The 288,358-nt window shown below is 39.7% G+C and overlaps 6 protein-coding genes and 2 long non-coding RNA genes across 12 annotated transcripts; 1 reads left to right on the top strand and 7 right to left on the bottom strand.

Moving 5' to 3' along the window:
- Nucleotides 1-10,548: 10,548 nt before the first annotated feature.
- On the bottom strand, nt 10,549-17,163 carry LOC146332453 (up-regulator of cell proliferation-like). Its single transcript, XM_084723132.1, has 2 exons — nt 17,127-17,163; nt 10,549-15,212 (listed from the first exon to the last, which is right to left on the bottom strand). Exons 1-2 carry the CDS (start codon nt 17,161-17,163, stop codon nt 10,549-10,551), a joined length of 4,701 nt encoding a protein of 1,566 aa, XP_084579258.1.
- Nucleotides 17,164-26,573: 9,410 nt separating this feature from the next.
- Nucleotides 26,574-37,893, bottom strand: LOC146332452 (up-regulator of cell proliferation-like). The gene is made up of 2 exons (XM_084715789.1): nt 37,853-37,893; nt 26,574-31,752 (listed from the first exon to the last, which is right to left on the bottom strand). Exons 1-2 carry the CDS (start codon nt 37,875-37,877, stop codon nt 27,077-27,079), a joined length of 4,701 nt encoding a protein of 1,566 aa, XP_084571915.1. The 5' UTR covers nt 37,878-37,893; the 3' UTR covers nt 26,574-27,076.
- A 10,348-nt stretch (nt 37,894-48,241) lies between these two features.
- LOC146332451 (hatching enzyme 1.2-like) lies at nt 48,242-54,436 on the bottom strand. The gene is made up of 8 exons (XM_084715663.1): nt 54,282-54,436; nt 54,119-54,161; nt 53,394-53,456; nt 52,795-52,926; nt 51,292-51,412; nt 49,869-50,047; nt 48,578-48,659; nt 48,242-48,374 (listed from the first exon to the last, which is right to left on the bottom strand). Exons 1-8 carry the CDS (start codon nt 54,333-54,335, stop codon nt 48,242-48,244), a joined length of 807 nt encoding a protein of 268 aa, XP_084571789.1. The 5' UTR covers nt 54,336-54,436.
- A 14,312-nt stretch (nt 54,437-68,748) lies between these two features.
- Nucleotides 68,749-226,898, top strand: LOC146332448 (serine/threonine-protein kinase BRSK2-like). Its single transcript, XM_084715457.1, has 22 exons — nt 68,749-69,237; nt 150,756-150,850; nt 170,505-170,590; nt 173,632-173,772; nt 177,769-177,885; nt 182,488-182,521; nt 184,415-184,483; nt 187,266-187,412; nt 189,737-189,768; nt 191,747-191,911; nt 192,145-192,242; nt 192,993-193,146; nt 198,678-198,737; nt 205,472-205,532; nt 210,757-211,414; nt 213,545-213,593; nt 214,783-214,906; nt 215,461-215,641; nt 218,535-218,627; nt 222,421-222,459; nt 225,664-225,929; nt 226,192-226,898. The coding sequence occupies exons 1-21, from the start codon at nt 69,144-69,146 to the stop codon at nt 225,885-225,887; spliced, it is 2,721 nt and encodes a 906-aa protein (XP_084571583.1). The 5' UTR covers nt 68,749-69,143; the 3' UTR covers nt 225,888-225,929; nt 226,192-226,898.
- LOC146332450 (uncharacterized) lies at nt 212,931-214,898 on the bottom strand. Its single transcript, XR_014769847.1, has 2 exons — nt 214,704-214,898; nt 212,931-213,625 (listed from the first exon to the last, which is right to left on the bottom strand). It is a non-coding gene; the product is annotated as an uncharacterized LOC146332450 (long non-coding RNA).
- On the bottom strand, nt 218,686-226,243 carry LOC146332449 (uncharacterized). 2 transcript variants are annotated; one of them, XR_014769834.1, is made up of 6 exons: nt 226,103-226,243; nt 224,151-224,227; nt 223,827-223,903; nt 222,984-223,062; nt 222,264-222,566; nt 218,686-218,858 (listed from the first exon to the last, which is right to left on the bottom strand). It is a non-coding gene; the product is annotated as an uncharacterized LOC146332449 (long non-coding RNA). The 2 variants fall into 2 exon arrangements; XR_014769838.1 differs by lacking the exon at nt 222,984-223,062.
- A 2,607-nt stretch (nt 226,899-229,505) lies between the features above and the next one.
- Nucleotides 229,506-254,401, bottom strand: LOC146332447 (ankyrin repeat and BTB/POZ domain-containing protein 2-like). Its single transcript, XM_084715164.1, has 18 exons — nt 253,156-254,401; nt 241,716-241,865; nt 240,902-241,109; nt 240,490-240,642; nt 240,198-240,363; nt 238,455-238,544; nt 238,208-238,309; nt 237,763-237,859; nt 237,443-237,578; nt 236,413-236,660; nt 235,696-235,874; nt 234,709-234,814; nt 234,528-234,630; nt 233,217-233,289; nt 233,074-233,142; nt 232,530-232,643; nt 231,593-231,866; nt 229,506-230,034 (listed from the first exon to the last, which is right to left on the bottom strand). The coding sequence occupies exons 1-17, from the start codon at nt 254,030-254,032 to the stop codon at nt 231,639-231,641; spliced, it is 3,099 nt and encodes a 1,032-aa protein (XP_084571290.1). The 5' UTR covers nt 254,033-254,401; the 3' UTR covers nt 229,506-230,034; nt 231,593-231,638.
- Nucleotides 254,402-259,104: 4,703 nt separating this feature from the next.
- LOC146332446 (USP6 N-terminal-like protein) lies at nt 259,105-286,488 on the bottom strand. 4 transcript variants are annotated; one of them, XM_084714788.1, is made up of 15 exons: nt 286,225-286,488; nt 279,889-279,962; nt 279,538-279,619; nt 273,081-273,166; nt 272,953-272,992; nt 272,770-272,850; nt 270,490-270,597; nt 268,266-268,375; nt 265,773-265,821; nt 264,307-264,427; nt 264,011-264,105; nt 263,785-263,850; nt 262,193-262,292; nt 261,275-261,427; nt 259,105-260,381 (listed from the first exon to the last, which is right to left on the bottom strand). In XM_084714788.1, the coding sequence occupies exons 2-15, from the start codon at nt 279,894-279,896 to the stop codon at nt 259,714-259,716; spliced, it is 1,767 nt and encodes a 588-aa protein (XP_084570914.1). In that variant the 5' UTR covers nt 279,897-279,962; nt 286,225-286,488; the 3' UTR covers nt 259,105-259,713. The 4 variants fall into 4 exon arrangements, with proteins under 4 accessions (XP_084570914.1, XP_084571071.1, XP_084570996.1 ...); XM_084714945.1 differs by lacking the exon at nt 263,785-263,850; XM_084714870.1 differs by lacking the exon at nt 279,538-279,619.
- Nucleotides 286,489-288,358: the final 1,870 nt, after the last annotated feature.

Below are 288,358 nucleotides of genomic sequence, written 5' to 3'. Positions count from 1 at the left end.
TTCTGTAATCTGAGGAGAACCACCTGAAATATATCTCTTCTAAAATTGTCACTATTGAAACATTCACAACTAAAATGTCTAGTTTCGGTCGTGACATTGTTTTGGTAATGACAAAGGGATTTCTTAAACTTATATTTTAGACTCCATGTCAGTTAAAATTCTGCAATGTGTGGTTTGAATAACAGCTGAGATATAATTCTTCTAAAAATTGTTACTACTTAACTTTGTAGAGTTATCAGCTACAATGTTATCATAGTTACGGGTTCAGCGTATATTAAGACTAATAAATCCTTAACTTTGAAATCAGTATGATCAACTTTATGCCTCTTAGAAAGAAAAATTGGATTCAAAATTCAGTTAATCCAAAAATAATGTTTAAAAGGTTTGTCAAAATTGTAATAGTTAAACGTTTTGTGGAAAATTAAAACTTTTTTTACAATGTAGATGTAAACAGACTCTTAATGGGTCAGTGTAATCCTTATTATTTCATATATTATTGTTTCAGCAGAGACAAACTTTGAGGGAGGAAATAAATTCCAAATCTGTCTGGAATTACAACATCAGAATTAACTGGAGAAGTGCTAGAAATGTTTACCTGTTACACAATTTATATACAAAGATTGAAGCTGTAACAAAGACACTTTTATTTCACGGTGTTTGCCACTCTGACCCCTATAACAATAATTCCTAGTAATATAATTAATCCAATAATGTCAGATACACTTTCAGGGTTTCCATACACAGCAGAGAATCCAGCAGCTTTACCTTCAGTGTGAGAGGAGGAATGTCCTCTGTCCTCTGAAGTCTGTCCAGCATCACTGACATCCACTGACACTGAGAGGGAGAGAGTTATGTTCTCAATGAGACGCATTTATTTATTTGTTGATTAGTGGTTGTTAATTACCGTTTCACTTTTGTTTAGTTTTTAATTTTATCTTTTTTAAAATTTATTTTCTGTCATGTACTGTGGGTTTTACAGTATAATTTCCTTTCGGATAGATGATTAGTTGGAGTGTGATTGCATGTATGAATAGTTTTGATGCTAAATATTTTCAGGTGAGTATTTTGCATTTTTGTGTCATTAACGTGGCACATCCCAGCTAAGTAAAGGCCTTAAAGCAGTAGTTTACCCAAAAATGAAATTTCACTCGATATCTACTCACCTGCTCAGAAATCTTGACTTGTTACACACACAGTTGATTTTCGCAAACTTTCAACAAAGAAGAAAATGCCTGAGGACTTCGAAATAGAAGAGGAACATCATTTCTTTGCTGCAGCCATCCTGATTGGACGAGAGCCTGTGTACCTGCTTCAGGGGTGTGTATGTGGATCAGGTCTGAGAGGCTACAGTGGACATTTAGGCTAAAAACATGCTGTAAATGGTGTCTTTTTGGGTCAAACTTTACTGTCACGGCTCACTTTGATTACACCACACGAGCAGTATGGAGACATTTACATTTTAAACCTGGTCACCATTCATTGGATTTGGCTGCAACGCTGTTTTCCACTGAAGCTGCAGGAGTGTTTTGTGAACTGGAGATCTTCACCCATCCTCACATCAGCACAGGGGGGAGTCAATACTGAGTGAAATTTCATTTTTGGGTGAACTATCGCTTTAAGAGTCAAGTCTCGCATAGTGCTGAAGAAAGTCTGGTAGGCTTATATCCACAGTTTGTATCAGACTAGTAAGTGTCTAATACATAAATTGTCCAACAATGATTTGCAGGATACTGTATTTCTCATCATCAGCATATCAATCTCAGTTACTTACCAGCTTCTGTCATTAGCACGTCACCCGTTTTTAAGTCAAAGCACACAGTTGACAGCCACACAAAGGGCACAGTCACATATACACAGGCTATAGACTGAGGCTGTGACTTCAGTGACTTCAGTGAAGGTAAAAAGCTTCCATACTGAGGGATCCTGGTCATTTATAAGTATTGTTTTGTCAATCCACTCTTTTTCCTGACAATACAAATAAAACAGGTTAAAAAGAAGAAAAGTGTGACTGACCTTCTGGTCTTGAACTGGTGTCTGTCAGATGTCGCACCAGATTCTTCCTCCCTATCTTCTCCAAAATCTTCTTGGTCACCTTCAGAGCTCCATGAAGTTCATAGGTGTTCACCATAACATCCACTGTGTCTCGCCTTTCTGCTCCTTCCAGCTTGGACATTTTGATTGGCTGGTAGCCTTCAAGGCTGTTCGCCTGCCGTAGATGCCATTTGAAGTCCTTAAATTCACTCTTTTTTAAATCCTCCAGAGTGTTCAAAATGTCCTCTGGAGCCATTATAGATCCCTGCTAGTAATAATAATCTTGATCATAATCATACATATATTTATGTTGTGCTTTTTAAAACAAGTTACAAAGCAGTTATAAAGAGATAATAGAGTACAGTAAATGAATAAAACAACAGTAAAATCAATAAAAAAAAAAACACAAATAAAAAAATCAAAACAAACAGTCAAACTGAATTTTTAAAAGTGACTTAAAAGGAGATAAATGTGAGCTTGCTTCATCCCCTCTGGCAGTCATTCCACCACTGAGGGGCCCAAGCAGCAAAGGCCCCAGAAATCTTTAAGTTTGACTGAAGAACGACCAGGAATGACCGACCAGAGGATCTCAGGTTGAACTTAGGCTCACAGGGGGTCAACTATGAATTCTGGAGCTAACGCCCTACAAGTCTTCAGAGTTATCATTAAAAATGTAAAATATGTTGTGATGGTCTGAGAGCCAGTGAAGTGATTTGTGACTGGTGTAATGTGTTCTCTCCTGTCGGACCTGGTTATGAGTCTGGTTATGTTGTGTGAGGCAGAAGAAGAGTGCATTGTGGAAATCTAACTGAGATGAGAAGAGTGCATGAATTACTGTGTCTAAGTTTATAGGAAAAAATGACCTGATTTTGGGATTTCTCACAGCTGAAAAAATCATGATTGAACAACAGAATTTATATGCTGCTTGAAATTGAGGTGGTTTTCAAAGATAATACAAAGGTTTCTGCAGGAGGTAGTAATATTTGATAAGAGGGGTCCAAGATGGGGAGAAAATTTGACGACATTATTGATGTCTGCAGTGCACATGTGAAGGTTAACTGACTGGTGTCATTTGTGTCAAAGGAGAGATATGGTTGTGTGTCTTTGAATAGAAATGGTAACTGATATGTTTTTTAATGATGTGACTGAGTGATACTGTAGCATATAAAAGGAAAATAGTAGCGGCCCAAGAACTGAACTTTGTGGAACTCCGTATTTTAATGGCACTGGAGCCTATTGATAATTCACAGTTTCAACAAAATTACCTCCCCGATGATAACAATAAAACCAAACGAGATGCCCCACCCAGTTTTTAAGGAGCTCAAATAAAATACTATAAACAACAGTGTCAGAAGACACAGTCAGATCCAACAGGCGTAAAACAGTGACTGATTGTTTAGAGCCCTAAAGAGTGCTGTTTCTATGGTATGATGTGACCTAAATCCAGACTGAAAATTCTGAAAGAGACGGTTATTATTCATAAAATAAGTTATTTGCTTTGCCTCTATGGGATCTGTCACTGAAAAGGTCTCAGCCTTTGTGGATCATTGTCTTCAGTCCTTGATTGCATCCCTTCCTTTGTATATAAGAGACTATGTGCTTTATAAAAACTATTCAGTCCGTTGAAATGACAAATACACAACAGTGTCTTGTAACTATGGGCACAAGAACTGAGCACAGTCCCACTACTCAATGCATTGTCAACCTGGTTGAATATATTCTTACCTGTAATTATTTCATGTTTAGTCCTGACTTTTATCTCCAGGTATCAGGAGTGGCCATGGCCGAAGGCATCATGTTCTGTTAAACAAAAATATGCTAAAATGTTGCTGTTTCCTGGCATACGTCAGAAAACAACATGATTCATTTGTAAAAATGATGCATGTAGTCCAGTAGCCATGCAGTTTACTAAAGGCCAAAACAACATATCCAGCCTCAGGTACGTTGGCACTGAGGCTGTTAAATGTCCTCATAGAGGAGGAGACATTGACTCTCTGTTAATGAGAAGAGAATTATTTTGGTCCTCTCTCACCAGGGTTTCTGAATGAGGATTGGACTTTGTCAGATCATTAGGATTAATATGTTAGACTCTGGAAGTGTTCAGACCACTATGATTATGTTGGTTGAGTTCATGCTGTTTTAAACAGTCAGTTTCTATTATCATGTTTGTTCCAGAGGTGGTAATGACATCTGTATGTTTCTAATGAAGCGCAGCAGCTTGAAACATCACATGTATTACATGTAAGGGACCTTTATTCCACTATCAGTTCTTCAAATATAGTTGAGAAACTTTATCAGAACTGGATTATGGATTATGTTTGATTACAGTTTTAATTTTTACAGGAAAGAAATAATGAATTAATAAAACAAAAACTGTGATGCTATATTTGTTGGGGTCTGTATCAAACATTTTTTTTTATCTGTTGTCTGTTTTCTCACACATTTTTCCTTTTTCAAAAAAATGTGATTTGGATATTGAACGTTGCCATATTGCAGTTTTGATAATAGTGTGATTTGATGTACAGCCCTAATCAAAACACAACAAAAACCATTCAGTCTCCCTTCTGAACCTCTTCTCATTCTGTGTTCATTGCAGATAATTGTCTGACAGTAAATATCCTTTTAGTTTCATTGAACCAGACATTGTATTCTTGGTATTTTTTGCAGATAAACAGTTGCAGACAATATTGCACATGCAGTATCTTAAGTTTGTCTATTGAGCACAGTTATTTACAATTTCACTGTAAAGCATGTGAGTAACTACAGGTAAGTATATTTGGATCAACATTCAGACCAAGTACAAAACAGTAAAAGTGTCTCAGCATAAAAAGTTTCACCAAAACTTACCTGACATTAGGGGGCAGGAGACTCCAGGGCCATCTGTGTCAGCTGTGGGATTTTTTGTTCCTGCAAATGGAAACAGAGAGAATTCAATATAACAGAAGAACACAGCATTTATCCCCACCCTCCACCCCCAAAACCAAAAAGCTGGGAGATTTTCCTTAGACAATATTGAGTCAAGTGTTGGAGACCGACAGACCCGTGAGTCTAGATGACGCATTTTTGACTTGATTGTGTTTGCAGCGTGTTAATGTCACGTGTGTTGTTGGTGAACGTGTTATACTGTGTTTTATTTGTTTGCAGTCTTTCTTAGGTTGGTGTTTGGGGTGAATATGTTTTCCTCACGTGCTTTTGTTTATTTACTGTGTTTTCTGAGGCTGCAGTGTACTGAACTCTGTCAATAATATACATATCTGCAAAATCAGTTTGATTTTTCTCCTTGTCCATTTCTCAGAAATCACTGACATTTCTTTTTCACTTCTGTAAAGCTGACAGGAAGCCTTCTCTGTCAGATAGATTCGCCTGATATTTTATTACAACATGAGTTACCTTCAAGATCAATACTTCAATAGTGCATTTAACAAAAGAAAATTATGTTGGACCTCACTGTAGAGGAGCTTGTCAGTGTTGGAAATAACTCTTGCACTGATATTGTAGATTCTGTAGCTCATGACAGACACTTAAAGTTGAAATCTTCTCTGCCATGGTTAATAAACACAGTGTCTCTCTTACTTCTCTTAAAGGTTGGATGTCTGTAAGCAATTTTCTTAACTGATCGCCAAACAAAGTGTCAATCTTAGAATCCTACTGTAAATTCTGATTAGTCCCCTCAGCCAAAGTTAAACAGTTCTGATGGACTCCAAAAATTCAGCGTCAGTCTGGCACTGTGCAGGAGTCGAGGTCACTGTCTGAGTATTGTCTTGTGGCTCGAGTTAGTAAAGTAAGACTACTGCACTACGTCCTGCCGAGCTGCTAGGTTGTCAGCAGGATTTACACAATGCAGTAACACAACAGGGTGAGGATGAGCACAAATGAATACAATAATTCCAGTGTCTCAAATTACTGGATTCAATAATTGACAGAGATGAGAATTTCTTATAATATAGAGAATTATTAGAAAACAAGGGGCCTTACCAAAGTGTTGTTGAAGAAATCTTGGGTCAGAGGATTGAAGAAATCAAAAAGCAGAAATAGAAAATTCTGTTTTCCTGTCTACTTGGTGTCATTCAACAAAATTATGAAAAGCAAAGTACAAAATCTCAGACAGTGTGAAAAATAACAAGCTTGCTTCTGCTACTTCTCCTTTTACACCAGAGGTGAACTCAAGTTCAAACTCAAACTCACTCCCAAGCAAGTGTATTGTATTCTATATATGGTAATAAACTTAAATACAAAGCTTTCATTGGTTATACAGAACACAAGCATGACTTAATGTATATAAGCAGCTAAACTGGATGTCAAGAGTGCTTGCACAGAGCCTGAGCTACATGGTTAGCATGTGGTTTCTCTCTCTTAGGCAACGTGAAAAATGTCACGTTTTTGTGGTTTATAAGTCACTTTAAATGTGACTTTCTATTTGCTTGCATGTTAAGGTAGGAACACACTGTTGCACTTTCAAAAACATCTACCAGCTCTTCAGGCTGCATTCTCACTTCCTTTTAAGAGCAGCATTTCAGACACTAATTTAGACAGTTTTAAGTGATTTGTCTTCTGGCATTTTCCACTACAAGTTTAATCATATCATCATGTACCTCCTCATAAAGAAGTCCTCCCTCCTACATGCTAAATGTCTTCTAACAACTTACTTCCATCTAATGGATATTTCTTAATGGATGACATTTATTTGAACTGTATACTTATGAATATACAATACATAAGTTAATTAAACCTCATTGATCTGCTAATGAATTAGTCCGTACAGACTCAAACACTGTCCAAACCTATAGGACTTTAGTGAAATGAAGGTTTAGGAAAAGAGGAAGTTGAAAGTGTTGCACAACCAAACATACTGACCTTAGTAACAAGAGTTTATTGAACTCATAATTGGCAAGTAATTGAATTCATCCATCCATCCATGGTTTGGTTATGGGTGTTACAGACTAAGCAAAGTAGTACAGACCCCCCAGTCTTCAGCCATGTCTTGCAGCTCCTCTTGGGTGGTTCTAGAGGTGTTCTCAAGTCAGATGAGCAAACAAACTCTCCAGCCTGTTCTTGGTCTACCCTGAGGAAATGAATTTTGGCTACTTGTGTCCTAGATCTCTTTCTTTTCTTTTACTTTCCATATTCTGTTGTTCTGTTGCTATGTTTAGTATGTTAATCAAGACCATAAGGCAACAAATCCCCCCCCCCCCCCCCCCCGGACCGTATTTTACATACCAGTAGGGAAACTTTTAGTCATTTTACCAAGTTTGAACCAGTTTCACTGTTGTTTTTAACTGATATAATCTCTCATATGAAGCCAGCTACATGCAGCCTTGATGTCATGCCAACTAGATTTCTTAAAGAGGTTTTAGACACAGTTGGACCCAGTATTTTATTGATTATTAACAACTCTTTAACACAAGGCATTTTTCCATCTTCTTTTAAACATGCTCTAAACTCTGTTATATTATTATTATTATTATTATTATTATTATTATTATTATTATTATTATTATTATTATTATGTGTTGTTTTCTGGCTATGAACATTGCAGTTTTGTCTTTGACATTTTGAACTGAGGTGACCTGCTCTCAGTCTGTGTTTCAAGATCATGAAATAAACAAGACTTGACTCATTTGTTCAGCTCCATGTTGGCTTAATGACACAGATTAATCCCGGTTGTTGGGTTCTGTGAATTTTTTGTGAATCTTTTATGAATCTTTATGGAACACCCCACAGGGCTTGTAATCTGTGACTCAACAGTCTATCCTTGGGCATAGTTTTATTAACACAGAAGATGATGCTGTTGCATTTTTATGTTGTAGCATTGTTGAGCGAGTACGAATGAACGTGAATGAGTCTTTGTGGTTGGACTCAAAATGTTTTGTAGGTTAGTTATTGATATAACTTAACTTCTATACTCAGCTTTACTCATCTCAGAGGCCACTGATCCACTCCACCAATTGTATCTTTACATTTAGTGTGAGGGAAGAGTCATAAAATATTACAAATGTCTTTTTTTGTGTTTTTTTTTTGGATTCTGTACATCTTTCTTATTTGCATCCTCTTTTCATTCTAGAGTGAGAAACACAGGGTGTTCACCTGACAAATCTGACATATATGAGTGTGTCTGTGTGTGTGTGTGTTTAGCTGTGGTCCAGCTGAAACTGAGTTTTGTCATGTCAAACTTGGGCTGCAGCAACACTGAGACTCTCAAAAGTTGTGTTTTAGTCATCAGTCTTAACCACAGGGGGAAACAAAGAGTGAAACAAAGTTTAGTGAATATGAATTATGTAGGGTAAATAAAGAAACAAATGTTTGCTGATGTTATCATGCTGACATTTATATAATTAAAATTCAGCTTTTGAATCTGTTGCTTCCCTAATTATCATCAATGATTGATAATTGTGGGGTGGGGGGCCTGAACCTTTTTTAGGCTTCTGGAGGAGGGTGTATAGAAAATGTTTGGGAGTATAATATTGTTAAAATAGTGCTTTTATCTTATGAAAATTTGTTTGTTTAACTTTTAGGGGAGTCATCGTGCTTTTTTATTTCTGTGTTTTGTTTCTGTGTTCTTTTGTCTGTAGACCAGTTTGTTCTTCTGGCCTCTGTTCATTGACTTCATGTGCTTTGAGTGCCCCCTTGTGGCTGTTTTTCCCAAGTGGGACGTGAGGAGTGTGTTTTCTGTTAGTGCAGACTTTATGTCCTGAACAGTATTTATTTTTAAGTGTAGTTTATTATAATTTCTCAAATACACATGCAAATAAATAAATACATCAAATCAAAGCAAAGTTATACTGACTGAAATTATTGAGGCTGATGCCTACATTTATTCCCCCTAATTTTTTACATTAATTATTATATACAGATCCCTTAAGATCTGTACAATATAAATATATCTGCATTTTATACATACCCAAATGTCCCCAACATCTAAATCGTTGTTTGCATTTGTTCTAATCTTTGTTTTTGGAAACACTCATATTCAGAGTTCATGCTGACTCACTCTAATTTGACATTCTGCTATTTTTTTTATTTTTTTAATTTCATACATTATTTATGCAGTTCAAATTTCTAAAGTTGACAGCCTGTGACTTTATGAAAAATGTGTTGGCTAGGTCATGATAACCAGGTCTGTTTACAATTCTTACAGATCTGTCCTGTATTATGAAGATTGGATTTGTAATTACACAGCCCATATGCAGCATTTTCTAATTTTATCAGTTTATGAGATAACTTTTCAGCTTCATTGTAACTTGTTTGACTCATCATCTGTGTGTAAAAACTCAGTGAGAAGTTCAACATGATCAACAGATGAAAGGATGTCACTCTGCTGTCGACTTGTTTTCATCAAATTTAATCATAAACAACAAAGTCAGTTACATCAACAGATACATTTCTTATTCACTGACTTTTATCTGATACACATGAAAAGATAAACATGTTTGACATGAACATGTTACAAATAAAACAGTAAATCATATTAAAGACTATCGATGACTTGGCCTTTGTATTTCAGTATCATCATCATTGTCAATCATCATTGTTATGTTTAGTATTATGGACAGAGCAGTTTATGATGAGGGAAAACTTAAACACACACAGAAAAACAAGTGAGTTTAAAAGTAAAGGATAACAAAGCTATTTCCAGCTTTCCACTTATTTGTTATTTGTTCAATTCATAATCATCTGTCTAAAAGGATGCCACAGTATTTGTGCATGAAACTAAAAGTCATTGGCATCAACACAAATACATTTCAACCAATGCTGAATTATTTACTCTCCAAAGACACATGAGTTATTTTTTACATTTAGCAAGAAGCACTGAGAAATAAAACTAAAACAATGTACAAAGTGATGCATTTTACAAAACATAACCTCATCATGTGGTCTTGGCACTACATGGGCCTGCATCATCATAATTTTTGTGCACACTAGTCAGTATGTATTTGATTAAAACATTATTAACATGAATTAAACAAGATCAAAAAAGGCAAGTATTTAAAATCTAAACACAATGAAAGTCAGTGTATCAATATTTGTTATTTACAGACTGACATCATAAAATTACATAAAGAGTTGTAATCATCATAAAATGAAAATGACAAAAATGGAACTAGCATGATCTTCATGTGGTCTTTTTAAAGGAAAAAAATATACTGGATTACAAATCAAAATATAAACATAAAATTACCTTTGTTGTACATAATCATTTTCTTTATCATTATCATTGTCACTGAATCAGTTATCAATGTCATTATTGTGCACACCAGTTGTTATGCATGAGGGCCTGAACAAACTGAAAAAGGAAGCAAAATGTGAAATATCAAAAAAAAAAGAAGAAAAGATAGAGTACAAAAATAAAGACCTGCAGTTTTCTTAGCGAAGACAATTCATTTGATAATTTTTGGAACTATAGTCAGCTGTCTTTAATTTGACTGCTCTTGTTGGTCTTCTATAAAGTACATTTGTATATGGAAAATTAATGGATGTTTAGACATTATGTTTAAAAGAAATGTCAAGCGTGGATGTTGCTCACTTCATGTTGAAAGCATCTTTTAATCCTTTCAGTGCTTGTTCCTTTGTGATTCTCCTCCAGGCCTTCGGAACATCAGCTGGCTTGGCTTCGTATTCTTGAGCAAATCTGTCATTGTACTGAACCAGGACATACTTCCAGTAGTCAGATGACTCTATGGTGGGGTCAGGAGGAATCAGCCAGTCTGGATAGTACTTGGTGTAATCTTTGTAAAGACGCCTCTGCCCTTTTGTGTCTACATTTCTGAATCTACGATTACTGCGTACATCTGTCGTACATAGTGTTTCACACAGCGTCTTGGTGCCTTCATCCATAACCCTACCAAGACCTTGTGGCCGATGAACAGCTGCATGATGTTTCTTGTGTTCTTTACCTCCAGCCTCACAAGGAACTTTACAAAATGGACACTGTCGTCCACAACCAAACACCCGCTTGAAAAGCTCATCTTGTGGTCTGATTGGAAGTTTGTTCAGAGTCTCAGTGATGTTCTCAGAGTTTGAGAATTCCTCATGAAGTTGTTTTTCTAAATGTTTTATTGAGGTCTTGAGGCTGTTGATGAATGGATGACATGTGCTTTGGATTTGAAACAGGGTGGACTTTTCATCCTCCTCTGAAATTGAGATGTCTTTGATCAAATATTTCCGCATGTTGCTGATGAGTTTGGTGATACTTTCCTTGTTATTTGGCAGAGGGACACCATCTTTTCCCTTCGAGGCTCGTTCTGTTGCTTCTGTTATTTTGTTCACAATGACCTGCAGATTCTTCTTCTTCAGTTTGCACAAAGTTTTGTCCTCTGACATGTTTTTCAGGATGTGCTGAAAAATCCAATCCTTAACATATATTTCATACTTACAGATGTACTTGACAAAGTTTCCAAAGTCTTCCTTTAGCAGCAACTCTTTCTGAATGTTGTACTGGAAAAAGGAGCGAGAACTGTACTCTGCTGAATGACTGCTTGTCAAAATTTCATCCACAATGTCTACTCCCAGAGATCTACTGATGTACTCTTCAACAGCAGGTTTGATACAACATCTGACAAAGTCAGTTGCTTTGCGTTGGCAATGATCTCTCTTTTTATACAAATCAAGAAAGTCTGACAAGTACTGTTTCTTGTACTTCTCCAGTTGATTTCGAGGATCATTGTCTGACATGAATCTTTGGTGCATTTTTGTGAATTCCCTTGAGGCAATGCCACAAATGTGAAGCTTCAGGTCAATCTCAAACTGTGTATTTGTTTTGTAGCGTTCGTAGCTCTGTTTTAGGGATTCATCTATTTTTCCCAGAACATCCCTTATGAAGGAGTCATGGTAATCTCCATTTGTCTTTGTTTTATCAAGAATAAACTGTGTGACACTGTCAACAACACTGTCTGCAAAGTTCTGGAAATCTCCACTGCACAGATATTGAACTTTCTTCATATAGGAGTCTGTATGTTCACTTCTGGTTTTAAATTTACCCTGCCCACTTTCCTTTAGCTCATCAGTGTTGTGCAATTTCTCATTTACATTTCGGTTTGAAAAATTTTTTCTCAGTTGGTTGAGAATGCATGCAGGTATATCTCGTTCTTTCAGGCGAGGGACACTTTTAGTGGCTTCAGTCCACATCTTTTCAAACTCTTGTGTCAGCTGTTTATCTGAGCGTGTGGAGTCTTTGCAGTCACTCAAGAGCTTCATGACCCGCTTTTCAATCTCTTCTCTGGATTCTGCCTGTATGTCTTGAGCCTTTTTCAAACCTTTTTTTCTTTCAAGTTGACAATCCAGTGTAGTCCACACAGAACGTTTGATTTCGTTTGCAAGACTGTTGATACTGTTGAGAAAATCTATTTTGTGTTTCTCTATCAGATTTACATGTCTGTCTTTCCTTTTGTAGTACTCATTAAGTTTTGTCGTCATTATTGTTTGTTGGGCTGCTATTTTTTCTGACACTTCTGTTTTTTTTGATTCAACCAATCTGTTCCAAATTTCCACCTCAGATTCAGTGTCAGCATTTTGGATTTCCACCTCTGCTGCTGTCTGCCAGGAGTAAATCTCTTTTCTGAACTCCCATTCCCATTGGTTGAACTCTTTGCAAAGGTTGTCATAGGCATGAGCCACAAGAGTGTTTCTGAAACTGAAGATGAAGTTCTCATATTTTACTGCTTTCCACAGACTTCTCATCCATTCTAGAAACTCTGGGATCTGTGAAACACTTCTGTCAGTTTTCAGTGTCTCCAGAAGATTTTTCTTGAAATCTGCTACAGCTTCACTGTAACCTGTGTTCACTGGTGCCATTGGTGGAGTCCCATGCCAGAGTCCTGGGATGTTCCAGTTGTTTTTTTCTATGTCATAGTCCAGCACATCTGTGAATGCCTTTATAGAGGACTTCCTTTCCATTTCAGCTGCAATTTGAGTCATTTCATTGAGTTGGTCTAAGAGATGTTTTCTGTCTGTCATTGTCTTTTCATGAGCTGAGACTTCAGCAACATTCTGATGCACAAAATGACAAATGGGCTTTTTACCGATTTCCTTCATTCTCAAGAATGCATGAACTGCAATTTGCATGACGTCTTTCATTTCTGTTGAGTTTTCCCCCAAAATGTTGATGATGGTGACGTCACTTAACCCAATGACACAGGTTGCCAGCTGGTTGTCATGCTCATAACTGTCTTCTAGTTTTGCCAAATCAGGGGATTTTAGACCTTCTGTGTCAATGAGAAGTATAAAGTCAAAATTCAAGTCACTCTTTAAATCTTCTCCAACTTTGAGGAAGAGCATGAAAGCTCCTCTTGTGCATCTTCCACTGCTGACAGGAAACTGCACACCAAACATGGTGTTGAGGAGTGTTGACTTCCCGGTACTTTGAACACCCAACACAGTCAGAACCAACAGTCTGCTCTTCTCTCCAACCTTCCTGTGAAGCTCCATTAGCACATCTGTCACCCATCTCTCTGGGATGTTGGAAGCATCTCCATCCAAGAGCTCTAAAGGATATCCATCCAACAGCATTTCAGCAGCCAAACCAGGGAGATGAGACATTTTATCAGCAATTCCTTCTGACTGCAAGGAAAACTCATAGATCAGTCCCATCTCTCTCATGTAATGCTCTATTCCTAAAAAGCTATCCAGCAAAGCCTGATCCAACTCTGCAATGAGTTTTGCATCTTTCTTCCTGCATTGCTCTTTAAATTTGTTACGTAGTGCAGTCAGTTTGTCCCGAGAATGTTCATTAAACTTGAATTTTAACAACTTGAGGAAAAGGTCTCTTTTCTCTTTGTCATTTGTGGCTAAGGTTTCAATAAACCTCTTCATTCCTTCAGACAGTTTCTGTTTTCTTTGCTCCTCCCTAATCTTTTGTTTTTCTGCCTGTAGGTGAGATTTATATTGTTCAAGACCTGAGTCAACAGCTTCTTTCATTCTACATTCTTCTTTCTCTAACTTTGATAACCTCTTCCATTTTTCGCCTTGCAGAGGAAGTTGTTGTTTCTTATAGTCTGGTATACTTTGCTGCCCAATGCCATCAGTGATCTCCTCATTTACTTTCTTTTGTTCGTCAGTTCTGCTTTCATCCACAGACAGACCAAGTTCAACAGCTTTGTCAAGCATATTGTCAATGCTTATTTTGTTTTTTAAATCTGTTGGTGATTTCTTGATTGCTGCAGAAAGTTTACTTGAAAACTCTGCAACATTTATCCTCGGATCTTTTGCTCTCACACTGCTGTTTGGTAAGCCCAGTTCCTTCAGTGTTTTCTTGACAGACATCATGTCCTCTGGAGCATTCTCTGCTTTGGCATTTACAACCAAGAACAATTTTGTTTTTACATCTTGAAGAGAAGTTAAAATCTTGTGCTCATTTTCTTCAACTTTGTCCAGGAACACAAAGGTAGCAGTTGACACTTGATGAAGAAAAGTGAACTGTGTCAGTGACTCAGAAATGTCTCCTCTCAGATTGGCGAAGGCAACTGGCTCTGGAAATATGTCAAGATTTTCTCTGCCACAAGGAAGGAACCAGCAAACCTCTACCAAACCATTTGCGATTTTGATTTTATGTGCTCCCCCTTTCATGTCTCTGTGCATGAAGATATTGTGATTCTGTTGTCCACAGCTGAGAATGTGATTCAACACCTGGGACTTGGATAAACTACAGTTTTTAAGCCTCACAAAGGAGTAGAATGGCATATGTGCTTGAACAATGTTGTTTTCAACAAACCCTCTTGATTCAGACAAATCATGTGGACGCCACTCTTTGACGATGTCTCTCAGAGCCCACAGCATCAGGGTAGATGGGCTGTTACCAACATGGGGTAACAGTAGAGGGACAGAAAACTGGCACATTGACATCTTGAGGGCCATTTCCTGTTGCAAGAATGGGTCAGCACAGAGGAAGAGTGCTACAATGAGGTCAAGAGGGTTAACCTCATTGTCCTCTGCAGATTCATCTGCATTGTAAAGGTCTAGACCAAAGAGATAATTGTTGTCATAATCATCATCCTTTGATAATTGTGTAGAGCTTCTGCATTCAGCATTGATTTTAAATAGTTTTCTGAGAAAACACCATGGTATTTCCTTCACTGATTGAGCAGTTTCTTCATATATGCTGTTTTTGTTGATCTCCAAGAGTGATCGAAGAGTGAGCTTGTTAGGATAGAATTTCTTCAGTCCAAGTTTGGTGAGAAAATTGAAAGGGACTGTGAAAGAAAAAACAATTTTTTTTTAATTAACAACAGGTAGCCCTCAGTGAATCATACGTGTATGTTTGAGCATGTATGATTTTTGAGTTACAAATTATAACTATTTCTTGTTTAATAACAGCTGGTAGCAGTGACTTTAACTCCCTCAGACACCACAAATTGTAATTTTTTACGTTTCCCCTTTGTGTACAGATTAAACAAACAAGCTATACTATGTTGATTTGTGAGTGTTAGACATGTTCGTGGGCAGATTTTTGTTTATTTTACAGACAGACACAGGCTAGCTGTTTCTGTCTGCCACCAGTCTTTAAGCTAAGCTAATTATCTCTGGGTACAGACATACATAACCTGAAGGTGTTTCCCATATGTTTATTAAGTTGTGGTGGCTCGTCACAATAAGAACATCAGCTGCCACAAATTGGTTTCAGTTTTTTGAGCTGCACTCATGTCTCTCTTGGTCTGAGGTTCCCTTGACCTTCTCTCTGTCTCTCATTCTCATAAACTCATGGCAGCAGGCTTGTCTGTGAACTGCATGATGTTACACACTCTGCAGTGTTCTCCACACATTGACTTTATTTGTGTGCTCCTGTGTTCCCCAATCAGAATTCTCTCCTGAAGCCATATCAGGTCTGCATCAGCCGCTTTAAGTTACTGCACTGTGTGGGTGAATAACATGGATGCCTTATTGTAACTACATTGTAACTACATCGTGCTTATTTTTCAGATATCTGCCATTGTGCTCTACAACTTCATGTCCACCTTCTTTCCAAGCGTTTTGTTGTTCTTTTGTTTTTGTTTTGTTTTTTTCCAGTAGATTAGTTTTAATAGTCAATTAACTGAATAAAGTTAAGGCCTACGGCCTTAATGCATATCAATAATACCAACACATTAAATTTTTTGTAATAAATTTTATGTGATTGATCAGATTTTTCACGAGTGATTAATTGATCTTTGATTAAACATTATCGTCCATAGTTTTTGTTTTGGCTGGGTTAATGTGTGAGTTGTATTTTTTTGCCTAGATGTTAAAGGTAACTCATGCAATGATAATTTTAAACTTACTACAAGGAGTTTTTAACTATATATAAAACTGTCTCAGTTTAATACTCACGCCTCTATATGACTTACACAGAAGCAAACAAAATAAGAGCAGATCAGGTATTTCTATGTAGTTATTGTTGATGCCTGCCACCAGGGTGGATTTTCCTTAAAAGCAGATAACATGAGTCAGTGTTTATATTTTCTTAGCCAAAGTTATAGTGAGTAGTACATTACTCAAATTAAAATGAAGCAGGACAAGATTTTTATTTCTTATATTATATTATATTATATTAATTATATTATACTAGGCTAGATTATAAAACATTAAAGTATCTTGTAGTAGTTCTATTAATATTCTAAAACTTTGCATTATTTTACATCCATGTTTGCTAGTTTGCTGTCCTTTGACTTTTTTGGTGCATTAATGTATTTGCAGTTACACTAAGTGATAATGTGTTTGCATTTATGCACAGAATTTGGTCCCACCATGTAAAACAATGCTCTATGATGGTCAAAAACCCCACAGAACACATTTAATGCTGTGCCTTAGCTTCTTCTTGACAATACATGAAAACAGACAATATCGAGGCTTGGAAAAAGTTGAGAACGATTAATCGTCCATGATTATGTTGGGTATTATTTGTGCTTTAATGCAGGTGGGGCAGTCAAATGCTATCTGAAAAGCCAGAAGAGCCACTTTTTGTATCCGTGTGACTCAAACAATATAGATCATTATGAGACTTTTAAAAAAAAGTCATTCAAAAATTGCATTTAACGTATCTTCATATCCATACATATTTACATATATAGATGCATTGATACCTACTTACATACATGCATAAATACATAAAGTCTTAAGTGGGAGTGTACCTGCAGGCTCTTGTCCGTCTGTGTTCATTGTAGACATGTTCTGACGTTTCCTTCAACTTCCCTGTGTTTTCAAATGAAGAGGAAAAAATAAGTACCTTTTTAGTGTCACAGAACTAAAAACTATTTTCTTTGTAAATCATTGCAGATAAATTAAAAACTATCAGATCAATCAAAAAAACTGCACATAAAGTAGTAGTCAATGACATGATGGAGTTTAGTGCAATTTCAGTCCTTCAAAATTGTATTTATGTCTTCATATACATATACACAAAAGTCTAAGTGGGAGTGTACCTGCAGGCTCTTGTCCATCTGTATTTATTGTAGTCTTGGTCTGACTTTTCCCTCAATGTCCCTGTATTTTCAAACGAAGAGGAAAATATAAATATTTTTTCAGTTTCACAGAACCAAACATTTTATTCTTGGTGGATTCTCATTGCAGATCAATTATTTCAAATCAGATCAATCAAAACTCACAGCACATAAAGCAGGAGTCAATTACTGGATGCTGTTAGGTGCAATTTCAGTGGAAAGCACTTACCTGAAATCAGAAGGCAGGAGACTCAAGGGCTGTCTGTTTAAGCTGTGGTTTTTATAGCACACATAGAATTGATAACATTCAATAAGCCAGAAAAACAAGTTTCTACAGGCCTAATTAATCTTGTTGTTTCCCGTCAAGGTTTGTACAAGGTGTGTCAACTTTATGTTATTAGTAAACCGGTCAGGCTGGATATAAACCACAAAATTCTTCCAGCCCTTCCGACCATGTACACAAATTATATTATACAAAAAATCCACAGTTCATCATGTTGGTTTAACAGGGAAACAAGGAAAAGCAGAAGACAACATGAAATAATAAAGTTGGCTTACTGGCCATGACTCTTATTGATAAAAATAATGGCAGGCTCAAGTTTTTTGTAACAATGAAGAAACATTACTGACATAACTGTATTTGCAGTGTGTTTATGCTACGTGTGTGTTGACAGTTTGGTAAATGTGTTTCTTAATTTCCTTTTGTTTTATTTTGGGTGGGTATTTTTTAGTAATAGTGATGAGGATGTTCACTTCATTTGCTTTTGGTTTGCAGGCTATTTATATTCAGGAATGTATTTCTGTCAGTGCCACTGACAACACCCTTCATTGTCAAGAGTAAAACCAACTTCAGAGTCTGTAATTGCCAAAAATGTTGGTACAAATGTAAACACCCATGTGAATCAGCGTCAGCCGTTTTTCCAATAGACAGTCTATTTCTCTGAAATAATTATTTGTACACTTCCTTAAAGCAGATGGGAATCCCTAACAGTTAGACTGATTTGTTTTTCATCTGCTTTTTAAAGGACAGTTCACCACAAAATCAAAAATACATAGTTTTCCACCTACCTACCATGCTATTTATCCAGATAGATAGTTTTGGTGTAAGTTGTTGTTGCTGCAACAGTTGCTGAGTTTTAGAGTTATTTGATGGAGACATTTCTGGGGGACCAGTGGTTGTGCTTAGAGCAGACAGGTGGTAATGGGATTAAAATTCAACAGTGAAGTTGTCTAGTGGCAGTAAATGTGCAGTTTGCCCACAAAAATACTGCAGCAATAGAAGCTCAAGAAGTTTTCATGTCTTGCTTACCAGCTGCTGGGTAAAGTGAAGGAGAGTCTGCAGGATTACAAACTGGAGCAGAGTGAGTTGATCTCTTGTCCTGGAGCACATTCTGTTCCACCTAGGGTTCACTAAGCCCCAACTCTATGCACATATTGTAGAAAAAACTTGAAATCTCAATGAATTCTTCAGGTTGGGTTCATGTCCATGAGAGGCAGCTGAAACACGAGATGCACAGAACTGGTGCACACAGCTGCAGGCATTTCTGCTGCATGAGACATGCAATTTAAAAACACACTGGACTCACTTGTGGTCAAAACGGGGTTAGTTGTGCTATGCCTCAAAGCAGTTCTTTTCTGCAGTGAAACTGAAGGCCAAGTCACATTCCCTAAACTTCTAGCAGATGGCAGATTGACTGAGCTGCCTGGCCTGCTTACTACTATTACCATTACTACTGTTTCTTCTATGAATTTCCAATTCTGATCATCTCCTTGAATCTACTGTCTGAGCAAAGCTGGTTGTCTTCTGACTAGAATAGAATGTGCAATGCTCCCTGTGCACATGTCAGTACATGCACAAAAGAGAATTTTATTTTAAAATATTATGTTTACAATATACAGTTGCCTAGAGATCTAAAAATCCATTGTGCATGTGTTGGTAATCAGGTCTGCCTTATGCATGTGCAGTCAAAGACAAACAGGCTTTGATTCATCCAGAGTCAACCCAAGGCATCATGGGAGAGCTAGGGAAAAGTTACAATCATGCTAACAATTTTCAAGATGGAAAAGTGGATTAATATTTTGATATTCAGTGTTGGATTTGTCATTATGGGTTTATCTGACAAAGTTTCCAAAAGATGTGGCAGTTAAAGAACTGAGTAAGGCAAATAAAAACAAGTTCCTAGCACGTAGCATTTCTGAAATGTTAAACCTCATGATGCAACTGTGTGTTGATATACGGATCTCAGTTAAGTATTTACATTCAAGTACTTGTACTTTGGTGCGTTTTCATACTGATTCAATTCCACTTTGCATGATAATTTAATCTTTTCTCTGTTCTTCCACTGTGTGATTTGGATCAACCACCAAATAAGAGAAGAACAGACTACAAGAGATAATCAGGGACTGCAGTGAAAATGTGTGGTGCCAACAGGCCCTCCATCCAGGACTTGCATATCTTCCGAGTCAGAAAATAGGCAGGAAACATCCCTGCCCACCAATGGTGCTGGACAGTAATGAAGTACATTTACTTGAGTGCTGTACTTAAGTACATTTCTGAGTATCTGTACTTTACGTGAGTATTTGTTTTTTGGAAACTTTCACTCCACTACATTTCAAAGACAAATATACTGTTGACTCCACTAAATTTCTATGAAGGTTGTTGTTACTCGTTACTTTTAGGCTAAGCAGACTTTTGAAGTCAGCTGCTGCTGTTTTTTCTTTTCTAAAATGCAATTGGCCACACACTGTGTTCCTCACAGATGGAAACCAATCACAGTACCTGCTCTCACCTGAGACTGATGTAAAAGTGGAAATATGTCATCCAGGCGCTCTGTAACAGGAGCAAACAAACCCTCCCGTTTTTATTCAAAAGTCAGTAATGATGAGGCAGGAGAGAGACATAATTAAATCTCAAGATGTTATTATAATTATTAATTATTCCAGGTAGCTTTTAAAGTTGGATTGTTTTTATCGGAGTGAAAAATACCACATAATTCATGTATATATATACTGCCTCCGAAGACAGAAAGAAATCTCAGTTATTTAACAGACTTGGAGAACTCCTTACAGTTGGCTTCAATATAATTTTATGATGTGATTTTAATACAGTTACATCAGAAAATGACAACAGCTTTCCTTTTTGTTTTTGATTGCATTTCCCTGTTGAAGTTTTTATAGGTGTTTCCATAGACTTTGTGTATCAGAGTGGTTCTACAGGCAGGTCAGTGCATCATCAGGTGGTTTCAGAGTTACAAGGTTCAGTAAATGCATCGTGAAAACAATACAGCATGTACTGATGTTAGATAATGTACTTTGTACTTTTGAATACTTGAGTATTTTAAAAAACTTACTTTTGAATACAGAGTAATTTGTTATGGAAAATAAATGACCAATCATTTGAATGAAGTAGGGATTTCATCTCATTGGCCCAGGGATGACCATGTGAAATTTCCTAATTAAATATCTTTTTAGTGAGTCTCTGATCTGACATCCTCATAAGTCTATTCCAAAGTCGAAGAATTTCGCATTTATGTCTGATGTTTGGAGGCTCCCATCCCATATGTCCACTGATGGCCAAAACTGAAGTGAATTTATGAACTCCCAAAAAGGATCACATAGCTCTATAATGTACAGTGTTAGAACTTGAGTGTTCACAGAAGCCCCAAACACCAGAGGCATAATCAGACACAGGACAAACACATGCATTATAAAGTTGTGTGTAGGCATGAAATCCCAGATTACCACAGTGTTTGACTTTATTCAGTACAGATCCCAGGGCTCTCTCCGCTGACTGTGATAACATGCTAACTGCATCCCTAAATGTCATATGCTCATCCAGTGTCAGACCAAGATATTTATAATGATCAGTGTATGACAGCATTATTGGACCAAAATTAAAGACATGAGAATGTCTCCCAAAAGATTTCTGTCTAAAATGTACTATTTGTGTTTTGTCTTGATTTACCACTAGTCTCCATTTCTAGCACCATTCCTCAACATTCACCTCCCCTCATCCTGCTGGAGTCGTGTGTCCTGTCAACTTAGAGTACGCTTCACCCAACACTTGGATCCTGGATTTGTTCTGGAGCAGGTCTCTGTAACACATGAGCACAAACAGTCTCTTTCTTGTCGGCCATCCCATGTCATCTGTTTCATTTGTCTGACTGGACATTATCCAGGAGCAGCCAATGAGTGTTACTTTTGATTGTGTTAGTACAATTTTCTGCTAAAACTTATGTATTTTTACTTTGTACTAAATAAGATTTTGAATGCAGTGCCTTTACTTGTTAGTGGTATTAATACTTTTACGACTGAAAAAAGTACCTCTTCCACCAGCTGTTGAGAGCAAGTTGATCTGTTTTTATGTGTTATTATGAAACAGTGCAGAGTTACTTTTCTTACAAGATCCTGTCATAATAATACTTTAACTTAAATACATTGAGCATACTGAGACATAGCCCTGTTTGGAAACCAGTTGGAGGAGGCATCCTGATCAGATATCCAAACTACCTCAACTTACTTCTTTTAATACAAAGAAGCAGCGGCTCTAATCTGCAGTTTCTGGATCAACATCCCTAGAGAGGAAACTCATTTTGGCCACTTGTATCTGTGATCTCGGTCTTTCATTCACAACTCAATATGGTTGCATAAATTTTTGGAATATGTTCAAATTCAACTTACTAGACTGATGTGAGTGATTTGGCTTGTGGTCCAGCAGAGAGCGCTCCTGACCTTGACTTATCAATAAATTAATTGAAGAAATTAAAGTGGAGGAGGATTCTCCTGACCTCCCTGAGGCTGTGAGCTGACACCTGACACGACAGCCATGTTTACCATTCACAGTCACACCTGACACCCCAGTGTTCCCAATACAATCCTCCCTCTTTACACCAGTTTGAACAGAACAGAATAAGAAAGTCATAAAATGTAGAAAATAATAAGATATAACACTGAACTGTGGCTCTGTGTTGTTGTAATTAGTCCAGTTCTCACAGTATTGTACAATTAACTTTGTCTATAAAATATAAACATAAGCCTGTAGGCTGTGGTTGCAGCATTATGTCTTAAAATAGTAAAATAAACTCTGTACAACTATGTGGCTCCCTGATGTTTCCTTTATACCTTTCCAAATATAAAATACTATTTATACTACAGCCTGGCTGAATTCTTAATGGTTATTATTTACTGAGAGTCATCCCTACTGCCAGGTATACTCAGCCAATCAACATTTTAAATTCAGTATTTAATCAATAGTCAGTATTAATCCATTGCCTTCTTTCTTGCATTTGTCCTGAGTTGTAACTGAAAGACTAGATAACAGAGGTGGGGGGTTTGAGTCATGTAACTTAAGTCAGGTCTTGAGACTTGCTGACAAACACTGATACTAGTCTTGACTTGATTTTGACTTGGTATTCATGACTTGAGACAGATTACTCAAGAATTGTTTTAGTTTTTATTAAATATTTGCACTTTTCATGGCAGACCACTTGGGTCCAATGTATTAAGCAGCTATCAAGGAGAAGGCTGGTCTAAAACTAATAACATGTCATGGTTTTGGTTTTTGTTGGTGATTTCCTGTTTTATTTTGGTAGCCTTGGTTCTCCCTCATGTGTCTAGTCTTTACTTCCTGTCTTTGTTCTTTTCCCACTCTTTTTGATTGTCATGTGTTTCACCTGTTTGCCCACCTGTGTCTCATTAGTTCTGTCTATTTAGTCCCTGTGTTTCTCTGTGTCTTTGTGAGTTTGTTGTTGTCTCTTATGTTGAAGTCCTGAGCCCTGTCAGTGTATCCCTGTCTGTTTCTTTGTGATCTTTTTGGATTCTTTCTACCCTGCCTTGGAATTCTGCAACTTTTATTTTGTGTTTTGGACACCCATGTCGTTCAAGTAAGCCTGTGCTTTTGTTACCTTTTTGTTTGCTATCAAATCCCTTTTGAATTCTGCCTCCTCTGTTCCTGTCTGCATTTTTGGGTCCTTCCTCTTGTTGAATTGTAACATAACATTTGGATTCAAGGATTATGTTGTTGATGTTGATTTTTCATTTTGGAGGCCACAAAATATCAAATATTCAAATTTATCAGGTGTAAACAAGCTGCAGTACTTTAAGTCTGTGTTAAAAAATAAAACTGAACTTTTGATGACTGCTGTCTTAATTTAAATGTTGAAAATGGAGGAGACCATCAGAATTTTGAATGACTTGACGTGTGACTTGCTTAACCTGAGCAGTGATTTGATTTGCTTGGCTTACGGCAGCAACTTGACATGACTTGTTAACCATAATGACTTGAGACACCTTTGCTAGATAATTAGTGTCTTCTGTAAAGCAACTCTCAGTCTTTGGGCCTGGTGTTGTTAACACAGAAGTTGATGTAATCTGTGATGGAGTCAGTCAGTTCCCTGTCATTAAAGTGACAGAAAGAGAGCAGGTTGTGATTTCAGCACACAGAAGGTGTGAAGTGCTGCTGTAGCATTTATCTGATGGCTGAGGGAGCAGTGGGAGTGAGTCCCTGAGATGGAACAAAAAACATTTGTCTCCATTTATTTGTTAATGAGTTATTGTTGTAACTAAACTGCTAACTGTACCTTTACTGTAGTATCTGTTTTTGGACACTTTCTCCGTTTCCTTCACTTAATTTCAGAGGTTATTATTCCACTATACTCCAGTATATTTAACAGAACGCTGGACTTAACATTCAGTTTGTGGTAAAATTCATAAAATATTGCATATGTCTTCTTTTTCTGTTTTTATCCTTTATTTCAAAATTTTTATTTATGTTTCAATACTGATGCAATAAAAACAGAGACCCACAGTTAATCCAGAAATGCATTGAGAACCACAAAACAAACACACAGCAACAAAAACACACAAAAAGTGATAAAAGTGGAGAAAAAAGTATGCGATAGCAATAACCATAACCAGGTAAGTTTACGACATATAGTATAAATACTTATGTTATATTTGTTACCTCCATACTTATAACTGTTGACCAGTCATCTTTCAGGTATGTTGCTATGGGGACCAGTCCCTTACAAACTCCTGAAGAGCTCCTCACTGCACATGTGATAGTCTCTGTAACAGCAATATACAAAAAACATTTTCATACCATGCTGAAATATCAGGGGATAATTTGTCCAGCCATTTTTGTAATATTGTGAGACGTGCAGCGTACAAAGTGAGTGTAACAATGTACCTGTACCTACGATCATATGTAGAGTCTCATACCAGTAACAAATAACGTATATTTAGATGTACATTTGTTACAAATACTTAATCAACCTCGGCTTAGATTGACATCCAAAGTTCACATAATATGATTTTATGTACCACAGCTATTTTGACATTTGAGACACAGAGAACATTGGATCATATTTACATTGAATAGCTGCAGTTACATGTAGTTTGGATAATCTTATATTAGAACATGTCATTTTATTTGTATTCAATAAAATGTTTCATCACATCTCATCATCCAGGTGAGACCCAAACTCTTCCTGCCAAGATGTTTTACTGTTGGTTGTATGAATATTAACAAACATTTGATTACATATATAATTCACAGTTTTCTCCCTGAGAGGAGAAACTTTTAATACTATCTCTTCAAACTGATTCAGTTTTAGTTGATGTCAGACTTAACCACAACAAAGCTAATCAGATGCTACGTGACACAGCAACATCTAACTGCTGAATGTAGTAAAGTAAGTAAATACCAAGAAGATCCTCTGAGGAAAGTGACACATTATCACTCTGCAGTCATGAATCATGTATTTCTTCTGGTTGTGGGTGGTACTTTGTCCAAACTGTCAAAGAGCTGAGTAATTGTTCTCCTTAATACCACATCTGACACAGTTTGACTGCAGTTTGTCAGGTGAGCTCTTCATGGTTCTGGCCTTTGGTCATTGTGAACTTAATGTGGTGTGTTTGTGTTTGTGCAGACTTCAAGTTCCATACAGTGTTTGTTTGTTTGTTTTCTTCTTATTTATTTATTTTTTTATGAGATAACTTTTCAGCTTCAGTGTAACTTGTTTGACTCATCATCTGTGTGGAAAACCTCAGTGAGAAGTTCAACATGATCAACAGATGAAAGGATGTCACTCTGTTGTCGACTTGTTTTCACCAAATTTAATCATAAACAACAAAGTCAGTTACATCAACAGATATATTTCTTGTTCACTGACTTTTGTCTGATACACATGAAAAGATACACGTTTGACATGAACATGTTAGAAATAAAACAGTAAAAATATTAAAGAATATTGATAACTTGAAAAATCTGTTTCACATGGAGTCTGTGCATCATCATCATCATCATCATTATCATCATCATCATCCTCATCATTATCTTAAGCACTAGTCATTAAGAACAGAGCTGTGGATGATTAATAGTCAAAAAAACAAAACAAAAACAAACAACATGTTTAAAAGTCAGATAACAAAGCTAATTCCATTTTACTTCTTTTTTTCTTTGTTAATCATCATCATCATCATCATCATCATCATCATCTGTCTAAAAGAATTAAAAACAAGCCACAGTATTTGTGTGAAATGAAATATCATTGACATCAACATGAATATATTTTAAATAATGGTGAATTATTTACTTTCCAAACACATGTCCGTTATTTTTTTCATGTTACATTTTGAGAAATAAAACTAATAATGATGTATTTTGCAAAGCATAATCTCATCACGTTAGTACTGCATAGGCCTACTTCATCTGCATTTCTGTACACACTTGTCATCATGTTAGTTATATTTAAAAAGAATAAGACCATAAAAAAATAAAAACAACAGAGCAAGTCAGTGTCGTATCAATATTCATTCATTGATTGGTATCAAATACACAGAAGGATTTATCTCTTGCTTTTGTTTGTCAAACATAGTTTTGGGACGAGATAAACAGAATGCCAACTCTGAAGCAATAAATGAATCATGCTGATATAAACATTTTACCACATGGTCTGTAATAAATCCTCATAATCATTGTCATCATCATTATTGTGCACACCAGTTATAACACATGGCCATGAACAATATAAAAAATACAAATATAGAGTTGTAATCATCAAAAAACAAACATCAAAAAATAGAATTTTTTTTCTTGTGAAGTAAATCATTGACATTTTCATGATCAAACACATCACAAACCAAAAAATAAAAGTAAAACAAAACATGATGTCTTTTTTTCAATGTGATCTTTGTGGTACGTCATCATTTTCTTTATCATTATGCATGTTAACATCAGTTATTGTACACATCAGTCATTACACATGAGGAATTATAGAAAATACATACAAGATAATAAAGCTCTTCAAAAATATCAAACAAGAACAAAAAGACTTGAACAACAAAGCCAGTTATATTAAAACAAAACTTACATTTAAAAATAAAACTAAAATCATGTGTTCTGTCTAAATTATTTCATGCTGTGTTCCAAAATCTTGTTGTTTTTCATGACACTGAATTAAGTTGAAGACAGTTGAAAGTTGATCAATTTCAATCTGTCTGCATTTAATTTGACTAATTGTTTTGCTGGATAACCTAACATAAATCTTTTTGCTCCAAAGTATTTTTGTATATGAAAAAGTTTTACATGTTTAAACGTTATTTTGTTTAAAGGTGTTTGACTGGATTTGATTGTACTTTGTTCACTTTATGTTGAAAGCATCTTTTAATCCTTTCAGTGCTTGTTCCTTTGTGATTCTCTTCCAGGCGTCTGGAACATCAGCTGGCTTGGCTTTGTATTCTTCAGCAAATCTGTCATTGTACTGAACCAGGACATACTTCCAGTAGTCAGATGCCTCTATGGTCCGGTCAGGAGGAATCAGCCAGTCTGGATAGTACTTGGTGTACTCTTTGTAAGGATGGTATTCCCATTTGGTGTCTGTGTTTCTGAATTTACGTTCACTGTGCACATCTGTTGTACACAGTGTTTCATGCAGTTTCTCAGTGTCTATAATCCTGTAACTACCAAGACCTTGTGGCCGATGAACAGCTGCATGATGTTTCTTGTGTTCTTTGCCTCCAGCCTCACAAGGAACTTTACAAAATGGACACTGTTGTCCACAACCAAACACCCGCTTGAAAAGCTCGTCCTGAGGTTTGATTGGAAGTTTGTTCAGAGTCTCAGTGATGTTCTCAGAGTTTGAGAATTCCTCCTGCAGATTTTCCTTCAGTTCACTCAATGATTTCATGAAGCTGCTTTTAAAGCGGAAGAGTGTGCTTTGAATTTGAAACAGGGTGGTTTTTTCATCCTCCTCTGAAACTGAGATGTCTTTGATCAAATATTTCCGCATGTTGCTGATGAGTTTGGTGATACTTTCCTTGTTATCTGGCAGAGGGACACCATCTTTTCCCTTCGAGGCTCGTTCTGTTGCTTCTGTTATTTTGTTCACAATGACCTGCAGATTCTTCTTCTTCAGTTTGCACAAAGTTTTGTCCTCTGACATTTTTTGATGGATGTGCTGAAATATCCAATCCTTAACATATATTTCATACTTACAGATGTACTTGACAAAACTCTCAAAGTCTCCCTTTTCTAGCAACTCTTTCTGAATGTTGTACTGGAAAAAGGAGCGAGAACTGTACTCTGCTGAATGACTGCTTGTCAAAATTTCATCCACAATGTCTACTCCCAGAGATCTACTGATGTACTCTTCAACAGCAGGTTTGATACAACATCTGACAAAGTCAGTTGCTTTGCGTTGGCAATCATCTCTCTCTTTGTATAAATCCATGAAGTCTGACAAGTACTGATGCTTGTACTTCTCCAACTGACTTTTTGGATCCTTAGCTGACAAGAATCTTCTGTGCATGTGAAGGAACTCTCTTGAGGCAATGGCACAGATGTGAAGTTTAAGGTCAATCTCAAACTTGAGCTTGCATTTTTTGCTGCACTGTTGGAGGGATTCATCAACTTTTTCCAGAAGCTCTTTTGTAAAAGAATCATTGTAGTCAGTGTCTGTATTTGCAATATCACGTACAACCCGTGTGCAAGAATCAATGACACTGTCTGCAAAGCTCTGCAATTCTCTCTTTGTGTGTTTTTTCACAAATACATTTTTAATGTGGAATTTTATATGTTTGCCTTTGACCTTAAATGGACTCTTCACTTCAATTTCTTTCAGGTCTGGGATTTTCTGTAATTCCTCATTAACATTACGATTTAAGAAATTTCGTTTCAACTGGTTGAGAATCCTTGCAGGTACATCTTGTTCTTTCAGTCCAGACACATTTACAGTGACTTCAGCCCACATCTTTTCAAACTCATCTTTCAACTCTTCTTCAGACAGTCTGCGATGTTTGGAGTCAGTCAAGAGTTTCATGACTTTTTCTTCAATGATTCCTCTGTGTCTTCTTTGAATGTTCTGAGCCTCTTTTGAACTATTTTCTTGTTCAAGTGCACAATCCAATTTATTGTTCACTGAATGTTTGATTTCATTTGCAAGACTTCTGATGCTGTTGAAAAAGTCAGACTTGTATTTCTCTATCAGGTTCACATGTCTGTCTTTCCTTTTGTAGTAGTCCTGAAGTTTCTGCTTCATTATTGATTGTTGGTCTTCTATTTTGTCTGACACTTGTGTTTTTTTTGTATCAACCAATTTATTCACATGACGGAGTTCAGATTCATTGCCAGCATTTTGGATTTCCACCTCTGCTGCTGTCTGCCAGGTCAGAATCTCTTTTCTGAACTCCCATTCCCATTGGTTGAACTCTTTGCAAAGGTTGTCATAGGCATGAGCCACAAGAGTGTTTCTGAAACTGAAGATGAAGTTCTCATATTTTACTGCTTTCCACAGACTTCTCATCCATTCTAGAAACTCTGGGATCTGTGAAACACTTCTGTCAGTTTTCAGTGTCTCCAGAAGATTTTTCTTGAAATCTGCTACAGCTTCACTGTAACCTGTGTTCACTGGTGCCATTGGTGGGGTCCCATGCCATAGTCCTGGGATGTTCCAGTTGTTTTTTTCTATGTCATAGTCCAGCACATCTGTGAATGCCTTTATAGAGGACTGCTTTTCCATTTCAGCTGCAATTTGAGTCATTTCATTGAGGTGGTCCAAGAGATGTTTTCTTTCAGTCATGTTCTTGGTGTGAGCCGAGACTCCACCAACATTCTGATGCACAAAATGACAAACTGGCTTTTTACCGATTTCCTTCATCCTCAAGAATGCATGAACTGCAATTTGCAGGATGTCTTTCATTTCTGTTGAGTTCTCCATTGCAACATTGATAATAGTGACATCACTTAAACCAATGACAAAGGTTGCCAGCTGATTATCATGCTCATAACTGTCTTCTAGTTGAGCTAAATGTGGAGACTTCAGACACTCTGTGTCAATGAGAACTATAAAGTCACAGTTCAGGTTATCCTGCATATCTTCACCCACTCTGAGGAAGAGCATGAAAGCTCCTCTTGTGCATCTTCCACTGCTGACAGGAAACTGCACACCAAACATGGTGTTGAGGAGTGTTGACTTCCCGGTACTTTGAACACCCAACACAGTCAGAACCAACAGTCTGCTCTTCTCTCCAACCTTCCTGTGAAGCTCCATTAGCACATCTGTCACCCATCTCTCTGGGATGTTGGAAGCATCTCCATCCAAGAGCTCTAAAGGATATCCATCCAACAGCATTTCAGCAGCCAAACCAGGGAGATGAGACATTTTATCAACAGTTTTCTGTGACTGCAAGGAAAACTCATAGATCAGTCCCATCTCTCTCATGTAATGCTCTATTCCTAAAGAGCTATCCAGCAAAGCCTGATCCAACTCTGCAATCTCCTTCACATTTTTATTCTTCTCATTGCTCTGCTCTGTCAGTTTGTGACGCAGTGATGATATTTTAATGACAGACCACAAGTGTGCATTCAGCTTAAGTTTCATCCACTGAAGGAAATAATCTCTTTTCTTTTTGTCCTTCTCAGATACATGTTCAATGAAACTCTTCATCGTGCTGGATAGTTTGTGTTTGCCAAGTTCCTTCTTAATATCTTGTTTTTCTGCCTGCAGTTGAGATTTATATTCTTCTGCTCCTTGATCACCAGCCTGTTTTAACCTACAATCTTCCATTTCTAACTGTGATAACCTTTTCCAGTCATCTCCTTGTAAAGGAAGTTGTTTTTTCTTGTAGTCTGGTATACTTCGTACTCCAATTCCTTTCACAATCTCCTCAGCTGCCTTCTTTTGATCACTTGTTTGTTCATCCACAGACAGACCAAGTTCAACAGCTTTGTCAGACATATTTTCAATGTTTGTTGTGGTTGTCAGTGATTGCACAATGGCTTTGCAAAGTTTCTCTGAAAACCCTGCAACATTGGCCTTGGAAGTTTTGGTTTTCACACTGGTTATTGGTAAGTCTAATTCTTTCAGTGTTTTCTTGACAGACATCATGTCCTCTTTTGTATTTTCTTCCTTGTAGTTAACAATGAAGAAGAGTTTGGTTTTCACATCTTGAAGAGAAGTCAGAATCTTGTGCTCATTTTCTTCAACTTTGTCCAGGAATACAAAGGTAGCATTTGACACTTGATAAAGAAAAGTGAACTGTGTCAGTGACTCACAAATGTCTCCTCTCAGATTGGCAAAGGCAACTGGCTCTGGAAATATGTCAAGATTTTCTCTGCCACAAGGAAGGAACCAGCAAACCTCTACCAAACCATTGGACATTTCCCTTCTGTGTTCTCCTCCTCTCATGTCTCTGTGTATGAACATATTGTGGTTTTGCTGGCCAAGGCTGAGAATATGATTCAAAATCTGGGACTTGGACAAACTGCAGTTTTTCAGCCTCACAAAGGAAAAGAAAGGTGTATCTGCTTGGACAATGCTGCCCTCAGCAAACCCTCTTGACTCAGACAAATCATGTGGACACCACTCTTTGACGATGTCTCTCAGAGCCCACAGCATCAGGGTAGACTGACTGTTATGTCCATGGGGTAACAGTAGAGGGACAGGAAACTGGCACAGTGACATCTTGAGGGCCATTTCCTGTTGCAAGAAGCTGTCAGCACAGAGGAAGAGTGCTACTATGAGGTCGAGGGGGTTAATCTTATTATCATCTACAGAGTCTGCAGAGTCAAGGTCCAGGTCAAAGAGAAAATTATTCTCCTCCACATCATCATCATCATCAGTGTTTGATAATTGTGTACAGTTCCTGCATTCTGTATTGATTTTTAATAGTTTTCTGAGAAAGCACCAGGGTATTTCCTTCACTGTTTGAACAGTTTCATCATATATGTTGTTTTTGTTGATCTCTCGGAGAGACTGGAGAGTGAGCTTGTTTGGATAAAATTCCTCCAGTCCAACTTTGGAGAGAAAGTTCAAAAGACCTTAAGGAGACAAAGGAGAGAAAAAAAACTTAATAACTTAACTTCAGTAAAAGACATCAAACTCCCTTTTATCACATATGTTGATGCTATATGTATTTGGTACTTAGGTGAACATTTCAAAAATGTTAAGTATTTTCTACAATATTATCATTAATTTTAAGTTTTGTTTGGGTAGCAGCTCACAGATAAGATAGTCTTTGGATATCCAAGTAGAGTTTAAAACTATTCATAACATATATTTTTCATTTCCATCCAACAAACTGTCCACAGTGAGATATGTCACAGTGGGCTTTATCTTCTGCGTGGCACATAGGGGTTCATAGCACAGCTGTCATTGCTATTTTCTCACAGATACAAGTGTCATTTTCTCACCCAGCATCCACAATGTGTAAATAGGTGAGGTGTGGCTGGGCGCATGGTTGGTACAATGAAAACTGGTCTAAAGTAATGGTGCAGTATTTTCCTACAATTTCAAGGCTACATTATTCAGATTGTAAGATGCGCCTACAATAGGCAGGTTCACAGTGTGCAAACACTCTGCTCATCAGGCACTGCAGTTAATTCACAGGTCATAAAAATGAACATCCTGATTAACAGTGGATGATAACAGGTGGGTGAAATAGGCTGCAGCTGTGCAAACATTTACACACAGCAGCTGTAACTTAATGTAGGGTTATCATGATACTGGAATTTCTAGTTTCCATACTGTACTTTCAAAAATCATAATATTCAAAACCATATTAGATACCACAGGGAAAAATATTAGTCAACATTCAGGGCACAATGTTGTATTTATCTTTTAGGTGAAAAAAGGAAAATTAAACGATAAATATATCAAGGGTATAACATGACAATGGATATTCAACTGCTGTGACTCCAAATACTGAATTGCTTTACTACACTGGACAAAGAAGACAAACATCTTTTTTATTGGATTTCAATGCTTCTGCTTTTTAAACATGTATTGAAAAAACTATTTCAATTTTATGCTTGGTGCCCTTTTGTCCTTTTCCTGTCCAGTTTCTTTGTCTGTCGTCCAGTGGCTCAACATAAAAGTGAAATTGAGATTTTCTTCACTCTAAAGGTGCACACCCAAACTGATCAGCTGTGTATGTCACACATTCTCCAGAGTGTGCCACTTTTGTCTAAAAGAATCCAGGGAAAATCCTACTTACATGATTTTATTTTATTTATTTTTATTTTATTTTGGGTTTTTAAAAATATGTTTTAATATATGTAGGCATATCTATTTGAACACTGCAGTTTGAACACATCTGCTTCACTGCAGTTGTTATGTACGGTGGCCGACAAGTGCAAACGCGCTGCATAAACAGAAACGTGCTGCAAATACAGAAACGCGCTGCATATAGGAAAACAGATGCAAAAGGAAAAAGCTGCAAATACAGAAACGCGCTGCATAAACAGAAACGTGCTGCAAATACAGAAACGCGCTGCATAAACAGAAACGTGCTGCAAATACAGAAACGCGCTGCATATAGGAAAACAGATGCAAAACGAAATTGCTGCAAATACAGAAACGCGCTGCATAAACAGAAACGTGCTGCAAATACAGAAACGCGCTGCATAAACAGAAACGTGCTGCAAATACAGAAACGCTCTGCATATAGGAAAACAGATGCAAAACGAAAACGCTGCAAATACAGAAACGCGCTGCAAATGAGAAAACAAATGCAAAACGAAAACGCCGCATATACAGAAACACGCTGCAAATGAGAAAACAAATGCAAAACGAAAACGCCGCATATACAGTCACACAACGGAAGTGCTCCAGGCCTCTAGGGGCAGTGCTGAGCTTTCCCCCGAGAGACAGACAACGGACGAATCAACCTTCGGAGGAGAGGAATAGACCTACGTGAAAATATTATGGCACATATTACTAGATAAAATCCTTACTGTCTGTTATGTATTATGCACTCCCTGTACTTTACTGTTGTTTTATGTATGAGTGTTGTCATGTTGCTTATATAATGTCATGTTTCCTTGAATGTCTTCAACATGACAATAAAGTTGTTGTTTTTTTGTTTTTTTTTAAATAAATAAAAAAAATCCCGAAAGGGGAAACGTAATTATGAAGAATAAACATCCCGTAACTGTTTTTTAAACTAAAAAAAAAAAAAAAAAAAAAAAAAAAGGAAAAGGCCTATGTGAGAAGTAGAAAGTTATTGGTGAGAGGAAAATTGGAGGCAGGAGAGGCTACATGAAAAAGTACATATTCTTTTTTCTTTTTCTTTCTTTCTTTCTTTCTTTTTTCCACATGTGGCCCTCATCTTTTACTGTATTATGAAAGTGCAGCTAATTTACATTTTTACATTTTTGTTTGTTTGTCGGATTTACATTTTCTGATTTTTTGCCTCTCCCGCCTCCAATTTTCCTCTCACCAATAACTTTCTACTTCTCACGTAGGTCTATTCCTCTCCTCCGCAGGTTGATTCGTCCGTTGTCTGTCTCTCGGGGGAAAGCTCAGCACTGCCCCTAGAGGCCTGGAGCACTTCCGTTGTGTGACTGTATATGCGTCGTTTTCGTTTTGCATTTGTTTTCTCATTTGCAGCGCGTTTCTGTATATGCGGCGTTTTCTTTTTGCATTTGTTTTCTCATTTGCAGCGCGTTTCTGTATTTGCAGCGTTTTCGTTTTGCATCTGTTTTCCTATATGCAGCGCGTTTCTGTATTTGCAGCACATTTCTGTTTGTGCAGCGCGTTTCTGTATTTGCAGCGCCTGTCTGTATATGCAGCGCGTTTGCACTTGTCGGCCACCGTAGTTATGCATATAACAATAAAGAATGTAACTTTAAACTGAGATGAGAAGGCAGAGCAGGAGCAGAGTTCTTAACAAAAAGACAAAAGTTTGTGATGAAACCTTGTATTGAGTGTTCATCATCATCATACCATGATGCTCAATCCTAAACAATTAAAAGACAGATATAGTTAAACATAAAATGTAAAATGTTAAGATTAAGTATTAAGAAATCATTTATTGTTAACATTGTCTCATGTGTTCCATCACATAATGGAATCCTGACAGCCTGACATGAGTTTAATCATGACCCCAATTAAAGCCTAATGTAATACACAAACTCCAAACTCCTTTATTTTTGGGAGCGAGTTAAAATTTACCTTGAATTGCAAAATTTAAAAAATTCTTCCCTTCCCTAGCTTCCCCTATTTCAGTTCCATCTCCTGACTGAAGGGCCAGTCTTTCAGTGATACTGTATCACCATTATCGCATATGTATAGAAATATGGAAGATCATTGTGTGATGAACTTTGAGGATAAGAGTAAACATGAGAAGATGATCAGTGGAGCTGCACAGTTTGGAGGTACAGAGAGAACTATACAAAGGTACAAAGGTACTATTCAAAGGACAGGGCTGCTTGGACTTGTTGAGCTCAGTGTTTTAGATCGTACCTTAAAGAAATACTACCATCTCCTAAGAGAACATTTTGCTTAATTTTGCACTTTGAAATAGAGTACACATGATGTAGCCACTCTTAATTCTGAATCTTAGCTGAATGGCACCATATGAGTGGAGAAATAGAATAATATGGAGTTAAAGAGGAAGAAACACAATGAAGACTGATGCTTTATCTATGGATTGGACCTGGTGTGGTTTTAAAATGTTAGATATTGATTACATGCCAAGTATATCTTAATCTCCAGACTATGCAGGATGACAGTTGTTACCAGAGGTGGCAACATAATCAAAACATTTCTACAAGTATATGGAATATTTGAGGTTGTTTTCCAGCAGCATTCAGCATTTTCACCTTTATGAATTGCGTTCATATGCATTTTTCTGCATTAGCTGAATTTCATAGATTCACAGTTCTAGTATCTGACATTTTTAAAAAATTTACTATACACAAATATTTTTCCTAACCATATGTGGTTTTAGATTTTAGAAGAAAAAAAACAATTCAAAGAAAATCTTTTGCAGAATTGATGATGAGAAAACAAAAAAGGATGATCATTTTTTAATCCGTGTATCATTCGTTCTTTCTATTTTCGTGATAAAAAGAGGTGTATCTCAACCAGCCAGTGTGGTACTATGGTTCTGCACTGATTTTGAGTCATTTGGTCACATGACCTGGAAGCTATTGAGCTAAAATACTAATAATTACATTTAAAAAATAATTAAAAATAACAGACATGTTACAATTAAATAAAAAGAGGTGTATCTCAACCAGCCAGTGTAGTACTTCCTTAAAATGCTCATCAAATGGTGTTGGGCTCGATTCAACCTGTGAGAGACACAATTATATTCACACATGTGCTCGGGCTGATGACTCAGGCTACTACACTCAAAGAACTTGATGAAGTTGCAGTGAGTGCTACAGTGGTGTTCTCCAGTCCAGCCAGTGATGAAAATGTTGAAAAACATTTTCAAAACCTTCAAGCACTTCTCACTTCAACTGCACAGCCAGTCATTAATGACACTGACATAACAGAGAAAGACTATGTGGTAAGTTATCCTGTTGGGAATTCAAAATTTAAAATTAGATAATTTGGTTTTTCTGTGTTGAGTTGTGGATCATTAGGTCTTTCATAGACGTTGAATGGACTATTCGTTGTTTGGGTTAGGGTGAAATATTGATGCATTGATATTGCAAGCCATGCAGTCAATGTATACACAATTGCATGGAGCACAGAAACATGATGTTCTAAGGAATGACAGGTGCTGTCTCCAAATACCACAATACATGGACAAATGACATGTGTGGCATGAATATAATTGTGTCTCTCACAGGTTGAATCGAGCCCAACACCATTTGATGAAGTACTACACTGGCTGGTTGAGATAAACCTCTTTTTTTTTTTTTATCACATGTTAATATTTCTGTTATTTTTAATATTTTCTTAATGTAAATATTAGCATTTTAGTTAAATAACTTCCAGGTCATGTGACACAATGATTCAAAATCTGTGCAGGGTCACACTAACATGAAGTTGGTCCACGCTGTAGCATCCTAGCGCTGGCTTTCTCAACCGCCATCATGAATTTGCCATAAAGTCTGCAATACGGGAGCAATGAAATGTTGGAGCAGCTGGCTTGACTTCGCAAAAAGGAGAGACAGCTGGCTTGACCGCAGTAGAATACCCATGTGCTGCAACGTGCAGGAAATTTCAGCGTGCGTCAAACCGCTGTTGAACAACTGTTTGATCAAAATAGTGTGTGGTTCCAGCGCCGCCATGTAGCCTTGCTTACTGCACTACCTGAACTGCCGTGCACAGAGTCATTTCCAGGGAGCATGTAAACACAATCAATTAAATATTAAAATCAAATTCAGTCATGAGGCCCGTTTTTCCATTTCATATTTTTAATCTGAGCCTAAAATTGAAATATTAAAAACCAGGCAATTATTTGTTTTTTGTGTTAGATTAAAAAACGAAAAACAAAATAATCCGTCACTTTTTTATTTTTTTACTTTTGATTGCCAATTGAAAATAGAAAGAACGAATGATACACAGATTCACGGACCTCCCTGAAAATATATTTTATATATTTTATTTAAGGTTACATGTACTTACTCTACATGTAACGTATCACCATAAATTTATTGTCAATATACACTGAAATTCATTCAGACTACACCAAACTGTCATGACAAATATACAGAACATTTGACATTACCTTTATGTAGATTTCAGTTAGCAGCACATTGATTTTAGTTTAACAACAGGACAGTTGATATAAAATAATTCTTCAGCTGTTGTGTTTAAGTGGAGGGACTCTAACAACTACTGGAGGGCAGAAGGTGGCTTTCACTGTTTAAAACATATCAGAAGAGATACTGTTAGTAAGTCTGTACTTGTGCTTGTTGTGAGTAGTATGCCAGAGTATGCCAGAGGTTGGCCAATAATCTTTGCATAAAGTTGGATTTGATTATAGTTTAATTTTAAGTTTCACAGATAGGCTGCTGATCCAGGCTACACTGCAGTACAGCATGAGACTCTGAGTCTATGAAGAAGGTAAACGTGTTCTTCTATATGAAGAGTCAGTTATAAGCAGAGATCTATCATAACCTCCATGTAGTATTTGAAATACATTTTGACTGTAACAGTGTTATCTGTCAGGGTGTGTACCTGAGGCCTTTTCTTCTGGGTCCATTATTTGTGGTCTGATGTTCCTCTCCACTCCTCATGGACCTAAAGGCAAAAATATCTGTTTTTATATAGCAGAGTGACATCCTTTCATCTGTTGATCAAGTTGAACTTCTCACTGAATTTTTACACACAGATGACGAGTCAAACAAGTTACAGTGAAGCTGAAAAGTTATCTCATAAACTGATAAAATGACTTCATTAGATGATTTGTGCAGGCTGTGTAATTACAAATCCAATGTTCATATTACAGAAAAGAGATATGAAAATTGTAAACTGAGCTGGTTATCATGAACAAACCACTCATAAACCTACAAGCTCTGAAAGTTAGAGATTTGAATGTAAAAAGTAAAATATCAGATGCCTCCAGATGTATCCAGATGTTGTTTCAAATTGAGTATAAGTCAGTACGAACTATAAAGTTCCATGTTCCATGTTACAGGAGTCAATTTTAGGAATAGTTTTGAAAAGGAAATGGAAATAATTGATAGACTAAACAGATTTTAAAAATATTTATGAATTATCACCCACACCTTTTCAGTCAGTATAACTTGCTTTTATTTTATTTTATTTTATTTTATTTTATTTTATTTTATTTTATATACCTACATGTGTATGTGAGTTATAAGTTGAAAATGACTGAATATATTAAAGTTTAATAAGAAAATGAAAACACATACTGTATGGGACTTAAAGTCTACACTAACACAAAATATACCAGTTGTACAATGTTCACTTGTAACTTGAGAAAACAACCACAAAAAACACAAGGTTCACAATGACCAAAGGCCAGAACCATGAATAGCTCATCAGACAAAACTGCACTCACATGTTGAATTAAGGAGCACAAATACTCCACAGAAAGACAAATATAACAAAGAGATTTTCATGAGACAACAAACAGCAGGTCTTTAACAAGTCTACCACTTATGATTCATTCTGTCATAAGTCTTCTTCTATGACTGGTAACACATTAATCCAATCATTCAACAAACACAACTAGTCATCATTGTGTAGCCACAGCACCACAGGAGCTGGCCTCTAAAGCATTGGTTCTCAACCTTGGGTCCAGGCACCTGCTAGGGGGACGCCAGAAATCATGGGGAGTCCCCAAGACTTTGTCTGCTCTTAAGTCCTCAAAATCAGATTTTGACACATCAACTAAAATCATAATTTCAGGGTTCGTACACCTTTTGCAGAGTCAAATTCAAGCACTTTTTAAGCATTTTCAAGCTTTTCCAGCACCTTACAGCTGTGGTAAAGTACATATTTACATACAAAATGATTATTTCACCTCCTCACTGCATTGAATCATATTACTGTGCTTTTATCACTTAAAATTATGTTTTGTGACAGAATTCTACAGAAAGGTGACAAATGGAAAACACAACAAAGTTAAATTTTTTAAAATGTGTTATCTGTCAGTAGACCTGGCTACCCCTAACCTGAAGCAAAGTCTTCTTAACTGATCGTTGAAACAGGTGACTAACTGATTAATCATTAATAAATAATGAGATTTAATTTGAAATTTCCTTATCCAATGAATGGCAAAACAATGTCAAATGAGTTGATGATGTTTCTAGACTGTTGATTAACCAATCAATCAATCAATCAGTACGTTTAATTGGTTCAATTTTTATTTGGCAACTAATAGTTTAATGATTAATGATTATACATATATGGCAATATATATATATATATATATGTATATATATATATATACATATGTACATCATACATATATATATAAATGTATATATGACAGCCAAACTAAAGTACTGTTCTTCACTATCAGTCATTTTGCTCAAAATCAAATATACATATTTTTCCTCTGGCCTGTTGTACTATTTATCCATCTTCACCAGGAGTATTCAACTAAGATTCAAAGAGGTTCAGTTAGAGAAAATTTCCTAAAGCAAAGGTCTGGAACATCATAATCTCTAACTTGTGTTATGAGAGTGATATATACTGAAGTAGTAGTGTAGTAGCTGTATCAGCGTCTACATCAGGTTCAGGGGCCACATACAGCCCAATCTGATCTCAAGTGGGTCGAACCAGTAAAATTAAAGTATAATCTATAATCTGTAGATTTACTTTTACTGTTTTTACTTTACTTTCCACTATCTTTCCAAGTACAAAGGTAAAAGTAAAGGTAGTAATGTCTGCAGAAACCACAAACAGAAGATGGATCTAACTCTTTTAACTGAAACAGTCACCAGAATGTTTTGTTAACATGTTAAAATCACAACATTTTTCTTCTGGAGCAGGACAGACGCTCCCAGACCCCAGAGGACAGGGGACTGGGGACAGAGGACAGAAGACAGGGGACAGGGGACAGAGGACAGGGGACAGAGGACAGAAGACAGGGGACAGGGGAAGGGGGACAGGGGACTGGTTTACCAACATGACACCTTTTTCTCCTCTTATGAGTTTGCAGGTCTGTATATAGTAATCAAAAAAATAATGATAAGAATACCATTAAGGTGAAACAAAAGCAATAAAAATGTTGATTTTTCAAAAAAGGAAACAATAAGGTGCAAAATATTTAAATTGTAATTAAGTAAAAACACTAATACCACAATGTAAAAATACCTAAATAAAGAATGTGAGTATTTTTTTCATCACAGCAGGTCAGTGATCAGTGTTTCAGTGACTCTCTGTGGATCAGTTAATAGTTTTATTTATGGCGGCCCGCAGTGTGCGAAATACCCGTCAATATTCGGGGGGGTCCCCATCTCCCGATTGTTGCGCAATACCGATCTAAATTTTCTCAATATGCAGTAGGTCTATAACATTACAATATTTCATGGATGCAAGCCAAGACAATCAGTCTATAGCCTACGTGACAGCACACAGGCACACACTTAACAATGTTTGATAATCCCATAGTATTCGCAAAGCAACACTGACATAGGAGGTTGCATTGGCTAAAGTTGTATGGATGCACGTTGTTTTATAACAAGGAGAGGCAAAGTTGTGCATTACAATGCAGACACAACAACAATTGACACCAATCTGGCGCATTTACAAGAGCAATTGACTGAATAAATGTCAGGTATAGCCTATCAGCACGCGATCAGTGCACTTGCAAATGAGAGCCTGCAGTATGACCGATCGTGTGACATAATTTAACCATCCATCTACAGCAAATATGACAGTGCTAGCAGCAGTAGCAGCTAACGTTACCCCAGCACCTGCTGCGTCTTCAGAGCACTCGGCCTCAACTTCACCTTGTTCTTCTGTGGAGTCACTGGGTGGGAGAGGATCCTCTGTTCTGGTAGCGAGTGGAACACTGTTCTACCTGCACCAGCATCTTCATCTCTGAGTGACACCTATTTGAACGTGAACCCAAAGTGTGCGCGTGATACACTCTGGTTTAGCTTTCGCTTGCTTGCCATTTTTAGTATGACCAGTATGACTTCTCAACGTTACGTCTTTCTTCTGTTTGGTGCGCACATGGCTAATTTGCATACACACACAGGACTGGCTGGCTTCGTTTGGCAAAAAATATTTGTGAGTATTTCTTTTTTTAAATTGAGCTTAAAAAAACATTTTAGTGACCATTAGTGACAATAAAATATTTCTTTTGACAAAATTTGAGACCCCCTTCAAATTTTGCTTTTGAGGCTTTCGTTGGTCTCGTGGGTTAATCGGGGGGGTCGGACCCCCCTGGACCCCCCCCGTATTTCGCACACTGGCGGCCCGCCACATTAAAAACATCGACATCACGACATGAGTTTCTATTTTTGGAGCTGCGCATCTTTTTCGGTCGTGTCTAGAAGGTAACTCTTTATTTGCACAACTCTCGCGAGATTTGTGTTCGTTATTTCTACTAAAATATCAAACTCGCGCGATCTTTCGCAGGTCTAGGGTTCCCTTCTAGACACGACCCTCTGTCTCTGTCAAACTACAGACAGCAGACTGACTGTAAACAGCACGATGTTTCACTCTGCAGTGTTTCACACAAACACTTTATTTGTGTGGACACACAGGTTTGGTTTGACACCAACTTTGGCATTTTTATTTTTTTAATCAGTCCGAGAGGACGACGGTATCAGTGATTGATTAGTGATCAGTCTGCCCTCCTCTCCTCCCTCACCTGTTCACTCTGCTGTGAGAAGATCTGAAAGTTTCTCACAGAGAAACACAGACTGTCCTGCTTTACGTTTAGGCCTCCTTATACAGTTGTTTAATGTTATAAGTGCATCTAGTTGGTGTCGATGTCATTAACCATCACGTTAGTTTCTGTTGTCATTAACAACAGTCTCCTCCACACGCAGCTTCTCTGCAGTTGGTCTGTGTGTTTCCTGATCAGATAAACCAGCGCCAGAAAGACTAGAATAGTTGCACCAGTTAAAATAGAAGCGTTCCGTAAAAAAATAAAATCTATTAATGATTCATTGGTTATAGGTCCGGGTCCGTATAGGACGGCGTCTGGGTCCAGACTCGGACCGCGTTCCGCCTGATATACTGTCTGTTTAGTTTATGAGCGTGTCTTTTGATGACATGACACAGATTTCTCTGTCGAAGACAAAATAACATAATCAGTGAAACATGCCATCTTTGACTATAAAGTTCGGCCTTTTATCTTATATTTCATGTCCACCTCATTATTTCAAGCGCAGATATCTAGAAAACAGTGTCTATGCTGATCTGAAGTCTGCGTGAGGTGAGCACATTCTTCGTTTGTAACTATTAGTTTATATGTGATGTGTTTTTGTGTGTTTGTAACATTTATATATGTGGCCCCAGGTGTCTGCAGTGCTGGATGAGAATATATAATTAATTTAATGTTTATTCATTTACTTGATTTAAACACTCTAATAATCAAATAAATGGCATCCTTTTAAAAAAAATACATTTCTTTGTATGTAGGTAGTGTAACTGGACTGTACCTGCAGGCTCCTGTCCTTTATTTGTTGTAGACATCGTCTGACTTTCCCTTTAACTCCCCTGTATTTTCAGACCTAGAGGAAAAACACTGATAATTGGAAATCAGTTGCAGAATCAAATCAGAACAATCAGAACATCAACGAAGTATCCTTAGTCTGTCATTGATTTGATACAGTTACATACAAATTCAGTGTAAAGTTCAGTAAAATGCTTCCAGCTCATAAAGTGTGACTGAAACTTACCCGACATCAGGTGGCAGGAGACTCTGAGGAGGTCTGTGTCAGCTGTGGTTTTTATAGCCCACAACTAAAAATGAAAGCATCCAATACACTGGACCACAAGGTTTCTATTATTATCCTCTCTGAGTTTGTAGAAGGTGAGTCAACTTAATGTTATCAGTAAACCAGTCTGACTGGGTGTAAACCACATAAATACAGGAAATGAAGAAAACTGTACTTTTGTCATTTATACAGAAAATCTGTGAACATTAAAATGTTCTCTAATTGGCCATAACTATTATTGCTAAAAATGATGTCAGGTTAGAGTCTTTTGTAATAACAATGAAGTATTACTAACATGATTGTTTCAACATGTTAATGCCACATCAGTTATCAATTAGGTGAATGTGTTTCTTAATTGTGTTTTATTTCTTCACAAGGATACAAAGACTTTTATTAATCATTTACAACAAGTTTGTATAAGGAGATTCTGATGCAGTTCCTTCTTTGATTGTTTAATTGGACTGGCTAAAGAGATATAATAAAAAAAAAAAAAACTAGAAAAAAAAACTAATTAACATGGAGGAGAGCCGTCTCACAGCCAGAGAGAAGAAGCTACTCTTCAGTCTGATGATACAGCAGCAGATACATCTGTATCTCTGTCCACGTGACATGAGGGTGAACAGGCTGGATGTTTTCTTTTTAACATCACCTCTCCTCCCTGAGATCACTGATGCTCAGTAGATAATGTTCTGGGCAGTTTTAATGACCTGCTGTAGAGTCCTCCTGTCCTGAACCTGTGCATCTCATGATGCCAGTTTGTGATGTTTCCAGTCAGGATGCTTTCTCTGTTGGTTAACAAGAACATGGCACTGGAATTTGGCCTTCTTAAGTTTCCTTGAGAAATACAGCTTAAAATAAACTATGTGGTGCATTTCATGGTTTCATATTTGCTGTAAAAGGGGTGAAGGTGTTTTCTTCATTTGCTCTTGACATGTGTTTCTGTCAGAACAACGTTATCACCAACAGCCTGAAAAGAGTGAAAGCAAAACCAACCACAGATTCTGTTGCCAGAAATATTGGCAGAGGTATGAACACCCATGTGGATCAGTGCCAGCCTCTTTTCTTGTAGGCAGTCTATTTCTTGGAAATCATTTCTTGTTCAGTTGTTTTTCACTTTCTTTGTCAGCCACAAAGTTACTGAACAGCCCTGGAAGAGTCTGCAAACAAGAGATGGACTCACTGTCCAGTTCTGTTAGCAGACAGACAGAGAGACACACATCAACTTAATGTTACTGTTATAACTCACAGATAACAGTCTGATAAAGAGGAGAGAACACCTGACTGCTGTTCCTGCAATTTACTCTCATGATGTTATTTTATTCTTTCTGTGTGACCAGAAGGAGAGTTCCACTTCATCCTCTCATTAAAGTTGTAAACACTGATACTCGCTTTGTCAGGAGGGGGAGACGTGGCCCTCTATGAATGAATGAATTTAACAATATGTCTGGCTTTTCTGAGCAACTTTAATAAAACTTCCCTCAGGGATTGTATTCTGTGAAGCAACAATCAGTCTTTGGGCTTTTATTTCTCCTCTGTAGGTTAACAAGAACATGGCCAGTAGTTTGGCCTTCTTATGCAGCCTGAAATAAACTATGTGGTGCATTTCATGGTTTCATATTTGCTGTAAAAGGGGTGAAGGTGTTTTCTTCATTTGCTCTTGACATGTGTTTCTGTCAGAACAATGTTATCACCAACAGCCTGAAAAGAGTGAAAGCCACAGATCCTGTTGGCAGAAATATTGGCAGAGGTATGAACACCCATGTGGATCAGTGCCAGCCTCTTTTCTTGTAGGCAGTCTATTTCTTGGAAATCATTTCTTGTTCAGTTGTTTTTCACTTTCATTGTCAGCCACAAAGTTACTGAACAGCCCTGGAAGAGTCTGCAAACAAGAGATGGACTCACTGTCCAGTTCTGTTAGCAGACAGACAGAGAGACACACATCAACTTAATGTTACTGTTATAACTCACAGATAACAGTCTGATAAAGAGGAGAGAACACCTGACTGCTGTTCCTGCAATTTACTCTCACTCATGTTGATCATCTCTTTGTGACCAGATGTGTTGTTCCACCTCGTCCTCTTATTGAGGTTGTAAACATCGATACTCTCTTTGACAGGAGGGGGAGACGTATGCATACAAGGCCAAGCAACTCTGATCCTGGTTCACTTTTTGAGGCTCTTTCAAGAATTTCACAATAAGCCTGGCTTTTCTGAGTAACTTTTATGAAATGGCCCTCTGGGATTGTATTCTGTAAAGAAACAAACATGTTCATACCATGCTGAAATATCAGGGGATAATTTGTCCAGCCATTTTTGTAATATTGTGAGACGTACAGCGTACAAAGTGAATCTAACAATGTACCTGTACCTACGATCATAAGTAGAGTCTGATCCCAGTAACAAATGATGTATATTTTGAGGTATATCTGTCACAAATACTTTACCCAGAGGTTTACTCTGCTATTATATTTATCCACATAGGAGCCCAAAATACACTCAAGCAGAAAGTGGACATGCATTAATGTATGGGGAGATGTCAGAGTGAGGGGCTGCCTCATCGGATGACACCCCTGATCAGTTGGTGATAAAGAGAGTATGTGTGTTTGTGCTGATGATGAAGAACACTTCTGGAACCAATTTCCTTCTTTAACACTTGTTAGTAAACCTGCAGATATTTTGTGGGATTCCTCTGAATCATCTGTGTGGGGACGACAGAAGAACATCATTATTCAGTTAAACTGTGGTTTAGCTGAACCTGAGCTTGTTTTCACACATCAAACCTACATGCAACAACATTTTAAACTCCTCAAAGTTCAGTTTTAGTTGAAGTCAGACTTAACCTCAGCAAAGCTAATCAGATGTTACATGACACAGCAACAGCTAACTGCTGAATGTCCAAGAAAATACCAAGAAGATCCTCTGAGGAAAGTGACACATTATCACTCTGCAGTCATGAATCATGTATTTCTTCTGGTTGTGGGTGGTACTTTGTCCAAACTGTCAAAGAGCTGAGTAATTGTTCTCCTTAATACTATATCTGACATATATCTGAACTTAATGAGCGCCGCCTTGTGGCTGTTTTCTCAAGTGACAAGCAAGTGGTGTGTTTGTGTTTGTGTAGACTTCAAGTTCCATACAGTGTTTGTTTGTTTGTTTTCTTGTTTTTTATGAGATAACTTTTCAGCTTCAGTGTAACTTGTTTGACTCATCATCTGTGTGTAAAAACTCAGTGAGAAGTTCAACATGATCAACAGATGAAAGGATGTCACTCTGCTGTCGACTTGTTTTCATCAAATTTAATCATAAACAACAAAGTCAGTTACATCAACAGATACATTTCTTATTCACCGACTTTGATCTGATACACATGAAAAAATAAACATGTTTGACATGAACATGTTAGAAATAAAACAGTAAAAATATTAAAGAATATTGATAACTTGTTAGAAAAATCTGTTTCACATGGAGTCTATGCTTCATCATCATCATCATCATTATCTTAAGCACTAGTCATTATGGACAGAGCTGTGTTTTTTAATAGTTAAAAAACAAAACAAAAAGCAAGGATGCCACAGTATTTATGCATACAAATACACAAATAGATTTTGAATCATTTACCCTTCAAGCACACATCTATTTCAGGTTACATAACAAGAAACATTGAGGAAAAAAATGTAAAAAGTGACAGAATTGAATTAATTCTAAGAATATAATCTCATCACATGGTCTTTGTACCACATGGCTTCACATCATCATCATTTTGTGTTCACTTGTCATCAACTAAACTTATTAAAAAGAATAAAACAAGAAAAAAATTTACTATTTATTATGTATCAATATTTGTTCACTGACTGGTATCAAATACACATAAATGTTTGTCTCTTGCTTGTCTTTGTAAAACATGGTTTTGTAAGAAAATACCAGATGTGAATCGATGAATGAACCATGATATCCCACATGGTTTTCCCCATTATCCTTGTCATCATTATTCTTGTGCACAACAGTTATAATGCATAATACAAAATACATACATACATACATACACCAAACATGGTGTTGAGGAGTGTTGACTTCCCGGTACTTTGAACACCCAACACAGTCAGAACCAACAGTCTGCTCTTCTCTCCAACCTTCCTGTGAAGCTCCATTCCTGTGTGGATTGTTCAGAGTAACTGGGGACACTGAGACAAGAAGACTTGAGACAGTCTGAAAAATGTCACTTTTCAGAGGTGTGATAAACTCATATTAAATTCCATTCACTTTCATTGTATTTCGATTGTGGCAGAAAATTCAGATATATCTCAAACTGGACAATTCAAAGCAAATATAGAGATATGATTTATTTTGGGGTTCTGTAAGCTTTGAGACTAATAATAATAATAATAATAATAATAATAATAATAATAATAATAATAATAATAATAATAATAATAATAATTCGTAACAAGTGTTGATAGACTTAAGGTGTGAGAAACTACTGACAGTTTTGTCATTGGTTATATCTTGAAAAACAAAACACTAAAGTAATAGATTTATTAAAAAAAAGATTTAATGCATTTTATCTTTTTTTTTAACAAATTCATTTAATTTCAATTCACATGATCTTTGTATACATGCCATGATTATTACCAGTCAGTAACTTATAAAAGAATCAATACAGAAAATATAAAAATAAAACAAACAAACAAAAAAGTGTTTGTTTTACAAACAAACAAGAAAATCACAGACACAACCAGAGCTACACATAATAGAGCCTCTATGCTTGACTCAAACTGTTTTGCACACAGCTTCCATTAGAACACAAACATCAAGTCTTTAATCAGGAAGTGGTTTCATTTAAACCACGTTGGACAAAACAACTGAAGCAAGAAGAAGTGTGGCAGGATGTCACATCTCTGTATCATATATGTACAGTTATACAGAACATTTATATATTCAAGACAAGTTTGTGTTGTTTTGAAGTCAAATTTTTGCTGTACAACAAATCACATCCTTCAATCATGACAAGCCGAGACTTGAATTATCTGGTAGTCGACACGCTGCTTCTGTCATTTAAGTCCTGTTTGAGAAAAAACAGAGAGATTTTGATTAATATTTAACAATACAGATATATAATATTTCAGCCAATCAGCAGTGAGATGTATTTGTTGTGTTAACAGTCTGACTTGTGTCTATATTTATAAAATAGAGTTCATTTTTCACTCACAGCATCGATAAAGCCTGTTCACACGGGCGATGTCATTACGGCTCATCTGTGTGGCGCGTCCAAAGGAAAGGTTAGAGTTGCCCTTAGCGATGATGGTTGGCTGGCCGTTTTTGGAGAAGGCGTATCTGGAGGAGGACACAAACACAACATTGTTGATATACAGAGCTGCACACACACAAACACAAGCACACACTGGATCTGTGCTCACCACTAAAGCATTCTTGCTTCATTTGCTTTCATTTATTTTTTACCTCCTTTGGATGTGATGTGATTTAATGATTTACAGTTACACTCAAAAACACACACGTACACTCTCACAAATACCCACTTGCTGTAATGCATGACAGAGTTGAAGTCATAGGGAGTTCCCAAGTTGTTAGTCTGCACCTTCCCGAAATTGTGCCCCCTTCCTGCACAAGAAGAGAGAACACACCAAAATATTTAAGCAGAGTTTTTAAATTTGCATCTGTTCAGGAGGATGTGAAGGTGCCTGTGGCTGCACCTTCTTTTGTGAATGCAACCTGGTGCATTCAATCAGAAGTTTACATACTAGTTCAGATTATAGCTGCCCTGAGCTCAACCCCAAAACCCACCTTCCTGTCTGAGTTACAGGACATGTAAATAATATAAAACTGGACACTATCTGATTATTAGACAACCACAAGGATTGTGGACGTACATTATTGATTATTTGTTTGTATTTATATTTGTGGTAAAGTGCCCTCTGGTGCCCATTTTCTATATACATTTACTGGCTTGGCTTGACTCGGTTTGTCTTGGCACGTCAGCCCAGCAGAGATTAGCGTTTCCATTATAACAGGCCGACCCAAGTGTCGTCAGAAAGGTGGTCATCATGGGTTGGCCATAGTCGGTGAGACGACACTGCGGCCCACTTGTAAGGGTCAGGCTCGCTTTGGCCCATCTCCAGAGAAGGTCCATCTTATGCATGACTCAGCACAGCCCAGGGCGTTAAAAGTGGTGATGGAAACAGAAATTGGTGCAGTACAGTTTGACCTGACGCAGCCAAAAGCGCCAGTGGAAAAGTTCCATAAGGTGATGTTCTGATGCAGAAAACATGGTAACTTGCCCTCTAGGCTGACTTTTCCGTGGCAAAATGTGATAAAGTGCCCTCTAGGAGGCCCTTCCATTGGTCCATTTATTCACTAATCCAGCTCATGCAGTCCAGAAAGGTAGGCTAATCCTAACCCCACCTGAATTTTCAATAGGATGTTCATTTTGCACCCTATTCTTACGTTTGATTTTTCTTTTCTTTTTTTTGCAATGCAGTTACTCGTTAATAATTTAATGCAAGTAATTGAATATGAAAATCACAGAATACCCAGTTTGAAGAGCCTAACTGATAAACCAAAAGAAAGTCTTGAGCACTTTGTGGTACTTCCACATCCTTTGTGTTCCTGACGTTAGATGTATGAAGAGAAAACAGAGAATGATAGCATGCTAACAGCTTTGCCTACAGCCTCACAGAGCTGCTAGCATGGCGGTTTCTGTCATTGATCTCATTTATTCATCTTGGACTCTAAACTCACCCCTCTGTTGTTCTCATCACATTATAACACAAAACCAGACCTGAAGGATAAAGGTAATGTGGGTAAACTGACCTGTCTGAATGTTCTGGGTGAGGATGGAGACATATCTGTCTCTGTCAGAGCGGACATGCTCATGATGGAAGCCCAGAGCGTGGAGAGCCTCATGCTGCACGGTGCCTATGGACAAACAACCCCTTTTACTCAGGGAGATGCTCTGTCCTCTAAACTGACGGCCCAAGGAGGACCAGCACCTGGTACACAAAGACAAAAACACAGTGAAATCACAGTGAAAAGTAACAGGCAGTGTTGATGCATTCTTTACCTCTGGTCTTGTTCATGGACTTTTGAAATTAACATTTCAAATGGATGGGGCATCCTGCAGCCCACTGGCTAACAGCAGTGCCATGCATCTCATCCTCCCTCTCTCTTCCCTTAATTCTTGTCTCTCTACACCTCCAAAGGTAAATAAAACTAAAAAAAAAAGTTAAATTAAAGTAGCCAGGTGAACAAAGGGTACAGCATGTTTCTAAACTGTTTAGATGATATGATATATTATATGATCCCCTGTGAAATTTTTGCAATAAAATGTGTTTCTTTCTGTGAAATAACACTGTCACTTTAAGAGCAGTGTAGGTTCTGTGTAGTATTGTCTACTACTGTCTAGTGTTGTCTACTGTCTTGTATTTGCCAGTATTGTCTAGTACTGTCTAGTGTTGACTAGTATTGTATACTTCTGCCCAGTATTGTATATTTCAGTCAAGTATTGTCTAATGTTGTCTATAATAGAGTCTAATCAAGTCTAGCCTACAGTTTAAAACGGAGGTTCATTAGAGTTGTTAACAGGAGGTATTGAGCTGGAGTCTGTGTGCAGTAAATATTCCTATATTGTGGTACTATTAACACCACTGTTTACCAGTGTCTCTGTACTCAGTTTGAAGCTGAAAGTTGATAGTAAGTGAAGGAAAGTGCAAGGAAACCACAGGAAAAAGTGAAACTCATTTACTGTTCTGTTACCTCTGTAACTATTAAAAATAATAATAATAATAATAATTTTGTGTTGGCCCTGTCATGTTTTTGATCTGGCCACATTAAAAAAATATAAAGAAAAGTTGCCTAACCATAATTACATGAAATCCAGATGTTACCAGCAGAATAATTGTTAAAATTTCTCAGTGATTTAAAACATCAACTCCAAATGTTTGTTTTAGTGTTAGAACCAGAGAGCATCTTTGTTAAAGTCTATTTGTCTCCCATTAATCATGGCATGAGCCCTCAGGTTAATCTTTTAACAACTAGGTTTGGACACTTTATGTAAAGCTGATGTTGATTGATTTCTTTTAAAGTAGTTGAAACTCGCTTTGATCACTGAAACACTCATTATACATTAATGCATCAGTATGAATTTAATAATATCATATATAAAGGGAACATTTTACTGCATGATGAGCTTATTAACTTTAATACTTGAAGATCATTTTTCTGTGTGTGTTCTTACCCATTTCCAGAGAAGAAGTGGATGAACTGTCGATGCCACCTTTGCCTCTGGACAAAGCGGATGCAGGTGGATTTGTGGAAGGTGAGCAGACCTCTAATGATGATGTTCCTCTCTTGTGGGGCTGCAGAGACCAAAGAACAGGCTGCTGAGACGAGGTCATACTCATCGTTCCATCATAGCAACTCACATCTTCCACTCAGAACTTGGTGTGTGTGACGATGAAGCTTGTTGAAGTGTTAAGTTTTCTTCATGTCATTAGTTGACCTCTTCATTATTATCAACATGGATTTAACACAGTTTTAGTTTGATCTTGGTTTGAACTTTGCCTATTAAAACAAGCTTTAAAGATGAAACCAGTTAATAAAAACTTAGATTTGAAGTTCTGGAGGATGTCACGGTTACAAATGGATGCAAAATAAGAAACTTTGTGGTTAAAAATAAATTAATAAAGTGCATGAATGGTACCAATCACTAATTTGATGGAATAATTTCCATATGACATGACATCTTCAAAATAATTTGGCATTATTTCACAGAACTGTATATGCAGGCAGGGTGAAGAAATACTAAAAATAATTAGACTGAACTGGTATTTATTTCTCTTTTCATTATTCAGTTTGACATCATGTTCATATCAGATGATTAATCTTCAGGATGGGATGCTGTTTTGCCCAAACCAGTTAAAACTTAGTACGGAGGAAATAAAATAAATATGTATTTTTCAGTTGACAGTTTGTTTTGGGTAATAAAATATTAAATAAATATTTAATATTTTGTCCCTGATATCAATCCATCATCTCCTCCCTCATTGAAATGTACACTGTTGCATGCTGGACCAGTCGTTGACTTCCAAACTAGTTCATCTTGTACATAAACATCTTGAACTAAGATTCAACAGATTAAAGTGAAAACAGCCTGTAAGTGTGAAACTCTGCACACTGAAGCTCAAACATCCAAGCAAAGCACCAACAGTGAAACTAATCATTGTAGACAGGAGCTGATAATAACTAATACATTTAAAGCAGCATGTGAACTTTAGTAGTATTTTAACATCTCTAAAGTTCATAATGTGACACTCTATCCATCATGTGCTGATATTTATTAGGTGTGCTTTTTTCTTTGAGGTGTCAAACTAGTTTATTAACAGAACACAGAAGAACAATATGTTATGAGACACTTTTCTTACATTAATGGATGTAAATGTTGCTGAATGTTGAACTCCAGTCAATAAGGCTTAACTACTTACCAAATGACATGAAAAGTAAAAAACAGTGTTTGCTAAACGACTTTTTATTCTCCATCTATTTATTCAAGCACAATAAATAATATGTTAATCATAATAATAACATGTAAAGTATTTCCACATACTTATGAAAGGTTTTTGTTTTTATATAATAAATCTCTTTTTCACTATGATGAAACTTTGGTATTTGTGACTGGAACCAAACAACGCTGGTGACGGACCTGGACTGTTTTTTAGGAGTCAAAGGTTCTGCAGCTTACTGTATGCAGAGGAGAAAGAGACAGGCACGTAGACGTAGCGTCCACGTTTCGGCCACAGGCAGCCTCTGGCGGTGCAGGGGACGGCATTCCTCTCTGTATTTGGCCTGATGTCACCGTGCACCAGTCCCGTCGCTGCAGAACAACAAATAAACACACAATTATATGAATCTTCATACCAGGAGTTTTACATGTTGGATGGACATGGACCACTGAGCTAAGGCTGCAACTTTTATTACTGATTAATCTAATCTAATTTAATTAATTATTATTGTTTTTATTATTATTTATTTTGTGAGGTCATGTGATTACTTGTTTTGTCTGATGAACAGTCCAAAACCTAAAGATATTTGATTTACTGTGATACATAAGGAGGAAATCTCACATGTAACAAGCTGAAGGCAGCAAATGTTTGGGATTAACTTCTGATAAATGACATAAACAACAGAAACTAATAACTGATCATCATAAATGTTTACAGTTCATTTTCTGGTGATTGACATTGGCTAACCAAAGGTTTCTGCCCAACAACAAGCTCATTGTGCTTATATGTTGTCATCATGTATTTGTATTTTAGCCAGAATTATATAAAACTGTCTTACTTATATCAGCATTAGCTTTCTCGATGATGTCAGAGACGTCTGAAGACCCTTCTGGAAGCAACTCTGGAAGCAAACAGAGAAAACAGACGATGTCAGAAACAAAGTGCAGCAGTTTAAAATGATTAACATGTGAGATTTGCATTTTATGAAGCCCTGAGTGAGGGGAAGAAAAATTCAGGTCCATTTTTAAAGTTTGATCTAAACTTTATTTCTCTCCAGTCTTTATGATTTGAACATTTGGAAAAACATTTTGCCAAAATAACATTTCTAAGTTCCTTAAAGTGTTTTTTTTTTTTTCATGCGTGAAACAGGTGAACAAAAGTTTTGTCAGGTCATTTGTTGTGTTGTTGTTGGTGTTTGTTGTTGTCATGCTCATTTTTGCCACAAGAGGCTGAAGTGCACCACGACTCCATGTTTTAAATAGGACTGAAAGCATTTATGTTTTCTTCCTGGTGTGTTTTAGTTTTTCCCTCTTCTCTAAACACAAGGTACATATTGTGCATATCAGCAGATTATTTAACATTACCAGGGGTGGAAGTAAATAATTACAAATACTCAAATTACTGTAGTGTTTTTGGGGTACTTGTACTTTTATGAGTACATTTTCAGGTCTGTTTTAAATGGATAGTTTGGAAAGGATGGGCTTTGTGGAGATGAGAGGAAAAAAGAAAAAGGTAGATAACATTTATTTAAATATTTGGAGAATTCTTCATTATTCAACTCACCTAGTTGATCTCCATCGATTTCATCGGCTTCATTTGTTGCACCCTGTCAGACAAAGACACAAAATTGTATCTTATCATGTTGTCCTCTGATGATGTTGTTCGACAGATTAATCCACTGTTCTCCGGTGAAAAATGTGTCTTATGTTAAAAGAGGCAGACTTACCGGAGGAACGGCCGTCAATGAGACGAAGAGGAGGAAAAGGAAGGCTGGAGTCATGATGAAGGTCCTCCAACAAACTTGAACTGCAAATCTGAAATCCTGTCAAAATCAGAACAGTGTTAAGGAAAGGTTTGTTTTAAAAGTGCTAAATTATTGAGGTAAGAACAGAAATGTGAGTGGAGTTTACCTGCTGTAGCTGGACTCTGATGTTTGATGCAGCAGGTGCTCAGTCTTGTCTCTTTATAGGCAGCTGGGTGTGTCTGAGGGAGATAAAACATGATAAAGTTCCCTCTGAGGTGGACTTCCAGGGAAGAAAACGTGATGAAGTTCATCACAGGCTGCCCTGCATGCTATAAAATTATTCTTCCTCCACATACCTCGAACTTAATTAATTGTTGTTGTTGTTGTTGTAAAATGACTTATTTCACTTTTAAAATTTGATCCACTTGGGTCAAAAACATTTGCAAAGTCTAAAAGAGCTACAATTTAAATGATTTTATTATAAAGCATAAGTTAGCCATGTTGTGGCTGAAAAAGTCTCTCGTGTGCACGGTCTGTGGGTGGGATTCACTGAGCTGGTAACTGACTTGGTGACTCCAGTGACTTGGAAACACAACTGTTTTTAGTGAGTGACTTATACAAAGTCAGTGCAGTGAAAAGAGACATCCTTCATCTCCAGTAGACAACATGTAGACCTGCTGTTCTACTGAACTCTATGAAAAACACTAAATGACCGTTTCAACATTTTATCCCTGATTGATTCTACTACACACCTACAGGGTTGTCAGAATAAACATTTTTCTTGTTCACTCACGTGGAAATTAATCTTTGGCTCCAAAGTAAAACACATGGTGCAATAAAAATGGAAACAAAACAAAGGGACATGACGACAACAGCTCATACACACACACACACACACACACACACACACACACACACACACACACACACACATGAAAACTTCCTCTACCTGGGTTAGAGTACACCAGATAAAAACAATAAACACAGGCCTCTAATGATAAAATGTTGGAATGAAAGTCTTAAAGCCACAAATGCATATCTAAAAGTAAACATAATAAAAACAGCAGCAGTCCTCAGGTCTTCTCTGCTTGTTTTGTATTAATGTGTTTTTTTGTGTGTGTTTTTTTGTTTTTGATCAGCTTTGGATGTTTAGAATGTGAAAACTGAAAGTTCAAATTAGAGACCTGCTGGACTTTTATAAGAGTCAAAGATCTCAGTTCTGGCTGAGATCTTTGAATCCCAAATATGTTAACAATTACAATGAATGTTACATGATAAAAATATTTTAAATGATGATTTTAAATCTGGTTTTAGAATTGGCCAAAGTACTCTTATTGCTGCTACAGCTGTGATAAATATATCAACAACACTGAGCTCCTTTATTTGTGGATCTGTCTAAGGAGTTTGATTCAGTGGACCACAGATTGTCACTGAGCAAACTAAAGTCCTGGGGCTGTAAAATGGTTCCAAAATCATTTTATAGATTGTACTCAGTGTGTTTATGCAGATGGACACAAATCTGAATTTCTTGAGATAACTAAAGGTGTCCCCCAGCACTCCATTTTGGGGCCTGTGTTTTTTTCTATTTTTATAAATGATCTGGGTAAAGACATCCAGCAAAATACATTTATATGCTGATGATACAGTGATTTACACACATACTGCCTCCACAGTTCAGGCAATGCAAGAGCTTCAGACAGCATGTCAGTCATTACAAACTGCACTGCTGAATTTCATTTTGGTTTTAAAGGGTTTTAAAGAAAACAAAGTTCGTGGTCTTATCAAAGTCTGATGATTTTAGCATTTTCACGTCTGGCGCTAAATCCATTGAGTTCCTTTGTACAAGTACTTTGGTATACAGATAGATGACAAGCTCTCATTTCATGTACATATTCCTACGGATGCAAAGTCCCTCACTCACCACTGTGTGCTTTATGATCTGCTGGGTTGGACGTCATTGATCACTTGCAGACGACAGCACTGGTTTATTTTCATCAATAGGCAAATCTGTCAAAGTACTGGAAGTTAACAAGCTGTCAGTGTTGCAGTGGCGTCTCCCTACAGTATGAGCATGAATTAATGCGAAAAGTTTACAGTTTTCTACTTACACTTACATTTGATGTAACGTTACTTTTGACAGCAATGTCTAGGAAGTCAGGAAGAGCCTGTGAAGTTCAGCTGCTTCAACAGATGAGTCAAACTTCAACTTTGGGAAAAAACAGAATGTAAAATCCACAAATCTTTACTTGATGAAGAGAGCTGCTGTCTGAGAGCAGAGACAGTGTACAGAGGAGCACCATGTGTCAGAGTGGATCAGAAATATTGACAGAAAGGGACTTTGTTCTAGAAAATTGTTAATACCTGATAAAAAAAAATATGAATTCATATATATGTTTAATATATATTACACAGAACTTCATCACACAGGTGGTCCATTTTTTCTCTTCCACATTATCCATTTCTGGCTGTTTCACAACCAACGTCCACCACATAAAATTTGAGGATCAGGATCCTAAAAAGAACCTTCATGACTGAGGGCCACTGTCTAATGTCATCAGTCTAATTATCCATGATGTCACTGTCAGCAGGAAACAGCAGACAATTTGGGGTTCCCTTCTAGACACGGCAAGCAGACACTGAGCGTGATGAACACGACGTGCCTCTGCAGCATTGATGCTGCTAGATGGCAGAACACAGAAAGCAGTCGCTAGATTAGTCTATAACATTTAATGTACCCTGGGTTTTAGCAGATCTGGGGAAAACTGCATTTTCCTACTATGCACCATAGGCATAACCTGACACACCAGGTGAGAAGCCGTACATAGAACGTAGTTTGGAAAAGGGCAGGCACTTTTAAATGATTGGGTGAACCATCTGTCATGTCTAACACAGGCTAACTTTAACCTGACCAAAGCTGGCTGGAAGAAAAGTAAAAACATCTGTCGATAAAAGCCTTCAGTGTCGTTCTTTGCTCTGATTGGCTCACACCATGTCTGGTATGAACACAAACAGAAGACGTGGAGTCTGACAAGATGGATTCTCACAAGGTAACCATGGATATGGAAAGATCTACAAAAAGATCTAAAATTAGATGCATTTGTTTTTTTGTTTTTGTTTTTTCTATGTTTGAATAGCTGTTGTTATTTTATGGTGGATTTTTTAATAATATATTGTATTTGTTGCATTTTAATATTTTGTGATTAGCTGCTACTTTGGCATAAAGATAAAATAAAATAAATGAAAACAGTTAATTAGTAAACTGTATTATCTCTCTCTATTGTCTGGTTACTTTCTGAATGAAAGTCTGATCTGTCAAAACATAAATTAATTGACAATTACTTTACAAGAATTCACTTAAACCAATTTATTCTTCACACTGAAATGTTTTGACACTGAGTCACTCCATCTGTGTTTTCTCTTCTGTCTGTCACATAAATGAATCAGCAATTATTAACCTGAAACAAAAAGTTTATCTCACTTCCTTATGACCTATTGGCGTCATTTGGATGTAGATGAAACAGTCAGAGGATTCTAATCAGAATGATCCTCACACTAATAAAACGAGCACAAAGTAATAAAAGATCAAAGAAAAACACTTGAACAAACGTGACCGGAAATAATTATTGAGGACTTGTGTGTCTGTCAGGTGTTGCTGTGTAAATCTTCTCCAAACACGCCTCCTAAAACTTATCTTCATGAGCATATTTTCATTATGTTTTGTAGGAAATGTAATGACATCTGGATTATGATAAACATAATGATAAATATGTTAATGAATAAATATGTTTGCCCTGAGCATCCACACAAAACGTGTTTTTATACAACATCTCAGTCAGTTGCTCCTGGCAGCTGAAGGTTTGGGTCAAATATTTACAGAGTCACACAGTTAATGAGAGATAAGTGAACAACTCCAGCCTCTGCTTTATTAGTTCAACACACATGAGAGATAAGAAACAAAACAACATCAGACAACAGGACGCACATAAACAATGAGACTGCTTAGACTTTAAAATGACCTTTACACACTCAGGATTTTGTTACACATTTCTTTTTTGTTGATTCATTTTTTTGTCTATTCTATTCTATTTTTATTTATTGATATATATTTATTGTTTTCAATTGTATAGCTGTTTTATGTCTTTTAATCTATTCTTGTATTTTATTTCTGCACAGCACTTTGGTCCACTGTGGTTGTTTTAAAGTGCTTTACAAATAAAGTTGGATTGGATTGGATTCATTTTGTTGTTGTAATTAAGTATGCATTAAGTAGTCCACTTAGTTACTCTTTAACCCATAGTTGAGTACTGAGTACAATCTGAGTTAATATCCAAACCTTTGATCTGCATTTTAGAAGCCAATCAGGTGATCTGATCATAAACGAACCAATGAAAAGACATACAACTGAAAAAAAACCCAAAACACTGCGGCAGCACTCATGTTGTAAGGACGTTAATGATTAATCATTAATCGATTGATTGCCATTAAGAATTTAACCAATTAAAAATGTATTCATGGATATTTATATTATAGACATTGTTTTGTCTTGTGGAGCCTTTTGTTGAATAAGGAAAATTAAAACTTGCACTTAAAATGAGAAAATTACAAAAATAAAGAAAATTAGGTAAAAAAAACAAAAACATTTTGTATCTTAGAAATGACTGATGATTAATAATTGTTAGTGTTTCAGGAAAACACACAAGTTTGCAACCTTCATTAGGGGAATGATGGTGACGTCAATGGCTAAGCTTTACTTTTTTACTAGTAACTGAGTAATATTTAGCGATGTAACAGTACTCGTACCTGAGTACAGATTTTCAGTACTCTTTCCCCCAGTGTTGATACCTTTTAAAGATGGTGACTGAAATAACTGGGTAACAAGTAGTAGGTAGGTAACAGGTACATGATACCTGCATTCAATCCTTTTGGTACCCAGATAAAAAAAAAATGTCTACTTGTATGGTTTTGTTTGCAGCCAATCACTGCAAGAGTTGTTTTCAATGTGACATGTGATTGGCTCTCTAACACAGAAGCTACAACCTTCACTGTCTGTGGTGAAGGTGATCACAGTGTGTGTTTGTGTGTTTGTGTGTGTGTGTGTGTGTGTGTGTGTGTGTGTGTGTGTGTGTGCTGATGATGATTAACAACTCTACAAGGCTGGTTTTACTTTAACGTTAATCACAGAACCAAACAAAGCCAAACACACACACACTCACTCTCACACACACACACACACACACACACACACACACTCACTCTCACACACACACACACACACGCACACGCACACACACACACACACACACACACACACACACACAGAGAGAGAGAGAGAGAGAGAGAGAGAGAGAGAGAGAGAGAGAGAGAGGGAGAGAGAGAGAGAGAGAGAGCTGGGAGCTGCAGCAGCAGGACTCACTGTTCTGCAGTGAATCCACTAGATGGCAGCGTCTTACAAACAATCTGTGCATGAAGGAAATGAACCTGCAGGATTTATGACATCACAACTAGTCTTGAGGTCGATCATCGTCCGATATGAAACTTCTACAAATGTAACAGGAGGAGAGAAGAGACCTGTCAGTAAAGTTTGACACATCTTGTGTTGAGTTCAACCTTTGAAATAACAGATCACCCATTCTTGAGAACTGAATTAAATCATGTCCTACCAAAGAAATCTTTAAAAAATTAGTAGTCCCAACACTTTAATTCCAATTTTGATAATAATTTATTCTTTAAGGAATTTTATATACAAAATATTTATGATTTATGAAATGTTTTGACATTAGTAGTTTGTGTGGACTGGTGCTGCAGAGGTGCAGCCGCTCAGGGTGCCTGACTTTATGTATACGAGTATTTATCCATCTAGATTTTTATAGCTTTTTGAGATATCAGCTGTAGAGATGTCTGCCTTCTTTTTCTTTGATTATTGATTAATCAGTTTGCGGATTTTTTTTAAAGAAAAAATGTTTTAAAAAAATGATTCTAGTTTATAAAATGTGAATATTTTCCAGTTTCTTTTCTCCTCTATGAAATAAACTAAATACCTTCGAGTTGTGAACAAAACAGACATTTAAAACTGACCACAACAAGGTCTGTGGATTATCTTGAGTAACTGGGTCATGATTTTTGGAAAGAGACACTGGTTTTGAATTTTAAAAATGTATTTTTTGGTGCTTTGAGAACCACAAGCTGAGTGCCAATTAGTCCCATTATACTGTAGAGAAGTCAGACATCTCAATGGCAGATATCTCTGAAACAGCTCACACCAAACAAATCCAGATGCATAAAGAGCAGAGGCGGTTTTAGGGTGTGGTTACTGAGGCTTAAGCCCCGGATGTTTGCTCAAAAGCCCCGCATCTTTTACGTTTTGAAAATGACACATGAAGTAATTTCTCTCAGTGTCTGTGTGACTGCAGTGTGTGTCAGTGTGCAGTACTGGAGTCTAACACAGAGGCAGTAATACGCCTCCAACAGTCACGTAGCCTCCGTATCCTGCCCTGAAGAAGAAGTGTTGGATTCTCATGGACTTACACAATTTTTTAAAAAGCGACTGGCGCCATCATCCACAGAAAACTGTACATCATCATCATCATCATCATCATCAGGAGCCTCCAGTGAACCACAGACAGGAGATACTTCAGCTGAGACTGCTGCTGTAACACTTATAACACATGATCAGAGCCGGTCGGTCCTGTAGACCAGTACACAAGTCACACAGGACCCTGTGAGGTACACAAGGTGTCCACCTCCCCCTCCAGTCCAGCATGTGTCCAAGTTTAATGAGAGGATGAAGCAGGACTGAAGACAAAATAACATCCAGACAGTGAACAGAAATCAGGTAAACTCGTGTTTCCTCCTCTGCAAGTTTGATATCATTCATTCACAGTAACGTTAGTTTAAGCTCCTCCCTCTGTCTGTCTGTCTGTCGGATGTTAGCTGACCTGCAGTCTGTCTGTCTGTCTGTCTGTCTGATGTTAGCTGACCTGCAGATGTTAGCTGACCTGCAGTCTGTCTGTCTGTCTGTCTGATGTTAGCTGAGCTGCAGTCTGTCTGTCTGTCTGATGTTAGCTGACCTGCAGTCTGTTTGAGGTTGAGCTCAGTTTAGCTACTTTAGGCCACTGGTTTAATCTACAGCAATGCATCATGGTCTATAAGACAATTTATTGTCTGTAGCATCACTGTCCTGTGAGAACCATGTATCTCTAAAAAGTCAGAAAACAGCCTTTTTTCAACTTGTGGTGTAGAAACGTAATGTTGGATAATTTTGAATTAAATTACAAAATAAGTACAGTACTTGATGTAAATGTACTTAGTTTGCATCACTAACAGGTGTGAATTTATGTGCGTCAGTATGTGTTCTTCAGTGCCTTCTGCCCACTTCAGCAGGAGCACAAAAACATTTTGGTGGGTGCTGAAGAAAAAAAAAAAGGTCGCAGTCTCTGGTCTTAGCCCCAGATCTCCTCAACGCCTAGATCAACCCCTGATAAAGACGTCTACAGACCAGGGGAAAAATATGTATTTCTGATTTTGCAGTGAAGTGTCCCTTTTAATAATCAGAACATTTGAACCCGTGCTGAAAAGGAACCACGTCAATCTGTCTACTGTCTTAACAAAAATTCCTCTTCAGAGAGCAGACAATGTTCCACCTGTTTAATTTTCCTCGACATTTTGTCCATTTCTCCTCAAAAACTCTTTCTTTGTCTGAAGCTCTGGTCCGTTTAATATCTGCAGGATGTGAGCTGAATGAGAAGCAGTCCAGACCGGCTCTGACAGATAAATAGGAAAACTAGATGGAATTTGAGGTTGCATATTGTGAGTGGTGTTAGTAATTATAGTCTTTGCCAATTTAATTGCAGTGCTGTAATCTAAATGGGTTTACAGAGCAACACTCTAAATGAGCAGTTTTATAATTACCACTGAACTGAACACATCTCACTGCATCCCCCACTTAATTACTAACAATTTGTCTGTGGAGGAGCTGTTGTTAAGCTGCAGCCTCATAAGAAGTGATTAGAACAACAGACTTGTGTTTTCTTTTCTTGCGACCGGACGCTGAATGTAAATCCAAATAACAGACACACGAAGAGACACAGGCTGAGATTTCTGCAGACACTCAGTGACTGTGTGAAGACGTAGAGTGGTGCACCCGGACACTTTTCGTAAGGAAGGTCAGACGCCGAAAATCTTGTGGCATCAACTCGCGTTTTTTGTTTTTGTTTTTTTTTTCTTAAGGCAGTTTTACAGTAAATTTCTGTCATTTTCTGAACTTGCCAGACAGTTTACTTACTTAGTAATTATACCCACATTACATATGATTATCAAAAATCTCAGTGTCTTAATTGGGGATGTTAATGATTAATCATTAATTGATTAAATGCTGTTGAAAATTTGATTGATTAGAAATGTATTAATTGATAAATAATCAATAGTCTAGAAATGGCAGTAATTGCACCTACTTTGTTTTGTCTTGAATCTTGAATTTCTTCAGATTATTGCATTTGGATATTTGACTTTTAATCATAATCAGTCGCAGTGTTTTTTATCGGTCTGTTCCTTTTGTTCTTCTCTGGTTCCTGATCAATTTATTATTTCAATAGAAACTGTTGAGAAAAACTCGTTTTTGTATTTGAAATGAAAATACAATTATTATTATTTTCTGTCAGAGGGCATCCTTACTGTCATCACTGTCACATGGCACAACTGATAATAATCAGGTGGTTTGTAAAATAAATACTACAAATAAATGATAACTATGATGTTAACAGATATTGTACTGAATGCATAATTATTGTAAAATTTGATGCTCAAAATACCTCGCCACTAGTTTAGACTTGTTTAAGATCATTGTTCCAGACTCAGAAATACCTTTATTGAAGCTATATTTGTCACTGACCCACTTTTTAAAATGTCAAAATCTGAAATCTGCTGGAATGTTTGTTTTAAGATTTGTGGAAATTAATATTTTGACAAGATAAAACAGAAAAGGAAGATTTAAAAAATCACACTGGCACAAGGAAAGGGAGAAAAGAATTTTGAATTTTAACAGTAAATTACAGGTTAATGAGGTAAATATGGAGATATTTAAAAATCTGGCACTGGTGTTGTTCCAGAGATGCTCTGAATGCTTTTCTGTGTTTACGTCCCAAAATGAATCTGCACTGAAATGAAATTAGTGACAAAGAAAATTTGAAACATGATGTAATTTGTTGGAAATGAGGCGAGCCGTCGGGTGTTAATTAGAAACACCTCTGCACACGTCGAGCTCACGACAAACAAAACGAGTCAGACTCCGTTCTGACACTGATGACGGTTTCAGCTGAAATATTGAGCATCATCAGTTTTCCGCTGATGGAGAATATATTCAAATCAACTGAACGTTCTCTGTGCATTTTGTTGATTAATGTGCTGCTCTGAGACACCATGAGCTCCACCGTGCTCATGTTTCTCACAAATACACATTTGAAGGAGATTTCTTGAAAAACTTTCCTCGCATGAAGTTTGGAACAAATCTTCTGCCCTCGTTTCATCTCAGTGATTCACTCGTTATCTGTCAGAGGAAATGTTTCCTCATTCGGCTTCTTTGGCTTGAAATATGTGAGTGAACTATGTGTGTGAGAGTGTGTGTGTGTGAGTGTGTGTGTGTGTCTGCATTATCCTGCTCTGTTGGCAAGACAGCCACAATAGAGCTGACTAATGCAGAAATAGACTGCAGGCTAAGCTTCTTTTTCCAGAAATGTCTTTAAAAGTGAAGGGTGCATCCTGTGGCCCGTTAGTATAATATTTATATCTCGCTCTTCATTCACTGCTATAGAAACATGTGTCACACACAAATGCACACACGCACAAACATTCATATAAGCACAGTAAGAAGGGGGGAATTATGTGGCAGTTTCACTGTACGGGCTAATAAAAAGATAATCCTGATGTCACACAAACATTTATTTTGAGGGCTTTAAGCGTGTGTGTGTGTTCATCTTGTTTTAGTGGCTCAAACACAGATGAAGTGTGTGTTTGTCTCTCTGAGACGTGGCTCGTTATGTTGGAGGTTGATGGAGCCACAGTGGCCGGTGGGTTTTTGAAGAAGTCACAGTTCGGTTCATACCGCGGTTCATGAGCCACGCCATTGTTCTGAAACCAGTTTGAGAAATGTCCCACTGGACTGAAATCCTATTTGTCTGACAGCCTGTTACCCCAAAAACAAACGGCCAGAAAAAAACCCCCCAACTCTGATCGGGATTCACCTGAATCTGAGTAGGGACTGTGGGTCGTTGTGTGTTTGGTCAATATATTCCTGCGCTCATGTAAGACTTGTGTGTCTGTGTAGAAAAGTGTGTTTAGTGTTTTGCAAAAGGTGTGAGTCTCACAATGTGCTGAGGTTTTGCTGCTTGAGTGTCAGGTTTCATTAACTGTGATAGTTTTAATTACTTGCACCAAGATTATTATAACTGTGAGGATATGAACAGGCTTGTTTTGAGGAAAGAGCGCCTCCTACTGTTGTAATTGAGGAGGCTGCTGGCAGCTTGTTTGGATCAATACAGCTCTTTTGACTCTTCATTTAAATTATTTGGATGAATGTTTTGTGGAATATAGTTTTTGGATACTTCTTTTTCTTGTTGCTTTAATGAGACAGGTAGAACATGGAATAATTTTCCTGCATGTATCTTAGAATATTTGCACGTTTTCAATATCTTCAACGACCAGATTTCAAACTGTCTTCATTGTTTCTCAGGTGCATTTACACTTTAACGTGTAGAGGCAGCATTTGGTTTTTCATGCACCACATGTCAGGAACAAACTGAAGAAACCTGCAGCTCTCAGGTCTTTTAAAACAGGAAGTTCAATTCTCAGAACAATTAGTTTGTTGTTAAAAACAGTAGAATTTCTCATTCATTCAAGCAAATTGCACTCACCTTGGCACAGACTGCAATTGCGGAAGAGAGTCAGGATAAGAGCTAAGCTAACACGGTTTAGACCTGAGACAGCGAGTCAGAGAGATGCATCATTGTCGACCCACTTTGATTCTTCATCAGCCCACATCCTCCTCCTCAAACCCCCACAGAACAAATGCAGGTGCAGTGGGATCTAACAAGTTTGTCTGGAGGTAAAGTTACTGCAGCTAGTAAGTTAGCATGAGTTAGCCGGACATGCTAACGTTTTCAGTTCATGTCAGAGCAGATGAAGACAGAGTTTAATCCGTGTGATCTTGTGTGTGACGTTTTTGAGAGGCTACAGAAAAGACTCCACGGTTCAGACTCATGAAACGCTGAGTACCTCTCCTCTCAGAGCTTCCTGCTCACCTTCAACATGGAGAGAAATGAAAAGCTTGACAGCCTTAGTTACGGTTGCTAACCTATGACTGGACAGTTGCTGTTTGGAGGCGGGGCTCAATGAAGGATGAATTGTAAAATTTGAAAAACATTATTCTCATTTGAGAACTGAGCCAAAGCAATTGAGAAAAACTGTCAGAAATATGTCGAGGGTCACGGTGAAGAACATTTTGACCGGTGCGGTTCAGACGCTGACAAAACAACTTTTCGTTTCCACCTGTTCTGGTCTCTTTTACGCCATAAAACACTTACAGAAGAGACATTTAGACACTCAGTGGTGTCCCCTCTCCTCAGACACCCAGCTGATGATGGTGGCAGATGATTCCACATTGAGGTGATTAGGACGGTGTGGTTTCACCGCCGCGGCGCCGTCTGCAGCTGTCAAACAGCATTACAGCCGCCAGGGGATCAGAGCACGCACGGTGGCATAAATCAAAACTCATCATTGATCTGTGGACGCCGGGGTCACAACCTCCTCCTGCACCGCTGATGTAGGGTGGGCTGGGTGGTGGTGGTGATGGTGGGGGTCACGTTAATTAACAGGAAGTAATTTGGGGGAAAGCTGTCCCGTGGCGACCAGGTCTTACGTGGTAAAATGGAGCCCCCCCCCTCCGTCTTTGTTAGGGATAGGGATTGGAAAAGGGGGAGTGGGCTGCTGGTTGAGGGGGGTAGATAAGGAAGAGGGAGGCAGAAGGAGGGAGGGTGGGTGGGAGGTGGTGGGGGGCCCATCTGCCGCTGAGCGTGCTGGGTCAAAAGGCTTTTGTTGTGAAGGAGTGATGAGACAGATAGATGGTCGTTGTCACCGACCGCTGGTTTAATCAAGTGAAAGTGTCCCACCGTGTAACATGTTTACCCTCCCACCACCACACACACACACACACACACACACACACACACACACACACACACACAAACTGACAAATAATGATTCTTATTTTGAATTAAAATTCAAACTAGACTAGATGGATTAAATGAGCAGAAATGTGCTTAAAAATGACACATTTATCCTTTTTTTCCCTGCTGTTGCAAAAACAGAGACAGAGCAGAGAGTCTCCTCAGTGCATCCTGGGTAATTTCTGTCTCTCTGTGGTCTTTAATGTGTTTTATTTTGCTCTCTGTTTGGGTTATTTTTAGATTTTTTTTTTAAGAGCAGTTTTGAACAGCGGCAGCTTCTCATCTCCAACTGTCACCTCGACCCGAATTCAATCACCAACAGCCTGCGATGCGGCTGTGTGCGCATGCGTGTTCTCTAATTAAAGCAGCTGCGTCAAGCCGGAGTGGCAGCGGAAGTAAGGCGAATTGACCTTCAAAATAAAACGAGAAAGAGAACTTCGATTGTGAGTAGACTGATAAGGGTTTTAAACTACAGACCAGCCGTCATCACACCCAGGTTTGAACATTATGACACAAATTGGTTTTCCATTTATTTTTTGAATTTGATTCAATTTAACTTAATTTTAAAAAATAAAGTATCATTATTTTAGTTAATCTGAGTACTTGTTAATGCTTTTGTTGTGGGCACACCTGGTGAATCTACATATATGAGTAGGCAGGTGTAGAGTGAATGAGGCACTGGGAAGTGTTCAGATTTTTTTTACTGGCAAGAAAGGCTGCAGATGTTATTCTCTGTTCCTTGCTCGCTGGTGGTAAAATTATTATAAACTGAATAAAATGTTATGTGCTCATCTGAATATTGGACACTGTTCCTTAGATGCCTCAGTGATACCATTTGATTTAAGATTTATTTATTTATTTGCAAGATGATAATTAGTTTGGATTGCAGTTAAAGGGGTAGTTTGCCCAAACATGAAAAATCAGTCATTATCTACTCGCCCTTGTGCCAATTGAAGGTCAGGTTTATTTTTTTAGTCCACAAAACACTGTTGGAGTTTCACAGGAAAACACTGTTGCAGAATCTCCCAAACAATGGAAATGACCAGTTTTCAAACTGGTATTTTTTTTTTTTTTTTTTAAATAAATTTAAAAAATGCCTCCATACTGTCCATCTGGTGTAAATCAAGTCTGCTAAAGCCCCGACATGCCATTTGCACACCGTCACACCACACACAGTTCAGACAGTGCGCATGTGCTCGTGGCTCCAAGTTAAAGATCTACAGTGAAGATTCAGGCTAAAAACATGGTGGAAGTTACTTTGTTTTTTAGTCAGCTTGGCATGTTGGGACTTTAGAAGACTTGGATTACACCAGACGAACAGCTTGTCCTGTTGTTTTTTTCACATGTGAAAACTGGTCACCATTCACTTCCATTGTTTTCCTATGAAACTCCAGCAGTGTTCTGTGGACTAAACAACTAACCCTGACCTTCAACTGGTATGAGGGCGAGTAGATAATGACTGAATTTCCCGTTAAATTCTAGGCCCAAAATTTTCCATCTACCTGCACCTTTTGCTGAGAACTGCCGCAGTTTTACTCCCTGTGGACTTTGATGGGTTTTTTAGGGAAATTAAAATACACTCATGATGTTTATTGCATCAGTTAAATATAAAAATTTACAGTGTGGAAACAGCATCTTTTCAGGTTTACACCAAAACCTAGAAAAAAAAAATAGCTGGAAGCTGGAGCTGCTGGTTGACGGACAGAAAACTGACAAAAAACTTCTATTTGTAATTTGTGGACTAATTATCAAAGTTGTTTAAGTGATTTTCCATCATATCTTTCACATCTGAAGACTGATTTATATTTTTATGGATAGATAATAGAGCTTGACCAATAATACTGTATTGTCCCCATTCAGCTTATCGTATCTGTATCAGTATAAATATGCTCTTCTCCCTATCTACTCTTGTTTAAATTAATATTTATTTGTAATTATCAATAAAGCCAGATTTTTCAGTAACCTGATACCATTTTAGATAATACAGTTTATTGTTAAACTGCAAAATATCCTGACTCCATTACATATCTTTTCACAAGTGTTTAATAACTGTATTTATGTATATATTGTATATTCTGTGCATTATATTCTGTATAAAGAATAGATAGATAGATAGATAGATAGATAGATAGATAGATAGATGTGGAGGGAACAGGCTGGACTTTATTATGAAAGGGACCACCGGAAGTGTCCGTCCACAGCGCCTGTGTGCTGACGCAGCTGGTGGAGCGGCAGCAGCAGTAGATGCTGTCCCATCATCAGATCACACCCACCGGGCCGCTGCAGCGCACCGCTCCTCCGGCACCAACAACATGACACCCCGATTCAAACCCGCAATCTGAGCCGCACCGAGGACCCAACCTGCGGGGGACTGAGAGCGACGGGCGTGGAGACACACGCGCACACACATACACACGCACGCACTCACTCACTCACGCACGGACGGACGCACGCACGCACGGGGACACGAACATCGCAGCGAGCAAGCAGCAGCCAAAAAGACAGGAACGCCGACCGAGGCGAACTCCACTGCGCCGCGGATTTGCGCTTTTCGCTCCAGAAACGCGTCCCGCACGGACACCCGCAAGAAAGAAAAAATCACTCCCTGTGAGTCAGTTCACGCCAAAACATGTCATCGTCGGGCAAGGACGCCAACAGCGGGCATTACGCCAACTATGTGGGACCGTACCGCCTGGAGAAGACGCTGGGCAAAGGACAGACAGGTTAGTGAAAGCCTCCAGATGCGGGTGATGCTGTCAGGACTCTCCGCAGCGGCACCGCGCCTGCACCGCTGCTGCTGCTGCTGACATCATGTTGGGTTTGCATCGGCGCTGCGGGCTGTGAGCGTGCCGCTGCGGGTGAAATGCGTGATAAAGTGCGGGTGTTTGTGCTGGATGCGGCTTTGCAGAATGCAGGGAATGATGGCTCTCTCATGATGACGAGGATGATGATGATGATGATGATGAAGGTGGTGATGATGGTAGTGGTGTTAGTGCGCCTTTAATCCTTGTTGTCAGGCAGAGAGGGCTCGGTGATAATGGGCCCTTGTGATTTTTCTTGTCTCTAATTCCGTTATAGCATCCATCTGTCACATGGGCCGCTGCTGAGGCTGCTCTCTGCAGAGCAGTGATGCTGCACTGTCCGGTCCCACACACACACACACACACACACACACACACACACACATTTTGCAGCTGCAACATCACACATTTCTGCAGATTTGTTTTAATGGTGCAGTGTGCTGAGCTCATTTTTGGACCCTCTCTCGTTGGGTTAAGATGGCAGACTGGCTGATGTTTTATGATCCTGACAGGCCCTTCAGTGCACTGCACTGAATGTCACAGCATGTTTTTATGTAAGGAACACATCATGTTCATGTTTATTAGAAGAAATCAAACCCACATGTTATATTTCAGTATTTCAGGAATAATTTAGGGAGGAATCTGTTCTTGAGGTGTCGATTCAACTTCATGGTTTTGGATGTTGTAGATTGTGGTGCTGTTGAATTGTATTGTGTTGCACTGAGGGGTGTTTCAAATATTTTGTCCACACTTTAAATAAATTGACAAAATATTAGAAACAACACTCAAAGTACATTGAGTAGTCTGTTATGAAACACTACTGTATGCCACGTTATCTAGATGATGGTCACCAGAGTGAACTGCATGATAATGAGAAATCAAACTAGAAGTTGCTTTGCAGTTAGTGAGCAATATGATCATTCATAGTGTTTGTCTCCAAAGTCCAATATTCACTGTCCTTTTAACTCTGTTTTGGTCTCCACCATCCTCTGAGGGAACTATCCGTCTCTTTATGCTACATATTCCACTACATTCTCCAGCTGGTCTCTGTCTGTGTCTGTCTGGGTGTTTGTTGCGGAGAAGGTAGCGTTTTTTTTTGGTGAAAATAGTCGCCTCGTGTGGCCGAAAGTGACCCTATGAGTGCAGAGCAGTGAGCTGAACTCACGACAAAACTCCAGAGAGTGTGTGGTGGGTTCTAGGTTTTCCACCTGTTCGTAATAATACCAGATTGTCCCATACTGGAAAATAAAAAGGACTGTCCCTTACTGAATCAGTACAGGACATGATCTGTTCCATATTCACATGCACTGGAATAATGACAAATGATAAAACCGACATAGTGGGGAAGCAGAGAAGAATTCATTAAAGAATTCAATCAGAATTTGTGCAAGAGGACACCTTTTGTCAATCAATGTTGCCCTGGTTCTGTAGTCCATAAGACACTAAACCATCAGGACATTGGTGGACATTAATCAACCAAAGGGTAGGCTAACCCATCTGAAGTTCTGGAGTGAAGGTTAAAATGATATTTAACTGACACTCAAACTCTCACGGTGAAGGACCCCGAGAGACCACCTGCTTTTTTGTGTCCCTCAGCCTGGCTTATTTTTCTGCATTGAAGGTGGCAACCCCAGTGGGTTCATCACTGTCAGTGACACCTTTTATGTTGTCAAATTGTTTCAGTGTTGTCATATAACACATTGTTTTCATGAAAATATGGATTATATGAGGGATAATGTACAGTGAGTGAGTAAATATGGCAATATAGACCCCAACAGAGTGAAACAGGATCACCCTGAAACCCCCTGAAAGGATTTATTTCCATTAATGACCTGCTAACTGTACATTATCCAGCTTTTTACAGGGCTGAGTACTTAAAAAGTAACAGTTTGACACAAAATATTGATTTAAAAATCATTTTATTGCTTCTGCCAAGTCCTCCAGAATCTATGATCAGACCCGCGTCTTAAGCAACAGTTATTCAGAAATAACAGACTGCAAAATGCAACAGTTGACCAATCTGAATTGAGAATTAAGCCTAGCTATGTAAAATATCCATTCAAAGTTCCTGTAGTGGAAAAGGGCTGTTAAGGTGTTTTCAGACCGAGTAGTTCTGGAGACTCCCTGAGAACAAGGGAGGACTATTTTTCTGTTTGCATTTGCACCACTGAGAGGAATGTTCAAGTGACACAAGCTAGCCAGTGGTTGGTGTAGCAGCGTCGCCTCATTGCAGCATCTGGCAGCTACATTTTATGCAGATTTTAGTTTTAGTTTTGGTGGAACATTTGCATATCAGTAAACAACTTTTAAAATGACTACATCACTGCAAAAGAAAAGAAAACAGCTGCTAGCTTGTTTAGTTTTGTATCAACAGCATCTCAGGTGCTAATTTAGCATTTTCAGCTTAGGTTGCTGTCTTGGAGGTTGTTGTTGTTTCCTTGATGTGTTAAAAATGTCACTAGCAGATGACTGAAACAAGTCGCCAATGGCAGGCTTATACCCACATAGTACATCTGGTGAGTCAGACTGGGCTGCAACTAACAACCATTTTCATTATCAATACATCTGCTGATAGTTCTCACGATTAATTAACTAATTATCTGGTCAATGAAATGACAAAATATTCAAATTGTTTCTTTTGTCCATCAAACAGTCTAAAATACAAAAACTACACAACAAAGGAAAGCAGCAAATCCTCACATGTAAGTAGCTGGACAAGCAAATTTTTTACTGAAAAATTTGTGAAAAAAACTAATTGATTACCAAATAGTTGGCAAATAATTTTATTTTGATTGACTAATTGTTTTATGGACTAATCATTGCAGTTCTAGACGTCAGCCAGCCAGCAGTGGATATAGTAATGTCACTTCTGCACGACCTACTGTACAATAACATTTTTACACAGGTTTTTAAAAAATGTCAGTTGTTGGTGCTGCAGTAGCTCATGCGTTGGACTAATGATGACTAACAATGATGTCAGTCGAGGTTCCTCTTGTGTTGTGAGAGCAGGAGCTAAAAGAGTCCCTCAAACTGATGTTACAAGAACTAAAGTTGTCCTGGTTCCATTTTTTAAAATAATTACGAGCTGTTGTTTATGCTGCCAGTGTTTCTGCAGGGATTTAAACATGGCGGGTGCTGGTGCTGCATTGGTTCATGTGTTGGCCAATCAGCATACACCCAAGTCTAGACCAATCACTGTGTCACTCTAAGTTCCACTCTGTGGTAGGAATTAAAAAAGTTCCTCAGAACTGAGTTCTATGTAATATGATGGTTCACAGTTCTTGCGGTGTGGAATCAATAAAAAAGAGAGACCTCCAGCAGTTCCTAGAACTATGCAGAGGTTCCTGCGGTCCAAAAACACCTTTAGAGTTCTTCCCTTAATGTTCCCACAGCTGAAACTGTCCATCCCAGTAAACACAATGAAAACAGGACATGGTTCTTTAACATTAAGGAGTGTTGATGTCTGTTAAATCACTGCTGGACTCGTTCGGTTCCCTGTACGGTAGATTCAGACCAGGTTCTTTGTTTTGGATCCCCACCATCTATGGACACATGCAGACAGAAATGATCAAGGTGTCTCCCTCCAGTTCCAGTTCCAGCAGGTAGAAGCTCGACGCTGCTGTGTTCCCTCGCTGGGTGAATAATTCATAACCAACCAATTAGCTGGTTGGTAGAGTTGGATTGTAACAGCTGCTGTATTAATTACACAATACTTCTATTTAGCAGATGGAATAAAGCTGCAGCAGCGTGCGCTTAACTCACACAACAACACACACATCATTTGCTTTGTTCTTCAACAGGATTAATTATAGAAACTGAGTCAGACGACGAGTAAAGGTCCATTTACTCACATCCACCACTCTGCTTTGCTTTCCGTCCTCTAACCATCTGCACTACATTTCGTGTCCGTTACTTCTCTGAGCTGTATTGGCTGTACAGTACAGTGATCCCTTCATAGAGGCTCCATCACAGCCATGACTGTGTGATCCCATCAGTCTTTGCTCTGATGGATATCTGTCTGTCTGGTGAAAAGTCTTCAGTTTCCTGCTTAGAAAGTGCAATGAAGAAATGCTTCAAATTCTGTGATATTTATTGAGGTCTGAACCAAACAAACATGTTTTCTTTCATCTGGAGAACAAGATTTGTAGGCCAGGTCATCTCTGCAGAACTACAGCACCTCATTATAATGCTGTTTTCTCAAACATTTTTTCTTTTTCATGAAATTGTGATTTGGTTCTGGTTCTTTGGATATTTGATTGTGCAGCCCTACTCGACAGTGATTGGTTTATAGATGACGTGTGTCTGACAGTTTCTCTCTCTCTCTCTCTCTCTCTCTCTCTCTCCCTCAGTCAAAATTCTTGTGAGTTTTTTCCAACTAACTCTTCATAAAGTTGTTGGACCAAATGAAAATTAAATATTTGGTTACTTCCTCTTCCCTTATGTGATGCATTTTGTTTTACTGTGTTATTTTTCCTTTCACTGGTTCTGACTATAGCCTGCTAGAACTTAATGTAATTGATGTGAAGGTCTGAACAATCAAAAAAATGATTTAATGCTGGAAATGAACAGGACCATGGTGCACAGACTAAAGAGACTAACTTGAGTTTCTCCAACCGGTGGAAAGAGCTTTCTGTGTGCACAACACTAGAAATCTTTACATAAACATGCAGTTTGAAATGTACAGTTTCATTCAGTTAGTGTTGCGAGTAGCTTGGCTCCAAACCTTTTTCTCAGCTAATTAAATATGATTGTTGGTGTGACCACTGATGGTCCGGTCAGAGAAAGAACTGAGCCAATCCAACCAGTTTAGTCGGGATTAAGAATGCCATCGTCATCTTCCTGTTCCAGATGAATATAATGCTTTTAATTGGCTGAAATGTGATTTACAATAGGCAGCTGTACAGGTTGTTGTATACCGCCATTAACTACTGTTAAATCTGCATACTTCTTCAATTAAGATGACAAACATTAACTGCTTCTATAGGTCGTGCTGCAGAGGTGCTTTGACCCACAAATCTTGTTCCCCAGATGCAAGAAAACATGTTTTCAACAAATGTCACATTATCATTTTAACAGTTTAAAATTGTGATACAAAAATGATGATTTTGAATCATCAGGATCACTGGTACCACAGCCTGAACTGAACCTCATGTGAGCAGGGTGGACCTGCCACTTGATTGGCTACAGCAGAACATGAAAACATCGAACATGAACATGATGTCAGACTGAATAATGGACAAGTTGGTGAATCCAGACTTGCAGCTGTGAATGAAGCGCAGTGTTACAGTTGGTCATGTTTTGAGCTCATGTCGCCTGCAGCATCTTCTCTGACTGTGAGACCTGAACGGTTCCTCACACTGACCGACTCTGTGGAGCTTGTGAACGTGGTTAAGTGCATATGCATGTAGAGATATAGAAATCATGTTTGGTGTGTGTGTGTGTGTGTGTGTGTGTGTGTGTGTGTGTGTGTGTGTGTGTGTGTGTGTGTGTGTGTGTGTTGAGGCAGCAGTGGAAGCTGAAGAAGAAGAGTGATACTCTGCTGTTTGGTGTCTGTTGGTTTGAACCGAAGCTCCGCTGCTGAGCTGGCAGACGGGGAAACCCGCATATCATTAAACCTCCTCCACAAGTGCAGGGCAAGCCCACGCTCTTTGTTACTCTGTGTGTGTGTGTGTGTGTGTGTGTGTGTGTGTGTGTGTGTGTGTGTGTGTGTGTGTGTGTGTGTGTGTGTGTGAAACACAGAGGATCTCTGAGGGAGTGGACTAATGGTTCTTGTTCTTCATGTATTAGACATGAACCACATTTACTGGTTTTGATAACATTTATTAATAAGCAAAGCCACAGCAGTCACATTATAAGACTAATAAAAATGTCAGTTTCTGCTTATATCATTTATCTTATAATTTATGTGGCTGTATTTAGATTCAATATATTCCGGACTATTCCGGCAGTATTTTATCTTTTTGTACTGTGGTCAACAATTCATTGCATCTGAATCTTTAGTTGTACATCGGATTTAAAAACATAGAGGAAGACAATAAGTTGTGTGAATCAGGAGAAGTTGAGAATGAATCATATTTTCTTCTATATTGTCCTTTTAATGATGAGTTTATTCAATGAAATGGCGATGACAGAATGGAATGGGTTTTTTTTTAATAGGGCTGCTCAGTTAACTGAAATGTTACCTAAATCTCAGTTTGGCTTTCTGAAATGTTTTTTATTAAAATGAGAATAATGATGTAAGAATGATCATTACCTCTAATATCACAAATCATGTCTCAATTGAAATATCAGAATAATCACAATTAGATTTTTTTTTAGAATCGTTCAGCCCTGTTATTTAATTTTAATGCTGTTGGTTACCTTTGTTCCTAAAGCTTGGAAAAAATATCAGGATGGTTTATTTGTTTTTGTAATTTATGTTGCTGCTCTGGTTTTGATGCCCTGTAAGCCTGAGATGAGATGGACACATTATTCATGCATGACAAAATAATAAAAATCAAATCAAATCAGACTTTTAGATACACCCTCATAGAAGAACCAACAGTGACTTTTTCGTGGAACAAGAGGCGTGTGTGTGTCAGTGTTAAGTGTTAAATAACACAGGTAGCCATACAAGAAAGCTGAATATAAACATTTGAGCTTCAGCGTTTGGTACTTTTGGTTCTGGAGACTCGGTGCAGTGGACACATTTTGATAGGGACCAAAAACAAATTGAGATTTGATGCCTGGCAGTAGTAACGTGTGTTAACTGCAAATTAAATGCCCTAAATGATTAAATGATTAGTCTACTGACATAAAATTCTGTTCCTTATCAAGCAGTAAAGGCGGAAATTCACTGGTCTAAACTGAGCAGATCAGCAGAAGATATGTGACTTTCTTTATCATTAAATGTCTTTGCTGGATTTGACTGTTTTTCAGACAAAACAAGCAATTTTTGAACACAGTCACATGTTGCAGCCAAGAACTTGTTTTTATAGACAATTTTCAGGATTTTCAGAATCAGAATCAAGTTTATTGCCAAGGAGGTTTTCACATACATGGAATTTCCCGTGATATATTTGTCCATAACAACACAAACATAGATGAGAAAATATGAAAATGTACTGCAAGTGAAGAAACATGCATAGAAAACTGGCAATAATGTTGGAAAAACAAACATCTATATATGTATTATAAAAACACTGTGCGGTATAACTGTATGGAACGTGGAAACCTTTATTTATTTTTTAATTATTTTTTTTTTTTATTATTTTAAGGAACATTTGCAGTGTGCAAGAGTTGGTGTAATGCATTCAGTCATGTTATGTTCATGTAATGTGTTTCTCACCTTTTGCAAAATAAACAAGTAATCAAGTAATCAAAGAAATAATTGCTCATAATAATGAAAATAATGTGTAGTTTTGGTCTTTTGGGTGGCTTTTTCCTGCCTGCCAGTTGTCTGTGTTGTTCTGGCACGTAATCGTAGAATTCATCATATTTGGCATAAAGCAGTGAATAAAACACAAAATATGAAGACACAATAATGAATAAATCTGATTTTTAATCAAAGGAAACAATGGTATCTTTAAACTGAAGTGATTTAAAGTGGTTGAATCTGTACTTCTGGTTGGTATCTTTAGCTTTGAGCTCGTCTGAACGTCGACTGCAGCTTCACCTCTGGTGTCTTTTTTTAAAATTCCCGCTCAGATAACTGGTTTGTTCTTCAGTTCCCAGTTATGAGACGGCAGTTGGAACAATGCCTTCATGGTGTGTGTCTGCTGGTCGAAGCTGCATGACGAGAGGCTGTGCTGACTCTGAACAATTAGTCAGTGTGTCTTCGTGTGTGTGTGTGGGGGGGGGGGTGAACTACTCTTTTATTTTTTTTTTTAACACTGATTTCCCAGGCTCCATACAGCGCTCATTTTCTAAGTGTTGGCCAACAGTGGGGACGGTTGTCATGGTTTCATCTCTCCTCCGGCGACAATGGCCACTCTTTTCCTTCTTGTTGATCACTGCAGGACTGCACACCGCCGACCCTCTCCTCCTCTCCTCCTCCTCTCTTCCTCTCCTCCTCTCCTCCTCCTCTCCTCTCCTCCTCCTCCTCTCCTCCTCTCCTCCTCCTCTCCTCCTCTCCTCCTCTCCTCCTCCTCTCCTCCTCCTCCTCTCCTCCTCTCCTCCTCCTCTCCTCCTCCTCTCCTCTCCTCCTCTCCTCCTCCTCTCCTCCTCTCCTCCTCCTCTCCTCCTCCTCCTCTCCTCCTCTCCTCCTCCTCTCCTTCTCTCCTCCTCTCCTCCTCTCTTTCTTCTCATTTCTCTGCTTTTTGATCAACTTTTTAAGCAAGAAGTTTGAAGGATCATTTTAGATCGCTGGTCCATATGAAGTCATGAATGTGTTCACGACAACCATCAGAGCTCGACCAGTATTGGTTTATATATATATACTGTATCGGCTGATCAACTTTATTTGTAATTTTTTGTCACATTATATAAAAAAACATATTTGATAGATGCCAGTTGTAGATCATCTATGAGCCATATCAGCTGATACACGGCTGATACCAAATGTTTTATTTTTATTTTTAGATTTAATTAAAGCCGCTGGTATAACCTTATTAAAGGTCAGTTTGAATTTAAACCGGTAGCACAGGTGACTCAGCTTGTCCCAAATGAACCATATGAGCCCATGAATGAGTTGCAAGTCAGTCAAGTTTTTTGTGTCGTCGATCAGATTTAGTGATCGGTGACTAGAAAGCATTAATCCTGATCACCAGATTCATATATTTACAGAATATTGGCTGATAAAGATGAGTGTGGACAGGATGTTATTAAAGAAAAATTATAACTGAGATCCAACCACCATGTAGTCAACCTTCATCCCTCAAAAAATAGATAGGATTTTGAGATTTTGGGTCCTGGCTCTGAAGAATTATGAGCTTTCTTTGTTATTGTTAGAATGACAGCAGTAAAATTATAAGTAATGTACATATTTCAGTGTTAAGCCTTTCAAATTTGATTACAATAACACATAAAATTAATATTTTAAGGTTTTTCTGACATCCTAGAAAATAATATACTCCTTTACTTTAAAACTTTGAACAGTATTGAGCAGTAGGAGGCAACCAGCTAGCATTGTCTTCAAAGTGTGAAAATAAGAGCTTAACTTAAAAAAACAAAAAGAAAGAAAACATCTTTGTTTGGCACAAATGCTCACAAACATCACACCAAAACCATTTTAAAATGTTTTTCAATGAAAATAAGAATAAGTTATAGAATTTATTATTCACTCTATCATATCATAGTTTCAATATCAGTCAAAATAATTACATATCTTATGAAAATTGTTCAGCCTTAGTTAACATGCAGGATGATGGCAGCTGATGCACTGATTCACCACAAACACATGGATCATTCAAACAGATCAATATCCACAAAATCCCACAGTCCTCCGAGTCCGAGGGTAACTACGCCGGGAAGACAACGACATCATTCATTTTTATTTGTCCACAACCTGTAATAGGAATATGTGTGTGTGTGTGTGTGTGTGTGTGTGTGTGTGTGTGTGTGTGTGTGTGTCTGCTGTATTGTAATGAAAGTGTCATGTTATTGACGTGGAAAATCCTAAAGACTGTAGAGGACTGATGCGGTGTGTGTGTGTGTGTGTGTGTGTGTGTGTGGTGTGTGTGTGTGTGTGTGTGTGTGTGGTGGGGGTGGTGTGGGCAGCAGGGAGAGCCCCAGCACAGATGGCTGCCTTTAGGTGGCTGAAATACAGCTTCATTATCAGCAGGTTGCAGGTGGTAACACTCCCATGACTGTCACTGTATACGTGTGCATACGTATATACGTATACACCCATATGTGTGTGTGTGTGTGTGTGTGTGTGTGTGTGTGTGTGTGTGTGTGTGTGTGTGTGTGTGTGTATGTGTGCGTGCTGGTTGCATTTGCATGTGTAGATATGTTATAAGGATTTATAGTGAATGTATTTTTCACTGTGCCTTCAGTGTGTTTTATTGAACTTGCTTTGCTTCATTATGCTGCATTGAATATAAAACAACACAAAATATTTATGTCACCTCATTTCCACACAAAGAGAACAGAGGTTTCTACTGTGACCCTCTGCATGAATGAAAAAGTACTTTTTTTAAACAGAATAAAAAGCAAAAAACAATGTTGAATCTGCAGCCATGACATTTTAGCAGCAGTGTTCTCCCTCAGTGTGTTTCATGACTGTATATGACAACATGTAAGCTAGGGCTGCAACCTTTACTTACTTAATCAGTCAGTTATTTTCTTGATTAATCAATTAATAGTTTTTTATCAAAGATAAAAAAAAATGTTCTGACATTTTATAGGCAATGTCTTCCAAAGGCCAAGATGACATCCTCAAATATTCAGTTTACTGTCAGAGAGGAGTAAAGAAACCTGAAAATATTCACATTTAAGAAACTGAAATCAGAGATGTTTTACTTTTTTTTCCTTAAAAATGACTCAAACAGATTAATCGGTGATGAAAGTAGTTGGCGATTAACTTAGAGAGAGAATGAAAGATGATGGTAGATGACTTAGCTTTTCCATTTTGCAACTAACAAAAACTTGTCAAGACAGAAAATGTCAGTCAGTTTAAGAAGGATTTTTGACGAGAGAAACCCCATAGATGTTTCAGGGTTTTAAAGGGTCTGAGGCTGGTCTGAGGTGGCCGAGTATTTTTGTGGTATTTTTTGTGGACCGTTAACCTCACAAGAATATCATGATCAGGTCGACGAGCAGCTCCAACTCTTTTCTAAACTTGAAAACCTTATATTAGTGAAGTCAACAACAGTCGCCAAAAGTTGAGAAAACTCAAAAATCTCTTGCAGCAGGTTGGTAATTTGTGTTTTCTCAATCATTTTATTTTTACAGTGTAAAGTACAGGACTCTTCACTAACTGGTAGGAGTGTGTATTGAGACGATGTCCCATGTTTTGACTGACTCTAGCTTTCCCAAGTCAGATCCCTGCAGGACAGACACTTTTCTAAAACCTGTCTTTTATCCAGTGGCTGTGAAGAAATGTGAGACGTCTGTCATCACAGAGCTGCATTTGATGTCAGTCAAACTGTGCACTCGGAGGTCAGGGCAGGTAAACCTGTCAGTGTCTTTTCTAGCCTACACCTGATAGAGAAACTATCAGCCTCACAGCATTGGTAATGTGTCCCCCACATTGTCCCACACGGACATACTCTTTGTCCCACATCTGGTTTGTTTGCATCTGGTCTGGTCTTTTTCCTTCTCTTAAACAGTAAAGGTATTAATAATACATTTCTATGGATGCACTTTGCTAAATCGAACCATTTAAAAACATCCAACAAATATTCTACTCCTGTGAAGATGGAAGACTTTTCACAAACAGAACTTTTAGGAGTTGTACAAACATAATTCAGTCGAGTTTGGTCCCCACAAAACAAGTTATATGGCTCACCCTTAGTTGCAGGATTTGAAGGAATCCTTATATTTCTTTATATGTTTTGAGAACTTTTAGCTTTCAGTGAGCAGTTTTGACAGGAACTATGAGTCTAGTACCAGGAGGGAGCTACATTTATTTAGAACTCTTTAACTCTCTTTAATTTTCTTACTTTCTTTATGAGTTTCTTTTCCAACTAACAGGCACGCTAAAAAAACGAAGTAGTTTCAAATGAGTGCAGTTCAGAACTGAGGAGGAACTGAAGGGGGAGGAAACACTGCTGGTAGACTGAAGTCTGTTGGGAGGACAGGAGGGGGGATAATCAAAATTATGTCTGGTGTCAAACACCCCCCCTGTCCTCCTCCTTCTTTTCCTCTCAACCCCCCTTTTTCTATACAGTACATCCCTTTGGCTTCCCTCCCTCGCTTGCCTTCCCAGCTGAGGGCTCGGTTACCACGGCAACCGGAGGAATGCTCTCTCCCTCTCTCTCTCTCTCTTCTGCACTGTGGCTGGTTGGAGGTATGTTGCGCTCTAGATCTCCACGGCCCTCTGCTCTGCCTGGAGGAGGGGGGGTGGCAGCGGTGTTGTTTCGCCAGAGCCATTAAACAATGACTGAGAAACTACCCCCCACCTCTCCCTCTCACTACATCTCTATCGCTCTCTCATGTTGTCTGTACATCGCTCTCACTCAGTCCACCCCCTCCTCCTCTCCTCTCCTCTCCTCTCCTCTCCTCTCCTCTCCTCTCCTCTCCTCTCCTCTCCTCTCTGAGGTTGTCAGGCTAAAGCTCAGGACGACTACTTCTGAATCCCCGCCGCCTGAATGAGTCATTATTGGGAGGAGCACGATTTTCATCTTCCGAGCTCGGGTAATGCCTCTCTGTCTGCCAGATTATCCACAGCCTCTCCTCGCCTCATACACCCACTTTTCAGACAGATGCTTCCACATTCAGCAGGAAAAAGTCAAGAAACTGTAAACAAAGCTCTGACAAAAGTGTCAATGCACTGCGGAGTCTCAGTGTCAACAAAGTACAGCCGTGATCTGTTACTCTACATTAATTTCTACTAAAAATGACTATTTGCATCCACATTGTAGTGCAGGGAGACATGCATTAAGAGTAGCCATAGTGAGGATGAAAGCAGGCTGTAATAGACGTCGCTTTCAAAAGTTCTAAGTGAATTAATGATGCAAGAAAAGAAAGGAAAAACAATTTTCAGATCAGATAAAAACTATCTTTGATAGCGTGGGAACAGGAAGAACAAAGTCTGTTTATCGTGTCTGTGGCTCGACGGAGAGATGCTGTTGGTGTGATTCAATTAGCCTGAGCCATGCCTGCCTCACACACACACACACACACACACACACGCACATACACGTCGGGATGCAGGCCTCGTTTGTTCCTGGGTTGCCTTGAGCGTACAGACACTGAGTGTTGAGTTAGTTTAGATTGCTGTCATCTCGCCTGTGGCTGTCAGTCATTAACAAGTCAGCAGGCTGCCGCCGCCGCAGCTCTAATGTTCAGGTAGCTGAAGTGTGCAGGGAGCATCTCTGAGTGTGTGTTAGTTCTCAAATACACGCATATTGCAATTGTAATGTGTGATTTGATTAGCAGGAATGGTCATATTTGCATCACAGTTACTTCATTAGATGAAGACTTTTGTGTTGGTTCTTGCAGCCAACAACAGAGAAAACCTTTACCTTCCACATCTTTGTGTTACACAAGTCCAGGCCACACTGGATCATATTTTATGGAGAAAATATTTTCTGTTTCCCCCTAATGTTCTCTGGCTGCTCAGCTTCACTTCTTTGTGGTTTTATTATAGTTCCCTGATCGACAGATAGCTTTACTTGTCGCTAAAGTAGCTAATCGCTATATTTTAGCTGATGTTAGCGGTAACAGAACCAAACACAACCTCCGAAACCTAAATGGACCACATTTAGGTCATTTATGGAGTTTCCTAATAAAGGGATAGCTTCATTTTTGCTAAAGTGGCTAACCACCAACTGCTATTAGCTCGATTATGGTTGTGCCACATTGTATGTTCATGATAATGTAAATTTAAATATTAAAATTGTTTTAGGATTAAAAAAAGTCATATTGTGCAACTTGTTGACATAATGATGTAAAACATGGCTGAAAGTGACATTTTGATATAATTTATTTTAAAATAAAATACAAGAAAACAGAAAAAAAACAATTAATAATGAACAAACTACTTTTTTCCCACTTTCTTGTCATATTGCCAAGAAGATTGTCATTGCAGAAATTCTCAGACTATCATGAGCCAAACTTGGTAAGCAAACCACCTTTGTACTGTATTCCCTGTCATCAAACTGGCCTCCGTTTGTCTCTGAAGCTGCGTTGAGTCCCAGTCTTACTGTGAAGCACCTTCAGAGCTGTTGGCTAATGTAAACTCCAGTCAATGTGAGTGACAAGTCCCTCCATAGCTGCCTGTTTTTACAGGAAACATGCAAGCAATAAACCCTTAAAGTCGTTGACCACAGCATCGCAACATCCCCAGTTTGCATCGTCTCTCTCTCCCCTCATTATCACTTCTCCACGATCTGCTTTACTCCCCTTCTACCTTCTTTATTCCTTCTTCACCTACTTCTCTCCATTTTTTCCATCTGCCCTCCCTGCCCGCTGCGTGCAGAATCTCCCAGCCTTTCTGTCTTTTTGTAGAGGCGTGATGTCTCTGCTCTCTGGGGACTCCTCTGCTCTGCTCTCCCGGCTCCGTAACTCTGCTGTACGTACAGACTCGTGTCCTGAATTTATCTCCAGTCAATTATGTTTATTATGTGGTAGGTAGAGCTTTAATCAACTCCTGCAGCGTGCATGCACAGCTGGATAATTGTCATGTGAGTGCCGCTGATTGTTTGGTTGTTAGCAGTAAATATGTAGCACATGTGTGTAGTGATGGAGTCGATATGTTCATGCGCACGTTCAGGACCATGTTCCCACCTGCTGCGGTAGCTCCGCCTGCCTTCAGTGAAAGCTATTGAGTGTGTGTGATTCAGTGTCAGTGACGTCCATATGGATCAGTCGGACGAGGGAAATGAGGTTTGGAGATCCTGCTGGGCAGCAGCAGCTCCATCAGTCCCAATCATCCACATTTATCAGCCTGATTGCAGCACCTGTTAAGATGGAGGTGCTGAAGGCACTCAGCCTGCAGCTAGAGAGGTGGTGTAGCAGAGGTGGTGTCAGCTGTCTGACAACGCTGCCAGTACAGAAAATCAGCTGTCTATTACTGATTGAGTGCTGCACCTCTGGTGCACATTACACAGGAAAAGAGTCTGTTTTTATTATATCACAAGGAATGCTCGGATGATGAGTTAACTTTCCATCTGAAGCAGTTACTGAAACAAAAGGGCTGTAACTAACGATTATTTCATCATCGGTTCATCTGTTGATTATTTGTTGAGTAATCAATTTGTAATTTTATCAATAAAATGTCAGAAAATCAGTGACAATGTTGATCAGGTTTTACCAAAGCCCACGATCACATCGTCAAATGTCTTGTTTTGTCCACGATCCAAAAATGTTCAATGTACTGTCAGAGAGGACCAAATTTAATAGTTGATTTATAACCGATCTATAAAATGTCAAAAAAGTGATAAATACTCATAATTTCCCACAGATGTCTTCAAATGTCTTGTTTTGTCCCACCAACAGTTCAAACCCAAAGACTCTTCATTTATTATCATAATGACAAAGAAAAGGAACAAATCCTCACATTTAAGAAGCTGGAACCAACAAATGTTTGACAAGAAACTTTTTTTATCAAGTAAGAATTACAAGGAATACTCAGGTTTCAGGTTAATTCTCTAAGGTAGTACTGACAAAAAAGGTATATAAACTGATTTTCCATATGTGGTTTGCAAACTGACATATAAATATGAGGATTAAAGGCCTTTCTCTGTTTTATATATTCTGCTCAGTAAGTTCTCAAACAGTGGCCTCAGCAACACAGCAGCAGAGGAAACACCACTTTTATTTAAACATAACAATTTAGACAATTTCAAGACACAACACTGAGATCAGGTCATAAGGGATGTGATGCACATGTTACCTTATATAGGTTGCCTCTTAGTAGTTCTCACAATCTGCAGATGTTTTGGTAAACTGTAGGGGTGAGGAAAAAAAAAAATCCATACATTATTTGTACTATAGTAGCTTCTTAAGTGCAACGCATGGTGCAGATTTTTTTTTTTTTTTCTGGTGAGGTCAGCGGAGGTCATGGTCAGCAGGATTAGTCAGTTTCTGTTGATCGATCGACCGGCTCATCAATCCAATTAAACTGCAAGAACCCGTCACAAAATAAGAAAATAAAAATACAAAAAGTAATAAATAATAGAACATTAAATTGGTTTATTGAGACGGACATGTATGTTTGTGTGGGGGACTGCTGTAATTCAAGGAAAAGTTACAGTGTTTGGACAAAATTGCAAGATTGTGCAGAATTCACAGGGGTTGGTTGAGTTTGTGTTAAGTGTTGCTATAACAACATCGCAGCTTTCTGGTGGGACTGAATCATTTCTTTTTCTGCAAAAACATACTTTTGGTTAGACAAAATCAATTCAAATATATCAGATTGGGAATTATGATGAGTTTTTTTTTTCACTTTTTTTTTTTTTGCCATTTTATAGATTAATTAATCTATAAAATAACTGGCAGATCAATTGATAATGAAAATGATTGTTAGTTGGAGCCCTAGTCTGTTCCTCCCAGAGTCCAACTGACCTGTTGTTTCGTCTGCAGAGTTAACTGACCAAAACCCTCCAGAGGTCATTTGATCCACACTGGAGCTGCTCAGTCACTGTGACTGACGGCCACCAGGATCTGCTCTGCTGCCTATCTGCCATCTCTACTTTAATCCAGTCCCACTTCCTGTTAGGTCTGATAGGCGGACCGGCACGTCTTCACATGCCGCCAAATTCAACAGAGACCAATTTAATGCCTCAATCAATAGCCGGTAATCAAACGGGAATGGGTTATGGCTCCAGATAAGCCCCTTATGGTCCCGCAGCACTCTTCCCCTCAGCCAAAAACTTAATGAAATTGAGCATAAATCCCTCTTCTCTCTCCCTCCATCTGAAAAACTCACTTTCATCCTTTTCCAAAAGCAATCTGGACTTTTCCCCTGAGTCAGCACTTACAGCGTCCAGGACTGAAGCCGGGGAAATTACCATTTGAAGAGCTGCTTTACTTCCCTCGCTCTGATCCGGCCCTGTGCCCACGCTCGACCCTCACTTCATTTTGTAGGAATATGGAGTTTCTGGTATCTCATATTAGATAAATAAACTCCCCTCCCCTCCCTCCCTCTGTCCACTAAAACCCCTGACTAGTGCATGATGGGATGGCCGAGTGCTTTTGGCAACAAGCGATTTCACTTTGAAAGTAAAGAGGACACCGTCATGGATGGAAAGTCCAGTTAGGTACGAAATCTTAATGAGGTTTCCGCAAATTTGCTCATTAACATTTACCCATGAGCACCGGCGGACAGGCTGACTCCACCTTTTGCTGCTTCACGTCCTTTTGCTCCAGTGGGCCGATCACACAGATGGCCCCCGGCTCTGGAATACCACCTTTCTGCCTTGGAATACGCGTTCAGCCCACACAGATGGCCTTTTAGCGTCAGCGCGTGCAGATGAACTGCGTCGCCTTGCCGGGAGCCCGCAGCCTCAGTGAAACATCCAATCATGTGGCATAATCAGATTAAGGGGTGGGGGTTGAGGGGGGTGGACAGGGGCGTGAGAAACGCCATTATACTCACTTTACTGGTAGTGCTGACAGGTATCAGGGCTCCCAGGCGTGTGTGACGGCGTTTAAAAGCCGGGAGTTTGCAGTTGAACAGAGCCAGCGGCCAGATGATAGTCTGCGTGTCTGCAGTCAAATCCTGTACTGGCAGGCTAGACTGCTTGTTGTTAGCATTTATGTTGGTGTTTGTTAGCATGTGTCTTGCTAGCCTCCTTGACTAGCAAAGACACTCATTGTCTCTTTGTGTATTATGTGTTTTGCTAGCCTCCCTGGCTAGTTGTCTTCAGTGTCAGGTGGAATCCAATGTTTACTTAATTTGAAGTTAACTTAATTTGCATTTGATTTTTTAATATAAAAAATAACCCTTGTTTTGCACGTTTGCCTCAGTTTTCCCCTGCTTCCCTTTTCCCCGGTTGCCCTTCATCTCCTGGCCCAAATGTTGGGGCGGTAACACATGTGCAGAACAAGACATTTAGGACTTTTAGGACAGGGCATCTCTGCAGCACCACAGTACCTCATTGTAATGCTGTTTTCCCACACATTTTTCCTCTTTAAAAAACTGTGACTTTGATATTGCACTCGGCCGTATTGTGATTTCTATTATATATTAATTGTGCAGCCCTAGCTTTAAGGTGCTTGTATTCGTATCTTTGCGAGGACCAGTTTGAAACCATCGTAGTGAGGACATTTGTGTATTCTGAGGACATTTTGACTGTGGACTATTTGAAGGTTGAGACTTAAGGTAAAGGTTGAATTTAAAGGGCCAGTGTGTCAAATTCAGATTTTTTTTCTCTTGTTTAAATTGTTCATATTTTTATATTTCCTCTTGCTTATATTTTCATTTTACATTTTTATTCATACATTATATTTTTGTATTTGCTCTGACACTGAAAATTTTCCTGTTGTAGAATTAATAAAGAAATAGCTTATCTTATCTTATACCACACCCACTCATGGTCTTCTATCTGAATACAGAGACAGTTGGTTGAACAGTTTCTAGTTTCTAGTTTCTACAGTAGCTTAGAAAGGACAAACTGGAGATCTGCAGCCTCTGTCGGTTCTCAGACACACTTTTAAAAGGAGAGACATAAGGTGTTTGCAATCTGCAAGATCCACAAAATGCCAAAAAATCTTGCACAGTGGTCCTTAATGTTTAATGGAGGGAGAGGGCTGGAATTAGACGTTTAGCTGTGATGAGAAGCATTCATTAAGTCACCGAGGGTCCTCTCAAGTATAGAAAAAGTACAGAAAAACAGATGTGTGTGTGTGTGTGTGTGTGTGTGTGTGTGTGTGTGTGTGTGTGTGTGTGTGTGTGTGTGTGTGTGTGTTGCAGTATTTTCAGGAACGCTCTGTCTCTGTGACCTGCAGTGTGGTGTGAGTACTGTTCTGTTAGGCTGCAGTGCTGCATTACAGCAGCGACTGGCTGCAGCGTCTCTGCAGTAATCACACACACACACACACACACACACACACACACACACACACACACACACACACACACACACACACACACACACACACTCACTCTCTCTCTCTCTCTCTCTCTCTCTCTCTCTCTCTCTGTGTTTCCAGTGCTGTTGGAGGGAGAAAAGGGGCCTTGCCTGTGATACAATATTTGTGAAACAGTTTCTATGTTATATGGCGTAACCATGGTTACCACTGTGCATGAGTGTGCGTGCATGTGAGAGAGAGAAAGAGATGCATATCGCAGGTGTAAATGAGTTACATGGGCATACCTAGAGGTTATAGATGAGTAGATAAATTAATTATAACATGCTAAATTATTAGATGATAAACACCTTTAGCTGCTAGAGGCAGCAGCTCAGCCTGTCTGTGACATCTGCTGTGGATGTTCATGGTCACCAGAGGATGAATCCTAAACCTGATAACCTTTATTTCAACACTGCTGTCAGGCCAAACATGTAAACTCATACACAAGCATATTTCCACACACTGAAGCCAATCTCTGGAGAATTTTGTGTGATTATATTATATATTAAGATGCCATGTTTTGTCAGATTTTCAAATTCTACAGTCGCTGTAATATGTATACACAAGCTAACATAATAAAAATTAAACATTAGCACTCAACTGAGTTTGCACATCTAGATTAGTTTACTTGTCACAGGCAGCATTATTCACATAAAGTGTCACATCAAATAATTGGATAATGTCTAAAAATGTCAGATGTCAACTTTAAAAAATAAATTTCATTACAAACCACAGACATCGTCAGAAATGCTACGACCAGGCAGGGAGGTTTTAATGAAAGATGTTATGGAGTTGCATTATGGAAAGCGTAGTTTTTCAAGTTTGACACATACTTACGCCAAAACTTTAGGATATGTTGTTTCAGTTTTGACTCATACAAGTTAACATGCTACCGTTACACTCTAAATGTTAGCCTGTGAACATGCTAGCATAGCATGTCATTAGCATGCATGCTACAGATGCAGTGATCTCAACGAGCTCCCATGTGCACGTGCTCAGAAGAAGATTCTCGATACTGATGCCTCAACAAGCTGCTGTCGTGTCTTTGTGAGTAAGATGTCTGGTGATTCAAAGCACCAGCTGCACCACGCTGAAGAGTCTGGCAGGCCTGAAGGAAGAGGAGCAGCAGTTCTCTCAAACTAAATGATCTGTTTTCAAGATTAAAATCTGTTATTTCATTCAAAATTAGAATCTTACAACTTGTATTTGCAGTTATTATTCCTGTCAATAATACCAACAGTCTGCTCAACAAGTCGAGTGCTGTGGGAACCCTGACATGGCTCAAATACTGGTCAGGAGCGATCCTGTGCCTTCAGCGCTTTTTCTTTTCTTTCTGGTTGAAGTTCAGACACTGACCCGCATATTAACTTTTCTCCAGGGTGATCTGATCACAACTGGACAGCTTTAAGTACGTCACTTCACATCTGGCATTATTTCATGTGAGTTGAATTATTTCCCTGCTCTATATGAAAATAAACATGTACAGCAGCTACATCATTTCCATTTGCAAAGACCAAATTAGGGTTGAACAATTGATTGAAATTTTATCAAAATTGCAATATGGCCCACTGTAATTTTCAAACCGCAGGAGGTGCAGTATTTGTTAAAGGTGAAAATAGTCTCATAATGCCTTTTTAAATTATTGTGCAAAGTCCTGACTTCATATCACAGACTTTAACAAAGCAAAATCAAAAATATTGTGATATTTATTCAGCCGCTTCCACCCCTTTGAGTACAAATATGTCCTCAGTTTCAACCTACATGATCAATAACTGCTGATATCAGCTGATATAAAACTTCATTGTTGCGATTTTCAGCTATATCGCCCAGACCTAATTAATCAATTACTTTGGTCCATAAAATATCTGAAAATAGTGAAAAATGTTGATGATGTCCTAAGAAAACAGAAAATATTCACATGTAAGAAGCTAGAATCAGAGAATTTTGACCCTTTTTGATCTGAAAAAAAATACTCAAACTGATTAATCATTGATTATTTGATAAATCATTGCAGTTCTACTTAATTTATCATCTTGGCTGCTTCCACTCTTTGGATCACACAACATGTCATCAGTCACAACCTATATGATCAATAATTATTACTTTGATTATTCTGACATCTGTGTTGTTTTAAAGTCAGTTAAATTATTTTACCGCCTCCCACAGTTTTTCTTTAAATTTAGAATCAGGAGGATTTGTCAGTTGCTGTTTGCAAACGCACCGGGAAATTAGTTGATTGTTGAGTCTTCAGGACGTCAAATACAGAGGGCGGAGTCTCTGCAGACGCAGGCACGGCCACACACTGCAGGTGGAGGAAGATTGAGGCGGATTATTTTTGAATGAGTTTAGGTTTTGTTTTTTGGGGGAAAATCCTGCACAGTTTGCCTTTAGGAGAAAATAGGGAGACAAGCACTGGAGTGAAAAACAATTTCACACGGCAACAGTGATATGTTAGCAGTTAAAATGTGCGTGCAGTGTTTCTAGATTTAAATCGAGCTAAAGAGGGATCTGTGTTAGCTGTGACACACTGCAGCTACTGAGCGTCCTGCTGGATCTGTCCTCTATGAGAAGACAATGGCAGCGCTGGTGGTGGGTGACGGACCTCCACCCCAGTCGGACTGGCCTTAATCTGCTGCTAATCCCACCATCCATCCAGTGTGACGGAGACTCTGCTGGTTTTAAAACAAACAAAAACCAGAAGCTGTTTACTGAGAGACCTGATGACTCATGATGTCCAAAAATACCTTCAGTTTTGCATCAGTTAATGTTTGCATATATTATTTATTCATTTAGTCAACAAAATCCTCTCTTTTAATTCTCACTTTCTTCTGTCAAATGCTGGTGAAATTCATATCTGTGTTAATTCTGAGCTTCATTTGCAGATCTGCAGCAGTGTGAGTTTTTTTTTCTGTCAGAAACAGCTCTGTTGTTGAAAATATTAGCCCGATAATGGAGGAGGAGGGGGTGACAGGAGGTCATGACCCTCATTACACCACCTGCCAGATGGCCCAACAACACGCTCTGTGTGGTGTGTGTGTGTGTGTGTGTGCGTGTGTGTGTGTGTGTGTGTGTGTGTGTGTGTTATCGTGGATGAACGGAGACATTTATTCGAGTACAATCTCAGGGACGACGCAGTAGAGATCCTCTAACAGGGAGGAAAAACACACAGGGATCCGGGGGAGTTTAGATTTTGTCAAACTTTTTTGAATGCTAAATTTTGATTGGTCAGTGAGCAGATTGCAGAGTTTTCCCTGAAAGAAACAACATATTTTATTTATGTTTAAGCTGATTTATGTGCGCTCATTTCATTTCAGTACCTAGTCATTACTGCGTTTTGCATCACTCAGGTTATCAACAACTCAGTATAACATAAGATAAACCTTTATTAATCCCTGAAGGGAAATTCAGGTGTCATAGCAGCAACAGTAATAAGAGGTAAAAAACAAGGTAAGGAAGGTAAGGAACAATCAGAGTAGAAGTACAAGAATAATACAATATGTAGAGTAGAATAACAGTAATAATAGAAAGAAGAATATAATTAATAAATGGTAACATAATAATGGTAACAAAGTTAATCAATTGTGATGAATCATATAGATCATTTATCAGTTTAAGTTTCAAATATTTTCTGGTTCCAGCTTCTCAAATGTGATGATTAGCTGCTGTTTTTTACATTATTTTGTGGTTGGTGGGACAAAACACAGACGACATTTCTAAGACATCACTTTGGTCTGTGAGAGCGTGTCTTTGTCTTGATAAACATGAAGCAGTATTCTTAAGTAAAATGTAACTGAAATGTAAAAAATCAAGTTTACCCAAAAACTAAACATAATGTAAACAAATCAAGTAAACTTCAATCATTAGATGACATCAGAGGCTCTGTGTGCGACACTCCAACACAGTTTATGTAAAAGCTGCATTAACTTAATCAAATCTGACTTACATGGAAAATTTAGATGTAATTAAAATACATAAAGTCAAGATTTGTAGGGTTAATTATTTTGGTGAGTGTAGGCAAAACAGTTGAGCAACTAAATAAATATTGCACAGATGAATGAAAAATGGAATTCAGTCCTCCAGAGTCATTCATATCAGCTTGTAATGAAATCTTTTTGAATCAATATGTGTCAGAGGTTGATGAATGTCTCTGGTGTTCAGCAGGATCGTGTTCACTGAGTCTCTGCTTCATCTTCATGTCTTCATTCACTTTTGTTTGCATTTTTCTCGACTCTCTACCGTATTTAGTCCAACATGCAAGAGCTTCCAGTCTGGTACTTCCTTTAAACATCCTCTCTTTACCACTGAACACTCCTTTTATCACTCCTGAGCTCATCACCGCCCCCGCCCTGCTGCCCGTCCTCTTCTCCCTCGTCCTCTCTCTTTCATTCCTCCCTGTCCTCAGGCACAGTAACACAGCCAGCCGGGTGAGGCGGGCGGGGGTGAGCACAAGGGGGTGATGGGGTTGTTTGGTGTTGGGGGGGGGGGGGGGGGGGGGGGGCGAACCAAGTCAAGTTCCCTTGCTTGACCCTGCTGATTCAGCGTTCATCCTTCAGGCTAAAAAAAACCCCAGACTCCCACAAAGCTGCTGGTGTTCAGTGAGACCGAGTTCAGCTCCGCAGGGCTGCTGGGTCCAACATGTGAGCTACAGTCAGCCGTGGACAACAAACAAACACACTGTCTCCCATATGTCAGGGGACGAGCATCAGAGCGGAGGACGACTGACTGAAGGGAAACAGAACTCTTCACTCAGACACTAGAAATTCTGACTTTTTTAAAGACACAGTGAAGTGACACTTGGAGCGTATTCCCAGCGTATTCCCAAGTGAAACAGAATATCCAAGTGGAGGGAAACTTTGAGCGAGATTTGATCAAATCGTTGGTTTGATTTGATCGAGAGCAGCACAGATCTGTAAAGGACTCACCCTCACCTCCCTCACAAGGTAGACATGAATGAATCCGAGTTCGACCCGGCTCTTTAAGAAAGTTTTTGCCAACAGGAAAACAAACACACAGTGCCAAGTCTTTCTATGACTCTGCTAGTTACCACAACCAGTGAGGTGAAGCAGCCCAGAATCACATTTGATGCCCCTGATTTCAAGATAAGTCATCAAAAATATTTTTAGACTTTTTTTCATTGAAAAAAAGAAATAAATTGAATTTGTCGAAGTGGTTATAATTTAAATTAGGATCTATGTGGACTGAGACATTTAGTGCAATCTCTGGATACGTGACAGTTTTCAGCGCAACATTGAAAAGCAAAAAATTAATTTTAATTAGTTTAATGTAATTAAAATACAATTTGTGCATATATCAAAGTATAATAACAAAACTAATAATAATATATTATTTAGCAGAGCAGGCTCATGGGTCTTTCAGTCTTGTTTCAGTAGAATTCATTTGAACGGAGTTAGCATTGCTCATCCATGTCCATAATAACGCTGCCTGTGATTGGACCAATGGCTGCTCTGGTAGTGGAGGATTGGGGGATGTGGGGGAGGCGGCGTGGGGGGCGGGGTTATCAGGAGCAGGTCAGCTCCGCTGGACTCTCTAAGGACGAGAGGAGAGCCTGAGCCGAGCTAAAAATACAAGCCAGCATCTCAGAGAGTCATACAGGCTTCTTGAGCTGTGGACGCCTGCCAGCACTGCTCATCACACACACACACACACACACACACACACACACACACGGGCCGGGCAGACAAAGACAACGCTGCAAGCAAAACTGGAACTAGAGAGGCAGGTGGGCGGGGCGGAGGGGAGGATGGAGTGAAAGAGAGAGTGAGAGGGGGAGGGGCACGCATGGTGGAGGATGAATAAAAGCTAAAGGGGGGAGGGGATGGAAGAACACGGGGGGAGGGAGAGAGTGAGGAGGGGGTGTGAAAACAGAAAGCTTGCAAAAAAAGAAGAAAAAGAAAGAGAATACTGTGATGATGAGAAACAAAATAAGGGACAAACAGGAGGTAAAAACGAAAAAAAGACAACAGCTTCGTGATGAGCTGTGATGATTCCTTGGCCGCCGTCCAAGTCTGAAAGCCGATCCAGTCGATGATGTAATCATTTGTAATTGGTCCCAATTATTCATTAAGGCTTGATTGGCACTGTGGTTCAGCCAATTAGAGGCCGGGATGTGACAATGACACCATACTGTACGCCTGTACGTGTGTGTGTGTGTGTGTGTGTGTGTGTGTGTGTGTGTGTGTGTGTGTGTGTGTGTGTGTGTGTGTGTGTGTGTGTGTGTGTGTGTGTGTGTGTGTGTGTGTGTGTGGGACCTGCTTTCAGAGGCCACAGCTGGAGATGTAGTTGAAGAGCATTACACACACATCATTGGCCAATCACGCGAGGCTGGTTCCTGCATCCCAGCATGCAGTTCCTGCTGCTGCAGAGATTAAATATTAGACAGTTTTACCTCTTTGGATACTGGACACATTTTCACATGAAACTATGACTTCTGGAGCTCTTTTTGGCGGACGGGTGAACTGTAGTGAGGTGTTGCAAGTACACACTTTTTTTTTTAATTTTAAAGGAACAGTCCACTTCCAAATCAGAGAGAAATCACCTGTAGTGCTGTTTATCCATCTAGATAATTTTGGTGCGAGTCGTAGAGTTTCAGAGAATTTAGCTGTAGAGACATCTGTCCTCTCTCCAGTATAATGAGACTAGATGGCACTCGGCTCGTGGTGCTCAAAGAGCCAAAAAAAAAACATTTGAAAATTTAATTGTCTCTTTCCAAAACTACTGTATTTCTTGTACAAAGAAAGTAGATTCTACTTCAGAAAGAAAGTAGTTCCTGCATGAAACTGTTTACAACAAAGTCGTTGGATTAATACTACAGTCATGATTTCTGGAAAGAGACACTGGTTTTGAAGAAAAAATTTCTGGATTCCTGGAATTCCACAATTCCTGGAATTTCAGCTCATGTTGTGTAGAAAGATGCTTCAGCATATTGGAAAACTGCAGTAGGTCATATTGCAATTTCAGTAAGATTTTGCTTGTTCAGTCCTACTTTGAACTGTTTCTTTCTCTCCACTACGACTCCTTCTTGATTTAGGTCTCCAGCAGTGTAAATGCACGAGTTTGATATTATTGTTTTGCAAAGCACAGCTGTCTGGTTTGTAGGTGTATGACTCTGATGGATCAGACAGTTTGGAATAACTTCTTTCCTGGAACTGGTTGCAGATCTTTTGATTACCTTTGCAAAGTATTTATTTGTGAGAGGCAACAGATCAACATTCATGCACGCGGTGATACGATCACCTGTGCAGCCTGTAGTTTGGTACAGGTTGCACATCCTGTTGGTGGCTGTTTTAGCTGCAGCTGATTAAAAGCAATCCTGATCAATAACTGATCACAATAATTAGTAGAATCCTCTGCGGTCCTGTTGTTCTTGAACAACTGTGTGTGGGAGCTGTCCATCTGTCTTCAGGCTCATTCTCTCTCTGCCAGCTGCTGTCTGCTTTCAGTCCAGCCACAATTACTGGCGGCCAGAAGAGACAGCTCCTTGTGGCCCATTGATGCTCCTCGATGGGAGGTCACGACTAATTGGCCGGCGTCCTATCTGTCAAACAATATGGGCCTTTCAACATGAAAGCTGAGCTGTGATTAAGTTGCGGCTGTTTGGTTTTAATTTACACAAAGCGAGCCTCTCCAAAGTACTCGATGGCCTCAAGTAGCCTCGATTCAGAGACGCTTTGTTTGCTCTGATGATCTCTGCCGCCTCAGACAACACCGACCAGGACGAGACGACTGCTAATAAAAACACACAAGCTTGTGTGTTACTGTACTTTTGAGTATCTTACATTGACCATGAACAGTATAAATAAATAGTCCACCCATGATAAAATGATTTTAATTCTCAGTTGATTTATGAGCTCAGTAAACAGTTTCCTGGTGAGTTTATGGTCTCAATCATTTGTTTCAAGTCTTCGTTAACACAGCACAATATTCATACAGTGAATTATGGCCCCACTTAGAGTAAAATAAACAGTTAATCAGAGTATGTATAGGGAAATCTTGTGACTGATGGCCTGAGCCTTCAAAAGTTCACAAATCAGTGATGTCACGATGGGCTTACTCTTGTTATTGACCTTAATTATTCCCCAACCGCTAACCTCAAACTAAACTTTAAATTATATCCTTGATCATAACGGTCTAGTCTGTTTTACAAAGAAATACAAATATACATAAACAAATTCATGCATGGACATCAGTGTCAGTGACATGTTACTGTCTGGACCACAGTTTCAATCTGTCCACCACACAACTGAAGGTCCACCAGCAACATTTCAGCAGCACCTGATCATGTTAAGTTGCTCAGATTTTCTCCTCTTCCTTGCTTTTTGTGCTTCTAAGCACAATAAGAAGGCTACGTAGTTAAATAATTTCTTTTTTTGTCTGTTTTTATGACCGTGAGTCTGCACAGGGACTTTTATTTTGAAAACTGATTGGATTCTCCGTGCTTTATCTGTGTCTGACATCTACCTGCTCGATCTGCTCTGTGCTGCATCCGTCAAAAACAGACTTGGTGCGTTTTTGAAGCAGAACGGAGAGCCACTTCTGGGACGTGCTACGGTGCTGCTGGTTGAATCACAAGAATCTGTAACATGATGCCGCTGCACCCGGTGGAGTATGGTGTATTTCTGTGATCCATATTATAATATCAACATAAATCAAAACAAGCAAAAATATAAACAAAACATGCAAACATATTTTTTCTTGTAAATTTGTCAGTTTCTTTCTCACAAATTTCTCACTTTATAATCTCAGAGAATATTTAGGGTTTTCCCAGTACATTTTTGAGTTTCATCTCTCTGCCTCCATTTATTTTTAAACCTGCAGTGGTCGTGATAAGCCATCATCATTTCAGGAAATCTTTTTTAAAAATGAAATGATGTATTTATGAGGTGTCTTTAAAGAGATGCAGACAGAGGGTAGAAGTCCAGTAGCCTCAAACAAACTTTGCCTGTTTGTCCTGGTGTGACCCGTCCCAGTGGCCACACAGGCTTGTGTCTCTGCTATTTTAGCTTGTGGACAGTCACGCTCCAGTACGTCCTCCTGTCTGTGTGGCTCTCAGCTGAAGATGCAGCAGGAGAGAGAGACGGATGGATGTGAGAGAGATTGAGGAGGGAGGGAACTGCAGACGGTGAGGACTGCGGATTGATAAAGAGAGACGGTGGGTTAAAGATGGAGGAAATTCTCAGGACTCGCATATTTGTCAGCGTAGCGTCGAGGCAGGGGTGCAGACGGATGTGAAGATGGAGAGGCGTGTGTGTGTGAGGGATGAGAGCTGCTGGCTTCGTCATCGCTCTGTCTCAGTCCTCTGTGTCAGGCCTGATGAAAGATTCGGTCCAGCTCGGCCTCCAGCAGGCTGAGAGACTGTCACAACCTATAGATCTGTCACCGTGTGGGAAATATTAAATACAGAGGGCCATTTGTGGAGTAACCAACCTGCACTTCCTCAGCTCAGAGTGGCCTGAAGCCCTTTGAAATAGGATTAGACTGGGATGGCTGCATGCTGGAGTTGTATTCACTGGTAGGATCATTTGTCGCAGCTCTCAGGCCACCCTCCTCTTCTTCGTCTTCGTCTTTCTCTGAGATGTTTCGGAAAATGGAGGGCTTGCAGGCATCATGACTCTTATGAGTGCAAGGATTTCTCTGTTTCTGTAATGTAATTCAGCAGTTCCTCATGATAAACAGCAGTGTCTGTTGATTCTGATGTGGACTTGCAGTAATGTTCAGTTGAAAGATGAATGAAATGAACTGACAGAACAACAAATGAACCTGTCAGCTGCAATAATGACATAGAAAAGGGAGGATGGACGTTTTTTTCTTGTCATTTCTCAACTCAAAATAGAGACTTTACACACTGCAGTGTGTGTGTGGAATTAATTTTGGCATTGTGAAGAATGTGGCTCCTCACCAAACTGGGGAAACTGTTTCTTTATGGAGCTGTCTTTGTGCACGAGAGCATTAAAATGTTGAAACAGTAAAAGGGAATAACACAAAGGTGAAACCACACTGTTGTCTTAAATATCACATGTATGCAAGATTTCACTTCGTAAGAACCAAGGGAATGAAGAGAAGTACACTGAAAATAAAAAGTATGTGGACACAAGGGCCATATAGTGTATATTAGTGTTTTAATTAGTGATACTGGAATTTCTAACTTGAAATTTGGTATTTCTCTATATAAAAACAAAATGTTTTATTTACCTTTATAGAAATGTATTTATTTTGAAATTATGGGCTTGTTTCTGTTTTCATCTCTATTCACTGATAACAAGCTGTGAGCTGCAGTATTGACAGTATACACAGATCACTGGTGCAGACGTCACTGACAATATAAACATCATGAAGGCACTTTCTCAGTTCAGTCTAGTTCCTTGGTTATCAACGTGGGGCCGAGTCATGTTCACTAAAATTAGAATTTATACAAAGGTTTATATACAAAACTGACCAACGTAAAATACGTAACAAGACTAGAAAGATGCAAATACGTTTATAGTTTTCGTGCAATTCAGAGCCTTTATTTTTCTCTTTTAGTGCAGTAAACAATTTGAGTCAGTACTTCTGCAGTGTTTTTTTTAACACAAGTATCTGTACTTGTACTGGAGTAAAGAATGTGTGGACTTTTACTGTAACACTATCTGGAGTCGATACAGACTGAAGTGTGTGTGTGTGTGTGTGTGTGTGTGTGTAGCTCTGTGATGTTCTGTTAACAGAGGCAAGTTACAGTGGGTCATCTGACAGCTCTCTCTCGCTCTCTCTCTCTCTCTTTCTCTGACACACACACACATAATAGGATTTGTGTGTGTCATTCAGCTGTGCTCAGGCTTCCCGCCGTCTGCCATTCACTCTCTGTCAGTAAGAGGATATGATGTGTTTGTGCGTTTGGCAGCGCGGCTCACACACCCGCCTGAGTGGATGAAAATTTGTCTCGTTGTTTACATTTACACATTTTCCAGACATTTATTTTGCGTGTAGCAGATTGATAATCCCTGCAGTGTAGACGGAGCAGTTCTCAGCTGTCACATCAGTCGGATATACGGAGATTTATTGGTCTTCAGCTGATGTAAGCTGGATGTAGAGTTGATGGTTACAGTGTAATGAGTCCTCGTCCACAGACGCTTCAGAAGGAGCGTCAACACAAGTCCTCACACTGAAACAACAGTTTAAAACTTCAGCAGCATTTTCTGAGCACAGTTTATGGACCAAACAACAGATTAACAGATCAATAAGTGATGAAATTAATCGTTAGTTGCTGCCCTGGTAAACCATCTCTTAATAAAATGTATAAAATATTTCAATTAAACTTTCTGGGCTGAGAAAATAAATTATTACATTTAAGTTTCAGCAGCATCAATTATATTTAATACATTTTGTTGTCACAGTTTTGAAGTTACTTTATAGACAGTCACTGATTCTGATTAAGCAGTTAATTGATGCTGCATCCAGTAAAGGTGTTCTGAGAAGTTCAGGGGCCGATCACCGATTTCTGGCAGCAGTTTGGGTCTGATCACCAAACACAGGGTCTGTTTGAAGCCTTCTATTTATCATGTAGCATTATTTATGTGTTTAACTATTCTTAACAAGACTGTGCATTAAAATGTAAATATGAAACACTCTGAAAATGATCACAGATGTACTTGAGGGCCTGTTGTACAAGAATATGGTTGAGTTTCCTGATAAGAATTTTGAGATTTTGATGATTTTAGCTTCTAATTATTAGATGCTGTCATGAAAGAACAAGACAGATGCAGGACTCTGTATTTTAATAAAGCAAGATAAGAATAAAATAAAAACTGTCCTGGTTTCAACAGGCTTTGTGGCTAATCGAGTATAGATTATTGAGTTTACAAGGCGCTCTTGAATGCACCATGAAGTCCATGTTGTTGCCCAAAGCAATGCTGCTGTACAGAGTAATGCAGATTCCAGAGTTTACAAGGTGCACCTGAATACACCATAAAGTCCCTGTCACTCTGTGGCTGCTTGTGTGTCCCAAACCGTAGTAAAGCCTCGATATAGCTTATTTATTACATAACTATTTTGGTGCAGTCATTTACCCGCCAGTGTGTCAGAGTATCCTGAGGTTTATTTGACAAATGGAAACTCTACATGCATTTTCTGTGTAGAAACCAGCTACTTAGAATGAATATCTGTGATCAGTGGCTGATCATTTGGAGCACCACTGTACCTCACATAGTTGCATGAAAAAGTAAAATAACACTGATAGCCATCTTTAAATAGTTTGGCCAGAAATATGAAACTTGAGGGGATGGACCCTCCCAGTTTAAATAAACATTTTAAATCAGTTTCTAACTAATAAGCCTGATGAGTTGAGGACTTGAGCATCAGTAGAGACTCTGAAGACCTTCATCTTTTATGTGGCAGATTCAGCATGTATTTTGTGTGTTGTAAGTGTGTGTGTTTGTGTGTGTGGGGGCACTCGGTTGTCCCCCGTGGCCGGCTCCTCTCTGATGGCAGTGATTTAGGAGCAGCCATTAGGGGCAAAGCGACGTTAATCCATCCGACAGACTGGAGTGATAAAAGTTTCATTAAGCCATCGATCAGACGCCTCCGTCAGCGGGCGGAGGGGCCAGTTCAGCATGTTGCTGCGCTGGAAACACCTGAGAAAGCATTAATATCAACCTCTTTATGGTGGCAGCAGGCAGGGAAGAGAACAAAAGGGCGGCTGAGAGGCTGTTTCCTACCTGGTTTCTGAGCTCATTTACACAAGACAGGTCATAAACACTGAGATGAGCAATCCCTGTTCATCTTTTTGTTTGTATACACTCACCTTCCTACCTTTTCAGACTGTATTAGATTTTTTTTATAGTCGCTTAGAAGTTTTAAGAATACTAAAAGTGTCTTGTGAGCACATTGATCTGATCATCTGAATTAAATCAGGGTCTGGTGTGTCTCATGGAAACATTACTGGGCACCTTGTGCATCAGTATGAGACACCGAAAGTTGCGATAAAACATCTGTATTTGACGAGAAAAGGTATATTTCTTTAATTGTGTGTACATGACCAGGGGTGAAATGATCCATTGACCTGGATTAATACAGCGATTGGATGGTTGATCAGTGGTCAACCATCCAGTATAATTAATGCAAAGTGAAAACATTAATCCATGTGTCCTTATTATCACTTTATTATTACAAGCCTTTATTTTGAAGTTCCTGTGCAGCACATCTGTATCATCATTTCCACTCAAGTGCCTGTAAACAGTATAACATGATGTGGAGTGTATCTGCGATGTGGAGGTTTTTTGGTGTCTGTTTGCAGTGATTGCTCGCCGTCGGCCACATGAGGCGGAGCCGATCACTTTAACTTTAATTCTACAAATGTAGCTGTCCATCTTAAGAGCCGTCATCCCGATCATTAGGATGAATTTGTGAAGAACAGCGAAGAAAAAGAAAACTTTTTGACAAAAAGCCAAAATTATTGACTGATATTGGCTTATCACAGCTATATTGGTCTGTATCGGTATCGGTGTATATTTTGTCTAATATTATTCTTGGTAGTCATTCATCTAGTTTTATTTGCTGCATATTATAAATATTTGATCCGTATTCAAGTTTTATTACCCTAACCCTTATTAAAAATACCAGTTAAAGTTTACTGATTCAGTGCCCTGATGTCATTTTAGACAATAAATATTATTGTCAAACTGTAAAATTTTCTGCCCTCATTACACCTTTGTCAGAAGTGTGATAGTCACATTTGATCATTGCAAAAATGTGTGTTAGTGTATAACCAAAGAATATCAGCTGATATATACATATCTTTGTATCATTTTACTTCTTAATATTGGTATCAGTAGCTGCCCCAAAAATCCAGTGCTGATCAGGGTCTGTTTTCTGATTTTTTCCTGTGATTGTGAACATATGAAAAGTATTTTAAGCTTTTTATTTTGTATTTTATATCTGCTTCTGTCAGTGGGCCATCGCTATAGAGTAGGAAGAAACTTGATGTTCTCTGACATTAGGTGGGAAAACATATGTGCACATAATGGTATCTGCAACCATAAAAAAAGTAGGAAACTATCAGAATATTTGGTATATATGTATTGGGTCCATTATCCAGAGCAGCATGACATCAGTCAAACTAGCTGGAGTTGGTTGATATCAGTTTTCTCAGCGTTGTCATGGATTTAAAAATCCTCATTGTCAACACAAAACTCAGACAGAAAAGTTTTTATGTTTGGATCCTTCAGCTGGAGACGTAAAAGTGAACAGTCAGTGGATTGATGACAGTAAATGTGCTGTATTGAAGGTCAGCTGCGCTCAGCGATGTTAGAGCCAACAGGAAACTGCTGACAGAGCGAGAGGAAGTAGGAAGAACCTAATTGGCAGTTAGCCGCCTGCAGGCGTCTGGCGAGATGAGTTTACCTCCCTGGTGAGTTTCTTCATCTCCTCACAGCTGGATGCTCTCACAGCAAATATGTCAATGCATACTGTTAGGCTGACAGTGTTTCACATGCACGTACAGATGCTAACAGAGATGCTGCAGCTCGTCTGGGAGCTGACGGGAGGAGAGAGGAAAAATTTTATTTTTATTGCAAGAATGATGCAAAATGTAAATATCTCATTTTCTGTTTTTTTTTAACTCCTTATTTGGTGTTCCAGTCTTTGTGCTGCTGACCAGACACATCACAGTGCTACACCAAAAAGTATGTTTACATCCTCGTGTACATACCTTAATGTACTTTTGTTCAGGGTTCAGGATTTCCTGGTTTGGTCTGGACTCTTTAGTTACAGTCAAGGAAAAACTTAATACCACAACATGCAGTGATATTTTAGACAGAAGTATTATTCTAACTTTGTGTTGAAAGTTTGTCCCTTACCTGTTTCAACACGAGGGTGAGAATCTCATGGCGCCTAATGATGATTTGGTGACAAATCTGCAAAGTGATTGTAGAATTATCAATGCATCTTGATGCATTAACATTTTTGATTTCCATGCTTGATTTATTTTTTCTCAGTGTGACTACTTGCTCCTCCTAGCATATTTTAAAATAATCCATAATTAATTTAGTTAGACACATCTTGCATACAGTGTGAATCCCTTTTCCCTTCAACTTCATAGAAGCCAAAATGTTTCCACCTGCTCACTTTTAAGACACCCAGTGATTCAGCTGTAAAAACCTTACAATGTATGGTAGGATCTTACAAAAGAGAATCGGGTTTTGACTTTTTTGCATTGATTCATAATATTTCAAGATTGAGTTGCGGTGCATGTAAGAACTGATATTTTTCCCCCGTGCCTGATGTGCACAGAGGTTTGGGGCTGGTTCCAAATTTTGGATCAGTTCTTCATGTCTCGGCAGTCAATGAAAAGGATCTCTGACAGGAAAACTGATTCCAGAGCAGCACCTGCACATTCCTGATCTAAAACAAAGATCTGCAAGATTAAATAAATCTTCGTGATCACAGATGCAGCATAAGATGTGAATGGGAGCAAATCCCAAGTTCAACACACGGAGGAAATACTGAGACCTGTCGGGCTGTTAGGGCAGCACTAGTTTTGTAGTAAAGGATTAGTTCAATTGATGTGCTTGTTACAAGACTCACACAATTTGTGCTGTTCGCCTGCTAGCAACACCTGAGGAGGTTTTTATGACAAATGCATCAGGAGATGGAAAGATGCATGCATTCAACTCACGTCTATAGGCTCAGACAGATAACCAGGTCGATACAGTGGGTAGGTGTTTGCAGTAAACAGTTTAATTTGAACATCTGTAGGAATCGGCTATCACAACTGAAATTAAATATTCTTAATGATTCCTTTGGAATTGTAAATTGATTCTTAATTGGAATCGGTTCTCAATGCCCAGCCTTGGTGTCCACATACTTTTGGCCATGTTTAGTATTGTCTGTCTGAACTGAATGCACAGAGATTAAATTGACATGAATCTTCTCATTTAATTCTCGGTGAGACACCAAACAAACATATTACCCAGAATGTTTTGAGTATTTCATTGAAAATCCTTTGTCTCAGCTCATATCACGCTGTTATCTTTTTGCACCGTTCCAGCCCTCATCATTATCATAGCTGCCCTCTGGGCCGAGCAGCCGTCCTGCAGTCACACATCTGTAATGAATAAATGATAACATATTTTGCGAGAGTGCCGTTTTTCCCCCGGAGCTGCTGCTGTATCCTGCATGTGCTCCTGATTTAAAGCCAGTTTATATCACTGTCCTGTTTATTGTTGTTTTAATCTCCATACATGCACAGATGTAGTATTAAAGCTGTCCAAGATATTAGCAGATAGATATTCATGTCTCGCCGGTCGCCTGTGGTTTTTCTTCACTGATATTGGAGCTCGGCAAGCCACGAGTGCTTTAGGCAGCAATAAAAGAGATTTTCTGCCTGAGATGTTCAATAAAATGATATCATAGCTCGGTTTTAAATGAGAACAATAAATGACCCTTTCATTATAGTTAGATTGGACTGCGAGTGTAGTTACCAAAGAGGGATTTCAATGTTATTTTAATGATTTTAAAATATATGGATGAGTGAGTCTTCCTATTCCAGAGGATGACGTCCATTTCTTGTTGAAACCGGCAGGGAGGCTCTCAACCCTGGAATGGGCAAAGCTTTCCTTCAAGGCGTAGTTCTGGTTTAAATTTAAGCGTACGCTATATTTATAATATTTTCACTGCCTTACTTTGCTGTCAGGAGGCCTTTTCTCATGGGAAACTGGTGTTAAATAAGCCAAATATTACTCCCCAAACCAACCAAACTCCATAGGTAAAATCAATAATTTTAGCTCACAGAATGCAGGAGTTGCTGGTCTACAGCTGCCTCCATCTGTTAGTCTGTTTGTGTTGTTGTGTGAATGTGGTTAGTTCAGATTCACCTGAGTTACACAATAACACAAACAAACTAACTGATGGAGGCAACAGCAGACAAGCAACTCCTGTGTTCTGTGAGCTAAAATTTCTGTTTTTGTCTAAGGAGTTTGGTGGCTTTGGAGGGAATGATATTTGGCTTTTAAAACTGCAGTATCCTGTTGGACAGGCTGTCTCAGTGTGACTTTGTCTTGCAGTTACATAACTGTCCAACACAGTTCAGTGTGCATCTTGTCAACAGAGGAGAGTTTCCATGTGTGGTTTCCAGGCCGACAACCAGACAACAACTTTTGGTTGTTGAAACCTTAAAATATAGCTGCCATTTTTAGTCACCTTATATTTTGAGTAATTAAGAAAAGAATCAAACTATTAAAATATTTTGATCTGCAAGTCATTTGAGTAATTTTTTTAACATGTTAAACTGAATATATTTGTGTTTTAGATTAACAACATGAGACATTTAAAGAAAAACTGGGATGGACATTTTTTACTTTTTTTCTGACATTTTATGGACGTTGCAGCCCTAGATTGAAAATGACAGTTCCTTTAGTCTTTGTTCTTACTTGATAACTGCTAATAAATAAATCACTTTGTGAGGGAGAAAGTACACAAAACATTAAGTAAATTAAATGAAATTAACGACAAAAAAAAAATAATAATGATAATAATGAACTGGCTTTGGACAACTAGATTTCTGACCTCAGTGCTCGACCCGGCAAGTGAAAAACAAAATTGATGTTGAACCCCGCATTAGAGTCTAATTAACTTATTTAGCAGGTGTTATTGTAAATTAACCTCTCCCGTAGCTCCCCCAGCTTTAATGATCTGCTGCAGGAGACAGGTGGAATTATGGGAAGGACTACAGCCATGAAGCCACCAAATACAGACTTCTTGCTGTGTGCATTCAGTGACTCATGAACTTAAACAGTTTCTGCATGTTTCCTGCAGACTAACACAGTGTAGTTTGGAAACAATAAGAGGTTTTAACAGATTGTTGGTTCACCGAGTGAAGCAGTTTGACTCGTGTACCCTCAGCTGCACCTCCCTGTGTTTTTTAGCTGCGGGTGTGTGTGCGCCTGGTTGCAGGCTGTTGGCTCTCGCAGCAGGAGGAGCACTGCAGCAGTCTGTGTGTGGAGGAGGCCATGTAGCTCCCAGCTAGCGCTCACCCCTTGATCATCCCCCCCGGAGAGTTAAAAGAGAGCAAAACAGGAACACCGGCACTGCTGCAGTTTTCAGCCTCCATCTGCACTTTAATTTTTTCTTTAAATATTTTTGAAGATGGAGCGCTGACGTAATGTTTAGACGTCAGCAGTGAGTTTGCTGCGTTCTGAGACGTGCCGAGATGAGTGAGCGGAAACTCTGGAGCCGTCAGCTGATGTCAGACGAACAGACAGCGTACGGACTCATTAATATTCGTCTGTGAGTCTGTACAGTCTGAGGTTTGTATGACTGTCACTGCAGTCACCAAACAACCTGAAGGAGCTGCAGTGAATCAGCTCCTCGCTGTTCTTAAAGGTGCAGTGTGTAAAATCTAGCAGTAAGCTTGCAGATTGTGAAAATCATTCTTCCCTTTCAAACGTTTAGGACAAGCTACAGTGGCCGCAAAACATGAACGGCTGAAAGATGGAAAGGGCTCATTCTAAGGTAACGAAAACACAATGATGTGTGCTTTCAGGTGATTAAATACCAAAGAAAATGAACGAATGGTGAATATTATACTCACAGTTTCTGCCATATTCTGTCAATAGACTGTTGACATACTGGACCTCTAAGGAAAATTCTGTGTTTTCATCCATCTTGAGTCTCTTTTTTTAGTCTTGGTCACAGAGTTTCAATAAAGATTGTATTTTAGTCATGAAATTAAAACATAATCAAGAGATAGTCCTAGCTTACATATGGGAGTGTAGCTCAAGCAGTTTGCAAGTAAACCGCAAGAAGGGATTGTTATCGAACCCCAGTACTTTTATATTAAATCATATCAGTATTTTATTAAATATTTCCATATAGCAGAATTTGAAAAGTCTCTTTTGGTCTTTGCACACCTGAAAATCCATCTGTCTGAAGTCTGTCTGTCTGAATTAGGGATGTTCCTGGTGACTATTTTCCCTGTTGATTAAATGCAAGTTAGACTTTAGACTAGTCTAACATTAAGAAAACACTCGGTAAGCAGTTAAAATTGAGCAGAATCTATTAAGTGATCATGTTAAACACTGTCTAAAAGAATACTGTGTGTATTAAGAGTCATTTTAAGCCGTTAATCACAGTCTACAATCACCAACTCATATTGTAAATCCTGGTGAAATATGTGTCATTTTGCACCATGCAATACAAACATTACAAATTAAACTACAAAACATAACTCACTAAATGCTTCACCTTTTCAGACTGAAAAGAATCACAGTGTCTGTGGAGCTGATGTTAGCTGCAGCCTGACACAGTGTGGCTAACGTTAGCAGTGCTAGCACATTACAATTATGCAAGAACTATGCAATACAGAAATATATATGACCTTTTCATCCTGTCGTAATCACCTGCATGAGCTGCTTCTCTGTACAAGTGCAGCTGATTATAGCCGTGTTGTCAGTTTAATTCAGTTCCTCTCTCTCATCATCTTGGAAAATAATTGAAAATGCTGGACTTTTATGGGTCTTTTGTGATTCTTAATCAGAACAACAACGTCAATCGAACATCTCTTCTCTTCCTGTGTCTCTTTGTGGCTCGTTAAAGCCGGCCAAAACTTCCTGTAATCATTCTGAAAGTCTGAACCATCCAAATAAAATGTTTTCACACAAGAAACACACTGAACTGTGTTTCAATTAGGGCTGCACAATTATTCACAATCACAATAAAATCACAATTTGGCCAAGTGCAATATCTAAGGAAAAGTGGCCCCATAAATCTTGTTCTCCAGATATATTTTTCATGCAGTTAGTTTGGCACGGACCTCAAGGAAGAACAGCTGTTGCTACGGCTGCAGCTAATGAGGATCCTGATGAATGAAATGAAATGAAATAAATGTCATATCATTGCAATTTCAATGTTTTTTGTTAAGTGAACATGAAAATTGTAATGCAAAACTGATCATTTCCACTAATCATATCGCATATCACAATATAACTTCGTGCAGCCCCGGTCTGGTTTCAGCTGATCCACACTGAGACCACCTCTTTCAGTTGGACCAAGGTTTTGGTGCAGGTTTCACACCTGTTATTTAGTTTCATATCATTTCATATGCTGTAGTTAGTCTTTGATCAGACTGATCTCAGTTTAGATCATAATTCCACCAGTTATTATAGAGCGGTCCACCAAAATGAAAACAAATGGACTGTTTTTCTCTTCAGACCAAGGATTTGTCATGATATTAGACTGCCAGGCTGTTTGGAAAGTAGTGAGACACCATGTTGTAAAGGTTTTAGCTCTATACTCCATCACACTTTATACCAGGATTATTTTTACAGCTGAAAATGTCCAAAATGACAGAAAAGACAGGGGTTTAATTTATCCATACATAAATTACATGTTCATATTCATGTCTGTGAATTTTCAGAGAGTAAGTGAGTGATTAATTAAATGAGTAAACTTCAAACTGTCTCCTGAAAGACTTAACGTAGGAGAGTTTTCTCCTCCCTGTCCTGATCTGGTATGCTAACACCTCCCTCATGATCTCGGTGTGTTGAAGTGAACATCGTCTCTCTGATACCTGAAGATATCTCCGTCTCAGACAGACGGATCAATGCCAGAGTAATTTCTCCTGCCGTTCTGCCCCGGAGCCGGCTTTCCTGGGATTACCGAGTGCAGGATCCCACCTCGGGCGGGGGTGTGTTGGGGGGTTATATTTGGCGACTACAGCCATGTACAGTATGAGGGGGGAGCAAATATGGAGGCCAGAGTGGAGGATCTTTTGTTTATTTGGGGATTTGCTTTGGGTTCCACCTATGTGCTGAAAGGATTGGAGTGGGATGAAGCCCCCCTCTCACTTTATCCCCCCCCCCCCCCACAACATCCCTTTTCCTTCCACCCGTTAGTTCCAGTTGTGGTGGGATATAGAGCAATGACAGCTTAACCCCCAACCCCCCCTCCACTGCCTCCTCATCCACCACCACACACAGATGCCTCACGTCTGCAGCAGCTCCAAAACCCCCTAAACCCCCATCCTCATAAACCCCCTCATCGCTCTGCGGATGAACTCGTGCTCCACTTTTCCATCAATTCATGCTCAGACTTTGGGGAGTCCCTTTGTGTCTGTTGTGAAAGTGCGGGTATATTGAAACATGGAGAAAAAACGGGAGGGATTTATCTTCCAGAACATAACAAATTTGATGGAGGGACAAAGATATAAAAGTGTCGTGTATTTTGGAGGCTCACGGGCAATTTCATTCCCCCGAAGACAAAGGAAAGGCTTCAGCTTCAGGCTTTTTTTTTTACAAACCGTATTGATGATAATGAAAGGAACCACTTTTAGCGTGCAAACTAAATGAGGATTAGCAGAGGATGGGGCTGTGTCCCAGTTTTGTTCAGCTGAACATCATATTTGTCAGTAGAAGCCTAGTTGTGTCAGTGGAAGGACGGATGATCGCTGCTTCTGAGTGATGAAACACCTTAAAGGGATAGTTTGTAGTATCTGATGTGCAGCTGTGGTTCTTCTCTATAGCCCTAGTATTACCTGCAGTACTGGTACTGTACTTGACACGTCCCCAGTTTGGAGAAGCAGCAGAAGTGACGGTGTAGGATGCCGAACAGTCCCTCCAGGAAGTTGTGATGTTGCTGCAATAGTTAACACAAATTCAACAAATCCCTGTGAATTCTGCACAACCTTGCAATTATGTCCAATCACTGCAACTTTTCCCCTTATTTGACCAATCATTACAGCCTCCCGCAAGTTCCAACAGTTATACCGGTCCACCGTGCCAACGTCATACATGTACATCTCAATGAACCGACTCCATGTTTTATTATTTACTATTTTTAGTATTTTTATGGGGCCTTCACATGATAATAAATTTGTCCCAGACTGTGAGGTAGGGAGCAGAGAGGTAAAGCACAGCACTTTATGTCTTGTCTGCCTGGAATACAAATGGCTAAGCTAACTGGAGCACTGGATTTGGCTCAGTTCATAAACTATATGATTCACAAATCTTGATCTGGTGAATCCAAACTGTTTTTTGAAAACACCAAAGTTGCACAATAACACAAACTAACAGATCGAGGCAGCTGTAGACCAGCAATCCCTCTTTGTTCTGCAAGGTAAAATTATTGATTTTACCCATGGAGTTTGGTTGGTTTTCAAAGAGTGATATATGGCTCATTTACTAGCAGTCTGACAGCAGGGTAAGCAGTTAAAATATTCTGAATATATCGTAAACTTAAACTACTATTAATTTGTTTTAGCTGGACTATTCTGTTTTTTCCAGTCTGCAACAGTTTATTCAGAAAACCTGAACTATCCCTCTGAGTGATGTCCACTGTAGTCATGACAGTGTGTATTATTGGTGTGTGTGTAGTGTGTACTCAGACTGGATGGCAGCAGTGTGTCTGGCTGATAGTTGCAGTCAGCGGGCTCCTCTCCGTCAGTCTGTGAGCGGCGGCGGTGGCGTGCCGGGGCCTTTGATTGCAGCTGGGAACCGTGCGGAGGTCTGGCCTCGGCCCACAGAGACTCCAGCTCAGCTCTTCAGCTCACACAGCAGCATCACACATTACACACAGACACACACAGATAGGTTAGCGGGATAAACCTCGCTCTGTGCAGCTTTTAGACAGATAAGAACAGGAGACAGAGTGCGAGGAGACCTGGGTGATGTTCAGGATGATTTATTCATTGAATCTTTAAATTTCTGCTGGTTTCCTGCTATGAGACTTGGTAGTTTTTGGACACACGGGCTGCATGGCGGTTTGTCGACTGAGATATCTCATAATGTACTTTAATGTTAAAAAGGCATTCAAGGTTAAATCTGTGGTGATACGCTGATTTTTCCTCTACCACCATCATGAGATCAAAAACTTTACCAGTGTTTTGGTTCATCACCAAATACCTGCAAAAACTAACCACATTCCAGTCAGCCTCAGCTTTGTGTTTAGTAGCTGACAATCATAAAACAAGAAGTTCCTCCAGGAAGTTGCAATGTTGCGATAGCATCAGTTCACACAAATTCAACCAATCCCCATGAATTCTGTGTGGCTCTTCAATTTTGTCTAAACTGCAACTTTTCCGCAAATTTGATGTGATACTCTTTGTGCATCTCTATGAACTCAGTCAATGTTTTGTTTTATTATTCACTACTTTTTTGCATTTATATTTTTTTTATTTTGTTACCGCTACTGAAAAAAACACAAAGTTTGCGATTGTTCTGTACACGTATATATAGTCTATAATTTTATGTTTGTTTGAGTTTGAGCTCCAAAAAGATTTTGCTTCTTTGTAGAATATCCGCCAAGATCACTTTTTCCATTTACAGATAAAGCAAATTTTGTTAGAATTTTTGTCATCTCAAGCCTTTTCGGTACGGTTACTCAGAAGACTCAGGACAAAATGGGATTTTATTCTCACCGGAACAAAATTTGTGACTTCAATTTTCACATGCTCCCACAACTTCATTGCAAAAAAACAACTAAAAACATTTATAACAGTTTCTGTTTAAGGCACATGGGTGAAAGAGTAGTGGTGAAATGTTGCCTACCGTTGGTGGATATTAACAGTATTACAGTTTCACTTACTGTACCTGCAGTACAGAGTTGTAGTAGTGGTAGTAGTAGTGTCATGTAGCTTTAGTTCATGACCCAGTGGGTTCTGGTCGGGTCGGGCCTTATTTCTCACATATTTCACGGGCTCATGCCGGGTTCAGACTGTACTAAATTTATTTATTTTCATTTTTCTCTCCCAGTTTAGTTGTTGCCAATTCCAGTTCCCTGCATGTGTTGTCCCTGTCACTGAAGCCTGTTAAGAAAAATCTTGGGCTGTAATTGGATTCGGACTGAAATGTGCCAATTAGAACTGGGTTCAGGTCAATTTTGGACAGAAGTTCGTCCACATCGGGCCTCGACAGGTTCAGTTTTTCAGGCCAGAATAAAGTGCTCTTCTTTAGTAACAGTACCAGTAAATACAGTGCAGTTTTGTACCTGCATTGGAGAAGGAGGAGGAGGAGGAGGAGGAAGAGGAGCTGTCTGTGGTGCTGAAGCAGCACAGACTGTACCTGCAGTACAGAGTAGCAGTAGTACTATCAGGTATCAATAGCAACAGTACCTCTGTACACAGTACTATAACAGTACTGAGTGTTGTACCTGCAGTGGAGGAGGAGGAGGAGGAGGAGGAGGAGGAGGAGCTGTCCGTGGTGCTGAAGCAGCAGTACAGACTGCAGTGGGTCTCTGCTGCATTGGGAACACATTCACTTCTTATCTAACCTTCAGCTTTAGAGACAAAGGAGCCTCTGGGAGCCGCTGCTCATTTGAAGCGGCCGGTCTGATTTGTGTCGACACACCGAGAGTCTAAATGACGACCCGGAGAATCATCTGCATTTAACAACCCCGTGACGCCGGCGCTTCTTTGATCTACCGCGAGCCTCAGGAGCATACAACTCCAAATCAGCCTGTCTCGAAGCAACTCACAAACACACAAGAACACACTCACACACACACATACACAGACTTGACTTCAGCCTTGGGGCTGTAATTTGTCTTCTGCCGTCCCTCTCCTCAGAGATTGGGGAGTATTTATGTAGATTATTGCTGGAAAGTAGGTTAAGATGAATGTTGTGGAGCTGCAGCCGATACAGGCTCCATTAGCTGCCTGTGACTTCAATGGAGACTTTCTGAAAGCCAATCAGAGCACAGTCAGAACTGTGTGCTTACAGACGCTCTGACAAATAACGGTTCTAACAAGAACCATATGAGGTTCTCTAGCTTGTCCCCATAGGAAATAACTTTTCAGTTCCTTTTATAAAGTTTCTACCTGGAACCCATTCAGGGGGTTCTACATAGAACCCACCTTAAACAGTTATAGCTAGAAACATCTGTGAAAAGTTCCACCCAGAACCCTTTATGAGGGGTTCTACAGAGACCCCTTGGTTTAAAAGTTCCATCCAGAAGCCTCTGTGGGAGTTCTTTCCAGAACCTTCCTACCATCTAAGGGTGCCAACAAGAATGAGAACCTAATGAGAACCTTTTTATATTCTAAAGGTTTTATCTGCACTCTTGGAAAAAAGGTTGTCCAAAAAGGTTCTTCCTGGAGGGCTGGGGTTCTACCCAGATTCAGACTTAGACTAATGGGTCCATTAAGAACCTTGTTCATGGAAGTAAGAGTTCTTCAAGGATTGCTGAAATCCTCGAAGAACTCTTTCATCTAGGGTTGTTTGTACCATAATATAAAAGGGTTCTTGGTAGAACCCATTGGTAGGTTGTAGATAAAAATGTTGGAATGTAGAAGGGTTCTTGGTAGAACCCCATGGATGGGTTATTTTAGAGGGTTGAAAGGTTCTGGATAGAACCCCCAGACAGGGTTCTAGGTGGAACCATTACATCATAGAAGGATTCTCTGTAGAACCCCAGGAGTATCAGTAGAACCTCTTGGGTGTTTTTTTAGCATCCACAGTGGAAAGGTTCTGGATAGAACCTCCAGAGAGGGTTGTGGGTGGAACCATTACACTATAGAAAGGTTCTCTGTACCTCTGAACCTCTAATAGGTGGTTCCTTTCACAGATTGTTCTAGGTATAATCCTTTATATTGGGTTCTAGGTAGAACTCTCTCAATGGGTTCCATGTGGGACCTTTATCAAAGGCTCTACCAGGAACCAAAAAGGGCTCGCCTATGGGAACAAGCTGAGGCATTCTTTATGATTCTAGTTAACAATTTTATTTCTAGTTAAGAACCCACTCCGGGGGTTCTACCAAGAACCCTTTTTATATTTGAAGAGTTTCATCTAGAACTTGACAAGGAGGATCTAAAACTACACTTTTTATAAGGGTTCCACCTATAACCCTCTTGTCTTCTGGGGAACCAAATTATGTTCCACAGATGAGGCACAAGTAAACCACAAGAACACCAGTAAAATGAATTGATTAAAGGGGTTCTAGATTCATCTAGATTTTAAAATATCATCGGAACACACAGGCAAATAAAAGGGTTCTTAATAGAACTCTTTCTCCAAAACATGGCAGAACCCCAGCCTTTCAGGAAGAACCGTTCTGGAGCCCTTCTTTCTGAGAGTGTATGGATCTGTGTGTGTGTGTGTGTGTGTGTGTGTGTGTGCTGGTGTGTGTGTGTGTGTGTGTGTGTGTGTGTGTGTCTGTGTGGTGTGTGCATGTGTGTGTGTGTGTGTGTGTGTGTGTGGTGTGTGCATGTGTGGTGTGTGTGTGCGTGTGTGCGTGTGTGTGTGGTGTGTGTGTGTGCGTGTGCGTGTGCGTGTGTGTGTGTGTGTGTGTGTGTGTGTGTGTGGTGTGTGCATGTGTGGTGTGTGTGTGCGTGTGTGTGTGTGGTGTGTGTGTGTGCGTGTGCGTGTGCGTGTGTGTGTGTGTGTGTGTGTGTGTGTGTGTGTGGTGTGTGTGTGCGTGTGTGCTGGTGTTTTTGGGGGGGATGGGATGTTTTCACTGCCAGTATCCCATCTGGCCTCCACACTGTATTTCTCCCAGTCTGAGCTGTAATTGGAGCAGGATTTTGAGCGAGCTGCTGCAAAACAACCCAAGACGTCACCTCCCAGAATCCCTCTGTGCCACCTCATGTTCTTAAGAGTCTCATTTATTAGCCTCTACAGTATCCAATAAACCGCTCAGAGGAGGAGAACAACATCGTTTAAGTTGTTTCTGCTTCGACTCGGACCTTAAATGTCAGCCTCTCCGCACCATCTTGAGATTAAATTTGATTGAGACATTTAGCAGAAATGAAAAAAACGCTGTCTGACCTTTGCAAAGCTTTTCTCCTCCGACATACACACAAACACACACAGGAGAGAAGTGTTTTTAGTAGACAAATACACAAACATGAAAGTATAACACGAACATGTAATCTAATATGTAGCGATGTTTATCCCTTTATATCGTTTATCTAAATGTCATTTCATTGCTCGTTCTTGTCTCCCTCCTCCTGCGTTTGATTTGTGTTTGATAAGATGCCAGTTATCACAACATCTTTGAACATAAACATCGTACAGGTGGAATAAAAGAAGAATGTTTCATGTTTTCTGAGACTGATGTGGGCTGAGAACATCAGGAGAGGAAACGTCATCTTCTTTATTTCATTATAGACGGTGTTAAACATTTAGCTGCCAACTGTTCCACCTGCTGGATGATTGTACTGTGCAGAACATTCATGCGCTGCTTGTATGATTGTGAGTTACATTAATAAGAACCTCTCTCTATATATATAAATAACTGTTTTTGGCTGAAAAAGGAAAGGGAAAAGCACCGAGCCATAGACGCAGGATATGACACACAGTTGACAAAATATCTAAACTTTTTTGAAAACTTTTGAGCCCAACTCAAACTTTTCAGTTTAAATCAACTTTGAAAAATGTTGCTCATCTATGATCTTTAGATGAGATGATTTACTTTTCTTCTTAAGATAAACTTGAATCTTTAAGTTTAAGAAATTCAAAATTAAAACATATTTCAAAAAATTGATCACAGTGAGCTGTGAACCTGATTTGTCATTATTTTGGTGCCTGAAAATTAAATGGTTTTAATGAAAATATTAAAATTTTAACCATAATTCAGCTTCTACTCAATCATTTTTAAATACAATTTTTGATTTAAGTTTAGCTGAAGAAGAAAAGTAAATTATCTCAACAAAAGATTAGTAGTTGGTGAAACTTTTTCAAAACTGTCATGAATCTGACTTGGGCTCAAAACTCAAAAAGTTTTCTCAGCTTTTTTGTTTTTACCGTGTAGACATACAACAACGATACATGAAAATTATAATGCTAAAAAAAAGAGAAAATAATAATAATATTAACCGTTATTCATTTCCATATAATTTTTTGCCAAAGCCACAGGGAGCCACTGGAGAGGAGTGAAAGACCACATGAGGCTCCGGAGCCACAGATTACAGACCCCCAGATTATATAATGGAAATCTGTGTGTATGTGTGTGTACCGTCAAAGTAGTGTAGAAGATCATCAGTTTAATAAATTGTTAAAAACTTTATGTTTTCCACTCAGTTTACTACATTTTTATTATTCAACTGGACCAACCTTGAACCAGAAAGGCTGCTGGAGGGTTTAATCCTCCCAGAACCTCACAGAAAACAAGAGAATTATGCAGAAATGTGTGGGACAATATATGATTTCATCATGTTATATTGCATTCAGACATGTTGTCTTTATGTGTCTGTTGTGTTGCATTTTACATTTGAAATATCTGAAAACAGTTGTGCCAATATATGGCATTTTAAATAGTTTTCCAGATGTGATAGATCCATAAAATCAACCTGATTTTGTTGGATAGTGTAGAAATAGAACACCACTTTTGAGGACATCTTGTGTGTCATGTCTACACATTTTAAGGTTTTTGCATATAATTAAATGCTGTTCAGTGTGACTCTGGTGCCTTTTATGAGTTTATGACATGGCAACAGCACTCCGTCTGTCTTCATGGAGATCTTGGCCATGGTTTAGACTGTGAAAGAGTTTGGTTAGGTTTAGGAAAAGATTGTGGTTTGGGTTCAAATCAGCACATTAGTTATCTAAGTTTTGTTACGTATGTGGCATAAGAGCATCACTTACATTATGTGAGTTAACTTACGTACGTTAAAATAAGTCAATATTCACTTTGCTGTCACATGAAATCAAACAACAGTCTCCCGGGTGAAAGTGTTGTGTGCATTTGACTCACTCCTCCAACCACCCTCACCTCTTTGTCACTCTTTATACTACATCACCTGACATTTGTGTATAAAATGATATGCTATCTCTGCTTCAGTAAGAACAGACTAAATGGCGTGACAAAAAGCCAAAAACACATTGCGATAATGCATGAAATTACTTAAACTTAAATTAAAATGAGAGAAATTCACATGTGCCTTTTTATTGTTAGTTTTACTTAATAAGAGATGCTTTAAAGTTGCCTTAATTTATTCATTTTGGCCAGTATTCGCTCTCTTTTTGCTCTCGTTTAGTCTCCACCAACTTCTGAGAACAGAATCTGCCTTTAAATGTTGCACTGTTTTCACCAGTTTGTCTTTAACTGTGTCTGTCTGCAGATTGCTGCTGGTCTGGCAGTGTACACTGGGTTTAAACTGTGCTGAAAAACCAAAACCAGGAGTTAAAAAGAGGCTGTAAATCTCCCTGGAGCTGCAGAGTTGGTGTCAGTTATGTGTAGATTCTATTTAAAGGGTTTAATTATAAGTAATAACAAAAAAAGCTACATTGACATAATGATAAACAGTTTTTCAATCAGAAAACATTGATGTAGGATTTTCTAGAAACATTAGATTTCATTATTTGACTCCATCTGCCAACAGTCCTGAAAATAACGATTATTTGATTGCTCACAGCTGGACTTTATATATAACTGAGGTTATTTTATGCTTTTACAAAATAAAGCATCACCTCAACCTGATTTTATGTTGTTTTAACCTGGCTCATTATCATGCAGTAAGACGCGTCTCCCCTAATTTTCTGTCACAAACAGGCTTCGACACGGCCGCAGCAGCAGACAATAAAATCCAGCAGTCAGACCAAAACGTGATCATTTGTTCCTCTTCAGAGCGGCGAGCCTCCTGTCAGGCTGAATGGCGGCGTGCAGTGTCCTGAACACTGTTAATGGGCATATTTGTAGGGAAGAAGAGGAGGAGGAGGAGGAGGAGGGGTTCTTTTTTTAGGACCAGATAATAAAGGTGGAGGGAGGAGGGGGAGAAGGAGAGGGGGGATGAGCTCATAGCTGCTGCAGACGTCAGGCTGGATGCTTTGTTGCTCTGCTGGTGGCACAATTGTCACTTTAAAGGAAAATACTGATGTCATTCAGAGCTGCAGCAGGAAGACTTCAGCCTGCCTGTAATTTACATCTCTATTACAGCTTTTTGTCTGTTTTTGACATTTTATTTAAGAGGAACTTTAAGGTTGAAATGATCTGCTGTTCCTTCTTAAAGATTTGTGTTAAACTGAACAAGATTTAAAGCTTCAGTGAGGCCGTGAAGTTCATCACACACCAGAAAACAAAACGAATGAATGAAAGAAAACTTATTCTATTATGAGATATTCTCATATCTTTACCATGTTACAGGTAAATTATATGTCTGTAGCGAGACAAAAACTGGAATGTTTGGCCTGAAAGTTGACATGTCAGAACACATTTGCATTAAAAAATAATCTGGTAATAATTTCAGCCCATCCTCACCAGAACAACAGATGTGTAGATCAAGAAGCAGCTTATTACAACCTGTATTTACATTTATTGTTTGGCGGAGACCTCCGGTGGCCGTAGTAATAAAGACAGGAGCAAGTCAGGTGACATAAGCGTTGACGTTTCTAAAGTTTTAAATTAATTATGTACATGGATATTTAACATAATTATTCTCATTTTTTATTAAATCCAACCAAGTATTTTTGTTGACTAAACCTAATCAAACTGCTGCCGTTTCACAACATTAACCACCGTGGCCTTGACATTTTGGAGTGTTGATATATGGGGTCTTTATAGTTTTTAGTATTGATATTGGGATTCAGCCCTGCGATGAACTGGTGACTTGTCCAGGGTGAACCCCGCCTCTCGCCCAGTGTCAGCTGGGATAGGCTCCAGCAGCCCGCGACCCTTACGGAATAAGCGGTTACAGAAAATGAATGAATGAATGAATATTGGGATTCTTTACAATTTTTAGCGTTGCTGTTGGGGTTCTTCATATTTTTGCATGTTGAAATTGGCATTTTTTCCCTTGGCGTTTAGTAAAATATAAAAGAAAGTTAAAGAGCAAGTGCTTCAAGTCAAGTAGTGAAGATATGAAAAAATCATGAAAGAGAAAGAAATCATGAAAATATGAAAATGTACAATATGTGTATTTAAGGGAATATTTTCGTGCTTGTCATAATGCTAATGTGTCTCCTTGCTTCCCTCACTCCACTCCCGTCTCTTCCTTGCAACTTAGCTCCTCCCACCGAGGTTGTCAGGGAGAGATGCAAAGCAAGTCCAGAGCATCAGTCTGTGGCAACATCAGTTACTTATGATAAGTTACACAGCTGCATTTATACGTCACACCACTTGAAAAAAGACTTGAAGGGACAAGGAACAATTTCTGGGTCACATGAGAACAGAGGATGTGAGGAAACATAACCCGGCATAATTAAAGCACCATTTGTTAGGTGGTGGTTTGTTACTTATTACTTACTATTACACCTTTAATCGCTAAACCTTGATCAAAACATTTTCTGGCAAGATTAAGTGTTTTGCATTCTGCGTTTCTTGCAGTTTTGTTCCAATTTTATGTATAAAACATGAACAAAAATTTCTTGAAGGGACAAAATTTGACACAGACGCCTTAGATTTTTAGGAAAAAATGCTAAAATAAAGATGAAAACTGTATTTTCTCAGTGTGAAGATATTAAATAGCATGTTAGAAGCAATAAGTTAATCATAAAATTGATGAGAACACACTGTCACTTCCACTAACCCTCCTCTTCATCACCCAAATATTCATTCTCTCTGAATTTACCTTTTTTTTTGCACCAAATCTTGGTCTCACTTTCCATCGAGAAGAGGACAGGAATCCCTCTTCTTCACCTCCTTTTTGTCACATTCTTTTATTGTGTCTTTTGGTATCTGTTGAGTTCAGACAGGATAATCCTTGTGACTCATCAGGCTTTTATTATTATGAACACTTGTATGGGATTAAATAAAAAAGAGGACTATCCTCCTCCTCCTCTTCGTTGTGTCTCGGCCTCCTCTCCGCTCTTTCTTTCAGTCTTTATCCTTTTCTTTCTATCGCTCCCATCTTATTCTCTCCTCCTCTGGGAGCACAGAGGAAATGAGAGGGGGGTGAGGTAATTAATCTGCATTCAGTGCTGAGAGAGACAGAGAGGGAAGTGTGTGTTTGTGTGTGTGTGTGTGTGTGTGTGTGTGTGTGTGTGTGTGTGTGTGTGTGTGTGTGTGTGTGTAGGAGGTTGATGATACCAGGGAAGCTTCTTTTCTTTTTTCTTTTTATACTCTTTTTCTCCATGTTTTTCTGTCCATCAGAGGCTCATGGTGGACTCATGTCTGCTGTTGTTGTCGTCCTCAGAGAAACACACACACGCGTCTCGTCTCACTGTGTGCCACACCAGAAGTGTTTTTATAGATCCTGTAAACTGATCTTCTCAGATTCGAGCTCTGAGTCATGAAACTAAATGGATCTAAATGGAGTAACAACAAAATAGCTTCCTGTTTTCACAAAAAAATGACGCATTATGTGACAAAAAGTGCACTCCCTCTGGGTCAGACTCATAATTCAGTCAAACTCGACACGCTGATGTAATCAGCAGGATTTTCTCTTTCCAGTTATACCTCTATTTCTAATTTCTACCTTTTAAAGAAAAACCTTTTTACAGACGATGTCACTGAAAAGCTGCATGTGACTTTCGGCAACAGAAGTAGCCGTCTCCCTCAGTCATCCAGACAAGTTATCAAGCTGCAAATGTTGACTTAAATGTTTAAGCAGCACCAAAATCACCAAAATGTCTGGTTGTTGTGTGTACGGTACATAAGAATTGATATTTTACTGGTTGACTTAAATTTAACAGAATTCTGACGGATCACAACTGTTTAAGAGCAATCGAGTCACCTTTGCTATTTCTATTCTATTTTTGCCTGAATCTGACAGTGCATTTGAGCAGTCATTCATTAACATTAATGTCCAGTGGATCGATGTGTACTGTGCATGTCTGATCATGACCATACAGACTATACAATGCTTTCATTACAATCCTGCCTCTTTACCCATTTCTGTGTGATTATTTAACACATGAATTTAGAAACAAGCAAACAAAAAACTTAAATAATGAAGGTCTTGAAATGGTAATTAGACACAGTGAGAGAGATGCTTGAAGGCTGTAGATGAGGTAATAAAGCAGGACCGACCTGAAGGCCTTCATCGTGACATTTATTGTGCTTTCTTCGCTGCATATTCCTTCACAGAGTTTCAGCTAAATGAGCCTTGTGTTTTGGGTCCCTGGAGTTCTTTGGTAATCTTTACAGAGCTTTGTTCAACTCTGACTGATGCTTTAAATGTCTCTGTAATGTGGATCATTATGTTTGAATAAGAATGCAAAAGCTGCTTTTGCAGCAGCAGGTTTTTAATACTGAATAATGTGTTTAGTCTCTCCTTTTTTTGTTTTCTTTGACTTTGCTTTTCTTTAATTTTCTCTTTTCTCATTCCCTCCCATTTCCTTTTTTAACCTATCCTTTCTTTTCTTTTCTCCCACATCTCTTTGCATCCTTTTCATTTTCCTTTACTTTTACTATCTTTTCCTTTCCTGTAATTGTATCTCCCATCATCTCATTTCTTTTGCTCTACATTCCTTCACTCTTCTGTCTTTTCATCCTATTTTCTCCCTTTCCTTTCCTTTCCTTTCCTTTCCTCTGTTCTTTGCTCTCATTCTATCAGTCTAGCAGAAGAGCAGCAGCCCAGCATGAGTCATCGCTCCTCTGTAGCTCCTCCCTCTCTGTGTCGTCCTGTTTGACGGTGTCTCCAATCAGATTCATACAGTAAATAAACAGCAGCACTGCGTCTCCTTTAAACAGGTCGACTCAGGTCTGAATCCAACAAACCATCACAGATTCCTTCACTTTATTTTCCCTCCTCCTCCTCCTCCTCCTCCTCCTCCTCCTCCTCCTCTTCTATCTGTCTCTGTTACATCGGCTGATTCAGTTAAAGTGACAGTCCGTCTCTCCTCTCCTCCTCCTCTGCTGTGGGAAGTGCTCCACCAATCAGATTACCATCGATCGGACATTCCCAGAGACGAGCTAGTGAGGAAAGGTCCTCATCTCGCCTGTCCTCTTCCTCTGACTGACACATTTGTTCTCTTTGATTTCTCTCCTGATGCTCACGGAGTGGAAGTCAAATCAGAACCAGTTAATTTCCTGCTTCATCTTTTGGTCTGCACGACTCGTTTTAGCTCCGTTACGTAAAGCTGACCAATTAAGAACGCGGCTCTGTGGCCTCTGGTCACGGAGCTGCCGGGACTGCAGAGTCATAATTAGCAGATCAGACATCGTTTCCACTCAGTGTTACAGCGTGTGCATGTGATGACCGGCCTGCTCTGCAGACTGCTGCCTGCTCACATGATGCAGAGACAAACCTGCTGGTGCTTTCATCCTCAGAGGTGGTGTCGGTGTATTTTTAGAAGTTCTGTGTTCATCCTGTGTTGCTCAACAAGGATGAGGTGAGGGAAGTCCTCCATGACAAAAATACAGCTTCTTCCTCCTTCTTTTTACATCAGCTGGACAAAAGTTTGGCAGTGTGTGACTGAAAACCATGGGGAAAAATATGCTAGATGATACACGTATATATGTTTGAAGTGAGTGCAATTAAGTCCCGCCCACAACATAAAGGAAAACAGTTCATCTCTTTCCACTGACATAACAGTTAGCGTCCTAGGAGGAACTACTGGCAGCTAGTTTGAGATGTGACGACAGGAAGAAGCATCCATGAAAGCAACTCGTCTTGAATAGACAAAGGAGTTTGCATGTGACACAAAAGACAGCCAGAGCGACAAATCTATAGAAATATGTTTGCAATCTCATTTTAAACCACGTCCAAGTGTGGCTTGGACACACAAAAGTCACATTTCAAGTGTCATTCATAATTGAGTAAATCTCATGAGACTGTTATAGTTGGACCAACTCAATTAGTTTAGTACAACCAACATGATTTGCTTTGTCCTCTACAAGCTGATTAAAAATAACCTTTTCCCATGGCGTTTCTGCAGCGTGCTGTCGGCGTCCCAGCTCACATTGGTGGTTTGCATGATGATGATATTCTTCAACTGTGGCTCAATTAAAGAATTTTAACTTTGACAAAAATAACTCCAGGGCAGCTAAGGTAACAGGTTTTAGTCATTGAGCTGCCACTGTCAAACAAAACATAAAAAGACCAGTCTGCCAACTTTAATGAGTGATGCAAGCTGAAATTTAGATTTAGTGTTGTCTAAACACTATTTCTTGCACTGTGTGTCAATACAGTCATTAGCTATTGCAAATAAAACAAAGCAAAGTACTCAACAAGTAGATATCCACAGCAAAACCCTGTTTTTGTTGCTCCTTTCTCATGTGGCAGGAACAATCTGGCAGAAGTCCACATTCAGTCCTTGTACACGACATATTCAAGTTGCTCTAACTTAATTCTTTCTGTTGTTAAGTAAAGGCAGAAATGTTTGCTCAGAATCAAAATATTACTGAGTTGAGACAGCTTCCTTCATTTTAATTTTGACCAACTTCTTAAAATAAGCAAACAAACTTATTTTTTTATGATGAAAAAGCTCCTGATTTTAAGCCGTACTTACATGTATATGTATATGTGGGTAATGGGTGTCTGCTGCTACTGTCTTTGAGATCATTTAGAAACGTCTTCTTGTGTTAGTAGGTTCTGTAAATATGGTGGTACATTAGGGAGAACAGTTGCCTCCTCCAGGCTTCTGTGATTCCTGATAAATAATTAAATGTTTTTCTGAAGGGAACTCTGAACTTCTGCTCTTCAAAAGCTCCTTGAGAACCCTGTGTGAGACATGTGAGATAATATCCATCATTTCTTTTTGTCCAGTTTAAACCTTTTTTCCCTTTTTAAAAGTGTTCCTCATCTTTAGAACTTCCCTAAACTTATTTAGCGCCCTGCCGTTGACTATCCAGTGTCATGATCATGATGGTGTTTCTGCAGCTCGGTTGTTTATGTCCTGCTGACAGTGGTGTCATTGTAAGCTGCAGTATGTCGGGGGGTGGTGGTGGTGGCGGTGACGCCTACACACCGACTCAAACCGCACATTCCTCACAAACCAGCAGACAGAAACCATGGAGACCACAGCGAGTTACTAACAACACCACCACTCTGGTCTCCTTTTTTTTCACTTTATGTTTTCTTTCTCTCACAAATTGAAATCTGCTGACCTTGGCGGCAGACAGGCTCCTCCGTCACTTTGGTCTGAGCTCTTCTTGTTAGTGAGGATGCTGAAGTTTCCTCAGGCAAGACGTTAAATCCCTCTCAGCGGTGGAGATCACGGTCCTGCATACTGACCTCTGATGTCTGCTGAAATCTTACATTAGGACACAAAACCACAAACCGCAAATTGGAACATGTTTGGAGCTCATTTATGATCGATGTGGTACCTCTTATAATCTCACTGACTTCAGATGGAAAATTCCTCCAAAAGTCCTCCAAATAAACAACAAATTATTGATCTGGTGTCACGATCATCACCACATCACCGTTTGTCTGTGTTTTCTAAAAATGTCACAAATCACTACAGCAAAATGTAGACAGTATAAATAGTGGATGCAGCCTCCAGGTCTGAAAAGAGAAGCCAGTGTGGGAGTGCCTTAAGCTTGCATTCTTTCTAATAGCCAGCACTGGTTGCAAAAACAACTCTAATTGTATGTAAGCTTATGAGAAATTGAACCTGCTTCTCCCCTGATTTATGAGCTCAGTAAACAGTTTCCTAACAAGATTATGATCTCAATCTATGGTTTCACATCTTCTTCAATACAGCATGATGTTCATTTTCTAAGTTATGGTCCCATTTGAGTAAAACAGACTGTAAAGCAGGGTACGCTTTAGGGCGGGACTACCTCACAGCCGTTGCAATGCACATCCTCCCCAGCTCCAGACAAGACAATAACACATGAAACAACAAAAATCTAAAAGCAGTAGAAACTGTATTTATAAGTGTGAGTGTTATTTAAATAGATGAAGCAGCTGCACAGTTTTATGCAGGAGTCCAGGATGTTTGACAAGGAATGCAAGTTCACGGTACAAGAGGATACTGCAGAGTCCAAACTGTCAGGAGGTCTTTTTAAAATTTTATCAAAATCACAACACGGCTTTCTGAAACCAAAACTGTGTTGCTGTAGTTACGTCACAGTTCCCACTCACACTGTCAGGTGAACCTTGTTGTTGACCTTGGCAAATTCACTCTGTTAAGCCGTCAACAAAATGTCACTATGTCTATGTTGAGCAGACGATGAAAGAAAGGCTTCTTGGGGGAAAAAAATCTTTGGTTTTTGTCTCACAGATGGAAAGAAGACAAAAGAGGTGGAGAGAAAGATGTGGTGATGGAGAGGATATGTATGAAAGACTGAGCCTGAGCTTTGCTGGGCGTCTGAAAGGGTGATCCGTCAAGAGAAGGCCGAGTGTGAATGAAAGAGGAGCTAAAAATAGTTTGAGTGTCTCTGAAGACATCATCATGGAGGGAGCAGAGGAATCACCTCAGCAGCCTCCGGCACAAAGACTGACAGAGAGGCAGGAAGCGTGTGTGTGTGTGTGTGTGTGTGTGTTGGGGGGTGGGGGGTGGGGGGTGGGGGGTGTTGCACTGCTGAATGGGAAGTGTTCTGCCTCCAAAGCAGGCGTATTGTGTGCATTTACATACAGCTTCATGTGCGTGTGAATGTCTGCATGCTGCTTTTTTGTGTCCGTTGTTAATTCTTTAATGTATTCCCTAATACGTCCTTAAAAAAGGAAAGGCAGGTTGAGTGGTCAGGAGAGACAGTCTGGTTGTAGAATCCAGTTTCTGTGCATTGACTTTAAAAAGATTTTCAAGGGCAAAATAGTCTGATTTAAGGCTGTGCATCACTTCCTCTTCCTAACATACAAGTGAGCAAACTCTAGTGGTGGGTTGTGTTTTCTCCCGCTGGAAATGAGCAGGTTAACGTTGTGTTAGGCAGCTAATTTTAGTCGTCACTGGACAAAAGCTCTATAATAACTTTTCAGCGTATTGTAATTCAAGAACAATGAGAAAAAAGCGTAGGAGTTTTTGTTAAGAGAATCCAGCCTGTGATGCCATGACGTTGACCAATCACAGGTCATTTCACAGAGAGAGAGCCTTCCTATTGGCTATTTTCAGAAGACAACACACTCCTGCTGCTGTCAAACTTGTGTTTGGTTTTAATTGGACGAATATGTTGTCTGTTGACGATTGGCTGAATCCATCGTTGTTTTTTTTGTTTTTTCTTTTGGCTGATTTTTGGGGCAATATTTGAACTTTTATTTTGTGATGGTCTGCAGACTGATGGTCTCTCACACCCACTCAGCCGGTCCATGAGCGCTCTGAGCTGGGTGAGGAGTGAGAGGTACACAGCTTGTACAGTCAGACTCTTTGCACTCTTTTCACGCAGTGAATTAATGATTTAATTCAACCAAACCAGAGTTGATGGTTCTTGGAAGAGTGGACAGTTTAAATAAAGTGTATTTTAAGAGGAGTCAGTTAAGCTCTTCTTAGTTTGGTGAGAGAAACTGGTATCAAAGCTCAGTTTTGACCCAACTCAGTCTCCACATATTAGCTTTCAACTATATATTGTCCATATATATTGGATGGAGTTTGTATATATTGGATGCAGTTGTCATGGAGACTGATCTGTAAACATGTCGTGTTAACGTGAGCCATGGCACCTCTAGGACATCTCGTCTGTGTTCACTCAAAATTGCTCGATAAAGACAGAGTTGTCAACTCGTTACAATCCGTTTCTGTCGTCAGTCTGACATTGACTTTAGTCTAACCGATTTCCCTGAGGGAGGGGGTTCGATTTTCCCCAACCGATCACCGTAGACCAACGTATTTGCCTGAATCAGCTTGACATCACCTTGACAACGGCATTAGTCCCCCTGTGGCGCTTGTTGGATCGATAGCTTTTTCAACCAAGAAACTTCTGTTTCATGTCATGACGCCAGACGAATCTGTCAACTCGGTGGAGTGGCAGATTCAAAGGTCAGGACCAAGGCAACGCTCAAAAGCCAATCAAAGTTGCTGTCCTCAGGAAAAATGAAAATTCACCCTCTGGACAATGAGTTAAGTAGCTGCTTGTCTCTCTGCCTGCCAAACTCCATTAACATTTTGTTCCATTTAACAGTTATAAACATCTACACCTTCTACAAGATTATTAATGATTTCTTACAACTCATAAATGGATACAACTCATTTGGCAAAAATTCGGCACTAATTTGAACTTTATTCATGTGAAACAGACGTACAAAACAGTTATTCTGGTCCATAACGTATAATGTGTAACGTATCACTTTATGAAGTTGACTCAGGGTCAGTTAGAGTTTGAATGTTCTCCCACGAGATGCCTCGGCTCTCATCCTCCCTCAGAACAGGACTGATCCTCTGTGCCGGCGCTCGGCCAGAATCTGATCCTGGCTCCTGTGTGTGTGTGTGTGTGCGTGTGTGTGTGTGTGTGTGTGTGTGTGTGTGTGTGTGTGTGTGTGTGTGTGTGTGTGTGTGTGTGTGTGCGTGCGTGCGTGTGCGTGTGTACATGCATGCTTAAGCGAGTTCTTTGTCATATCGATTGACACTTCTTTGTAAGCACTGAGAGATTTTTGGTTTGCGACTGAACATGCTTCCTGTGTGTGTGTGTGTGTGTGTGTGTGTGTGTGTGTGTGTGTGTGTGTGTGTGTGTGTGATTATAGACAGAGAGAGAGCAGTGCTTGTGTTGATAGTCAGTTCATTGTCATTGACACCATGTTGGGTGCAGTGACACTTGCTCAAACACGCACACACACACACACACATGCTGAATACTGGACTGAGCAGCTGTTGGACTAAGCAGGTCTCTGTCCTTGGGGAGCTGCAGAGTGTCAACAACACACAATACGTGTATCATCAGCTTGTGAGGTGTGTGTGTGTGTGTGTGTGTGTGTGTGTGTGTGTGTGTGTGTGTGTGTGTGTGTGTGTGTGTGTGTTGCTGCGCTGAGCAGTCAGCCTGCAGCCTGAAACAAGCTGAACCTCAGACAGACGTTCACAGTCTGTGTCTCCTTACTGGTCTAACTGTGAACTTGACAGGTTGGTGAAAGCATAAAACTGCAAGGTGGAAATCTAGTTTTTGTGTGATTCATTGTCCAGGTTTGAGAACCAGTTTGATATAAAGTGCATGTAGGTTGTGTCTGAAATGAAGTGTAAAAGGTTTGCTTTGCATTTAAACAAAACCAGTGCAGAGTTCAGTTTATCTGCCAAAATAATTGACATATTTTAGTAAGATTTCAAAGTGATTAAGTCTCTGGTACTAAGAAAATGATTTTGAAATGTTCACTTAATAATTTCTTTGAAAATGGTGCAGAAACATTACGAGCAATTTAGTTTTTCTGCCATAATGTGACAGGAGAAGTCTCAGTCTCTTTTATCCATCTCAGAATTATTGAAAGAAGCTTGAGGCAGCCTGTCAGGAGCTGATACTGTCGCTAAAACGTCAAACTAGGATTGCTGCAGGACTGTAGATGTCGGGTAGATGTCCAAAGCTTACTGTTGGAAATCCTCAGGCTGAAGAGCAGATGTGTGGCTGGATGTTTTTTTCTCAGCATCTTTTGTGGGTTCAGTTTCAGGCAGACTTCTCAGTTTAAATGAATAAATCTTGAGAATAAGGTCAAAACATGTCCTTTAAAATGATTAATAACAAGACTCTAATTCCAAGTTTTGGTGAAAATTTATTCTTTAAGGAGATTAAATATAATTTAAAAAATGTTTTGGTTTGCTTTAATTTTCTTAATTTCTAAACTTGCTCTGTGCCCAAAACAGCCTTGTCCCAGACAAGAATTCACAACTTTAAACAATTTTAAAATGTATTAAAGCCTTCAAAATCTAAAACTATTGATACCTACTGATTACATAGCTGTAATCAATATGAATATATATTTTTTAAAGTTGTGTCCTAGATTTCTGTCAGATTTTTACAAAAACATGATTTAATCAGGCATAAACAGAGTCAGCTATACCCTTAGGACCCCTGTCTCACTTCCTGGTTTAAAAAATGTGGGAATACACTGGTAAACTTTCTGTTTTATTGATAAATAATAATATTGCTATCAGATATGTCTCAACCATAACATGTCGAGTCTGTAGCCCTTCTAAGTCAAAGCTAAATAAGAATTTTGTTTTAAAAATGTGTATTTTGTCAACACCAACTGATCTTTTAAAATATATTTTCCAACACAATTGAAGAATAAAAATCTAAAACCCCTCAAAATATAGTTTTATCCAAAATTTCAAGAATAAGTGAAATATATTTTGTTAATATAGTCCAGCAGAATCCAAAAGAGTCTTCTTTCTGTCTGCTGCTGCGTGTCTGCGCTCGTGGACTGAGGGATTATGGGAGAACACACATGACGTTACAGTAGTGCGTTCGTTCAGATCTATAAATAAACAAACACGCGGAGCTTCTTCTGTCATTCAGACTCTTTCAGATCAATTAAACACACACAGTGAGGATTTCCAAATTCTTTAAGATGAAAGCACACATCCCTCTATCCTCCTCCTCCTTGTCCTCCTCCTCCTCCTCCTCCTCCTCCTCCTCCTCCTTCTCCTTCGCTCTCATGTCGTCTCACAGCCAATCAGAGCGCAGCGCCTGGCAGACAGGCACTAGTCTTGTATTTGGGTCACAACAGCAGGATGCCAACTCAGCTAACTGAGGCGCAGAGCTGCTTGTGGAGATGCTGGCACCAAACTGCTCATTGAGTCAAACACGTCCACAGACTGGGAGCAAACTGGGAGGAAACTGGAAGCGGGAACTGGGAAGTTCACCGCAAATATGTTGTGATGGCGAATTGTTTGAAAAAATAAGACGGCTGGTAGAGGTGTGAGAAAATATTGATACACTCGGGTGTTCTTATGTTATCTTTTGTGACACTGTATCACAGGGCTGAATAAATTTGAAAACTTGAATTGCATTTATTTTTACTGATTTGCAGTATTAAAGGGAACACACATCTCTGCAGCACCAGAATAATTTTACAAGCAACAATTGGGTTTTATCAAATATTACACCTCCTGCAATTTGAAAACTGCAGTGGACCAAACTGTGATTTCAATAAAATATCAATTAATTGTTGTTAAAGGGTATTTTGGAACCTGGGCCCCATTTTGACATATTTTTGGTTTAAAAGACCAAAAGTATCAGCGAACATATGACAATGCAGAATGGAGCCTGCATCTGCTCATGGATGAGAGGCTCGTACTTGTGACAGGGCGGGTTGTAAACATTAATGGCGTCTTCTTCGCCCGAGCACTAACCTCTCGTCAATGAGCAGATGCACACTTCCTTCTGCACAGTGACACAAATCTGGTTGGAAATCAGTTTAAATGTTTCAACAAAGCATTTACTGTCACATGCACAGTTAAAAGCAAGTTTACCTGAATAATGAAAAGTGAAGAAAATATAAAGAATAAAATAATTTGAAAGCACCGGTATACAATATAGAAACACAAAAGACATAGATAAAGATATCAGAAGAAGATAAGATGATAACATATCATAAAACAATTCTACATTTATATAAAAATCTGTGCATTTTGAAAATGTTGAGCATTCACCAATAACATGACTGATGCTGGATTTTTATTATATATCAATATTTGTGCCAATATTCTTTATACAGAATATAACTTACGAAATATAGAATATAAACATGGCACATTTTTTGCAATGATTCCTCAAAAATGCTTAACACTTGACAAAGATATGTAACTAGAGTTGAAATATTTTATAGTTAAGTTTACATTTAACAGTCAACTTTATCCAGAATTATTCATAATATTAAATAAACCATATAAAAAAAACAAATAGAGCAAAATATGTGTTTAAATTAAACCTGAGTGAAGCAAAAGGATCAAATATACCTAATATTGGTCAACTATTAAATAGATTGTTCAGTGAGGCACAGGCCTGACCTGCAGAAAATAATGTTCTCATGACGTACTGAAAGAATTCAGATTGATCGGATTTTCTTCACGATATAAGAACAAATAACAGAGAGCCTCTTTATACAGGACACCCAGAGTGTTGTAACATGATTTGATTTCTTCATTTCTGACTACACAGGCAGATGAAAGTGATGATCAAAGTGATTTTCTGGTTATTACATGTTGTACAACACGGATGGGACGACTGATGAGATGCAGGATGTCTCTGCAGCCTCCAGCGGGTCCCGAAGCAACGCTCCCATTAACTTCAGCGGACCCTCCAGAGCCACTGCAGTGTTCATCGTCATCATCCGTGTGTGAGCGTGTGTGTGTGAGTGTGTGTGTTGCTCAGGGACGTGCAGGTCGCTGGTGTGTCGTAGCTATATTAGTAATTGCCGTGCTTTTTGTGAGGAAGACATCAGGGCTCATTAACAGGCGCGGTGTGACAGGCGAGTGGAGTCAGGTCGGAGTCATGTTGGAAATTAATTTGCACAGGAAGTGTTGAGTTATCGGTGTGTGATGGAGGAGCCACAGATAGGGGGGGGGGGGGGACCCGGGGCCTCTCAGGAGGAGGTGACGGAGCAGTCAGACACTAATTATGAAGCTGGAACTGGAGGCTCTGAAAGTTTTTCTGCAGGGTTGAATATTTAACCGAACGCTCAGGTTCCACGTGAACTCAATGTGTGGATTTATCTTTAATAAGTTCAGATGTGCAGTTCATTCATGTAAAATGGACTTTTCTGCCCCTTTGATCTGATCTCAAGGACTTTCTGTTTCACATTTATGACCTGTTCCTCCTGTCAGATTATTTCACCAACTTCTGGGTGCGTTTCTGTGACATTTGGTGGTCAGATACCTGCGGGGGGTAAAGGACCAACTGATTTGATTTTGTTGTGATACAGATCTGATATTTTCCCCCCGCTCTGTGGTTATTGTTTTTCTCATCCAGACCTGTGACACTAATAGAAACAGAGGCTTGATACTGAATCCCAGGGCGATGTTTGCAGGGTCAAGAACTCAATTTAACTTGAAATTGAAATGACAGGAGCCGCGTGTTCCGATGTAACAGCAGCAAGTCGCAGATATTTGTGATGTTTGTGGGTTTTGACAGAAAACTTTCAGTGTTTGTAAATAACAGCTCAGATTTGTCATTTTAATTCATACTTTGGATGATGGTTCTGTCTGACTTTTGACACCTCATTCATGTTTTGGCCCCAAAACATCATGGAAAGAAATATCTGAACCTGCATTCAGACGAGGAAAAGGTAGTGGTCTCAGGCATATTGGTCTTAAGAGTAAAAGTATTATTTCACCTTTCTTAATCCAGAAATGAGAATTTCCATGAGAGAGGCCTCCGTCCTCCGTCACCTTCACATTTCCTCGTCTTGCTTTGTGGTCGTTCTCTTACACATGATGGAAGCAGCCTGAAATCATCGGGACAGAAAAAGAGCCAAAAATGACTTTCATTGTCAGTGTTAGTGCAGCACAGGATTAGCATCAAGGCTAATTGAAATGTAATTGGCTGTCAGTGTGGCGGAGCTGGACGAGGCCGAGCTGGAAATAATTACCATCGGGCCACAACTGGATGGAAAATTATTCAGATTCATGTGGAAAGTGAAATAATGAAAATGAGAATTCAAACGTATGGTTCAGCATCAGCAAGTGAACGTTGCCAAGGGAGGTATGAAAGATTTAAATTGAAAATCAGCAGCTCATTAGTGCCATTGAATCCAAAGTGGCATCATGCTGAGAACAAGAAGGAGGCGTGTCTACCTGCCTGTTCATGGAGGGAAGATTTCCACTCAGGATTAAAACAGACAGCCAGCTTTAGTAAAAAAAAAAATCTGATGTTTGCAGTAGATTTAGTCTGTAAACTGCTGCATCATGGACGCTGTGGAACAACAGGTGAAAAACAGAGTCAGTTTGGTCCATTATTAGTATTATTATGTTACTCCTCAAAAAAAAAAGAAAACAACATAAAATCCCTCCATACTGTTGTCCTGACATGCCGTTTGCACACCGTCACACCACACACACCCAGTTCAGACAGTGTGCACGTGAACGTGGCTCCAAGCTGAGGATTCAGGCTAAAAAAATGTTTTAAATAACATTTTTCTAGTCAGCTTGGCATGCCAGGGCTTTAGGAGACATGAGTTACACCAGAAGAGCAGTATGGCGGCATTTTATTTTTTTATTCTGTTATTTTTTATGTTTAAAATCTCATTTTTGGATGAACTATCCCTTTAAGGCAGTGGTACTTTGCGCAGCACCAGTACAATCTAAAAAAAAAAAACTATATTCCAGACATCAGTTGGTTTTCGTTTGTTTCAATAGGCAACAAAAAACGTTCAAGTTGATTTTTAAAGTGCAGTGAAGTGACTGGAAGTCAGCAGCTTCCTGACAGACTTGTTAACTGTTGCAGTGTTTTCTAGTTCCTCCTCCAACGCTTCATGTGAATGTTGCTGCCACATATTGTAACCACACTACATATCAGTAATTTACTGTCCTCCTGACGGCCATTAGAGAACATCAGACCACCTGGAGAGTTTGATCTCAACTGTGTTTGTCGGCTGGAACTCATCCTCTCTTTGATTCCTTTTCTTCCTCCATGTGAACACTGAACAGATGAAAATGTTCACAGCCTTCGCAGCCTCAGTGTTTCTCTGTAAGATATAAGTCGACTCATCCTCAGAGTAAAAGCACAAAAGACAAGTGTGTTTTACTGTAATAAGTTTGGAGCGAGGTTGCGTCATCGGATTGGGAGTTTGACTGTTCCTCTTGGCATCAACAGCACTTTTCTGTATTGTCAGAAGCATCTCTCCTCCTCCTCCTCCTCCTCCTCCTCTCCTTTCTTCTCCTTTCATCATGTGGCTGAATGAAGACGTGAAGCTCCCTTTTCCTCCTTTTTTCTTCTTCTTCTTCTTCTTCTTCTCATCCTCCTCAGATTTGGATCTTTCCCCTCCTCTGTCTCTCTCCAGTGGGTTAATTACTGTGTGTTGCAGCTTCCCCCTCAATCCTGTGAGTTACATAAAACTAAACTCATTAAAGTGAGGAGCTGAAAGTTTTGCCGTTCTCTCATCATGACAAGATTTCCTTCTGACGGCACATCGACAGCGCTGCAGACTCGTGGCCATTAAACTGGCCTGAGAGCTGTCGAAAGACTTTACAGAGCTCCACGTCACCGCAGCGTCCTCCACTGAAGTCTCGTGTGGTGTGCAGTGGGATGAGTAGTGGGACTGATGCATACAGTAGATTATCAGCAGGATACTATAGAGTGTGATGGACCTTTTGACCGTTTAAATTTCAAATTAAGTGCATTTTACATTTCTGCTGCATCAGATAAGTCAGAGGTAATTCCCTTCCTAAAGGTTGAGATAAATCTGAGGGTTGGATTACACCAGACGAGCAGTATGGAGGAGTTTTATGTTTTTTTGTTGTTGTTTTTTTACATTTGAAAACTGGTAACCATTCATTTCCATTATTTGGGAGATTCTGCAACACTGTTTTCCTGTGAAACTCCAGCAGCAAGGACCTGTCCCCTTTCAGCACCGTGGGAACCAAACACTGCTGTCTGTGCTCTCAGCAGTCACTGACAGTCTGTGTCTGTTGTGTATGTCTGACACAACATGAATCAGCTTCACCTGCAGCTCCACTGTGGCTTTTCAAGACATCATGTTGTTGGTGTCTGTGTCTATTTAAAGACTCTGTTATTCAGTGGTGGACTGCAGGTTTGTGGCACAGGGAGCTCACATGATCACGAGCACCACGTCCCTCAGCGCCCTGCTGTACACACCTGTCAGGGTTTAATACCACTGGCTGCAGGACTGAAAACAGACACACTGGTTGAAAGTTTTTGAGGGGCTTTAATGAAAAGAGGAGAGATGGCAGGAAACACACTGCAACAGACAGACAGAGGAGACCTGGCAACAAAAACAAAGGACCAACCCAGAGTGTGTGCTGCCACATTCAGTGTCTCTTTGTCCAGTTTACTCTGCAGAGTTTGTAATTATTGATTATTATGAATGAATCTTTCCACAACTCTCCAGTTAGTCATCAGCCATGTCTGTCTCATCCATTGTTGTAGATATTTCTGCAGTGACTCCGAGGTGTTGATCTCTCCTCATGCTCCCTGACGGCTGCATGATATGAAGTAATTAAGACCGTGGAAAAAATAAATAAGACGGCATTTGAGTTGAACATGAAAGTTAGCATTTTAAATGTGTTTTATGGTCTTAGTCAGTGGATGAAGTCATCATCCTGTTGACTTAGTGAAGTCCAAAGACAAAGAAACATTTGCTGATGAAGACTGTGAGATCTGTCTGTGCATTATACAAATATTTAACCAATGAAAAGTATTAAAAAATAGCTTGTTACTAAATCACATAACCACGTTGGATGAAGTCTTGTATACATGGGACACGTTAGTCTTCAGGGCTTTCTGCCAAACAGCTTCTGTACTTTAATTATTTTAAAAATACTGTGTTTTTCCCATTTCCTAAAAAGTGTTGGACATGCAAAATTTCTGCACAACATGCAATACATGAATTAATTTCTTACTTTGAATAAGTTTCTTACTGTCATCCAAATATTTTCTTTCATCTGCCATGTTTCTGCGTATATGATATCATCAGACAAGACCTTTGCAAGTCATGTACCCCCATTTTTGCCAACTTTGTTGTTTTTATTGACGGGACGTTCACTTGAATTTTCCCTGTATGGAACTCCTTTTGATGATTATTCCAACTCCACATGAATTCAGGATTATGCTTAAAAGAATACTTTTGTGATTTAGTATTGCACTTCCATAAAATCAATGCATCAGAGGCCAAGATATCCTAATTTGTAGTGCTTAGTCAGACTTTGGATCTCATAATGCAACTGAAAACGGTCTTTCAGGGAGTTGTTAGAGCATCTGTGCACAATAATGCCAATTTCTTTTAGACTTCGCAGCTCCAGTTTGTAATGCAGGCTTTCTGTTACAAATTTTTACTCTCCAAATCCGTTGGGAAAACCCTGATGACATCACTATGACATCGTGAGGGTTTCAGAGATCCTGCAGAGCCTCGGAAGAAATTATAGAACAGTTTTCACAGATTGAGTAGCACTAACAAGGAGTAGATAACTGATCTGCATGTGAATATTTGACAGTGAGACTTGAATTAGAGTATCTTCTTCTGCAGACTTGTATTTGTGTCAGGATATACGTCCCTCCAGCTCTGCTCGGTGGTTGTTTTACAGTCAGTAGGACACGTGGGACGTTTGTGTCGGCTTACATGTTACAAATGGATGAAGTGTGTCAACTCAGGCAGTGAAGCGGAGGCAAATCAGCCGAAGAAACTGAAAATAAACCAGATATTTTCACGATATGTGTTTTCTGCAGTTTGTGTTCTGCTGATTAGTGTTGGCATTCAGCATCAATGCCTGCTCTGATACGACCTGAACGCCGCATGGAGCCTTTTACTCTCTCTTCTTCCTCTCCCTCTCGAGACTTGACCTGCTTTCTTGGCCTCCCTCGTCTTCCTCTCCTCCCCCTCCTCTCTCCGTGCTGACGGAGGATAAAAAGGAGGAGCTGATTACCTCATTAATGGAGAAAGGGGAGCTTTGTCAGAATGTGCAGGAGGAAGGAGGGAGGGAGGGAAATCATTTTCAATATATTCATCAGGAATCATATCATCAGGGGAGCAGACGGGGGTGAGGAGAGGGGGAGGGAGATGATGGAGGAGGGGAGCCTAACCTTGACACAGATATCCTCCGTTTCACTGGATCTACAGTGTGTGTGTTTAAAGAAAAAAATGACTGAATTTACACAAGTTAAAACACAAACAGTCGGGAGGTGATTGGATGCCAGCGCTGAGTGTCTCCATCATCTGTTGCCTGGTAGATTTCTGTGCTGAGAGCTAACCATTGGTCTCTTCTCTGCTCTCTCCTCATGCTCTCTGCTGATTGGACGGCTGCATCCTGCTCTCAACATGCTGATTTGAAAACAGGTAAGAACATCTCATGTCTTCTGTGTCTGTTTTTAATAAGCATCTTCATTTTTTCATATAATCAGCATTAATAGTTATTAAGTCAAGATCAGTGAAAGATTGTGGAGGAAGTAGAGCACCAAATTAATTTCTTAAAACAATATGTAATTGTTTTGAACTGTTTTAATCACAGTCATTATCCTGGTATCTTTTACAATGTAAATGTACCTTTATAATGACCAGACATGTCATCAGATCCTCCAAAAGTTGAAAAAAACTATTAATTTCTCTCAATATTTGGTGTTTAAATGCAGTGGATGCATAGTGAACTCATTCAGCATCACGTTGGTGTTTGTGTCAAATACAACAACTGTGTGAATGTGAGTGAACACCCCGTTTACATCTGGCATTAAAATGTGATCTGTGTCCAGATTGTTGTATGTATTACATTTTGACCTGCCTAAAATCCAAACATAGTGAGAGCCAGACTCCAGATGTGGTCAAGCAGATCAGAACAAATCACGTAGCTTTTACACCTGCATTAATATGCATTTTTTATTATCTGGCTAACGTATTTGGATACAGATCACATTTTAATACCAGGTGTGAATGAGGTAAAGGTTTTTGGTCATTAGGGTTTGGTTGCACAAGCAACACTAGCATCTTCACACAGAAAAGTTCTAAAATAATCTATGGTAATATTGAACAAACATTTTGCGCTTCAAAAAAATGTAAAGTTTGTCAAAGTTGAGTGTTGTTTGCCCTCTGCTTGTTAGATTGATCTCTGATGGTACATTTTCATGCTTCCCATTCATTGTCTGTGAAGGCAGCACGCAGTGCATTCTGGTAGTGTCACCTTGCATTTCAAGAGTAGGATTTGCGGCTCCTCATTTGCATTAAGTTGAGGTCTAGGTTACTTTATGCAAATCAGGAAACTTCTGATAAACTTTTATACTGACCGTTGTCTAAAATGAAGACAGATTCAGCAACTGTTTCTCTCTCACTGAAAATGTTTTCATAAATTAAGAGAAAGTTTCCAAAAGAGCCGCCATGTCGGTCCAATTTGGAGAGACAGCCCACGAGTGGAAGTGTTCGTCTAATCAGGAGCAGCTAGGAAGTCTTTGTATTGGTTTCCAAGGAGACCACCTGTCAGTCATTTCCCGTGATATGGTGTAGTGGCGTACCAATCAAGCACCCAAAGCTGAGAGGCGGTGCAATCCCTCACATCTAAAAACGTCCCTATGGACATGTACCATTATGTAATGTATGTAGAGTAGGAAAGGCCTTGACCAGAAGTGCCTCCGTCCACAGAACTCACATTGCTGTCTTTAAATTATGTCCACTGCACACCGTACCTCTCTGCTCATTTACTGCACTGAAAAGAAATATTTCAGAAAAAACGGCAGCTGTCCAACCAAACCTTGATCATTTCAAACTCAATATTTCTCCACTGAAGTGGAACCAGGAGGTGGAAGGCTGAACTGGCCGCGATGCTTAATTCATGGTATGAAATCGATGTCCGGGCCCGTGTCTGTCTATGTGATCTCATTAGCCTCAGTGGGCAGCCAGCGACAGTGAGAGCGTCTCTCTGTCGGGACGGACGCGCACCTCTCGGCCTCATTGTAAACCAGCAGCGGCGGTTAATCAATGCTACAGAGCGGCGGGGCGCTCTGACTTACATGATTGGTTGGAACAAAGGAGGATGGCATCGAATGACTGACAGCGAGGTGGGCAATTAGAGGGCAGAAGTGAGGATCAATGAATATCTGTTGGTTAATACGAGGCCAGGAAAATGAATATGTATCGACTGTGTGTGAGCGTCAACATTAGTTTTTAGTGCACATCCTCTTTCTGTTTGGGTGCACAGAGTGAATGAAAAGATGCTTGATGTTCTATGTCTCTGTAATAAGATGTAAATAGGCCAGAGCTCAGGTTTGGTGGCTGGCAGGTCTGATTCGCATGTGAGAGGCAGCGAGCCCATCAATCTTGTCGGACGGTTACAGATGGCTCGCTGACAGCTGGGAAACTCCATCAGAACCCCGCTGAGCTCCACACAGGTCTGCTGCTGGGTGACAAGCTCCTCTCCACTGCTCTCTATCTGCCCTGTCGCTCTTTGTTGAGTCAGGTTTTGAAGTAATTTCCCCCACTGTAAAGTCCCATTTCAAAGTTTTCTCAATGTTTCTCAACTTACAAACACAGGTTTTTCTGGCCATCAATTTAAATTATGTAAACTTTTACTTCTAGGAAATCATTAGTTGGTTTGCTCGTTTTTTTTTCCTCTGGTGTACTTTGTGAAGTGAATCTCCTCAGGCAACAATTCAAGTCCAGCAAGTCTCCTGCTGTCTATATATTGTAAACTTATCAACTGTATCTATAGTCCAGTAACCACAGGGTGTTATTTGCATGACCACAACCGGTCGCCTGTTAGGAGTAACTTTGAACCCACTGCCTTTTCCTGACACTGATTTAGTCTCTGGGTGCAACAGTCAATGTTTTGGGGCTTCCAGTGCAGCCAGTAATGATGTCCTGAGAACTCACCGTCAGTGCGGCGAGCTTTTCATCTGAGTGAACATGAACTTTTGCACTGGGTTCAGAGTCAGGTCAAATGTTCCCCGGTTGAACTACAAGCTGACTTTGTTTGGTTTCAAATATCAGATTTGTTTGTGTTCACACATTGGAGTTTCCTTTTCTGTATCAGCTTTGTCTTTACTAACATGCGGTAGTTGGTTAGAGGTTTGGAGGCCTGTTGAGCTCGTCTGAGGATTCCTGAGCTGTTGTCGTGGATCAGACGGCTTCGAAATCCTTCATCAACAAAGCTGCAGTTACTGTTGTTGTTCATGGTTACAGTCGCCTGTTCAGACTCCATCCAGTCCCCGCTGGTGTGAAATGAAGTGAGAAGAGACGAGCGTACCTAAAAATGGTTCAGCTGAAGAGCTCGCTGTGCTTCTATTTTTAGTTCAATTAGCTGGAAGTTTACTGTTCTGCCTCGTGTCTAGCTCCCATTTTCCTGTCAGTTCTCTGTCTCCTTTCTTTCACCCTCGAGCAGTTCACACAACACGCTTGTTATTGTCCATATGTGAGCTCTCCTCAAGAGAGAAAAGAGGAGGAAAACCCTTCGATTGTAGTCACTCTGTTGGTTCGGCTCTGCCTGAAGTGGTGCAGGGACGGCCTCTTGATTCCTAGGTTTACTGGGTAGTTTTCAGCACTGTGTGGGTGTGCGTGTGTGTGTGTGTGTGTGTGTGTGTGTGTGTGTGTGTGCTGTGTCCAGCAGCTCTGAGTGCTGCTTGATTGAAAAGATTTCTTGTTGCCCAAACACTGAAGAGACAGAGAGAAGAAGATGTCTCCCAGCAGGAGCTTCCACCTGAGCTGACTTCACTCACTCAGCTGGCCTTTCAGCAATTAGTTTGAAAGAAAATCATGTTCAGTATTTTATCCAAAGACACCAAGTATACAGTGTTATCTCCATGACCAGCAGCGCCATCTATGGTTCAAGTTTGGTGCAGCGACCCTCCAATCTTGAGGCAAAGCAGGAAACATGCAGTTGTAAAATATCCATAAACATAAATTGAAAGAAAAGGAAAATAAATTCACATCATATGCAGTTTTATTCATTTCTCTTAATTTAGCGCACTGAGAGGTTTAATTAGATAGCAACAAGCACGAAGCGTCATGAATTCAAACACCTCTGATCATTAATGCATCTGAATTAGACACACAACACAACGTCTGCCACCAGCTCTGTGTGGAAATATTTCGAATGATTAATCAATGAAGATGCAAACTGTGCACCGTGTCAGAGTGATAAATCCGCTGGACTGAGGTTTTCTGCCACATTTGGAATCTCAGATAAGATTCCAGGTGAAAGCCCAAAGCTTCAAGAACACTGGATTTATAGTTTATCCAAAATACTTCTGTGTGAAATGCTACAGCATCCGATGGATTTACCGTCAGCAGTTGGCTGGGCCAAAAAGCGCGTCTCACTGAAGAAAGACACCAAAATCTCCTCAAGAACCCATCCAAAACCTCACACCAAGTGAATGAGAGCTTTTTTAACTTTGAGTGATCATTAACTTTTGTTAAGTCGACTTTGTTGAACATTGCAGTGCGCGCAGAGTGAGCCACCTGCTGCGCTCTGCAGCAGCCTCTCAACGCAAACAGAATCTGGAATCTGTCTCAGCTCAATACCATGACTTTGAAAACACCAAATGACTCATTTTATAAGTTTAAAATATAACAAAGTGTAAAATATGACTTCCATGAGGCTGTTCAGTCAGACAGTGACAGATCACAGGCTGAACTTGGCATTTTATCCTCACAACTGCAGTGAAGGTCAAACTGCACGCAGCACGCACAGTTTATATTATGTTCATTGAAATGTTGGTTAATGTCTGCCTCAATAATTATTAATACCACCAGACTACTGAGCAGTTGGCAGGTTTTGAACCCACATACATCAGAAGTGCAGTTTGCTTCTGTTCCCAGGATAGAAAATGTGATGTGTGACATAATTTCAGAAACTTAAGTCAACATTTGACTTGGGTCTGCTGGGTAAAATATCTGTGTTTGGCCCATCTGTACGCCTCATCAGCCTCCCTGTATGGACTTTCTCACTTCATACTGCCATAATCACTGTGACAACAAGAGCTGTGAGCCTCACAATAAGAGTAAATAAGCTGCTTGCACAGACGACCTACAGTTGTTTTTCTAGTGAGGTCACTGCTCCTGAAACATAAGGAACAATTTGTGATGAACGTCACAAATATTACAGGGTAACCTGTAAATGAAAAATAAATTATTCATACAAAACAAACATTTCACCTCGGCAGACCAGAGATACTCATGCAAAATTAAAGATCCTGCTGAAGGATGTTTCTAGTCCACAATCCAGTTCTGTGACTGAGATGCGAACTGAAGCGAAGATATAGTTGGAAAAATAAACGTGTCACTGCTGTCCTGTGGATATCAACTATGAAATAATGACATTTTTTTTTCTAAACCAGTGTTTCCCAGACTTTTTTCCCAGGGACCAATTTTTTAAAAATGACAAACCAACACGACCAAAGTCACAATAAGCCTTTTCAATATGTTCTGAGAAGATTGCCTTTTCTGTATCATCCTATATTATTTTCACACGTTTCTGAAAATGTACACACACTAAAACTTTAGAAACGAGAAATACATTAATTTAGGCTGAGCTGACAGGTCATCTCATTGCTTTTTTGTCCTCTTATCAGGAAAATAACGTTGGACATTTTAGCCTCCTTTATAAATATGACAGATTTTCACACCTTTTTTTCCACTTCGTGATCACAGCTTGTTTCTGACGCTTCATAAATAGCCGACAGGGCAAAGTGTGGTAGTACATCGTTCTTTACTGTAAAATTGTAATCCTACTAATAATCCCCATTTTCAGTAAATGTATCATGTTACATGTAATCCATTACTCCCCAGGCCTGATCACCACAGATGACCTAGATGTTGCATGTGACTTTATATCCACATCAAATTATCTCTCAATTATTTGTAAAATACTCAGAATGATGATTGACTGGAAGTAAAGCTGACATTGAGAAGAGTGTTTGTCAGATTTGGAGGAGAGGATGCCGGAGTGTGACTGCTGAAGGTCACCATCAGCAGCTGACCTGTCAACATTAATCACCGTCGACCGTGTGTGCACTGTACGTATCTCTGCAGGATGTGTTCAGTGTTTTCTTGAAGTCGTGTTGTGACGCATCACACAGCGCGGCGGGCAGCAGCTCTCCTGTCTGCGAGGAAACGCGTCCAAACACTTGACAGGAGTTCTGACACATTTATCGTCTTCCTCCAGACACTTGTCACTTCACTGGAGAAAGTTTCTGCCTTTTTCAGGGAGTTTCCTGAAAACTTCCAGCCCACCGCTCCCCTCAGTGTCTGTGCCGAAAGTAAACAGTGTGAACATGTCATTTCTAGAGCTGGAGGACAAAAAGTGAAGCAGCAGCAGCTGTCTCCTTCTACATAACAGAATCCCAAATGTCAAGGTGCAGTTTTTACTCCTGCTGGACCAGAAACGTCGTCCTCCAGCAGCTCAGAGTGTGTTTTCATAACGTGAACAAAACGTTGAACAGACGCTGGACGTCTCGTCCTGCAGAGCGGAGAGACTCAGCCGGTCTGTGTGAAGCCGACCGGCCTGTCAGCAGTCAAGTTTGCTTCTGTTGAGTCTTTTTTTATGGAAATCAGCCTTTGACAGCCGATCCGATTTGGGTGCTTCCTTTTAAATTCTTTTCCTCTTCAGATTCTTTTCTGTGTGGAATTTGCATCTTTCTCCTCCTCCTCCTCCTCCTCCTCCTCCTCCTCCTCTTCCTCCTCCTCCTCCTCCTCGCAGAGTCTGTGTAGGTTTCTGGTGAAAGCTTCAGTTTTCGTGCAGGTTTGGTGAAATGGAAACTCTAAATCACCTTTAGGTATGAATTGTTATCATTGTGATAAAGAAGCAAGAGTCCTTTATGAGGTCATAGTTATTCTTTTATTCATTATTATTTCTGCTGACATGTAATGTCTTTTATCCTTCTATTCTTTTGTTTCTAAGTATTTAGAAATAAAAGAATATGTTTATTGCTCTTATTATTTCTTATCTCTTTTATTGATCTATGCTTTGCTTTGTTTGTCAAAGCACTTTGTAAACTCTGTTTGTAAAGGTGCTATATAAATAAAGTTATTATTATTATTATTATTATAGGAGAGCCATGAAAAAGAAAAATCTGTAGAAGAATAGAAAAATAAATGACAAAATATCCATTATTTTTCTATTACTTTTTCTTTTTCCTGTTAATTTTGGCACCAAAGCAGATTCACGTGTGTGCAGGATTTCACTGGTCAGCCTGAGCAGGAAGTCCCGCCCAAAGCCTGCTGATTGACAGCTCAGCCCTTCAAGTAAGAGCAAAGGCAGCAGGAAGGGATGAAGGAAGAGATAAAAATAAATAAACTTATCAATGAACAAATAAATGTGGAAATTAATTAAAATATTTGTGATTATTTTGTTATATTTTCTTTATATTTCCACATTTATTTTCTTTCGTTCTTTCACAGATTTATTCTTTTTATGACATGCCTATGTCACCTTACTTAACAACCTGTAACTTTAGACTTAACTGAACTGTTAGGGACCTTGTGAGACAGTGCATGGTTCTTTCTTGTGTTTCTACTGTATTTTATTTAGACATACAGTGCACATGCTGCACCAATCATGATCGACCTCTTATATTAACCTGAACTTGCATTTGGTGTCTCCTCCTGAGGAGTGCCCAGGAATTCTTTCTCAAAGCAAGAGCAAGACCTCCAGCAGAGGAGAACTGTCTAAAACTCTTTAGGGTGAATTTATCCTCAGTTTTCTATCATCATTTAAGTCTGATGTAGGTAATCTGTTGATCTGTTTTTAGATAAATCTCTTATCTTATCTGACACTTAACGCTGTTTCAGTGGTATTTTCAGAATCCTTAAAAGCTATTTTACTATTGTCCTCTTTGAAAACAAAACATTTCTAACTCTGTACAAAATTACAAAAATCTTTTGTTGAATTTTGCACCTCAACAAAATGTTAGTGACTCTTGAATGCTGTTGTTCACACAAACTGCATTTAAAAAGCACTGATGAACTCAACATGATTTACATTAAAGTGCATCAAAGTGTAAGGGACAGGTGAATAAATAAAATACAAGAACAGCCACCCACTTTCCTGAGAAACCACACAGCCATCATACAAACATGGATGGATGGATGGATGGATGGATGGATGGATGGATGGATCTCAGTCAGTCCAGTCTGGTGTGCAGCATTTATGTAACTTGTAAAGAGCAGCTTCCTGTAGACTGTTTCTATTCATTCACACGGTGTTTATCTCCCTTTAATTCAGTCTTATTAGTGCCTTCCAGCTGCCTCCGTTAATTCATCTAAAATGTTTTGGGAACTGTTGAGTCACCTGCGCTCATTCCTTCAACATAATTATCAGCTGCTGTGTTTGTTCCAATTAGTCAGAACTACAAGAGAACAGAAACACTCTGCTAGTGATCCAAAATGAAGCAGGAACAATTCTCTTAAAGGTAATTATTAGACCTTAGTTTTTATCTTAAAAATAATATTTCTGTCACTCAACACAGAAACATGAGTGTCCTTCGTGATACTGAAGGTTATTTTACGGCTGTTGCAGCCTTGGTGTTCGGTATGTTAAAGACACTTAATACTACAGTACCCATGAGCCTCAGTGGGCGTTGCTATGGAGATAGAACACCTCAAAACAAGTGCCAGATCTGTCTCACTTAACCAAATTTCACTGTTTCAGATTCACCTCACAGGTCTGACAAAGTAAAGGAATTTGCTGCTCTGTGATTGGATGCTTCTTACAGCAGTGCTCTCTGGGATCTGCAGTCAGCTTCCATTATAAAACTGTTATCTACAGACTTTCTGTCTTTGACTTTGGCTCTCTGTAGGTGGTAAATGCTGAGTTTAGTCATTAAAGAAGCTTAATTAAGACTTTGAAGGTAGTTCAAAGTCACACAGCGAGAGGCGACGGGAGGTTTGAGGAGTTTATTCGGACCAGAAGCCGAGTCCCTGCATCCAGTCTGGAGTTCAGAAGTCCTGCAGATTATTGATCTGATTCAGCAGAGAGGAGAGAGAAATCGATGACACTGAGTTGTTGAGTCGATCGTAACTTCCTCCGCTTTAGCTTTGGATTTTTTATTCGTCTGTGTTGCTCAGAGTTCACCTGTCAGTCACACAGTCTGTGGCTGCTGCTGGTGTTTATTTCTTTGTTCAGCAGCAGTGGGTTCTTGCACATACGAACCACACGGCTCCCTGACACCGAAAATACAACACGTCCTCTGCTCTGAAGCATTTCACACCCTGAAACTCCTTCATAGTGAATTTTAATTCAGGTGTAGTAATGTTCCGACTGCTGAAATGGATTAATACATTTTACAATTTTTATAATTAGTAAATCATTCAAGTCATTTATCAGGATGAAGACGAGTTCCAACTTCTCAAATATGAGGACCGGCAGCTTTTCTCTTTTAATATCGTTGTAAGTTGATTATCTTTGGATTCTGGATCGTGAACATTTGATAGACAATGAGATTTTTTTAAAGCAAAAAAAAAAAAAAAAAAACTAAAACCAAAGACTAATAAAAAATTAATACACCAAAGGGCTTGAAGCAATTTCATTTAATTTCCACTTCAAGTATTAATACACATTTTCAATTATAAAACAAACATGAGAAACTTAGAGAACAAACGGTTTAAAAACTCCATGTTCTTATGTTTGGCTGAGGTGGAAAAGTTGGCATATATAACATAGTTTGTATGTTATAAGTTGATGGAAAAAATTTACAGAATTTCTGGAAAATCTGAGACAGAAAAGCAAATTAATGCCACTAGTATTATGTGGATAATAAGAGGATTCAGTTCATCTAGATAATCAGGAGGTGTCGGAGAAAATGATCAGTTCTCTTAAATATCGGGATTCTCATTTTTGTGATTCCTGAATTGATTTTTTTTCTCTCTATATATGAATAACTAGCACTTAGTCAGTTAGCCTGATGCTCACATATAACGGAAATTCCCACTTCCCACTGACAAATGGAAATTAGCATTAAAAATGCAGTTATTTTAACACTAAAACATCCAAGGCAGTCATTTTTCAACAACTTTGTTAAATTAAAAAATAAAGTTCTGCTAGTACGTGACTTTTTCTTAAAGTGTCAGTTAGCCAGACATGCTAACGTATTGTTGAAAGACCTCAGAGCCTCCTGCACTCTGCTTTAACATACAGAGAAGTACAAAGTTTGACAGGCCTGCAGCACCCTGGTTACGGTTGCTATGAGTGAGCTATAATGAGCTATGATTGGACAGTTGCTGGTTTAGCAAATGGTCAGTTCTGTTACTTTCATGCATGAATGTGAGGAAGGTTACAGTTTCATCATCGCTCCACACAGATCTGATGTTTGCAGAAGTGATGAGTGACGTTTAAATCATCATTTATTCAGTGAGTCTGTTTCTGTTGCATTTTGTCGCACTTTGCTTTTATCAGTTCATCATTTTTTCCACCTCAACTGAATGAAAAAACCTTTAGATTTATTTTTATGTGAAGTTAAAAATGTGAATAAAACAGCGGCTTTAAACGCACCTGATGACCTGCTGCTTGTTCTAATGAAGATCCTCCCTAGAGCCATAAAGATTCATGAATATTCATGAATGAAGAATGGTAGAAAACCAGTGTAAATCAGAGCATATAAATTAATTTTGGAGGACATGTAAATGCCATATAGATGGACAGCTGCAATAAATTGTTTTATTTCTGATGCTCACATTGTCCTCTTGAAAATATTTGCATGAAGATATCTGTTGGAAACACCCACTGATTCATATTTTCTATTTTTTTTAACAAAATTTAAAAATGTCCTCTTTAAACTTATGCAGCCAGGATTTGTAACCATCTTCTGTTTGTCTTTTTTTTTTTTTTTTTTTTTTTTTTTTTTTATTTTATTCTTGTACATTTTATTGTTCTTTGCCTAAGCTGTACTAAACACCAACCAAAAACGGACAAGAATGTGCTCTGACGTCAGTGTTTCAAACGTTAAAGCTTTCATGAAGTAATTTCTGCTCAGATGTACACTGCAGAAATGAAACAGAGAGAAGCAAAGTGGACGGTTCTTGATGTGAAAATGTCAGACTGTTACTTCGGGGGCCTCGTTTGGAGCTACATAATGATTCTAATAACTGAGACCCACAATGAAAAATGTCAAACATAAAGTGCTTTTATGATTTTGTGTCGGATCAAAAACATGCAGCAGTTTGTTCAGACAGACGCGCTCACATTCGGGTGTCAGAGGAGTAATTATGAGCAAGAAAAAGCTACATGGAAGATTATGGGAGCACAAATGTGTTTTTAGTGGAGATCAGTCACTCTTATGGCCCTCGCAGGACTCATGGAGCTGTAACATACACCTTAAATAGCTTTTCTCCCTCAGAGGAACCATGTGTGGAAACATGAACGTAATATAACATCACTCATATTCATGTTGATTCTGTTCTTTGTTTGTTGAGTCTAACGGACTTTTGAATTTGTCTGCAGCTACGTTCAGGAGTTGATTCCTGACCTGGTTTTTATTTTTCTCATGAAGAAATTCTTTATTTAATCACATTTCCTGGTAAAACACAAAGACAGACTCTGGACGTCCATCAGGGTCATAGTCATGATTATAGAAATGCTGAGGTCGTAGGACTAAAGTATCTCAACAAGATGTTAATGTGAATATTCACATTTTATTTAGCGTACAGCATATCAACATGTATGTTTCTGCAAAACCCATGCAATCTTCTTTTAGATGAAGTTGTAGATATAAAGTTTTTTCTTTGACATCTCATCTTAAGTCATATTCGTGCAGGATTAGTAGTTTTGAGGTACCTCCAGTAATTTGTAGTAATTATGGAAATTGTCTGTGATATTAATCAGTCTGCTTTGTCTCTCATTGGCTGTAGCCGTTGCATGGCTCCCTGACCAATCCCCGACTCGACCGGATATTAAACCTGTTTGGTGTTTGTTTTGGGCGTCTGCAAGGCAGTGGTGAACTCTCAGATCGCTTCTTAGGACGACCTAAAACCACTGCCCCAGTTTTCCTGATAATTGGTGGGTGGGTGTTACGTGGCCCTAGGAAGTTCTTAATAAAGCCATTTTCGAATCATGGGGCAGGTACACAAAATACTTTCTTTCCTTTATTTTGTGAGGTAGGGCATTTGGACTTGATGGAGGTCTGTGTGCTCCGAGTACTCTTCTAGATTTCTTTTATTTCCCGCTCACCTTCTTGCTCTGAACTTCTGCTCTGTGGATGATCCTGCATCACACTAGAGGCTGACATTTTTTTGGGAATCCCAAACGATTCCCATGGGATTCCTGTGGGATTCCCCAGGGGATGGGAATCAGTTTCAGAATTCATCACGGGACTGCGATTGGACAGGAAAAAAAGTCAGTGGGAATCATACTAACATTAGATCAGGGTTTCTTTTAAAAAAAAAAAAAAAACACCAGTAACAAAGTTTGTGAACTGTGGATTGAAGGGAACAGGACGGGACGGCAGCCATTCTTCCAGAATTGGTACGGGGCAGGAGTGAAATCCATTCCTGCGTCACCCTCTATATCACACCCTTACACCACCTCTCATAACCTGTAGGGGTGAATGTGTGTGTGTGCCTCAAACACACCTGCACACACACCTCCACACAGTGCAGTCTTGTGTTGTGTTAAGCAGTTGTAGCCGTCCTCGAGCTGCTCTGACAACAAGATCAATGAGAGCCACTGAATGTCGCCCAGGATGCCATTTCAGTTCTAACTGGAGACATAAAAGAGCCCCCAGGCTGCCATATTGGCCCAAACACCCCCGCTGCTCACGGCTCTGCTTGTTTCCCTGTGAGAGCCTGCAGGGAAATCACCTTTCAAATAGTGAGACGCTCATCTCCTGTGAAATATATATGCAGCGTGAGGTAATGAAGAGGTGCATATGCGCAGTGGCATTTCCACCGCCGTCTGCAGACCTTCAGTACAAAGTAGAACCTACTCCCCGGTGTCAGAGCTTTGATAGAGATGGATGGAGCCATTGTGGCTGTAATAAGATAAAGGTATTGCATGTTGACATTTCTGTTACGGCGCGAGACTCACATCAACGAGTTCTCCGAAGTACACAATGAAAAAGAGACTCGGGAGTCGCAGGATGCAAGTGGATTGCATTTTTATCCTCCTGCTTTATGCTCCGTCAACTGACAAACAACGTACAGCTGCAGAGTTACAGGGAGTGGAACCACACTGTAAAAACAGCCCTGTTAGAAATAGAGGACAGATGTTCTTAAATAAAATCAAACTGTTTTGTTTTAAGGAAAAAATATGCCAATTTTGCTTTGCTAGAATTCTTAAAACTGTCTTATAAATCTAGCCACTTAAAGACCATAATGGGCCTTAAAACTATTTTAAAAAGGCAAATGTTTCACTTTTTTAAGAAATACTTAGGTCTCTTCATTAAGCTGACTTTAAAATGTCTAACTTAATTTAAGATTTACAGTTAGCAAAAAAGCTTATAATGAAAAAGTATGATATAAACAAGTGACTTTGTCTTAAATTCATAATGTTGAGGGAGAAATTAAATATGCTAAACTCTGACTGATCTGAAACTTGAATTGGTGTCGTTTTCAGACAATTCATAAATTGAAAAGGTGTGGAAATGATTTTACTCTTAACATAAGAAAAACAATCTCGTTCAACTGCTGGGATATTAAACAGCCAAATAACATGAACTTAAAGTCTGATTTTTGGTGCCTAAAACTAACCAAACTGCAACCATTTACAGCATTAACCACGGGTTTATTACTGTAAGCATGGCAACAAAGTTCACCTGACTATGACAACGTAGGTCATTGAACTCAAGGGAGGGTGTCTGTTTTTGGAACAACATGCCTTCAGAGCAGTGGGATTTTGTTTTCGGAATAACAAGCTGTCTTACAAATGTGCTTTTGGTCTAAAGCTAGCTTACATCTCAGCAGTCATTGGTCAGATGGTGAAATACAGCAGGTATATCTACATGATAGATGACAGAAATACACTCATTAACGTGGGAAAAGGAAGAGCAGGGACTCAATTAGTGCAGCGGACCTTGAAACGGGTCACCCAGCCAGACCAGCCGGACCATGATCACCTCAGGAAGAGAGTCAGGATAAGAGCTTGAAAGCTCTGGTTACGGTTGCTAACCTATGACTGGACAGTTTCTGTTTGGAGGCGGGGCTTAGCGAAGAGTCAATTCTGTGGCTCCAGCTTCATTCATGTTTTCTGTTTCACGGTAAAAAGTGTAGACTTGTTTTATCTAGAGTCGTGGGACTTGTTACAGTCTGTGAAGTTTATTTAATGTAGCTGAGGCAGCGTCTGTCGTCCCAGAGGAAGACAGGAAACCTTGAACATGTCATTGATTCAGAACCGTAGCTCGTCTTTTGATTTCTCCCTCCTGTCACGATAACCTCGGTCAAACTGAGAGTTTCTGCGCACATCAGAAAACGTTGAATGTCCCATGTTCCCTCAGTGCGAGTCAGTTTGAATAAATGACCTGACGTGAATTCTCTTTCGTATTTTGTGTTGCAGGTCTTGTGAAGTTGGGAATCCACTGTGTCACATGTCAGAAAGTCGCCATAAAGATCGTCAACAGAGAAAAGCTCAGCGAGTCCGTCCTTATGAAGGTAAGACACATGTTCATTTTTCACAACGACAACAGCAGGACACAGACCAGAATGCAATGCAGGTCCAGTTTTAAGTCTCGCTGTTGATGTTTCTCCCACACGTTGAGCGCAGCTGAACGCGGCTCAGTGACAGAGCAGGTGGTTGGACGTCCCCTGCTCTTTTATTATCACTGTCACCACCTCTCTGTCCGCCTACACCTTCAACAAACAGCTGGACGCAGCTACATCAGCAGGATGAGTCACGTTCAGCATGTCAGCTTCACTCAGGTTGACTCATGTTCAGCAGTTAATGTACATCATGCTGGATGTGTGGAGTTCTTTCTCTTCAGAGATCATCTGAACATCGATCTTTAAGATATTAAAGGGTTAGTTCAGCAAAATAAAATAAATATTTCACCCCCAAACCAAAAATACATATTTTAATAATATTTTTATTAATTTCATGTCATGCTTTTGGCAGCTCAATGAATTAAGCCAAATATTCCTCTCTTTATGCTCTGTTTTTGGTCTCCACCACCTGCTGAGAGAGATTTTTGTCTCTTTAGCAGCTCCTCTGTGTTCACCTGCTCGTCTCTAACTGTGCCTGTCTGTTGTTTGCTGCAGAGCAGGTAGTGTACAGGGAGTTTATCAGAGCTCATTTGCTGGAAACAGCTGCTGCTGCTGCTTCCTGATTGAAACAAAACAGTCGAGCTGCAACTGTAAAACCAAAAACAATGAACTGAGTGATGGTGAAACGCTCCATAGAGCTGAGAAGAACTGCAGAATTGGTGATAATTCTCTGTGGACTGGCTTCCCATTTTACATTACAGTCATTTGATGTGGTGTTAATATTAAAACACAGATTTCTTCAGCTTTAAACATTCACATAAACAGGCTCAACAGTTTGCAGAGTAAATGCAGTGGCAGTGAACTGTAATTTTCCTCATGTTTTACTCCTCTTAATGCCCACAGAAGCTGTGAGCTGCAGAAGGAGGCAAAGTCATTTTCTGAAAAATATGACTTTACAGCAAAGCAGCACTCTTCTCATTTTTTTTGCTGTATTTTGCTCTTTCATAACAGCTAAAAGGCTTCATGTGTCTCTAAGTGCTGATCTGACAGCCTCCTTTATAGTTTTCTGCTTTATCATATTCACTCATACACACACAAACTGACACAGTCAATTCACTTAACAGTGTCAGAACTTGTGTGTGTGTATAATTAACATTGTTTTGGACTGATTACTTTCATGTAAAGACATTTTAGACAAGACAGATTGTTTACAAGTGGTTTATTGATCAGAAAAAGACACACAGAAAAGGACTATGTGTGTATTTGTGTGTGTGTGTGTGTGTGTGTGTGTGTGTGTGTGTGTGTGTGTGTGTGTGTGTGTGTGTGTGTTTATAAGTTAATCACTTTAAAGGTTTTAAGTAGATTGAAGCTGCTGTAATGATCAGCAGCAGGCTGTGAGTCACACCTCTGTGGTTCTCTGTCCACATCTTAAGTACCTGGCAATTATATATGCGTGTGTGTGTGTGTGTGTGTGTGTGTGTGTGTGTGTGTGTGAGAGAGAGAGAAAGAGAGAGAGAGTGTGTGTTTTGCAAATGATCATGTGACCAGTCCATTTGCTGCTGTAGTCTTTGCTTTCTGCTGACAAATGTCTTTTCATCCTAATGAGCAAAGTGGCAGAGGAACATCTCTCTCTCCTCTCCTCAGTTAATTCTGGCAGCTAATTGGTCGTTAACACTAATGTCATTGTGGGTGTGTGTGAGCCGAGGAAGGTGTTTGATCGTCTGGTATCGTAACATCTCGTGAATGTTCTCAAGATAACTTAACACACCGTTTCAAGGTTGTGAAAGACATCAGAGGTGAGCTTGCTGCTGATTGGTTGCTAGCTTGATCATTCTGAGCTCTTCTCTGCCTCTTTATCAACACCGAGGAGGGCACAGCGGGGGGTTATTTTAGTAGTTTTTTCCATTATTTTATTAAATCTTTTTTTTTAAATATTGTACTCAGCAACACTAAAATCAAGAGGGTCAAGAAACATGTGCAGTCAGAGAGGTTGGAAACAAACCAACACCTCCAGGTAACTGTCTGTTGTACAGTATAATATATGCACTTCATGCTTCAGACTTCAGACTACCTGCTGTACTCGGGTGCACACAGTGATCCTGAGGTATTATTACTGGTTGATTCCACTCGGCACGGTGTGTCTGCACCATGGATTTAATTCATCCTGCACATGCATGCAGCCCTCACCAACAGCGTTTCAGAACTGTTTCAGCAGCGGAGCGTTTTGCCTGATTATGTTTATTTGGTCTGATTTTTTTCTTTCCTAATCCAGCTTTTTGGTGCTTCTACCATGGACACTAGGTAGTTATCCATGGTTTATTTTCTGTCAGTCTGCACGGGGTCTTTTATTTTGAAAATTGACTGGATTCTCTTCCAGCCTGCTTCCAATCTGTTCTGTACAAATTGACAGGGCTTCCATCAGAAATAGACTTGTGCGTATATGAAGTGGAGCTGAGCAGAGAGTTGGCTCTGGGACCTCAGCGCTGCTGTTGGATCACAAGCATTGTGTAGAATGGCCGCAGTCCGGCTGCCGCTGCACAGAATTTAGTCACTATACCAACATTTCATCCTGGGTTTAGAGCTGCCCAAGAAGTTTGCGATTGGTTTAAAGAAATGCAAACAAGGCACAGTAGAATGTGTGAAGCCAGACCTTTCCTCACAGTACTGAAGGCTGTGGAAAGCAGTCTGTCTATGCAGGACTACCTTCTCTCCAATATAATGGGACTAAATCTAAATGGCAAGTGGTTTGTGATGCTTAAAGCACCAAAATAATGCATTTGAAAAAATTCAACAGCAGTGTTCCTTTACAGAAATTGTGACCTGGTTGCATAAAAATTAATCCACAGTCCCTGTTTCAAGCAGTTTCATGTAGGAACTATTTTCTCTCTAATAGAAACAGGATTAGTGCCAACTAGTTGTATTATATTGGAGAGAAGGCAGACATCTCTGCAGCCGATATCTCTGGAACCAAGTCAAACCAAAGAAATCTAGATAAATAGCACTACAGGCCTTAGGGGAAAAAATGTATTTTTGATTTTAGGATGACCTGTCCCTTCAAGAAATAAATAATTGTTTGCATTTAGGAAAACTATGTGTAGAAAAAGTGGAACTGGAAAGAAAGACATGTTTTTGAGAAAAGTCCATAGAACTGATGAGGTTATTCCCCCAAATATCGTCAATATACAAGACGCACTATTGTTGTGACAGTGTTGATCAGTATAATAATCTTTATTGTTTAATGTTGGTAAACAGCCGAGGTTTTGACTTTAAGACTTTGCTTCAGTGATCGCAGCATCAACTTTTTTCTTATCAGTAAAATTCTGGTGTCATGACAACACAACACCGCGGTGTGTTGTTATTTTCTTACTTTGATTTCCGTCAGATAATCAGCCATCATCAGCCCGTTGTGTTTCTAATTAGATGTGAATGGAGGAGATGAAGGCAGCAGATGTTTCTGTTTTCCTCTCAGCTGTGCGACTCGCTCGTATCGGCGCTCTGCTGCTCGCGTTGTTTTGTGTTCGATGCCAGCCGTTCCCTCCTCTCTCTGTCTGTCTGGGGGTTGCCCCAGCAGCTTCCTCTAATCTTTCCCACCTCGGTCTTATTTTAGGAGATGCTAAGGCCCCTGTTGTCATGGCAACAGGCAGCGACCGGCTTGAGTTATGGCCTTGTTGTTCCCACACAATGAAGCCTAACCAGCCACCCCAAAAACATATATATAAATAAACAAGAGAGGGGATTTGGTGGAGGTGCATGTTTAAAACATGATGTTCACCCGCTCTGCTCCCCCTGCTTCAGTTGGCATTTTGAAGACTGGGACCCCATTTTGTCCCATTTTGTTTGACATTTTCAGAGAGCTGCAGGTTTACTTTCTTCTGCTTCTTTTCTTTTCTTTTTCACTGCTTTTATCCTGAACTTTGTGTAGCGTTGCATGTATTCTTTTGAGGTTTTGCATATGAATGTATCCTCTGTTCACAATACAAGACACATTTACATTTCCCTTGTTCATTGTTGCACATGGAACCTTTTTAAGGAATAACCCATATCATTTCCATATAAATACTCCTTTTTTTTAAAATCCCAGACTGATACAGTTTATATACAACTTTTGAAGCTTTTCTGTTGGCTGCACTAAACTCTCACTGTGTAGAAACAGTAGAAGTGAAGTGTTTTCTGTGTTTAATGTTTCTGGTTTGTGCTGAAGGAGAATGAGACCGTCCTCACCAGAATAATGACACCATTTGTTGTTTGTTCAGATTCCTAAAAGAACTGATGTTTATTTAACAGACAAAAACTTCAAGTGGCCATGTGAAGTATGAGGAGGGATGGGAATAGATAAGATTTTAGTGATTTAAGTTTCTGTGTAGGAAAAAAGTAGATCCAAGCAGGTGTCTCTGTGTCAATGCAGCTGAGTCCTTACACAGTGTAGAAGAATACTGTAGAATATTCATATAACATTTCACTTAGATCTTCTCAGTCAAAGAAATAATCTGTTCAGTCTGCCACATGGTGCTAATGTCATTATATTTACCCTCGGTAATGGATGTGTCAGCGTTTATATTGCTGTCACTTCCACCCTTACTATAATGATCATTTTACAGACATTACAACGAGCACTGGTTTTATCTTTCTTTGTAAAACGAAGACATGCTTTGAACAGTTTCTTCCTTTCCAGTAGCAGTGTAGAAGCTCAAGTTTGACGTCACGTTTTTCAATGCACAATTCTCAGAAAAACATTACTGGCATCAATAAAAGGAATTGATAAGCTCTTAGACATATGATTCTGATGGATCAGACCATGTGGAGCCAGTTCTCAAATGAAACCAGTTCATGATTCCTGTCCTTAGATATGATATCATCTACTGCAAATGTAGAAGCAGTGTGACGTTGTTATAGGCTGGTGCTACAAAACCTCGTAAAGGGGAGCTCAGGGTGCATGGATGCAAAATACATGGTGTATGTGAAACCTGATGTCCAGATGTCCAATGTTAACATTTATCAAATTCTTGTTTTCAGCAGTGTCAGAATGATGAGAACATTTATTATCACAGTAAAATGCCTCAGTTTACAGCCAAGCCTCATTATATCATGAGATTAAGATTATGTGCCATGAATGATCTCAAAAGGTCTCATAGGAAACATGATCTCACATTGAAGCAGATGTAAACAAATCAGATGTGGTCCAACAGTTTGCTGTGGCAAAAGTCTGCAGTGAGAAAAACTGAGGAAGAAGTTAAACAAGTCTGAATGAGAAAATGTTTGAAGAGATCCATCAACACTGGTTGTTCAGATTCTTCAGCCAGAACAGGAAGTGAGATTTTAACTGCACTGAGCGCTATTTGAAAGTGCTATTTGTACACAGACTGAAGACACTGGCTTGGGTTCAAATAATCTGAGAATAGACCTTTCAAGACACTGAAAGACACCCAATATTTTGACCAGCATATTGTGTGGTAGCTCAAAACCTTGTGGCTGGTAGCTGGTAGTTGGCCTGCCATCAGTGTGTGAAAAAGAGAGTGTGTGTGTGTGTGTGTTTGACTGGATGGCTGAGAGGCAACTTGTAAAGCACTGTGGATAAAAAGCTCTACACAAATGCAGCATCCAGAAACTCCAACGTCATCAACTGAAAATCAAAAGGAGGAAGACGTCACACTCCTGCACACACTGTTGGATGGACAATACCCGGCAGATTTCCATTTGAGATCTCAGGAGCTCTCCGTGCCGCAGGTGCTCACTGCAGACATCTACTCTCACATGTTTTAACATCATTAACTGACTCCTGTCTCCACTACATGTCCCTCTGTGTCCCTCCGAGCTCTCTGCCTTTGTCATGTGCTAATGTGCACATTATTATGCAAACATGCACCCGGACGTCCACCAGTTTCCTACAGCTTCCATCTGTGTATGTGTGTGTGATTTGTGGTGAGATGACATTTACAGTATGACTTCAAAGATCAGCACCTTACACAGGCGTCACCTCGTCTGCACTCAGATGTCAAACTTGGCATTTACACCTGAGTCTCTCTGCAGCTAATGGAGAGTCTCATTAGAGGAAACACAGGTGAGCTGCTAGCATTAGCTGCTAACAGACAGAGGAAAGCTGCAGCTGAGTCACTGACTCATTATATCTCACACACACACGTTATTTTATTTGTAGAGCAGAATTTAATAATGATAAACTTAATTCTTATTATAACTTTCATACATAAAATGCAGATCAAATAAAAAACTTTCAATTGAAATGTAAAAAATAGGATATTTCTATTGTTGCTGCCAGCGTACCAGCAGTCAGTGGCATATTTATACATCCATATGTCATGGAGCATCATCATCATCATCCTCGTGTTTGTGTATCTTTATGAATCAAAGTCCAATAGTCACTTTCTTTTAGCTCTGTTTTTGGTCTCTGCCACCTCCGGAGATGAATATCTCTCTAATAGGTAAAAAAAAAAAAAGGAGACAGAAAACAGCGATCACCAATTTGTAACTTCACGTAGCAAAATCAAAAAGTGATGTCATTTGAAATGTAGTTGTACTTTGGGATTAATCAGCATTTAATGTGTTTAAACAGTGAATCTTGAAAGTCAAACAATGATTTTTAAATTTATACAGTCAGTGTCAGCTTTCAGTCCTGAGGGAACCATGAAAATACAGGAGCAGCGTGTGGAAGGGAGGGTCTGTGTGTGTGTGTGTGTGTGTGTGTGCGAGTGTGTGTGTGTGTGTGTGTGTGTGTGTGTGTGTGTGTGTGTGCGTGTGTGCGTGTGTGCGCGCGCACACGCCTCTCGTGTGTGTGTTCATGTGATTAAATCTCTTTTTCCAGTTGAAGTGTAGCTGTTTGTGTGTCTGAGCTCTTCAGAGGTGGAAGCCGACCCTCTCATGCCTGACCGGACTCATTTCATCTCCTCAACGACTCGCTGCTCGTGTTAATGGTGTCAATACTGACTTAACTGTGTTGGTTCTACCCACTGCTCCCACTGCACCACCAGTGTGTGTGTGTGTGTGTGTGTGTGTGTGTGTGTGTGTGTGTGTTGATTAACGTCTCTGATAACAGAATGTTTGGTTTCACACCTGATATTTGATGATAGAGAAATCAACACTCTGTTATCAGGAGCAGCTGTTCTTCACAGCTTCAGCATCTTTTTAGGAGCATATTTAATCATCACCTTATCATCTATAAATGAAAATACATATTAAATTATTTTTTAGCTAAAAAACATACAGTAGAGTAGAGTATGCAGCCTGGAGTCTGCCATAATTATAGAATTTTTCAGCATTTCAGTGTTTGATTATAATTACATAATTAAATGAAAAAAGGATTATACATTTTCACTAACTTTGCATTAAGATTATTAAAAACTTAACTAGATCATGTAATTTACCATTTTATTTTATTATCAAATTCAGCAAATATGTCCTCACGGTCCTCTAGCTCCCTGTTCTATGTCTGCAAGGAAAAAAAAATGTGTGTGTGTTTGTGGGGGGGGGGGTTGAGGGGGTTGGGTCACTGCTACAGACAGGTGAAGATAAATTCACTTTTTAATCCCAAAAGTTTGAATTATAAACTCTGTCCTCCTGCCAGTAAAGGAGTCGGCATCAGGTCTGTCTCTGGCTTTCTCCCCCGAAGCTCCCTGGCTCTCAGCAGCTGTCTGTGGCCTCTGAGCCTCAACCTGTCTCCGGCTCTCTCCCATTTATCTGAGTGCCTCCTTCCTGTCCTCCAGCATACACTGGCCTGCCCCCTTCATCCTCATAACTGAGAGCTCTATAGTTAATATCTCTATTAAAGAGTGATAAGAAAGCTCATTTTCTCAAGATAATGAAACAAATAACTTGTGATTTCAAGATAATAAAAAAAATAATTGCAAGAACAGTTATTCTTGGCCTCCACAGGAAAAGTTTCATTTGATCGTTTTTTTGCCCTCAGGGTGATCAACTGAAGATGAGTGCATCAACATCTTTATTAACTTCACATCTGATTTAAGGCACCTGGAAAGTGAGAGACACTTTTTACAGAAGCTTTAAAAAGTAAATTCAACCATAACTGTAAAAGTGGGAAAAAGTGAGCCAGTTAAAAGTGAAGGAGAAACGTTTTTTTGTGATTTCGTACCTGCTGGATCTTTTTAACTCGATTCCCTACTGAGCAAAGTGGTGGTGACGGAGCAGATGACAGATGAGTGAAAGATTTCTGATTGCAATCCACCACAGAAGAGAGCATCTGCCCCTTTTCCCATGATTCACCACTGACCTTAATCTGCTCATCGTCACATCAGCCATCCATCCATCGCTCCGTATGATCCTTAATGTATTCTGTCTGATGCAGTCACACACTGAGGAGGCTGCTGGCTCCGTCACACTCGTCACCAAATGTCTGAGTGGGGAAAAAAATAAAAACCTGGGCACGCCGCCTGGTCGTTACCCAGCAGCACCAGCAGCAGCAGAGGAGACGCTCCCTGCTGATTGGCTGAAATTCAGACGTCTGCTCTGCTTTTCTGACCTGACCTGTCCTTTCCTGACCTCTAATGCGGTCTTGTGTCCTTTTCTTTTTTGCTTTCCTTCATTTCCTCTTCTCTTTGCCTTTGCTTTCTCTCTTTTTACTTCTCATTTCCTTCCATTTTCTATCCTTCTTCTCATTTTCCTTCCTTGCCTTTCCTTTTCTATTTAATTTTTATTTCCATCCTTCAGATGCACAATACTAAGAGAAACCTAATTGACAAACCTCTACTGAAGTAAGAGCAGCAACTGCTCTATTTTGTCATTTTTCTTTTCTCTCTTTCGTTCTATAATTTTCTTTCTTACCCTTTCCTGTTCCCTTCTTTCCATCTTTTCCTCCTCTCCTCCCCTCAGTTCTTTCTTCACTCCGTCACCGAACACTCCAGCTCTTCTGAATGGTTTTGTGTCGCTTCATAAATGCCTGGATGTTCTGTCTCGTCTGCCAAAACACATGAAGCGCTCTCTTGATTGCACCGCTGCCGCTGCCGTCTGACCGTGATTGGATACCTGAGCGGGCCGGGCTCTCCTCCTCAGCTTCTCCTTCGCTCCTTCAGACGTCATAGCAACAGATGGCGGTTTGATTACCGCGCGGATGTTCCAATTTATCACCCCTCGTGCCCCTCAGTTCCATATCGTGTTTCAATTAAATCGGGATTTGGAGGCAGCGCGCTGCAACCCGAGTCAATCCTCATAATTCATTAAGAGGAGCGATCACGCATGGAGGCGTCGGCTGGAGGAGGCTGCTGGCAGGATTCAGCAGCTCTGAGACCCTCACTGGACCGAGCGAGAACTGGCATCTGCAGGGTGGGAACATAACCAAGGGCCAAACGCTGGTTAAATTAGGCTTCAATTGAAAAATCAATCAAAAGGTCAAAGCAAAATGACCGTGTTGCTGCAGAGATGTGCCGACCTACACATCAGACTCTACAAACTTAAGAAAGGGCTGCAACTAATGATTGTTTTCATTATCAGTGAACCTGTCAGTCATTTTTATGATTCATTGATTGGTTGTGTGGTCCATAAATGTCAGAAACTTTTGATCAGTGTTTCCCAAAGTCCAAGATGACGTCCACAAATGTCTTGTTTTGTCCACAACTCAAAGACATTCAGTTTACTGTCAGAGAGGAGTAAAGAAACCAGATGATTTTCATGTTTGAGCAGCTTTGAGGAGCTGCCAGGTAATTTAATCCTTGACAACTAATCAATTAATCAACAAATCATTGCTGTTTTTTACTTTGTTTGGTATAGATCCCTGCAAAAAAACAGACATTTAATATGTTTTCCAATGAAAATGAGAATAATTATGTAAAACTGATCATTCCTTCTAATATTACAAAACATATCGCAGTTGGAATATCAGTAAAAATAATCACAGTTACTTTTTCCAGATTGTTCAGCCCTTTTCTCCAGGCAGTGATTACCTTTCACCACCAGGTAATTATGGAAATAATTCAGTGATATATAAGTGGAGTGTAGAGGTCAGGGTTGTGTGTGACAGCCGTGATAACATGTATTGTGATCTTCACTTGTCAGGAGATGCTGCATGAGTCAAATGATGCTCTGCAACATGGTCAGTGTGTTTAGTATTTAATGACTGGATGCTGCAGTTGTGATCTGATGTGTGTGGACACTGTGCGTGTGTGTCTGCAGGTCAGACTGTGGACTCGGTCAGAGGTTCATGTTTACAGCATCGTAGGAGTGTGTTTTTGGTCAGCGGTGTCGATCCCTCCTCCTCAGTGAATGAGTCAGTCAGTCAGTCGGTGCATTTGGAAGGTGTGTTGCAAAATTGACTCATTCACTCCGACTGGAGCCATTTAGTGCCGCAGGGCCTGAGTCACTCCTCATATGGCAGATCTTCTCTGATAGGTCACCATCAATCCTTCCCCAGCTGTCTGACTTCGTACTTGGCCATGAATCATCACTGCTCACGTGTCGGAAGAAAAGGGGAAAAAGATGTGGACGGATCACACTCACCGCTTCATCTGACTGACAGATCGATCTGTGAAATTCAACGTTACGCTGTTCTCTTGTGTTTGTGTTCAATGGATTTTAATTAAGGAATGATAAATAGAGGAACTTTATTTATACAGCACCTTTCATGGACAGAGCTCTGCTCAAAGTGCTTTATAATTCAGCAGCAAATAAAAACACAACAACAAAACAAAATTTATACACATACACAAAGAGGAGTGTTTATAAAAGATCTAGTCTACAGCTGGTTATAAGCTGCATTAAAAAGATGTTTTGAGTTGTCATTTCAAACTGTGTCAGTGAGTCTAATGTTTAAAGGCAGTGTTCCAATTTTTGGGGGCATCACCCCAGAATTCAGTGGTGAACTTGGGGAAAGTTAAAACAGCAGCTGTGGAGGATCTAAGGGTAAAATGAGAGGGAACCTGTGATATAAAAGGGTTTGAGGCCATTTAGTGACTTAAATATTAAAAGATCAGAATTAAGATACAGGAAGTCAGTGTAGGTGATGAGAAACAGGAGTTATCTGATCTCTCATCTTAGTTTTTGTCCGATCCCTGGCAGCAGCATTCTGAATGGTTTGTGACTTTGCAGCGGCTGCTTTTGGTCAGTCAGTATACAGAGCGTCACAAGAGTCGAGACAATTAGAAATCAAAGGCACAGCATAACTGTGGAGATTCATGTCATGCTGACGGATTACGGTTCCTGGGGGCAACATGTATACTGAGAACAGCAAAGGTCCTAGAACACTACCCTGTGCAACACCATAGTCAATGTTTGTTGTTTCTGACATACGTTCGCCAATCCTGACATGGAATTTCCTTCCAGAAATATATGACTGAGCGAGACGGACTGATCTATAATTTAACACCATCTCTTCTTCTTAATGTAGTGAAATCAGGAGCATCAGTTGAGTAGTTTCACAAACTTAACTCACTGCCACATTCTCATGTTTCATACTGCATGAATCATCGAAGAGTTTACCTACTGTGTCATCTGTGCTGCTGTTCCAGCATCATTTCAAAGAAAGTTGTCATGTTCAAGTGTAAAAAATCATGAAAAATTTGACCAAATTTCACCCAATTGCACACAAGGATAGGCGTTCTTAACTATTATCTCTTGTGCAACCTTTCCAGGCTCCAAAATGATTATTATTAGTGACCATTCTGTAAATTGAGAGGTAGAATAATGTGGCGTCTGCAGTGATGCGGTTATTGTACCAGACTGTCATGGTCAAGATGAAGGTGAAGCTCTCTGTTTACCATTTAAGATACTTTCCAGCCTTCACTTATGCCTGTGAGCTTTTGTAGAATGTAGGAAAGAACGACACTGAGAAAAAAAAGAGGTTAAAATGAGTTTCTTTTGCAAGGTGAAGGTGGTAGACTCAACAACATTTATCACAGCAAACTTCTAAGGTGAGAAAATATTTTATTTCAATGGAATAACTTCACACCGGAAGACGTGAAGCTACAGCAAAGCTACTGTAAGGACAAATCCTGCTGGTGAGCTACATAGAAAAAAAGTAGTTTAGATTACTTTGTTAGAAAATGATCAAATTGGCAACATGCATGTGATATGAAATTATAACAAAATACAACACAAAAAAATGTAAAAAAAAAAAAAAAAAAAAAAAAAAGAAATACCACTCAGTTGAGTTAACTGCAAAAAGTACCCACTTGTTCACAGGTCATATAACAAAAAAGTAGAATAAAATAAAATAAATTATTCCACTAATCACAGGAAAGTGCAGGAATGTCAGCTTTGGTTTTGAATACAGTGTGCATCAGTCAGAAGAGAAGCTTTAGTAAAATAAAAATCTTTTTATGGCCTAAGGATGAAAGGGAGCTCAGATGGGGAGGAAAGAGAGGAGAAGGTGAACATTATCTCATTTACACCCCTGAGACCCTGATTAACACCAGGAGCCTCGTCTGAGTCTCAGGACTCCGACTAAAGACTGAACTGTGTCACATTCTGAAAGTTTCCACCAGAGACCGTTAAATTGTCCATCTTTCACCTGATAGGCTGAACGATTAAAATGATTATAGTGTGATTTATTTATTTATTTTTTTTTTTTTTTTGCAGGAATCTGTATCAAGATTTTTTTTTAAGTCTGAAGAATATGATTCATATTGCTCCTCCTGTAATTTGAAAATTGCAGAAAGCCATATTGCAATTTCCATAAACTGTAAGTGTGCAGTGATCTTTCACAACCATTTCTTTCTGCAGCAGGTACATCTTTAAACTCATTCCTTACAGATGACAAACTCATAAAACTAGTTAGAGGAGAAAGATGAACAGAATAAAGAACAAAAACTGCATTGAAATTATAAAAATATGTTGCCTCCTTCAGTCGTCACAAAAGTTAAATGAAGAAAGTTAGATATTAAACTGCTCTGTGATCGTACAAAGATAACCATGAAGACATCACTCAGATTATACTGTAAGGCCGCATTCCAATAACTAGCACACTGAAAACAATCTAGATTCTCAAAATTAATAAATTGGTTAATCAAATCATGCTGCAGCCCTATTGCCATACAAGACACGTTTTTCTGTTTGAATTTGTACATGGCAAAGTATGTTTCCAGTTTAGAAAAGATAATTCTTACATTGTTAGGGTGATGAAGGTTAGCCCAGTAAAAGACTTGTTTAAGGGTTAGGAGAGACTGAAATTTGATTTAAAAAAGATTAACTTTAATACACTTAAAAAAGAATTATTGGAACAACTTAACAAACAAATAAATGAATAAAGGTTTTTCAAATCAAGTTAACAAGCTATATAAAGTCAGATGTATGTTATAATCTCATCGCTGCTAAATCAAAACTTAACATCAATGCAGCCTGTATTTAAAACAAAGTTTCCAATATTCCAACTCAGTCATTTTCTTTATCCAAAAGTAAAATATAATGCTCCTTAACATCGTAATAGTATGGTTTCAGAAAAAGTCATTTCTTATAGTAACCTTAGTGTGTTGTTTCAGTTTGTTAAATCTAATTAATATAATGTTAGAATGACTTAACATTAACCTGAGTTAAAATTAGCCTGGTGTAATTATAGCTGTTTTTTGTGGTTTACTAAAGCTTAAACACCATTTAACCAGTTCAGTTAGACTATATAACATTAAACATTATTTCATCACAAAAAAAAAAAAAAAACACTTAAACTTTCAGAACTTTCAGAGAATCCAACCTGTTGGCAGACATTAAGAATAACTATATACATAGAAATAGATAATCTTCTTGCAGATTGTCTTGTTTATTGATCATATAGAGACATCGAAGTTAAAGTTTTAACTTCAGGTGAACTTGAGATGTTCCCCCGACCTCCACACTCTGACTTTACGTCTCACTACATAAATGAAGAACTACTTCCTGCACAGAACATTGGCACTAACAAATGAGCTGTAGCTAAATGTGATATTAGCACTCTTACTGACATAAAGGATCTGATTCCTCCACCACACTGCTCAACACATTAACATATTCTTAAGCTGTAATTGCCTTATATTAATGTATCAAGTATCCCTATTGTAAAGCACAGACTTTTTTAACCGTTACAGTGTGCATTATGCATGGCTTAACTTGATAAAAGCTTATATGTTAATGCCTTTTTAATGACAGCGAACACAGCTGGAAACATTTCTGCTAATTCGGCTCAACGGCGAGGATGAGCCTGAGATAATTGAGGTGAGCGAGGAGAACGGTGGTGAAGGACAAGACAGGATTCAGAGGAGATCACAGTAACCCAGACAACACCGCCAGCCGCCAGCCGCCAGCCGCCGCCACCGCCACCGCCACCGCCGCCGCTGAGAGTTAAAGGCATAGTTCAGATTATTTGAAGTGGGGTTGTATGAGGTACTTATCAGTCAGTGTGTCATCCACAGTAGGTGGTGGTCGACACGCCACCGGCTTGGAAAAGCAGACAAGCACCAGCAAAAACACATTTTAACCACTTTAAAAAGGACCACCTTCAAAAAACGTTGCTGTAAAGTACACTTGTATAAGCCAGTATCACTCTCTCCAAACCAACCAAACTCCTTTGGCGAAATCTTTAATTTTACTCAGGGACACAAAAGTTGCTTGTCTACTGCTGCGTCGATCAGTTAGTTTGTTTGTGTTATTGTATGACTTTGGTGAATCCAATCTACACTGAAGTCACACAAAAGGACAAACTAACTGATGGACGCAGTGGTAGACCAGCAACTCCTGCATTCTGTGAGGTAAAAGTGCTGATTTTGTCTATGGAGTTTGGTTGCTTTGGAGAGAACAATACTTGGCTTATGTGTCAGCAGTTTCCCATCAAGTAAACCTTTTTTTTCAGTGGCTAAAATACCTTTGGTTCGCCCCTTCCACAGCACTTCACTGCTTAGCTTCCGTGCTGGTGCTCCTCTCTGCTTCTCCAAACTGGTGTCGCGCTGACTGGCGTCCACTCGACATAAGACACTGACTTATCGGTACCTCATACAACCCAGCTTCAACAAATCCAAATAAGCTGTGGAATCAGCTGCCTCACAGCGGGTCAGACCTGAGGTGACTGTCTGAGAAGAACGATTCCTTCCCTGAAAGCTGAGTCAGACGGAGCGTCTTACACGCTGTAGGAGTTTAAATGAGGTGCCGATGTTACAGCTCTTCCATCCCTCCTCCGTCCTTCCCTCGGCTCACATGCACTTTATTACTACACATTAAACCATATGGGTCATAATCGAGCTTAATAAACGTCAGCGTCACTGCTCATGTGTGAAGGTCGGGGGGGCTGGATGTCTGTTTACCTTGTACATGTGTTTAATTAGCCTCTGCCATGCTACACTGTGTGTGCACGATCAGCTCTCACTGATGTGAGGAGATGAAAACCAGGGTAATTAGAACTGATAGCAGGAGGACGGGCTGAAGAGCTGCACCTGCATCCAGACATGAGTCACTGTGTTCACCTGTCAGTGTGGAAGTGTCACACCTGGGAGTCTACGGCTTAATACTGCTGTGTTAAAGTGCTGTTAGGTCACAAAATCAGATCAGAGGACAAACGATTATCTGATGATCGTCAGAGTTATGATATGGATGTCTTCTCGCTGGTCACACTGGTTCACAGGTTAGAATAAATTAAATACGTATAAAAGTAATTAGATAAATAATAAATGACAATGGGTGATAAAAGAGGAGGAATTTAAAAAATCCAGATAATGAAAATGGTCCGGTTTTGCATTTGCTTATGTTAGAGCAGATGAAGAGTTTAATCCTTTCACCACACGTGTGCTCTTACCTTTCATGTTTTTGAGAGACGACAAAAAAGATTCCACCATCCAGACTCATGAATCACAGTGTCACTCCTCTCAGAGCCTCCTGCACACCTTCAACACCGAGAGAAATGGAAAGCTGTTTCTGTTTGGAGGCGGGGCTTAGCAAAGGGTCAATTAATGAAATGAAAATAGTTGAATACACTGTATGAGAAAGGCATACAGATAAAGGCATACTGTACATGATATTGAAAATATATACAAGAACAAACTAAACTAAGATATAAAATATACAGGAGTAATATAGAAGGACACACTACCAAATCTTAAAATACTAAAAGTAGTACACAGTAGCCATGAACATGTTAATGAAAGTACAAACCATTAAAGATCTTTATTCAGCTGTTGGTGTCTGAATTCCTCTCCTGACTCTTCAACTGTGGGAGAAAAAGTGCTGAGAGATGAGAGTGATGGAGGCAGAAGTTGGTGTGACAGTCCGTTCAGGGGAACTGCTGGGCCAAAGATTAAAGGCAACTCTTTTATTATTTATTTTGCTGCCAGCCGCCGCCATCACTCGCCGTGACAGACCTTTGAAGACCGGCGGCTTTGATGGGAGTGAAGTTTCATTTTGGGGTTGTCTTCTGTGAGGCGTTTGGCCTCTCAGACCTGTCACATGACCGCTGAACGAGGACGCCGGAGGGTGACTCAGACCGTCAGGTCAGGGGGAGAGTCATGAAGACAAAATGAGCTCTGATTGGCAGCTGACTGAGAGCGTTTGTGTGTTCCTCAGCAGCGACGAGAATCTGAAATCAATAGTACGTATCAGGAGAGGATCAGTTTGATTACCTGAGCTATAGATCCCCTCTGACGCCCACACAGCGTCTCCATCATTGATTCTCTCAACAGAAACGTGTAAAACCGATCTGACATTCTCAACAAGCTGATATCGATAAAGTGGCTTCTGTGGTGGAAACATCATCCTCTTGGGTGAGATTTAATTTTCAGGTGCCAACAGCACTTCAGTGTCGGTGTTTCTCCTGCTTTGCTTGAGCCTGACGGTCAGACTGAGCTGCCATTTCATTTCACTTCATTAATTCAGCACCATAACAAGTTCTTATCAGCAGATGCATCCCCATAACTCTTCCTCTGATGGATTTATTTTTGTATGATTCTCGAGAATCGGTGCAGAATATCACCTCTGCAAAGATGCTTTCCTTGTTTCAGAGCCGGGAACATTTTCTGCCATCCGACTCCTGTTGTTTGTGCTTGAAAACCTGCGACTAGACGTCATCTTTTTGTGTCTATTTGTCCATTTATCCACAGGAATTTCAAAAACTCACCAAACAAAAAGAGCTCGGAGGTGCAGTGTAATAACACGTCTGACTGATGGTGTCTGCTGCAGCAGTTTGTCTCTGCAGTACAGAGGTCTAAACTCAGTTTACCCTGCGGCCTGCTGAGGTGCCAACTGGCAGTAAATCCAGAGCACAGCAGGCAGGTTAGAAGTGAGACAGCTACAGGCTACAGGCAGCAGCTCCATGTCCACACACTTTACTCTTCATAAGACTCTGTCTCAGTTCATGACACTCACCTGCAGCCGGACTCAGCCTGCTGGCAAAAATAATGTAGTTTCTCTCTTATGACAGACAATCTAATGTCTGCTGTTACTTCATATTCTTCTTCTTGTCAACAAATCCCTTAAAATTGAGCTCTGTGTCACAGAGATATATTTGATGTAACAGATATATCAGGCTGTGATGCAAAGGCAATACTTGTTAGTAGATACATTCACTGTTGGTTTTGGTCTTTTCTCATAAAAACTCACAAAACGTCAAGAAAGGAAATATTCTTATACCTGTTTTCCTTATTAAACAGAGAAATACAATCACACACCTTCTGAATTAGAGTTTCTCTCTTTTACCCAGATAAAACAAGCTTAATCATCTAAAGTTATTATAAAATACACAGAAATTAAATAAAACTCTTTATTTAATACTGCTGCACAAAAACAAAGTGTAAAAATATGCTAAGCTAAGTTAGCTTATTCAGACTTGATACATGAAAGACTCATATCTGTTTTCATGAGATTTGTTGAAGAGAAATACCAACAGCCTTATTACCTCTAAAGAAAATAGGATGAAACTGTTAACTTTTCTTACTCTTGCTCATAAATCTTTTTAAAGGCTAACTGTAAGAAACTTGCAGTAACACCTCAACGTACGATGGTGAAGTCATGGGGAATAAACAACATGTTTGTCTTTCAGAATCATGCTTCAAACATAGAATGCATCACGAGGACAGGAGGATGATGATCTGCTTGTACTGTTCAACTGAAACCGCAGAGAAAAGTCAAAACTTCAAGGCAACAGACGGCAATGAATTTTTGAATTCTTAGTCCAACTCAAACTCTTTGAAAAGTTTTCAAAAGTTTTACCAACTGCTGATCTTGTGTTGAGATAATTTACTTTCCTTCTTTAGATAAACTTAAAGTTTTAAATTTTAGAAATTCAAAACACTTGAAATTTTTAGTCATCTCAACCATTCTTTTTTACAGTGTGGACGATGATGATGATGATGATGATGATGATGATGGCTTTGCAGTATCACACATTAACACAGTGGTAACAGTGTGTGTGTGAGCTCAGGCAGGTGTTTGCTGATGTTCATACAGTCATTTATTACTGTGAGCTGCAGCTTCAGTGTAAAAACAGCAGAGTGTCATTAATCAGAGAAGCAGTCAGTGAAGTCTTCAGTGTGATGTGGACAGTATTAAAACAGCTCCAGCTCCAGTGACGCTCTGAGAACGTTTGACTGTGGTTATGAGTCCTCCTGCTGCTGAAGAAGAACAGAATAATTAGGCTGCTGTATTTGTCTGACAGCTGGTGATTGTTGAAGGTAGAAATATATATCTATCTATCTATCTATCTATATATATATATATATCACCCTTTCTTGAGAATTGGGGCAAATCATGACCTGTCTAAAAAAATAATAATAGTAATAATAAATAAAGTTATTAGTACCAAATATAAATAACATATATAAATTAAATATATGTAATTTGTTTTAATTGTTTTTTTTTATTTCTAAACTTCAGAAAACATCCTTGTCCCAGACAAGAATTCACAACTTTAAACAATTTAAAAATGTGTTAAAAATCTTCAAAATCTAAAAGTAACAATACCCACTGATAACACGTGTAAAAATGTGCTATTTTCTATGAAAATGTTGACTCTAAAGTTGTTTCCCAGATGATTTAATCAGGCATTAAAAGGGTCAGCTATACCCTAAGGACCCCTGTCTCACTTCCTGGTTTTAAAAAAGGTGGGAATACTGCTCAAGCTCTGGTAAACTTTATTTTTAGACAAATTCATTCAATAATATTTACATCAGATGTGTCTCAACCTTTACATGTCGACTCTGTGGTCCTTCTAGATCAAAGATAAATAAGAATTATGGTTTAAAAATGTGTATTTTGATTCACATTAAGAGACTGAGTGTGTTGTCGCAACACTTTCTTCCACATATCATTTCATGCCATGCAGTCTGTACTGACTCATATTGTGCAGAGTTAGTGTGTCATTTTACATGTAACTGTCATACAGATGACAGAATATAAAGAGCATCAAAGTCAGCAATTCTTAACAGATGTGTACATCGAGCGTTACGAGTGCATCCGTCCAGAGGTTAAATGTTTGAGTTTTTGTTTCAGATCTGGACAGCATGAGTGTGAAAACAACCCACGGTCTGTTTGTGTTAATGTGATGTAACAAATACACACCTTGTGTGTGTGTGTGTGTTTCCTGTCTGTTTGAACTAATCGTCCAGTCAAACAGGCGTGTGGTGTTCATGGCCTTAACTTTAGTGTAATGAGGATGATGTATTTAATGTCTTGCTGATTTCCTTGTCTCTGTGTTTCTCTGCAGGTGGAGCGGGAGATAGCCATTCTGAAACTCATAGAGCATCCCCACGTTTTAAAGCTGCATGACGTCTATGAAAATAAGAAATACCTGTAAGTCCACTCACACTGTGAGCAACCACATCATCACTCTTCATCTAAAATTCAGTGCACAACTTCACTGTTTTAAACTGCCTTTGACCTTAAAAAGACTGAATATGCAGGAAATACTCATCAGTAGTTGGCATTTGTTGTTGAGTCATTTAGTTGAAATATATTTTGTAGTCTTTAGATCTTTTCAAAGTAAAATCATGCACATTTGCAAGGTTTTATTTTTCTTTTCATCCCAAGTAGTTTATTTGTCAAAGTGTAACAGTAAACAAGATGGTGGATCCAGATGCAGACAGAGCAAAGCAGAAACTGTTGAAAATGTGTTTTAATAAAGCAACTGAATACACAAAAAGCTTGTAACAGGACAACAATGAACCAACACAGACAGAGAGAAACACAAGGACTAAATAGACAAAGAACTAGTCAGACAATGAAACAAATGCAAATCAAAAATGATGGGGAAAAGACAAAGATGTAAAATCAAGTGAAGTGAAGATAAGTGAGAGAGAACCAGGACTAGAAAACAAAACAGGAAATGACCAGATGAACCCCCAGACAGTGACATTATTCCTTTATTGCTGAGATCTTTGATCTGTGAGGTTTAAAGGAAAGTGGTGTGTCTTTCTTCTTGTGAATATAACATTAATGAAATCAAAATGTAAAGTTTCACACATTGCATCGTATTTGGCCTGAATCGTATTGATTTGAAAATTTCTAAGATGCATCGTATCAGTCAGTGAGATGCACATTCCTACTTGGACTTGTTGAAAAGGGAAACAACAGTCTTGTCATATTTGCAGCCTGAACAGACAGTCAGATCTGCTCCAGTACAGTCTTTGGTGTTTTGGGAAGGCTTGAGGCAAAGATGCTGGTTCTTCAGATATTCCACAAACTGTTTTGCTAGAAAAATCTGCACTGTTACACTTTATATTTCTTCACACAAAATTTACAAATTTCAGTCTGACTTTAAGGCTGATGAACAACACTGATAAGATTTTAAAATGGAAACCAAAACTCTAAATTGCCTTCGGTCCCGTCGACAGACTGCAGAACACATTTACTGGAGTCTGTTCATTCTGCAGCAGTTCGAGCTCTGGGATTTTATTAAAGCATGAAATGTTTTATCTGCCCCCCCTCCTCACTATAACCTGCCCCCTGTGACTGCGGAGCTTTAATGTATATCCATGTTTTGTTGTATACATTAATCTACTGTGTGTGGCGGCCGTGCTCCAGTGGCACGGCTTAATGCGCTCTTCAATAATTGATAAAGGCTGTGCTGTCAAATGGAGCAGGAATTTGTTTTCTTAATGTTGCGAGGACAGGGACGGGCGGTCAGCGCCGATGCAAACAGTTTGCAGGAGAAAATTTCACACTCACAAATCACAAGCGAACACGTTTCTAATTTAAATAGCTGTGACAGGTAAACGCTTGAGCAGATCCCTTAATCTGCTAATAAATCAGTCCGTGGGGAGGACGAGCTGCAAGGAGGAGGCCGAGGATCGGAGATGTCTCCGAGACAAATGAACGCAGGAGGTAGATAAAACATTTTAAACCACAGGCACACAAAACAGCACGGGTCGGGGATTTTCTCAAGGATTTACATCCTGTACCAACGTACTGTGGTGACTTTAACACGCCTCAGACAAATACTCTGTAGTTTATGACTCAATTATTTCATTAATGCCTCCTTCATCTGGAGGAAAAATTAAACGGAGGACGTGAGGATGTTTATTTTCTGTGGGGACTCAGAGGTGAGTTAGTGCTGAAGTACAGTTTACCTGGAGTCTTACCATTTAAAGAGACTTCCTGCATTTCAGAAGGAACTATTGTTTCCTGCTTTTTATTCGAATGCAGTTGTCAGACAGCAGCAGTTATTTGTTACTTTGCTGATTCTGATTTTGCATCCAACATGCAACTCAGTCTCTTCAGTCTGCAATCAAATAATCTTACTTACTCTTTCAAACTGCATGTAGTGCTCATGCCAGTGCTTCTCATTAACTGTGGAGTCACCTCTGTTGTCATGGTGACCTTAGTTTTGGTTAACATTGTGTTGTGTTAATCATCAAACTGTTTTTCTCTCTAATTTTATGTCATGATTATGACTTTTAGTCTTGCAATTCTGACTTGTATCTCACACCTACAAGATCTGCCAGTAAGTTGGGCGCCACGATTGACGACCAACTAACCTTCATGTGGCCTTGTTGTGCCGTTTTCCCCTGTACAACATCAGGAAGATCAGACATGACCTGTCTGAGCATGTAGTACAATCCCTGGGTCAGGCTCTCGTGATAGCACACATCGACTGCTGCAGCTCCTTACCTGCAGGCCTCCCCACATGCACGTCCAAACCTCTACAGCTGATCCAGAATGTGGCAGTCAGCTGAATCAGATTCAGAACCCTGACACTCGCCTACAAAACAGCAACTAAAACTGCTCCCATGTACCTGAACTCCAGGTCTACACTCCATCCTGCTCACTGCACTCTGACAATGAAAGACGTCTGATTCAACCAAGACAACAGGGTCCAAAGCCGCTAGCTGGACTCTTCCAGTTTGTGGATCCTCGATGGTGGATCGAGTGACCAAACCATGTTTGAGTCCCTCTCAGTCTTAAAAGAAGACTGAAGACACAGCTTTTTTGTGAACACCTTTGCACTTTATTAGCTGCACAGGAAATCCATAAAAAAAACAATCTAATGTATCTCATGCCTTCTGTGCACATTGTCACTTGCACTGCCTGTAGGCACCTACATTCTCTCTGACTTGAACTTTGTTTTATGGCATTTACTCATATTTTTCTCTCCTGACTAGATCCTTGCTTGTGTTGTATCAGCTCTCAGATGTATATTGCTTTGGATAAAAGCATCTGCTAAATGAAATTGTAATTGTAATTGTACATCTGCAGTAGTTATGAGATTTTAGGAACTGAAAAATGGCTCATTGATTGTAGACATTTCTAGAAAGCACAGAAAAGGTTCTCAACTTGTAGAGAAGCTTGTCTTCTGTTGAGTCCTTCTGACACGTGTTCTCTCTGTTCCTCTGCAGGTACCTGGTGCTAGAGCACGTGTCCGGAGGCGAGCTGTTCGACTACCTGGTGAAAAAAGGCCGGTTAACACCTAAAGAGGCCAGAAAGTTCTTCAGACAGATCATCTCAGCCCTGGACTTCTGCCACAGCCACTCCATATGGTTTGTTACCTGTATACTCTGAGAAATGAGGGAGCAGACATCTCATATATCAGATTTTATCATTTTGAATCAGTCGGTCGGGTTTGGGAGGTTTTGTTACTTACAGCTTTGTACTCTGGGAGGGTTTGGTTGCTTTCAAATCAAATTTATTCAGAAATTGTTCTCACTAGTCAAGATTGTGTGCAGGAAAAATGGATGAATGAATGCAGGCTCATAAAATATGTATTCCAGTGTATTACTGTTTGAAGGCACAAATTATGGGTGGGGGAAATGTAAATTTGCACAAATAGCTGCTGCACCTGATTTATCACTGCTGGCCGACCACTGCAACAGAGGAAAATCTAATGTTCTGGAAAAGCTGGTGTAAAATTCTGCAGCACTTTTTCTTCAGACACAAAGGGAAAGAAAATAAATTGAAAACAGTGTGAGAGACACACAGAAACTGTTGTAAAAGCAGTGATCAGGTAAAAAAAAAAGTGCTTACAGCAGGCGAGAACATTACAGCAAATTTAAAAGAAAAGTAAAAGTCACTTTACAGGATCTCTCCGTTCAGCACAACACAAGACACAACTCAGTCTCACAACAAAGTGTGTAACATATAGAAATGTTACTATTATCAGTTACTGTGTTAGTTATCAAAAGGAGACCACACAGAATAACTCATAATTTCATCTTTTGTTATCTCATAAATATGAGTTAGCCACCAACCTCTCTCTCTTTTGTTTTACTGGAGGGCGATGGAGGAAAAACATCAAATAAGCCTGGCAGGCTACGTCTACGTTTAACTTTTTTTAAAAAAAATACAGGAGATTTATGAGAAAATATATAAATGGGAGGAAGGTTGGAATTAAAGGTAAAGTACAGAAGAATCCTGGGAAAAACAGAAGGGTTGACAGGTATGCTTTGAAAAGATCTTTATTATGTTTGGTGCAGTATCAAGTTATATCAAACAGCAATATTTGGCAGGATTGTTGGCAAAAACACAGAACAGGGGACTATTGTTTGATTCCTGTGTGAGACAAATAGTCAAAGTTGATTGTTTTAAGGAAGTGACACAAACCATCGTGTTTTTCTAAAACTAAACTAGTTACTAAACTGTAACTGTCACCTGAAGCAGCAAGCTTTATTTTGAAAGTCTAACTGGACTTTGCAAATGAGTTCTTGCTAACTTGACCACGGAGACAGAATGTGAACTTTTCACATCTAAACAGGACAAAATGTGACAATACTGGTGGGTCTACACTCTTCAGCGTGCCGCCGGATTGTAAGACAAAAGAGCAGCGATGCAACAACTGCTGCTCTTATTTTTCACGCAGCTCTACGTCTCTGTTCACCTCAGGGGCCTCAGCTTCAATAAGTATTTTCCACAGCAGCTCCTGTCCACATTGTTATGATTGAAGCAGCCAATAAAATTTTCGGAAAGTCTCCCATGGTAATTTTTCCACAACTCATTTATTCATTAATGGTTTTTGTCTGACAGCATCAGACTCATTGACTCATTATTTACTCACACACATCCGTCCTCTTGCAGAGTGTATTCACGCTCACATTTCTAAAAATGCCACTTCGACAATAATCAACTTTAGCAGCAGAAACTGTTTATTTTGCGATCCATTCAAGGCTGACCCAAAAGCTTCGAATCCCCAAAGTTTCTACCGTTGCCATGGTAACAGACATCCAAATCAGCATTCAAACCCCCCCTTCTTTTTATTTTATTTTATTTTTATTTTTTTTGAGAGGAAGCACACATTGTATCAGTTTCACTAAAAGATAGACAAAATACTGAGAGTAATAAGAGTTCCTCTAAGATGTTTATTATTCTCAAAAACTTGCATGTGCACTTGATATGAGGCAACAGAACATAACCGTCGGTGGAAATACATCCTCATGTGGGGGCATCTTTGCTTCCTGTTCATAAATGTGGTCCTGCAGGTTCAAGACTGTGAGGAACACGAGCTCAATTCTCCCCACACGCTGTAACCAACATGGAACCGGCCCAGTTCTGGTTCTTGAAATGTTCTGAGAATTTCCACCAAAAATTAACTCGTTCTAACCCAGAAAAGTTGGTTCCCAGCTGGAACCAAAAAGAAACACAGGCTGGTTCACTAGAGAGCACCGAGGTTTCAAGAATCTTGAACAAAACCAGTTCAAGTACCAGAGCTAATTTGGTGGAAAAGGGCCCGCTCTCATGCTCGTAAAGTTTAAGACTGTGGAGGCTAAAGGAGGACAAAAGAGACAGTGGTTGATGTCCCCTGTCCTCGTCTCTCATTAGACAAATAATAAAAAGTATTAAATTTGTTTGTTTTTGTCTTTTTTAACTTCACTCCCTGCAAACCAGATGAATTACAGCTCGTGTACATGTGTAGTTTTAGCACATTCCCTAAAAGAACTTTCCACCTTGACAGTAATTTAGTTCAGTAAATATCGTCTGTAGTGTAACACAAATTCACTATAAAGAGAATGATCAAGATTTCTTTGCTGTAAGGCAGCACATAGTTTATTTTCTAAGAACTGATAATGACGTCGTAATCCTAGAAGCAGGTTCTGATGAGTGAACAACAGGTTCCTCCTCTCCAGCCTCCCTCTTCATCAGCTGTTGCCGGGGGCGACGTCAGACGGTCCAGCTCCTCTTCATCTCTTTTCATCTCTCAGAGCACCTTTAGTTCCTCAGCACAGCACAGCTCCATGTATCTGAGAAGTGATTTCACATCAAAGACGTTCTGCCTCTGACATCAGACATCGAGTGTTTATCTTTTGAAGAACTGGATTAATTCTGAACCGGTCGAGCTCTTATCTGCTGGTTTCATTTCCTTTTGCTCATTATGAGTAAAAGGGGTCATTCAGATGCCGACTCGGACTCTTTTACACCTGGAGTATATCACTTCTTGATAATTGGATTGTAATGAAGTAGCCTTCACCTCAGAAGAAATCCTGTAGGTTTGAATGCTTTCAGGACTAATTGTTTCGCCCACAGCGCTGCAGAGGCTGAAGCATAAAAGCTAAGTGCCTTCAGTTGTCAGGAGCTGCTGGATTCAGATATTATTTTGCAAAAATTCAAAGCTGAATTGAAATGGTCACCACATTCATGGACTGATACTGATGTACAGAAATGGACAGACAGGATGGAAACAGGTGACACTCAGATATCTAAGTGCTGCTGTAGGTCAAAGCAAACAGGATGTCTGTCGTCTGAAAAGCTTCTTCAGCTTCAGAACAGTGAAAGAAGAAGCTTTTGAGATCAGATGTTTTGGTCTGGTGCTTTTCCACTGGCGCTTTTGGTCGTATCGATTCAAACTGTGGCGCACTGATTTTCATTTCCATTACCTCTTTTATCGCGCCGAGCCGTGCCCAAGATGGTCCTGCTCTGGAGCAGGGCCTTAGTGAGCCCAACCCTCCTGCAGCGACGTCTCTCCGACCCACGATGACCCTCTGTTTCTCCCCCTCGGACAAGCGGGCTCCTGGCACTTTGGGTTTGAGTCAGGTAGCTGCATGGCCAACCAAGCTAATGGCAGTTTGCTGTTAGCAAGTTTAGCAAAAGTCTTTCTTTCAGGGAACTCTGTAAATGACCTGAGTTCTGTATTCCATGTGTTCAGTCCCAGTCTGTCTGAGAGGCTGCTGAACCCTTTTCTGTTAGCCACTTACTAAAAGTTACAGGAAGCAGCTGTTAGCGATTAGTTGCTTTAGCAAAAAGTACAGCTATCTGTCTATCAGCAGGAGTTTTCAGTGACAGGAACAATGCATGCAGGGAATTGGAACTGGCAATGACTAAACTTGGGAGAAAAATTAAAATAAATAAATAAATAATAAATAAATAAACCCATCGGTTCCCGTCGGTCCCCGTCAGGTATGGGTACAGATCTCAAGCTCTAATATAAATCAGTGAGCGTTGAACCTGAGCGGCTGGAGGACATCAGAAAATATTTCTCCATAAAATATGAGTCAGTTTAAAATTCATTTCACAACATTTCAGTCTCTCTTCTGTTTTCTTTCCTGCAGCCACAGAGATTTGAAGCCGGAGAACTTGTTGTTAGACGAGAAGAACAACATCAGGATAGCAGACTTTGGCATGGCGTCTCTGCAGGTCGGGGACAGTCTGCTGGAGACCAGCTGTGGGTGAGTAACAACTGAATGTCAAGCCGAGGTCCTGAAACTTTGGCTGTGAGTCCAACATAATGCACTTCATAAACACTAACGAGAAAAGGTTAACAGAAATACAACAGATTATTGTAAATCATGTTTTTTTTTTCTTTTTGCTTCATAATAAAAGCTTTTAAACAGCAAAACAACAGGGAACTTTTATTGTGAAGAATTTTTAGCAAATGAAATGTCCACCATTTTACAGCTGCTTGACTCAGAAGTGCATCATGTTGGTCTGTGGGTTATTTATTCTAAAGCTGCAACTCTGCATTCTTATTTATGTTCAGCAGCATTTAAGTCAAGAAAGGCAGCAAAAGAGAATTGAGGTTGATTTCTCACCACATTATTCAGAACTACAACTGTTGCTTTGACTAAATGATGCCTTGTTAAGTTCTGTAATCCACCACAGAGAACAGGACTTTCTGATCGTTACAGAGAACAGATTATTGAGTTTAGTCATTAGAAGAATGAGTCAGCTCAATATTTCTGTCCTTCTCTTGTCTCATCCTTATGGAACAAAGTCTGGATGGTAACAGAGATGTTACTAGCTGTTCTTTCCATCAGTGGATTTTCTTTCTTTTTGTTATACTTTATTTAACAAAAAAAAAAAAAGATCACATTATCACATTAGAAAAGGTTGATCAAAATGGCAAAAAAGAAAAAGTTCTTACACTTGTTTAAGGTGTTTTTTGTTTTTATATAATAAAAGTTTATGCTCTTAATCGGTGATAGAAACGCTTTTCTGAGGTTCTGATGTAGTGAACACATAAGTCACATGACTAATCAGTTGTTTCTTCACGGCTCTCACGGCTCTATAACACGTCCATGATGATTCCACACAGATCTGATGGAACCTTCCTCACATTAATACATGAAACAAACAAATATATCAATGATATCTTGTTTTCTACATTGTTTTTCACTGTTTGAACTGTTTTATTTACATCATCGTGTTGCGTCCTCTTCTTCTGCAGTGTTATAATGGTTTTCTGACCAGAGAATTGGCGCCACCTGCTGCTTATCTTGATGAACCAACTCGTAAAAACAAAAAGCATTCATTCACATTTCCTTTTTTCCTGATTTACTCGAAATTCAGTTAAATACATTTGGATGGAAACACAACCAGTCAGGTTTTCCTGCTCACAGAGTCGTGCACTAGTGCCTTCATGTACCAGGATGCATTGCAGGCAAGCTTGCATCTCCCACGCAGATGTTGCCATGTTATCACCACCCTGTCGTATAGCTGTTATTTTGCTGGCAAGGACGTATTGTTAGGTGACAAAAATACTCTCTACGCAGAGGACAAGACGGGAAATCTGATCTGAAAAAGCCTGTAGTTCTCCCTTAATACTAATGACATCACTGTGACATCACTGGATAGAAAGAAGAACAACAGATTTTTCAGAAGAGGTGGTGAATTCAAGGGATTTTCAGGTAATACAGAAAAAGCTACTGAGACAGGGACTAACATCGTTCATCTGAAGTCATATTTGTGTCCACCTGACGTCCAGTATTTGTTCTCCTTTTAGCTCTGCTTTGGTCTCCACCAGCCACTTAATGCTCCACTGTGTTCGTCGTCTGGTCTCTAATTGTGTTGCTGCTGAGCAGGTTGTGTATGGTGGGTTTATCAGAGCTCGCTTGATGAGAACAGACAGGACGTGTGCTAAAACTTTGAGCTAAAAGAGGATAAAATCACATGGACTCATCAGCAGAAACAATCCTTTTCATCTTACAAGTACTCATTTAATTTATAGTTAACAAAACATTCGATTAGTGGATCTTTAAAAGTCCTGTGTTGCTGTATAAAGATGTCGTGACTCTGGAAACAGAAGAAATCTTTCAATCCGTGAGCTGCTGTTTGTTTGTTCCGCAGGCTTTATAAAGCTCTGCAGGACTCGGGCTGGTCCGACGTGTCCCGCTCACCACAGCTCACCGCAGGCCAACAAGTGTTTCATGGAGTCAGTGATGTGGAACAGTTAAAGCCGACTCCTCCGGCTCAAAGATGCTGCACAAAGACAGAGGGAAGAAGAACATGGAGTTACTGAGAAAAATGTTCTGCCCACGGTTACTTATTCATCTTCATTATCATTCAGTACAGCAGTCCGCCATAAGTTCCCTGTCAGAATTAATTTGGTGGCTTAGAAATTCAAATGATTATATGCATTTTGTAGATGTCTAGCAGAGTTCTCCTAATAACTGTAAAGGCCTGGTGGACCACCAGACCAATGGGAACCTCCACCGGGCCAAAACTAACACCAAATATCCATTCAGTCCGAAATCATTTATCTGCATTTGTGGGGCTCTTACAATTAATCATGCACACAGCTTATTTTTATGAAATAAATGCAGCTTATTAAGCCAGGCTGAAGTTTAAGACACTTTGCATTGGCTTCACTTTTCAGACCCAGAGGTTCCACTAATTATTATAAAATCTGTGGTTCATTTAGACCTTGTCAAATTCATATTTCGCCCAGCTTTTACCTGTGAATAACCAAAACCAGCAGCACATTTACTGGATGTTAAAAATGCTGATGGTTCTCTACGTGCACAGAGACGTACTGATGGTTCCACAGGACATAAACAGAACTGTGTCCATCTGTCAGGCTCCTCTTCAGTGATGAGGACAGTTTTTATGAAGATCCTCTGATGGATCCTGTAAATATCTCGCATGAGTAACACATCACATGACTCTTCACATGACGCTAATGGAATTTATTAAATGTCACTCTGGACACGTCGCCTCCAGCAGGAAGGATGAACATTAGCTCTGCAGTAATTAGATCGCAGTTAGTGTATTTTGACACGACCGTGTTTGAGCAGTTCACATCGACTGGTTTTTACATACATTAGCATAATGAAGTATGATGTTGGCAATGATGGAGCGTGTGTTTACTCTGCGAGCTCCGAGGAGACGCCGTGAGAAGAGTCGTGCTCTCTGCTTCATTTGTTGTGATGAATCCACACAGAGGGAGACCAGGCGAGGGTTACCACTGTGTGATATTCAGAAGAACACAGAGAACACAGATCCCTGCAAGAAAATAACAAGTTTCTGACTGTCGCTCCAGTCGTGACCTGTTACTGATTCCACTTTATCCACAGCTCTCCTCTGTCTTTGTTTTCTTCTTTATCAACTGATTTGAAGCTGTGAAAATCCTCAAAACTGTAGATTTCTGTCCAACAGAACATCTAAAACGTTCTTCTTCACTCTCAGTTGTTCTTGTTAATACATACTTTTGAAATAGAGAATTTTTTCTGCTGTGATATTTTTCTAAAAAAAGGAACAAGCCAGTTGTTTTAGCTCACAGATCAAACATTAATCTGTTACTCCAGTCCCAGCTTCTCTCTGCATTGTTTATCTAGAACACACCCAGGGGGTTCTACTGAGAACCCGTTTATATTCCAAGGGTTTTATTTAGAACCACACCAGGGGTTCTACTGAGAACCTTTTTATATGCCATGAGTTTTATCTAGAACACATACAGGGGGTTCTACCGAGAGCCCTTTTATATCCCAAAGGTTTTACCTAGAAGCAACTCGGGGGTTCTTCAGAGAACCATTATATATTATAGTACAAATCACCCTTGACAAACCCTTGATGAAAGAGTTCTTCAAGGATTTCAGCAGTCTTTGAAGAACTCTTTCTTCTCAAGAAGGTTCCTTGGATGAAAAGGGTTCTTAAGGGAAACATTAGAACCTTTGACAAACACTTTTCTCCAAGGGTTCTACAGCAGCAAATTATTCAGGGTAGAACCACAGCCCTTCGGGAAGAACCCTTTTGGAACCCTTATTTCTAAGAGTGTAGCCTCTAAAACAGTTTATTTGATAGTAGATGGATTAAATTTTACGTGACTGATGAAATTCTTAACGACGGATTAATCGATCATTGATTATTTGTTATCAGCCCTGATGTTTAATTTGATTTTGGCCTCATGTTGTTGTTGTTTAGCCTCCATTCAATGTTACTGACAGTATTAACTGTCTGTAGTCGTAACAGTGACCCTGAAACTGACCTGTTTGTGACGTGTTTTGTAACTGTGTTCATTAGAAAATACTGTTCCCCTGTTAGCCGCTGTGTAATTCAAACATTCCACGTTTGTCTCGACCCCGAACACTAAAGTTCCACGGTGTGAGAACAGGCGAGAACAGGGTGCAGGGCGGGAATGACAGAGGCACCGTTCCATTTATAAGCATCAAAATGATTTTGACTCTGTTCCATTAAAGTAGAATAGTTACATAATGTTGCTTTAAGTTGTGTGACATTGTGGAAACACTGTCGGATGCTGTCATATGTTATTCAACAGGATGAGCCTTCGTCACTGGAATTTGGATTGAGGCCATTTCATGTTATGTAACACTCACTTAGCTAAAAAAAATATATATAACCCACATCAGGCAATAAAAGTTTGATATTTTCATGGATTTTTGTTAAAGTGGTTTGGATTTCTTCAGAGAGCTTTATAACTGAAGCTTCACCTTCTCTCTCCAAGTCATGGCTGCTGGCTGTGTGTCCTCTGTGTGTGTTGTTGTGTCATGTTGTGAGTTCTCTCCAGAATAAGCGCCTCTTTGCCTCTCTTACAGATCTCCTCACTACGCCTGCCCAGAGGTTATCAGGGTAAGTGCTCTCTCTGCTCTGTGTTTCTTTCATACAGTAATAGCAGCTCCGACCGCACTCTGCACAATGGCTCTTACATCACGGCTCCATCCTCTTTTCATTCACAGCGCCCGACCCCGTCCCCCTCCGCCGCTTCACATACACTTTAAACACACTTAAAAGATCATCTACTGGTGATGCAGCTCTGCATTTCTTTGTACATTTAGTTTCTGCATGTCCTCGTATGTTTGAGCGATGATATTCATTTCATTCCTGCATCCAACCTACATGATGAAGACTTCCTTATTCATTTTCTGTTTTGTGTTGCATTTAGTTTTTACTTTGAAAGAGATATTTTTTTAGTCTGAACAATTCTGCCCTACAAAGGAAATGAGTTCTAATCATTTTTGTGACATTAAAGACACCTTTTGTCATGCAGACAAACATCTTCTCTCAAATATCTTTTATTTTGGAGAAAATAGGGTGTCACAATTAAAAACCTTTACTTACAGTATTCTAACATGTAAAATATATGCAAAAAGAACTATGTGCAGTACATTACTATATATTACAACAGTATGGGAGATATTAAAATAAGACCACAGACTCACCACGACTATGATCTAAGATGTGAAAATGCATTAAAAATAAGGAATCAGTGTCATATTTTATCAGAAAAGGTTTGATTGTATTTAGTTTTTTGTTGTTGTTGTTGTTGTTGCAGCATATTTCCTTTTATGATTATAATATAAATATTAGTAGTTTCAAATGCTCAGAAACATCCCAAAACCATTAAAATAATTTGATTTTGAAAGTTACTTGGAACATCACAGGTCTACTGTAATATAATAACAAATGTTGTAAATACATAATGATAATAAGAATAATGTAAATAATAACAGTAACAGGTGTAATTTCATTTTAAATCATTATCAGACTGAGGATGCATCAGAAAAAACTTAGTGTGCCACACATCATTTGTCTACAACACAGAGCTGCATGAGGAGGAGGCTTGTTGTTAATGATGTCACCTACTCAGATGATCTGAAACCAGTGTGGGACTGAACCACAACATCAAATTTCACACGTATAAAAAACATCTGTATAAATAAATATGCTGTAAAATGTACTCTGCATGTTTTATTACATGATTATGACCCTAAAAATATATAAAATATATAAATAAAATAGGCCACACACACACATATACAACAGCAACATACAGGTCAAAAAAACAGACAAAAAAACTTTCAGACAAAACATATTAATAATGCCATAGCTAAAAATTAATTCTGCGTCTGACTTTTGGCTGTCAACAGCTCCTCTGGGTGCCACAGGCACACCATGGCACGCCGGTGTGTGATATTGAACCAGGGTTTGGGGTTATTTTTTTCAGGGTTAGAGCAACAATATTTGTGTACTTGTATTTTTCCATATATACATGCATGCACACACACAAAGTTGTAGACTTTGTGCATGTTTGTTCAACATGTACTTTTTTACATAATGTGTCTAAATCATCATGTGACATATTCTGAAATGCATTATGGGATAAATGTAATAAGAAAATAACAGGGAAACAAACAGGAGTTCAATTTTAGCAGCAGCCTGACATAAAGAGACATGTCCCTGCTGTCCATGCTGTGTCTACAAACTGACATACAGTAGATGAGGTAGGTAAGGTTCCACCAGAAAACGAAAATTCAAACACTTCTCCCCAAAATAACTCCTGCAGTGCAGTCAGGATCACAAATTACTGATGCTACGTTGAGGGAATATCCATATATTGGTGGATTTTTCCATTAAGTTTGGTGCCACGGCTCAGAGCAGCCAGGCTGAAACAGACTCAGAATGAAAGCTGCACACAGATTTCTTACTGGAGTTTATGATGTGAGTCTCATCTCTGTGTTCCAGGGGGAGAAGTATGACGGGAGGAAAGCAGATGCATGGAGCTGTGGAGTCATCCTGTTTGCACTTTTAGTGGTGAGTGACGGCAGCCTGCAAACTGACCTCGTTTCTCAAAGTGAAAGCAGACTTCACGTTGTGCTTGTACCCAAATCTTTAACTATCTCGATCTGTTTGAACCTTTGCTGAAAAGAGAAAGGAATACTTTTATTTGGAAGGTGAAAATGTCAGCCCACAGTATTTATTTCCTGGATTCTTCAGATTAACTCGCTTCTATAAACCTTTTCAATTCTGAAATTAAGAGATAAATGACATCTTTTCACACAGTTGTTACTGTATAACTGGACTTAATGCTGTTTTAGACTTTTCCCCTGCAAGTGTATTGTAGTTCAAAATGTGCTGCGTCAGAGGAACCTGCTCACCCTCCTGGTTTGATGCAGCACTGCAGAGGAAATCAGGAGAAGTTGATTTAGTTTGTTCCTGAGGCAAATGTTTATGCTGAATGAACTCTTTATTTGTTACGCAGTTGTTCCCTGCAGAATATCCAAGGTGAACAGAGAGGTCACTGAAACGTTTCCACACAAAATAAACTACCTGACATCAGCGCTGGTCCTGGGAATTAAAGGTTAACGTCCAAACACAACTTTAAACAGGAACTTTACTGAAGGTCACTGTGTAACGTCTTTACGTCTGCTTTTTCAAGAAAACGACGTAACAGACTGATGTTCTTGTTCTTATACAACCAGTCTGTGTTTCTTTTACACCAGCTGGGGTTGAATTAAAGATGGATGCTGGAAACACAGTGTGTACCACTGAAAAATTGAAACCACATTATAAATTAAATGAGTGCAAAGATGGAGATGGTCTGTCTGACTAACATGCCTTCATCATGTAACATGTTACTCTGTGTTCATCTTTCTGTTCTAATCTGATAAATGATTATGACACTTGAGCAGTGCTGTTGCTGGTGTTACTGTAACTCCACTACTTTTTGTGGTAATGAGTAATGTATCTAGTTACTTTGCAAATTCAATAATGCCGTTACACGCCGACATCTTCAGAGGATTACAGTTTATTAAGGTGTGCAGCTCACAGATGACTGTGAGCTGCAGCGAGCTCACCTGCAGCTGCTGTGGCATTTGTCACAACCTTTGGCCGTAATAACTTCACACAAACCAAAACAAACAAACAAACGTACTAAATGTAACATCCGTGTGGATAACAGACGCTGATCGACCTCATCAAACTCACCTTGCCGTGAAAGTGAAATCATTTCATCTTTCCTGGTTTTTGAGGGATGACAGCAGCTTCTTGTTCTTCTCCTGCTCTTTCATTAGTTTTTTTATCTGTGGGATGTCTCTGTTTGTTTGTGACTCAATCTATACCGACTGTTTGTGATATCAGGTCTTTTGATTGTGTGCGCTCTTCCTGTTTTCTGTTGGTGTATGGAGAGCTGCGTATTTTCTTTGCTGGATTGTTATTTGGGGCCAAGATACTAGTTGACCACATTTTCATTTATTTGGTAGTCACAGAAAAAAAAATGTCTCAGATTTCATTCGGTGAAGTGGCTGAGGAGCGAGTTTGTAACTTGGTTCCAGGTTATTGATACTGTAAGTCCACAAGTGTTAGTGTCGATCAGACTGTTGCACACTGACATAAAAATGCACATCACATAAAGACTTTGTGTCACAGCAGTATTATAATGTGACAGTGACAAGTGAACGTTCGGAGAACTAAATGACTGCTTGTTGCTGTTCTTCATGCAGACATGCATGTTCTCCCCTTGATTAAGACGGAGCACAGAACACAGTCATCATGTGAAGATAAATCTCTGCGTTGTTGTCGTGATTACACACACAGCGTTAGTGGCCATCTGCTCCGTCCTGCCTCGTTCTCAGTGAGGAGGAGACGTATCAGTCATCACGTCACTGAGCGCGCTCACCAGCTGGCTGCGATACGAACTGCTTCATCATCACACACTCTGATGACTGATACCTCACACACACACACACACACACACACACACACACACACACACACACACACTGCTCCCAGATGATCTCCCTGTGAACACCTGACCGGCTGCTCACCTGACAGCAGGAGGGAGTCGGTGTGTTGTTTGGTCTGGTGATCGGACAGATTGATGTCTCTGTTGTGTTTAAGAATCTTCCAGATTGGTTGGTTTCTGACCTGTGGGTGTCAGAAGAGGTTTGAGATTTCTCAACAGCTATTGGCCCCAGAGTATACTCTAGATATTCACAGACATTAGTGGAGGACATGGTGACCCCCTGACCTTTACTCTAGCGCCACCATCAGGCTGGAACTCCCCTAACACTTTAGTCCACGCTGCGATCCTGAAAACTACAGCCCAGATTTTCCACGGAAATATTATACATAGACACTGTGTTGTCAGCTTTGGCCTGTTGCTGCGATACATCAGTGTTGTCTCCATTTTGTCTCCACCTGTGAACACACAATTACAATATGAAACATTCAAGTTCAAGTTATGATCAACATGGTCTAGGGAAAAAGATTTTTTTCTAACTTCCTGCAAGTAGATATAATAAAAATGTAAAACTTTTAAAGTGTAGTAGTAAATCAGTAAATCATCCAAAGGTCAATGCAGCATCTACATATATGTGGCTATGAGATTTTCTTGACTTAGCTGCTGCTGATGAAGCCTTGAAGAAGAGCCTCCCCAACTTTCTCAGTTTTAATATACCTGTTTGTTGCATCTTTATAAACCTTGTGCTGTATAGACATTAAATAGTCCCAGATTGTGAATATTTTACAGTCACCACAGTGTGAGGTGAACAGTGACTGACGCGTCGTGGTGTTTCCTCCTCTCCTCTCCCTGCAGGGGGCGCTGCCTTTTGACGACGACAACCTGAGGAACCTGTTGGAGAAGGTGAAGCTGGGAGTTTTCCACATGCCGCACTTCATCCCTCCCGACTGTCAGAACCTTCTGCGCGGTATGATTGAAGTGGACGCCTCCAAGAGGCTCACGGTGAGAAGACACACATCTCACCTCATCTCACTCCACCTCCCGTTACCGGCTGACCGGTCAGCCGGGCTGCAGAGCAGAGCAGAGGGGCTGAAATCTTCCATCAGTGCTCGCTTTGCATTTTCACAGTCTGGGCTGCTGCCTCAGGGACTGCTCGGGCTATATTTAGCAGAATTGCACCACGACTGGCCCTGCAGCTTCTCTGCTCCGCATAAAAATCATTTCATCTCAGGCCAAGGATTTGTTTTGGCTCAGAAAAGAAAATAACAAAGGGTGTATTTAGATCATGTGCTTTCACTGCGTTTTGTCTGCAGTTATTTCAGCTTTGAAGAGCTGCAACATCTGCTCATATATTAAATGAGTAAAATCATAGAAATTAATGAGTGTTTTACTTCAATCACAGCAGCTTGTCAAGACAGAAAGTTACCTGAAACAGCCTAAAGGACAGATGATCAGTGACTTCACACTTTGACATAATGTGAAAATCGCTGGTTATTTATCACAGTTTATGAGCACCTTCTGACAGCTCTTTCCTCAACTTACCTGCAGTAAAAATAACACTAAACATTTCAGGTCAGAATAGACGAGGAGGTCTCAGCCTCCCGGAAAACAAATTGAAGCTGCTGCAGAATCACAATTATGAGCAGCTGTAGCAAAAATGTCCTACTGCTTCTTCAATCCTGCCAGGTGGAGATGATAAAAATGTTAGATTAAAGAGTTTTATTCTGCAAGGTCCCATTCATCTATTTTCCCGTCTGCAACATCATTAGTTCAGGGTTGCAGGGGACCCTGGAGAGGTCATTACTCCATTAGATTGATCTAAAACATGCACGTGATTACAGCAGGTACAGTAAACATTAGCAGCATGCTAACCTTTCAATTATGAAGATAGAGGAGTAAATTGTTGGTGCCTAAAAACTGTTTTTCACCGTCTGATAAACAGCAGTTGAAGAAATATTAACGCCTCACTGAAAAAATACTGCACAGTAAGTTCAAGTCCTGTGTTCAGAATAATACAAAATATTTATTTAAAGGGAAATTCCACTGATTTTCTACATCAGTGTGTTTCCAGGTGTCGGGGAGTTCTGCTGGTTGTATACAGCCTTTTGTGTCTCCAAAGGGAGGTGTGTGAAGTCTGATAAATGTCCTCAGGCGAGGACACATGCTACTAACATAACACACCTTAATCTCTGATGGAACTGTTGGCGGTCATGTTGCATTGTGGGTAATGTAGGTGCTAGGTTTCAATGAGGAAGACAAAAGTGCGTAATAAAAAAGATGATATTTATGGTTTGGCTGGATCGATTTTGATCCTTTTTTTTAGAGCATATCCACACAGAACTTGTTTGGACCAGTTGTTTTAAAACCTGGAGCTTTTATATGTGTGCAGTCACACTGGGATGCAGGGCAAAATACGCCGACAAAGATCACCTAGAGAAGGTGGTCTCTGCTTGAACTCCAGAGCCGTATGTTTGCAGTCAGAATGCAGTTGACCCGGTTAAAGATAATCTAATCAGGTCCACCTGATGCACCACCTGAGGGGCGATTGTCGTGCGAGTGTGTGGTGATATGTGCCCATCAGAGCCCATCTCCAACGGCGAGGTGGCTCATCCTCTGACAAGATGCATCAGGACGTTGTTTTCTAGCTGCAGTCGAGATGCTCGCTTCAGCTGCATTTTTTCACTCAGTGTAATCTGGTATATTAACCACATAAACACAATGAAAACTATTAGCAACACACACACTGCTGCTGCTCCAAAATGAAGGGAAAAAAAGAAAGAGGAGGAGGTGTTTTGTTTAGAGTTTACAACTTTTGGACCGCTTTCAAATGTTGCCATGTGATTAAATTGTATTAGATCAGTCCCTGAGTCAGTGCAAACCAAACAAAACACCCTTAAAAACTGTCCATAATGAGTCCTGTAATGTTATCAGAGTGTGATGCTAAATCAGTAAACTACTCTTTAAATGGTTGGTAATAAAATCTGCCAGTCCTTCTTAAAGAGGCGGATCTTTACTCAATCTGACAAGAAATGCTGCGTTACACACTCAAGTTAATTAGTTCCCACTTGTATTAGATGTGTGTATTTTGGTTGTAAGTCTGCAAAAAGAAAAAAAATCTAGCAGGCATCAAATGATCATCCTGACCCGACCAGATGGCTCATTGAACAAAAACACGCAATTAGAACTTGTGGAGTCTTCAAGTGCTCAAATGAAGCCGTAACAAACATCACATCCTGTTTCATCTGCCTTTAAACACAAATGTCTTTTTTGTTTTACTCACAAATAAAAGAGTCATTAATGTTTATTTCCTCTGATTTCTGTTACAGTTAGAGCAGATCCAGAAACATACGTGGTACCTGTAAGTATCTGACTTTTTACCTGTTTCTTCTCTGTTTAGTGTCTGTGTGCACATTAAAGTGAGATGATGAAGGAAAAACGCAGAATAATGAGCCAGTTTTTGAAATCTCTGCTTGAAACCCCTGAGAGAAGAAGCAGCTCCATTAGTGTTGAGAATAAGAGCTCAAACATCATCGCTTCTAATGCACCTCTGATCTCTGAGGGATTCACTATTTCTGGGTTTTAAACAGCAGAATTCTGTTATTGATTTGAAATTATCCTGAAGGTTCAATCAACACATAAGCAAACTGATGTTTAGTCTTTTATTAAATGTTGCATGTCACTCAGCTGGTGATCTTTTCTGATTTTTTTATCCTGTCAGCCTTAAATTTAAGTATAAAAAGTGTATTAACTCACAAATAATCAGAATACTTATATAGTAATTTGGATTAACAGGTCGAGTTGTAAACAGAAGAAGAAGAACTCAACCTGAGTACAATCTGTGTGTGTTTATGTCATTATAGTCATGAAATACTAGACATTTTTATGCTATTTTTATGCATTTTTTGTTGACTTAAAACTTTACTATAATTATTATCTAATTGTATACAAAAAGAAATGTGGTCTACTTGTAAATTCATTGCACTTATTTTTGGATTTACACCGTTTAATACTCATGTGATCCCTGAGCTTTTAATATAGAAGTTAAAATTTATACCATAATAAGTTTTATTGATTGTGTCTTAGTGCCCAAATTTAACCTCAGATTGCAGATTTATTACCCCGACACAGAGCTGCGGCATCCATTATGAACTCAGACTCACTATATAGATAAATAAATAATGAAAATAATAATAGTTTTATTTCCATAGCACCTTTATTTTTAACTTTAACTGTTTTTAATTCTGTTTCAGCAACTTATACAATTTTTACTGCTGTTTTTCTATTTTTTTATAGCTCTATCTATATGGTTTGTGGATAAATAAGAAATAAATAAAATAAAACAAAGACACCCCAGATTTAAGTCTTGGTGTTTGGAACAGAGAAAATACATAAATAAATGAATAAATAAAAGCTAAAGGTCAGGAGGGGAGCTGTGGGTGTGTTTATGTATATGCATCAAAAGTTGAGTCTTGTTGGGAAAACAAAGATAAATGTATAATTCAAAATGTGTAGGAGGATTTAGATCACTTCACTGTATTAGTGTGATGATGGCAGGGATAAATCTTTCAATAAATATTTCTTGTTGGAGTCTCAAGGAGGCCAAACAGATCCAGACAAAATGAAGATAAAGTTAAAACAAGAAGAAAAAACAGGATGCAGAAAGTTGAATTAAATAGAATATGATATACAAATAAATAAATACAAATACAAATAAAAGCAGTAAAATAAAAGGAGCAACAAATAAAAACAAACCAATAAAAAGCAATTAAGAAAATAAATAATTGAGTAAAAATGAAACAACAGAAGCAATAAAAAGTCTATAAAAGTTTTTAAATAGTGATTTAAAAGATGTCACTGCATCCATTTTGTCTGGATACCTATTTGAATTTTAATTCAACATGTTACTTTATTCCACATTAACTGTTTTGTATTAAAAAAATGTACATCTGGTTGCCCGGGAGACAATAAATCAGAAACTAACACATTTATCTGTCTGAAGACGGCACAGTGTTGGCAGAACATCAGTTTTTATGTTGCATATCTGTCATGGTTAAGTGCTCCTGCTTCCATTTCCAGTTATTAGATGTGTTTGTTTGCTTATCAGGAAGTCTTGTGCAGTCGAGCGCGTCTCCCCACAGGTTTGAGCTGCCCGGTGAGCTCTGTTAGAGGATGTTTCCACTAGAACATTATTAAGATTTTGATAAGGAAACTGAATCATTCGTTCTTACAAAAACACGGTCAACTTCAGAGCTGCCAGCTGTTGACAATCTGAATCTGAAATTCAGAGTTCAGTGTCAGTCTTGTCCTGTCAGTTGGCTTCTTGTTGTGTGTTGCAGAGCTGGAAAGAACGAGCCGGAGCCCGAGCAGCCCGTCCCCAGGAAGGTGGCCATCAGGACGCTGGCCTCGGCCGAGGAGATCGACCCCGATGTCCTGGAGAGCATGCACTCACTGGGCTGCTTCAGAGACAAGGACAAACTGACCAAAGACCTGCTGTCTGAGGAGTGAGTGAGGAGGAGGAGGAGGAGGAGGAGGAGGAGGAAGGGTGGAGGGTGATAAAACCACAGAGGAAGAAGATTACAGGAGGAGGGAGGGGCAGAGAAATAGATGAGATGGCTGAGAAATTGTCACTTTGATGAATTCTTCTATTTAATATGTCTTGTGATGATGGAGCATCTTACTGTCCTGCTCTTAACCAATGAGCTCTCAGCTGATGGCGAGTCTTCTCTCTCCTCAGTGACAACCAGGAGAAGATGATCTACTTCCTGCTGCTGGACCGTAAGGAGAGGTATCCCAGCCACGAGGACCAGAACCTGCCGCCACGCAATGAGATCGGTAGGCTGTCCAGCTAAACTCCACCGAATACAACAACATCACAACAAAAGAGTACTTTGGTTTATGACAAAATATCTGCATTAGCATTCACACACATTTACCATTACCTGCTACGCCTCAGTATATACTACGTCAGTAGTTCTCATTTTGGTGCATTTTGCTGCACCCTGAGGTGCACTGAGGACACTCTGACATCACTGCTGGGAGTTGGCAGCTGCTACAAGAAGCGCAGGAACGAGCTGAGTCTTGGCTGATGCCCACATTTCCAGACATCAGTGTTTAAGTCTTTTCTGCACCTTCTGTCTTTCTAATACAAAATTCACAGAGATTTTAGAAGAACAAATAGCAGGGTGCACTCACTTTCAGAAGAGAATATATCATGTATTACCAGTTACTTTCATTTGTAATAAATTACTGTACAATGTTACTGTCTGTGCAGAGTAATGCATGGCATTACGTTTCTGTTATTTTCACCAAAATAACCACAGAAGTATGACACAGCATTAAAAATGGATGAGGGTAATATCCAGTGGTGGACTATTACTCAGTTACAAGTGAAAGTACTGGTGTGGAACATTTTTATCGACTGTGCAGATAAAAAAAAAAGTGCATGGTCATCAAGATAGAAAAACAAGGTAGCTTCTTTTCTTTAGGTTCTTTAGGTTAATATTATATATTTGCTGCTTTTCTAACTGCTTCCTGTCTGTGTGTTTTCTCTTCATTGACCTTTGACCTCCTGACCCCGCTCAGCAGACCCTCCCAGGAAGCGCGTGGACTCGCCCATGCTGAGCCGTCACGGCAAGCGGAGACCGGAGAGGAAGTCCATGGAGGTGTTGAGCGTCACGGAGGGAGGATCTCCCGTACCGGTGCGACGAGCCATCGACATGGCAACGCATGGTCAGAGGTAAGAGAGGGAGATCTGCACGTGTGTTCATGAGCATGGACAGACATGTCTGACGCACACACGGGCCGATCGAGAAGACGTGATGTTATTCGGAGTGTTTATGATGATGGTTGTTGTTGATGTATTTCATCCCAGTTCAGTGAAGTCAGAGACGGAGGTTCAGCTCAGCAGCGGCCGGTCCTTTTTCAGATTTATGTCACACACGCCGTCTGTTTTCCCTCAGTACGACCTCCGTTCAATTCTTCACTTGGCTGAGCTCAGTCAGGTCCGCTGTGAGGTCCGTCCACAGCTGTAAATCCGTCCCTCTTTCACTGACCTGTGGTTAAATACACGATGCATCATTCTCTGTCTGTCGGTTCAAGATGTACAGGACATATCACACGAGACCTGACGTGAACTCCTGTTCCAGCCGATCTGTCAGGAACTCAGGTTTTCTTCAGACTGCAGGCAAATCCGATGTTTTTTAAAGCAGGTCTGTAAGACAGACTCACTGTACGGGTGATCAGATCAGATACGAGTGTCCAGACATCACCAACCTGCTGTGGGAACAACGGAGCTGTCAGTAACTACCCTGGATGTATAATAGAGCTGGATACTGGACGCAAAGATGGTGTCCATTCAGTCCGATAAGCATTGCTCACCTGGCACATACACCAGAAAAAGTTAAGTTTCTGGTTTTACGTCTGGGGTGTGCAGCCCATAAATGTGCACAGTCATGTTTCTCCCACTGCCCCCCCCCCCCCCCCCCGTGATTTCCTGCTTAGACCTTAGACTTTACATTGTGATAATGTCAGGTTTTAAATGGCTTTTCTCAGCTTCAGGAAAATTTTACTAATGTAAAACCTCCATGGATCAAACTTACAGTAGAAAGAGTCATAATTGACCTTGTTTGTAGTTCCAGATGTCCTGTCATCAGTTTTACAGACGTCTCCTTTAGCCTTGGAAGCCAAGACTAAGCGGCGATGCCGTACCCAGGTCTTAATCATCCACAGTAACTCTGTACGCTGATGACATGACTTTCTATTGTGGAAGACTGAAAAACAGAGCTCCATCGTCTCGCTGAGTTTATCTGGCTCGATGGAGGAGACTTGACAGTGCGAGGAGGCTGGTATACGATGTGATGCCCAGCTGCTCCGATGAACTCCAAGCTTCGATCTGATTATAAAAGTTGCATTGCATGGTGGGTTTTCTCTGTCTCGACTTTTCACTGATCTGGATACAATCTGGATATGAAAAAACAGATTTAGGCTGGCAGTCTGAACAAAGCCTAACAGTGTGCTCTTCGACCTGGTTACGACTGTTGAAATGCATGAACATGCAGCCTTTTTCTCGCTCCCAACATGTCAAACACATCAGCTTTGTAAGTGCCCCTGTGCTTTAAGTTATAACACTGTAGGTACCCCTGTAGGATTTCTGGAGGCGCCCCTCTAGCGTCATGTTTTGATGCAGTGTTGAAGTCAGATGATACAGTATAAAGAGCAAGAAAGTCCATCTATGGAGGCTGGAGAGGATGGACAAGTCCCAGAAGTCCAGTTTTCATATCTGATGTAAAACGGATTGTAAATGTTGACTTCTTTTTAAAATGCATTGCATTTGTAAGTTATGTAATGTACATAAGTGATGTTACATACTTTAAGTTATGTACATAACTTTCTTATTTTAACTTAAACTATGATCTTTCCTAAACTTAACCAAGTCATTTTTTATGGCTTTACTTTCACAATCTACCCAGATGCTGCAAATTTATTATGACTTATTTAATTGCCGGGCCGTCGTGCAAAAGTGACCCTAGAGGGGTACCTACAGCATCATAGCCTCAGGTGCAGGGCTGCTGACCGAGCTGCTGTATTTGATGAGTTTGGAGTGAGACTGTGTTGATACAGGACTCTCAGGTTTGTGCGTTGTGTGTGTAAAGTGTGCATGGAGCATGCAGTCAAGGAGGACAAGAGGTTGTGAACCTGACATGTATTTGGCAAGTTTGTGCATTAAGTGACTCTTGATACTTTTGTATTGTTGGAATGAACCAACAGAATTTTAGAGGTTGTAACTTTGAATAGTCCCAGTGTTTGAGAGGAGCCTCGATAATGATGCCTGAATTAATCCCATGAAAGAACAAACTCCATTAAACTGAAGTCCAGATTTACTGAGGAAGTGTCAGAACAGGTTATCTGTGCATTTTGTGCATCTTGCATGACAAACCTTGTTTTTTCTTCTTATTTATGTGAATCAAACAAAAGAAACAGAAGAAACTGCACACATTACCTTTCTTTGCACCCTGAAGTTCCTTAAAGTTACTCAAACTAATTTACTGTAGTGCTTTACATTTTTACTCCGTCCAGTGAGCCATTTCTTCCATTTTATTTCCCAACAACGTCATGCTGCATCTTCCTTTGCCCCTGAGTCACTATTTACCACAAGAGACAGTTTTTCTGGAAAACATGAAACAGTCGACTGTTTTAAATGTCTGACCGATGATTGACTTACTGTGAAACAGTTTAACGCCTGCTGTCCATTTCAGCAAAGAATAATTTAACTCTGATGATGATTAAAGCTGAAGTGAAGTGCACTCTGATGGACTGATTCAAGCTTAGCTGCTTTGAAACCTCTTGATTGTTATATCTTACTGAAATGAATGGAAAGTGTCTGTCTGAGAGGTTCCAAACATCATAAATAAATATATCCTCAGTACTTGTGAAAATCTTCAGCTGTGATGTGAACATAAAAACATATAAAAGCCTTTTAAGGTTGAGTTCAATAACTTGTTGTTTGAGTTGAAGATAAAAAACATTTTCATTATGTGTAAATATATAAAACCCAGACCGAAACAGAGAAGCTTCATGTTTTATTGTGCAGCTCTCTTGCAGCATTTTCACTGAATAACAGCGTGGGATTTCTGAAGTTTCTCAGAAGAACTTTTTCAAAGTACTTTGACAGACAGTGAAAGCAAAACAATGTGAAACAAGAATTTGATCATGAAGTAAAAAAGTAATGATGTAAGGTAATACAGTAAACACTAAATAAAAGATCAGACATAAAATATTAAGAGAAAAAAAACATGAACATAGGAAAGAATAATATAACAATAAATGGATAAAAGATTGAGTTTAAACAATTTATTTCATTTAATTTGTTTAGCAGTAATAAGAGAAGGACAGTCAGAGTTATATTTCTGAAAACCAGACAGATATATGCCCTAAAAAATATGTTCCACCTCTTCTTGAAGCTGCTTTGATCCCCCATCCTGCAAAAAATATGACAGAAGAAGGTCAGATTGAAGTCGATATGCATCAGAAGAGGTTTCCTATTTTCAGTTTTCATAAAATGTTCGCATTTAACCTAAAATTAACCTCATTGACCCAAAGACATGGATAATAAAGCTGAGAACTTTAAACATGCGTCTATTTGTATATAAATTTCTTCACTTAACTGTCACATTAACGTCGACACTTTAACAGCAGAGCAATAAATCAGCTTTGACATCCTTCATCATCCTCATCATTTAAAGCCCTCAAAGTGAGACAGAGTCATTTCACATCAGTTTAATTTAAGGGTCACGAGCAGAGCGAGAGGAACTCAACAAATCCACATGAAAGTCAGACTTTGGTGTGGACCTGAGGCTCAGACAGCAGAAACAGTCTGCGTGGTCGTAGACGAAAATAATCAACACACACAGACTGAACGCTGAGCTCGCCGTGTTCAGGAACAACAGAGACAGAGAGAGATGAGCGCTGATGAGATGGAACATTTATGTCTAAATACACAGGAAGTTACTGAGATGTTGGCAGGTTTGATCCCGGGGAGGCAGCTGTGATGTTTAGAGACGGTGACATGTCGTTGTTCCCACGGCCCGTTTTTCAGAAAACTCCAATCAGCCTGTTATCCTGAAAACAAAACCCGCTGCTCCAAAGGCCCATTGCTCTGAAAATAATCCCAAGTTATAACCCCAGACCTAATATCTGATGACTGATATCAGACATGTCTGATTTTGTCGGAGCAGCCAAGAAAACAAAAAGAAAAAGTAAGTGACTCAGACAGCTCTGATTCATCCCGGTCTCAGGTGACGGAGTTACACACCAAACACTCATGATTTTATTCTGACACTGGGATAAAACAAACGTTATCACTGGATTAAAGTGTTGTTGAGTTTATATTCTGACAGAGGAGGTTCAATAAAAGTGGACGGTCGATAAAAAGCTTCAATTATTTCCTCCATTTGGACTCCGGTTCTCCGTTCCCTCAAAGTTTGGGGCTGTCAGAAGCTGCTCTTCAACGGCACAAATTTGTGTGTCGCCAAAGCTAAACTTTCCATTCAAATTAGTTAATTTCACCACAGAACTTTGCTGGTCTAATTGCTGGTGTGACTCGGAAAATACTGGAACCAGTAAAGCTCCCCACGACTTTGTCATCCGGCCACAGGAATGACAGCTCGACTGCTGAAAATATTTCACAGCAACATCGCCGACACGATCTCATTGGACGGCATATAAATGCACGCCACTTTGAAGATATTTGCATGTCATGTCAATGCATTTTAAGCTCTTTGCATGTCATTTAATGCCATTTAGTCCAGTGCATTTTATGAGTTAACAGTAGTCAGGGGACCTTCGTCGACTTGGTTAGGCTGAAGAAAACATCATAGTTTGTGTTAAAATAAGTACATTAGTTAAGTTAACTTCCATAATAAAGTTAAAACAAGTAGACATTAACTTTTGGTTTTACACGTGGCACAAACTGTGGTCTCCTGAGTCAAAGTCCTGTGTTTGTTTGACCCCGACTTCCTCCAGACTTTGTCTCTTTTTATACAACATCACCTGACAGTTTTTTCTCCATTTGCTCATAAATGACACGTCGTCTCTGTATATGTCGGTACGGACTACGGCGTGACACAAAAAGCAAGACAACTCATGAAATGACTTAAGACACTGGCCTGTTATTCACCTGGCTGACATAAGCTGCTCTATCAGCACCCATTAGACCGACAGTGAACTCTTCATCACGGCTCTATCGGCCTCCTGATTATCATCTTTTCACAAACACAACTTGATTTAGTTGTGTTTTTCTGCTCTGACAGGGTGTTTGTGGCTCAGGTTCACACAGCAGGACTCACCTGATTTCTTATCGTCACAGGTTGTGTTCAGCTGCTGTTTTCTTATCGCTTCTGCGAGCGTTTCTTCTCCTCGCTGATGAATGATTCAGCACAGATAATGAATTTGAACATTACAGCGTGTAAACAGGTTCCAGGAGATGGAAACAGAAATTGAGGGAGTGTGTTGAATGTCCCGCTGACTCGAGCATGAACCATGAATGTGTTTCTCCTCCTGGTTTTTGTCCTCTGATTTCTCAGTCTGTGCATGCTCTCAGTTCTTGTGTTGCTCTTTGCTTCATGGTGATTTTTTATTATTTTACAGTGCTTAAACCTGTCACAAGTTTTCTTTGTTTGTTTTTTGAGTACTGCATGCTGTTTGTTAGGATTCCCCTTATGTGACTGCCTTTCTGTCTGTCTCCTGATTTTCTGTCTGCCCCCTTTTTAGCAAATCTGTTTTCAGTAAAAGCTTGGATATCACAAACGCTAACTGCAGCAAGGAGGAAAGGTATTGGTCGGCTCCGTCCGCCGTGTTCCCTCTGTTTGTTTGTAGTGTCAGATCCATTCTGTTCTTTCCTTTTCACCATCCACATTTGTTAAGTTTTCTTTATTTAGTGCCTGCTGAAGTTCTTTAAATGTCTTGTGATGTCTTCCACTTTTAAATGTAGCATGCAAGTTTCTGCCTATTAGAAATAACCTGTTAACATACTTTATGTAAAAAACTGTCTATAACTTTCTAACAAAAATTAAGCCACATAGAAAACAGAAACAAGATTCTGTTTTCAAAAGAAGCAATAAGGTAAAAATGTCAGAAAAATCTGCAGAAAAACAGAGAAAATTTTATTTTAACTTGTTTCCAACAGAAAAAATGTTTCAAGAATAATTAAAATGAGTGTCCTTGTCTTGGAAAAAAACAAAAATCTCTTTATTAATATACTGTCTCCCACAGCTGTGATACCTTACTGATCACCTTCCTCACATTCACACGTGAAACACGCAGAAACGTCTGATTTCCATCCTGTTCTTCACCATTTGAGGTTCCGCAGGTGCTCCTTTAAAGGGATAGTTCACCCAGAAATGAAAATTCAGTCATTATGTAGTTACCTTCAGATCAGGTTTAGTTTGACCAGTTTTCAAATGTAAGAAAAGAACAAGAGAATAAAAACATAAAATGCCTCCATACTGTTCGTCATAAAGCTCCAACATGCCGAGCTGACTTTAAAGATGTCATTACACCATGTTTTTATTCTCAGTCTTCACTGTTGATCCTTAGTTTGGAGCCACGTTCACACGGTAGTGAAAGAGTTTTGAAAATCTGTACTCAAGTACAAGTAATGTTCCACTGCTGAAATAATACTCAAATACAAGTAACAGTACTGGTGTTAGAAATATACTTAAATAAATCACAAAGTTATTTTTAACTGTTGATGTCACAGTCACCTCTCCAAACTAGGGCTGCACATTTTGTGTTTTCCTGAACCAATAGTTGCTAATAATCAACTAATCATTTTAATTTTTAAGAGGCATATTTTTTTCCTTATTCAACAAAAGGCTCCATCAGACAAAACAAATGAGGTGCAGTAACCACCATGACTACAGATTAAATATGCAATAATACATTTTTAATTGGTTAAATTCTTAATGGCAGTTAATTGATTAATGATTAGTCATTAACATCCTTAATCCAAACATGTGCTGCCGCAGTATTTTGTTTTGTTTCCCGTCTGTATGTCTTTGTTTTCATTGGTCCCTTTGTGTTCAGATCACCTGATTGGCTTCTAACATGTAGATAAAAGGTTTTGATAATATTCAAAATGTACTCAGTACTCAACTGTGATTTTAAAAGTAACTAAGTAGATTACACTTTGTAATGAATATTTAAGTTTGAGTTAAAGTACACACTTGAAAATCTACTCTTGAAAGTAGTAACACCCAAAAAACTTAATTGTGTAATTGTGTGTGAACAGCATGTTGGGGCTTAAGGAGACTTAGGTTACACCAGACGATCAGTATGGAGGCATTTTTCTTTTACATTTTTTTTTTATGATTGTTTTTTGAAAACCATCACCATCACTTCTTCTGCAACACTGTTCTGTTCTCCAGAGTAACTCCAGCAGTGTTTTGTGGACTAACAACATAAACGCGACCCTCGATCTGCATGAGGCCGAGTAGATAATGACTGAATTTTCAATTTTGAGTGAAGTGTACAATGTTTTGACCACCTGCTGCTTACCTCAATGAACCAAATCTCAGTATGATTCACTCACATTCCCATTTGCAGATTTACTCCAAATTCAGTTTAAAATTTGACATTTATTTAGATGCAAACACGACCAGGAAGAGGACAGGAGGACGGAGACAGAGCGGTAGGACTTGCAGTTTGGTCACTTTAACCAGATCATGAAAACAGTTCTTGCTGCCCAGCATCGGGTCGAGTATCAGCATCGGATCAGACCCACGCAGTCTGTTTGTTCCCACCACACAGATTCAGTCAGACATTCACACTGACACTAAACCTCTGAGTGCATCAGTGTGTTTCCTGTGAGAGAAGCTGCAGAATATTTTCTTCTCTGTGAAATCAGAAAAATAGCACACCCTCCTCTTTGCACCCACTTCGTCTTTGACGTTCCTCCCTCAGCCCTCGGGGGGTTGAGGAGAATTTTTAGGTCAACTTTTCTGTTTCCTTCACTCGCTCCTGCTCTTCTCCTTCCACCCATCTTCACTCCTCACTGTCAGTGTGTGTGTTGATGTGTGTGTTGTGGGTTTACATGTGTTTGTGATTCCAGTGAAGCATGGGGAGGGGTCATTCTCACCATCGTGCAGCCTCCAGCCTCCCTCTGTGACTGACCTTGCGCCGGGGAAACGCAGCTTGTCGATGCGTTCGCGGCCCTGATGGAGATTAGCATAAATTTAATTGCGAGGAATGCAGACGGAGCACAAACATGGAGATGGAAATGAGGCTCTCACTCCCTCTGAATGCTCCTTTATCTCGCTCATCATCTAATTGGGGAGATCCATAAAATGAAGCTTGTTGCGTTCTGCCTCTCTCACACACATCAGCAGCGATGAACCGTGAATTAATTTTCAGATTTCAAAGAGTAGCCGGCTGCAGTTTCCTGACTGTGGACTGGATGGGTGTCACAGTTAATGAGTTGTCTGTTAATAGAAGCTCGTCTCTGAAGTGTCTCCTCGCCGTCATTAATGGAGCAGCGTCGTGAGCCGGCAGCCGTTCGACACGTCGTCCTCAGCACTTCCTCAATATTAGTTCACAGATTCAGTGTGTTTGAGTCTGATCAGCACAAACACAAACCTGCAGGAAACACATCAGATAAAGAGTCGGAACACCAGCTGCAGTGTTGTCTGAAAACTATGAAGAACACATCAGTGGAACACAAACCTGCACATTCATTCATTACCATAAACACACACACAGTTTAACATGTTTACTTTGATTACAAACTAATCTGCCTCTGAAAATAGTCCCCCAAAAATGTACTACTTCCTTTTTTTGCTTTTGTCTGTAACAACAAACCAAAACAAATGTCAAAAGACAAAAAAAAACAAGACACACATCAGCGCACAAGCCCAGCATCTGTATCTATATAATAATTATTATTTTATTTTATTTATATAGCACTTTTCAAGCTTAACCACAAAGTGCTTTCAACGTTGAAAGATTTACAAAAGAAGAATAACAAAATCAGAGACTCACAAACACCCCTCCCTTAAAGGGATAGTTCCCCAAAAAATGAAAGTTCAGTCATTATCTATTCACCCTCATGCCGATTGAAGGTTGGGTTTATTTTGTTTTGTTTGTCAGCTACAATCCAAGTCTCCTAAAGTCCCGACATGCCGTTTGCACACCGTCACACCACACACACACAGTTCAGACAGTGTGCATGTGCACATGCCTCCAAGCTAAGAATCTACAGTGAAGATTCAGGCTAAAAACACAACATAAACAACATTTTTTTAATCAACTTGGCATATTTGGGCTTTAAGAGACTTGGATTACACCAGATGAGCAGTATGGAGGCATTTGTTTGAAAACTGGTCACCATTCACTTCCACTGTTTGGGAGATTCTGCAACAGTATTTTCCTGTGAAACTCCAGCAGTGATTTATGGACTAAAAAACTAAACCTGATCTTCAATCAGAACGAGGCTGAGAAGATAATGACTGATATGAAAAACATTTAAAAGAGCAGATAAAAGTGTGATGTACATGGAAGCAAAACATTATTAAACCATTAAAACATCTAATTGTATGTCTGATCAATGTAAAGAAATATGTTAAAACAGGGATAATCAAGCTGTAGGTGTGCATTAAATCATTTAAAGGAGATGAAGAAACAACTTCAAATCATTGAACACGTTGGTTATCCAGCTTATGCCCTGATCATTTGCCAACAATATGAAATAAAAGTATCTGCAGATTTTTTGGTGAAAGTTTTGCACTCAAAGTCTAAAGCTTCCTGTTGTCATGACAACGAATAATTCTCATAACACAACTTTCTAACTGGAAGTGATTTGAGTGACAAACTGTCCAGTGGCACACTTTAGATTCCTCCCTCAGTAGACGAGTAATATTTTTTATTTTTACACTCCTTTTTAACTATTTTTATTTAAACTAAACAACATAAATCATGTTATTAATTACTTTAAACTCCAAATAAACAATTAATAATTCACAACAACAACAACACAAGGTTTAAAAATGCCAGAATTACCCTTTAAGCTGGTTTCTCCACTATAGTGTCACTGTCATAAGATAATTTTTTTGTGTCTTATATTGCACAGACATGATTATTTTCATTTGTCAGTTGTTATATTCATGACTTTGTGAAGACGCTCAGAGAAACACAGCATGAAGAGTCATTGTGAGAAACGAGAGAGAAACAAAGAAAAGAGAAAATCACAGTAATAAAGAAAATTATATTTGAAGGAACAAAATTACCACCATCACCACCATCTCATGTGACGACAACACAACTGTGAAAGTGTGTGTGTGTGTGTGTGTGTGTGTGTGTGTGTGTGTGTGTGTGTGTGTGTGTGTGTGTGTGTGTATGTGTGTGTGTGTGTGTCTTCAAGCACATTTAATCATGATTTACTGTTTTCATTTTTCACTTCCAACAAAGCCAAATTGTTCTACGGACAATTAAATCCCAAAGTCTTCACAGACATCAGCAGGCCTGCGTGCTCTTTAGTAAAAGTGTGCATGTGTGTTTGTGTGTGTGTGTGTGTGTGTGTGTGTGTGTGTGTGTGTGTGTGTGTGTCTGTGTGTGAGGGGCAATCCCAAGGAGAGAAGATGCCATTTGAGCAAAGAGGGAAAGAAAAAGAGGAGATATGAAAAGTTAATGATTCGTAAATGAAAAATGAAAAAGCTCATGAAGAGAAGAGAAATGATGCTAATGAATTTTGCAGCGTGTGTGTGTGTGTGTGTGTGTGTGTGTGTGTGTGTGTGTGTGTGTGTGTGTGTGTGTGTTATAATGCTGACATGTCTGAACTATTTATAGATGTTGACTGTAACCCCAGATGTTGCTCATATGTTGGTAAATGTTAACTTGAATGTCTCCTTGTTGTCTGGCAGATTTTCTTAATGAGGTTTGACTTTCTGAACTGAATGAATTAGCCACGAGCTAACATCCTCTGTGGACACAAACATCCACTGCAGGCTCTGTTCATACCAAAGAAAACACTCTAAAAAAAATGAGCACAATTTAATCAGTAACCTTAAAAATGTCTGAAAAAAAAAGCTTTTATTTAAGATTCTCCGTATGGTTCTGTGTTCTGGTGAATTTATTCTGACAGCCTACAAACAAACTCATTTCCACGTGCTTGATCGAAACACTGACAGACTGCGCTGGTTTTGTCCCATTTTCCACCTCACTGGTTTACATCGGGGCAGGATGCAGCGAGAGGCAACAGTTAACAGCATTGCACATTAATAATAATATTAATAATTCATTTAACAAGTCAGTCCCTCCAGGAAGTTGCAATGTTGCAACAGTTCATGCAAATTCAACCGATCCCTGTGAATTCTGTGCAGCCTTGTAACTTTTGTCCAGACATCATACATGTACGTCTAAAGAACCGACTCAATGTTTTGTTTTATTATTCACTATTTTTTTGCATTTATATTTTTTATATTGCAATGGGTGCTGAAAAGAGTTTGTGCTCCAAATGTTTTTTTTTAAGATTTTTGTAAAATACCCCCCTGGTGCACTTTTTCATTTACAAATAAAGCAGGTTTGTATAATTTCTGTAATTCTGAGACTTTTTGGTAAAAGACTAGTCAGAACACTCAGAACAGAGTGTAGGTTTGTTCTCTCCGGAACAAGTTACCTTCAATTTTTTATGAATTATATATTTTTTTTAAAAAGTCAACTTTCTTTTGTAATTTTGACTTGGTCTCACAATTTCATTGCAAAAAAAGCCTAAAAACATTGCAACATTGCAATTTTTCAAAAAGCTGCAGTGAAAGCAGTAATTTCAGGCCACAACAATCCCCCAAAAAAGGCTCATGAAATCCGGGAGGGACTGAAGAACTAGAATTTCTGATGGTGACTTATGAAAGAGTTTTAGGACCAGACATATGAGGGAAAAAAACAAGAGGAGGAAGAGTTTGTCCTTATTTTGCATTTTGAGAATAAAGTCAGACTTTCGGTGTTAGTGCCAGACATAAAAAAAAAAATAAATCAGAGGAGGAAAAGAGTCACACTCTGTCTATAAATCTATCATTGATTGGTTCAGGACATCTGAGATATGAAGCTGCAGGAGGTCAATATTCCCGTGTCCCTAATCAGGAAGAAAAACTATAAAACCGTGTTTTTTCTGTTCACACTAAACGAAACACGTAACAGGACGGTTTCACTGAATTAACAGACAGAAGTCTGTGAAGTCAGAGATGCAGGTAAAAAGTTTGAGGACTTAAAAGTGTGAGGAACAGAAGACAGTGAGGGACGTTCTGCTGAAGGACAAAGTGATAAAAGAGTTTGTGAAAACTGCAGGAAACAGACGAGGCTGAGTTTTTCTGTCTCTGTGTCCTCGTTTGAGTCACTTTTCTCTGCTGGAGATCAAACAACCTTCAATCTGCTCAAAGTTTGTGAAACAGCTGCACTCACAGAGGTTTGGGGATTTTGTGTGTACCTGTTGTGTATGTGTTTTGTCGTGTGATCAATGTTTTTGCACTTTTTTGTTTTTGTGTTTGTGTATTGATCTGACGTTGTGTGTGTTTGTGCAGATCGCGGTCGATCAGCGGAGCGTCCTCCGGCCTGTCCACCAGCCCTCTCAGCAGTCCCAGGGTAAGTCTCTGTCCTTCTCATTGGTTTCCCACAATGCAGCTCAGCGGCTGGCCTCTGCTGGTACGTTTTGTTCCGCTCACACACAGATGTTCATCCACCTCAGCCTGTCATCAGCTGCTCATACACACCACTGACTGTGGACTTCATTACAAGCCTGTGTGACGGACAGTTCAGCCACAATCAGTTTCTTCAAGGAGCCAAAACTCTGAGTGACAAGTCATGATTTGAGCACCGATTTATGTCGAAATGTAAATTACTTCAACGATTGCAATCGCAACTATTTGCACAAATTCAACGAATAGCTGTGAATTCTGTGCAGCCTTGAAATTTTGTCCAAACTCCACAACTTATCCACAAATTTGGCATCACATGTGCGTCTCAAAGAACCCAGTCAGGGTTTTATTATTCACTAGTTTTTTGCATTTATATATTTTTAATTTTGTCACAGGTGCTGAAAAGAACAGAAGGTTTGTCTTTGTTACTGACATTAATCAACATTCTGAACATATTTAGTACTTGTGAGTGTTTTTGTTCAGGTAACTCAGAACACTCAGAATAGAAAGTGTTTTTTTTCTTCCTGGAATAAGTTGCCTTTGATTGTAATTAATTTTGTATAAAAGATCACAACGTTCTGTTGTTATTTTCAGTTGCTCCTGCAATTTCATTGCAAAAAAAAAAAAAAGCCTAAAAACACTGCAACATGCATCATGATTTTTTTTTAGAAAAGCTGCTGTGAAATCAGGTATTTTAGGCCACAACAATCCCAAAATCAGTGAATGAAATCCTGGAGGGACTGAGCGGGGCTGAGGGGCAAACACTGCTGTGCATATTCAGTGGGCGGTACAACCAGGAAGTAAACCAGGCAAGCAACTGTCATTGGACTGAATGGGCGCCATCTTTGCATGCTTTTTCATTATAATACATCTATGATTTGGATTAGGAAAAAACAGCACAAATATTCATTAAAATTATCAATAAACACTTGAAAAACTGAATGCATGAAAAACTAAGCAATTATGGGCCATGATTGACCTCACAGTGTGAACTTTAAACTTTATCATTGTTGCCTCTACAGTGGAAGTTAAAGTAAAACAAAACCAGCCAGTTTATTAGGTACATGCAGCTACAGCTGATGCTGCTGTCTGAAGCTGCAGTGATTCCTCCTTTCATGAAGGTTCAGTTTGTGATGAAGATGTTTTAGAGAAGTGTCGATTGAACTTTACGGTCGTGTTGGAGGATGTAGTTTGGTTCTGTTCAGTTGTTTCTCATTATACTGAGAAGTGAGGTGTCTGTTTTTTTGTCCACCTGGTTTCTATCAATGAGAACAGACAGAATAAAGTGGCAAGTAACTGAATTTTAATAGCTTTTAAAATAAATCTATAATTGCAGTGTCAGAAAAGACAGGTTGCATAATGAAATTAAAAATCCCAGATAAGAATGAAAATGTTATTTTTCTCACCTTAGTTTTTACTGTCATTAATCATTAAGTTTGTTGTGTGTGTGTGTGTGTGTGTGTGTGTGTGTGTGTGTGTGTGTGTGTGTGTGTGTGCGCGCGCATGTATGTATGGTTCAGGCTGAATATTCTGGAAAAAATGACATGACAGTAGCGACAGTTATACACCTTGTGACACCACCCACAGCTTCACATCTACAGTAATTATGAAAAAAACTATCAAAGGGAGACTTTTCTTTTGATTTCTGTATGATGACATAATAGATTTCATGACTTCTTATGTCAGACTCATTATACACCAGCTCTGTGTTATTACACACTCTGAGAACCACTGGCCGCCGTTCGTCCCGTCATCGAGGTCGTCATGTGACCTCGCTGCCGTTCTGTACATCACACAGCTTTAGATGAAGTGTGAGCAGATCCATCGGAGGCCAAACACCAAACTCCCCGATGAGATCCGGTGATTTAATGTCTGCACAGAACAGATTCTCCTGCAGCCGCAGATTAACTGAGGAATCGATCCATCACTGTGAGAGGAAAGAGCTGCTGCAGCGACGAAGCACAAAGGTTAAACTGTGCAAATCAACCTGCAGCTTCTCTCTGTTTTCACTGAAGTCATGTAGTTTTTAAGCTCAGCAAGGACACAGTAAAGCTGTGATCATCAAACGTTCACTCTCTGCAAAGGCACGCAGGAAGTCTTATAATGAACGTCATTGATTTATTCTTCAAGGCGCATTTTATTCTCCTTATCTGTTCACTTGTTTAATTATGTAGAGTTTAAAAAGTAATGAATGAAAGTCATCCGGTCTCATGCAAGAACTTTTTCTAAACTTCCTTCTAAATCTTTTCCCTGTGAGGTTTGCTTATGTTCCAACTCAGAATCACCGAACTTAATCTAAGCTGCACAAACTTAACATAAATGGCTCCTTTTGATTTGATGAATTCCACCTGTTCATGAGGATGTGTGAGATTTGATCATTAGTGTAACTGATGCCCTCAAATTACTATTCAAGGCTTCCAGTTCTGATCCATTTGTGGTTCCAGGTTTTATTCACAAAAATCCAACTTGAGAGTTGTGTGAAAATCTGATATTTTCACATCACAGATGATGAAAAAAGACATCGAAACATGAGTCTGGTAAAAAAAAAACCTCTTTGTCAGGGACAGCCCTACAAATCTGTAACAGAAACTGACAGAAATAAGAAAGGAATTATTTTACATGAAGTTAAAAAAAACTGTCAAAAACATCTTGTGAAATACTGTCAGGATGTTTCCCGGATGTTGACCAACATAAAGACTCTTGAGGCGGCAACTACTGAACTGTTCTCATTGTTCTGTCAAAATACTGTAAGAAAAAATAAAGTCAATTGGTAAACAATGATGATGCAAATCACACTCAAACACAGAGGTCGAGAACGGCTGTGTTTTCAGTTATGTAGAGATAAACTCATTTTCTTGTGACAACAGGTTCATTTATATCAAGAAGAGAAAAATGTTAGAAAATAACTTTAATTTAATCAAGATCAGGAAGAAATGAGTGCCTGGTTCATTTATTCACACCTGATTTAAAGACTTCAAGATCACAGTCTGACTGTTGGGGAGGAGAATCATAACTGAACAATAATTAAAAGCATAACTGTGTCGTTTTTTCTGCTGCAGTTCGTCATTACAGCAGCAGACAGTCTCGTTTTATAGTAGCCAAAGATGAGAAGTTGATCAGCTCTCTCTCGTCCGCTGAGACCTGCAAGCTCGTCCCACTGTACCTCGTGAACCCAACAGGAAATGACCTTCACTTTTCCTGTGATAACAGGTGGATTATCTTGTTTTCATGAGATAACAAAATCATTAACTCTTGATCTTGATAACAGCATTAAAAAAAACTTGCAAGCACAGTCGTTCTTGGCGTCCGTACTCAAAGGGAAACTCAACTCAGTTTTCCAAAACAAAATTAGCTGTTTCCAAAAACAAAAGAAAGAAGGAAATATGACAAAAAATTACAAAATGAAGTAAATGTCATAAAAAAACGATGCAGATGCTTCAGAAAAAAATAAAGGAACAGTTTAAGTTAGGAAGGTGTCAAGAGAAGCTCAATAGAAACAGAAACAAATGACCACAATATTAATTTTTCCTAATAATTCCTATTTTAGCTGAGTTTGACTTATTAAACACACACATTGGATTCATGATCAGAACCTCAACTGACTGAAAAAGCAGAAATTTGACCACATTGTGTTTCTGTATGGTTTATGTTCTTGCATAAGGTCCATCTTATAAAAAAAAAAATTAGAATGTGCCTTTAAGTTTGGGATTTGAGTGTTAGTAACACACACACACACACACACACACACACACACACACACACACACACACACACACACACACACACACACACACGTTCCCTGTCCATTGCAATAAGTGTGTTTCACCTGATATAAAAATTCCTCACACATGCTAACAGCTGACCTGAGGTCTGCTCTGCTGCTGCAGTTTCTCCAGCTGTGGCTTCACACTGTTCTGACCTGTCTGATCTGAGATCTGCTCATTCATCCCACAGCATTGTGCATCAGCACTGTGCATGTTCTCTGTCCGCTGTGCAGGTGGAGGGTGAAGCTACATCTGTTAGCTTTCAGGCCGGGTCACTGCTGGTAATTAGGGATGCACCGATGAATCTGACAGCGATCATGAAGACTTCTGTCTGAGAATGAGTGGCTGAAGATTCTGTCTGTAAAAAAAATCTATTTCTGAAATGTCAGGGAAATAAAATAAGTTGTAAGAATAAATTTTAAAGTGAAACTGTGTGATTGAAATTCATAAGTGATACAATCAGTTCAGTCCTCAGAGGTTTTGCTGCTACAGACTCAGGTGTCCTGCGATTTGAAAAATCGGGATTTGATACAAATTTGATAAATTTTTCAGCCCTATTTAAAAGTCTGACCATGTTGAGAGCTGCTTGAACTTTAACAACAATACTTTTGCATCAAACTGCAACTTTCTTGACTTGTAAAATTATCTTATAAATTGACAAACATATGTGTGATTCGTCAAAAAGTTACTTGTCTCTCGCTGTGAACTACCAGTCATATTTTTTCTGTCCTGTGAAGATCCACTGGAAGGGGAGTGACTTTGCCTCTCTATAGCTTTCCCTGAATGCGTAATAATCTAAACTAATAACTAATAATCCCACATTTGTCCTTATTGTATTAATGTAATTGCAGTTCATGAAAGAAATAGTGAAAATGTCACTAAATCCTTGTTTTACATTCAGAAATCATTTAAAACTTTCAGTATCAGCATGAGCACACTGTCAGACAGAGAAACAAACTAATACTGATAGGTAATACATAGTTAATAAATATCAAGTGTCATTGTTGTATGATTTAAATGTTGTGTTATAAAAACTGTGAAAAAAACATTTAAGAGTGAGTGTGAAACCTGTGGAAGCAGAATTGATCTGAATCTAATCTGGTTTGGTTGATCAGTTTTGATCTCGGTGCATCCCTACTGTTAATGCGTCATGAATGCTCCACTGCTGCCTCCTGATTGGCTAATCACTTTGCTAATCGCATGTTCTGTTTTTCTTTCTTTCTTGCACTCTCACCACTCCCTGCCTGCTCCACCTCTCATCCTCCACGCTCCTTTTTATTTCCTGCTGTGGTTTCTTATTTTGTGGGAATGAACCTTTATTGGGCCGCACCGCTGCTGCTGCTGCTGCTCTGGCTCTCTCATTGGCCGGCTCTGCTGTCATGTCAAACGGTGCATGACCAATCGCAGCCCAACCGGCGGTTTTTCATCCCGCCCCAGTCCCCAGACCTGTGTCAGTCCCCCAACTGCAGCCCCACCCACTCGGCCGAGGTCCGCCTTAACGGGGTGGGGCTGCGTACGCCCAATTCCTACCAGCCAAAGATGGGGTCCCCCCTCATGCACCCCCGCACACAGACCCTCCCTGCCAAGCCCAAAGTGTCCGAGAAGCCGCTGCAGACCACCAGGTCCAACCCGCTCCCCAACACTGCCCAGACCCCCACCACCCCCAAATCTGAGCCCACCACTCCCAGCCAGCCGCTGGCGCCCTGCATCCCCAACAGCCCCCGGGTGAGACGCCACCCACCCCTCACCGTCCCCCCCAAGCTTTCCATCCCCCTCTCCCCCGTGCCTCCTATGTCGCCCCGCCGGCGCCACCACCTCCACCCTGACCACAACGGCAAATCTGTCCCCATCACGCAGGTGACCCCTCACCCCTCCCCCAGAGGGAGCCCTCTCCCCACCCCTAAAGGCACCCCGGTGCACACGCCCAAGGACAGCCCGACCGGGACGCCCAGCCCGACGCCGCCACCCAGCCCCTCCATTGGAGGGATGCCCTGGAGGACACGCCTCAACTCCATCAAGAACAGCTTCCTGGGCTCGCCGCGCTTCCATCGCAGGAAAATGCAAGGTGAGTGGGGGGATGAGAGTGGAGGGCTACTTTAAAGATTTATCTTGATAAAATTACTATTAATTACTAGTCAGTAACCTACAAGATTCATTATTAGAAAGTTATTCATCTCAATTTATATGACATATAATGTTAAAATAGCCTCTACTTCTGGTGGTGTTTCAAATGGACAGACTCTTAAACTAAACTCCATTCTAAAAACAGGTGTTTTAAGGTAGGATCATATTTGTTTTACAGAAAAAACTGTAGTTCCACCATCACTGAGACTCTTTTCTGATTCGCTTTGATCTACAGACACAATCGGCTCATGTATTTACTCAGTACCATCATTAATTAACCTGTGATGAAGTGTTTGACACAGATGTAGCCAACAGTACACGTACTGACTGGCCCGGCACTACTGTGCTTGTTTTCACCACATGAATGAGGTTCATACCACTTAGCTGGATAGTTAGGGGGAAGATTTAAAACAAAAACACTCAAAAAAAATGTTTATGTGTAAATTATTTTAAAAGTGGAGTCGACTTCTAATAAATATACATCATCTATTACATAATTTATTTCAAAATATATTATTAGGTGGGTTAATTTTATATCTGTGGTTTTGACACGTCCCCTCTGTCCCCCAGGAAGTGTGTCAGTTCCAAATATGGTGAAATTATTCAGCCTCAGTTTTATGTTTGTTGTTGTTTATTAATTGTTTATCCAGTTATTACTCCCTTTTTATTCTGCACAAATGCATGTTAGCATGTTGTAATTAAGTACTCTGTTATGTACATTATTGTATGCTATCACTACCTACAGTCCCAAAATATTTTTCAGTAGAAGGAGGCCTAGTGGTAGTACTGACAGTATTTTACCATAGACATATATTTACCAGTTAGCTAGCTAACTGGATATCTGGGTAGCTAACATTACCTGCTGGACAGTGTCTGACATTAGCAGTCTGTGTAGCTAACATTAGCGGTTGGTCTGTGTAACTGGTTTTACTCAGACCTGAGTGGTGTTCTGATGATCTGATTGTCTTTTCTTTGTAACTGTAATAGAATACAATATTTTGTATCCTAATTACATTCTGTGTAATCTGTTACTCTGTAAACCTGGATGTGGGTGGTGGTTGGCGATCTTCAGATTAAAAGACACTTCTGTAGATAATTAATTCAGATCAGATCTTTAGGATGTTATCTGACTCTTATCAGACTGTAGCTCAGGGGAACAAAAACAAATCACCTCTTCATCATCGCTGTTAATGGAGGTATTTTAACGATTCACCTGCTGCAGCCTCATCATGAGAAAGTGCAGCCTCCGGCCCTGTCATACACAAGATAACTATCTCATTACAGCCAGTGGAAAATTCACCATTAATTCTACTTTAGTTTAGGTAGCTGCTTAGATTAGAGCCGTGAAATCCCTCCAGACAAACTGATCAGAGAGCAGATAATCTCATTTACACTGACAGATTATAGATTCATCAAATCTGAAAGAGCATCTAGTGGAAAAACAAGACAAACAGAAATACATTTATGACCAGAGTTTATACAGATAATATTTAAATACAACAGGAAGTCAGTGTCAATCAGAGTAGGGCTGCATTTCATTCGCTCTCAACCATGATGCATTGCAGTCATGCATTTGGTGGAAGAAAATACAGCCATGGTTACAGTAGGTGGTAGTAACGTGTGTAAAACTTTATTTAGCAGGGACAGTGTGCATTAGTCAGTGTTTCACACATCGATGTAAACGTGGAGGAGTTCAGAGCTTATTTTCATCTGTATGGAAATTATGGATAAATTTGCTTTTCAGTTTCAGTTTTTCTAATATATCTTATAGGTTTGTACAGATAGACTTACATGAGTATTTAAGAAAATCTCACTGATAGGTTAATATTAGTTAATATTTTACTATTCAGCAAGTGTGATTTCTTTATTCCAAACATGAACAGAATTTTCTAAACCAGTAACGATTCAGTTAATTATCAAGTGCAGAAGATACCTGCCTGCTTTTCGAGTACCCATGATAGTTTTGGTTGAAAGCTTCTGCCAACTATTGAAATGTAGAGAGAGTTCATGTAGGAGAGAACTCATATCTCATCTGTTTCACTTTGTGACCTTTGACCTTTGTTTCCAACAGTTCCCACCCAGGAGGACATGTCCAGTCTAACTCCAGACTCTTCTCCAGAGTGAGTAACACAGCAGCAGCAGAACCAGAGAACTGTTGAGCACATTACAGACATTTCCTTTGCTTTTACTTTACAGTTTGTTTTTCTTACTATAAATGTTTTAGTAGAGAAATCACTTTTCACTAAGCCCCGCCCTCCTTAGTCACTGTTGCTACACCTGCCAAGCTTCCATTCTTGCACTACATTTATGCAATTTATAGTGATAACGGCGGCAGATTTAACATCGAAACTGGGAGTAACTGTTGAAACACGAGGTCTGTGATTCTTTAGAGACGTAAACAAAAGCAGATTCTCATTTCTAGCTGACATCAGTGGATTTTTTCGCTAAAATAATGACTCACAAGCAGATTTCAGAAGTGTAAGCTGGCTGATGTAAGCTATTGCTAATGCTAACTCGATGAATAAGCTGAGAAGTCTCCAGCTGACATGTTTTAAAACAAGAACCCTATTAAGGTGTTTTAAACATGTACGTTAGCTAGCAGCTGTGTACGTGATAGAATGTTAATGCTAACAGACTGAGGCTAAAGCTAGCTTACCTCTCAGCAAACATTGGTCAGATGGTGAAATACAGCAGGTATATCTACATGATAGATGACAGAAATACACTCATTAACGTGGGAAAAGGAAGAGCAAGGACTCGATCAGTGCAGCGGACCTTGAGACGGGTCACCCAGAAGACAGCCGGGATAAGAGCTAAGCTAACTCAGCTTAGACCTGAGACAGTGAGCCAGAGAGAGGTGCATCATCAGCAGCCCACTTTGATTCTTCATCAGTCCACATCCTCCTCCTCAAACCCCGACAGAACAAATGCAGATGCAGTGGGATCTAACAAGTTTGTCTGCAACTAGTAAGTAGCTTTAGTTAGCTGGACATGCTAACATTCACAGCTTAGTTAGAGCAGATGAGGACAAAGTTTGATCCATTCCCCACACGTGTCCTCTTGTGTTTCACAGACCACGTTACAGTTGCTAACCTATGATTGGACCTTTGTTGTTTGGGGCGGGGCTTAGCGAAGGGTCGATTACACAAACTTCTGCACCACTTCCACCTTTTGATCGGGCATCACCTTTTTCAATCGCTATGTTGTAGTTTTTGTCAAAGTAAACCTACTTCAGCTGCACATTACAGCGAACAAACACAGCTGATGGTGTGAATGACGTTGTGTCCTCCGTCCGTCTCCTCCCTGCAGGCTGGCTAAGAAGTCGTGGTTCGGTAACTTCATCAACCTGGAGAAAGAGGAGCAGATCTTCATTGTGATCAGAGACAAACCTCTCAGCTCCATAAAGGCGGACATCGTCCACGCCTTCCTCTCAGTGAGTCTCCCTCTCCAGGCACAATTTAAGTGTGTGCTTGCGTGCATGTGTGCATCATAGTTGCACTCTGTTTGGTGCTATTTGCTCTTTGTTTCAGTACCAGAGTAAAATGTAACATTACACACACACACACACACACACACACAAAACATTTTATACATTTGGCATTTATTTATGATGTTATAATATTGTTAAATTCTACAAAAGGACAAGAAGAAATGTAAGACAAGGTTTTTAATACTCTCAAGGCTCTGTGGACACCCTGCTTCAAATACATTTTACTCTTCTGTTCAATTATAAAAGGTTTTGTAACAACTTTAGGTTTGTGTGTTTTCCTGTGGACAGCAGCAGCATCCTGTGCAGCAGACTGCTGTCACCTCACATCTCATCATCGGCGTCGACTCGGACGCTGACTCTGCAAAACGCAGTGACACGTTCAGATGTAACACATCCAACACGCCGTCTCGTCCCCTCCTATCCCTGCCGCCGTCTCTTGTCTGTGTCTGTGTCTGTGTCTGCGTTGTCGCTGACTCTGCGTCTGTCTGTCCTCTCAGATCCCCAGTCTGAGCCACAGCGTCATCTCTCAGACCAGTTTTCGGGCGGAGTACAAGTCCACGGCCGGTCCGACTGTTTTCCAGAAGCCGGTGAAGTTCCAGGTGGACATCACCTACACCGAGAGCACCAGCGCCACCAAGGACAACGGCATCTACTCTGTCACCTTCACCCTGCTCTCAGGTAAACACAACACACAAGCTGAGCTACACACAGGCCAACAAACTCTCAGGTCTGATCACAGAGCTGCAAACTCAGTCAGATAAAGTGTCTGAACTTAGAGAAAAGTTTTGAAATGTTTCGGTTACATTTGATAATAAGACATCCTGAACAGATCAGCCATTTAATCTATAAGAGGATGGACATGAGTTGGACATTAATCTATTTCTGTCGAATTTTGTCAAATCATCTTTACTCCACAGATTCTAGTTAAAGCACCTGATGACACTTATTGCCATGGATACCAACACATCATTTGGCTGAACAGAGATGATTTATAGATAAATCATGTGGATAATAAACCGCTGTGGCAACATTTCCATGATTCTATATCTAATTATATGTAATTAATTAGCAAGGAGAGCGAGGCTTTAGAGTAGAAATGACAAGACAATTATTTCTTTTCTACCTCCAAATTATTTGTCTGTTGGCTAAGTTGTAATGAACTAATTTTGTTTTACATTTTTATTTTCTATCAGTAAAAAAAACAGGAACTTCTATATTTAAGATAACATGGTGACAGTATTGAAAATCATATATATTTTGTATGCTATAATACCTTGATGCCGCCAAAGTCTAACACATAACATTAATTTCTGAGGATGTGCATGAGCAGCATGCGAAGGGTTACGTGAGGCAGCCATCATGTGCATGCAACCTTCGTCTTTTAATTTTCTTTTCTATGTAATAGTAAGTGCTACTCTGCTCACTGGGAGGCTACAGGGTTTCAGCTGCTGCAAAACATAATAATTCAGAAAAAGATGCAGTACGGTTTCGATGTCCTACGACCTACTTTTAGCCACGTAGTGCAACGAGTTGGGTGTCTAAAGAGAAACTGTAAAACTCATGAATGAATAAAAGACGTTCGGTGTAGATCACAAGCGAGCCACAGCACAGAAATGTTGAGTTTCCTGAATCCTCCCTGAACACGGCCACATCATTAATGTTTCATCTCTCCAAGCAGGATAAAATGGGTCAAATCCACATCCGACCAGAGACAGGGAGGTAGGAGACAGTCTGAGCGGGTTAGACGTGTCATTTCTGTAACGCAAGTCTGAATAAAAGATCACATTAATGTAAAAGACTACTACAGCAAGGTTAAGTTACATGCACGTCTTAAATTTATCACTTGATTGTCATTTCTTGTGCACAAAGAAAGTAAAACCAGTTTAATAACTGGCATAAGATTTTTCTCAACCACACTGAGACCAGCACTCCCTCTGTCAGGTCTTATAAAAGCAGCAGAGGTGATGAAAGTGATGCAGAGTTGTATGACTGTGAGAGGCGGTGGTGAGCGTCCGTCGCTCAGGATGATTAATTAAGACTTCAGCGGCAAAATAAGAAAATTTCATGTTCAACTTAATTGAGACGAGTTTTGATGGAAAAACCTCATGAGGTTCTTCATTACTCCAGTTTAGAAAAGTCATTACATCAAATCCTCTCCAGCTGCTGGAGACGGTGTGAGAACTCAGACGATAATCACAACAATAGATTCTGCTTTTGCCTGCTGTTATTAAGATTTTTTTTTCTGGCAGGAAGTTCAGAAATTTTTACAAAAACTACTTCAGATGGACATTTGAATTACCGTCACCCTCTGTCCAGGTGCTCTGCATTCAAACAGTGCCAGTCAAAAGTTTGGACACACTCATTCATTGTCTGTCTTCATATTTTATTAAAAAATGGTCCAGATTAAACCAACAGTGAGCAAATCAGTCATCAAAGCAAAAGGTGGCGACTTAAAAGAATTTAAATTTTAAAGAGCAAAAAACCTTTGCACCAAGGGTCGATAATAAAAAACCAAAAAGAATCGAACACTCTCATAGATTTAATAACTTATCTTTGATTGCAAATGCAGAAGATGGTGTGTTGAAAATAATTTTTCTTTTTAGATTCACATTTTTGCTCACCACATAATTCTATATTTCATAGTCTTGAGTAAAAATCTAGAATACAGAAAAATTTTTGACTGGCACTATATACACATATATTACATATTAATCTTATATCAGATGCCTACCATATTATTAAAAGTATTTCAAACCTGAAATATGCACTTTTCATGACTGGATTAGCATTATTTATGTTATCTTTTGTATTAAGCTGCACCAGGACAAGTTTTTAAAAAATATGAGATGTTGGATCTTGCACATTACAGAAGTGGGACGAAATCATTGTTTTGCAGCTCACAAGGTAAGACAGTCGAGTCCCAAGTCCTAAACAAGTCATAATGTGCTCTGATTTTAACAGCAGAGCCTCGACTTACTGTCTTTGGACAACTTCAAATGTTGTAACGAAGTTAGAAGTTTGCATGTTTTACATACTGTAATACAAATTTTGTTGAACTGTTTGTAGTTTTATGTTTGGTATCATTTTTTCCAACTGGAGCTCATTAACATGACATTGGTTCCTTTCACCTTGTTGCGTCTTTATTGTCGTTTTTGTTCTGTTGCATCGTTTTTGTCTTATGTCTTTTTTTCTTGTTGCGTCTTTTTCATCTCGTCTTGTTTTTGTCTTGTTACGTCTGTGAACTGCACTGACGGATCCACCAGTGAATCGTCTCTTCGAGGTGTTACTGTTCCGTCCATTTAGGTTGAAACCAGTCTTGATGTTGGAAGGTGGCAAAAGTACAGATATTTATGTTCAAACGTTGGGAGTAGAAGTGACAAGTTGTCAGAAAAAGAAACACTAAAGTACAGCTCTACTTAGGAACAGTAACAAAGTATTTGTACTTAGTTACTTCTCCTCTCTGATAAAAGATAATGTGATACAGTCTGTAATGTTAAATGATTCTTTACCTGAAGACATGACTCGGTGCGACTGTAACAAGTCCTGATGAGTCTCCGTTTCTTCCTCTCAGGTCCGAGCCGACGTTTCAAGCGTGTGGTGGAGACCATCCAGGCCCAGCTGCTCAGCACCAACGACCAGCCCGGCATCCAGCCCCAGATATCTGGTAAGTGGAGTCCCTCGCCACCCGTCCCCCGACCACGCCTACACCCCCCAGCCCTCCTCCTCCTCTTCTTCCTCTTCCTCCACGTCCTCACAGCCTCCCCTCCTTCCCTCCCGGCATCCTGGCACTCCTCACAGCACAGCCACGCCCGCGGCCCACCTCGCCTCGGACCGGCTCGGCTCAGCTCGGCTCAGCACACTGCTTTTAGCACACAGCATCTCCACGTGCATGCCCCTGCCACATACCATGGCGTGCACACAAACACACACACAAACACACACACACACACACACACACACACAGGACATGGTAACGGTATTCAATGAACTGTAGATGTGCATTTACAGAGCTGATTATTGCTGCTCAGGAGCTGTACATCAAACTGTAATTCATCGTCTGCAGACAGCAGCTCGGCTCTCGCCCCGACGTCTGACTCAGCAGAAACACACATGCAGGAAATCGATGTTTACAACTGTACACGTTTGGATTAGCTGTTAACATTTGTGCATTCAGCTTTTTTTGGCAGAAAGAGGAAGAAAAGTGTCCAGATTTCAGAAAACATTCTTACTTTCTTTAAGTGTAAAGTGACACATAAACACACGTAAATCTGTGAAAATCTTCTTGATCATGATTTAATTGGATATTTTGGGCTGCCTATAGATAAGATGAACGGATTATAAAAATATGGAAGAAAAGAAAGAGTGACTGTGTGTTCTCCAGTTGTCCTTGTTAGTTCTGTTTGTTAGTGTGACACTGAAACATTCCTGTTTTTGTATCTGTGGTTATTTACTTGATAATGGTCCCCTCTGGTGGTGAAGCAGAGTAACTACAACCCATCCTCAGTCTCCTCACACACTGCTGCTGTCACCTCCTCAGCTCCCACTACAGTAAACTCCATCTAAAGCCTCAGATGGTTTGGATTTTAAAGTCCTGATCTCCCAGACAGACAGTGGCTCCAAAATAACAAATACAGCAATAAGATTACTGTAAAAATCAACATTTAGTCAAATATCTTTTGTCTGTTTTTTGCAGAAGTTGGCAGTACAGGCTACAATATGCATGGTTGTATTAAATAGAGTAGAAGAAGTAGTGGTTACGAATCTGAAAAGAAAACCAGTTGTTTGCAAACTGCCAAAAGAAATTAGCAGATCATCTTGACTTGAGTGGAAACAGCTGATCAGTCATGTGAGTTAAATGTTTGCAATGTCAGAACTTATTCAGAAAAAATGTTTCCATTGACATATTTTTCTGCACATTTTGAAAAGTTAGAAAAGTTCATGGAAACCTCTCAGGTCCAAAACCCAGTTCAGTGGTTCCCAAACTTTTTCTGGCATGCCCTCCTTTCAGAAGCTGAGAAAAGTTTTTTTTTTTTATCAATCATTAAAAATAATTGGGGCTGGAACTGATGAAAAAGGATTCAAAAGTTGAATGTTAGAGAAATAAAGGTCAGCAGGATAGAATTTATTTCCTCTACATAGATCTTACGTTGGCTTGTGAACAAAAAAAAGAAGATGGATCCACACTGAGGATCCTGTCGTTTCAGAGCGTCTCAGCCTCGTCAGCTGATGTTCGTTTTTGCTTTGTAAGCCACTGGTTATCTGGAAGATCTCCAACTACAGAAGTCAAACATTCAAAAATCCAAACTACCTGCGAGACATAATGACCCAGTAGGACCAGTCTGTCCAGTCACTGCCACAGATGGGAACTGTTATCAGGCACTGTATGCACTACCTCAGTCACCCCCACCGTGTAGATGTGCCAATAACCCACATCTCTGCCTACACCTCTACACATCTCTCTCTCTCTCCTGTCTCTCTCTGGCCTGCCTCTCCATGCCACCCTGCTTCTTGTCATTCACAGCTTTACTCTGATGCCACTTGGATGGACTGAATGACTCGCATGCTGAATGAAACGCCAACCCAGAACCACGCACACGTACTGTTTGGTAAAACGGCCTCAGTGCCGAGTAAAAACAGCCGAGCAGAACAGAAATGTCAGGGAGTTCGTCAGTATCGAACTGTATGTGTGCTGATGGTTCTGGGTGAGCTGCCATTCACACACCACGGGACTGATGTGCTCAAATGAAAGCATGCTGTTTACTGTATGTCACAGTGACAAACTCCTGGGCGAGCAGACAAACACACAGTTTGTGGTTGTGTTTGTTGATCTCTTTGCAAACAGCTTCAGAACCTGATAATCTGCATGTGTCTGATGGAACCTAACAGCTCTATGAACCTGACGGTCTGTGTATGTGTGAGCGTGTGGCTCATACAGACTGTATGTACAAGGTTAGACTTGTGTGGATGCAGAAGCAGATGGATGTTAAAGGGTAAAGTCTGCCACGGTGAATGTTCAGCTCCAGTCTCCTCTCTAAATATTTTGTGAATTTTTTGCAAATAACACAAAAACAGTTGCCAAGTAGCTAAAACGGCGTCTAAATCTACAAACATACCCAGAACTCCTGACTGCTGGTCAAACACCAGGCTGCCCCAAATACTGCTACTTGGAGTCTGAACCCAAACCTGTAAAAAATAAAATGGCTGCTCACTGTGACTCTGCTGTGACACTGAAAAAATAATCACGCTGGTCTGTAACAAGGTTTAACAGATAAGAGTTTGATCTTTTAAAATATATTTTCCAGCAGAATTGAAGAGTAAATGACTGAATGAAAAATAACACATATCAGAATGCAGAATCTGAAGGCAAATGATAAGATTTCGGTATCGGAAACAGTCCAATAGTTTTGACCAATCATGTTTGAGTGAACTTTGGTTGCATGCAAGTAAATAGTGGAACATATTCGCCAGAACCCATCAGCTAATGTCTGACAACGTTGTAGCTGTAACGTTGTAAATTGATCCACATTCATATGCAGATTTTTTTAAAATAGAACTTAGGTTGGCGTTTACAAAGTCTCAATTTGCTAATCAGACTGTAGACAACGGCTGGTGCGCGAAACAGGAAGTCTTGGCCCGGATGTCCATTATCCAGATATCTGCTGGCTACAATGAAAACCCCAAAATATTGACCATCGTCCCCAAAGACTAAGTAGTTGTCAGACGATAGCCAGTGGGCTCCGAGATTGCAATAAAACTGACGGCACAGAATCTCACTATTTAGGGTTGTACAAACTTTCATTATGTCATTATAACAAACACAGGACTGTCACCCAGGAGACGGGAGTTTGTATAAAACAAAAAAGACCACATTGACTTTTGTAAACTTCAGGAAATCAGCTCGTGTCAAGTTAACTTATGTTACATAACCAAAGCACTTATCTGAACCCAAATCGAGATCTTTTCCTAAACCTAGCCAAGTAGTTTTAGTCCCTTAACCAAACTATAACATTTTCTCTACATTAACCACGAGAAAGGTCACCTGGTTCCACAGTTAATAGGATGAATTGGCGAAGTACCTGCATGCAAAATTGGACTTTGGCGTTTGCACTGCATGCATTTTGAAAGTGTTAAATTGTGTTATTTCTACGCAGATGGAAGAAACACCTGTAAAAAAAATCTGTCAGACTAAAACATATAAAGAAGAGTAACATAAGATGAATCAAATCCCTCCAGCTGTTATTCAACACAAAAACTGAAGGAATTTGAATTTTTAAGAGATGAAAATGAGCTGAACACTGACCGTGTCTGGAGTTATCCTTTAAACTGGTAAACTTGGAGAAGGAGAAGTGGGATGTTTTAGCCAGTGTGCTGCTGATGTTTGACGTCAGCTGACTGATGATGAAGCGCTGGGCCTCAGTGAGTCGGTTGGTGTTTCTGACACTGTCCTCTGCTCTCAGATGGCTCTCAGCGCTCAACCACTAAATCCTCCAAGCGTGGTAAGACCCAGAGCGCCCGGGAGCTCCCGGCAAAAACACCTTAACTCTGGCTTTTAACACACACTGGCAACGTCCTGGAGGCCTGTCACCAACACGCCCTGTTTGCACTAACACGTGTGTGTGTGTGAGAGAGAGAGAGAGAGAGAGCGAGAGAGAGAGAGAGAGTGAGCTGCAAAAAATATATGTTCAACTTAACAAGTCATTTAAATGTAAAAGAATCTAATTCTTTCTCTGAGAAAAAGTGAATATTCCAGGCAAATTCCATAATCTGGTCTTTTAACTAAAATACTGAACAAAAAAGTTGTAAATTCTTCTTCTGTGGTTCACTTTCCAAATCTCAACATGAAGTCGTGCAGACCTGCAAACCAAGCGAAAAATAAACGCCTGTTGCTCTAAAAATACACTGCTGTCCATGGCGCTGAAGACGTGGGGTTTTTGCCCTTAGGCCATCTTTCTGGCTTTACACCAAATAACATTTCAAGTGATTTCACATCGCAGACAAATTTCTCAATGAAATTATTTACCTCAGTTGGTGCACACCTGTTATCTGAGCCAGTACAGACTGATCAAAACTTCAGTCGGAGCAGATTTTCGGGGCAGTGGCTGTTTGTTAAGAGAGGTGAGGGAAAACCCCAATTAGGGCTGCTAACTAACATGTAGTTTCATTATCAATTAATCTTATTATTTTCAAAATAAATTGACTAATTGTTTGGTCTATAAAACGTCAGAAAGTAGTGAATAAGGTCCACACGCCCTACTTTCATTACATAAGCATTGATTCAAGCTTATAGAATTTAATTGACATAACTAGTCTGCTTATTTCAACCTGAACCTAACCAAGCAGTTTCGTTGCCTAAACCTAACCAAACTGTGATTGGTTCACCGGACTATTGTTACCATAACGACTGATGTTTGCATGTCAGAATACACTTAGATATTGAGGGTATTTTCAGAACACCGGGCCTTCGGAGCAGTGGGTTTTTGTTTTGGGAATAATGGGCTGTTGGACAAAGAGGCTTTTGGTCCAGTGGGAACTTTGAGTTTCAGAATAATGGGCGGTCAGAACCACAGGCAGTCGCCTGGAGTTTTGTTTGAAACAGTGACTTTTAAAGCAAAATACACCTAATCAATTAATGACTTAAGCTCTAATTCACGTGTCACAGCAGGACAAAAAACAGGCTAAGATTTTTTTTTTTAAACAACTCCTAGTTAATATAAATAAATAAGTAAGAATCCTCCACTACCAAATTACACAATCTCCTTGATATCCCACTAGATCTGTCCTTAAAAAGTTCACTTGGAAGATTAAATGACTGACTAAGCTGGATATATTTCATTGTGTGAATGTTGTGCAGCTCTTTACTGACCTGAATAACCCTCTGCATGGTGAAGCTTGATACTGGGTTGTTTCCTCCTCCTCATAAACTTTCCATATTTGAAATCACTGGAACAAAATGTCAGACACCACAAATGCACATCTCACTATGTTGTTGAAGGGGAATAATGGTAAGTTATCACAAACAATATATGACTGTAATCAGCAGCAAATCAGACGGGATGAGATGTTTTATCACTGAAGGGGTCACACACTGTTTGAAGACTAACCTGAAAAGTGACTGTGTATTAACTGTGTGCACTGTGCTGTATTGTTGCATGTTTTTATTCACTCATGACTGTTTGAAAGCACTTACCAAGAAACCTTTGTCTTAACGGGTGGATGTTGGATGTTGCTGTGATGGATGTTGATATGATGGAGAGTTAACAGGAGCTTTGGAAGACATTCAAACGGAGAAAATTAACAGGAAATGCACAAACTCTGACATGCAGAATACATGTGAGCATATTTCTGCATTACAAATCACAAAAGGTAAAAATAAGACAAACCAAGTAACAACCATTTCTAATAGTAACATAAGAGTTTTTTGTTTTTTTTTGCAGGAGCCTAGATGTAACAAAAAAGAGAGAAATCTTACAGACACATTGTGCCAACGGCATGTAACACACACTCACCTGAACAACAAAGATCAAGCCAGGCAAAACTCTGAGTGAACAAAATGATCTTAAGTCTATTCTTGTTTTAAGTTTGACTGCTGAAGTCAGTCAGGGTTTTATCATCAGAGGCTGTACATGCAGGCTCTGTGTGGACATCTCCAATTTGTTGTGACCGAGTAGACTTGTCCACTAGGCCACTACACAATAACAAGCTATGCAACACCATCTGTGCATATCTGAAACGCATCCTTCAAGTGAACTCACATTCACATCTGTTTGGGAGTAGAAAGACCGACTAGTTTGTCCTGTTTTTCCGTATCTCTGTCCTCTCAGTGTAGTCACAAATTCAGGATCAACTTGAATTCTGTGGTTCAAACTGAACATTTTTTAATTTGCTAATGCCTTCAACAAATTCACTGATGCACTTTCACTGACCAAACAGAACCACTGTGCCACTAAAGCCGTAATTATACTTTAAATGTCTGTGAAAGTTGGGTGACATAAATATTTTATAAATAAATAAATAAATATTCCAGTTTGTTGTAAATACACAGACTTGTTTGTGAGGCAGCTAGTCTACAATAAGCTACGGATACGTCTGCGCACGTGGAACGTGTCCTCAATGCAGACTCCAGAGAGCAGCATAAACTACAGCTTCAGGTTTGCAGTGTCAAAGTTTACTCAGTTTGTTTTAGCCATACATGCAAAATTAGCTATTTCAGGCAAATATCTAAAAAAAAAAAAAAAAAAAAAAAAAAAACTATTTAGGAACAGAGATATAGAAAATGCCTCCTGGTCTATTTCAGTGAGTCTGTGGTACTGACTGGTACTGACTGGTACCTGAACTGTCTTCCAGTGCTCCCATTAGCTCTCCACCCAGCAGAGGAAACTGAGACTCTGAAGCCACATTGACCTCGCAGTAATGCTGATATTTAAATACTAATATTTCTGTTTGGGATGAGACATATCCTCACCTGTTGTGGTTCCTCTTGGTGCCACCTCTCCCTCCCTGGACCTGAACTACCCTTTCCCCTTTTTCTCCCCCCGGCTGAAGAGTCTCCTTTCCTCCAGCTCCACTCCTCCTCTCATCCCTCCATCACCTCCTCCTCCTCCTCCTCCTCTCCTCACGTTAACCTCATTGCTCATCTGTTGTTTGTTTTCTCTCTCTCTCTCTCTCTCTCTTTGTTTTTTCTTTTCTTCCCGTCTGTGTAGGCAGCCCGTTGAGTAACTTCTTTGACGTAATTAAACAGCTTTTTTCAGACGAGAAGAACATCCAAGCGTCCCACTCCCCTGGCGCCCCTGCCACGCCTAGCTCCCCCGCCAAGCATGCCCCCAGCAGCAAGCCCAACCAGCCCCCGCCCAATGACTCTAAATGCCCCCCTGGCAAAGACAAAACAAAGATGGCCGCCAGCAACAGGACACAGGAACAACCTTAAGGAGCGGTAGCTGTGCATGACTAGACGAGAAGCAGTTATCAGGTCATTAAAGAGGAGAGCTGCTAACTTTGCCCTTTAGTTAGGAGTGAAAACAAAAAAAAAGAAATCTACTTTTTGCCTATAAATTTTGTACTGTATAATGGGAATGGCTATTTCAGTTTAAAAGTTGATCAGTATTTTACAATAAGTAGCAAATGTAGCTTTGTTGTCCCTACCTTCTGTCCCTCTCTGTGTCCTCGGGGGTCTTTCGGTGGGTGTGTGTCCTCCTCACATGTGTGATGGCTTGACTTGTCTCTGCCACCAGGGATCATCCATAATAACTATTAACCTCGGCGGCTCTTCTTCGAGACCGGCCGAGAGCAGCCCGCTCACGGCCCGCCGCCATCACCACCACCACCACCACCACCACCACGAGAGCCCGAAACTGAAGAAAAGACAGAGGACCCCTTCCCCTTCCCTCCCCTCACTACTTCACTTCACTCCCCCATCCCCTTCTTCTTCTTCTTCTTCGAGTCCTTTCTCCGGCAGCATCAGTAGAGTCCACTTCGCCCCCCACCAGACCAAACACATCTCAGAAGAGTTGTAAAAAGAAAAAAAAGCCTTAAGACAGTGATGTTTGTCAATCTACACACACACATACACACATCCCCTCTCCTCTTTTCTCTTTATTCTATTTCTCCCACATGTACATAAAAAAAAACACACATACTGTATGTACTCCTCAACACAAACATGACTTCTCTGCGGGATGTAATGACTTGCACACGCTGACAAACAGGAAGCAGGAGCGGCGGAAGAAGCGGAGATGGACGGACGAACGCTGGCTGGATTGTAATTCTTTTTAATGTCGTCTTTCTTTGTGAACGGCAGGATTTTGGAGCTCGCTCTGTGACGTTTCTGTATCCGCAGTTAAATAAGCTGCCCATAAAAGTATGATAAAGGGGGCGGGGGGGAGGCGATATTACATAAATGAATGATCTATTCTGTTGTACAGATTAAAATAATGTTCCGTATGTACAAAAAGTGTAGTTGTGACATTATGTTTTTAGGGTTGTGTTGCCATATTTTTGTTTGGTATTCTCGTGCAGGCCTGGTCACACCAGCAGTTAAAAACACGGAGAACCGAATTCATTCCAGTGGAATCCCTGCGATGAGTAGAGAAGTTTTCACGTGAACTTGAACGTGAACCGTTGACTAAAAAGCCGTCTTGACAGTGCTGAATTTTGAGGGAACAGAGAGCGGGACATCCCAAAAGGAGTGGCTGGTGGACAGTTAAGAGACAGGAGTCAGTTTTTACAAATGCATCTTTTAACTAAACTGTGCTGACTGGCAGTTAGGAATCTCGCTGGGTTGGAGAATCCCCAAAATGTCAGGGGGGTAAAACAGGCACAGAGAGAGACAACAGAATGAAGCTCATCAGGACTGAGACTGAACATGGTTTAACGTGAGGATGTCCCGACGGTACCATGCCATTGTTCCAGCAGCCCATTATTCCAAAATCCCAATAGTCTGAAAAATGTCCCACTGGACTGAGAGCTTATTTGTCTGACAGTCTGTTATCCTGAAAACAAATGCCCACTGCTCTGAAAGCTTGCATACTTGATGTAACTAACATTCTTATTTTAATCCAAACCATGATCTGGTTCCTAATTCTATCCAAGTAGTTCCCATCATCCATATCCCACTGGCCCGAAAGTCCATTTGTCCAACAACCCGTTATCCTGAAAACAAACCTATGAGCCTGGTATAACTTGTGGATGCAACTTAACTGATGTAACTAACGTGCTTATTTTAACCCAAACCATTCAATACGTTACCACGTTTATTATTGTTACCATGACAACTGACATCACCTGACAACAGAAAAGCAACAAATTCTCACATCCAACATCCACATTCCACAACCAGAATAGACTGGCAATGTCCCGTTGGGCTGAAAACTGTAATTATATGATATTATATTATATTAACCCAAATCATGATCTTTTCTTAAAGCTAACAAACCTGTGACAGTTTCACAATGTAAACCACATGTTACCATGACGCTGAAGGTCAACAAACTGACATTTGCATGTCAGAAAACACTGAAGTATTAAATGTACAGTTTGTAATTTCTGCTGCTATTATCTTTCTGTCCGTATTAACCAGTTGCTGGTAGGAAATGCACATTTAACCTCGAATATCTTACTGTTTACTCTGGCTTTGACCTTTGTTAGAAACATGTGGGATAATGGAAGTATATATAACTAATGTCTATTCTTTGTAGACATTTTAATTTACCTTGAAGGGTAAAAAAAAAAACTCCAGTGAGAGTTTGTATTTTTGGAACAGGCTTTTGGAGTAATAGGCTTTTGTTTTTGGGATAACAGGCTTTCAGTCCAGTGGGACATTTTCAGACTATTTTGGGGTTTCATAGTAATGGGCAGTAGGACCAGTGGGCAGGCAGTCCCTCCCCCAGCGTGTCATCTCACCAGCTCCCCCCTGCGAGGACGTCAGCACGTTTCTAGAAGATGAATTCTGCTGTCTGGTGTGATCAGGCCTCATGTATGAAATGTCTCCTTTTCCTTTTGCACTTTTGACGAGTGAATCAGATTTGGGTTCAGTTACACCATGTCAGCGCATTTTTTTTTTTTAATTTTCACTATAATTTTTTACAATATTGAACTGCTGTGTATATTTTTGTACTTTATTGTATTTTGTCATTTTTTGTTATTAATTTATTCTCTGTTATTTATATGAAAGATGTAGAGAATGTTTCTTAACGTCAAATTATTTAAGGATATTTTTGTCATGTTTAAGTTATTTGATCACTGAGAAATCTCGAAAAAAAAGTTTGTGAGCGTTCGTTCCCTTTTCCCTGCTTTTTTTTTTTTTTTTTTGACGAGAGAAACCTTGTAATATACGTTTGGAAAATGATTTACCGTAATTTAAGAATGTAGACGTAGCCTCTCTGAGAGGAACAAACCCTTTGTTGATAATTGTCGGCTCCTTCTTCCCCTCCGTGTGTATGAAGACTCAGATCTCACCAAACACTCATTCTGTAAATAAGCCGAGTTTACTGACAAGCTTATTTAAAAAACCAAGGGGATTCCTACTCTTAGCTTTGACCTCGTACGGTTGTTTGCATGTTCAGCATTCGTCTTTTCTTTGCATGTCGTCGTTGGAATTGTTCTCCTGTTCCCTTTTTCTCTCCACACTTATTTATGTATTTATGTTCTTTTATGTGCTTTTGTTTTTATTTGCCTTCTGGTTTTTATTTTTTTAATTTGATTTCTTTCGCCGTCCTCTTGCCCTCTCCCCTCTTTTTGATTACTGTGTACACACAGTAACCGTGCAATGCATCCTCCTTACTCATTCTCTCAAAGAGGGACCTCTCTGGCGATCGGGTTGCTCACCAGCTGGGTGGGTGTTGGGTTATCAGAGAGAAAAATTAAAGCAATACCTTTCATTGTTCGCTTTCCTCTTTTTCTACTGGGGGAATCCAGAGCACACAGAACGGACTCGGAGCACGGAGCGCTACGACTGAGCAGGATAACCACTGGCAATGTATTCCCTTGTGATGTTACTGTGAACAACTTCAGTGCTAAAGGAAATAAATCTGTTGACTTTGGAGCGGTGTGCACATTATTCAAATGTTTATTCACAAAGATATGTACATATTTGACATGTTCAGAGTGGATCGCCTGCATGCAGCTGCAGAGGATTTACATTACAAATGTCGTCTCGTCCCCTTAACGTTCAGCTGCTGCAGCAGCGTCTCTACAGACAGGCAGAGTCCCTTTTCTTCCAGTGTCCCCCACTAGACCTTACTTTGTGGAAAATATGTACGGTAGTTGATAGCGAGAGCCAGATTTGTTTTTTATTTCACCATGAATTACACTCATGATGTTTCTCAATTTGTATCAGCATAAAAAATTCACTGTTTAAAAAAAACAAGCGTGAACAGTAAAGTTCCAGTTAGCTTTGTGTGAACCCTACATCTCTCATCTCACAAAACATACATCCAAACACCAACGTGGCCGTCACCTCAGCACATTTCACCCAGTGATGTCTTAAAGGGATAGTTCACCCAAAAATGAAATCATTATCTACTCACCCTCACGCTGATTGAAGGTTGGGTTTAGTTTTTTCAGTTCACAAAACACTGCTGGAGTTTCACAGGAAAACAGAGTTACAGAATCTCCCAAACAATGGAAGTGAATGGTGACCAGTTAAAAAAAAAGACAAAGGAAAAAAAAAAAAAAACAGCACATAAAATGCCTCCATACTGTTCGTCTGGTGTAATCTAAGTTTCCTTTTTATGATCATGAATCATAATTTTACCGTACACTTCTGTGGTGTGTGAGTTTTGGGTAAATACTTAATTACTCCACACTGATTAATCAGGAGGGAGAAGCGTGTGTGTGAAGTGCTGACCGATATGAAAACTTTTTTGATCATGAATCCTGATGTTACTGTACAGCTCTGTGGTTTACACACTGCAGACTAAAATATCTGTCTCAGTAACAGAGACGCTCGTCTCCTCCACAAAACGTGTGTCACTGTGCTGCATTAATGCAAACTGTGATGAAGTGTCTGACAGTTTACATCAGTGAGGATGTTTTGGAGGAGATGAAGAGGAGAGACAGAGTCACACTGATATCATTATGTAGACTGATCTGAAAAAATGTGAGGATTTTTCTCCTCAGAGGATAATATTTTATTAAAGTGATAAACTCTTACTAACAATAATGATCCTAAATAAATAAGTAGATACATATAAATAGCGACCTTTCCTAAAAATACTGCTGGTGGAATTTTTAATCTGAAGCCTGCAGTGAATCATAGAAGCTTCTACTGAATTGAAGCTTTTAGTGCATTTTGGCCTTTAGTGTTAATAATTTATGACTTCACAGATTAAGTCAAAGCATTTAATTTGAATTCTGCAAAACACTAAAATGTGAAATTATCAGTTATCTGATTTGTATTGGCCATAAGAAGCAGGTAGTTATCGGTTAATGGTATCGGCTGAAAAAATCCATACTGTGTAACTCAGAACAAGAATACTTTAAGGAACATGAAAGGCTGGAAGAATTGTAATTTGACAAACTGTTGAATACTTCATCATCTCATGGCAGCAGCGTGCAGTTTGGAGAGTTTAAACCTTAAAAATCTGAGATAAAATCGTTTGGTAAATCCAATTCTGAGTGGAGAGACGGAGCATCTGCCTGTTGATTTTATGTTCTGATCTGTTATGATATCGGTGTGCAATTCTACAGATTATCAGCTGATCTTTACAGTCATATACAAAAAACAATTTAACAACAGCTTTAGTAAGGCTTATGTTTAAATATTTTTTTAAGCAAATGGCATGAGGTAATTCTTAAATACTTGTTTCTAGAGCAGTCACTGACACGAGAAAACAAAAAAACATTGATCATCTATCAGCAACGATTAATAAAAACTGATAATTAATAACTAATGAAATATTCCAGTTGTTTAATTTGTCTGTTCTCAAAGTGATCAAAAATGCAACCAGTGTTTGATTTCACTGATTAATGATTTCATTGATTATCAAAAACAGGCTGCAGAAATGTTCACTTGTGTCGAGATTAATAAATAAAATGAATAACTTGAATAACAGACGTCTGTTTTATCTCCTACTCTAATGTAAAAAAAACACAGTATATGGCTACTTTTCCCAAACACACACGTGGCCCACGTACCAGTGAGGCTGAACACAGTCCAGACAGTCGAGGCTTCTGACTGTTTCTACTCCCGACATGCAGCATGGAGGCTGTAAAGTCTGTGGATTAATGTGGCCTCCAGAACCCTCAGGAGAACCGGTGCATCCTGGTCCTGGGTCCACTCCGGGCAGAGCAGCTCCTGACTGACGGCGCCCAGCAGCAGGCGATGGAAGTCCTCACGCTCCAGGAGCCGGTCCATGTTCTGCAGGAAGAACCCTTCACAGAACCTGCAGAGTTCAGCTGCTCCGTGATGCTGTGAAGGAAAAACACACCATGAATTCTTCTCCAACTGACAAACGGATAACGGATAAACAGTAGTATAAATCTGGAATGAATACAGCTTTGATTAATTTTAGCTAACAAAAAGTCAGATTAAGAATAAGAAACAAAAACAACCTTGAGTTTAGCATAATTATATATTGTATTTTTTACATTACTAAGGTGATTTAAAAGGGTTTTAGAGGCTTTTCCACCACCAAACCAACCAATTATAAGATGAATTATAAAAAAAAAGAAAAGGCAATGATTCAGGACTGATAGTGTTTCCTCTTGTGTTTAACTTTTGTCATGATTACAGTCTTTATATTGTTAATAATACTGTTGTAATATGTGTTATCTACCTAACTAGACGGCAGAACTACCTGAAACATTTCCATGGTAATAGTGAACTCCGCCAATCAGAGATGTTGATGATACACTTTAGGATTGTGGGTAGTGTAGTACTTTTCCATCACATCCCAAATAAAACATTTTTCTTAAAAGAAGGCTGATATGTTACGGACTTGTGTCTTCTACAGGAGCATAAACCACAGCTGACAGTCTCACAGCTCGTGGTCAGTCTAACTATCACTGTTGAGCTCTGTAACACTAAGTCCAGTGCAGAGAAACTCTCGCTGTTCATCAGGTGTTATTGTACCTTGGCGGTCAGGTAGGTTTCAACAGCAGAGTCCAGAGTCAGACTTTGTGAGAGCTTCACCTCACAGCTCCTCTGCAGACCTCTGAGCTGGAAGAACGTGGCCACCGGCAGCAGCTACAAAAACAGACACAACACAGTTAAAGCCCTTTATATTTAATTTGCCCTTAGAAATTATTATTACACATGTTACCAGGACATTTGTACTAGAAAGCAAATGCTGAACTCATATCCTGGTCAGGAGGTTATGATCAGAGTTTCAGACTGAATCAGTTGTAAAAGCATCACTCCTTCACTGATTCTTTTCCTTTATGACTTATACAGATTCTAAACTGATGGAAGACATTATATTTGCAAAGTTGCTAAGTTGTACATCCATAAATTCACAGAATAAAACCATATCATGCCGCTCTGAATCTGTTCAGTCTTAAAATGACCTGCAGCATTTCAATTCATTCTTGAGGAAAACAGCAGTTTATTTCTGAGTCTGAAGTGTAAAAATTAAAGCAAATACGAGCTATAACTGCAGAACAGGTGAGAGTTTTACCTTCATGGCTTCAGAGTGAGACACAGTCAGTCCTTCTGTTCCTCCACAGTACAGAGACTTCATCATCATCTGTGGACAAACACACAGACCTCAGATCAGACTGTCTCATTAATACCAGAGGACTGCAGGTAAACGTGTCCTACCTGGAATGTGCTGTAGGTCATGTGACTGATGTGGATGATGTCGTCTGTGGACTCGCAGAGCATCTGTCGAAACCTGGCGAGAAGAAACACATCATGACATCAGACTTTTATTTTGAAAAATGAGAAGACTGGTGAAACATTTTCATTTTGTCTTTATCTCCTTTATTTTTTTCTCCAGTTTTTTCAGTTTCTTCATATGAACATAGTTTATAAATAGATTTCTTTTTTTTTTTTTTTTTTTTAAGGTTATTTTTTTGGCATTTTTGCCTTTATTGACAGTGACAGCTGAAGGTATGACAGGAAAGGGGGGTGAAGAGACAGGGGATGACACGCAGCAAATGAGCCACAGGCGGGATTCGAACCGGCAGCCGCTGCAGAGGACTAACAGCCTCAATACATGGTGCGCACACCCTACCGACTGAGCTATAGGGGCGCCCCTATAAATAGATTTCTAAATGTATTTATTTGTAATGTTACAAAAATATAAAGTGGAATGAGGTGACGTATCCTTACTGTGATATTTACAGGCACTTTATACCTTTATGTATTTGTCCAAAGGAAACAGACGTGCACAAAACCCAGACAATACAAGACAAAATAAGCTACAATAAATATTATTATCATTATTAAATACTTAATATTTTAAGTGTAAAGAGTAGTAATGAAATACGATATAAAATTGTAAAAGATGAATCAAATAAAGCCACATGCACGTCTGTAAATCCAGATGTATTGATTATTTTTAATCCTTTAATCCAATTTTTATTTATTTTAGCATTTTGCCTTTTTACCTTTGTGTGCATTTTCCTATGTTCGTTGGATTCATTGCTTTTTTTTTTTCATTTTTACATCATTATTTTTCCTTATAAACACACTGTGCTGCTGTGTAGGAAAAGTGATGCCTAAATAAAGTTTAAGGAGTTAAAAAAACAGGTAGGAAGTATTTTGATTGATGCTGAATTCACATGGATTCAGGCAGATTGTAGATGGCAGACAGACATCATCTTCTGGATGACACGGGAATGGATAAAAATATTAAATAAAATTATTTTGTGTCTGTTATTTTATGTAATTATTCTTGTAATACATGTAGGTATAAAATGCAGCTTTCTCTCAATATTCTATTGAAATTCCCTCAAAAATGGAAAATCATTGACTAATTTTCAACATGGATAATGGAAAGAAAACTGCTGTGACCTTTGTTTGTATTCATCTGAATAGGAAACAAGGGATCTGTGAGGGAGCTAAATTAAAATATTTTAAGTCTGGAGGGCATTAAACACTCAGAAAGTCAGAGAAGAGAGATTGGACCGTTCAGAAGCCGACATCAGCAGCACCCGGTGAGCGAAGAACGGACGGCCGTCCACCATGAACGTCACGTCTGACATCTCCTGGTTGTTCAGGAAGTGAATATCTGAGGACAGACACAAACATGTCATCCTTCAAGTGTTCCTCGTCGACAGGCGGTCACGTGACAGTGGTGATGACTTACTGAGCTGTGTGGACAGAGTGACGTCCAGCGACGGGATGGGAGGGACAGGAGAGCAGCTGTAGCAGTGAGAGAACACAGACGCCAAACGCTTGGTGATCACATAGTCCTGCAGAGAGAAAACAACATGAAATCGTTTAGCAGCTAAGCAAGAACAAAAACTGGAAGCAGCTCTGTTTGACGTGACTTCCAAAACTAAAGATTTTTTAGATGCACATTATACATGTGCAGGTTGAGCAGGTATACAAACTGAAAATGAGACCTCGTGGTATTGGGATTTGTTAGTGTCTTCACATACACGTCGCTGCTGATAAGGTAACAACTCTGACACACCCATCAAACCAAACCAGAGTTAACCTATCACAAAGCATGTTGCACACCAGGTTTATAAAACTCAGATTAAACTGTAAAACCAGGCAGTGATAATCAAATATGAATCAAGATTCTGTTACTGCATTGGCTATTTCTCAGATTTCAGAAACACATTTTAGTGACTGTTGAGCTGTAATTTGAGAAAGTCATTTTTTTCCTGCTTCAAAACAGACCAAGCACCGCCCCAGCTTGAATGTGTCACTCTGTGCATTACATCACGTATTTCTTTGCTCTGATTGGTTGTAGGTCTATGCAATTAGCAGATGCATTTCCCCTTCGATATCAACAGTGAACTGAAAGATCTCAGACTAATTCACACTGGCAACTCCAAAGCTGATTTCCCAGAACATATGTTGACTACTTTCACACTAAAATGAGTCTTTTGCAGCACGACACTGTTGATCTCCAACAACTATTCTGTTTGTTTTCAACAGTTACTAAGTATAGATCAGATGGGACTTCTAGTTGTGCAGAGTAACTAAAAAAAATCTTGTATACAAACAAAGTTCTAGTCTGACAGTTGCAGAGTAGAAGAGACAGGAAGCTCATGTTTCATATTTTCAGGAGGACTGATGAAACAGCAGCTCAGTGTAAAGAGACAGAAACGTTCAGCTGCACCTTGCTGGTCTCCAACATGCTGAACATGAGCGGGACGCCTGTGGAGAGGAGCTCGGGGCTGTAGTCCTCCGTCCTGATGGAGGGGAACTCCGCGAGCAGGGAGACGATGACTTTGTCTCTGCACAGCTGCTGGGCTCTGTGGAGAGACTGCAGCCAGATGTGGAGCCTCCAGGGAACACCTGGACACAGCAGGAAGGAGGAACAGAGCACAGACTCAGACTGAAGCAGAAACAAGTTGTGGTGTTAAACAACCTGGTGTTTTTTTTTTCCCCTCCACATTAAAGAACGGTGATCAGTGAACAATACAGCTGCTCTCAGGCTCACAGCAGCAGCAGCTCTCAGGAAACACCAGGCTGTGAGCAGCTGATTGTTATTTTGCATTTCAGAATTGAAATGTCACAACTTGCACACTGTGTTCCTCTGTGACTTCTCCTAAGAGCAATTTCCCCTCTGAATCAACATAACAATTTTTAAAATCACACAAGAAAATAGTAGTTTTTACTGTTTGTAGCCACTTGATGTCACAGCAGGTTGGTGTTTTCTTTTACCTTCAGAATCACCAGCCTCTCTGGTGTCACAGTTTTCATTTACGGTGAAGACAAAGAATGATTCCTGCACACAAAATTCAGCTCTACTGTCTCTACACCTATTTTCAAGCCCACATGGTGCCCATAAGAACATTTCATATCAACAAAGGAACAAATAAGTCAAGCTCACCCAACTCTCTGAGCTCCATGGTGACGTCCAGGTATCCGTGCTCAGCGCTGTAATACGCCGCCTGCTGCAGGGCTTTCATCCTGGCCTTACACAGTCTGGGAACAGGGCTGGAGGAGTCAGGAGCTGGAGGTTTTACATCCTGCTCCTCCTCCTCTTCCTCCTCTACTCCTTCAGCCAGGATCTCCTCCAGAGACAGGATGTCCTCCTTCCTGTGTTGAGGCTGCAGCAGCAGCCTCCTCAGGACGTTCCTGTAGAAGAGAGGACAGGTGATGCTGAGTTAGTTATTTTGTTTGATTGTATCACATGTTATTCAGGCCGAACAATTAATCAAAATTTTATCAAAAATGCAAAATGTGTGTCAAACTAGCATTTTGAATAAATATCATGCAGCAGAAACGTCCAGGCCTACACATCATATTTTTACAGAAGAAAACATATTTTTATTTGGTACAGATCTTTGTACAAATCACACCATAATGATATGTTTTAAATGAAAATGAGAATAATGATGTAAAAAATAACATTCCCTCTAAACCTCTAATTATATCACAAGTGGAACATCAGTCAAATTAATTGCAATTAGATATTTTTTTCAAAATTAATCAGCCTTACATGTTAAGACTGAATAAGGGGAATTGAGATCCTGGTATTTCCTGTGAAGTTTTTTGCCATTTCCTGGGAGTATATTCCTGGGAGGTAATCATTTTAAAACAAAGGAATAAAAGGCAATTTAAAAAAGTGGAAGAGTCAACCTCAAAATAAGGCTGAGAAGGCTGAAGCTGACATTGTGATGATGTAAGGAGTCACCATCTGTCTGCACCTCGTACAACACAATCTTGATTTGTTAAAGGAAAATCACAAACAGTGAATTAGATTTGGATTTTTTGTCTTATCTGTTTTATTGCCTCATTGATTTTATTCCTCTCTTAATTTCATTGATGCTTTTTTATTCAAACCACATTGTAATGTTGCTTTTTTAGACATAAACTCTCTTATTTTATTGCTTTAAAAGGCTGAATAAATGTCTCACCTGTGTCCGTGTGCTGCAGCGTAGCTGAAACAGTTCATGTCCTCATACAGTGGTGACATCAGTGAGTTCCCATGATGCACTCTGAGCAGAGGGTCTGCTCCATGAGTGAGCAGCAGACTCACCATCTCATAGTAACCTGGGAGGATGAAACATTTGGTTGAAAATAAAATAAAATAAATAAAATATCAGTTTTAGCTTCAAAAAAACAACATCAGGAGTAAAAAAGCAGCATGTTATTCAGTGAGAATGTGTCAAGTTTGTTTAAAGTCTGTGACTTTATTTTTAAGGCCTAACACACTGAGACTTTCAGTAACAGATACCTGCAGCGGCAGCGAGCTGCAGCGGCGTCTCAGCTGAGCTCTCCTGACCGTCCAGCAGGGCTCCACCCTCCACATCTGCTCCGGCCTCCAACAGCAGCTGTCAGGACGACAAGACAGCACAGTTAGAGACGTTCACTGCTGACCTGCTTCAGTCAAGCTCAGAACTTAAATCTAGTCCAGTGTTTGTACCTGAAAACAAACTGATCTGTTTCACTTTCAGTTCATTAACTGCATTAAGACACATGACAACAAACATGAAAATGAGAAACAGGTAGAAAACTGGACTGCAGATGTTACTCTGATCTTAAAAATCTGTTGAATGTATTTGTTACAATTGCTGCTTTTCTTCCAAAGCCTCCAGTGAAATGTGCTCTGATGCTCTATAAAGGATCAAATCACTGAAGTGTATCCTGCTGCTGGTCTGATTTCAGTTTTCAGTTCTCACCTGAGCCACAGACAGGTGACTGTGCAGCACAGCGAACGTCAGAGCCACCCAGCGCCGACTGCCGGGGTGAACAGAGGGGTGTCGGGCAGAGCAGCCTGGGACCTGAAAACACGCACACACACACACATGCACGCACGCACACACACACACACACACACACACACACACAGAGTCATGTCAGTCACAGAGACACTGACCAGCTGGGATGTAGAGAGGGTTATAGATGATTCAGCAGCTGTGTTCTTACCTGCAGGTCCAGGTGAGCTCCGGCCTCAATGAGCATCTGAACCAGAGCTTCATCTCCTGCTGCAGCGGCGTACATCAGCGGAGTCATCCCCTGCAACACACACACACACACACACACACACACACACGGACTGAATCCTTTCATTCATGTATATCACTCATCTGTTCTTATATATAAAAAAAAGTGTTTCTTGGTGTTGGATAGTGAACAGTTTGATTCTGCCTGACCAATCACAGACTTTGTTCTTGAAGGCTGTTCCAAACACAACACAACAGCAGCACCACTTCGCTATGAATCACATTATTTTCAGTGGGTTTAACCACACCACAAAGTTTTTCGCTGCATTAAGCAAAGTGCATGCACAGAGTTTACACCTAGTTGAACTAGTCATATCTTGGAAACACATGTCCAACCAAGTAGGCATTATGGTCGGGCGATATGTCAAAATTTTCCCATCTGTCCTGTTTTCCCATCCTCTCAAGTTTTAGCTGGGAGATGTGTGTGAGCAGCAAGTTCACTACTTAAAACAGCAACACAGGAGAGAAACTACACTTCAAACCACAGACATTTGCTAAATACAGTCACAGACACTTTAGAAGAGTCTTTCTCTCTGCTCTCCTGCACACACATGAGCTGAGTATCACAACACTCACTTGTATGTTACGTACGTTCACTATGTCCATTGAACAAATAAATTCACAAAGTGTCCAGAAATGAAACAACTGACTCAATGATTCCTCAGAAAAAACACACTTCATTCAAACTCAACAGAAAAGCACGTAAAATTCACCAGAATCATCTTTGTTAGTCTGTCCACTGTCACAACAATCACAAACTCTGGTTTGGATTAAATAAATCCTTAATTCACCGTGTTAGACAGTTAAAGAGTCTGACTCTGCAGGCTGTTTTCCTCTCACTCCTCACGCAGCTCAGAGCACTCTGCTCTGGCTGAGTGGGTGTGTCCTGTTTCGCCAGATGAGGGTGTGACGTGAAGCAGCGACTGTCACTCTGCACACCATTACATTGGCATAATAAAATGACAAATATCACCTCCAAAAAACAACCAGTGACAGATTCAGCTCATCACCAAATGAGGATATAGTCGTCCGATTGCCCAACCGCTGTTTGCATACCAGGTGTGTTTTAACAGGTAGCCTGTAGGAAGGCACCGTGAACCTTTTCTGAGACACAGAGGGATAATACAGAAACAACATGAACAATCCTGCAGCCCTACACCACAAACTGTGAGTCACATGTGCACTGAAACCAGCAGTGAGAGCAGCTCAAATCAAATCAGGACTGAAAGGGCCTTAAGAGTGAAACACTGGAGTGCAGTGCAGATTTTTGACAGTTTTAGCTGCACTTAAACATAATGAAGTAATTATTTAGAAATAATGAGACTTTAGGAGTGAAAAGATGGTTGTATCTGCTGTTGATGAGAACAAATATTGCAGTTCAGTATAATGGAAAACGAGGCCTAATCCAGTGTTTCCCAACCCTGGTCCTCAAGGCACACTGCCCTGCATGTTTTAGATGTTTCCCTGCTCCAACACACCTGATTCAAATGATCAGGTTGTTGTCAGGCTTCTGCAGAGGCTTGATGACGAGCTGATCATTTGAATCAGGTGTGTTGGAGCAGGGAAACATCTAAAACATGCAGGGCAGTGTGCCTTGAGAACCAGGGTTGGGAAACACTGGCCTAATCGATACTGTTACTAATCAAACTTGATTTAACTCCCTCACCTGGTCGTCCACGGTGTTCACCCCCTCAGCTCCCAGCAGCTGAGTGGCCTGATGGACCAGATCTGCTCGACCACATGAGAGCATCCTGAAGCCCAAATCCAGCTGGAACTTCACCGACGCTGCTTCAGCATCCAAACATTTAAAGGACTGGAAGCAGCACTCAGACCTGCAGGGAGACAGATGGAGAAATATGGAACCATGTCTACATCATTCGTCCTCCACCGTTTCTGCAGAAAGTTTCAATCCAAACTGGAAACCATATTATGGCCCCAAGTGTTGACTGGCTCCTCACTTTAGCTGTCTGGGCTCGCAGTCCAATCCGGGGAGGAGCTGCCTCGCCGTCTGTCTGACATCATCACTGTCCACCAATAGGCTGCGGCGGTGCTCAGCGTGCACCACGGCGACTCTGATCCACTCCATGAGAGGAGGGAGGAGCAGGAACGGCCTGGAGGAAGGAGGAGATGCTGACAGTTCAGACCTGAGTCCGTTTTTATTTTTTTATGTTTGGCCTAATTTTTAATTTTCAGTTTTTATTAATTTGCTTGGTTTTAAAACAGCTTATGGTCTTCAAAAGTCATGGACTTCAACTAAGAAATGTGCTTAACCAGATTACAGGCTCATAATGAAGATTTATTGATGTTAAAATGTTCCTTTCTTAATAAATTAATACAGAACAGCTGAATGTGCTTGTCAGTTTAACTCGCCTCTCTTTGTTGAGCGTCATGGTCGGAGGCTCTAGGTTTGGATTTTCCAGTGATTCCATCTGTGGGCTGGACAGGAAGTAGTAGAGTGTTCGGAGGGCGTCCGGGGCCCAGGATACTGATAGCTGATTGGCTGAGCGAGCGGGGCTGACGGAGGGGCTCGAGCTGCGCAGACGCTGCATGTGGTGCATCGCTCGAGACACGAGATCACCTGCAGGGAGAAAAGAACCATAATCAATACAAAAAGTTCTGATGACTTAACTACTGAGAGCCTTGCCAGTAATAAACCTACAAATGGAAAGTTTGTCCTGGGGGGGGGGGGAGGTGGGTCATTAAAATCATTAAAGTCAATCATTAAAAAAGGGAATTGTCCTCTGTGGAGCTGATATGAACTAAGGCTGCAAACAGCAATAATAATCTTAATGTAACTGTGAGGGGGAATGTGAAAGCTTAAAAAAACAGTATCACTTGAATCTACAGTGAGACACAGAACATGTTATGTTAAAGTGCTCCGTGGTCACATGACTCTGTCATCAGACGGTCCATAAACCTCATGAACAGTGGAGGCACTCAGTTCTTTTATTTTCATTCAGATAATGAGCTACGGTGGCCTGCAGGGTGTGAAGGTGTCCTTGTTTTCTGGATACAAACCACAGGTTGTTATGTAACCGACGGGGAGCTGCAGCGTCTAACGAGCCGTCCCAGGAGCCCGACGGCAGTCACAGCTTAAACAAACACACACAACACACAGGAGCAGTCACACACACACACACACACACACACACACACACACACACACACACACACACACACTTACTGAGCTCCGCGATGCTGCCCACACAGGTGGCGAGGAGAGCCTGTTCGAGTGTTCGCAGCTCCAGCTGGATGTAGGCGTCCTCCCTGCTCTCCACTGAATCCTCAGGAACCTTCGTGTACGGGCTGACATGAGCCGGCAGAGACAGCTCACCTGCACACACGCACACGCACACACACACACAGACAGACAGACATAATGTTCCAGTTGTACAGATACCCTTCAATGTTTGAAGCCGTGCTGCTTCAGCTCAGTGGACGGTGATGTTGGTCAGGAAGTCAGTGACGCTCCTGATGCCCAGAGGACGACCTGATGCCCTGACTTTGGTTTCATTACTCCTCTCTGACAATAAACTGAATCTGAATCTTTGAGCTGTGGACAAAACGAGACATTTGAGGACATCTCTTCAGGGTTTGAGAAACACTTATCAACATTTTCTGACATTTCATGGACAAAACAACTAATTGATTAATCATAAAAATGACTGACAGCTTAAGTGTGTAGACTGATATGCAGGTCGGCACGTCTCTGCAGCACCGCGATAATTTTACAAACAAAAATCAGGTGTTTAATCAAATATTGCAATTTTGGTAAAATTTCTTTGTAAATTGTTCAGCCCCAATTCAAACCGAGATCCAGGTTCATTGCTAAATAAATAACAGGTGTGTGTGTGTGTGTGTGTGTGTGTGTGTGTGTGTGTGTGTGTGTGTGAGAGTGTGTTTGAGAGAGAGGTTCTTCTGTGTTCTAAAAGTCAGCAGTCAGTAGTAAAAAAGCAAGATCTGAAGTTCAATGGAAGTAAACAGAAATGCTTTCTTAAAATGCATTGAGAAATGTTCTGTAAGCTGTTTTCATCTGCTGTAAGACTGATAACTGTGAAACTTCTATTTATATGGAATATTAAGAAAACAGCCCCTCACATGTGTGTACTGAAAATTATACAAATCCATACATTCTTATTGCTTATTTTAGGGTATTTTCACTAATTTGTTTGAACAAAACAGTACTCTTATGTGCCAAAAGACAAAATATAGTAGATAATAAACAGACTTTTCAGCCAAATAGTTTAATTGGTTTTGAAAATGTGTGCTCAGTCAGGCCCTGAGGACACTTCCAAAGGAATTTCAAAATGGGTTAAGCCATATTTTGACAAATGTGTGTGTTTCTGAGACATGCTGAGCATGTGGAGGGACAATGAAGATGATTTATATGATGTCTTGTTGTGTTTTGGTACCTCTTCCCCTGTAAAACCACAAGAATCCACTGAAACTATAGTATACACTTAATCCAAGTGTTTCCAGGTTATAAGAGGAGACAAAATCTTCTCCTGGTATTCCACATGATAAATCACAGAGTGTGTGACGTGAAGCACTGCCTGAAAACCACAGGGCCAGATGAACACACACACACACACACACACACACACACACACACACACACACACACACACGGGATCTCCGTCCATTGTGTCCACGTAAATCGGGTATTTGCTGACTCTGATCTTCTAACACAATGAAAACAGCTTCAGTGAGGACAAACTGGAAAACACTGACGCCTCCTGCAGCACAAACACACCCAGCAGCTGTCAGTCCACCTCGACCACTACACCACAGTAATCATGTGGGAAGAAACACCATCATCATCTTCATCATCTGGTTGTCGGCTTCACACGGTTTCAGGTGAAGGAACCACAGTGACAGTCTTCACATCCGTGGTCTGTTTTCTTTGTCAGCTCATAGTTACGTTATCGACTTATCTCAGATCTGTCCATTGTGTTTCCACATGTGTTTGTGTGCACAAGGATGTCACCACCAACAACATATATTAGTAAATGGACATGGATTACAGCTCCTAGAAGTGAAGCCAAAGCACGCTGGTCGCCCCCTTGTGGCTGGCTGCAGTAAGAAAGTCATAAATCCTGCTTCCTCAGTGTTAATGGGCCAAAATTCACATCAAATAAATGTTTCCCCACGATGGTTTCTAAGAACTAATTTATTGACGTAATCGGCACGCTCCGAGTTCTTCTAATGTGATCGTTGCTGTTTCCTCACCGTCCCAGACCTAGAAAGCCGTCACACCTGTCTCGTGTTTTGTACAGTATGTTTACAGTAGCTGTTACATTTCTTTCACGTGTAGTCGGCTGTAAAGTAACCTTGCTGTGAAGATTTTCACTTTGAGCTAATTCACTCATTGACACTAATATTATGACCTGCTCCTGATGGGGTTAATGAGGAGGAGCTGAGTAAAATTAATGTACATCAGCGAGCCATAAAGTTTTTGAGATTCAGCTCCTTTTATCTGAACATATATTTGAACAAACTTAGTGGGATGATTTTATTCAGACACCTGATGATTGTACTGACAGTCAACGATTGTTAGCTAACATTTTACAGGTTATATTCATATGATATGAGAGAAAAACAAACTGATGCAACTCTGAAATGGCATTTTATGATTGAGTCAACAAGGATTTACAAAACTATGCAAAATGGATGTTGATTCCAGCTGCCAAAGATGTTTGTCCCCCTAAATGAGCGCTCACCCTGTAACGTTTGTGAAGAAGCAACCCGTCTATTTGAAGATATCAAAATGTTTTTTTTTGCATGATTGACAGCTGAACTCTGCTCAAGATGACGTCCTCAAACGTCTTGTTCAGCCTTCAAGTCAAAGATCAAGTGTACTGTCAGAGAGGAGGAAAGAAACCAGAAAACATTCACATTTATGAAGCTGAAACCAGGAAATGTTCAATAAATGTTAATAATAATTTTCAAGAAACCTATTATTCAATAATCAAAACAGTTGCAAATTAATTTAATAATCAATTATTTGATTCATTGTTGCAGTTCTACACGACAGGCCTATAATCACATTAATTCAGTCATCAGCTGAACTGGCAGAATAAAAAGTACAAAATACAGCCAAAACTATGCAGACAACCGTTTTCTTCCAACTCTTTTGGTTTTCCAGTTTGCTGACTCGACTGGTCTGCAGCGCTCTGACCTCGGCTCCATCCAACACCTCTGGGATGAGGTGGAGGTAAACAGTGTTTAACACAAGTCTGATTGAACAGATTCATCACTCTGACCCTGAAAACACACCTCAGCTTTATAAAAGTCAAGTTTTGTCTGACAGAAAAAAAGAAGTGTGTGTGTGTGTGTGTGTGTGTGTGTGTGTGTGTGTGTGTCTGATAATTGGAGCTGATTAACCTGCTGTGTTTACAGACAGACTGAACAAGCTTCTATTCATGAGGACACAACAGGAGACCAGTCTGCAGAGGACAAAGAACAAATCACTGTTTTCTAATCCCTACCTGTGTAGTCCTGACCCCCCAGCACACACACACACGCACACACACTTCAGCAGCTCCTGTGTTTAACACTGGCCTGCTCACATCCAGAATCAGGAGTGATTAAGTCATTTCCTTCAACTCTCTCCTCGTGTGTACGTGTGGCTGAATAAAAACAGAACAACCCCCGAGTCTGCAACCGCATCCTCATAGAAACTGTGTGTGTGTGTGTGTGTGTGTGTGTGTGTGTGTGTGTGTGTGTGTGTGTGTGTGTGTGTCCCAAATGAAAACAGAAGCACAGTCACAGTGCTTGAAAACAACAGCTCTTTTCTGAGGCGTGGTATAAATGCTGCAAGTGTTTGGTTCAAACAACAGAACCACAGAGAGCCAAGGTGTGTGTGTGTGTGTGTGTGTGTGTGTGTGTGTGTGTGTGTGTGTGTGTGTGTGTGTGTGTGTGTGTGTGTGTGTGTGTGCGTGCGCGCGTGCATGTGTGTGCGTGTGTGTGCGTGCGTGCGTGTGTGTGTGGCCATTTAGGCAAAGTCTAAGAAGTCAGACTGTGAAACAGCCCACAGGTCTGTATCAGAGATCGTCTAAAGCCATCTTCAGTATGAACTGCAGAAAGACCCTGATCCCAGACATCCGACTCACCATCTCTGATTTGTTAATCGATTCAAACAGGTTACGGAGGAGTGAGTTCAGACTTCAGACTCATTCAGACTCCACACCCCACCTACAGTCAGGTTTCAGCCTGCCCCTCCTGAGTGCAGATATGGATACAGATAGTTTAGCTGGTTGAACAGATACAGATAACAGTTTATATTGGGGACTTTCCTAGCGACTGAGCACAAATTTTAAATTAGTCAACTAGTCTACAGTGAGAAAACACTTTTACCAAGCAGGTAATATTGAGCACAACCTTTTAATTGATAATGTTAAAAACTGTCTGAATAAATGCTGCATGTACTGAGACACATTTGAAGCAGTTAATCACATTATTCTACAACAGCCAAATAAAATTTTAAATGCAGCAGAAATCTGTGGCACTTTGTTCCATTCAAAATGAGTTTATGAGTTTCAGAAACCCCCCAAAAGATACAAATTGGAGTAAATTCATTCAACTGAAAGTGAATAATGATTTAAATTTTCATATTTTCAGTTAAAACCATTTACTTTTTGACAAATCAGGTTCACAGCTCAAACCAAAGTTTTGAGTAGTTACTAAAACTCAAAGATTCAAGTTTATCTAAAGAAGAACAGTAAATTATCTCAACTAAAGATTACAGGTCGGGAAAACTTTTTAAAGTTTATTTCGAGAGTCAAAAAATTTGAGTTGGGCTCAAAAATCTGTTGCAGCATGTTGTTCTGAAATTTTGAATCCTCTCAAAAAAAATATTTCTGTGTGAAGCGATTCTTACATTCACCACACATACAATTATGAAGCCTATACACCAAATAAAAAAAAAAAGTTTTAATATTTTGTCAACTAAAACGTGTGCCATAGCCTCCGTCTGTGGCTCCGCACCTTTGCCTCTAAAGTTGACAGCAGCTTGTCTCCTTCAGTCTCCATAAACCAAAAACAGTAATCAGAGAAAAGAGAATTTAAAAGTTTGGGATTTTGACAGAAGTTAAATACCTGAAACTCTCAACAAAGTCAGTTAGAACTGAAGAATCCTCTTGGATGAGAAGCAAAACATTTTCAAGAACCCAAACATGTCCAGTTTCGATAAACCTTCACAACCTTCTCTATTATATTTAACATACATTTTTAAAACCGTGTGAAATATTACTTTTCAATATCACAAACTATATAATGTTCATTATTATGTGCAATATTTTTTCTATTATGTTTAATGTCATGTTTTAATACACTGTGCCATGTTACTTTCACTTTTCATGATCATCATACACAGTTATGTTCAACATCATGCACCATCTTTAGATTATCTGCTGCAATAAAACTTTTTTATTACCTCTCAATACTTCCAATGTAATTGCCAATACTACTTTTGTACTTAATTTATTTTACTTCTATTATTATTCTATTAGACACCGTTTCTTTGCATTTACTCCTCATACACTTGATATTTTATATTTATATCTCATTTATTTGATGCTCTATTGTTGTTATTCTTATGTTACTGGAATGTTGGAGCAACCTGGCACAAGAATTTCCATCAAGATTAATAAAGCTCCATCTTATCTTATCGCTGTTTTGTCACACATTTTTGCAGTTTTGGTGATTTGGATATTGCATGTTGATTAATCGTGCAGCTCTAGAGTCAACTTACAGAAGAAACGCTTAAACCAACATATTTCTGTGATAAACATGACTAAAGATTAAAGTTTCTTGCTCTTAGAAAACTGCTTTTGATTCTGCTTTAACTTACAGTGATGACAGATGTGTCACACTGACAACAGGTCAGGACAAAAGAACCAAACCCTCCACGTCACACAATCTGTGAAAATCATGATCAAAACAAACTACAGAAGCAGATTCAAACTCCTGCAGAAATCTGAACTCCTACAGACTGTTCAACAATTTCAGTCGTGCTGACGTAAATAACTTTTTCTAGGATTCACAGGCTCATGTCAAACATGCAGGCAGAATTGGCGGGACGACTTTGTTTTGGTAGTGTAATCTGGTTAAAACCCGCGGGCGGGCGGCGCTTCTGAAGCCAGAGTGGATGGAGGCTGTTGACACAAGAGTTGACACACATGAACACAGAGCGATGAGGTGCTGCTCACAACAGAGCAGAACCTGATTAAAACATCATTAGAACATCCAAACAGGCCTCCAGAGAGAGACTCTCCTGTCACAGAGACGCCCGATGTTTAATTAAAGAGGCGTGTAAAGTCATCAACCTCTAATTAATCATTCAGCGGTGATTGTTTCATCATCAGATCCTCGTGTTGCTTCTGTCCTTTAATCTCTGGCTGTATTAGAACAAGAGAACACTGAAGACCACGTCTTCTTTCTGTTTTATAGTTCTGCATAAAAACCATCTGGAGATAAAATTATACGAGGTTTGGTAGCACAGTGAGTGTTGAATTACTCCCTGATCTCTGTAATCCGACTCAGTGAGAGACATTGTCTCCAGCTGTTTCTCTTCATCCTTCAGTCTGAGGATCAACACAAAACTCAAACTAACCACCACAGACACTGTAGATGGGAACACTGGTTTTCTACAGCTCCTCTACATGACACAGTCAGCGTGTGCTGCATGTAACACACCAGTGTCTAACCTCATAATTCATTATTTTTAAAGCCTGTTAAACTCTTGTAGCCACTAATGAAGCAATTAACTTCAGCTTTGTCCTGACCAATCAGACCTGATAGATTTATCCATCCTGCCAGTGTTATTCACAGTTGACAAAGATGTTTTTCATCGGGATACAATCAGTGGGAACAGTCTGAAGTGAGCACAGTACCAGACCTGTCTAATGTGACTTTCAGAGGTCTGGAACCAGACGAGGGAGTCTGAATGGACTCCATGACAAACAATAACACACTCTAACATTTAAGAGTTCACAAAAACAAAAGCACATAAAATCCAAAAAGGACTGCACAGCAGGTTAACTCCTCAAACAGGACAGAGCCGGTCTCTTTAGAGATGCACAGGTACAGGGAGAATGACAGCCACAGGGTTATAAAAGCTCTCTCACTAAACCCCCCAAAATAATAATTGAATCTTGGAAATACGAAAGAAAAAATATGCAAAAATAATCGTCTGACGAGAAATCAATCTACGCTCAGCAGCAGCAGCAACAACAAAATCTAACAAACCAAAATCAAAAAAGGAAGACCAGAACTCAAAGGTGGTTTCCTTTGTGGCAGAGAAAAGCAACATGCAGCAACTATTTGCAGACTTAAAGGATGCATTAACTAAAGAAATCAAAGACCTCAGAGGTCACCTTAAATACTTTAAGATACGCACATTAAAGGGATAGTTCACCCAAAAATGATATGAGTCATTATCTACTCCCCCTAATATTATATTTATTTTATTAGACTACAAAACACTGGAACACAGGAAAACAGTGTCGCTGAATCTCCCAAACATTTTAAGAGAATGGTGACCAGTTTTCAAAGTAAAAAAAAAACATAAAATGCCTCCATACAGCTCATCCGGTGTAATCTAAGTCTCCTACAGTCCCAACATGCACACCGTCACACCACACACACACAGTTCAGACAGTGTGCACATGTGAACGTGGCTCCAAGCTAAAGATCTACAGTGAAGATTCAGGACAAAAACATGGTGGAAATGAGGTCTGTCAAGTCAGCTTGGCATGTTGGGGCTTCGGGAGATTTGGATTACACCAGACGAACAGTATGGAGGCACTTGTTTTTTTATGTTTCAAAACTGGTCACCGTTCACTTTTCACTGTGGACTGAAAAACTAAACTGGACCTTCAGTCAACAAGAAGGTGAGCAGAATTTTCATTTTTGGGTGAAATATCCCTTTAAGACAATTACGGACCAAACGGCAGACTTACACAAAAACGTGGAGAAAACAGTCCACGGTGTATAGACCAGCTAGCTTGATGACACCAAGTACACAAAAATAAAAAACAGGGAAATATGTGAAGACTGAGATTGTGGAGCTTTGGGATCAGATGAACTAAGTAAAGTAAACCTAAAGACAGCAATCTCCGTATTTATAACATCGAAGACAGAGCTGGTTAATTAATTAAGTAATCCATTAACTGAAATAAGAAAATCTGCAGTCTCTCTATTTGATATAATTGTAACTTGAATATCTTGGGGTTTTGAACTGTTGTTCAGATCAAACAATGTAAAGACTTTGGGTTAACTTGTTCTCAATATTTAATATTATATAGAGGAAAAGATGAGTTCTAGTCATTGGTTAGTCACAAAATGTTAAGACACATTAATCAACAGGAAGATCATTTGTTTCATGTAGTGTCCGTGTTAAATGTGACGGAACAGAAACAGATTAAATCTACTGACCTTATAAAAGCTGGAAAAATAAAAAGTCAATGACTGGAAACTGAATGATTTAATCTGATCTCTGCAGACATGACTTGGTGCAGTTACACAGAGTGTAAATCTGCTTACTGTAGTGATTTTAGGAAGATGATGACATTACCAGCTGGGTTTCTGGAGACTCTCAGCAGGATCTCTGCGAACGGAGTGGAAGCATTTCTCACATTTCACTGCTGGGATTCGTTTTATCATCAGATCAGGCAGAACCATTTGGTCCTCCAACAGCGTCTTTATTAAAACCTGAGCGAGGTAACAGAGTGTGTTGTGTTGTTGCAGTGGGGTGACAGACGGCCTCTCCTGACCGGACTGCAACCACAGCGGCTGTTTGTTTTAGCCGAGCAGACGGCACTCGGGGCCGTGAACCTGGTGCCCGGCAGCCCGAGCGGGAATCAGAGCTCCTTTGTGTCGTCGTCTGTGGGTCAGAGGCTAACAACACTCACTCATTTACTTTACACGCTTCTTCCTGTTCGCTCTCATGGGAGAGGAGGTCCGAAGCCCATATCCCAGCATGCACTGGGCAGGAGGCAGAGAACATGGTTTACCATGTTCACAGTGGGGGACTATTTGAACAGTCACTGATCACGTTTACATGCACACAATTGTTCCACTGTTATTCTGAAGTTGATACGGTTCACATGAACAAAATATTACACTTGGATATTCTGAATTAGCCTAATCTGAATTTTGCATTTTTCCAGTTAAAAGCGTGAAATGTGCAGATATTATTCAGGTTTTAGGAGCAGTCTTTGGACATGTATAAAACAAATTCAGAATCTGCTCTGTCTCAATCGAGGGTTTTACTGCAGCACATGGATTTCTTTTCTGTGCTGTAAACAAACCAACGAGACAACAGTCTGTGGTAGAAATACATGCACAGTAGAACAATCCACATTTCTGCTTGGAAGGGGAAACACCCACTTTTATGTTTGTTTTCATGTTTGACCCTAAAACATGAACAAATACATACAGGGAAGGACCACCATACAACATAACTTGGGGCTAATAAATTATGTGATATGGCATTTTAGGCTGTACCAGGAGCATTTTCACATCCATAAACAGCATCACACACTTTCTTTTAGCTGCTCTCTTCAGGAGAGTGAGTTCAAAAAGTCTTTGAGAGAAACTTGATGGACTCGATGTTTTGACCTTGGAGCAGCACCAAACCTTTGCAAACTTCCTGAAAATGCAAGTCAAAGTTTGTGGGTGTGGACAGTGGGATTGGACCGGTGTTTATCAGCCATGCAACAAACTGTCAACTTCTTCAGGGTCTCAAACACACACACACACACACACACACACACACACACACACACACACACACACACACTTTACCCTCTAAATACCCAGGAGAACATTTGACCACAGACGTTTATCAGAGGATCTTCCACTTCCGTATCCGTTATTACCCAAAATGCCTGTTTCCTTTCTGCGGGGGTTTTCCCATCACACTCTCCACGCTGTTGGTCGACTTCATAACCTGCAGTCAGTTATCTATTATTATTATCTGGATGAATCTCTGAGTAATTTAACTCTTACGCTCTGTGTTACCACCCAGCTTTAACACAAGGTTGTTCCTACAGTCAGTTCAGTCTGGAACCGTCTCACTGGTGCTCCGTGGAGCCTCAAGGGAGTCTGGGAAATTACTTAATTGTTTCTACATTGTTTGAATGGAAGATGATCAGATTTTGCTGTGCAGTGCAGCAGCGGAGAGCCAAAAAAGCCAAGTTTCATGTTTCAGATTTTTAGAGAGACTGATGAAAGAAACATCACAGAAGTCAGGGATCTGTTTTACTTCAGGCTGCATCATCTTCCTCATCAGAATCAGTTATTATCTGACAGGAGAACAGAGAGGACAGAAGTTTCTCCTGTGAATCCAGTCAGCCTGCAGCCGCAGTGAGATCAAGTCAAGAAAAACACACATGTATTCAAAGCACACGTGTTTTTTGGGCGATGGACCGTGGCTGTTTTCATTAGTGAACATGTGACATGTCACACAATGTCATTTCTCCCGCGTAAAATGTGTCTTTGCATCAAAAGGACGTACGTAAAAAAAAAAAAAGACATAAATACAAAATTGTAATCTGTAAGTTTAAAATGACACAACTGAAATCAAATAAAAAAATAATTAAAACTGCTGATTTAATAAAGCCAACAGGTGTCCAAACTGTGAAACTGGACATTTTTTTCACGTTCAAGTGTAAAATCCTGCCGTTCCCCAGCCTTGCAGAATTTAACAAAACAAGAGAAAAATAAAGGTCTGCAGCAAAACTTTCATTATCCTTTAATCGGACAATTGTCTAAGAATCGATTAATCTATGAAATGTCACCAAATTTAGAGAAATGCCTGTTACAATTTCCCAGAACCTGGACACAAAGTCTTCAAACTGTGTCTTCTGTGTGACAAACCAAATGATATTCAATATGAAATGATTAAATCCCAACATGCTCAAGAAATTGGAAAACGTGTTTGAGGTTTCTGTTTGATAAATGACTTCAAAATCCATTATCACAATTATCTGCCGTGTTAGTTTGACAAGCAGTTCATGTACTACAGGTGGGACCAAAATAAAATTTTGATTGATTTTAGCTACAACCTTTGGTTTATTAAAAATAATTGATTTGGAGGTAAAAGGAAAGGGCAGTCTGAAGAAAGGCTCGAGTCCAAAACGTTATGGTGGTACAGGAATACATGTTCATGGGAGCATTATCCATTATTTCTAATATACAATGGAAATTAGACAGATTTACACTGGGATTTTTTCTTTGTTTATACCAATAAGTAAATATCCAGTAATGTACATTGACTGATCCTTGAGAAGATGCACACTAATCTACACACTAAAACCACTTAAATATGCTTTTCATTCTGTCTCTTTGAGAATCATTCAACATTTCAGTGATTGTATGATGGATGATGTTTCCAGCTGAATTTAATGTTATTTAAACTCTTTCAAATGCAACCAAAGCAAAGCATTTGCACTTGAAATACAGTTATAACTCTTAAACTCTGTTATTATCAATATTTGTTTATTAACTGGCCCCTGGCGTCGCAAAAGTAAATAAAAAGTTGAGTGTCTCTGACTTTGTATTTATCACGTTTGGATGTGCATGTTTTGTGAAGTCTTTGTAAAAATAAATGCTGAACTCACCATTTGCATTCTTGCCACAGATCAGATGCTCGTAGCCCTGCAGGAGTCCCCACAGCTCCGCGTCGTTGTTGACGGCTCCCTCCAGCAGCTCCGCGGTCACCGGGCAGCAGGTGACCCCTTCGCCCCGCTCCTCCTGCTCATCCTCCGCGGTCAGCCTCGCCGCCTGCATCGCTCGTCCGACCACCTCCTCCATCAGACTCTCCATGCACGCTGCCAGGCACACCGCTGCGTACTCGTGCACACGCACGGACACGCGTGTCTCCACCATCCACCTGAAGAATCGGCCCACGGAGAGCGTCAACCCGCATCGCGCTGACTTGCTGCGCTGACGCGCGGTGTCTCCGGAGCTCATGCAATGCAGGGACACCGCCTTCACCGCGGAGGAGACAACCTGCTCGGCCAGACCCCAACTCAGCACGAGTCGCACCGCGCTCTGCACCTCCAGCCGCGTGCACCGCCGGTGGAGCTCACTGAGCCGCTGAGCCTCACGGGAGATCCGCACCAGAGCCCTCCGGAGCAGAGCGGACAGGCGGTGCACAGCCTCAGCGGTGAAAGACGCCTCGGACCCGGCCACGCGACGCACGACCTCCCGCAGCTCCTGCTCGGCCCAGGGGTAGTCCTCCAGCTCGGGCAGGCATGGACACCTGGACAGGAGGTCCGCAGCGTCCTCCGGCAGCGTGCTCACCGTGTCCCAGCTGCCGTTCCTGCTGTACAGAGAGCCTGCCTGCTGCCACCAGTTGCCCCGGGGAGGAGTGCTGGTGTGCGGCCCCGACCTGCCGGAGGACGACAGGCTGATGGACGGGCACGGGTCTCCGGCCACATACCCCGAATCCAGGGTCAGGTCCTCCAGGGTCTTCACCAAAACACTGCTGGACATGATGGAGAAGAACTTTTAACGCTTTACGCACAAACTACAGCAGGACAGACACGAAGTTTTCCATTAAAACCAACTTTCAGTCCAGTTTGAGGTTAAATCTGAAAAGTCAAACTGTCCAGAACAGAGACACGCACGACTCTGACCTGCTGAGACACAACTAACCAAAATATGAAGGAGGTGAAAAGTGTTTTACGCACGGGGACCAATCAGATTCAGAGTTCAGTAACAACACAGGTGAGTTTAATACTGCCCTGCAGCGCCTCCATGTGGCCACGAGACTGAATGAAATCAGACCTGCTGATAAATATCAATATAACTGTTTGTTCTTCAGGAGGGACTCTGGTAATGATTGTTAAAAATAAAACCACACTAAAAGGGTGTGTTTCATTCCTTTCCTTGTATATAATATCTAATTCATCCACCTGCCAAACTGTCACACTGATGTCACATATTAAATATATTTTGCACTGGTTATATTGTTTCTAGGGCTGCAACTACCGATTATTTTCCATTCTCAATTAGTCTGTTTAATCTGTCATCATTTCCTCAATTAATCAATTAGTTGTTTAGTTCACAGATTCTCAGAAAACAGTGAAAAATGTTGATCAAAGCTCAAAATCATGTCCTCAAATGTATTTTTTGTTTAAAACCCAAAGATATTCAGTTTATTGTCAGAGTAACAAAACCAAAAATATTCACGTTTAAGAAGCTGAAAGCAGCATAATTTTTGTCTTAGAAAATTACTCAAACCAATGAACTGATTATCAAAATAGTTAGCGATTAATTTAATAACTGTTTACTCGTTGCAGCTCTAATACATTAATTTAGGCTGAGTTAACAGGTCATCTCCTTTCTTTTTATTTCCTCTTAGCAGGAAAACAACATTGGACATTTTAGTCTCCTCCATAAGACAAAACTGTTTAGACGGAATTAACAGGTTCTTCTTTCTACTTGTTGATAGACACATTTAGATAAATGCATAAAAGCTGCATCGCACATATTAATCTAAAATTTGTAGAATTCTCTCAACAGTATATTATTTATTTGGGGACCCAAATAAAATCTTCTGTGACCCAGCTGTGGGTCACGACCCAGTCTTTTGGAATGACTGGTTTACACAACAACATCTACAAACAGTGCAAAAATTATAAATCATTTATATTATCAATCTGCTGCTGGAAGCTAGCGTTGGCTGCGGGGTGCTATAAATCACACAACGTTACAAAGCAAATTAATCTCAACTATTTTGTGTTCACACTTCTGATTACCTTTAGAGTCATATATTTACATACAGCAGCCACAGTCTCATTTTACCGAGCAGTGAGGCTTCACAGCAGCTAGCTTAACGTTAGCATTAGCTCGTAGCCCACAGACCTTTCAGGATAAAAGTGTCAGTCTGTTCGTTTCCGACAATGATCAAAAAACTCTTGTTTTAAAAACTCTTCTCTTTTCATCCAGTCCTTATAACGTCCTGACACAGAGCAGACTGTGCTTTCCATGATTAATTTATTTAGCAAGTTAATTATGATAAAGTTGAAAATGCTTTACACAGTATACTACTTCCGCTCTAAAACGGAAGTAAGATTACAACAAGATGAAATGCGGAAGTGCTCCTTGTTTAACCAAAGAAAAAGATGTCTACCGTCCTTCCGTGCAGCTGAGTGACCAGTGAGGTCGTATCCCCTCACCAAAGATTTTCTCTGAGGTTCTCCTTTTGCTTTGAGGACCTGCGAAAGATCTTGCGATAGTTGCGCAAATCTAGGGTTAGCATCTTGGATGATCTCGACGTTCTGTTCGCCTTTGCTTTGGTCTGATTCTGAGATGACCACGCCCCTTTGATTTGCATATAAGAATTGGAAATAATAGGAGCGGTGCACCTTAAAAACATCAAAGCAGAAAGTAAATTAGCTCACTTTTTTAACTTTTACTTTTACTTGAGAATATATCTAAAATGGTAACTTTCACTTATATTTAAGTCATTTTATGGGAGTTCTACATTCACTTCAGTAAAGGTACCACCTCTGAGTGTGAGTGTTGTCTCACTGGACAAGAAAGTTGGATTAATAAGAGGTAGGTTATTTCTGACAGTGTCAAACTGTCTTTTTCATGAACCAAATTTCCCAAATTTTCTTTTTCTTCCAAAGGAAATCTCAAACATTCCCATACTGTCAGAATGTTTTAGCTGCTTAGACTCTCCACCCACCATTTCTAGTTCCTTTTTTATTGTGATCTTATCAGCACATTGAGTGAGAACTGATATACAAACTCAATGTATTTCTGTGAACTCACCTGCTCCTTCATTCTGAGCTGGAATCAGACACACTTACCTTTCTGTACACTATAAAACCAAATGCTCAAATGTCTTCTTTTGTGTGTTTATTAAACTCATAATTTTCAATTGATGACAGGAAAGTCAAAGTCAAAATACTGTAACAGATTAAAATGTATTATAATACTGAGTTTATTGAAAATGAAATGTGTTTTTATGCTTCAAATTTATTCAGTTCTGCAACTTATTGCAATTCTTTTGTTGCAATTACTGTAAATATTTGAGTTGGTTTAATTGATAATTGTAATTTAACTGAAATTGAAGAATATTAAAGCTGTAATAGCCTCTGTTTGAGTTTATGAACTCAAGTAAATTGTGGGAACTGATTGCCTCAATTATTTTGACTACTGCTGACTTTTACAGTGTAACAGACAGAAAACACAGAAACTCAAGGAAGATAAAAGTTGTATTGTTTCAGCTCCAGGGCTTCATCACTTTCTTCAGACTCACTCTGAACAAAAAGTGCTGTAGATTTACAAATCTGTAGCCAAGAATTCAACACTTTGGTTTGTCCCTCCACACTGATAATGTCATTTTACGATAACTTAATCTCTTTTGAAGATGTTGGAGAAAACTACCAGCAAATTGACGCAACTGTGGCTACTTTGATACACAAAACGTGTTTTTAGCACTGAAGTACAGTCAAATGTCAATTAAATAGCCAGAATATATTCACATCACTCAAATAATTGCATTGAATTGCAAAATTTAAACATTTCTAATCTGATTTGTTGTCATTTGGATAATTTCTACAATACATTCCTACTCCTCTGGGAGTCTAGATCTACCTAAAGCAACCACAAGATGTCAGCCTTTCACTATTTCTACGCACAGAGCTGAAGAAATGCTTGAATTTCTCTCAGAAGGGAAAACTGGTTCTAACTCTTCTTTACCTACTGATTCTACAATACTGTACATTTCTAAGCACAACATTAACAAAATCTGACACGTCTAAATCCAGATCCTCCTCTTGTAAGATTAAAAAAACAAAAGGCAGATATTCCAGTTGTCGAGGAGGACGAGCACACGGCGGTTATTAAATGACCTGGATGTTTCTTCAAGAGGATAAAACAATAAATTACTGAGCTAGAAAAAAAAACACTTATTTAAAACAAGCTCAATAGGTTTCCATGTGTACAATCATAACAGTGAGCCAGCTCACCATGTCAGAGGCTTCAGTCCAACACCTGAAAGTCTCTTTGTGTCCTTGTGTGTGTGTTTGTGTGTCCTCTGTTGTTGTGCAGCGTTTCAACACCAACAGAAGAACTGAAGCTGATCCAAATAAGGCATCAAGACATTAGTACAAAAAATAAAACTGTAACTCTGCTAGCAAACATTTTACAAAGGCTGACCGAGCAACGTGTTGTTCTCCGACGAAACGTTACAAAACTACAAAAATGTTTCTGTTATTGTAAAGGGCGATGCCTCAGAGACTTTTACTCCTCTCTGCAATAAAACTCTGTCAAATCGACTTTCCAGGTAATTCATTTTTCTTTTCTGGCCAAACAGGAAGCCGTGTGGCTGCGATGTCGAATGCTCCAGAGTCCTGTAAGGTGTCAGTCAGTGTATCTGTGTCCTGTCAGAGCCAGGTCCGTCAAAATTCTGGGAAATGAGGACAGTTTGTCATAATGCAAATAACAGGCCTCGTGCATGAAGAGAAAGGATTCAACTGTGAAATCTTTACAAACACACAGCTGCAGAAAGTCATGAGAGGTACAGATCTGGGTTTGACTTAGTGTTAAAAGTATTTGCTTAAAGTAATTAAACAAGAAATCATTTCCATTTAAATTTTATCCCAAACCAATGTTTGTAAGGTTGCTCTGAAACAGAAACCACATTCATCTAGTTTACGTTATATTCCACTTTCATAAAGTTGGACAGAATCGCCAAATTTTAGTCCCTAGTTTGGGTTCAGTTCCAAAAATTTCTACATTGTGAAAAGGAAAAAGCTGAGAAAACTCAAAAGACAACAGACTGCAACAGATTTTTGAGTTTTGACCCCAACTCAAATTCTTAAAGGGATAGTTCATCAAAAAATGAAAATTCAGTCATGATCTGCTCTCCCTCATACCGACTGAAGGTCAGATTTAGTTTTTCAGTCCACAAAACACTGCTGGAGTTTCACAGGAAAACAGCGTCACAGAATCTCCCAAACAATGGAGTTTTCAAATGTGAAAAAAAAACAACAGAAGAAAAATATAAAATGCCTCCATGCTGCTCATCTGCTGTAATCCAAGTCTCCTAAAGTCCCAACATGCCAAACTGACAAAAAAAAAAAGTCATTTACTCCATGTTTTTGTCCTGAATCTTCACTGTAGATCCTCAGCTTGGAGCCACGTTCATGTTCACACTGTCTGAACTGTGTGTGTGTGGTGTGACGGTGTGCAAACGGCATGTTGGGACTTTGGGAGACTTGGATTACAGCAGACGAGCAGCATGGAGGCATTTTATGCTGGGTTTTTTTTTTCCAGTTGTTTTTTCTGTTTGAAACTGGTCACCGTTCACTTCCATTGTTTGGGAGATCCTGCAACAGTTTTCCTGTGAAACTCCAGCAGTGGACTAAAAAAATAAACCTGACCTTCAATCAGCATGAAGGTGAGTAGATAATAATTTTTGGATGAATTATCCCTTTATGTTTTGAAGAAGTTTTACCAACTAATGATGTTTTGTTGAGATAATTTATTTTTCTTCTTTAGGCAAACACAAATCTTTGAAGTTTAGAAACTCAAAATATTAAAAAAAGAAAAAAAGTAAATTTATTGAAGTGAAAGTAAAAATTTAATTTCAATATTTTCAATTAAATCTATTTTTTCAGGCAACAAAAAAACAAATCAGGTTCACAGCTCACTGCGACCAATTTTTGATTCATTTTAGTTTCTAAAACTCAAATATTCTGGTTTATCTAAAAAAGAGAAGTAAATTACGTGTGTGTTGCCTTTTTTGTTTTTACAGTAGCTGTCCCTCTCTATGCTGAAAGCAGGTCAGACTCAGAGGCAGCTCTGCATTTTGTCCTAGTTTAATTTTAATTGAGATTCTGAGATGTTAAATAAATACAAACCGTGCTGTTCAGGACCAAATATCAGCTCCACCTCCCTTTGACTTCTACACCTACATACCTGACGACCTGGACGACTCTCACACTGTTGCAAACTCCGTGAAAATTTTACCAAAATGAATACTGGTTCTGACACTGGTGACATATTTTAAAGCAATTATTGCTTGACACTGATAATCTGACTGATAAATCAAATTTCTGTTGTTCTTCACCAAAACATTAACGGTTCCTTGTTCTACTCGACCTGTTCAGAGACACAGAGGCAGAGGGAACATAATCAATAATCTGGAGCTCGGTTCATGTTGTGTCCGCAGCCCGTGTTTCCTCTGACGCTTCACTCGAGTCCTGGTTCAGGTTCCTGTTGATGGTCAGAGCCGAGGCCTGCTCCAGCAGCTGGACCAGGTAGCGGTCCTCATCTGTCTCTGCTGCAGACAGACCCTCAGACTGAGCCAGGCCCGACGCCGGCGAGGATGCCTGGGCTACGGGCGCCGAGAGAGTCCGCGGGACCCTGCAGGAGGACTGGTCGGTGGTGACGGCTGAGCGAGTCACAGAGGAGTCGTCTGTGGAGGTCGGAGAAACCGCCTCTGGGATCTCCGTCCCCTGATCAGGTGGCGAGGGACGATCCGCTGTGACCTCTGCTGCCAGACTCCCCGGGGGCTGGTAAGGCGGAGGCCCCATCAGCGGGGAGCCGTCAGGGGTGAGCGGGGCCTGGCTGTGGATGATGATGGGGTCGGGAGAAGGCAGCGGAGCCTCCTCCTCGTCTGCAGCGTCGAGCTCCCGGGGGTCTTTGGAGGGGCTCTGGTCTGGGGAGATGGAGTCAGGCTGGTGGGAGATGATGTGGAGACTCAGGCTGGCTCGGGGGAACCCGCTGGCTGAGGACGACTTCCCTCTAGAGGGCTGAACTGGACTCAACAGCACCGGCAGCTCCTGACCCAGAGGCTTACGAGGCAACTCATCAGGCTTCCCTGAGGACAACACAGATGGACAAGGAGACCTATTCTCATTTCCAGCTCTGTAGTTTCATTCTGGAAGTCCACTAGAGAAGCTTTATTATTGGACCAAATGAATCAAATTCTGAAAGTTTGCAGTTGTGATATGATTTGCAGTATGATAATTTTTACATCATTATTCTAATTTTGAATGAAAAACATGTTAAAATGACTCCGATGTGATTTTTTTTGCAGGAATCTACACTAAAGATCAGGACAGGACATCTCTGCCTCACGACATTCATTCATTTAAAAGTTTTTTTACACATTTTTGCCTTTAACAAATATTGCACCTCCTGCGATTTGAAAATTGCAGACAGCCATACTGCGATTTCAATAAAATTTCAATTAATTGTGCAGTCTTAGAAACACGTCAATTTGTGGGGACTGATGCTTCTTTCACGATGTAAGATTATGGGAAAAAGTCTTCTTGAGCCGCTGGGCGTCACGTGACATTGTCATTATGTCAGATTTGTTCTGGTGCTCCTTCTGGAGGGTTGACTGGAGCAAAGTGTTTTCTTGAGGCCAGGCTTCACCGATTACTGGACAAAAACACAACTTTAAAACTTTAGTCACTGATTTTGGTGAAAGTGAATCACATTTTATGGAGACTGGGATTTACTGAATTTCCTGACTGACAGCTACCTTTACCTGTAGCTAAAGTAACCATTAACCACTGCTGACGGTAGCTAGTTAGCTCTGTTAGCTGTGCAGCTAATGGTCCCATTAGCAAACAGATTAAGCAACAATGAAAATAATATTAGCACCAAAAAACACTTGTCTCTTGGTGCATATTGAGGCCGTGCTAAACATGATGAACTCAGGTAAGTGAGTGTTGAAGTCTGTCAGTGCTGTGTGCAGCTGAGTACCTGGAGGAGGAAGGTCCAGCTTCATCTTCCTCAGTTCAGTCATGGAGGCCTGAAGCTGCTCGATGATCACGTCGTCGCTGTAGAAGAACGTCTGAGCGATTCTCTCCTGCAGGAACTCTCGGAGCTCCTCCAGAGACATCTTCAACAGACGCTCTGCACGCACGCACGCACACACACACAGACACACACACACACACACACACACACACACACACACACGCACACGCACACGTATCACACATTCCTCTTCTCTTCTTGAAGGAAATTTCGATCACAGTCCTGTGGTGTGTTTGATCCAGTTGTGTTGGACGAGCCGAATATCAAACCTAAATACTTTTTGATACAGACTGATGTGTCCTTAGTACAGAGGATTGGTAAATGACAAAGCAACTTTAAATAATTCGAGAAGATCCATAATCTTTTGACATATTTTTTAAATCACAATTTCTGATTTAAATCAGAATTCTGACAATTTTATTTTACAAAATGTTTGTGCACTGCTGCTTGTTTTTAACCAGCCGTTAACATCCAGTAAGCTTTTGGTTTTGCAAATAAGCATTTTTGCATTCTTTAAAGTAATAAATAACAACAAACCCATAAATTTTCTGCAACATCTGAGTTAGACAAAATGCGGTTCTTTCATAAAAATCCAATGGTATATGACTTCATGAGAGTATCTATCTTATCATTTAAATGTCTCCAAGAACTATCCCTTTAATGTGCTCAGCTGTCCCTTTATGGTCTGTTAAAATGTCTTTAATACTTTGAATAATTTGTGGTTGAAGACAACAGCTGAAAATCATCACAATCACTTTAGTTCTTTAGTTTGTAAAAAGGCTGAAACAGATTTAAAAAGGAAGTGTTTGTGGTTGTAGATAAAGATCTGCATGTTGTGCTGATCTGTCAGTCGTCTCTTACTCTTGTGTATCTTCAGGATGGTGTAGGACATGGCGGTGAGCAGCTTCTCTCCCTCCAGGATGAAGATGTCCCACAGGCGGAGGGTCAGCGTGAACGGTGTCTGCAGGAACACGGAACACACAACAGGTCGCCGTATGTTTACGTCGGCGGTTTCACATATCTCCACTTCTCCACTACACCCCCCGCCCCAACCCCCTCCTGGCCGGCCGGAGTCAGGAGGTTTGTTTGGTTCTCTCCCAGACCTCAGAGGCCCACGGGCCCCTCCAAGCCGAGCGACTCAGCGGGACAGAGAAGTGCTGACAGCGGCCGAATCCTGCCAGACCACCACCGCAGGATTGTGGGCATGCATGGAGGAGACTAATAGCAGTTTAACTTAACAGCTCTTAATGCTCTCTTCTAATGCAGCGTCCCTGAGCTCAAATATCAGCAGGAGTTTTTATGCTGAAATCATGTAGAGTCATCTTTAAAAGGAAATCTGGCACCTTTTTTGGGGAAATGAGCTGCTGTTGTGTTTTAAGGTTACACTTCCCATAAATCACCTGTCAATCAAGCAGTTTAGCCAATAATGTGATGTTGGTTAGGATGTAGGAGACAGTAGTTAGCCTAAATTTCTAGTTTATGCAGAGGAGACCTTCATGTAAATGGTGCTGCATCTAAATTCTGACATACCCTTAAAGGAATAATTCACCCAAACATTAAAATTCAGTCCTTCTCTACTCATCCTCATGCTGACTGAAGGTCAGGTTTAGTTTTTTAGCCCACAAAACACTGCTGGAGTTTCGCAGGAAAACAGTGTTGCAGAATCTCCCAAATGGAAGTGAAGGGTGACCAGTTTTCAAACGTAAAAGAACAACAGAATAAAAACATAAAATGCCTCCATGCTGCTCCTGGTGTAATCCAAGTCTCCTAAAGCCCCAACATGCCAAGCTGACTAAAAATGATATTTACATCCACTCGTGTGCATACGCTCGTACATATCTCTATATTTTTTCTTTTTGCCCCTCCAACAATACAAAACAACAATACAATCTGTTTAAAATATAAAAATAAATATCTCATTGTACAAGAGGCAATGTGTGCAGCACAGTCATATTGTGGGTCGTGCGTCCGTGTGCTCCACATGTTTGGGCCTATTGTCAAGTTTCTCCTGTAACAACTGGTTTCTTTATCAATTAATCCGTCAATAATTTTCTCTATCAATCAATTAGTTATTTTGTCCATAAAATGTCATTAGACTACGTCCTAAAATGTCTTGTTTTGTCCACAACTTAAAACTATTCAGTTTACTCTCAGGGAGGAGTAAAGAAACCAGAAAATATTCACATTTGTTTTCAGGATAAAAGGCTGTCAGAACCCCGTTTAAGGAAGTTCACCTTTTTCTGTCTTAACACAACAGGTGCTCAGGTGCTGAGATTTATTTTAATTGAACCTTTGTTATCTTCTGATAATGAGACGATGAAGTGACATGACACCTGACTGCTCTGGGCTTTTACATGAACTGTGATGTGATTCTTTTATAAACTGGAGGTGAGACACAGAGTGAGATGCAGAGTGAATACAGAGAAAACTCATCAATCAGGCAGGTTGCTCACCCTGTCAATGAAACACTGTAGGAACCATTTAGTGCTGTAAATCCCTGCAGACATCTGCTCTCTGTCCTGCAGAGACAGACACAGAGACAGAGGCAGAGAGACATGTTGATAAAACGAATCAGAAAACATCTACAGGGAAAACTGCCAGTTAATCACATTTCTTGCAGCAGTATGTTTCTCTGCCCTCGTGTTCTGTTATGAAACTCTTGTGTAACGGTGATCTCACCAGATGTTTCTTCAGCTTGGGGATGAGTTTGGAAATAATCTGATCATGATGTGCCTGGAACCGCTGAAGTTTGGGGAAGCCGGGGACAAAAAATCCTGAAAGAAGAAGAAGAGAGGCACTTTTTAATCCCTCTTAATACGAGCAGCGCAGCCTGTAATCACTTAACGCGGCCCCGAGAGGAAAAATGACTTCAGCGTTTATTTCTTTTTTCTCAGCAGCACTTCATTCTGAAAACATGCAGGAGGCTGTTTTTTTTTTATTTTATTTTCACATTCAGAGCTGCTGCAATGTCTCACCGTGCATGGCGTGTTTCTGATTGGTCAGCAGCTGAGACAGGGCCCAGAAGGCGTCTTCCTCATTCATGTACATCAGCAGCAGGGCGGCGATCTGACTCATCCCCTGGCAGTAGCTCACCTCCTGCAGGCAGCAGGACAAAATGAAGGACATCTCATTTTACTGCTGCGGTTTTCACTCCTGACTGGCCGGGATGTGTTTTGGATCAGTAAGCTTCAGGTATCTCATAGAAATAAAATGCACAGAGTGGACATCCCTATTCACTGCAGAACTTGGTCATAAACAAGAGAGGCACTGTAGTAGTGCAACCATGGAAACCTGATGGATTTGTCCCTCTGCATGCTGCGAAAGTTCCTGTGCAACCAGTGTCTTTCCCACAAGACTGTTCCTGTCGATACTGACAGTCCAGAGAAGTTTAGAGAGGAAGTCGTGATGAATAAACGGGTCAAACACACAACTTTCACCCAGAAAACCAGAGTTCATATCACTTATTAAATCAAAAGTCGCAGCTGCAGTTTGGTTAGGTCAGGAGTCTTTATGATAAAAAGAGCCATTTTTATCTGGAGCTGCAACTATTACATTATCTTTCATTCTCTGAAAACTTTTTTTTTCACTTGGCATCCATATCAAGCTTATGAAGACTCAAGAAGACGAGCCACCGTCAAAATTTAGAGGAAAAGGCAAAGACAAAGGCTATGACGCACATTTCAGTTGAAAAAATATAAAGATTTTTACCAATGGCAAATATAAGAATCACTTTACACTGTAAAAAAAAAAAGACTCGAAATTTCAAGTCAACATGTTTGTTGCAACAGAGTTTTGAGCCCAACTCAAACTCTTATGTTTTGAAGTAAACTTTAAAAAGTTTTGTTGACCTCTAATCTTTAGTTGAGATACTTTTCTTATTTAGATAAACTTGAATCATTGACTTCTAGAAACTTAAAAAAAATTGGTCACAGGTAACTATGAACTAAAATGAAAGTACTTTTATAAAATTACGCAATAATATTCAGGAAAAGCAGGAGAGGTCCAACAGTATGTCATACCATCTGTCACGGGGGGGTGGACTGACAATCCCTGATGCTATAATTTCTTGGATCTGAGTTAAATATCTGAAAATGATGAACCTTGAACATACATGTTTTTAACGCCTTGTTACACAGAAACAGTTTAACTTCCACCAGCTGTGGCTGATAATAAAATCCTGCATGTTGCCTCTGAAAGGAGACCAGTAAGCAGATACATAAGCATCAGCTGACTTTCACTGTCAGCACTGAACAAATATAATTAGAAAAACATGCTGAAGAGTGGCAGCACAGAACGAGAAAAGTGAGGAAAAAAACGTAAATGACGTCTGTGCTCTGCTCAGGAAAAGAAAACTCTGAATGGAATCTAGATTTTTATCATTTAAATTGAGTTAAAGTGGTATTTTAGTGTTTCGTGTGATGAAGGAAAAACAGCCACTTACTGTGTTGTAGACTGAATATGCAGAGAGAACGTGGAACAGAGACTGCTGCCTGCAGAGAGGAGGAGGAGGAGGAGGAGGAGGAGGGAGAGGAAGGGAAATGAGATGAAGGACATTTATTATGTAAGACATTTCTGAATGACACTCATGTGTGTCCAAAATCTTTTACTATTTACTATGTGGTCCACAATAATGTGTGCCTGCAATTTAGTAGTGTCTGCAGAGAATTATGCTGCATTCATGTGCTCATTGGACGTTCCCATTTTCAAAGTTGGGAAGTCATTTATCTGACTGTTTTCATGAGCTTTTAGGTCTTAATGTGAAACCAACATAAAGCTGCTAAGTGTAGGGTTGTTGTTGTTGTTGTACTTGTTGTAGTGTCTGGGTTTTATATCACAAAGTAATTTTGTCCCAGACTTGTTGCTACATTACAGTAAGAGCAACACATTCCTCTTGCTGAAGGACACTGTCACTTTGAGAGCAGCACAGGTTCAGATCATGCCAGAGTGCTGAGTGTTTGTTAAATTTCTGGTGTTTCTGGAGTTTTATGGTTTAACAAATGTATTTATCTGTGTTTTTTGTGTATTTGCTTTATTTAGAAAAGCCACTACTGTTGTCTAGTACTGTCTAGTCTTGTCTAATGTTGTCTAATGTTGTCTAGTACTGTCTAGTCTTGTCTACTACTGTCTAGTACTGTCTAGTATCGACTAGTGTTGTGTAGTGTTGTCTAGTATCGACTAGTGTTGTCTAGTACTGTCTAGTACTGTCTAGTGTTGTCTAGTACTGTCTAGTTGTCGAGTACTGCTGGAAACTTGCAACAAGAAGAGTCATGGTGAAGAGACTTTTCCTACTCTGTTTCTACAGTGTTCAGACTCAGAGATAACCTGCCTAGACCACACAGAAAACTGATCAGGAATCATTAAGGGAATCAATAAAGAATTGGACCAATCAGCAGAATTGATAATGCCATTGGTTTCAATATAGTCTGACACACTGGACACACACTGCAGGTATAAGTCCTGCCATTGTGTTTTCAAAGTCCCTGGGAAACAAGAACAACCTCAAATCTGCAACTTACACACTGAAAACAGCATATTAGCTCCTGGGATGCTAACAGTATGAACGTAAAGCTTTTCTTCTGCAGTGATGTGGTCATTTTAATACCAGAGCTCACCTCCTGACGTGCAAATATTCCAAAACAACAAGTTCCCCCTCAGTGCTATTTTGTAGCAGCACCATTGCCGCATCCTGGGCTTAGCTCCACCCAAGAAGTTTGTGATTTGTTTAAAGAAATGCAAACAAGGCATTTCCCTTGTAGCAGAATGTGTATGCATGGAGCCAGACCTTTCTCCTGCGCTGAATGCAGGAGAGAAACGTCTGGCCATGTAACACTAGTTTCAATAATCATCTCTAATGGTAAAGACTCAGTTCAGACTCCAGTTCAGACTGGTCTGCCTTCCACAGGAGGTCTCTCTGTACTGTTTAAACTGGACTGGACTTACAAACAAACTCTCTGAAACACAAAGAAGAAGGTAAAACAGACTCTGCACACAACTCTATGAGGTCTGGACCTCATAAACTGTGTTTTTATCTGAAAGAAAATTCAAAAAACGAGAAAATTGGTGAATGCCACAAGTTCTCTTAAATCACTCATACGCACCACTCAGGAACAAATCTGTTTGTACAAGCGGTTCTTGCACGAGGCCCATTGTTGAGCGGCCTGGCTAAGGTTAAAAAATCTGGCGTACAGGACGCTGCTGGAAAGTAGCAGAGTCGTATTTCGAGGCTAATAAATGACATGACATTGGATCGGTGTGTGGACTCGTGTACTCGCAGATACCTGATGCTGCGTTTTAGGCTGTATCAGAGGTATTTCTGATACTGGAAAGAGCACAAACAGACAGAAACACAGAACAGAAACGAAGTGAACATACAGAGAGAAAAACACAGAAACCAGAGAACAGAGGAACAGAGAACACAGAGCTCTCCGTCACTATAAAAAGGTTGATTTTTTCAGGGCCGCTGAACTCCTATTAAATATTGAAACGTTTTGCTGCCCCAGACTTTCCACTGCCGCTCCCGAACAGGCCTGCGGTCTATTAAACTGTCAGTGACATCACTCTGTGACGGGATCAGGTTGCATACAAACCCACCGCCATCCAAAACACACGGCCTGCCCACCTCTCCCACACTCAGTGCAGGTTCACACTGAGGTCGCAAAAAAAAAAAAATCAAAGTCTCCACCGCAAGTTTGTGCTTTTAACCAGCACGTAAACTCTGCAACCTGGAAACGAACACTGTAAAATAAAAACGTACGCGGATACCCAAACCACAGACTTTAATCTGCTGAATCTCAGTTCCGTCACCTCATTTTTGACAAAGCAAAGCAGAGAAAGACAAAAAAACTGTGTCCAGGAACGTGAGTCAGAACTTTTCACCCTGATGAAAATCAATCACAGATGGAGAATGTGACTGAAAACACTGTGTGGAACTCACTTGACTCCGAAGCGATCCATGAACATGATGTGGTTTCTGAAGGTCCTGTTGATGTCCAGGTCGATCTGTTTGATCTCAGACGAGTACAGTCGGGCCTGCTCCTTCATTTTCTGAGAGGAGACAAAGAGCTGGAAGTCAACAAGGACGGCTAGAGGCAGAGGAGAGGTACTTCTGACTGAGAGAAGAGGATAAAACACAAGATCACAGACAGAACAGATGAAAGATTATATGGTGAAACTGATGCATCAGAGGAAACATTGTGTTTTAAATACATATGTGAGGTCAGCTAGTTTAGTTTTATTTTGCACAATTTAAAAAAATACACAAAAAAGGCAAAGATGACAAATAATATTTAGTACAGGGAGAGTAAATACACCTAAATAAAAATTTCACAAGTTATTAAGAACTTAAAAATACAGAAAAATACAAAAAGTGGTAAACTAATAATAAAAAAATACAGTGCCTGGTCAAAAAAAAAAAAATCACCACCTGGATTTAACTGATCAAAGAGGTCAGATCCTTCCGTTGGATAATTACTGCAGTGATTAATATGTTTCAGCTGGTAACAAGTTATTGAACTCTAACTGATGCGGTGAGCAGCTTCTCATTTCTTCAACAAACATGTCAGAAGACAGATCCTGTGGTCGAGGAAAAGATGTTCCTCTGATGAAACAACTAAAACTGTGTTAAGAACTGTCCATTATTAAAACCTGGAAGGATAGAGGTGAACCATCATCTTCCAGGAAGAAAACATCCTGACTGATTGTGATCAGAGATCACTTAAACAATTAATGAAATCAAATCATAAAAAATCAACAGTAGAACTCACTGCTGTGTTTAATAGTGAAAGTAAGAACATTTCTACACAGTGTGAAGAGAACTCGAGGGATTGTGACTAAACAGCTGTGTCGCCTTAAGAAAAACACTTATCAGTGAGGATAATCAGAAAACAAGGCTTCAGTTTGCTAAAGAGCATAAAGAATTCTTTGAGTTCTGACATTTTTAAAACAACTATTAATTAATCAATCGAGAAAATAGGCTTTAAGCCTCAAATATATCAAAAATATTTTGATCCAACTAAAAGTAAGTGGACTATTTTCATGATATTTGTTATTAAATGGATGCAGCTCAAACTTAGCAGCATCAATATGATTTTATTTCATTATAGAGATAATAAAAATAAAAATCATGTCATGCATAATGTGGCAAATCATTTTATAATCTCCATTAGATCTCAATCTGCTTGTTTTCCTCTCATTAACTTAAAAAGCTGTTTGTATCCTGCATTAATCTGAGTGTCGTGATGTTCAGGAGGATAAATGTCACTTCAGACAAGAGATAAAAGATCACATCTGTGAGACGAGCCAATGAGATGAATCCAGACAGATGTGATGTTGTCATGGCTGTTAACGAGCAGATTCTCATGATTTATTAAAAACAGGACAGATCCTGTTCTCTTCACTGACAGTTGACTTTTTAACCTAGGGGGTTCTACCAAGAACCTTATACATATATACCAAGAGTTTTATCTTGAACCAACCCAGGGGGTTCTGTATTCCAAGAGTTTTTTCTGGGACTCACTATGGGGTTCTCCTGAGAACCCTTTTATATTCCGAAGGGTTTTATCTATCTTTTCTAGAACCATAAAAGGTTCTTCCACTTGTTCCCACAGGAGAACCCTTTCTTGTTCCTGGTAGATTCTTTCACAAGGGTTCCACTTGAAACCCTTTCAGAGGGTTCTACATGGAAGCCAGCATGAAGGGTTATACCTAGAACCATCTGTGAAACGTTTCACCCACAACCCCATACAAGTGGCTCTAAAGGAGAACCCTTCTCTATATGGGGACAGAACCCCTCTCTTTCCACCTTCTAAGGATGTTAACAAGAACCCGCTCAATGGGTTCTACCGGGAACCTTTTTACATTCCAAGGGTTTCATCAAGAACCCTTCTATATTATGGTGGAAAGAAGAGTTTTTCAGCTATCCTTGAAGAATTCATTCTACTAAAAGGGTTCTTAATGGAACCCTTAGTCTTACAAAGATCCCTTGACAAACCCTTTCTTCAAAAAAACTGATGTTGGATAGAACCTCAGTCCTTGAGGAAGAACCCTTTTGGAGCTGTCATTTCTAAGATTGTTCTGGTCACATCTCCTCCAGCTGAGAAGATGCTTCTCTCTCATGTTCTCAAGTATGAAGAACCGTATCCGACATTAGGAGTTCACACCTCATATTTGCCCTCGTTCTCCTTCTTGGTTCTCTCCACGTCCAGCATCAGCGCCCAGGCGCGGCCCTTCAGCTGCAGAGGAATGCCCTTGTAGACCCGTTTCACCATCTGACAGCAGAGAGCAGCAGAAAAGATAAACAGTGGGAGAATAAAGAGCCAGAAGGTTTAGAGAGCTGATGCTGTGAGGAGTGAGTCACCGGAAAGTTTGACCGCCTACGGCTCGCCTACGACCATATTCACAGGAACAAAGCAAAACTTTTTCACATGTGAAACGTATTCCGTGAGCACACAGTATGGCAGGTTGGTACACTGTAAAAAAAAACAGTTGAGACGACTAAAAATGTCAAGGCAATAGATTTTTGAGTTTTGAGTCCAACTCAAAAAATAAACTTTAAAAAGTTTTGCTGACCTACAATCTTAGTTGAGTTAATTTACTTTTCTTCTTACGATAAACTTCAATCTTTGAGTTTTAGAAGCTAAAAAAAATCATAAATTGAGCAGTGAGCCCGATTTTTTCTAGAAAATTAAATAGTTTTAATTGAAAATATTAAAATTTCATAATTTTTAACACGTTAACACATGTTAGTATTATAACTGCACTAATCCAAAATCCAATGGAAAGATGCTATTGGCTGTTTGTGGAGGGAACCTGAGCGACTGTCCTACAGAAACACGTCATTCCTGCAGCTCTCTGTACACACTGACAAAAGTCATCAGGGAAATGTCTTTAAAATAAAGGTGAAATAAAAATGTCTAATATCAAATTTAAAAAAAAATAAAAACTGCTACCATGAAAATAAGAAGGATGAAATAACTTAAAAACACATATTATTAATCTAGTCTTTCTATCAACGAATCTGGCAAAGTACCAGAAGTTAACAAGCCGCCACTGGAACCTTCATCAGTGACCGAGGGCCGCCGTTTAACATCTTCAATCCAGTTATCCAGAAACGGTGTTTAGAAGGGAACCCCAGACCCGTGAGATCTACAAAACCATCCTGCATATTTGAGGTTCCCTTCCAGATACGACCAGCAGCGTACCACCACAGTAATGTCGGCGCCGCAGGATGGCAGAACACACAAGGTGGATGTCAGATTCGTCTGTAGCTCTACTCACTACAGTTTTTATTTGTCCATTAATGTCATTTAATCAACAGTTTATATCTTAAATGATCTTTAAGGCCTTAAATTTTGGATTTTTATGTTTTTTGCCAATCTATCAGATTTCTTCATTTAAATTTTTTTGCCTGATTTTTAATTATTTTATTTCCTGTTTTTATTCCTTTTTATATAAAACACTTTGAGCTGCAAGTTTTGTTTTATTATTATTATTGTTATTATTACTATTATTATTATTATTATGATGATTATTATTATTTTCAGTTAAGTTTTAGAAATTTCTCAGAACATTTCAGTATTTTTTGTCTCATTTGGATATTCTTTTCATGATTTATTCATGTGACCATTTCGTAATGATCTACTTTAATTGAATATTGAACACTCTGAGCTCCAGATACTTCAGTTTGTTTGTCGTTGACACAGTTAGTTCCATTAAGCAGCAGGGAGCTGTTTTCATTAAATACCTGCAGATGAGGCTGCTGAGAACACTAAAAAAAAAAATAATAATAATAATAATAATTTAGGAGCTGAAACAGTTTTTTACTACAAACAAAAACTGAACTCCGACTTGCTGGGAATAAGATGATTTCACATCTTATATTAATTATGTGTTGCATACATGTGTACTGATCTGTTGGGATGTGATTATTTTTTTTGTACCACTCAAGGATGCACTAAATTTCATTATACAGCTCTGCAATGACAATAAAGCCATTCTATTCTATTCTATTCTATTCTGTAAGGAGTTAATATGAAAAATGTTAGTGGAGCTTTGATGCATGAGAGTCATTATAAATTACATAACTTAAATGAAATGTGAGTGGTTGATGTTTTTGTCGTGGGTTGGGAAACTGCTCAGTGTGGGTGGAGACTCATATTTTCAGGATTACATGAAGCTCTGGTCCAGTTCTTCAGAATGAGCGTGCATGAAGGAATCCAGCGTGTCTCTATAATAAACTATTGTTGGACTGAACACTGACAGTCGCCGTGATTCATTCTGTGACCTCACAGTTAAAAGCCTCACTGACCAGAAACCAGCACCCACTTCACACACTTGTCAGTAATTGTCTGAAACGCTCCAGCGGTGAAGTAATTTTAAAAATGTTTTCGGTCTCTATTAGAGGCAGATCTGGTCTGTGTGGGCTGTTTTTGATAACTCACCCTGTCACTGTTCTTGTATTTCTCCCACTTCTTCACCATCTTCAGCCACTTCTCTGCTCGCTCGATCTCCAGCTGCTTACGCTGCGAGGGAGACGGGGGAACATGGACACATCTGAGAACCTGCGACCGGCCTTCTGTTAGAACTGTAACACACAGTTTTCACTACTGTTGTAGATCGCTTACCTTTTCCTCATGTGTAGTCGGAGCCGGCAGCTCGTCCTCACTGGGAAAACAAAAAAATACACAGTTAAAAACTGACAAGCTCCTCATACAGGAAGGAAACAAAAAAATTTAAAAAAGGATGGACTTACTGCATGAAGCCGAAGCGATCGATGACTTTGTAGATGTTGTAGTCGGCATCTTCCCAGGGGTCGATCTCCACCCCGCCCTGCCTGCCCTGCACACACAAACACACACACATTTATTATAGATGCAACCTATATAAAATATTGAAGTATGTGTTCAACTACAGATGTATGTATGTTTTGTGTAGCATTTCTCTGGAGCTCACAGATTCACAGCTTCATGAATGAATGTTTCAGAGGACTAATGTGCAGCTAGAAATGTTCAAATGTAGCTTAAACTGGAAAAAAGCAAGTGATTTTATTAATGAATCAATTATCGATAAAGTGTTCAACTATCGGTTCAGGAAAATGCACAAAATTTGCAACCCTATGTTCAACTGTACCTTCCACTAAAAGCAAAGCAAAATGTTTTTTGGTGAAATGAATGCCAACCACCTTGAGAACTAACTTTGGTAAAATGAATTGTCTTTATTCTAGTTATTCTTGTACCTGACAACATGCAGTTCGGGGTTAAAAGCTTTGCTCCAGGGCTCAGCGGGGTAATGAGGGACTAACATGACTGAGAGTTTTCAGCCTTAACCGCAAAACAACATTGTTCAGTGGGTAAAAAATTAAGAGGCAACTTTATCCTCTGTATGGTGTGGGGTTTAATCCTGGGAAACGTGATTCCCGGGAAATTTAACCAAGATCATTTCCCGTTTCCCGGGAAATACAATGACGGGATACAGAAAAAAAGTTTGATTTATTTATCCTTTTTAAACACAGAACATATTAAAACAAATTTAGAAAAATGAAGGCCAACAGTTTTCTGTATATGTGTAAAACACAACACAACCTGTTAATTAGCACAAAGCACTATGATTAAAAAGCACATACACGTTCCGAGTCCGAGTTCTGTTACAGGCAGGACAGTAACACCTTTTGGCCTATCACATGTTGAGCAGTCTTATGACTGCAGCAGTACTGTAGTTAATATGGTTGGCTCACTGAATTCATCTGCTGCAGGAAGCTCGCACTTGTAGCCTCGGCTCGAATCGGAGAAGCAGCCATCGAATACTTAGTTTAACAGAACGGCTTAGAAAACACCACTTTTCATTAGATTTTATCACAAAGATTTGTAAAATATCACTTTCATGAGGTTGTTACTCTCAGAAGACAAATCACAGACAATAAACTTTTCATAATTCTGTCAGTCACAGTCGGGCAGCAGATATAATGAAGTTCAAGCTGGATGTGAAGCTTATTTTAGTTCTAATGTCGATGGACAGAAATTGTGTTCAAAATAATAAACAATAAGGGTCAGGAACACATATAGACGTAATTCTTTTTGTTGCATTTAGTGTTGTTTAAAATGACCAGGGCTTGGCTGAAGTTATGCCTTTAAAAAAAAAGTTCCCACAAAAATCGGTTTCTTTTCCCGGGATAGAAGAAGTCTCATTTTCAGGAAAAATATTAATCACTAGTATGGTGGCCATTTTAGGACATCTTAGGTTCAGCTGTTCATTGACTCAACTGTCTTTAGGCTCGTCTGCCTCAGTTCTCGGTTCTTCCTACGCTCCCAAAATTTAGACGACACATTCAGACCTTTTCCACCAACATGGAACTTGTTCCGTTTAGATTCTCACAACTAATTTTGAAGTGTTCTGAGCTTTTCGACCAAAAATAATTTGATTCGTAAAAAGTTGGTTCCCAGCTGGAACACAAAAAAATTGCATTGCCCTGAGGTCAGAACTGAAGTGGGCGTGTTATATTCTACATGTGAACTGTGTAACGGCCTCCAGTGATGATGCGTGCTTGATGACATTGGTTCTGCTGTTTGCTGGATAGCACCGAGGTTCTTCGAACACTCTTGAACAGAACCAACTCAAAAACCAGAGCTAATTTGGTGGAAAAATCCTAATAATGGGAAAATGGCAAAGAAAAAGTGTCTTATGTTCTCCAGCCCTGTGCACAGTATATCTCATAAGGGGTTCGGGGTACAGGGTTAGACGTAAGCATAGAACATCAGACACCGGGAAGACAGGACCTTGGGAACTTAAGCCCTGGGAACTTACTACTTACTTACTGGGATATGAACCAAACGGCTAAACAGTAATATGAGTTTGAACAACTTATGACACATGCATCTGCATGCACACACACTTTCAGAATATTTAATTCACACCCAGTCTGACACTGGCAAGGGTGCACACACACAAACCCAAACCCTAAACGAGTCCTTAAATGCAGCAGCAACAGTTTAAACACAAACACCTTTAATCAGTCACGAGAACCCCTCTACAGTAAAACTGTCCAACCCAAACATGCGCTCAGAATCTGCATTAAGCAGCACAAAGTTTAGGAGTAATGTTTGTATCATGGAAAATCCATTTAGGCTACAATCTGGTCCCAGTGTTGACATAACAGAGAGGGAACTAATCCTCCGACAGCCTACCGGAGAGGCTTCTCACTCCGCTCGGAATAACAACACTGCTGTGTGGTTGGCTGCGTGTCTGGAAGGCAGCCAATCAGCCTCCTGCTCGCAGCTCGAGGGGAGCGAGGGTCAGAATGTGCTCACACAAACTGTTCGGCTTCTCCGCGCTTGAGTCGGCACTCTGAGGCCCCCGAGGCACGGCGAGTGATGTCAGCGTCATGAAAGTGAGAGGACTAAAAATACTTCCTCTCTGAGGCTGTTTGGAGCGGCAGAGACACGGAGAGTGTTACTGAAGGAGATCATCACAGTCACGTACATTCAAATATCTCATGCTGGTTTAATGCTACACAATTCAAAAATACTATTCAGAAAATTCAGATTATAACTTGAAGAAATGGAACATGATTTTATCAAATTAAACTTTTAGCTGTGATTTCAGCTCAAGCCTCTGTAGGACTGGATGTCTGTTTGGGCTGGACTTACAGATGTTATGATGCCCAATAATGAGTCTAATCCTGTATGGATGTGATCATGTGATCCTCCCAATATTTCACACGCCTTTTTGGGGAGGGAAACTTGCGACATAAAACCCCGGGTTTCATGGCAGCTTTTCTTAAAAAATAAAAAAATAAAAAAATAAACTAAGATGTTACATTTTTTGTATATAATTCATTAAAAATAAAAGCTTGTTGAGAATAAGCTTGATATATATCAAGTCAGTTCATTGAGACGTACATGCATGATGTTTGCATGGGGGACAGCTGTGATTGGTGGAACTCACAGTTCCACTTGCGCAGTTTGGACAAATTTGCAAGGTTGTGCAGAATTCACAGGGATTGGTTGAATATGTATGAATTATTGAAGTTCAGCGACTTTTCCTCTAAAATTTGCTACCGTTGCTCCCAAGATATTGAGACAAGCCTCTGAGGAGAATTAAAAATTTAATAGTATGGCTCCAGAAAGATATTTTCTTTTGTTTTTTGGCAAAAAAATGGCTCTTTTGATAGTAAACCTTTTGTAAGGCCTGGCTCAGACGCTGCCACTTCTGGGACTGATAAATGATGCAATATTGGATCAGTGTGTAGACTCACAAACGCTGATACCTGATCCTCAGTTTTAGGCTTTACTGGAAGAATTTCCAATACTGGTATCAATACTGGTACAACCTTAGTTCTTCTATTCTAGTATCAAACCTAAGTGGGGCTGCAAATAATGATGATTTTCATAATAAAATCAGAACAAATGCATGTTTGCAGCTCTCCATGATGTACATAATGTTGCTTTAAATCAAAATAATTGACAAAAATGTCTTATTACAGGCTCCTGACTTGGTTTTCCCAGAGCATTCAGTCACATCTTGTGGCCGGTCGCAGCAGATGGAGTTACTTACAGTAGTCATGTGGTGAGATGTGGCTTATAGCTTCAGAACAAAAAACAAGGAAATGCTCCTGTTTCTCAAACTGTTATTACCAAGATCAAGAGTGAATCTTACATTTTTTTATTTAGTCAAAGTTGCTGTAAGGCTGCAGGAATCAGTTTGGCTTCTTTTAATAGAATAAAAAGGATTTTGTAGATAATGTGAATAAAATGCAAGAATAAAAGAATCATTTGTAGAATATTTTTACAACAGTTTTACTCAAATTAAGTGTTTACAGCCCAGTTCAGATGACGCTCTCAGAAAAGCAAAGATCCAGTCCAGCATCAATAGATGAAGAATTCACTGACTTCATTTTCAAGATACTACACTCCATTTAAAAAAGCAAATGAATTTATTTAACAGTGTATTTATTTTATGTATCTGATAAATATGAAACCAGTTCAAACATAATATCTGCTGGCCTTCAGTCTGTTTGAACAGAATAAAAAGGAGCCAGAGAGCAGGATGTGTCAGGGCTCCAGTTGCTTAAAACTTGCTTAAAAGACATAAACCTGTACAAATCTGTGTCAGGTTTTTTTACCCAGAGTCCTCCTGGGATTAACAGTTGATCCGTTTCCAGCCCTGCTCCTCCTCTCTGCACTGCTCTGCTGTACATGTGGCCGGAAACCAGCATCCCGACACAGGAATCACGATGACCGGGACAGAAGCCAGCCCCCCGGAGGTCGGTGTCAAGTCAATCGCTACACAGTGTGTCACAGCTGTTGCTATGGCTAGACAGAGAACCCCCCCACCCCACTCCACCTCCCCCCCAGCCCCCCGCTCTGAGCTGCTGAGCTAAATTTAACCTCATCTCCATCCCCCTGTTCAACTCTGCATCAGCACTTTCATCGCTCCAGCTTCTGGTGGAGTCGCTTGTAAAGACGCAGCTTTAAGAAGTTCATGGCTTTTATTTTGAAATTTGATCATTTTTGTTTCCGTCACACACAATAACCTGATGCCGACAAAACATCTGGGAATGATCTCGACACACAGCTGCTCTGATTTAGACAAAAAATATGTCTCAACTTAGAAATAAGGGCTTCAAAAGAGGAAGAAGGGTTAGTTAAGGGTTCTTTGTAAGACCAAGTTTAGATTTTAAGACAGTGAGGGTAACTACTAGGCAGTCCCTCCGGGAAGTTGTACTGTGGCACAGCAATTAACACAAATTCAACCAAACCACCTGAATTCTACATGACCATGAAGTTTTGTCCAAATTCCACAACTTTTCCGCAGATTTGACCAATCATAGATTTTGTTTCTTTGTGGAATAGAACAAGCAGAACAGAGTGAATTTTTATTCTCACTGGAACAAGTTGCCTTTGATTTTTAATGAATTATACAAAATTAATTGCAGCTTTTAATTTTATTCTCATGGCCCCACAATTTCATTGCAAAAAATGCCTAAAAACATTGCAACACGCATCGCGATTTTTAGAAAACCTGCTGTGAAATCAGGCATTTTAGGCCGCAACAATCTCCCCAAAAACCCTGAAGGGACTGACTACGGATGAGTTTCACCAGGATTTTATTGATGACACCAGTGAGTATCATCAATAACAGATACTGTTATTGATGATACTTACCATGATTTGTTGAAAAAAAAAAAACAGGACGAGAAAATATGTGAAAAGATCCAACACTTATTTTATTACTTTGTTGCTGAAGTAAGAAGTTAAATTGTTGACTGAGTTGTTGCATATATTATATTATATCACTGAATGTAGTAAAATGATCCCACACTGTTTTTCTAAACTTATATAAATACTGATGAGTATCATTCTTCCTGGAGCTTATCAATATTTTAGTATAGAGCAGTCAGGATCTGGTGCCTGTTTACTTTTATATCCACACTTTAAATCTAAATCTGGTTGTTTTTGGTTTTCATTAGAGATTAGAGATGCACCACTTTTAATTTGAAGTTTGGAGACTGACAAGAAAAACAGACGCAGAAGTTAAACGAGTCCGGATGAGAAAATGTTTGAGGAGACGCATCAACACAGGTCGTTTATTCTTCAGCCAGAACAGGAGGTGAGATTTTAACCGTCAGTCCGCTGCTACGTCAGCAGTTCAGTGATGCTGTCAGCTGCTCAGCTGCTGCGTCTGCTTGTAGAATTTTCTTGCTAACGCCGACTTCACGCAGGCGTGTGTTTTGCGTGTGTGTGGCTGTGACCAGCGACAGTCTGTGTCGCTGCAGGCATGATGTGATCGTCGTACGTACGGTCAGAGCCGGTCACACTGAGAACCGGTCGATCAGTGGATCCGTATTGATAATTCAGTGATCAGTGATGTAAAAAGGAGGTGGACTTGATCATTGTCTGCGTTAATATTTAGTTATTAACCAAACAAAGGTGACTAAAGTGTCTTTCATGGCAGGTTTTAATGTTAGTCTCAGTCTCAGTCAGACTTAACATCATTCTGCAATCACATCAAACCACAGGCACAAACGTGTTATTACACAACGTGTTATTAATGCACTGAGGCAGCGTACTCACAACCACCCACATACACACACACACACACACACACACACACACACACACACACACACACACACTCACACACACACACACACACAGTGTACTGTCCTCCACACATGCAGAAATACACTGCACACAAACCACACAACAACACACATGTGAATTCACACTTTGGTCGTCCTCAGAGAGCCTGCTGGTTTCTTTAACCACAAAATCAACCACGTGTGAACGCTCCGTCCTACAGAACACACACACACACACACACACACAGATGATGTAGCTGCACGTTTCTCAAATCACCCACAGTAGTATAAAACACAAGAATAAAATGGTGATGACCAAAGATAACATCATGACATTACAGATTAAAGATTAATATTAATAATATCCTGTCACTTTAACTGAATATAGCACATGTATCCAGCAGGTTCTGGTCTGAATCTAAAAAAGAGCTACATGATCCATCTGGACCAAATTAAACAGCGAGGCTGTTCTGTGTAAACTCACCGTCGCATATTTCAAGATGATATCAGCACGTTCCTCTGCTATTAGAGTCTCAATGTCTTTCTTCATGTCAATATCTGCAGAGAGAGAGGAAAGCAACAACTGAATGAGCTGAACAACAACAACAACAACAACAACAACAACTCAACATGACTCAAAAAAAAAAGAAAAAGAGCACAGCTGATAGATGTGGGCGAGGAGGATGAGCTGGCAGAGCTGAGAAACTGAAGCACATTTTGCTTGTAATGACTTCATCACAGAGAACAAACACAGAGTTCAACTGGAAGCATTTTATCATTTCAGTTTGTTACTTAAAACGCAGGAGAGTCGAATAAAATCCAAGAGTCACTTCACACAAACTTAAGATTAATGATTGCACCTTCTTTAGAGTTGGGACAAATCATCAATCAATCAAAGAACTCACACCAACTCTCTAGTTCCAGAAAATTTATTCTTTAAGGATTTTTTTAATGAAATATATGTAATTTATGAAATGCTTTGTTTTGCTTTATTTTTTTAATTTAAAAATGTGTTAAACCCCTCAAAATCTACAAGCAACAACACCTACTGATAGTGTAGTATAATCGATTTTTTTCTGAAAATGTTCATCCAGATTCCCATCAGGTATTTTAGGCCACAACAATCCCCATAAGCGCCTGCAAAATCCTGGAGGGACCGATGCGATACAATATTGAAATGAATCATTAGTTGCATCCCTAAATAGTTGCAGCTCTGGTGAGTTCAAGGCTGCGAGACAGCAGTCGATCTTCACTGTTTTGTTTGTATGACTTTATGCATATGGTGATATGTTCTTTATTATTTGACAGTTTTCCTAAAATATCAATATATCACTTTGCTCACAGTCTGTTGTAACCCCTGTATCATCGTACAGACACAGCCCTACTGAAGGCTGACAGTATATTAAACACTGATCATACAAAGCAGTGCAGCTCACAGCAATGCATGTTGGGATATAGGATGTAAAATGGATCCGAGCAACTTTTGTGTCTTTTAAAACAATGCACACAATCCCAGCCGGAGTCGAGGGTCGCCACTTAATCATCCCCAAACAAAGCAGCGAGGGTATTAATCCTCCATCTACATCCTCTGCTCGGATCCACACACAGTGACGGGACTCCCGCGTGGTAATCTGGACACGCAACACGACATGTAAACCATCTGGATTAGGAATATTTCCAAAGATGGATTATGCAACGAAAGTCTGTTATTCCCAAAGCAGGAACAAAAAGAGGAACAAAGAGCTGTGAGCGCTGAATACAAGAGACGGGCTCTCACACAAAATCACGAAAGTAAATACAGAGATTTGTTGGTTTAATGGTCATAAACGCCACAAAAAGCATCTGGCTTTGGAGCTGTGACATCTTTGGATAATCAGGCATCACAACCCCCCCACAAACTGATCATCAAACAGACGGTGTGATAACAACAATCCTACAAGTTGTCAGTCACAATCTGTCTCACGCGCTACGACATCAGCTGTGAGGTTCGACAGATTGTGTGATGAATACTCTGTGAATCAAACGAACTTTTCCTCCGGTCGCACTGATGACAACAACTTTCTCAGCTGCTCACATCACCATCATCATCACCATCATTATCATCATCACCATCATCACTTTTTTTGTACAGCATATTAATTACTTTGCATGCTGATGAGTAAATAGTCAAAGAAAAGTTCTGCCACTGAAATCGAACTGAATAAATGAAATCTACAGCCGTTCATGAGAACTGGGACAAATCATTCAAAAATATTAAAAATTTGTATCAAAAATATCAAATGGTGGCGGGTGTAGACAAAGACACTGGTCGTGATTTTAGTGTTGTTATTTTTTCATGTTTATTATATTCATGAAAATCATGAAATGTTATTTTAACCTTGATACATTAGAAAATAGCTATTAATTAATTTTCCAAACAATCTACTTTCCCATTTCCGTGTTAAAGGAGCTGCACTGTTCTTATAACTGAGACAGAACACAGAGTAAAGACGCCTTTAGTCTTTCAGGTTTGTTCATGGTTGTGTCCCAGATTGTGTGTCTGAATGTGGGTTAACCTGGTTGAATAATTCAGTAAGGTGGAAGTCGGAGGTCCTTTCTGCTCGACGGTCAGTGACACAGATAAAACATGTTCTCCTCTACTGGAGCTTCATCAGCAGCACTTCAATCTGCTGTTGTCCTGCTGACATTAACCTCAGTATTTACACACCAAATATCTTCTGCTGCAGGGCTGAAAATGATGATTATTAGTTTTTAGTCTTTCAAAAGTCTGACATGTCAATCAGAAGCTCCCAGAGCTCAAGACGACGTCCTCAGATGTCTTGTTTTGTTCGGTCAACAGTTCAAAACCAAAAATATTCACTTTACAGGGACATAAAACAGAGAAAAGCAACAAATCCTCATATCTGAGAGGCTGGAACCAGAGAATGATGTTGTTGGTTTTATTGCTAAATGATTTAGACTAGACTTCACTAAAACATATTAATTTAATCTAATATTAGTTCTAATCAGAGTTTAGCAAAACTAGGTTTAAAATGAGTGAATCTAAATAAGCAGAGCTCTGTTGCACCATCAAAAGCTAATATGTTAAAGTAGTAAATCCAAGTTTTTAAGAGATGTTTTCTTACTCAAATTAAATTGATAAAGAAAAATTCAAATATTGCTAGGACACAAGAATAAAAGAGAGGGGGAACTGTTGATTTTCAGCTGCTAAAAAGTTAACAAAATGTTACATTGTTTGCTAGCGAGCTAAATGCTAGTTTTAAAGTTTGGTGCAACATAATTTAAAGTTAAACCAGGATTTGAACAGGTTTAAAAATGAAGTCTTGTGGGTGCGACCCAGCGTTCAGTGTTTGATGAACTGTCACACCTGTTGTTGATTTCTGATCATTACACAAAGTCAGACTCTGTCAGAGTCCTCGATGGGATTTAAAGAGCAGATCGTCTTCCAGACCACATTAAAAAGATCCTCAGATCTTGCTGAACTTTTCACCACTGAGTTCTGTCACTGTGAAGTCTGGAGGAGGTTTCAAACAGATTTCCAGCTCTTTAAAATATTTCTTTTGGCTGTGACCATATTGAACTTTACAAAGAGATTTAAAGGAAAGCAACAAATCTTCTTCTAGAAAGACCAAAAAACAGCAGAATTTGAAGTGATTATTTAAATATTTTGACAGTCTGGTTTCCTTTTTGTTGATGTTGTTAATCGACTAAATGTTTCTAAATGTCTTGACTTTTTGTTCATGTTGTTTTTCCTCATTTAAAGTCATTAATCTCCCTCTTGGAGCTGGAAACCCTGAAAGAATTCTTAGTGGAGAGTTTTAGTGTCCCATCATGGTCTGAATGTATTTCAGAGACTTTTCCACTGTAAGTTGGAAGCATATTCCCTCCACAAACATCAGTGTCAGAAAGCCTCCGGGTCAGTGAAGACCTCAGACGTTTGGATCTTGACATTTTTCTCACACAGATATTCGAGACGCTCGTTGGATTCCTTTTCTGTCAGCTGAGATTTGATGCATCATAAATTTGAGAGAAAACTGTTTAGAAAAGTAAAAAATCTGATCAGCTGCGGCCCTGCAGAGGTTCATGTAGAAAGGTTAAAGCTTACAGAAGCTTTAAATATGAGCTGTCATCTGAAGCATATGGCAGCGGCTGCATGTGGTCAGCGCACTAAATCACAGAGCAGCTCTGGCAGCCGTCCCAGTAAGAAGGGTGGAGGCCCGAACTGGGGGAGAGCAGAGAGACTGGACGGCAGCTCTTAACGCTACCTGACTGACGGACGGACAGACAGAGCGTCCTAAAGACAAACCAGTCCTCCAGAAACACACGCAGTACATAAGCAAGCATGCAAACAATTGGCCCTTCGCTAAACCCCACCTCCAAACAGCAACTGTCCAATCATAACTTAACAACCGTAACTAGGCCTGACAAACTTTCCATTTCTCTCCATGTTGAAGGTGAGCAGGAGGCTCTGAGAAGAGTGATACTCTGCATTTCATGAGTCTGGATTAAACTCTTAATCTGCTCTAACATCAGCTGCAAACGTTAGCATGTCCAGCTAACTAACACTAGCTTACTAGCTGCAGTAACTTTACCTCCAGACAAACTTGTTAGATCCCACTGCATCTGCATTTGTTCTGTGGGGGTTTGAGGAGGAGGATGTGGGCTGATGAAGAATCAAAGTGGGTCGACGATGATGCATCTCTCTGACTCACTGTCTCAGGTTAGTTTAGTTCTTATCCCGGCTCTCTTCCTGTGGTGATCGTGGTCCAGCTGGTCCGGCTGGGTGACCCGTCTCAAGGTCCGCTGCACTGATTGAGTCCCTGCTCTTTCTTTTCCCACGTTAATGAGTGTATTTCTGTCATCTATCATGTAGATATACCTGCTGTATTTCACCATCTGGCCAGTGCTTGCTGAGATGTAAGCTAGCTTTAGCCTCAGTCTGTTAGCATTAATGTTATATCATGTACGCAGCTGTTAGCTAACTTTACTTAAACACTTTCACAGGGTTCTTGTTTTCAAACGTGTCACATGGAAACATTAAAACGTCAGCTGGAGACTCTCAGCTGACTCCAGTCGAGTTAGCATTAGCATTAGCTTACATCAGCCGGCTACACTTATGAAATCTGCTGGTGAGTCATTATTTTAGCCACAAAATCCACCGTCATCAGCTGTAAAACGAGAATCTGCTTTTGTTTATCACAGACCTAGTTTTTTAACAATTACTCCCAAATTCAGTGTCAAATCTGCCACCGTTGTCACTGTAAACTGTATAAACGCAGTGTGAGAATGGAAAGCTTGGCAGGCTTAGCAACAGTAACTAAGGAGGGCGGGACTTAGTGAAGGGTCAGGTACATTCACAACAATTTATCTAGAAGAGACCCAGGGGGTTCTACCCAGAACCATTTTATTATATAGCACAAAGAACCCTTGATGGAAGAGTTCTTCAAGGATTTCAACAACCCTTGAAGAACTCTTTCTTCTAAAAAAGGTTCTTTGAGAATGGATCTGAATGGAAACCTTACTTTGACAAAGAACCCTTGACAAACACTTTTTTCCAAAAAGGGTTCTTCAGAGTTGTTCTGGGTAGAACCACAGCCTGTCAGGAGGAACCCTTATGGAACCCTTGTTTCTAAGTGAGAGCGTAGCCTGTGAAACATATAAAGAGCGACATATTTCTGATGTTTATTTGATGGTAGATCGATTAAATTTTACATGATCAATCAAATTCTTAATGACCTTTTCTATCTATCGATCACTGATTAATTGTTATCATTCCTGATAGAACTGATTGACCAGCTCTTTTATTATTTTAATTTCATTGTGCATCTTTACCTGCACCTGCAGAAAATCTGTAAATTTCTACTGACTTTTAAAAAAACGATTATATTCTTTTTTTTTTTTTTTGGGGGGGGGGGGGGGTACTTGTACTTTTCTGAGTAGATTTTCAAGTCTGCACTTTTACTTAAGTAAGCATTACAAGTTGTAATCTACTTAGTTAATTTTAAAATCATACTTAAGTACTGAGTACAATTTTAATTGATATCCAAACCTTTAATCTGCATTTTAGTAGCCAATCAGGTGATCTGATTACAAACAGATTATTTAATTAATTAATTGCCATTCTGTATTTAACAAATTTAAAATGTAATCATGGATATTTAATCAATACCAATATCTTATCAATTATTTATGATGAATCAATTGATTAATTATTGTTTTGGAACATGCACAAAATTTGCAGCCCTAGTTTGTAGAGCAGGACAGAGAGGTTAAAGATGGTTGAACAGTAACTAATACTCTGAATATATTGTACTTTTACTCAAGTATTTTTCTAACAGCAGTACTTTTACGTGTAATTGAGTAATCTTTTACCAATGTAACAGTACTTGTACTTAAGTACAGATTTAGTCTTTCCTACACTGCTTGTTAGAAATAAAACAACTTGAGTGTGTTGCAGCAGCAGCAGCTGTGAGCTCCCAGCAGGCCTGAACGCCGCTGCTGCCTTCACTGCCCCCCTCCTCCCCTCCTCTCACACAGATACATGTCCAGCCTTCAGCTGATGTGTGTGTGAAGGATGCTGATCAACAGACACATCTGATCACATCTGGAGCTCACTGACTCCTCACACTGTTGGCTCTTATTCTGTCGGTAAACAGACCCGCAGGCTCCGGTACAAGGAGCCGAGAGACGGCGATCACAGACGGAGCTGCAGCCTCACACACACACACACACACACACACACACACGCAGATCCCTTTATTCTAAAGAGAATAACAAACACAAGCAGAATAAATGAGATAATCAAAGAGTGTGTATTTACCGTGTTTGTCGGGTGTAAATCTGCGCTATCCGTGCAGGAACACCGCTCCGGCTCCTCTGCTCATCCTCCGCTCACAGCAGCACAACAAACACCGGCTGACAACAATAGATCCTCCGTCAATCCATAGGTTACCATCAGACACACACACACACACTCACTGTACTGTACACACTCTCTCCCTCTCCCTCTCTCTCTCTTACACACACACACATACACACACAGCGTGCAGCAGACGGAGGGGACAGAGCAGCTGCTGGTCCACGAGCCAAGCAGCAGCAGCACTGAGCATGCGCACAAAGAGGGAGCTGACACACACCACACACACACACACACACACACATCACAGCTTTCTCCTGCCGCCATCTGCTGGACAGACACGGTACTGCAGACACATACAGCAGCTTCAAAACCAAAACACCATTTAAAATGTAAAAAAATTACTTATTTCATGTAAAATAAACAAACATTAACCATAAATATACTAAAACGTTTTGAAAAGTTCAGTTTGGTGAAAATCTATAAAAGGAGACATATTACGCTTATTTTGGGTTCATTTTTTTATTTGGTGGTTCTAATAGAGCAGGTTTACAAGCCTTAATGTTCATAATGTTCATATTCTTATATTGGCAATTTTTGCAGCTCCTTTATTCACCCTCTTTTTGACACTGTTTTAGCTCCTGTCTCTGCCGTCCCCGCCCAAAAAGTTCAAAAATCTGACCGGTGTTATGGAAAAACACATTTTCTGAAAGAAGGAGCAGAAAAAAAGATGTCAGTTTCTCATCTTTTGGGGGTCTTTAAACACACCAAGGACACACATTTTTGTTGGAAAAAAAAGTTTATTTTGCGTATTTTTTGTATTTGCAGCTTCTTTTCTCTTATTTTTTCCCTTTCTTTTATTATTCTTTATAACTTGTTATTTCTTGGTTCCTGGTTGCATAAACCACACAGACTTTAATTTTCATCTGCTTTTGGACGATGCCTGAAGGAAAAATGAGTTGCATGAAATCACCCTCAGGGTTTCCAGAGGATGTAATAAGGAAAATAAAAAAAAAAACCTTAATCCCAAATGTTTGCCCTTAGTTACTAAGTATTCCATCATGTGTTGTTACTAAAGGGTCTTTAGTGACCATTTCCTCAGAAATTTTAAGGGACAGTCTTTCATAAGTGACATCATTTCTGAAACATAATGCAACACCTAAATTTAATTGTGATTAAAGATAACAAGATGCACTTTTCAGAAGGGGTCAAACTGACTGCCTCTATGGACCATGTGCAACTTGTTAGCATGTATAGTATCTTTGTAGCTAGTTAGCCAAACTTTAACATAATTGTCTCATGTATTCATGTTAGCTTTTATTGAAGCTAACCAGTTTTGTTTGTTTCATGTTATCACAGTCATATTTTCATATTTATTCTTTCCTTCCATCTACAACTTGTTCTTCTGCTTGTGTGTATTTGTTCTGGCTGTTTAGTTAAATTTATTTTGGATTATGCGTTTGTGTTTTCCCTGATGTTCATGGAGAACATTATCATCTTATTTTACTCCTCTTACTGCCCATTTTGGAGAGGTTAGCTTACTAACAGGCTAAATGTGTTAGCTCAGCTAGCTAACAACTGTCGAGCCCCATTAAAGAATGATGTGAGTGAGGCGTAACCATGGTAGCCAAGACTCATTTTTGGGACAAAGAAAACCCAGTGGACACTATGAGACATGAGAAAGTTGTTAGAGAGTTAAGCTTTGACATCAGCACTAGCAACTTTGTAGTTAGCTCGCCAAATGTTGTACTTCATATTATGTGCTCATGTTCTCCATATTCTTGGAGGAGAACAACACTCACATCTTATTTTTTATTCCTTTTATTGTTCATTTTGGAGAAGTTAGCTTGCAAACAAGCTAAGTGTGCTAGCTCAGTTAGAAAGTTCTCCTGGAAACACAACACCACGTCACAAGTGTTTTAAAACAAAATTCAAATGGAAAAACAAATAGTTTGTATTGTGTCAATTTATTGAGCTTAGAAAGAGTGATCACATTTCAACACACAACAAAGCCTGATGTCAAAATACAAGTCAAACTTCAGGACTATCTGCTAACATTTAAAAGTAAACTAAGTGTGATTTGATTCAAACAAAAGCT

The sequence above is a fragment of the Lutjanus erythropterus genome, chromosome 1 (assembly GCF_056507025.1).
Source record: "Lutjanus erythropterus isolate fLutEry1 chromosome 1, fLutEry1.hap2, whole genome shotgun sequence".
NCBI classification, from domain to species: Eukaryota; Metazoa; Chordata; class Actinopteri; order Lutjaniformes; family Lutjanidae; genus Lutjanus; species Lutjanus erythropterus.
The sequence above is the reverse complement of the archived record's forward strand: the minus strand, read 5'-3'. Positions and strand labels throughout refer to the sequence as shown.

Bases quoted from the DNA above. Each gene is read 5' to 3' on its own strand.
- LOC146332453 (XM_084723132.1), bottom strand. From the start codon at position 17,163: ATGTCTACAATGAACACAGACGGACAAGAGCCTGCAG. The intron at 15,213-17,126 runs GTACACTCCCAC...TTTCTTTCACAG, and splicing joins AGACGGACAAGAGCCTGCAG to TCCCTTTCAATTTTCTCACC.
- LOC146332452 (XM_084715789.1), bottom strand. From the start codon at position 37,877: ATGGACCCAGAAGAAAAGGCCTCAG. The intron at 31,753-37,852 runs GTACACACCCTG...TGTCTCCTTAAG, and splicing joins CCCAGAAGAAAAGGCCTCAG to GTCTTTTGAACTTTCTCTCC.
- LOC146332451 (XM_084715663.1), bottom strand. From the start codon at position 54,335: ATGACTCCAGCCTTCCTTTTCCTCCTCTTCGTCTCATTGACGGCCGTT. The intron at 51,413-52,794 runs GTAAGCTGCAGA...TGGTCTCTGCAG, and splicing joins CTCTTTCTCCTCTGCATACA to CCCCACAAGAGAGGAACATC. The intron at 50,048-51,291 runs GTAAGAACACAC...TTTGTGTACCAG, and splicing joins CACTTCTTCTCTGGAAATGG to GTGCTGGTCCTCCTTGGGCC.
- LOC146332448 (XM_084715457.1), top strand. From the start codon at position 69,144: ATGTCATCGTCGGGCAAGGACGCCAACAGCGGGCATTACGCCAACTAT. The intron at 170,591-173,631 runs GTAAGTCCACTC...GTTCCTCTGCAG, and splicing joins TATGAAAATAAGAAATACCT to GTACCTGGTGCTAGAGCACG. The intron at 173,773-177,768 runs GTTTGTTACCTG...TCTTTCCTGCAG, and splicing joins TGCCACAGCCACTCCATATG to CCACAGAGATTTGAAGCCGG.
- LOC146332447 (XM_084715164.1), bottom strand. From the start codon at position 254,032: ATGTCCAGCAGTGTTTTGGTGAAGACCCTGGAGGACCTGACCCTGGAT. The intron at 237,860-238,207 runs GTGAGAACTGAA...TCGTCCTGACAG, and splicing joins GTCACCTGTCTGTGGCTCAG to CTGCTGTTGGAGGCCGGAGC. The intron at 237,579-237,762 runs GTATCTGTTACT...TCATCCTCCCAG, and splicing joins GCAGCTCGCTGCCGCTGCAG to GTTACTATGAGATGGTGAGT.
- LOC146332446 (XM_084714788.1), bottom strand. The intron at 261,428-262,192 runs GTAAGAGACGAC...GCGTGCGTGCAG, and splicing joins CATCCTGAAGATACACAAGA to AGCGTCTGTTGAAGATGTCT. The intron at 260,382-261,274 runs GTACTCAGCTGC...TGTTGTCCTCAG, and splicing joins GCTGGACCTTCCTCCTCCAG to GGAAGCCTGATGAGTTGCCT.